Source organism: Argopecten irradians, chromosome 7 (genome assembly GCF_041381155.1).
Source record: "Argopecten irradians isolate NY chromosome 7, Ai_NY, whole genome shotgun sequence".
NCBI classification, from domain to species: Eukaryota; Metazoa; Mollusca; class Bivalvia; order Pectinida; family Pectinidae; genus Argopecten; species Argopecten irradians.
This window is the reverse complement of record NC_091140.1, coordinates 12,360,389-12,648,746: the sequence shown is the minus strand read 5'-3', so window position 1 is coordinate 12,648,746 and position 288,358 is coordinate 12,360,389. Positions and strand designations below refer to the sequence as shown.

At 36.0% G+C, this 288,358-nt stretch overlaps 6 protein-coding genes and 1 pseudogene across 7 annotated transcripts; 2 read left to right on the top strand and 5 right to left on the bottom strand.

The window, feature by feature from the left end:
* Positions 1-25,081: 25,081 nt before the first annotated feature.
* LOC138327034 (uncharacterized) lies at positions 25,082-28,757 on the bottom strand (annotated as a pseudogene).
* A 77,021-nt stretch (positions 28,758-105,778) lies between these two features.
* On the bottom strand, positions 105,779-106,276 carry LOC138327033 (uncharacterized). Its single transcript, XM_069273024.1, has one exon. The coding sequence runs from the start codon at positions 106,274-106,276 to the stop codon at positions 105,779-105,781; it is 498 nt and encodes a 165-aa protein (XP_069129125.1).
* On the bottom strand, positions 106,273-106,692 carry LOC138327032 (uncharacterized). Its single transcript, XM_069273023.1, has one exon. The coding sequence runs from the start codon at positions 106,690-106,692 to the stop codon at positions 106,273-106,275; it is 420 nt and encodes a 139-aa protein (XP_069129124.1).
* Positions 106,693-106,738: 46 nt separating this feature from the next.
* On the bottom strand, positions 106,739-111,567 carry LOC138327031 (uncharacterized). Its single transcript, XM_069273022.1, has 3 exons — positions 111,248-111,567; positions 108,538-111,201; positions 106,739-108,437 (listed from the first exon to the last, which is right to left on the bottom strand). The coding sequence occupies exons 1-3, from the start codon at positions 111,565-111,567 to the stop codon at positions 106,739-106,741; spliced, it is 4,683 nt and encodes a 1,560-aa protein (XP_069129123.1).
* A 23,589-nt stretch (positions 111,568-135,156) lies between these two features.
* Positions 135,157-176,124, top strand: LOC138327580 (uncharacterized). Of its 2 annotated transcripts, none has more exons than XM_069273775.1 (10): positions 135,157-135,399; positions 168,270-168,356; positions 168,663-168,880; positions 169,083-169,246; positions 169,857-170,107; positions 170,957-171,372; positions 172,045-172,332; positions 172,908-173,099; positions 173,699-173,846; positions 174,007-176,124. In XM_069273775.1, exons 2-10 carry the CDS (start codon positions 168,281-168,283, stop codon positions 174,252-174,254), a joined length of 2,001 nt encoding a protein of 666 aa, XP_069129876.1. In that variant the 5' UTR covers positions 135,157-135,399; positions 168,270-168,280; the 3' UTR covers positions 174,255-176,124. The 2 variants fall into 2 exon arrangements, with proteins under 2 accessions (XP_069129876.1, XP_069129875.1); XM_069273774.1 differs by having other exon boundaries at positions 135,157-135,410.
* A 3,789-nt stretch (positions 176,125-179,913) lies between these two features.
* LOC138327582 (tartrate-resistant acid phosphatase type 5-like) lies at positions 179,914-189,358 on the top strand. The gene is made up of 6 exons (XM_069273778.1): positions 179,914-180,031; positions 183,178-183,395; positions 185,634-185,758; positions 186,623-186,820; positions 187,143-187,290; positions 187,923-189,358. Exons 1-6 carry the CDS (start codon positions 179,980-179,982, stop codon positions 188,169-188,171), a joined length of 990 nt encoding a protein of 329 aa, XP_069129879.1. The 5' UTR covers positions 179,914-179,979; the 3' UTR covers positions 188,172-189,358.
* A 2,655-nt stretch (positions 189,359-192,013) lies between these two features.
* On the bottom strand, positions 192,014-271,513 carry LOC138327581 (uncharacterized). Its single transcript, XM_069273777.1, has 11 exons — positions 271,496-271,513; positions 217,189-217,392; positions 215,552-215,619; positions 211,344-211,469; positions 210,889-210,972; positions 210,303-210,372; positions 206,675-206,947; positions 203,843-203,934; positions 196,946-197,149; positions 196,147-196,285; positions 192,014-195,802 (listed from the first exon to the last, which is right to left on the bottom strand). Exons 2-11 carry the CDS (start codon positions 217,360-217,362, stop codon positions 195,494-195,496), a joined length of 1,539 nt encoding a protein of 512 aa, XP_069129878.1. The 5' UTR covers positions 217,363-217,392; positions 271,496-271,513; the 3' UTR covers positions 192,014-195,493.
* Positions 271,514-288,358: the final 16,845 nt, after the last annotated feature.

The window sequence follows — 288,358 nt, the reverse complement described above, 5'->3', positions numbered from 1 at the left end:
ACCGGCTATGTTTGGTCAGAAATAAATATTGGCCACCACGGGGGCCTGTGGCCTAGCTATTATTAATTTTCAACCATCTATTAAAATTTTAGCGAGAACCCTGTTACAATCCATGCAAAACTCTATGACTTGTAGTGATTTAAATGAAATGTTGATGGACGGACGGACGGCAAACGACAGACGACAGACACCGAGCCATGACATAAGCTCAAAGGCCCTTCCAGCCTGGTGAGCTAAAAAAACAAAGAGATTTTAAAAATTGATCCTGTAGCAGAAAAAAACAACACTTTTTCACACTTAATGTCAATTCAAATTTTACAGGGTGTTCCTTATTTCCTACATATTTTTTTCCACTTTTTAAATCAAAGTTGTCTATAAAACCACAAAATGTTTCACTTTGTAATGCCTTTTGAGGTCTCGCTTCAATCCAAATTTTGTAGAGCACATGCTGCAATGGAACAATCGTTCGGTATGTTTCCTTCGTACATGATCCTCTATGTTTTTAAAGCTGTGTGTACTGTATTTACAGTTAATGCAAAAAAACAGTTCACCTTCATCACTTGTCCTTTTAACAAACATTTCTGACGTATCTGACACACATTTCTGAAGCTTAGACGGTCTTCCTCGACCTAATTTTCCTAATTTGGGCAAATCTTTGCGGTTGGTCATTTCTGTAACAGAAGATGATGCAGTAGCACATGTATATGGCATTTGTGTTGAGTCTTCAAGAACATTTTCTGTACCACTGTCAGTTTCTTTAATTTGTACATGCATAGAGCCATCATTCTGCATCATATACATCGACGGCTGCTCTTGAAATTTGTAATCCACACCATTGTTGGGGTTTGTTTTGGGCTGATCATGTGATGATAGATATAAATCATCAGCATACTCCTTCTTAATCTGTATTGACGAACATGTGGGAGGGGCATTTGAAACATGCATGTCGTTCAGTGTCTCTCGCTGTTGATCTTGGGCAAAACGTAGAGTTTCTAAGTTTACATCTTGAAAATCAATGACAACACTATTTCTAACTGTACTTGAATGAGGAGATGTCTGCTCATCATGAGCTAAGGGAGTTACACTTTCTGATCTTGATGTTGTAACAGATTCCTTCATCCTTTCATTGGTACATGTATCTGTCTGTGGGAATATATTTTGAGTTGAAACAAAACTATCAAATCCTCCAGTCTGTACTTTTGTAGGTAACACAGTATTATTTTGCTGATGCGCGTGCACCTGTTGTGGTGTTTGATCATCGATATTTGTCTTTTGGTGGTTCGATTCCTTTACATTGACAAGCGATTTTTCAAATGTACATTTACTTACTGAACGATCAAATCCGATTGAATCGTTTATCGTAGAGTTTGAATTCGCCGTAATTAAATTATTCATGTTTTGTTGCAAGAGAAAACCAGTGAGCAGATCATAAGCGTCCCTAATAGAATGCCAAGGCCCGTGTAATTTTGGGTTATTGCCATCAACGAAACTAGCACCTGTCAACGTGCAAATGGTATTGAGCAACGATGAGAAATTTGCTGGTGTACATCTATTTGTAGACGGAAAACACTTTAGATAGTTTTCTTTGAGTTCTGGAGCTATGTCGGCATATATATGCGTAAATATAAAGGCCATTCTGGGCGTCTTCTGTGTTAATCCAAGGGAAATTATGAACGATGAAGCTGCTCTATCGTCTAGTTTCGTTTTCATGTATTACTGAAGAGTTCCACCAAGGGAGGTAACACTAGCAATAGCTTTTACAGTAGCTAGGATATCTGCCGTGCAGGAATTATTCAGTCGCAATATTAATACTAATTCGATTTCAGTTTAATGTAATTAAATTTTAGAATTACCCAAACTTTAAAATAACGGTATTACAGTTTTATGAATTTAAATAACTATAATTACCATTATATATTAAAAACACGGTACTTGGCCCAGTTCAGAACCGCTCATTGTTGTTGTAACAGAATAGCCCATATACTGAGTTACTCATTACCAACATTATTTGCCCATGCAGTGATAAATCTATGTGCGCATCCCTAGTCCTAGACTCACAGAATTTTAAAAAGACCCATGAAATTTCTGGGAATGGGTATCTATTACACTGTGGGACCCATTGTTTTCACAAAAACTATTGAAAAGGACCCACGAAAAATAATCGTAGATTGAACACTGCCATGGTGTAAATTTATCTAAATTAGATTATTGATAAATATATCAAATTTTAACATATTTCTATTTAATAATGTGATAAAATAAATACATTTTACAGACCCACTATTCCCGAAACGACTTTTATTTTTTTAAATGGGATATACACATGTAGTAAAACGAGATCGATAATTTTGTATAGAGTCACAGAAGTTATTAACTTACCGTTAATACTACACGTATCATCGCCTTCTGAAACATTCGATTAAAATAAATAAAATAATAATTTCATAATGCGGGGTCTTCTTATGTTTCCCGTCGTATCGCGCGGTGGTTGAGTATCATTGCGTCAGACGGCCGCGTGAAACAGCTAGATAACTCGATCTCCACTACTGTTATCATATATTACGCAGGAAATCGTGTATATGTTAGGTGTTGTAGCCTCATCTTAAGTCATCGGTATATATTTTCTGGTGTTATCAATGTTTTTAAGAAACATTTATTTCATGGCCCGGAAAGGTAGTGGACCTTTAATAATATATTTTAATCTGTTTATGAATAGTCTGTATATATATCTTAATGTTTCTGTATATATATCTTAATGTTTCTGTAATTCATGTATTGAATGGCTCTTATTATTGAAATTATGTGATCTTTTAGCATGCTTTATAATATATATTTGTTTTAGGCATCGTATTTTATGTAAAAAGTACGTTAGGGCCAAAATTAGGTTTGAAGTAATATTTCACATGTTTGCGCATTTTACGTCGGGCACATCCTCGATACTCCAGGGCTTCCGATCACTTACGATCTCTACACCCCTGGACTATCTCATAGTGAAATTGAAGGCAGCTCAGCGGAAAACATTTGACCAATCACAGGCTAGCACAGATTTCCTTTGAAGACTTCAGAGAGAGCGACGCCTAACATCTAAGCCACACAGTCAACCACAGTGTACCGTTATACGGCTCTTTTGATGTACATCAAATGACTAAATTACCTGTTCTATTCTGTTGCCTCCAGTTTTACTATGAGATAGTCCAGGGGTGTAGAGATCGTAAGTGATCGGAAGCCCTGGAGTATCGAGGATGCGTCGGGCATAGATTTGAAATACCATTTTAAATCTAATTTCAAATTAGATGGAAAATACCTTAAACTCTTTTCGAAATTGTGCATGATTTCAATATTGCCAATCAATCAAGTATAAAGTTATTTTAAAGGCCCATTACCTTTCCGGAGCAAAATATAAAGGTTTCTTAAAAAACCATTAATAACATCAGAAAATGCGTACCGATGACCTAAAATAAGTTACGACACCAAACATATGCAAGATTTCCTGCGTAATATATGAAAACAATGGAGAGTCAATTCGCTGTTTTGCCGTCTGGCGCAGTGATAGTCAACTACCGCCCGGTATTAGGACGACGGCGGGAAACATAATACGACCCGCGTTATGAAATAAACATTTTATTTATTTTAATCAAATCGTTCAGAAGGTGATGATAAATATAGTATTAACGGTAAGTTAATAATTTTTGCGGCTCTACAAAATTATCGATCTTGTTTTACATTCCCATTTTAAAAATTTAAAGCCGTTTCGGAACGGTAGTGGGCCTTTAATGTAAAATTATTTTTTGTGTGTGTGCAAATGTTTTGTTAGTCTTCACCGCAACGCCTTATCCCATTACCGCAACGTCATTTTCCATTACCGAAACGAATTATCGTAACGGAAAAATTCGATACTTTAATAATTCTCAAATTTGTACTATATTTTCTATACAGCGCTTCCAATACTCCTATGGAATAAAAAATTACTGTATACTTTGATGCAAACACTACAGAGCATTCAAGCTTGTGAAATATCCAACAGACTTCTGCATTTAGTTGTTTCCTAACTGTAAATTATGTTACACTTGGTCGTAAATGATAGTTCTTTTTCATAATCATTGCAATGCAGCTATACAATTTTGTAATTATGTAAGAATAAACACGATCTGAACTCATTTTCCTTTTATTTCACTATAATTAATTTTTCTTTGTTTTCATACCAAATCTGGCTTTCTGATTGGCCAATATTTTTTTTGCATACCACTATGGAGAAAAATCCGAGAATGGCGCGAAACCCCGACGTTATCGTGACGTCATAATAGAGACATTGACGTTGCGTATTGATTCGGAAAATTAATCCCATGAAAAAATACCCAAATGTTACATTTAAACATACTTCATTTTATCAAGTGGAGTATAAAATTAATTATAAGTATTGATGTCACTTTTTTTTTTATCGGGTTATGAAAAAAAAATTGTTTGTAAACTTTTGTGAGAATCCGCTACGCGTTTGCAAACAAATTTTTTTGTCATACCCCGATAAAATTCATAAATAGTGACATCAATGCTTAATTAAAAAATAATTTTTAATCATCGTTGTGGAACTGACAAATTGCTTTGGAACGGAGTCATTTTGGCTGCGCATAAAGTAAAAAATAAGAGGGAATAGTCACTGCTAGAAACCAGTACATTATATAAAAAAAAAGATGATATAAACGAATTACACCAAATTTGGCGAATTCTAAACATTAAAGTTTACATTTCTGGCGTACCCAAAATGTAACGTTATCGTAGAATGGCCCATAGCTCTTTTCAATATGTATGTGTACTATAAATCATATCTTTGGGTATTTTACGTCGCGCATAGATGTGAAATACACGTATATCTTTAAATTAATAAATAGATAAATCATATCTTTGTATATATATACTCTATCTATGTGTGTGTGTGTTGTTTGATATACAAATGTCATGATGTGACTTTATATATTGTAACGTTTAAAATTATCTACTTAGTTGTACAAGTCAGTATTTTTATGTTTGGATTGCCTCCCTTGGTACAAGGACGTATATATATATTATATATATATATATAATATATATGTGTATATGAACTTATAAATCCTTGCTTGATATTATCCAAGGATTTATCTCATATACGTCCTTGTATTATCTTAAGTAATCAAACACTAAAAAGAACTCGTAATGAAAGATATCTTATAAGAATGTCACAACAGAATGAAAAAAAAAATCAATAAAAGCCATTAGAAATAATATTAAACATAGCGACATTTGTGTTACTATATAACTTATGTATATATAGGGCCGATTTGACTCTGGGCCGATTTCACTTGGCCGTCCATGGGCCGATTTTACGCGGGGTCGATTTAACCAAGGACGTATATGAGAAGGATAAGTCACACTGAGTTTTGGGCAAAGACAGCGCAGGCGCTTTTGTGTTTGTGCACTGACCGTGACGTTGGGCGACGACTGATTTCCTTTGATATCCGCCGCCGCAGCCTTTGATGTAGCATCGGGGGTGCGAGGGTTACCGTCTTACTTTCTGAAGCGGGCTGCCATTTCATGAGCGGTCGTATTTTTTTAACGATAGTTTCAGACATTTCTTCTAAATCTTCCGTCTTTAAAGCAAGTTATAAACGTTGTGAAATTTAATTTACTTTACATTGGTGTTTCGTTTGACTCGATAAGACAAGTATTTGTTGAGAAAAACGGTTTTTATTCCCGGTTCATAAGCGTCTCGCGTGGTGTTTAATAGTGTAAAGAGACAGACACGAATCCTTCTCACTTCACTTATAAATCCTTGATCAAAATGTTTTAAAAGAGTTACCTCCCTCGTTTGTTATTTAATTGAAGACTAAATATTGTGATTACAGTTATGTCCAGATCACAACCAGGGGCGTAGCTTGCTCTTTAAAAAAAAGCCCGGGCTTGCACATAAAAAATCCTAGTATGGGTTACTCATTGTCTTGTAAAGTTAAAACATCTATGTAGATCCGTCAAAGTCTTGAATGTAAATTAAAATCAAAGTAAAATAACCTAAACGTTTACGTAGATGATTTATCTAAAATTAATAGTACTGAAATATACGTTATGCGTTAATATGAATCTTCTAAGACACAAGATGGCTTGTTCAATATTAAAACGAGAGACACGCAAAGTCAAAGGACGACAGATGAAATATCGAAAGTGACACCTCGCAAATTATAGTGACACAGAGTAGATTCTACTTAGATAGTCCGCTAAAACCTGCTTATATTATTAGGCTTTTTATTTATTTTTGCCAAATATAAAGTCTATATATTAGACCAAAAAAAACTTATAATATAGGCAGGCTTAGCGGAAAAGATTCTATTTAGTAAATGCACAATCTACTGACACATACTCTTGTTGGAGCGATACATTGTATAGAGAATTAAAACTTCCCGTCAAGAAAGACTTTAAGAAGACAAAATACTATTTTTTCAATCAGTGCGACTTTTATGCCTTACAATATGAGGCGCTGTTTTTATATTCATTCATTTTTTCACATATATGGTATAATTCGATTTTTACACATAAAAAAATTCGATAACGTAAGAAAAATGTTCCGTCAATCTATCATCAAATCCCATTAGAGTCACTCAAGATACATGCATATGAGGACTTAACATTAACACATAATTATCAGAGATTTTCAGGTACAGTGTTTATTTTTAATCCCACCTGTTCCAGATTTCCAGCTTGGAATTGTTTTGATTGTATGAAATGTCTATTTCAAGATGATTCTTGCTTTCATAGTAGATTTTATTGCTGATCTTCCGTGGATTTGCACATTAAAAATGTATTAATCAGTCTGAAAAAACTTCTGAAATTAGAAATCAGTTTGAATCCATGCAATAAAAGCTGCATCTCTGAATTATATTTAATCTGTATCACAATAAATGACAGTTTTATTTCAGATTTAAATATAACAACAATAACTTTTTATATTACTAGATAAATATAAACTTGTATTTTTAACAAATATTGACATATTATTTATATGTATATTGTTGGTCAAAATTTTCGTGCCAGGTCCCTATGAGTATATATATGCAGGTAATGAATTTTCGAATTATTGTAAACATTGCTGATTTTGATTTTTTTTTTGGCGTTAGATCGTCTTCTTGTAATATGACATGTTAGACCATTTATATCCATTTATAATATATTCCGCAGAATCTTGTATGTTGTACATAAACCACAAAGTGCTGGTGCAGTTTTTTTGTTGTCCTCTGCTGTAGTTGATGATTTCATGATATGTTCAGTGTTAGTAGATGTTTATTCAGTAATAACTAATGATTCGAGAATTCTGATGTTTTATCACTTCATTTTCCCCAAAATTATTGTAGACTTTATTCGATTAAGTTGTTCAATTAGAAAAACTTTTATTTATCTTTTTTTTTGATTTCTGTATGCAATGTTTACAAGATGTTCTTCCTTTCACAGTTGATAAAAACGGTTTTAAAATATCCGTAAATTTGCTACATAAATAAGTTTTTTAATAATAACTATATGACTTAAATTTGATTATATTATGCAATCCTTGGGCTGGTTTCCATTTGACAGGGACTTGTAACGTAAAATTATCAAGAAATGTCTGTTGTGTATACATGTACATGTGAAACGACAGTTTCAAATCAAAATCTGACTTTGTACAGAGTAAATTTTTTTCTGTTATTTTTGTAGTGAAATAAATGGTATGTTAATATATTATTTCGTGTCTGAAGTTGTGTTTTTCCGGTGTAAATTGTAAATGTATCGAAAATTTTAATATGATTTATTAAACCTAAATTTACCTTAAAATTAAAAAGCTGTTTATAATATACGTTTATAAATTAATATAGACATATTTATCCATTTATTTTGATTGGAACTTCACTTTAAACTTTTGTAAATTATGTCAGATGCAGGTGTACCTCTTCCAAGCGAGCCGTTGGTTCCCAGTCAACTTGAATTGATTTTTGACAGTACTGTCAAAATTCATTATATTTACATACAGTGTAGTGTAATGAGTACCTATAGTACACAGTTGTCTATACACAACTTCAGACTTTTCACAAGTAAGTTAACATTTTAAGTCCCTAACATATGTGGGTATGAACTACGGGTTGAAGTGCGGGGACACTGGTGGATGTTTCATGTGTAGTGATACATTTTGTTTGTGTAGCATATACTTTTTTCATATTAATCCTTATTTTTTATAATGTTGATCTAATCTTTATGGAAATCATTTTCTTTAGTCACCATATTCATGTACAGTCAAACCTGTCTATAAAGATCACCAAAGGGACAAAGGGCAAGTGGTCCTTATGACCACAGGGTCTAGGGTGGTCCCTACACAGATCAAATTGGCTGGAGATTTGTCACTTAGGGACCCTAAGCAGGTGGTCTCTAAGATTGGTTTGACTAAATTAAACAACTTTTTCACTATTAAACCTTACATTTTTTCTGGTACTAAATATTGTCATTTTCACAAAATTTAATGTAATTCAACATAGTGACCATTTATTTAACTCTGGTCAACAAAAATGTTGATCCATGGCAGCATGAAATCTAAAAAAAACCCTCGTTCAGGTTCAAACAAACAAACAAACCCTAAACACGTGGAGGTATAGTTTCAGGCTCAATTAAGCCATTAATTACTTTACTTCATGTAGCTACACATACACATTGCCAAGACTTAAGTTCTACACATGGTCATTTTTATACTGCTCATTGTCATAAGAAAAATAACTGACTGTCCATAATGGATATGTTATTGAGCTGAATAATGATAAATAAAATACTATATATTTATATACAGTGGAAAATCTATAATCCGAACACCTGTTCCAGATTTCCAGACTGTGGAATTGTATCCAGATTGTAAGATTTTCCAGTCTATTGATGTCAAGAGATTATTGCTGGTTCATAGTAGATGTTTATTGCTGATTAGCAGGTGGATCCCTGTGACAGGTTTATATAAGAAGGGTGTCCCTATTGTCTGATCTTACTGATCCCTCATACAGGTCTATAGAAATCCTCATGTATACAGGTTCTATAGTAATGATTACAGGTGGTCCCTCATACAGGTTCTTATACTAATGATTACAGGGTGGTCCCCTCATATACAGGTTCTATAGTAATGATTACAGGGTGGTCCCTATACATAGGTTCTCCCTAGTAATGATTACAGGGGTGGTCCCTCATACAGGTTCTATAGTAATGATTACAGGGTGGTCCTTATACAGGTTCTATATACTATTACAGGGTGGTTACAGGATGGTCCTATTATACAGGTTCTATAGTAATGATTACAGGGTGGTCCCTTATTCAGGTCCTTTATACAGGTTTCTATAGTAATGATTACAGGGTGGTCCCTTATACAGGTTCTATAGTAATGATTACAGGGTGGTCCCTTATACAGGTTCTATAGTAATGATTATAGGGGTATAGCAATGATTACAGGGTGGTCCCTTATAGAAGGTTATATAATAATGATTACAGGGTGGTCCCTTATACAGGTTCTATAGTAATGATTACAGGGTGGTCCCTCACACAGGTTCTATAGTAATGATTACAGGGTGGTCCCTCACACAGGTTCTATAGTAATGATTACAGGGTGGTCCCTCACACAGGTTCTATAGTAATGATTACAGGGTGGTCCCTCGTACAGGTTCTATAGTAATGATTACAGGGTGGTCCCTCATACAGGTTCTATAGTAATGATTACAGGGTGGTCCCTCGTACAGGTTCTATAGTAATGATTACAGGGTGGTCCCTCGTACAGGTTTTATAGTAATGATTACAGGTTGGTCCCTCATACAGGTTCTATAGTAATGATTACAGGGTGGTCCCTCGTACAGGTTTTATAGTAATGATTACAGGTGGTCCCTCATACAGGTTCTATAGTAATGATTACAGGGTGGTCCCTCATACAGGTTCTATAGTAATGATTACAGGGTGGTCCCTCATACAGGTTTTATAGTAATGATTACAGGGTGGTCCCTCGTACAGGTTCTATAGTAATGATTACAGGGTGGTCCCTCGTACAGGTTCTATAGTAATGATTACAGGGTGGTCCCTCACACTGGTTCTATAGTAATGATTACAGGGTGGTCCCTCGTACAGGTTCTATAGTAATGATTACAGGGTGGTCCCTCATACAGGTTTCTAGTAAGATTAAGTACTGATTACAGGGTGGTCCCTTTATACAGGTTTTATAGTAATGATTACAGGTGGTCCCTCGTACAGGTTTTATAGTAATGATTACAGGGTGGTCCCTCATACAGGTTCTATAGTAATGATTACAGGGTGGTCCCTCATACAGGTTTTATAGTAATGATTACAGGGTGGTCCCTTATACAGGTTCTATAGCAATGATTACAGGGTGGTCCCTCCTACAGGTTCTATAGCAATGATTACAGGGTGGTCCCTCACACAGGTTCTATAGTAATGATTACAGGGTGGTCCCTCATACAGGTTCTATAGTAATGATTACAGGGTGGTCCCTCATACAGGTTCTATAGTAATGATTACAGGGTGGTCCCTCATACAGGTTTTATAGTAATGATTACAGGGTGGTCCCTCGTACAGGTTCTATAGTAATGTTAGGCCTTACAGGTTGGATCCCTCGTACAGGTTCTATAGTAATGATTACAGGTTGGTCCCTCATACAGGTTCTATAGTAATGATTACAGGGTGGTCCCTCTACAGGTCTATAGTAATATACAGGTGGTCCTATACAGGTTCTATAGTAATGATTACAGGGTGGTCCCTCGTACAGGTTCTATAGTAATGATTACAGGGTGGTCCCTCATACAGGTTCTATAGTAATGATTACAGGGTGGTCCTCATACAGGTTCTATAGTAATGATTAAGGTTGGTCCCTCGTACAGGTTCTATATAATGATTACAGGTTGGTCCCTCGTACATGTTCTATAGTAATGATTACAGGTTGGTCCCTCGTACAGGTTCTAGTAGATAATGCCTACATACAGTAATGGTGGTCCCTCGTACAGGTTCTATAGTAATGATTACAGGTGGTCCCTCGTACAGGTTCTATAGTAATGATTACAGGTGGTCCCTCATACAGGTTCTATAGTAATGATTACAGGGTGGTCCCTCATACAGGTTCTATAGTAATGATTACAGGTGGTCCCTCACACAGGTTCTATAGTAATGATTACAGGGTGGTCCCTCATACAGGTTCTGTAGTAATGATTACAGGGTGGTCCTTTATACAGGTTTTATAGTAATGATTACAGGATGGTCCCTTTATACAGGTTTTATAGTAATGATTGCAGGGTGGTCCTTTATACAGGTTTTATAGTAATGATTACAGGGTGGTCCCTCGTATACAGGTTCTATAGTAATGATTACAGGGTGGTCCCTTATACAGGTTCTATAGTAATGATTACAGGGTGGTCCTTTATACAAGTTTTATAGTAATGATTGCAGGGTGGTCCTTTATACAGGTTTTATAGTAATGATTACAGGTTGGTCCCTTTACATGTTCTATAGTAATGATTACAGGGTGGTCCCTTATACAGTTTCTATAGTAATGATTGCAGGGTGGTCCTTTATACAGGTTTTATAGTAATGATTACAGGGTGGTCCCTTGTACAGGTTCTATAGTAATGATTACAGGGTGGTCCCTTATACAGTTTCTATAGTAATGATTGCAGGGTGGTCATTTATACAGGTTTTATAGTAATGATTACAGGGTGGTCCCTCCTACAGTTTCTATAGTAATGATTACAGGGTGGTCCCTTATACAGTTTCTATAGTAATGATTGCAGGGTGGTCCCTTATACAGGTTCTATAGTAATGATTGCAGGGTGGTCCCTTATACAGGTTCTATAGTAATGATTACAGGGTGGTCCCTTATACAGGTTCTATAGTAATGATTACAGGGTGGTCCCTCACACAGGTTTCTATAGTAATGAATATCAGGGTGGTCCCGTTATACAGGTTCTATAGTAATGATTACAGGGTGGTCCCTTATACAGGTTCTATAGTAATGATTACAGGGTGGTCCCTCATACAGGTTCTATAGTAATGATTACAGGGTGGTCCCTCATACAGGTTCTATAGTAATGATTACAGGGTGGTCCCTTATACAGGTTCTATAGTAATGATTACAGGGTGGTCCCTTATACAGGTTCTATAGTAATGATTACAGGGTGGTCCCTCATACAGGTTCTATAGTAATGATTACAGGGTGGTCCCTCATACAGGTTCTATAGTAATGATTACAGGGTGGTCCCTCGTACAGGTTCTATAGTAATGATTACAGGGTGGTCCCTTATACAGGTTCTATAGTAATGATTACAGGGTGGTCCCTTATACAGGTTCTATAGTAATGATTACAGGGTGGTCCCTTATCAGGTTTTATAGTAATGATTACAGGGTGGTCCTTTATACAGGTTATCTATAGTAATGATTACAGGGTGGTCCCTCGTACAGGTTCTATAGTAATGATTACAGGGTGGTCCCTCGTACAGGTTCTATAGTAATGATTACAGGGTGGTCCCTCATACAGGTTATATAGTAATGATTACAGGGTGGTCCCTCATACAGGTTCTATAGTAATGATTACAGGGTGGTCCCTTATACAGGTTCTATAGTAATGATTACAGGGTGGTCCCTTATACAGGTTCTATAGTAATGATTACAGGACGGTCCCTTATACAGGTTCTATAGTAATGATTACAGGGTGGTCCCTCGTACAGGTTTTATAGTAATGATTATAGGGTGGTCCCTCGTACAGGTTCTATAGTAATGATTACAGGGTGGTCCTTCACACAGGTTTCTATAGTAATGATTACAGGGTGGTCCCTTATACAGGTTCTATAGTAATGATTACAGGACGGTCCTTCACACAGGTTTTATAGTAATGATTACAGGGTGGTCCCTTATACAGGTTCTATAGTAATGATTACAGTGTGGTCCCTCGTACAGGTTTTATAGTAATGATTATAGGGTGGTCCCTCGTACAGGTTCTATAGTAATGATTACAAGGTGGTCCCTCGTTCAGGTTCTATAGTAATGATTGCAGGGTGGTCCTTTATTTAGGTTTTATAGTAATGATTTCAGGGTGGTTCTTTATACAGGTTTTATAGTAATGATTGCAGGGTGGTCCTTTATACAGGTTTTATAGTAATGATTACAGGGTGGTCCCAAATACAGGTTATATAGTAATGATTACAGGGTGGTCCCTCGTACAGGTTCTATAGTAATGATTACAGGGTGGTCCCTCATACAGGTTCTATAGTAATGATTACAGGGTGGTCCCTCATACAGGTTCTATAGTAATGAATTATAGGGTGGTCCCTCGTACAGGTTCTATAGCAATGATTACAGGGTGGTCCCTTATACAGGTTATATAGTAATGATTACAGGGTGGTCCCTTATACAGGTTCTATAGTAATGATTACAGGGTGGTCCCTCATACAGGTTCTATATAGTAATGATTACAGGGTGGTCCCTCCTACAGGTTCTATAGTAATGATTACAGGGTGGTCCCTCGTACAGGTTCTATAGTAATGATTACAGGGTGGTCCCTCATACAGGTTCTATAGTAATGATTACAGGGTGGTCCCTCATACAGGTTCTATAGTAATGATTACAGGGTGGTCCCTCATACAGGTTCTATAGTAATGATTACAGGGTGGTCCCTCATACAGGTTCTATAGTAATGATTACAGGGTGGTCCCTCGTACAGGTTCTATAGTAATGATTACAGGGTGGTCCCTCGTACAGGTTCTATAGAAATGATTACAGGGTGGTCCCTCGTACAGGTTCTATAGTAATGATTACAGGGTGGTCCCTCACACTGGTTCTATAGTAATGATTACAGGGTGGTCCCTCACACAGGTTCTATAGTAATGATTACAGGGTGGTCCCTCATACAGGTTCTATAGTAATGATTACAGGGTGGTCCCTCATACAGGTTCTATAGTAATGATTGCAGGGTGGTCCTTTATTAGGTTCTATAGTAATGATTACAGGTTGGTCCCTCGTACAGGTTCTATAGTAATGATTACAGGGTGGTCCCTCACACTGGTGCTATAGTAATGATTACAGGGTGGTCCCTCACACAGGTTCTATAGTAATGATTACAGGGTGGTCCCTCACACAGGTTCTATAGTAATGATTACAGGGTGGTCCCTCACACAGGTTCTATAGTAATGATTACAGGGTGGTCCCTCACACAGGTTCTATAGTAATGATTACAGGGTGGTCCCTCACACAGGTTCTATAGTAATGATTACAGGGTGGTCCCTCACACAGGTTCTATAGTAATGATTACAGGGTGGTCCCTCACACAGGTTCTATAGTAATGATTACAGGGTGGTCCCTTATACAGGTTCTATAGTAATGATTACAGGGTGGTCCCTCACACAGGTTCTATAGTAATGATTGCAGGGTGGTCCTTTATACAGGTTTTATAGTAATGATTACAGGTTGGTCCCTTATACAGGTTTTATAGTAATGATTGCAGGGTGGTCCTTTATACAGGTTTTATAGTAATGATTGCAGGGTGGTCCTTTATTCAGGTTTTATAGTAATGATTACAGGTTCCTTATCCCAGGTCGTACAGGTTGTATAGTAATGATTGCAGGATGGTCCTTTATACAGGTTTTATAGTAATTATTGCAGGGTGGTCCTTTATACAGGTTTTATAGTAATTATTGCAGGGTGGTCCTTTATACAGGTTTTATAGTAATGATTACAGGGTGGTCCCTCGTACAGGTTCTATAGTAATGATTACAGGGTGGTCCCTTATATAGGTTCTATAGTAATGATTGCAGGGTGGTCCTTTATACAGGTTTTATAGTAATGATTGCAGGGTGGTCCTTTATACAGGTTTTATAGTAATGATTACAGGTTGGTCCCTCGTACATGTTCTATAGTAATGATTACAGGGTGGTCCCTTATACAGTTTCTATAGTAATGATTGCAGGGTGGTCCTTTATACAGGTTTTATAGTAATGATTAGAAGGTGGTCCCTTATAAAGGTTCAATAGTAATGATTACAGGGTGGTCCCTCCTACAGTTTCTATAGTAATGATTGCAGGGTCGTCCTTTATACAGTTTTTATAGTAATGATTGCAAGGTGGTCCCTTGTACTGTTGTAATGTTAATAATGTGATAACCATTGATGTGGAACTTACTTTGGTGTAGGTTAACCTTGATTATTCTTAGACAGAAATGATATCTTATTTTCATTATTTACAATTACATTATTTATCTCTAATTCTCTCCCTTTGTTTGAGAGACTTTTTGCATTACAATAGTATATCTTTTACAGTTTCAATATTGTGTGTATTAAAACATGGGTCCTAGTATACTATTCCTTCTGTATCACTAAGTTCCTGCTTATTACATGTTTTTCGTCATCCCTACTACATCTTGTCATGATTGCTGATAATAATGGTTCATGATCATATATAGTAGAATCATTGTAGTAACCCTGGCTAAGACTAACATTTCTCAGGGGTTATTGGTTAGGATCTCCGCCAATTGCTCCTTGTAGGGTATTTTGGGCTGTCCTGTTACCCGAACATTTGTGTTGTGTCTAATGGTGTTGAAGTTGACTCCCCATTTTTTTCTTTATATTTTTCTACCTCCTTCCGTGGTAATCTCCTAGCTTCAGGTATTAAAACAGGTTTCTTACTGACTATTTCACCTCCTCTGATATATACATCTTCTCCAGAGTCCTTCACGTTCAGTTCTTAGGAGTTTATGTGCCTCTCTTTGCTTTGGTGTATAATCCTTTGCAATGATGATACATTTTAATGTGTCTGATCCCAAGTCATTCATATTACATCCAGCAGTTTTTTTTCTTACTGATTTTCCCCCACACACTAGTTTGACTGGCCTTAGGTTTTGTCCTTGTTGATTTCAAATGAGTAGTACAATGTACATGCTTTATATCTAAATTTGGTAGTCCTAAAGATATTGTAAGCTTTTTGATGGTTTCAGTGTCGTCTGATTTTCTCTGTGACGACTGCATTGATTTGGATTCTATGTCGTTGTATGTCATGAGGTTTAATACCTTCTTCTTTAATTCATAATTTTCCCGATATCCTGTTTTATCTCTTTGGTCATCTTTTGGTTGGAGTTTTCGATATCTTTTTTTGTGTTAATTTTTCAGATTCCAACCTGTCCAATCTGTCCCACCGAGCTTAATCTTTGATCTGTAGATACATTACTTTGATCGCTTTCCTCCATATTCGACAAGGATGAAGACTTAACCTTACATCGAAGGCACACGAACAAGAGACTCTCTTGCGGAGAAAAAAAATGTACAAGTTAAACAGTACCACAATTCACAAATATCACATTGTAGAGTTTTTACTTGTTCCTTGACCAATTTGTCACATTTAGGACAACTGGATGCCTCCTCACTCGATTTCCATGATCCTTTGAGGCCTGCCTGCCTCTGGTTTGCATCGGTGTTGCCATTTTAAGTTACAGTAGGATTTACATGATTTGTTAAATTGGACGTTGTGTGAAGTTATGATAGAATGTTATGGTCTAGTGTGGAAATCCACACTTACCTCAATCTTGTCAATGAAGCCCGCTAATCCCGACTGTGACTCCGGATCCATATTATGAAGCGATGTGGAATAGGTATGGTGTAGCGTGGTAATCCACACTTACCTCAATCTTGTCAATGAAGCCCGCTAATCCCGACTGTAACTCCGGATCCATATTATGAAGCGATGTGGAATAGGTATGGTGTAGCGTGGTAATCCACACTTACCTCAATCTTGTCAATGAAGCCCGCTAATCCCGACTGTGACTCCGGATCCATATTATGAAGCGATGTGGAATAGGTATGGTGTAGCGTGGTAATCCACACTTACCTATATCCAGTTGCTAGATAGACGACAATGAACCACCTATCAATTTGTTTCAATTTGGACTGCAAATCAAGGTAACGTAAATCAAGAATTACTATATCGCTGATATGAGTTTTATGATGCATTTTGATGAATTGAGAGCGCCGAAGGCGCGTGATTTAGGTCTTATGGGGGTCCGGGGGTCTCCCCCGCGAAAAAAACCGATTTAGAATGGCTGACATGAGTTTAACGGTGTAATTTGATGATTTTAAAGCGTTCTAAGCATGGTAATGTTGCAATTTAAAACTACCTGCACTTATAAATGATAATTCTGAATGTCGTCATATCATACCCTGCTCGATCTAAACATAACGGCTTCACATCATCGACACATTGTTGTGTAACTCAAAATGATAATTGATTAATTGTCTTGCTGAGACAAATTATTTATTAAGAAACGTTTTTTAAATTGTAGAATCCCTTGATGGACATTTTTAGTCTAGTTCATGTGTATTGAATTTTTATTATTAAAGGTTTGAACATTACGTGCTTGAACGTTTCAGAAACTGCGCCGCACAGCGCAAAAAAAAAATCCTAAATGAAGGACGAAAAATGTGCAGGAGGTCTCATTTTCCTTTCAAATGTGCATTTTTAGAACATTTCAGTCAGCGGAAATTGATGGTGAGGGTGGGGTGGGGGGTGTTGGGTGGCAGGCAAAAGGATTTGTTTGCCCCTCCCACACCGCTTCCTTCGCCCCTGTATTTGAATATTTAAAAGTTACATTCCAGTGATTATAAATCAGGATTTGTAGTGAATATTATCCTAACATGTACACAACTGGAATATTAATTATCTACATACCTTCTATATGATTATATTTATTTATAAAGATGACAACATTTAACAACATTACCGATGTTGAATATGCCCAGGCATTATACATTGTATGAAATACTGTTGGTGTACAGTATCTAAAAGTTAAAAGCATTCATGAAAGGAATTACTTACAGTCACCATTATCTCATATTTACGATATCACGCTTTAGGCAGAATGGTGGTAGTGTGTGCTAAATACATCAGAGTGGATTTTCAAAACGTAACGTCTATGAACTGCCCTATCATGCCTTTTGTTGGACACAGAGTCTTCATCATGAGAAGGATATGTTTAGCGGTATTACCTCTGTACATAATCGGATATAGCTACTTGAACAACACCAATATTCGGGCTATTATAGCTCAACATGTCCAGACTAGTCCAGGTTAGTATGGACATGGGGAATAGGGAAGGTTTATATAAGGTTTAGAACTTCTTTTGGCCACGAAACCCATCGTATCTTTAAAGTTTGATCAATATTGTGTTCTGAATTATTTTTTCATTCACTAGTAATGTTGCAAGCAGAACTAATTTTGTTATATGCAGAAATATGGAGGTCCAAATTCTACCAAGCTCCAATTATTTTCAAATTATGCAACGTAAAGGTTTCAATTACATTACGTCTATAAAAGTTTGTGTTTTATTACAGTTCATGCTTTAGTGAACTAGATTACTGCAGAATCAGTCACCGCCTATAGTCTAAGAACATTATTCATCAAAATAAAAGTCGTCTCTACTTTACAGAACAGATGTTTAAGAGGAATCAGACGGCAGGTAACTCTGTTGGATTTACTAGGGGAGATGACTGGGGTTATCGTATCCATCATTTGCAGAAAGGATGTCACCAGCCTGACAAATGGAACAAGTATATTATTCAAAATCTCCAAGAAAATGCAATTTTTTTTCCAGTCAAAGGATGTCAATATTAGTGTTTGTAAGGTGCCCAAGGCAGCAAGTACTCTTTTGACAATGGTGTTTTCATTAATAACAAAGCGTCGATCAGCATCTAAAGCTTTGGACATCCCAAGACGTGGTATACATGCGATAAGCGATAGATTTAGTATTCGGCTACTAAATGAACATGATCATTTGACAACCCGGGTAATTGTAGTTTCACGTGATCCATACTCGAGATTATTTTCAGTCTTCATAGACAATTACTGAAAGGTTGTTTACTTAGCCCTGTATCCCATTTCCAGAATATGGGGTAATTAATTTTAAAATGCTCTGAACACCACAAAATCATCCGATCTGAATATTTTTTAGTTTACATTGATGACAATTCCTTACTGGTCACTATGGTATATGACATGATGGGGTAATGGGCGAATTTTATTTCATATCGAAAGTTGAATTACGAGGATTCGTGTAAAAATCGTTAGTCGGAAAAGTACACGCTACATCCCCAGGTCACGATTCCCTAATGAGCCCAGACCGAATAAAATCGCCATCTATTCAACGAATGCATCCCTGAAGTGCAGATCCTCAATATAAACTCACTTACTTATAAAAATTGCACATTGATATCCCTTAGCGATCCCCACGCTCGATTTATTGTCATGCAGAACAGATGATCACCGATCTCGGCTATTTTTTGTCTGACGTCTCCGATTTGATACAAGCTCTCTGATTGGTCCACTAGCTACTAGGAGTCAATCAAATCTTTGTTAAACACAAAGTCAAAAGGGGTCAAAGTTCATAGGTTCCAAGTTCACAAGTTAAAAAGTTCACAAGTTCAAAGTTCACATGTTCAAGGACACAAGTCAAGGTCACAAGTTCAAGAGGGCACAAGATGATACTCAAGAGAGTGTCAGCGCTCAAAGTTCAGTAGTTGACATCCTAAAATATGTGTCCCTTGGAACAGCGGACAAATAATCTAGACAAGTTGTAGTTGTGCGATGCGCTAACGCCAAATGGTAAAGATATGCTAATTGCATATTAGTCATATCTTTACCACCACCACACCCTAGTGGGTTGAGCCGCACAAATATATCTTAAGCCGTGACCCTAACCCTATCCTATTTTATTTTACTCTTTGAAAGACTGCCCCCTCCAAACACTACGTAATATGGTATTTGAAAAATTGTTTCCTAACCTTGACATGGGCATATTGCCTTGGCTTATTGTAATCCTTTAATACACTACTCGGGAAATACTGGGACCCCCGGGACCCCCTTCCCCCCTTGCAAAGTATTTAGGAATATGTTGTTTCCTAACTCTGACAAGTGCACCTTATCCTGACTGAAAAAGGCCTCTGTAGCTTTAATATCTGGGTATTTCAGATAACAACCCCCTCACCTAAGAACATTCTTAACAACAGCAATTTTAACCTACACCTACAGGCTTCCATTGGAGTTACATTATCAGAATATCTATACGACAAACGGGGTAGAATCTGTGAAAATATTAGTTTTACACCTGGAAACTGGGAATACAAAAACCTAATCACCCTCCGGAATACTGATCGAAGCTTTGCAATGGGAATTTTCTCTAAATCATTCCTTCCATAATGAAGCAGCAAGATGTTTGGATTTTCCGCTACCGATTACTGATCTTTCTCTCTACCTGTTGGATACCAAGGCCACCACGCTGCAATTCCCGCTCTTTTAATTATAGATGACCCCACAAACCAAACTTCCAATCCTGAAATATCTTCAATACTGTGTTAGAAAACATAGTATTATTTTGACATGCTCGATTACAGATATTGAAATGTGATTATTGGGATACGGATATAATGACTATAAGAATTAAATTTCCAACGACCTGCCTCTTTAATAGCGTCAGCTGTATGACTGGCTTTAAATGCTGCATAAGCGGCCCCAATCCGAAATTAATGCGTTTTAAAAGAAGCCGTATCCATATCTAGATACCTAAGAGCCTTTTGAAGAACTGATGAAAACTGATATCTGGTAACAGATTCCCCACTAAAGTGACACAGTAACGGGCCCCCACCCCTGGTCTAACTTTCGGAAAAGCTTCCATGGTTTTCAAAAGACATGTTTCATTATCAGACACCCGAAGTTGAAGTATAGTTCCCTTTCCTGATTGGCCAGTTTTTGAATATCTTAAGTGTACTTGTACATATTGGCCCTGTACCAATGTTACATCTTCCCTTCCATGGCTTGGATTACCTCCCTTAGACAAGCACAACTCACCCACCCTAAAAAATCCAAAAAATGCCATTGTAAATGCTGCTTGAAAAAGTAAGGCCTCAAATTTATTTAAACACACTAATGGCAGAACCTCAATAATCTGAGCTAGGATGGATCCTGTAATAGGTAGCCTTGAATCTACCCTATGTTTTAGCCTTTTCATTCCCTCAAGAACTTTGCCTACTGAAAAATTCTGTGTCGTATCACACTTTCCCAGTACTTTGCATTGGAACCCAATGCTAGAAATATAGGAGCGAGCCGTTGTGTCAGCTAACCCCCTAAGTGATAATGTGGCAACAAAACTAACTAAGTGTTCAACCATCGGGGGCCAGACCCCTAGGATTTTGGGGGCGAAATGAATTAAATCGGTAAAATATCGTGCTAATAGAGCCTTACATTCGCTCAAATCAAATTATTACTATAATTCGTTCTAAATAAATAACAACGATTTGCAAATTAACTGACATTAAAGTTAACCAATGACCAAAACTTTCATACCACGTGCGTGCCGTATTCGGCATGGCCCAAAGGCCCAACATGACAGAAAATATCTAGCCATTCTACATCGGTAAACATCATACTCAATAAAGCTTTTAATTCCCTCAACAATGCTTAAATGTAATAATAATAACCTAAATAAGATAATTGTAACCAATATTTTTTGTACCAGCACCTTTTTCTACCAATATCAAACAAACCAATTTCGCATAATTACAATTTATTCCTCCTGCCGCGCTGTTTTTTCGAAAAGGAAGTTCAATGATGAACATGCGTTTTGCTTACTTCCTGTACAGTAAGGGAGACTACTCTAATGTCCCCTTTCCACTTAATATAAGCTGCCTTCCTTCGAAAGGAGAAACTACCCTTTCCACTTAATATAAGCTGCCTTCCTTCAATAACGGCATCTATTTGCTATTCAAAAATAGATGGTAATATTCATATGTTCTCAATTCTGCTATAATGGTCAATACATTTTTTGCCATCAGAAATAGCCGTGAGTATGTTTTTCAACTTAGAATAATATATGTAAAATCTCATAAGCAACAGTAAAAATATTTCATAATGATGTCCTGTATCTGTCACACCCAATATAAAGAACCTTGGGTCTCTTTCCAAAATATCACCATGTTTGCTTTCTAAATTTTCTGTAAGTAAAGAACAAAAGGTTCTAACCACATATCAATTCCAAAGTAAATGTAAAATAGTTTCTCTTCCACCTGTACAGAAGGTACATCTCTCAGTTTCTGCAAGTTTGCATTTCATTAATTTAGAATTTGTATATTCTATGCATAATCTTAAACTGAAAGTTTGGTATCGTTAGTTATCTCCCTTGGTATGATATTAAAGATTCCCAGGACTCTTCACTAATGTCAGTATTAATGGCTTCTTGCCATTTTCTTTGACTATTAATGGGTTTTTCTGATACCCTTATAATAAAAGTATTATACAAAAATATGAATGACTTTTTTGTCAGTGTTAAGATAATTGATGAATTTATACTGAATAGTAGATATATCTATATCGCCATTGATTATTATTTAGATTTCTTTCCAGTTTCTTGGTATGGCATGGATGACTCCATCTTGCGTTTGCTCTTAAAATAATGACAATAATGTTGTACTTAGGACAAAATTTGCAAATGACATAAATTGACCATTTTCATGTAAGTTGGAAGTAAAGAAAACATCTTTTTTACACCATCTCCAATAAATGAAACACTTTGTCTCTTTTCATGAAATAATTGAATAAATAGGCTGCGATATTATTTCTTCTGGGGTTGTGGCCGATATGTTTTCTTGTAGGGAGGCCCAAACTACAAACATTTAAGTTTTAAGTTTTAATTTGTCTAAAAGAAGTCTTCCATGCCGAATGGTTAAGGGGATCAAGCATTTTCTTTATCCAAGACATCTTAAGATCATGGTAGAAAGTCAAAATCTGCAGCAGGCGTAAACCTATGCGTAAGATCCATGAAAGCATCAAAATACTATAGACATAGCGGTTAATGTCGTATGAAATATGACAAGTTTTGAAAGAAGCGCCTAAGTCAACGCCATATTTCAAACTTTCGGGTAATATCGGAAAACCGAATAGCATCACGTGACCAACATCGGCGATACATGTACCCGTAAAGATCGGAACCTCCCGAGCCGTATCACTTGCTCAATATCTACCCTCAAAATAATGTAAAATTCTACAGTATAACCGTCTGTACCAGGTGACTAATTATCATTCATATTTTTAATTGAGAAAAGACACTCACAGTATCTAACTTGGCATTCTAATTCTTAACTTTGTGCAGCTGATAATTGTTTGTTTATAAATGTATTTGTCTTATCAAAGAAAGTATATTGATTACTATCTGATTTTTATGTGTCGAGGCATTCGTAAATAAAGTTTTTATTCGTGTAATAATTCTGCCAAATCAATAAATTCTTCACCAATTTCCTCCTTAAAGTTTCTTTTCTCTTTAGTTCTTTTCTGACCTTCTTCTATCCATCTTGCGTTTGCTCTTAAAATAATGCCATTAATTCGATTTTCACTTAATCAAAATGCTTTTAGTTCATTTTCTAGCTCTTCTATTTCTTCCACTTGCCTATGTTCTGCTTTTTGAAGTTTCTCTAACTTTGTTTCTAACTATTTTTCTTTTTTCTCTTTATCCCTTTTTTTCATTGCTGAATAAGCAATAGACATTCCTCTTACAGTAAATTTATAGTTTCCCAAAGAAAATAGTCGCTTATTCTAAAATTTAGCTGATTTCGGTCTCCTACTTCGGGATCTTTTGCATATTGATTTATTACCTCATTTATACCCGTATCCATCAGAAATACACAGACTAAAACACAAGTACGGTTTAAATAAAATGTTAAAATCTCCCGTAAACAACATCTATTAATTTCATGGTTAAAAGTAGACCCTGAGCTTTAGAACTGATGGACACAAATATTGTACCTTTGCTAAATTCTATTCTGATGGCTCTAAAAATCCAGATTATTACCGTGTAGGCTTTGGTGTTACTAGTGAATCAAAGTCGTTAAGATTACAGCTGAACTTGTAGCTATACAAGTAGCCTTGATAAGTGTAAAGAAAAATCACACAGTTTCATAGAGTAGTTATCCTTTCAGATTCACTCAGTTCTCTACAATCCCTGAACAATACAATAGTAGGAGATTATAAGTAAATTTGTTAGTAAGTCTAGTTCCATTTATTGAGATATCTAAGATGATAATTGGGGTCAAAATCTTTGTCATGGATATCTATACCTATATCCTCCCCTGCACTCGAAGTATTTCCATCATTAAAAATGCATTTCCTTCCCCACTCATCCTCCCATAAAGTTTCAATTTCTTTTCAGCTGTGAGTTTCTTGTAAAAACAATAACTGATTTATGTTTCTCCTTAATCCAATTTTAAAACATCACTTCTTATGGATTTGCGTGAGTATAACCCTCTAACGTTTAACGACATGATCTCGAAATTAGCCATTGTTATATGTAAGGGCTGGACGTACATAATAAAAGATTGTTACTTAGTTCCAAAATCATATGGCCCATACTATGGGCCGACTTGATTGGGATACACCTTTCAAACTTTAGCACCATCTGACGTCATCATAATATACATGTAGCCTCCGAATCAAGTCCTACGATGTAAAAAAAAAATCTGACGATGGATTGTAGCTTGTTTCTTACACTTAACATGTCATAGTTTGTCACTGATGAGGTAATTTTTCATGCACAGTTTGTAGATATTTTGGTATCACGTAGCAACAAAATAGTAAATACAATTTTCCATTTTAATTTGCATGATCGTATACAAGTTTTGACATATTTAGTGTTGCGTGAAAATATATTTCTTCGCTCACATACATTCTATCATTCATGCCGCCATGTTGGTTTCCCTTCTTCATCGCCTCCACCACCCTTGTAGGAAGTGTAGACAACGTACACCGGATGTAGCTACACCGCGGTACTTGATTCTAGATCGGTGTGAGTTCAGTGCAATCAGTGTTCACTGAATGTCCGAATCAAGTCGGCTCCATGTGTACAGTTGAGTCCGATGGCGAATAATAGTCATGCTGGAGTCCTCCCCCCCCCTTACCTTATATATCAACTACAAGGATTCATCTATTATGTGTAACTCCACTGTATGTCACAATAAATGATATCGTAACTGATTCAATCAACTGTGCAAAAGGTATTTTAATGTAGGACATACGGTACTTTATTGAATCTCAATATATATATGCATAGTATTTACGTTACAATTTTAAGTTTCCATACATTTTTATGCATATTTTATACATGAAACATTGAAGGCAGCTTCGATTTTCAGACTGAAAGTATATTAGGATTTTCTACTTACATACACAGTCTATCGCGATATCAGCCTCTATTTCTTTACATTTTCAACATGCTGCCGTAAAATTTCGTTGAAGTCGTCATACAGGTCAAAACGCTCTTTCAATTCTGTGGAAGTACTTTTTCCATATACTTTAAAACTCACTATGACCGTTAAGTCTATGAATCAGATACAGATTGTCCTTAATGATATTGTACTGCATCCGGATTCCGTGTTTTTCCTTCATAGTTTTTTTTCTTCCGAATAACAGAACTTTTGGCTTTTTACCATCAGTACAGTGTTGTGTAACTCAAATAAATAATGAATTAATTGTCTCGCCAAAACATATAAACTAATTAATCTTATAAGAAATATTGTTTGAAATATTAGAATCTCTTGATGGAAATACGGCGCGCAGCGGAAAATTTTCTATTGCAACGTACGGAAAATGTGCAGGAGGACCCTTTTTCTTTCTAAGGTGCATTTTTAGAACATTTCAGTCGGCGAAAACGGTGTGATGGAGCGGGGCAAAAAGACATGCCCCCTGCCCCCCTCTCGCTTCCTACGCCCCTGCATCACTGTAAATTGTATAACGTGAACATAACGGATTAAGGAGAAACCAGCAGCTATGTAAAACACATTTTATACAAACAAATGTATAATTTACAATATCTAAAATAACTATTGGTGGTGGCATAAGAACAATACAAACCTATCAAAATTCTTGCATACGTATATATCAGCCTCGGAACGCATCATTCGTAATCTTTCCAGTTTCACAAACAAGAGTGCTTTCAAATCCACAGAGGAATAAGAAAGTCATTATTGTAGGCAATTTACATAGTATGTAGTAGTAGTAGTATAGTATATTTGTTAATTGCTAATGATTCATTTTCATGTTTGAGCCAACACAAAAAACTACGCTATATGGACGTTCAAGATGGCGGATAGGTGTCGTAACCGAATAGATGGAAATCCATTTTATACGCTTCCTGAATTTGAGAAATAATACGCTTGGACACTCCTGCATATGCCTTTACTAACGCTTGTCTACGCTGAGCCTTTCGTTCTGTGCTTGATAAAGGGTTAGTATGCATTGCTCTTAGAACAGCCTTGGTGATACTCTCAAGGTTAAATCTGTGTAAAGTCAATAATGGAAAATCTGTATTAGATCTGATGTAGCCTTGCATTTTGAAACCTTCCCATAACTTCATGGCGAAGGCAAGTTTGTTACTGCAACCAATATCATAATTACTTTTAAAATTAATGTGAAACATTGTTTGAAGAACTCCTTCGATTGTGCTATTGAGACCAGCACCGTGAAGCATTTGTGTCACCGTGGTTTTTATATCACTTCTGATGTTCAGTTGATTCATAATATACTCCAAGTCCCTGGTCAGTGTCTCCTGTTTGATAACATGCTGATATTTCACTTTACACACTCTACACAAAGAGTATATAGGAGACCAGTGTCGATTAGCATAAAGTCCTTTTAGAATATAGGTGGTTACTCTGTCCAAAAAATCATGGAATGAAATATTGTATCCACAGTTTCCAAATCGGGTCACAAAAGGTCCATTTTGGATTTGTTTAGTGAATAGTTTAATAGTTTTTTGTGGACACATATAAACTTTGTCTATGAAGACTGAAAATAATCTTGAATACGGATCACGTGAAACGACAATAGCACGTGTTGTCAAATGATCATGCTCGTTTCGTTGCCGAAAACTAAATTTACCGCTCATCATATGAATGTCATGTCTTGCCATTCCAAAAGCTCTCGATGCCGGTTGCCTCCTTGTTATAATGGAAAACACGGATGCCAAAAGAGTACTGCCGGCTTTAGGCACCTTACAAACACTGATATTGAGATTTTTTTATTCGAAAAAAGTTGCACTATGTCGGAGATTTTGAATAATATAACGGTTCCATGTGTCAGGCTGGTGACATCCTTTCTGTAATTGTTGTAAACGAGAACCCCAGTCATCTTTGCTTGTAAATCCTCCCGTCTTATTACTGCTGTACTTCAGCATTTGTTCTGTAAAACAGAGAGGACAATTGTTCTCATGTCTAATATTCGGAGATTGTTTTAACTAACGCTTTTCCTAGCGTCAAGATATAGTTGTTCGCACATTTTAAAACAATATCAATTTTTTCTTGAAAGTATCAGATTTTGAAAGAGAAATAGCTACCATTTCAAATACTTTCATGTGTACTGATAATCTGTTATTTAAAATCGCATTACTACATCACTTATATGTAATAAGTATATTATAGTGTTGATTAGACACCACATCGTGTAGACTGGTGCTTGAAACAAGTTTAAATAAGAGTATATGTACCATCGACTTCAACAGACTATAATTATTCACATCAAAAACCAATACTGAAATGTTAGACGCCAGTTGTAGAAAGTCTTCGCTATAGTGATGAGGTAGGATCAGTTCGGTAACGTCAGTCGAGTATAGTTTGGACAATAATACTTTTCTCATATGTAGATATGTTTTTAGGAAGTTTGCAGCATTTCGTATCCACATATGGAAGTCCTCAATATTTCCTTTTATACTTGGATGTTACTATAACTTTTTTCCAATAGGGATATCCCATCATTTGAAAATTCTGCAGCGATATGTTCAAAGAAAATCAAGAAGTTATATCTATAGTGCAATAAATAAATACGATCCCGTTGTATACTCTTTGTATCCCATTCGTTTATCCCATTAAATTGTAGAAATCGGTACACTAGGGTTACGAGTTATGTTGAACAACTTGTACAAAACTGTGTGATATTTCAGCAGTGTGACATCAAGATTAAATGTAGATTTCATTCATGGAAATCAAATAAAAACAGTCGATCATTTGTATCACAAAATGTTTGGCCTAGACGTTATTTCTTAAGATTGAACTAACCTGTCTTGTTAAAATGAGTTCCTCCGAAACTCAACCAGATGTCGTAACAATCTGTTACTGTATGTATTTAAGTATTCAATATGACTAAATACTTGATAAAACATTGAATTTCAGTTCACAGGTTAAAATAAAATGACCTGAATTAGAGATATGTCTAACAGACAGTAGAGATGCACTCAAAAACATATTTGTTAAAATTCTAACTATGTGTAGAATCTATATCTGTGCGTATGTAGGGAACTCACCCAGTGGAATGTATATATCAAAATTTCCTTTTTACTCATATTACCTGACATGTATATGTAGATATAGTCCAGGTACGTGTTATTTACATGCAGTCGACAATAGCCAGTCATATAGTTAGAATACGACGTTCTGCATTTCAAAATTATAAATAAATTGGAGCGTAGGAAGAATTTGAAGCCCATAATTTACATCATTTATGAATATTATTTTTATATAAAAAAAAATACTAACCTGGACTGGTCTCAACAATTGGAACTATTATAGGCCGAATCCTGGTGACGTTGCAGTAGCCACGTCCGATGATGTACAGACATAGTACCGTTACACAAATGCCTCCCGTACCGCGCGTGATGACGACTCTGATATCAACAAAACTCATGGTAGGGCAGTTCTTAGACGAAACATTTGAGAATTCCCCTGATATATATATATATGTATATACAAACACAGTTCTGCCTTAAGCATGCTATTGTGAATATGGGATAAGGGTGATCGTACGTAATTCCTTTCAAATATGCTTTTAACTATTCAATTGCATGCATGTAGTCTTTCGAACGAAGTCTGACGGTTAGGAGAATTATACAGCTAGGTGCTGTCTTTTTGTCTTAAATTCTAGTGAAATTCTGAACTCCGTAAACGTAAAAAAAAAAAAATAAATAGATGAAAATATACGTAGATGAATAGGTATTTAGCACGCTGGTAAGTCAAAGAAACACTATGATAGACTAATATATAGAGAAAGGTAAGGAATTCCTCTGTGATGCAAAATTGGGTAATTTAGTTCAAAGTACTGTAAGAAAAAAACTAGCTTTGGTCTTAATTAAAAGTTAAGATGTTAAACTTCGATTTGATAACAGGAAGTCATACTAAACTAGTCTTCTTTTCACAAAAAAAACTCGAAACTTGAAAAATTAACGAATTTTCCTTAATCGGACACGATCGAGAACATTTTTGCAAAGCAGAATGTGTATTCGCTCCACTGAAAACACGACCGTCTACAATAAGAGGCTTTTACATAAACAAACATCAGGTGCAAACAGATACATTTACTTGTTTGACGCTTCTTTCAAATCATCTTCTCATGGTCCTTATATTGTTTTTCAGCGCTAATTAATGTCTGGGTCAGGTTGACGCCATTTTGCCACTAGCTTAAAAATTATGTAAAGCTAATCTCACTGGCAGAGTTAAAATCAACCGACCAAATGGGGTTATAGACTTTACATAACTTTCAGGATAGCGACAAAATGCCTTCAACCTGACCAGGATAACTATTAGCGCTGAAAAACTCAGCGACATAAGGCCAACGGGAGAAGTATTTGAACGAAGGGTCAAACGAAATAAACAAAATATGGTTTTTGGCGCTCGGCGACAGCCGAGGGCCTATAGCCGTAACGAGCATCGAAAGTCGTGTTTTGTGGCAGATTTTCCGGCAAAAGTATAACGCGTTGAATTTTGTGCATTTGACAATTTATAGTAATGCGTGCGACTTAGTGCACATCTACTTTTGGAGAATGCTCTTTGTAGTAGTGTGAATGCGCACGCGGTTAGGCCTGTTGTATCTGTATGAAAAATCGTCAATATATTGCATGCATGAAAGTAATGTAAATCTTAAATTACATATTAGCAAATAAAAAAAACACCAAATATTGTGTAAATGGGATGAAAAAAGATAAAGTTAATGTGGAACTATATTTTGTGTACTCTCTGAATTTGACAACATTTTCCGCCAAATTGAAGCCAGCTGTTCCGGGACTCCATCAATTGACCGGCTATTCCAACAATCGTATAACATTGAGAAAAAAACAGAGTTTTATTTTATTTGAACACTTAATTTAAATGAAATAGTCGGTCGAAATATCTGCGCGCGTCATTTAAAATATCTGTACAAAAATACAGTTTACACACCAGTAAACAACAAACAATCAAAATTATTCCTTAAATAAATACTAGTTATTTGTAGCTGACCCAGTTAACAAGGAGTGGGTAGCTCATGTCTCGCCAGCTAATGGAGGTCGCTTGTCATCTGCAGCCGAGACTCCCCGTTACAGCTAGCGCTTGTATCATTTTAAATATTTTATTTTACATCGGGCGTTCCGTAGCTACATAGACCTACATGTATCTATGCTTACCGCTGAATTCAGATATATGTTGCCGTCTATTTATTTTATCATCATTATACAATCATAACAAGCGGACGGATATACATTTATAAATAAAATCGCAGCAAGGAAATAAAATCGAAACGGACTATACATGTCGCAAGAACTGCAGCTGGCCTAGTAAGGAGGAAGGTAAACTGCCCCGCCGTTTCTCCGTTACAGGTCGTATCATTTACGTATTATTCGTTTCGTAGTCACCCATAAATATATAAAAATTAAAAGCACCGCTGAATTTCAATATTTAAAAGATACAGCAGACCTTTTTGTTTATACCTATTACATTAAAAGATCGTAAGAAATGTACGAATGTATGCGCAATATTTTACACCTGGATGATGATTATAACATAACAAGGAATTTTGAAACGGGCTGTACATTATAAGTACATTTTCATTTTTTTGTTTGTATGGCAAATAGATAAATCAGTAAAAAAATGTATACTAAGCAAAGTCGATGAAGAATGAATGTTATATGTTAGGTCGGCCGAGAGCCTCGTGGCCTTTGGCCTCTTGTTATATATCGTTTTGATTTTTCAATCGAAAAAAGTCAAAAAAATGCCTGACAATATTGCAATTTATGACGTGGTAACCTCTCATAATGGCCGAGAATTTGACCGCCGAATTTGACACGATTTATCAATTTCCGTGTTTGTGGTTATTTTTAGGTAAATAGTTTTGTGAGCTAGAGCGCTATTTTTGTGTGTGTTAAGATAGACAATTGTAAGCTGTAACACGTTTGAAAGTCTCTGTTGCGAAAATTTCAAAATGGCCGCCATTTTTACCGAAAAAGATTTTTGAGAAAAATGGTATTGTGAGCTAGAGCGCTAATTATTTGCACAACGATCTACAAAAGGCGGATTTCCAGATGCGAAGTATTCAAAATGGCAAAGTAATAGCCAGCGAAAGTTTAAAACGACTTAATTTGCAACACAACCTTGACCGCCTAATTTCAGACGATTTACCCATGTTGTTTTGATATATTGATCCGAATTTTTGCACAACCGTACAACAATTGCATGGTTTACATAATGGTGTTTTTTAGATGCATATTACTGTAAATTAAGCTTTTACCCGCCAAAAGTTTGACATAGCAAGATTTGAACATTTTTTTGTGTTCAATTTTGGCAACAAAGAACTCGTCTCTGTGCGTCACTTTAATGGCTTCCTGTTGAAATGGGTTTTGATATATCACTCTGATGTTTTGCATATTTGTAGTAGGTATCAAAGTCTGCAATACTGCCAATATTCAGGGGCTTATCTTTCAAATGGATATGAAATAATTAGGAACAAGTTCGGTGAGAGCGTCGGAATGCTGGTTGAGAGAGAAACAAATTTAAAATCACTGGTTGAGAAACAAAAAGACTGCCCTCGATAAAGGATTGCCTCATAAATAATTCGTAAAATACTTAATTTATAAAAATAATTGAATAAGTTTTTAAATTGCATGGTCCTCTTTGTATGATTAAGAGTTAACATATGTTTTGTAAAAAAAAATCTGAAGAATTTTCACAGAACTGGGAAATTAATTATCAGTAATGATTAGATTCTTGTTAATAACAATATATCAATAAATACAACACAATACCAGGTCCATCTGTCCTGAAATTCTATCCACCTTTTAATAAGTCAGATAGAAGAGTATACCTCAGGCTTGCATTAACAACAGCACACAGTTGAAGAACACCCATAGCTTCCTATGTGAGACTATAAATGTACAATGTAATAATCAAAGCATTTATGAACGAAATTAGATTATATGTAAGATCACAGTTATCGCTATATCATATTTACAATAACATGCTTTAGGGCTTAATGTGGGAATATATACAGACATATTAAAAGTTTTCAAACCTTCACGGATAGTGGAACGGCTAAGCATTAAAATCGTTCAAATTTTGAAGAAAGCTTGAAACTTTGCATATGACCTCTTCAGGTCAAAAGGTTTCATGAAAAAAATGGACCCCAAAAAATCACGGCCCCTGGCGGCCGTCATATCGGTTTTCAAAATGGCCGCCAAAAACGACCTTGTGCGACCATATCTTACGTTCTATACAAGCTAGTCCCAAACTTTAAACGTGTACACCCATATTATCGATGCTTAGGAACATTCTGGTAGCGTTAAACTTCATGGAGAAGGACCGCCATTTTGAATTTTAAGCTGGCCGCCAACTTTGCGAGCTATATCTGTATAAAATACATCTTATTGGCTAAGCTTACTTGAAGCAAATACACACTTGCAAATTAAGTGAGAGTATCCATAACTTTGTAGTGTTTAATACATAAATAATTTGATTATCATTTTAATTTCAATGACCGCCATTTTGAAATCCAACCTTGCCGTATCAATTCAAGTTGTTTCCCTGTTTATCTGTGAAATTCAAGTTAATACTCTTAAACGTCTGCACCCATATTATTGATACTTATCATTATTATTATTACTTAGGATCATTCTAGTAGTGTTAAACTTCATGTTAAAAGGCGCCATTTTGTATTCTAAGATGGCCGCCAGTTTAAAACATTTACCTATATCTGTATATATAATAATAACATCACAATTGGCAGGAGGGCTGAAGTTGGTTACGAGTTCCTAGTTCCTAGTTCCGTTTAATAAACGGAACTAGGAACCAGACCTGAGTTCCGTTTAACTTAAACGGAACTAGGAACCAGACCCGAGTTCCGTTTAACTTAAACGGAACTAGGAACCAGACCCGAGTTCCGTTTAAGCTTATACGGAACTAGGAACCAGACCCGAGTTCCGTTTAACAAACATATTGGCCAACGAGCGGAGTTCCGTTTATTAGGATTCCTACCTCTAACTGCATGTTCAATTATATATTATATACAAGAATCGAACTTAAAACTTCCATGAATAATACAGCACAGAATTAATCTCCTTAACACAAATTTCCTTAAACGGATCTGACAACTAGACTCCAGTTCCGTTTAACTTAAACGGAACTAGGAACCAGACCCGAGTTCCGTTTAAGCTTATACGGAACTAGGAACCAGACCCGAGTTCCGTTTAACAAACATCCTGGCCAACGAGCGGAGTTCCGTTTATTAGGATTCCTACCTCTAACTGCATGTTCAATTACATATTATATACAAGAATCGAACTTAAAACTTTCATGAATAATACAGCACAGAATTAATCTCCTTAACACAAATTTCCTTAAACGGATCTGACAACTAGACTCCAGTTCCGTTTAACTTAAACGGAACTAGGAACCAGACCCGAGTTCCGTTTAAGCTTATACGGAACTAGGAACCAGACCCGAGTTCCGTTTAACAAACATCCTGGCCAACGAGCGGAGTTCCGTTTATTAGGATTCCTACCTCTAACTGCATGTTCAATTACATATTATATACAAGAATCGAACTTAAAACTTTCATGAATAATACAGCACAGAATTAATCTCCTTAACACAAATTTCCTTAAACGGATCTGACAACTAGACTCCAGTTCCGTTTAACTTAAACGGAACTAGGAACCAGACCCGAGTTCCGTTTAAGCTTATACGGAACTAGGAACCAGACCCGAGTTCCGTTTAACAAACATATTGGCCAACGAGCGGAGTTCCGTTTATTAGGATTCCTACCTCTAACTGCATGTTCAATTACATATTATATACAAGAATCGAACCAGACCCGAGTTCCGTTTAAGCTTATACGTAACTAGGAACCAGACCCGATTTCCGTTTAACACAAATACTGGTCAACCAACCATTTATTAGAATTTCTACCTCTAATAAGATGTTTAATTACCATTGTAATACAGGAATCAAACTTAAAGCTTCCATGAATAATACAACACAGAATCAATCTATCTAACACAGAATTATATCAGCGGGTTTGACACCTAGACCCCGGTTCTGTTTAATTTAAACGGAACTAGGAACCAGACTCGGGTTCTGTTTAAGCTCAAACAGAACTAGGAACCATATTCGAGTTCCGTTTATTTGATCGGAACTAGGAACCAGTCCCGAGGTCAGTTTAGAACCGACGCTTGCATAGATGTGACTTTTTAAGATATATTTTTACAGGAATCGTCTTTGAAATTTCAGGAACATGTAATCAAAGTGAAAATAATTTCAGTGTAGATTTCTTTACACGAAGCCGACAACGAAACCTGTTCTGTTCTGTTAAATATTATACGGATCTAGGAACTAGATCCTAGTTCTGTTTAACTTAAACGGAACTATACATTGCCTTTAAAGACTTTAATGAATATCCTTATGCTTAATAGGGCCCCGTATCGCAATACGGGTGCCTTATAGTAATCAGGTTGTCGGTCTATCTGTCCGTCCGTCTGTACGTCCGTCCGTCCGTCTGTACGTCCGTCCGTCCGCCTGTCCTTTTTTTTTTTTTTTTTTTTTTTTTTTTGTTACCAAGAAGTCTTAAATTGCAGATGTAGGTTACCTTAATGCCCCTGTTCTGCATATTACATTTTAGGGCCAATAGACATTATGGCCGACAGAGAAACAACTTTGATTTTGGAAGTTGAAGATGTTTATCTCTATTTCTCAGAAAGCACCAAAGGGATCTGTCTGAAATTTCGTAGGTTGGTTTCCCCTAGGTTCCTAGTTGCGTATAAGGCATTTTGAACCGATCTATCAACAAGATAGCCCCAAATGGGCCATACAACTCAAGGAAACAAAATCAACAAGATGGCCAAGAGGCAGCCATCTTGGATTTTAATATTTATAGTTTAAAAAGCAGAGAAAATATTCCTCTTCCGTCAGACATACATCATTCTTTGGTAGGCGCTAATATCCTCTAAGATCTCTTGTACTATACTGTCATCAATCATTTCGAAATCAGAGCTTCAATTGTACATTTCATTGTCAAGATATTACTTTTCCTAATCGCAAAGCACCTTGAGCGGGGCCTATTTTGCCGTGTCAGTGTTCTAGTATTTAACAGTAATCGTCTTCGGAACCTTTAGGAACATATAATCACAGTAAAACTCAATATAGCGTAGAAACGGAGTCGACAAACCATGTCCGAGTTCCGTTTAAGATCATACGAATCTAGGAATTAGACCCGAGTTCCTTTTAGCCCAACGCATTCAAATTCCATATTCAGTTCACGTGCTTTTACTGACCAATGCCTTGAGTTTGTTTATTATGATTCCCACGTGTAATAAGATGTTTACTAGATATTTTCATTGGAAAATTTGACGGGTGTTTATCTAACAAGGAAAAGTGGTCAATGGCATTCATATCTTAACTTGAGTTATGAAGAAGAATTTTTCCTGATCTCGCACGCTTAGGTTAGCCCTGTTGCACCTCAGTTTTGGTCAAAGGTTCAAGCCCCTGGTTCTGCAATACACGATAGACTGTCGTTCTCTTTGCCAGCTAAGCTTGAGTGTTGAACTCGGGAAACTTGGTCAGTGAACCAGGTAGTGTTCGGCTCCAAGGAGCACCACAAGATGGAGAGGATGTTGCGTCTCTCCATCAAGAATGTCATATATAAACTTGATTACTTCTGCCCTGAACAGGACATTGAGAGCATTGACTTCTTTGAAGATGTCATTGCTCGTCAATGTCTTGTTGGCTAGGCGTTTCTCTCTGTTTTGAAAACAAAACCGCTCTGTCGAAGAACCTTACCGGTCCAGTTCGTTGATTACCCTTTCTCAGAGCTCACTCTTCCTTCTGTTCTGATTTGAAGCAGGACGTGGTCCCTTCTTCCCTTTTTGAAGAGAATTCAGAGGTTGAAGGCCATTACCTCACAGAGGTCAGCACCACCAAAGAAGAAGGCTAGAAATTCTGCTCCTTCTGATATATGCGACCGAAGTCAAAGCCTTATTTCAAGGGTAACATTGGGAAGGGTAGGAAGAGTACAAACCTTCATTGGGACAAGACGAAAAGTTCCTGATTCGTTTCTCCGTCCTTGATCGTTCCATACGAAAGGTCTGTTCTTGAGAATTCAGCCAGTCTCAGATTCAAGTCCTCCTCTCGTAAATTAGGGTTTGGGTCAGGCAACAATTCTCCATCTGTAAAGGTCTCGATATTCCTCGTTTTCATCTTCCTGTAGGAGATTGTCAGTCCACCTTCTTTCTAGAGTCAATGGAAGGATACCACACAGGACTCTTGAGCCTTTTCTGTAGTGAAGGAGCGGTTTGGCATTCCATACTTGCGGCATCCACACTTTGTGTCAAAGTATGTATTTTTTCCCTCCTTCGGGGGATCCGGAGAAGGCAGTTTCCATCCGGGAGGAAGTAAGGACCATGCTTTTAAAGGGCGTGGTCGAGGGGTGTCTATTATGGACTACAAACTCAGCTTCTATTCCAGAATATTTCTGATCCGCAAACGTTCGAGAGCTTGGTGTCCCATCAACTGCTGTTGGTTGTAGTGTGATTTCTGCACTCTAGGGAAGACATGTTCACAACTATGTCGACGAATTGCTAATGATCCATCTAGTTCGGGAATCTGTGGATCGGAACACCCGTCTGGTCATGAAACTTTTGCTTAAAGTTGGCTTAGTTCCTTAAAGAGTATGAGGTGCCCCTTCTTAAAACATTGTCTTCTTGGGAAACCGTTTCCACACGGTTCATAGTATTGTCATTCCACCTTTCCAAATTCGAGAAGGCCAGATATCTTCCTCTGACCTTCATCGGCCGGTCCCTCGTCGAAATTCTGGTGTACTCTGAAAGGCAATTACAAATGTTCTTCAGGGGGTTTCGTTGTCGTCCATGCCAGCTCCCACCGTGACCATGTTCATGGATGCGTTCATGTAAGTGTTAGGGGCTTCCCTCGACATCCATTGCCAGTCGATAGAGTGGTCTGGGGAACATGCAGAAGATGATGGCTGTTCTGTTTTTTCTGCAAACCTTTAGAGGATTCTGCATTTCAATGCGGTTTGAATGGCTACGGACAACTCTACAGTGGTCGCTTAACTGGAGATACAGGGACATCAGCTTACGTCCTTTGTGCCCTCGCTATCCGTATTTCCGTATTATTCGTATCTATAAGGAAATGCAGTTAACAATTTTAGTAAAGCATCTTCCAGGAAGGGCAAATGTTCTGGCGGATAATCTCCAGGCGGCGCCAGCTGGTTATGACAGAACGGTATCTATATCCCTCGACCTTTTTGCCTCTTTTCTCAATCGTCAGTTGTCAACCTTTGTGTCTCCGTGCCAAACCAAATGGCTTGGGCCGTGGACGCAGGGTTCTACAGAAGTTTCCAGAGCATTATTGCTCCCTCTTTCCGATAGCGCCACTGTTGCAGCGACAATCCTGATTTTCGGAGCTTTTGTCATTTCTGGTGGCTCGTCCTCTGGTTCTCCCACCAAAAACAAATGTCTTTCGTTAGAATCGGCCCCAGACGTTACCTTCACGCTTGGACATGATTTCATGAGTCCTAGCTCAGACAGGCTTTTCTTCGGATATGTCAGCAGCTCGCATCGCCCGATCAATTAGGTCTTTATCCTCTGCCGTCTACCAGTCACGCTGGAATATCTTCTTTGATTGGTGTATCGTCAGGAAGATTGATCCGGTCATGGCCTCTGCCCAGCTGATTGCGAGTTTCCTTCTCCTTGTTGTTTAGGGAGCGCAATCATGTACTATTGCAGGCTATCGCACAGCTATTGCCAGTGTATTTTCTTTCTGTGGTAGACCAGAGGTAGGATCTTCATTTCTTTGTCTGTCTTGATTCGGGGGTTCAATCTGGACAGGCCTAACGTCAGCTCCACAGTGGAACCTAGAACTCGTGTTAGAGTCACAAATGGGGGCTTCGGCTTCTAATGTGCCTTTAGGATCGGTCTCAATAAAGTTTTTAACTTTTAAGACTGTCTTCCTGCTTGCTGTTGCCTCAGGCCACAGGAGAAGAAGTGATATTTATGCATTGTCTTTTCGCTCTTCGCGTATTTCTTGGGCAAGAGCTAGCTCTGCCGTTACCCTTCTCACTGATCCTGCAATTTGTACAAAAAATTGGCAACCAAATTTTTCGCCCCATTCCATTAGAATGCCTTTCCTGTCAGTCTCTATTGAGTCTGGGGAGAATTATCGGATGCTTTGTTCCTGTCGGGACCTGAAAACAGGGTCAGCAGGATATCTCCTTCCAGTCCATCTCCACATTGATATGTCAGGTGATCAAGATTGCTTATGAGCCGTCTAATGATCAATCTCATGCGAAATGAAAGGTGAGGGCTCATGAGGTTAGAGCCCTTGCGACTTCTTTGGCTCTCCGCAATAGGTCCTTGTACCAGGACATTATGTCTTCTGTCGTTTGGCGTGGTCAGTCTACTTTCACCTCCGGTCTCTGTCCTTCCACTCTGATGGACTGTTTTCCTTGGGCCCAGTTGTGATGACTCAGTCTGTGACTGTTCCTCCTCAGTAGACATTATATACATTTATGCGAGCAGGTTTCACAATGGTGCACCTCTTTCCACGGGAAGGTATATCCGTTTTTTTCCTTTGTTCATTCAACCCTGTTTTATATTCTCTGCCTGGGGCCTGTCCCCTACATTTGCCATTTGACTGGGCTGCCTGGCTTCGGACTCTCCATTACGGTAAGACAAATTCGCGTACTAACGTTATGGTAGCGTATTACTGAAAAGAAATTGAGGTTTTTCAATGAAACACCAATTTACATCATGTAAAACTAACAATAACTTTATGGGGTTCCACCCTTCTGTCCTCCTTCCCTTTTCTCCTCGGTCATTTGGCCTCGTGGCTACATAGAGGTTTTTAGGAAGGGACACCATTATATATACTCTCGTCGAGTACGAAATAAGGTACGGTAGGGAGACGGGATTCTCAAATATAATGTTTTCAGGGCTATAAAAATTGGTGTATGTAGTGTATTTGAGTTCTAAAGTTATGGTAAGTATTATATCATGAAAAGTGGCTTAACATTGAAAAAAACTCTAATTTCCTTATAAAAGACTTCTTCTCTAAAACTTAGCACGATATATAACATAAAATATTGCAAAGGTAGTATCTGTATGGGGTAAGGATACAAAATTATACTAAGGGTGTGGCTTATCCCCTTGGGCCTGAGGGGCGGGGCCAAAAGGGGTCAATTTGTTTATTTCCATATAAACGACTTTTTTTCTGAAATTAAGTATGGGATAGTACTCATATTGCGATGGTAGCATCCTTAGTGGGAATTCAAAATTGTAAAAATACTGGGACTGACTCTTTACCGCTATTGAATAGCACTCATAATCATATATATTGAAAGCATCATTATATGATGGAGATTTAAAATTAAGCAAATCGTGGAGCCTGTTTTACTATTTTTAATTGTTTTTGTGACAATTACTTCATAAAACAGGTGATTCTTTGTGATCTATTTTGTTGACTCATGGAAGGATATTCTTAACCAAGATCAATAGGTACAATATACATTTATATTTCAAATGCAGTTTTGGTTTATGCTTGAAGTTCGATAAAATGCACATCAATTTAACAGAATATTAAAATATCAGAAAAATATAAATTTGAAATACTACTCCTTCACATAAAAATAAAAATAAATGGAGAAAAATAATCTGAAAATCTGAATATTTCGAGAAAACATTGCTACATTTAAAATTTATAATAAAATCCTTTTACCATTGGGATTAGATAAAGATATCTGTAAAAATCGTATGTACTGGGCTTAAACGGTCTGTTGCCTAGAATTTCCATTTAATTTTAACGGAATTCCGGTCTCATTCATCAACGCCGCACGTCGCGCTATCGCATAACTTAACTCGGTCCTTTGGACAAGTTGAGCTAAAAATGAGTAAATGCTATGGCAAGCCAATTTAAAATTTATTGAAGGAGCAAGGTCCATCCAGAATTTAGAAGATATCTTATATTATTATATTCGATATCGGGCCCTTCGGGTCAGGTGAGCTTTACAAATGTCTATGCAAGCGAGGGGTTATACGGTACTCAGGTCTGGTTCCTAGTTCCGTTTAAGTTAAACGGAACTGAGGTCTAGGTATCAGATCCGTTTAAGGAAATCTGTGTGATAGATATTAATTCTGTTCTCTATTATGAATGTAAGCTTGAAGTTTGATTCCCGTATATAATATGTAATTGAACATGCAATTAGAGGTAGAAATCCTAATAAACGGAACTCGGCTCGTTGACCAGTATTTTTGTTAAACGGAATTCGGGTCTGGTTCCTAGTTCCGTTTAAGTAAAACGGAACTGAGGTATAGGTATCAGATCCGTTTAAGGAAATCTGTGTTATAGATATTAACTCTGTTCTGAATTATTAATGTAAGCTTAAAGCTCGATTCCTGTATATAATATGTAATTGAACATGCAATTAGAGGTAGAAATCCTAATAAACGGAACTCGGCTCGTTGACCAGTATTTTTGTTAAACGGAACTCGGGTCTGGTTCCTAGTTCCGTTTGAGTTAAACGGAAAATCGGGTCTGGTTCCTAGTTCCGTTTAAGTAAAACGGAACTGAGGTCTAGGTATCAGATCCGTTGAAGGAAATCTGTGTTATAGATATTAACTCTGTTCTGAATTATGAATGTAAGCTTAAAGTTCGATTCCCGTATATAATATGTAATTGAACATGCAATTAGAGGTAGACATCCTAATAAACGGAACTCGGCTCGTTGACCAGTATTTTTGTTAAACGGAACTCGGGTCTGGTTCCTAGTTCCGTTTAAGTTAAACGGAACTCGGGTCTGGTTCCTAGTTCCGTTTAAGTTAAACGGAACTCGGGTCTGGTTCCTAGTTCCGTTTAAGTTAAACGGAACTCGGGTCTGGTTCCTATTCCGTTATTGATATAAAACATTTATTGATACTTCTTGTATTCTTGATCACAAATTAAGGATCGCATTGATAAATACTGTAACAATCTATTTAAGTATTGAATTTAGCTAAATACTTGATAAAACATTGAATTCCAGTTCATAGTTTAAAAGAAAATGACTCGAATAGGAGATATGTCTAACAGACTGTACACATGCACTCATAAAAATGTTTCCTAAAATTCTAACTATATGTAGGATCTATATCTGTTCGTTTGTAGGACACTCGACCAAGTGTAATGCATATATCAAATACCTTTTTTAACTCATATTACCTGGCATGATTCGACATGGTTGTTTACAAGATCGATTTATGTCTGAATCAAAGCTATGTTAGTCCATTCTTCTTTATTTGCTCTATTAATACATTATGAACTAGAACCAAAATAATTATGTTCTCTCTCCTTTGAAATTTAGCCTTGTATCCAGTGTGCGTGTTTTAATGTGAAATATTTACATGTAAGTTTCCATGACTACTGCAAAGTCAATGTTATTTTTATTTAAAACACAAGTTGATATTAGTATTTAACAATTGTAAATAAGAATAGTTCCTACCTGGATGCAGATTTGAGATTTGTACGGAAGTAAAAGTATGATATTCAAGTATCTTAATTTTCACTGATGGTTGTCATGGCAACCAAAATTAATTTTTCATGTTTCAATAAGAAATGTCAGTTATAACAACATAAGTCAAAGTTCTTGGCCTTATCTATTAATGTTATTGATATAAAACATTTATTGATATAACTTGTGTTCTTTATCACAAATCCATGATCTCATTGATTAAAATCCAATTACTCTTTTGAAAAAGCGCCCAACCCTGGTGATGTGTGTTTGTCCATATTTCAAATTCATCGTGTACGTGGGGAAAAAACCTGATTATCGAGAAAGCGTTTTGATGTTTTAATTTACCTGTATGAGAAGTTTCCTTTATGAAAACAAAGATAAATTTTGATGACTTATCAGATGTCACCCCCGCCTGATCCTTACGTGAACCTGTACTTAAGAATATCCATAATATTATTATATTTATCATACTTTATAGTCATTTAAAATGATGTTCGAGAACTAACTTGATCACACATTTCACAAATTTAAGCATCTTTAACACCAATATACAGAATAACTTTAGCATCAGGGGCCAGCAACTCTCTTCGAACTTTAAACATAAGAATACTGTAATTGATTTCAGATCAAAAGCTGAAATTCAAAAGGAATCAGATAGGTGGTAACTCTGTTGGATTTTCTATCAGAGATGACTGGAATTATCGTATACAAAAAATATGCAAAGGCTGTCATCGGTCTGACATAAATAACAAATATACTATTCAAAATTTCGAAGATAACGCATTTTTTTTCGAATCAAGGAAGCTTAACATTAGTGGTTGTAAGGTTCCCAACGCGGGAAGGACTCCATGTGTTCCCGCTACGCCTACATTCTGTAACAATAGGTAAACAGATCAAAGAAAGTGTAATTATAGTCTGTATTATACAAGTTTCTTATGTACTTATCTGGGTTTTACCTTTGCGTACCTGTAGAATGATAGTAGTTTACTAGCAATTATTAATTCAAAATCATATAATAATTTTATCAATATTACATGTACATCATATAGAATCGTTGTCGTGATGAATTATCATTTGATAAAACATTTATTATGGGCACCATTGAATGAAATATCACCTACTAATACATGTACGTATAATGATTTAGATAATACAATCGACGTATGCTTCTAAGTACTATTAACAAAAGGACCTTTTTCACGAACACTTGAAATTTGCACACAAACCAATTTTATTAAAACTAAATGTTATATGTAGCAACATTAATGCAAACCCTTGAAATACTTTTAAAACATTCAAAAGGTCTCAGGGGCCTGTAATGTGGCCAAATTAAAGTTGCCTAGTAGAGGTGTATGACAGGGTTCCCTTTTTGATACAAAAAGGTGTCAAAATTATGTTTTACGTCGTCACACTGTATCATTTTCTCAAGAGTATAAATAATTACATATTATGATCAGAAATATGTAGGCAAAATGTAACAAATAAAATTTTGGCTACATTTTTAAGACAGGAAATGTCAAAATTTTGGGTGTTATTTTCGGCCATGTCAATTGTTAACAAAGGTGATTCACCCACTTCCAGTTAGAGTGCACCAAAAATGTTTCTAAATAGTTGGCTCGTTACCTGAAGGAGCTATTGTAAAAAAATCAGAATATCGTCGACCTGTAATTTTGTCGTTCAAAGGTCGTAATGAGGCAAAGTCTATTTTTAGCAATATTACACCATGGTCGCACCACTATCATTATCAGCTGAACATCAGCAGTGTTATAAAACCAACAGTGACAGAAATGATTCACGGACAATAAAAATGTGATAAAAATGATGTTCTTTTTACCAAACATTTCAAGTTCAATGCAAATTGTGGCAACAAACTTGCCTTGTTTATGAGGCTCTGGGAAGGTTTCAAAATACAGGGCTACATCAGATCCAATGTAGCTTTCCCATTATCATCTTTTAGGACGGAAAGCAGTGTAATCGTTGATCGAGTCACCAAGGCTGTTCTAACAGCAATGCATACTAACCCTTTATCGAGCACAGAACGAAAGGTTCAGCGTAGACAAGCGTTAGTAAAGGCGTATACAAGTGTGTCCAAGCGTGTTATTTCTCAAATTCAGGAAGCGTATAAAATGGATTTCCGTCTATTCGGTTACGACAACAGTCCACCATCTTTACCATATGTATTTAGTCAATTGAATTAACTTACACATTTAACATTATAACTTAACGAGTTTTAAATAATTAATCAATAATTGTGTCATACTTAGCCGTCGTCACCGTATCGTATGTTCATGTCTTTATTATTTGCGCCGGCTGCTGTCTACTTCATGATTTCGCACATCTGAAAATTTTAATGTTATTTATAGTGTCAAGATATAGTATTAATATATGGTTTATTCAGGTGAATATCGATTTCTAAATATAGATTGGAAATCGTCTTGACGTCATAACCTGAAACGTGATTTGTCAGACAACTGAGATACTCAGATAATACGTACTCGACGACGAGCAAATAGTCGGCTTTATTTACTTTCAAAGTTTGTTTTTTTTTCAAATGTTTACCGGCGACAAAGCTATAGTGAACGTTAAATATATCGGTCATGTATATTTAAAGAGAAAATTAAAATGGAGTTAAGTTCGAAAGGTAAAGTACAATTTTTTTAATTCGATTCTTCCAAAATGCATTGTATACGAGAGCTCAAACGGTCAGATGAGAGGTAACAAGATTGCAAAAAATTACTTTAGTCTCTTTATAATAAGATGAAACATGCTGATATATTAGTAAAAACTTACAATGTCAATGTTACGTAGTACAATCATGACATGTTCTAAAAATACACAGGTTTCTGGGGAAGATCTGATCTTTGTCCTGTTAAAAATGCACACTGGTATGCGCGGCAGCGATATTTCTGAAAGAACTGTTTTTGTATATACTGCAGTTAAAGGGTCTGCGGGTCGACCAGTTTAATTACATCATGATAGCTTTAGGTAATACGGAGAAGTTTAGGACTTGTGTGAACCAGTAATTGGCATGTCGCTTAAGATCATTGTGCAAAATAAACAGTTGGTACTGACCACCATGTAAAAGTATTTTTATTTGATAATTTAGATATGTAATGTGTAAAGCAATATTTGATTGGTTAGGAAAGTTCGCAGAATTCTTATTTTATTTAGTGTGGTTCTTGGTCAGTGTCGGACAAGACACCACTAAATAAAGACATCAATGAAGAATTCTGGTTTTCAAGGTAAGAACTTTACTTCAATATTCTTAGCTTTTTTATATGTTATATAAGTGTGACAATGGTCACATTTCGGTTTCATGGATTTGTGCTATATTATATAATAATGAGTTAATGATACACAAGTAAACATATTTCATAAAAGTAGATACATGTATATCTGGTATTTTTGTCGGAATTAGAGCTTAAGAGATTATATGCTGGCATATAAGAAGTATTCGCATATTTGCAGTAATTATGGTTATTGTATTTACTCGTGGTGATAGCGTTGCATATTAATGTGTTTTCATAGATAATTAGGGATAATTAAGAATACGAGTTAAACCTGCTAGACGGATTAATTGTTTAGACATGCCAATGCGTTAATCTTGTATAATTAACAATGTTTTAGAAAGCTATGTCAGATTTCGGATCACAGTAGTGACCGTCTCATGTAAAATACTGTAGTAATTTTGACAACGTATCGTTACCATACTGGATGATTAATGTTACCTATACTGTACTTGAGGAATTTCGTGTGTAATATATATTATTAGATTTATGTGTCTTGGATAATTCCTTGTAAACAAACCTGGAAAGACAGTGCTAAGTTATAGTTAACGAAAGTTCAGTAACAGAATATCGGTGTCGTCTCCTCATTGTCATTCTCCGTGAGACAGTATAAATGCTTCGGGGCTGATGTCGGCACAGATTTAACTGCTTCTAAACAAGTTTCCGGGGACGGTACATATATAGATGAGACGTATATATTTATGTTTAACATTAGTATTTTGTATTGCTGGGGCAAGAGTGGCTGCTTGTTGAAATGTTTTAGCACACAATTTCTCATAAAATGGTTCCAGGTCTACACCCATGGTATTACATAAATGCTTATTTGGAGTTTGAATTGGCGACTTTACAGTAGATTCTCGCAGATTGGATGAGTGATCAGTTAACGGTTAACAGGTATTTGTTTTCGCGATGAACTTTTTTTCGTTATTTCCACTTACTCCTTCGTTTTCTGTCATACCGGAGTTGGAATGATGATTTGTGCTTCCTGGTTATTTTAATCGGAGCTGCCCGCATATTGTAGCTTGCCTTGGAAATTTTGGCATTTGATCAACGACATGGCATTCTTACTTGTTCATTTCAATGTTGGGAAAATGTTGTGTGTTCGCTGATATAAAAAAAAAACAGTGTAAATCAGGTACTTCCATATCGTAGTTTTTCAGAATGTTCAACGTTTTGTCTGGAATTATCGTGTTAGGTTCAATAACAAAACAATAAAATAAAATTCATGATTGCAATGATACAATCAACACGGACAGAAAATAACGGGACATAACGTGGTCCATATCTGCCTAATATCCGACATACGTGACGAAAAAAATATCAAACAGACGGCAGATACCGGGGTAACAACACGAAAAGTATCTACACTTTATGTCTGATTTAGATTTGCCATCTAAAGGCTTGGCGATGGGAGTGGATATGAAGGGATATAATGAAGAAAACAAAAAAGTTGCTTTTTCTAATTTTTCATTCATTCTTCCGGAAAACGGAAGTTGACAACTAAACATCGAAAACAAGATACGGAGACGGAATACAATAATACACAAAACAGCAAATGCCGGATATTATATTGATGATATAAATAATTTATTCCACGTTTGTAACAGTTGGATAGTGTTGAATGTAGGAATATAAATTATTTTGTTCGCGGTAAATTCACACATTCTTTGATACCTTGATATCTATCTAAATTTTATTTCAGAAATGTAGACCTGTTCCTGTGGCAGTGATGAAATGTTGGATAATTATTTAATTACATTTTTTCATTTTCTTACGTGTTTTGCTATTTTATGCTTATTTAACAGCGCTTTCGCATATATCCACTTTAATTATGACAACATAACTACATACGAATTCTCTAGTCGTAAACATAACAGCAGGAACGGACGAACATTTTAGTGATATAGTTCAAGTTATATGTGCTGTAACTGGACGGAAATTTCGACTTGACATGTTACGTATTTGTCATTATAATACCTTATAAACATTAGTAACAACACAGATTTTATACACTGAAACATTCCTGTGATTATGTCATATGTATATGTTTGTATACCTGCAGAGATCATTTTACAATTACAAATAACTTTGTGAAAATGTGAAATGAAATTGTAGACCACAACTTGGCTTCTTGCTCTGTGTACTCATTTCGCTGTACTGTATTTGTCAATTAGTAAATTTTCGCAGTATGTCAAAATCATTTTTAGATCTTATTTGTACTAATGAAATCAATACAAGTTATTCATGAGAGGTCAAATTCAGGTTGTTCGAGGTCAAGGTAACATGAACAATCAGCGGATGGTTTCTTCAAATAACCTGGCTAAACAAACTCAGACAGATCACATAATTTTCGTATTTCGTATTTGTGTTTGGCTCGAATTCTTTAAGTGTTTTAATGGTACTTTTCATTTTCTTGGACCAAACTAGGGTGTCTAGCAAAGATTTAGAGCTTTTTCATAGACAGTTCTGGGACACGAAGTTATGTTGCGGTGCTTTTTTTGGCCAACATTGCTTTGTATTTCAGCGGCCTTCAAGTTGGCATGGCTAATCCATTTTAGGGATGTAACATTCTCAGAGTTAGTACCTATCGTTATGGCAATGTTCCCATGGAAATGTCATTTTTCAAACAGAAAGATTTTGCTCCACTGCGAAAACCAAGCATTAGTTTAGATTATCAATAGTTCTACCTCCCGTTCTGATAGCGTTATTTCTTTGGTCCGGCCTTCATTGTTTTAGAAATAATACTCAGATAAGTGCTGTGCATGTTAATAGAAAGGACATTTCCATTGCTGTTGCATTGTCACGATTTCAGTGGTCAAGGTTCAGGAACTTGGCACCCTAGGCATTCTGGAGCAGTTTCAGAGCAAATTTGAATATTTGATATCTACCTCCATCACTCATAACACAGCAGAGGCGTATAGATCTGGTTTAAGTTTAGATCGTTTATTGAGGACACTAAATTGTCAAACATTTGGCCCCCTCCCCTGAGTCATATATTGAACTTTATCCATTACATGGCGAATGAAGGTATGTCCCCTGCCACTGTGACCACCTGCATAGCAGGCCTGAATTTTTATACGAAAAGTTATGTTGGGTCAAGCAAGGAAAAAGCTTATTTCCGGTATGAAAAAAACCAGAAGACTGTACATGATCTTATGGCACCTATCACCTATGATATTCTTTGAAAGATTTTAAGGGCTGTACCTCTTGTTTGTATTTCTACTAACTTACAAGTCTAAATATTCTCATCAGCCTTCCTAATAGCATTTTTTGGTTTCTTTAGGGTAGGTGAATTAGCTGTTATAAACAAAGACATGGTAGATAGGGTCGTTGCCCTAAAGGATATTTCTATAGATCATTCACTAGAAATAAATCTTCATTACTCAAAAAACTGACCAAGCAGGGATTGGTTGTACAGTGTGCATTCCTCGAATGGCAGGAAAATATTGCCCTCTATACCATCGCGAGCAGTATCTTGATGTTAGGCACAGGAACCAAGGTCTAGCCTTTTGTAATTGTGATGATTCTTACTTATCAAGATATCACTTTGCAGCAGTATTTAAAAAAAACGTTACCGTATTCACAGGATTAGAGGAAAAGAAATACAAAACACATTCATTTAGGATAGGGGCAGCCACAGAGGCAGCGAGCAGGGGTTTATCTGAGAGAGATATTCAGCTCTTAGGGCGTTGGAGGTCCAATAATTACAAGCGCTATATCACGTTACCTGAGTCTTGCATGGTTCATATTCGATTATAAATTTAAATACTTATCCAGTTACTCTAAATATAGCGCATTGGCTCTCCTTGCTCTTATTTTTCTCCTTGTTTTCTGAAACTCAACAATGGGCTAATTTTAGCCATCAGATTTCAGGGAATCCAGTAGGTAGAGTTTAATACATAGTATGCTCTTCACTTGTGAAGCGAGCATCATTTCACACATCCAGTCGTCTTGGTTGCAGACATCTTGGTCTTCAACACAAAATTTGTTCTCTATGGTGGAGGGGGTTAAAGCGGTATGAAATGAGATTCGATTGTCACACATGTATTGGACATGGTCAACGTTTCAGGGGAACCATCTATGCTCCTAATCCATTGTGGGGCTAATGACATCATCGAGATTGGTACTCTGGTTCTAAGGGAGCAGATCTGTAGGGACCTAAGCAATCTTATGTCGACGCTGCCTAATACACTTATAGTACAACTGTATGGTTTTGGATGCTACCTCGAGGCAGTAAGCGAGGTTCTGAGACCGTTTATGGTGCCAATCGCGCATGTATGCGAGTTAACAGGGCAGTGGCAACGCTTGTGTTGGATTTAGGTTGTGGCTACATAAAATACCCAGATCTTCAAGGCAATAAAGTCGAACGGTTCGATATTAATAAGGTTCATTTAAGTAGCATCGGCAATAACATTTTTCTTGATTCAGGGTGGTAAAAAAATGGTATTCGAGGGGGACAGGATATTTCCATAAAAATGTTAAATCTTTATGTTGTAGAACAGGTATGGTTATTGATACTTTGTTAGCTTAGTTCCCAATTGCATATATACGGAATTTGTTATTTGTGGCGGTGACACACATAAGTTATCAATTTTGCGTGCCATTTGGCAGAACTTCGCTAACATTAAGGAAGTATTAAAGGTAGGTTTCGCCCAATGAAATATAAAGACTACGAAATTGAAATTTATCCTGTACAAAGATATAATATGGTCATTTGCATATTATTCTGTCCGGCTGACAATCGTAATAAATCAAGGTAATTTTTAATACTTTTTTTTCCCATCTTTTCTTACGTTTATCGGATTTTACAAAAAAATATTTATTTGGTTGGGCGAAACCTACATTTAAATTATAATTGATAAACATTTAAGGGAAATTCACAAAATCCGTTCATAATTGGTTACTCCTCGATCAGGAAACCTATTTGCATAAGCAAAACAAACTCTGGTATTAAATAAAATATATGTATTATATTGTAATTGTTGTGGTGAATAAAATATCAAAAGTTCTTGATTTCGTGAGTATTTCGTTACATTTCACAAATTTACAATGTTATAAGTATTGTTAGGTGATTTCTGCCAGTAAGACTCCATCTAAACATACATATGGAACAAAACAAGAATTTCATAGTGCAAACATACATTTTGTGTTGTAACTAATGTTTATAAGACTTCTCTGTCCATATGCATAAAGTACTGAAGAAAAACTGAGATGTCAAAATTTTCTCCCAGAAAAGGCACATTTAAGTTCAAAATACGTTTTGTAAATCATCTACATTTGTATGGACATGTACAATCGTAATAGTAAATTAATAATCAATTTTGTATTACAATATCCATAACAACAATGCATATAGTACAATATTTTGTGCTAACCAATTACCATGTTCAAATGACCCAGGCTTCTTCTGACCTAAAATGCTCAAATGGAAAATTATACCTCGGGCTTTGTAACAGTATCCAGTCGTAGAATACGCCTAGCTTTCATACATCGCACGGATGACTTCATGTGTGCAATGTGTCGTAATAGTTAAAAGCATGAAACAATAGAAGACTCTTTCATAGATGTACCAAGAGATATTTAATAGCTTTAATGAAAGGAATTGGTATTACGTACGCTAATTGTTACCCCTTATTTACGATTTAATCCGTTAGGCAGAATTGTGTTAGTATATATCATGGAAAAGTATATATATATATATCAGGGGAATTCTCAAATGTTTCGTCTAAGAACTGCCCTACCATGAGTTTTGTTGATATCAGAGTCGTCATCACGGGAGGCATATGTGTAACGGTACTATGTCTGTACATCATCGGACTTGGTTACTGGAACGTCACCAGGATTCGGCCTATTATAGTTACAACTGTTCAGACCAGTCCAGGTTAGTATGGACAAAACAAGAGTTTTAGTAGGTTTCAACAAAACTATGTTTTTTTTTTATAAAAATGCAATGCTATTGTATTGGGAATAGAACTACGTTTACTACGATAGTGTTTTAAAATATGTAATTTTTGTAAACGGGGTTGCAGATACCTTTCCCATGACAAAAAACTTTTCAAATTTAAATAGATTAAAAACAGTCCAAAATGCTTTGACAATGGATAATTTAGAATTTATAAAAAAAAAAAAAAAAAAAAAACCTACTTAAGATCAACACTAACAGGTAGGTAATATTCTCTGGGAATAAGCAAATATATTGTTTATTCGATATCATACATAATCAGTCTTGTAGCTCCTGACATATCGTTGACGGTCAGTGATGAAAAGTGTCACTAATACTTTATACCAAAATGTTCAATAGGTTATCATGAAATGACGATGAAAATCATCCTTATAGTTCGTTAACCATAGAAATAGCCGGCATTACGAAAAAACAACAGCTTCATGAAATTAGGGGGTCGATGTACAAACGTATTTCAATAAAACATACATGTATGTTGTTCTTTTATTATCTAATATTTGAGGACAGTTAACAAGATTACTTTAGCATCCGGCGCCAGCTACAGTCTCTGAGCATTAGACATGGTAATGATTGTCTATATCTATTTTTACAGAACAAAACTTGACGATTAACGGGAAACAAATTGGAGGTCACTCTATTGATTTATCTATGGATTGTCGTATAAAATATTTACAGAAAGGATGTCGCCATTATGACAAAAAGAACAAGTATTTTATTCGAAATCTCCGAGATAATGCAATTTTTTTCGAATCAAAAAAGCTCAATATCAGTGTTTGTAAGGTGCCCAAGACGGGAAGTACTTTTTTGGCGACTATTTTTTCCATATTAACAAAGCATCGATCAGCTTCTAAAGCCTTTGATACGCCAAGAAGAAGCATGCATGCCATGAGCACAAGATTCAGTACTCGGTTGCGAAAGGAAAGTGATAATTTGACAACACGTGCCTTTTCAATTGCACGTGATCCGTATTCAAGATTATTTTCAGTCTTCATAGACAAGGTTTACATGTGTCCACAAAGATCTTTTGAAATATTTTCAAAAGATATTAAAAAAGGACCTTTTTCGACCCAATTTGGAAACTGTGGGTACAATGTTTCATTCAACGATTTTTTGGACAGAGTAACCATCGATATTGTAAAAGGACATGAAGTTAATCGACACTGGTCTCCTATATACTCTTTGTGTAGAGTGTGTAACATGGAATATCAGTACGTAATCAAACAGGAGACACTGACCAGGGACTTGGAGTATATCATTAATCAGCTGAACATCAGCAGTGATATAAAAACCACGGTGACAGAAATGTTTCACGAAGCTGATGCGAATAAGACGATAAAAGGTATTATAAAATCGATGTATTACATTAGGACTAAATATATTGTAAATTGTAGCAACACACTGGCATTTGCCTTGAAACTATGGGAAGGTTTCAAAATACAGGGTTATATCAGATCCAACGTAGCTTTCCCATTATCATCTTTTAGGCCGGAAAGCAGTGTAAACGCTGATGGATTCACCAAGGCTGTTCTAACAGCAATGCATACTAACCCTTTATCGAGCACAGAACGAAAGGCTCAGCGTAGACAAGCGTTAGTAAAGGCGTATACAAGTGTGTCCAAGCGTGTTATTTCTCAAATTCAGGAAGCGTATAAAATGGATTTCCGTCTATTCGGTTACGACTCCAATCCACCATCTTGAATGTCCATATAGCGTAGTTGTATTGTCTTAGCTCGCAATCGTATTAGTAAAGCGATTATATGAATACCCGTGCGCCTATGTTACAGTGGTCAACATGATGGTTTTATGACCGTACTAGTTGATGCTTACTTCGTCCATTTGCAACACCCGAGGATTGTATTGTAACGTGCCGTACTTGGATTCCTGCTATGAATCAATATATACAGATAATATAGGTTACTACCAGTAACACTACATAATATTCACTTATTAGGTGAGACAACACCTAAACTATCAAGAAATCAAATTAATGCATTTAAAATATTAAGTACATCAATGGTTTAATTGTAATCAAAATTTTCTAATCACACAGCTATAAGTTCCATGGTTACCATTAAAAAATGCATAAATCAACTACATTTGAACATTTTGTACTTCTTTGTCTATTTATTGAAAGTTTTTTGTCTAAGAAACAATAGAGCGCATCTTAAACAAACATAATATTTATTCACAATATGTAAGTACCCCAGACACACATGTACGATAAATATAAAGTTAGTTCAAGGATGAGGTCTACAGTTTCTAGATGAAAATCTTAGCAAACTGATATCAAAATTAACTAAATATCCACATTTTAATTTTCACATCCATATTTTGGATGGTTTTCATAATATTTACAGCTGTAATGATCCATAGCAATAAAAAATTAAGTATTTTCACCAATATTCATAGAGTTAGGAAAACTTAGTATAACTGTATTAAGCTGTGTTAGAATGGGAGAGTTATTGTGACGTAAAGTAACTGTATAGAGCCGTGTTAGAATGGAAGAGTTGTTGTGACGTAAAGTAACTGTATAGAGGCTTGTTAGAATGGAAGAGTTGTTGTGACGTAAAGTAACTGTATAGAGTCGTGTTAGAATGGGAGAGTTGTTGTGACGTAAAGTAACTGTATAGAGTCGTGTTAGAATGGGAGAGTTGTTGTGACGTAAAGTAACTGTATAGAGTCGTGTTAGAATGGGAGAGTTATTGTGACGTAAAGTAACTGTATAGAGTCGTGTTAGAATGGGAGAGTTATTGTGCCGTAAAGTAACTGTATAGAGTCGTGTTAGAATGGGAGAGTTATTGTGCCGTAAAGTAGCTGTATAGAGGTTTGTTAGAATGGGAGAGTTGTTGTGCCGTAAAGTAACTGTATAGAGTCGTGTTAGAATGGGAGAGTTATTGTGCCGTAAAGTAACTGTATAGAGTCGTGTTAGAATGGGAGAGTTATTGTGACGTAAAGTAACTGTATAGAGTCGTGTTAGAATGGGAGAGTTGTTGTGACGTAAAGTAACTGTATAGAGTCGTGTTAGAATGGGAGAGTTATTGTGACGTAAAGTAACTGTATAGAGTCGTGTTAGAATGGGAGAGTTATTGTGACGTAAAGTAACTGTATAGAGTCGTGTTAGAATGGAGTTATTGTGACGTAAAGTAACTGTATAGAGTCGTGTTAGAATGGGAGAGTTGTTGTGACGTAAAGTAACTGTATAGAGTCGTGTTAGAATGGGAGAGTTATTGTGACGTAAAGTAACTGTATAGAGTCGTGTTAGAATGGGAGAGTTGTTGTGACGTAAAGTAACTGTATAGAGTCGTGTTAGAATGGGAGAGTTGTTGTGACGTAAAGTAACTGTATAGAGTCGTGTTAGAATGGGAGAGTTGTTGTGACGTAAAGTAACTGTATAGAGTCGTGTTAGAATGGGAGAGTTTGTTGTGACGTAAAGTAACTGTATAGAGTCGTGTTAGAATGGGAGAGTTGTTGTGACGTAAAGTAACTGTATAGAGTCGTGTTAGAATGGGAGAGTTGTTGTGACGTAAAGTAAATGTATAGAGTAGTGTTAGAATGGGAGAGTTTGTTGTGCCGTAAAGTAACTGTATAGAGTCGTGTTAGAATGGGAGAGTTGTTGTGACGTAAAGTAACTGTATAGAGTCGTGTTAGAATGGGAGAGTTGTTGTGACGTAAAGTAACTGTATAGAGTCGTGTTAGAATGGGAGAGTTGTTGTGCCGTAAAGTAACTGTATAGAGTCGTGTTAGAATGGGAGAGTTGTTGTGACGTAAAGTAACTGTATAGAGTCGTGTTAGAATGGGAGAGTTGTTGTGACGTAAAGTAACTGTATAGAGTCGTGTTAGAATGGGAGAGTTGTTGTGACGTAAAGTAACTGTATAGAGTCGTGTTAGAATGGGAGAGTTGTGACGTAAAGTAACTGTATAGAGTCGTGTTAGAATGGGAGAGTTGTTGTGACGTAAAGTAACTGTATAGAGTCGTGTTAGAATGGAAGAGTTGTTGTGACGTAAAGTAACTGTATAGAGTCGTGTTAGAATGGGAGAGTTGTTGTGACGTAAAGTAACTGTATAGAGTCGTGTTAGAATGGGAGAGTTATTGTGACGTAAAGTAACTGTATAGAGTCGTGTTAGAATGGGAGAGTTGTTGTGACGTAAAGTAACTGTATAGAGTCGTGTTAGAATGGGAGAGTTATTGTGACGTAAAGTAACTGTATAGAGTCGTGTTAGAATGGGAGAGTTGTTGTGACGTAAAGTAACTGTATAGAGTCGTGTTAGAATGGGAGAGTTGTTGTGACGTAAAGTAACTGTATAGAGGCGTGTTAGAATGGAAGAGTTGTTGTGACGTAAAGTAACTGTATAGAGTCGTGTTAGAATGGGAGAGTTGTTGTGACGTAAAGTAACTGTATAGAGTCGTGTTAGAATGGGAGAGTTGTTGTGACGTAAAGTAACTGTATAGAGTCGTGTTAGAATGGGAGAGTTATTGTGCCGTAAAGTAACTGTATAGAGTCGTGTTAGAATGGGAGAGTTATTGTGCCGTAAAGTAACTGTATAGAGTCGTGTTAGAATGGGAGAGTTGTTGTGACGTAAAGTAACTGTATAGAGTCGTGTTAGAATGGGAGAGTTGTTGTGACGTAAAGTAACTGTATAGAGTCGTGTTAGAATGGGAGAGTTGTTGTGACGTAAAGTAACTGTATAGAGGCTTGTTAGAATGGGAGAGTTGTTGTGACGTAAAGTACATGTAACTTTATAGAGGCTTGTTAGAATGGGAGAGTTATTGTGACGTAAAGTAACTGTATAGAGTCGTGTTAGAATGGGAGAGTTATTGTGACGTAAAGTAAATGTAGAATGGGAGAGTCGTTGTGACGTAAAGTAACTGTATAGAGGCTTGTTAGAATGGGAGAGTTTTTGTGACGTAAAGTAATTGTATTTAAAACATGGCTATGATGCCATCTTTTGTTGTCCATCGTGCTTTATTTAGACTATTGTTCCAGTATTGTTCTGTCTGTAGATTAGTGCACATTTCACTGTACATTAGTTTACCTGTAGCTGTAGATTAGTTTCAACTGATATACGGTTCCAGGTAAACTAATAAACAATGAAAGGTAGAGAGTGACACTACATGCAGCATTGTAAAATTGGATAGGACAGATCAATAACAAATAAATGTAATCAAAGTGAACATAAATGTAATAGAAGACTTCAATGATACATATTATTACATATTTTCTGTTTTATATACTGATTCGTGGACATCGGCATAAATCCAATCACATCAACCACAACACATAAAATTACTCCTTGTGTTGAAAATCAAGAGTCTTTAGTATTTCGACAGCACAGCCATTCCTACAATGATATTTTGATATTAAATAGAAATGTTTATTTTCTTTCTTTGAAAATTGAATGAATACTTTCGGTATATTTCCCAATTATTTCACTGTTAATTACTTTATTTCTTGAATACATACTTTCGGTACAATTCCTTATTTAAAAATCAAAGCCTAATGAACAAATTTAAAATTTTAAGCTCTCTTTTCATCACTTTGCCGTTTTCACTGAATTTCAATATAGTTTCCTTTAGAATCTACTAAATCTTAATATTTTTTTTAAAAGGATCAATCATATTCTTTATTTCATAACGTAAAGCGGTATGTTCAAAATTTATGCGTTTCCATGGTAATCCTCCATATCTTATGAATTTCCGACAAGTTATATACAAGTGAATGGTCTGCTTTTGACATAAACAGCAGTTAAATTAACATACTCCCTTAATGGAAATTTGATAATCATTTTAGATAGTCGACTCCATAACGATCTGATCTGCACTGTCTGCCAGGTTGCCTCTTGTACTGCTGCTCCACTTAGAAGGAAGAGAACTCAAACTCACAAAAAATTCTCTGGTAATAACATTGGTATGGAAATTCATGAAAAATTCATGCAATGCATGCACGACCAGAGTAGACATATTACAACTGTGTTGACATGTTCAGAGTCAAAGATTGCTGAAGGCCTTACCTGTAGCTGTAAATTAGTTACACAATAGCCATATTTAGCACTGTATCAGAGTGCCATGTATGTTCAGAGTCAAAGATTGCTGAAGGCCTTACCTGTAGTTGTAGATTAGTTACACAATAGCCATATTTAGCACTGTATCAGAGTGCCATGTTTTAAGTAAGACGGGCCGAGAATTGTTCATTACCTTGACTAATCTACAGTTTGAGGTGTTTCTCCTATACAGAGTCGTGTTAGATTGGGAGAGTTGTTGTGACGTAAAGTAACTGAATAAAGACGTGTTAGAATCGGAGAGTTGTTGTGATGTAAAGTAACTGTAGAGTGGGATAGTCACTGTGACGTAAAGTAACTGTAGAGTGGGAGAGTCACTGTGACGTAAAGTAACTGTAGAGTGGGAGAGTCACTGTGACGTAAAGTAACTGTAGAGTGGGAGAGTCACTGTGACGTAAAGTAACTGTAGAGTGGGAGAGTCAAGTAACTGTAGAGTGGGAGAGTCACTGTGACGTAAAGTAACTGTAGAGTGGGAGAGTCACTGTGACGTAAAGTAACTGTAGAGTGGGAGAGTCACTGTGACGTAAAGTAACTGTAGAGTGGGAGAGTCACTGTGACGTAAAGTAACTGTAGAGTGGGAGAGTCACTGTGACGTAAAGTAACTGTAGAGTGGGAGAGTCACTGTGACGTAAAGTAACTGTAGAGTGGGAGAGTCACTGTGACGTAAAGTAACTGTAGAGTGGGAGAGTCACTGTGACGTAAAGTAACTGTAGAGTGGGAGAGTCACTGTGACGTAAAGTAACTGTAGAGTGGGAGAGTCACTGTGACGTAACTATTGTAACCTGTAGAGTGGGTGATATTACTCCATATTTTCTGTTTTATATACGGATTCGTGGGACATCGGCTTAACATCCAATAGAGTGGGTGAGTCAATACGTGACTCCTTGTAAAGTCAAGAGCTTAACTGTAGTTAGTGGGAGTATACTTTCGGTATTTTAAAAATCAAAGCCTAATGAACAAATTTAAAATTTTAAGCTCTCTTTTCATCACTTTGCCGTTTTCACTGAATTTCAATGTAGTTTCCTTTAGAATCTACTAAATCTTAATATTTTTTTTAAAAGGATCAATCATATTCTTTATTTCATAACGTAAAGCGGTATGTTTAAAATTTATGCGTTTCCATGGCAATCATCCATATCTTATAAATTTCCGACAAGTTATATACAAGTGAATGGTCTGCTTCTGACATAAACAGCAGTTAAATTAACATACTCTCTTAATGGAAATTTGATAATCATTTTAGATAGTCGACTCCATAACGATCTGATCTGCACTGTCTGCTAGGTTGCCTCTTGTACTGCGGCTCCACTTAGAAGGAAGAGAACTCAAACTCACAAAAAATTCTCTGGTAATAACATTGGTATGGAAATTCATGAAAAATTCATGCAATGCATGCAGGACCAGAGTAGACATATTACAACTGTGTTGACATGTTCAGAGTCAAAGATTGCTGAAGGCCTTACCTGTAGCTGTAGATTAGTTACACAATATCCATATTTGGCACTGTATCAGAGTGCCATGTATGTTCAGAGTCAAAGATTGCTGAAGGCTTACCTGTAGTTGTAGATTAGTTACACAATAGCCATATTTAGCACTGTATCAGAGTGCCAACTGTTTTAAGTAAGACGGGCCGAGAATTGTTCATTACCTTGACTAATCTACAGTTTGAGGTGTTTTCCTATACAAAGTCGTGTAAGATTGGGAGAGTTGTTGTGACGTAAAGTAACTGAATAAAGACGTGTTAGAATCGGAGAGTTGTTGTGATGTAAAGTAACTGTATAGTGGGTGAGTCACTGTGACGTAAAGTAACTGTAGAGTGGGTGAGTCACTGTGACGTAAAGTAACTGTAGAGTGGGAGAGTCACTGTGACGTAAAGTAACTGTAGAGTGGGTGAGTCACTGTGATGTAAAGTAACTGTAGAGTGGGAGAGTCACTGTGACGTAAAGTAACTGTAGAGTGGGTGAGTCACTGTGACGTAAAGTAACTGTATAGAGCCGTGTTAGAATGGGAGAGTTGATCTGATGTAAAGTAACTGTATAGAGGCCGTGTTAGAATGGGAGAGTTGTTGTGATGTAAAGTAACTGTATAGAGGATTGTTAGAACGGGAGAGTTGTGAAGTAAAGTAACTGTATAGAGGCTTGTTAGAATTAGAGAGTTGTTGTGAAGTAGAGTAACCGTATAGTTTTCAGATATATGTGGTGTCCATAAAATGATTTTACAATACAATTTAGTTTTTTGATAATGTGTTGGCCCATTTATTATTATATATCTGATATTATCGGGGCTCAAATGACAATATTTCCATATTCTGATGTCCCGATATGTGTCCTGTATCCATGCAGTCTTTAAACGTTTGAGAAAAATCTAAACAAAAAAGTCTATTGCAATTAGAGTAAAGTAAAACTCTAGATTGACTGCAATTTTGATGTACTACGTAAATAGATAGTCCAAATACTTCTTATTAAAACCTACATCTTAATCTTGGACACATTAATTTATACACATTGGATACAGTTAGTTACCATAATGATGGTATAATTTTATCATGACACTTTCCTCTCCCTATAATGACATATAAATGTAGATGTGTAGTATGGTAAATCGTAGACCAAATTCATGGAATGTTTCCCAGCGACTATTTAAAGGGAAGTAACTTGTATGTAGTACCGCATTATGTACATGTTACATGCATCCTTAATACTCCAGGGGTCCCGATCACTTACGACCTCTACACCCCTGGAATATCTCATAGTAAAACTAAAGGCTGCTTAGGGAACAAATCTGAACCAATCACTGACCTGCAAAAAAAGTCTATGAAGACTACAGAGAAAGGAAAGCGATGTTCAACTTCAAAGCCACACGGTCAACGAAAGTTAACCGTTATACGGTTCTTTTGATGTGCATCAAAATACTAAATTACCTGTTCTGTTCTGTTGCCTCCAGTTTTACTATGATATAGTCCAAGGTGTAGAGATGATAAATGATCGGAACCCCTAGAATATCGAGGATGGTCCAGGGTTGTAGAGATCGTAAATGATCGGAACCCCTGGAATATCGAGGATGGTTACCTGCTACATGTATCACAGTAATCATGCTTACAGAGAATACATACGTGACTGTATCTACAGTTAGATCTACTATACATTGTGACCATCCACTCTGCTCTGCTCAAAGGTCGGCATTACATCGACAGAGATCAGCTGGGTGGTAACAAAGGTCGGCATTATATTGACAGAGATCAGCTGGGTGGTAACAAAGGTCGGCAATACATCGACAGAGATCAGCTGGGTGGTAACAAAGGTCGGCAATATATTGACCGAGATCTAACAAAGGTCGGCAATATATTGACCGAGATCAGCTGGGTGGTAAAAAAGGTCGGCAGTACATGGACAGAGATCAGCTGATTGGTAAAAAAGATCGGCAGTACATTGACGGAGATCAGCTGGATGGTAAAAAAGGTCGGCAGTACATTGACAGAGGTCAGCTGATTGGTAAAAAAGATCGGTAGTGCATTGACAGAGATCAGCTAGGTAGTAAAAAGGTCGGCATTACATTGACAGAGATCAGCTGGGTGGTAAAAAAGGTCGGCAGTACATGGACACAGATCAGCTGATTGGTAAAAAAGATCGGCAGTACATTGACAGAGATCAGCTGATTGGTAAAAAAGATCGGCAGTACATTGACAGAGATCAGCTGATTGGTAAAAAAGATCAGCAGTACATTGACAGAGATCTGCTGGGTGGTAAAAAGGTCGGCAGTACATTGACAGAGATTAGCTGATTGGTAAAACAGATCAGCAGTACATTGACAGAGATCAGCTGGGTGGTAAAAAAGATCAGCAGTACATTGACAGAGATCTGCTGGGTGGTAAAAAGGTCGGCATTACATGAACAGAGATCAGCTGATTGGTAAAAAAGATCGGCAGTACATCGACAGAGATCTGCTGGGTGGTACATCGACAGAGATCTGCTGGGTGGTACGTACATTGACAGAGATCTGCTGGGTGGTACATCGACAGAGATCTGCTGGGTGGTACATCGACAGAGATCTGCTGGGTGGTACATCGACAGAAATCTGCTGGGTGGTACATCGACAGAGATCTGCTGGGTGGTACATTGACAGAGATTGTTATTATGATGACAGAAATAAGCAGTAGGATGGTAGAGCGCCCGCGTCGGGAAGCCATACCAACGATCATAAAATGAGCGTTACAGCAAAGGTGACATCTATGGATTGAGCCATCAGATGATCGTGTGAGAGACGAGACTATAACATGTTCAGTGAATGTCATTAGCTCCAATAAATCTAGAGCGGTTAGATGAACCAAAGACAAGCAATAGCAGGATAGCGTGGCCTAGGAATTTACATACGATGTGAAGAGTGATTGAAAAGCATTCGAAACAGAGTTGATGAAGTATACACAGTCAGCAAATTAGGCCGAATGCGATTGTCATGATACTATATAGGGAAAATAAGCGAATCCTTTACCTTGACAATAGATCGTATAACTTGTGGACATCTATGTTCACTATTGTCACTAAATGTCGTATTTTATTGCCCTGAGTTGTCTTTCCTTACGAAGGTTTGTAACAAGAAAGTGTCGTAGAATCGTAATCAATAACCGGAAATATGTAAATAAGGCCAATTTAAGGTGTAGCTTTGGTTCAAACGTGTGATGTAAATAAGGCCAATTAAATGTGTAGCTTTGGTTCAAACGTTTGATGTAAATAAGGCTAATTAAATGTGTAGCTTTGGTTCAAACGTTTGATGTAAATAAGGCTAATTAAATGTGTAGCTTTGGTTCAAACGTTTAATGTATATAAAGGCTAATTAAATGTGTAGCTTTGGTTCAAACGTTTGGTGTAAATAAGGCCAATTAAATGTGTAGCTTTGGTTCAAACGTTTGATCTAAATAAGACTAATTTAATGTGTAGCTTTGGTTCAAACGTTTGATCTAAATAAGACTAATTTAATGTGTAGCTTTGGTTCAAACGTTTGATGTAAATAAGGCTAATTAAATGTATAGCTTTGGTTCAAACGTTTGATGTTAATAAGGCTAATTTAATAGGTAGCGTTGGTTCAAACATTTAATGTAAATAGGGCTAATTACTTGTGTAGCTTTGGTTCAAACGTTTCATGTAAATGAGGCTAATTAAATTTGTAGCTTTGGTTCAAACGTTTGATGTAAAAAAGGCTAATTAAATGTGTAGCTTTGGTTCAAACGTTTGATGTAAACTACCTGTCATTTGATAGACTTAGTGGTCAGTTCGAATATAGTTCTAAAGTTCTTCCCTGAACTGGTTGTGATTTATCCGCTAATAGACAAATAAAGAAGAGGTCCCAAATGCCTTAACCGGTTATTAGACAAGCTTGAAAACTGTAGAATACGAAATAATTTAATAAGATTTTTCAAGAAAGTGACTTTGACACCAAGAAACATAAAAACTTAAAAGTATTCGGACGGTTTTTATCATTGTTATATATTGAAAGCCAAGTCATTCAAATGGATAGACAAACATGCATGATGCCTTATAAACATTAGTGTCGACACATAATTAATGCATCGTGAAGTTCTTTGCTTTTATGCCTTATGTACAAATGTATGTTATGGAGATAAGCCGAAAACTGTACAATATGTGGGACAGAGAACTGTATCGAGGCCCGTCAGAGCATGTGGGATAGAGAACTGTATCGAGGCCCGTCAGAGCCGAGTCTGTTCTCTATCCCACATATTGTACAGTTTGAGGCTTATCTCTAACTTAAAACAAAGCAAGTCTTTGCGTTAATAAAGTACACTTTTATTTCTAATATAAGCCAGTTTTTTGGTGTGTGTGGTTTTTTGTTTTTTTGGTTTTTTTTTGTTTTGTTTTGCCTTTGTCTATGAGCTCAGGTAACTCTACCAATGTGCATTCAACCATGACAAATCCTATATAGACAATTGCAACACAGAATTACCTTTACCTGTGTTGTATCCAGGCCAGTTCAAAACAGTTGGTGCACCCAGAACTTTCATTGAATTCAGGGGATTTGAAATTTCGACCTCTCTTGGTACAGTTCAGGATTTATTTATACCATGTGCAATTTTATTCAACAAGCCAATGGGATTTAGATGAAATTCTGAAATATTGTTGAAACAATATCAGAATAAGTGTAAAACCAAAGTGAAGATGATTTGGATATCTAAAATCAAAAGTGATGTACAAAACAACATGGTTTCAGAATGTGGAGTTAATGTTGTAGATAAGTGTTAAATGGTGAATTCATAATAATTAAAACATAGTTGTGATGTCATATATTGTTGTTTCTGTACTTTAACTCCAGGATTATGGGACCATTACCTGTAACTGTCCTATATGTTACCTTTTACTGTCTTATATGTGACTCTAATATAAGACAGTCACTTATAAGACAGTAAAAGGTAGCATATGGGAGAGTTACACAATACGGGTGAGTACATGTCTCCAGGCATAATCCCATAATAATGTTAACACACAACACACAACCTGCCGGAATATTCCATAATTTTTAAATCCAAATTACGAATAAAATCCCACACAATGAATATGAAGAGAATTTAATCCTCTATTGATGCAGAATTAAACACATCCACAGAATTTCTGTATATATCCCATATCGAGTTTTCCTCCTTATTATGAATTCACCATTTAACACTTATCTACAGCATTAACTCTAATTTCCGCTTTCTGAAAACCTTGTTTTTGTACACCAATTTTGATTTTAAATTTCCAAATCATCTACACTGTAGTTTTACTCTTATTTTGATTTTGTTTCAACAATATTTCAGAATTTCACCTAAATCCCATTGGCTTGTTGAATGAAATTGCACATGGTATAAATAAATCCAAGATTGTTCCTAGAAAGGTCGAAACTTTAAATCCTCTGAATTCAATGTAAGTTCTGGGGGCATCGACACTTTTGAACTAGCCGGGGAAACCACTATTATATGCGATCATTTTAGCAAGACGCTTTCAAACAAACGCCTAAATTGCAAGTCTAATTTCATATGTCATTTCTTGACGACATCAGACATTGGACAGAAATGTCCTTTAAGCAATAAAAGTCACTAAAGTCACCTTATTATATCGATTACTGAAATCAATAAATACATGTATAAGAAAGTAATATTCTTCCTTCACTGTCGATGGACATGGTTAAGGTGAATTTACAGATAGTTGTTCAACCAAAAAGCATGCTTCATGCATTCCGTTCATGAATACTATTCATCACATATAACACAGGCAAAGGTAATTCTATGTTGCCATTGTCTATATTGGATTTGTCATGGTTGAATGCACATTGGTAGAGTTACCTGAGCTCATAGACAAATGCAAAAACTGGCTTATATTAGAAATAAAAGCGTACTTCAATTAAGTTAGAGATAATCCTCAAACCGTACAATATGTTGGAGAAAGAACAGATCTCGGCCCGTACTCACCCGTATTGTGTAACTCTCCCATATGCTACCTTTTACTGTCTTTTAAGTGACTGTATTATATCAGAGTCACATATAAGACAGTAAAATGTAACATATAGAACAGTTACAGGTAATGGTCCGATAATCCGGGAGTTAAAGTACAGAAACAACAATAGATGACATCACAACTATGTTTTAAGACCGTAAATACTCATTTCACGGCACTGTCGACGTACATAGATTGCGTATAATCCAGTACTGCCAAAGTTATTCTCAGCTCTTATCTTTGATGTGCAAAATAAAAACCTATGCATTATAGGCATTGTAATTTAATTTCAAAACATAGATAAATTTTTGTATTAAATAAACTTTTTGATTCATGAGTACAACAAATTATATATCTATTTCCTTTAATCAACTATACGCCTAAAACGCGTATACGTGATTCCGTGAATTCAATACATTTAATGACACAACAAAGCATGAGAAGTTTGAGTATGTACTTGTCTTGTCAAATTGACGGTCAAACCTTGCTATGAATATTACTTAAATTAAACAATTAGACAACTTCGGTAGCAGTGACCTGTGTATAACTTGAAAATGGAGTTTCGGTAAAGGGCTATAACATTGTGTAAATATTAGTGTTATTATTTGTGTATGTACACAATTGTGTATGTAGATACACGTACTTTGTTATATGAGTCATATACCTGATATCAACGGTTGTATTCCAGATGGGTCCGTAAAATTATATGATTATAGGATACGAACTACTTGAAGTAGAAGATATAATTCCAACAATGTGGACAAAATATTGTCGATTTTTCAAGGCGATCTGCCCCTTTATCAATACACAGAACGAACAAATGAAATTACATATAAAGGATGTTCATAAATGTTCACAACAACATAAACAATGAACATATATAAAGGACAGTCACAAATGTTCACAACAACATAAACAATGTTCACAACAAAATAAGCAATGATGTCATATAAAGGACGGTAACAAATGTTCACAACAACGTAAACAATGATTACACATAACAGGACGGTCACAAATGTTCACAACATAACAAAGAACACATATAAAGGACGGTCACAAATGTTCACAACATAACAAAGAACACATATAAAGGACGGTCACAAATGTTCACAACAACATAAACAATGAACACATATAAAGGACGGTCACAAATGTTCACAACATAAAAAAACACATATAAAGGACGGTCACAAATTCACAACATAAAAATGAACACATATAAAGGACGGTCACAAATGTTCACAACAAAATAAGCAATGAACACATATAAAGGACGGTAACAAATGTTCACAACAACATAAACAATGATTACACATAAAGGACGGTCACAAATGTTCACAACATAACAAAGAACACATATAAAGGACGGTCACAAATGTTCACAACAACATAACAAAGAACACATATAAAGGACGTTCATAAATGTTCACAACAACATAAACAATGTTCACAACAAAATAAGCAATGATGTCATATAAAGGACGGTAACAAATGTTCACAACAACATAAACAATGAACATATATAAAGGACGGTCACAAATGTTCACAACAACATAAACAATGAACATATATAAAGGACGGTCACAAATGTTCACAACAACATAAACAATGAACACATATAAAGGACGGTCACAAATGTTCACAACAACATAAACAATGAACACATATAAAGGACGGTCACAAATGTTCACAACAACATAACAAAGAACACATATAAAGGACGGTCACAAATGTTCACAACAACATAACAAAGAACACATATAAAGGACGGTCACAAATGTTCACAACAACATAAACAATGAACATATATAAAGGACGGTCACAAATGTTCACAACAACATAAACAATGAACACATATAAAGGACGGTCACAAATGTTCACAACAACATAACAATGAACATATATAAAGGACGGTCACAAATGTTCACAACAACATAAACAATGAACACATATAAAGGACGGTCACAAATGTTCACAACAACATAAACAATGAACATATATAAAGGACGGTCACAAATGTTCACAACAACATAACAAAGAACACATATAAAGGACGGTCACAAATGTTCACAACAACATAAACAATGAACACATATAAAGGACGGTCACAAATGTTCACAACAACATAAACAATGAACACATATAAAGGACGGTCACAAATGTTCACAACATAACAAAGAACACATATAAAGGACGGTCACAAATGTTCACAACATAACAAAGAACACATATAAAGGACGGTCACAAATGTTCACAACAACATAACAAAGAACACATATAAAGGACGGTCACAAATGTTCACAACAACATAAACAATGAACACATATAAAGGACGGTCACAAATGTTCACAACAACATAAACAATGAACACATATAAAGGACGGTCACAAATGTTCACAACATAACAAAGAACACATATAAAGGACGGTCACAAATGTTCACAACAACATAAACAATGAACACATATAAAGTATATCAGTACTGTAAACCGCTTTACTTTCACGAATTTCTATATAATTTATATTAATTAATAGAGTCCTTCCCTACCTAGAGGGTGTGACAACGAAATGACAACCCAAGGGATAACTCATGAACATCTAACCCGAGGCTTGCCGAGGGTTGGACATTCAGGAATTGTCCTGAGATATCTGATTTCGTTGTCATACCCTTATAGGTAGGGAATGATTCTTTGGTCACTATACGCTAATACTAGCCGATTTTGTTTACCATAACTGCATGGTAACATTGAACTTTGAACTTGCGTATGAAAATGTTCTGTGCAACGTAAAAGGACTACTTTTTTTTTAAAGAAACACATGGCTTTGTTTACATTTTGACGCAACATTACGTGTATATTGTTGTTTTTCATAGAATTTTGGAAAAATGTAAACAATATATACATGTTTTATATTTATATATGATTCAAACAATTTTTAAATTAACAATTGTATAAAGAAACGGAAAAATATCCCGACCGGGAGACGTGCTTTCATTTTTGTTAAAAATGATGGGTGTCAAATGTAAACATTACCTCTGTGTCTGTGTTCGTCCCACGATCGAGCCTTTGGGGTGGACGGGCGTGAGACCCTCTGATAGAGGTCAGTTATAAACATATCCTCTTGTCTTTGTTCTTTGAGAATTTAATCATGTGTATTATAAAACATGCACCGCTAATAATCCACGTGTTGACAGTTACGCGTCACCACAAATACATTGTATCCATCGAACACAAGTGAATTTGTTTCATCTATCGATGGCGAATCACATGGCTCCCAAGGATGTAATATCGTCAAGTCAGACGACATCTCAAACACATTGAGCTAGGCTACTTGAAAATCGGTGTTTTGACAACTTCAACAAACTCAAGTGTGTAAGCGTGCGTCAGCTTCGCCTCGCTGCACAATAACGGTCACCGAGTTCACACATGTGGCCGTGTACAAATTCTTTATGTTATTACGCAATATATTAACTTTTAGCAAAATTGAATATGTATTTAAAGTTCTGATCTGATTAAATAAAATTATCTCTGAAATTTACTTTGTTTGTCATGTTTATTTTACACTAGAATATTGAACTTTTTTGTCGTCGCGGATGAATAATTCTACCTTACGTGAAGCGTCATCATTCGCTGTTCAATTGAGTAAGCTCCTCCCACTTTTGACCGACATTTATTGAATAATTACGTCACTTTCAAATGACGATTTTATTGTATAAAATATAAATAAAAAAATTCATGTGAGTGTAAATATAGGGATTGGATTTCGTTTTTATGTTAACCATGCTTGTATGGAGCAATTCCTCTAAGAATATATTCAATATGGGGCGCTAACGCGCCCCATAGAATATATTCTTAGAGGAATTGCTCCATACAAGCATGGTTAACATAAAAACGAAATCCAATCCCTATATAGGTAGGGAATGATTCTTTTTCTCCCATGATCAAAAGAAAAGATAAAGATAATATCATAAAAAGAAGCATTTTCATGGCCACATAAACATAATTCAGTCGTCTGTACGACAATATTCATGACGTCATCGATAATTCAAGCCACGGACACACCGCATGGAATCATGACGTCACGTAATTGTCTTCGGGTTCAAAAGGTTAGCGCGCGCAATCTGTCCTATCCTAGGGCCCGGGGTTGACAGAGAAATCTCCAACGATTAAACCGGTGACAAATCAGTGAATGATGGAAGAAATGGATTTCCTGTCCGATTTTAAATTCGCGAATGTTAATTTTTCGTGAACTTGTTTTGAAATAAAAATCCTGAAATTGAGTATTCGCCAAGGAAACTTGGTTTACAGTTATCGATAGGAAAATGACGATGGTTCTGTGCCAAAGAGCCGATTTTGAGTCGATTGAATATCTATGTTCAGTACCCAAAAGCCGATTTTGAGCCGATGCAGGTGCTTTAAAAATCGACGACGCATTTTCTTATTTTATTCATAACTATTCGGTAGTATGATATAGATCTCCTCTTAAGAATGATACCTTTTTTGACGTCATATCTTGTAAAATGACGTCACTACACTTAAAAATGACGTCATGAACTTTTGGAAGCTGTCGTGAAAATATGACGTCGAACACAACATCATTTTCGCGAGTGGGTACCAGCCTCCTAGGCTATAGTGCAACGATATCGCAATTTCCATTGCCATTCCAACTTACAGCAAGATAGTGTTCATTGCAGTAGATACAGACACTTGCAAGATTTATGCATGCGAATCGCTATTGGTATTACAGTAGTCAGAATATTGGTCTTCATACAGCAGATAGTGTGTTTTAATTCACCTGAGAAAAACTCCGTTTCATTTGAGGTAGCGGACACTTCAATATTAGTTTCTATTCTGCTATAAAGTAACGCAGGGACACGGGAATTTTGATCATTTTATATACATATATGAACAATCTCTGACATAGGTCAATATCAGACGTTTTAGGACCTAGATAAAAAAAAAAGATCGGCAAAACCATACTCTTCAGTCGCTAACTCCTTTTACGCCTGAAAGTCATTTAGGTTCACTAGGGTAGTACACATATAAAAAATGTTCATGATAAAATAAATGCGTATTTTAATTCATAAAACGAGTTGTGTGTGCCTGGAAAATTTCAACTAGATGACATTTTAGTCTTCGGTAGTGTTTCCATAGATAAAATGAGAAACTGCGTTATATTGAATTTTGTTGATGAGTTTTTGTAAGAATAACTCGGAAGAGGGATAACCAACACCTATACAGGAACAGAGCGCCAGGATAAACAGGAGGCGTTATAAAATGTACACAAAAGTCCCAAATTATACTACCTTAGATCTGTGCCAGTATGGAAACGTCCTTGAATTTTGAGCGCGCACGCACACACAAACACACACATATGATATTTATCCGTTTGATACAGAATTCTCTAAAATAATTATTTATCAATATTTTCACAATGATACACAAAAATGTGTATTAATGCAGGAGCGGTTCCAGAAATACCGTATACCCTATTATTTTCGAAAAAGGATATTTTCGCGATTTCGCGGAACATTGTTAAGGTCGGAAAAAATTGAAACCCCAAATATTAAGAAAGTAATTAAATACATATAAGAAGTCGAGAAATTTTAAAATCGTAAAAATTTAATTACGACTTTTTTTACCCGCGAAAATAACCGGCTATGTCATGGTAGTTGAAAGAGGATCGAATTATTGTTTTTTATCTTACCGCGAATCGGTTATCATTGCAGAAAATACGGAGTCGCACCTCTAATACGTACGTTTTGGGGGGTTTTTGGGTTTTTTTTGTGTTAGGGATTTTTTAAGGAAAAAGAAGACCAATAGAATGGATTAAGACATCAGTTATATTCAGAACTTGTATAAACAATTTATATATGCATATACTCGTATAGAATAGAAAATAGCTGTATTGTGTTGGATGAAGAACATTAATAAAATAATTTCTCTTCATCACTGTAAAGTAACAAAATGACCAAACTACAGAATGATTTCCATTTAGTATTGTATGAAATTTGGTGGTGATACATTGTAAGTGTATAACTACTTGTATGCATCTCGTAGGTCAAGCAAGGGATCGAATGATGTTATAATGATATCGAGTTTCAAATATAAGTGATTAATGCACGATATTATATGTACATTGTTGCCGGTTGTTCATTTTAGAACGGAAAAATAATAAAATTACGGTCTTTTGTGTCGGTCTGACAATTTATTGCATCTTTGGTCAATCGCTAAAATTAGTTGTGATCACCCAATGCTTATGTAGTTTATCTAATGAAAGCCACATTAAAATTATTATATAATACTGAATCATGTGTTCTTAATTACACCCCGTTACAGTTTTACCATAAGAGCATATCAAAATCACAAAAAAATAATTTCATTAGTTCGTGATTTATTCTAAACGCTTCTGTTGAATTGAATTATATTTACAAACTTTTATTTGATATCGTGGTCGGTTTGACACAGTAAAACGCGTCTGCACTCAGCAAGGAGCCCTTAGCTCGGATTAGCGATATATGGAGTTACAGTATGGTACATACAAGAAGAAAGTCAGAGTCATTTTATAGTATGGTGTTTTTATATGTCGAATGCTTCAGCAAGTGTTATGTAGACGGAAGTTTTCTGTGTCAATCGATCACCCGTTTGTGTAATACGCCGATTCCGGGATACAAGGAACTCTTCTGGGTGGGAGGTAGAAATTGTTGATTTGGTCATGTGACCGCGAAAAATTAAGGGCACATTTTTCCGTCATGGCGGTGACACTTATAGGCAGAGAATACCAATGTCCGGGTAAAGGTCATAGTCGGTAATACTTGCTCGATAACGGAACTAAGAAAAACTGTTATGTTTTGTGTTTCTTATTTGTTATTGATTTTTGGGAAAATGCACCAAGGTAAGTTATGAAATATTTGTGAGTGAGACGTCAGATACCGCTGATTTCCAACTGCTAGGCGACAGCTCCATTTGATGCCGTGATTTACATGTCATTTCCTTATGAAGTGTCTAAATTCAATTTTCGTGCATATTTAGATTAAATTTAATACAATATGTTCCGATAATTAATGTTAATTGTTCTATCATGATATATAATTTTCCACCCGTGTTCAATCATTACATATGCCGCCATTTTGTTTCAAATGTGCCCTAAATTAAGTCACGTGGTGATGAAAGTCACATGACTAAACTGACTGAATGTTGTATCCCGGAATCGGCGTATTTGTTGATCATCTAATCCCATTTGTATATAATATACAAATAAAATATGTTTAAATCAATACTTTACCTATTTGCATTATTTTTGAACCTACTTCATATATACTCTATATATTATACAGACCTAATACGATATGCTTTATCTTTTATATATATTGTAATACAAATGCTTCAACTTCCTATTTTATCTACAATGAAATTACCTTATATGAAATACTTTATCAATGAATGTGATTCATGTGGTTTGATTTCACGATACACGGAATAGCCTTCAAATTGGTCCTCTTATATTTCAAAGGTGTTGTAATTTGCAAAATAAAACATTATTTCTTTGTAAATAAAAAGGGCATGGGGTCAGAAAACACTTCAATCTGCCAAACTAAATTTCATCCCAGCTAGCATTAACAATACAGAGTTACCGTATGATAATATATGTGGATAAGCTCTTAGACTATTCATTACGAAGGCATCGGCGTATGTATATACAGTATATATAATGACATGTTTATGAACGATTAGGTACCTTATACTATTTGTTACGTCATGGAGTCCTTGTTTTAACAAAGAATCGTAATGCTTATAATTCTTTATCGCGGTACTGGAAATACATATTTACAACGGAGCGAGAGAGACACCGCAGTGTAAAACAACAGTCAATTTACTTTCGTTATAAAATCTGCCCGAGGCGCGATAATCTGTTCTGCAATACAACTAATTGACCTAAGGTACACGTTCATAAGTAAACAAATTATAATTCATCTGGTATCACTGTTATCTATCTATAATTCCTGCTTACTACACAAGACATCCTAATCACATTAAAATGAAAGGCATGTTCTCTATTTTCATAAAAAAAATGTACGCAAATTTATGCTTATTTGTTCAGAAAGTATGCAATTTGTTATAGTATTAATTACAGCTCAAAATTTTCTAAAATATATGTATTGTTCTAATGTATTAATATATACACATATGAATAAGTAAATTATTACTGTACTCAATACATGTATATTGATACCTCCTATGTTACCAATTTTAAAGGTGAAACAATTTGTTGGAAAAAATGTTATGACACACTGAATTTTGTTTGTAAAAGTTTGAATCTGTATACAAATAATGCATTTAATTTTGCCTGACATGCTTTAAGATTTAATTATATATGTATGACCTCTTGTTATACACAATGTGTATCTGAGTGTAATAAAAGAATTGAATTAAATTTAAGTCCCACGGGTAAAATTTAAGTGTGTTTAAAAGCATTGATAAAAGGAATTGGCTTGTAGATACGTGTATGGTCATCGTTATCTCTCTCTCGAACATTTTATTTACGATGTTATACTTCAGACGTTGTTGACCAACTAGCACGTAAAAGAACTGTCCTGTCATGCATTCTATTGGGAACAAAGTCTATATCACGGGAGTGATATGTGTAACGGTACTATGTCTGTACATCATTGGACGTGGTTACTGGAGCGACACCAGGATTCGGCCTATTATAGTTCCAAACATTCAGACCGGTCCAGGTTAGTATGGTATCTAAATACCCTACATGGTTTGTTAATTCGGCCGTGTACATTTCAACTACAATTGTAACGATATTTGATTTTCTGTGATAACCCTTTAAAATATGCGTAAACTGTATCAAAAAAAAGTAAGTTCCTTCTTGGTTTTTTTATACATTTTAAATGGGACTCAAGTCCGTTTACTTCATAAGTTGTTTATTCAGCAATGAACACGGTCTGAAAAGACACACAAAGTAAATTAGATCTAGACAATAATAATTGGTGACATACTGACGCATACATGGACACATACATGATCAAGTATAACATATAATCCTCTATCCCCCCCCCCCAAGTCTTTGGCGGTGAAGTATCACTAATATGAGTACTATTGGCAAAGACTGATATACAATGATCACTAACATGTCAGAATACTTGTCTAAGTGAACATAAAATGAACATCAAGTCTGTAAAAAGTACAACACAAATGTCCTGAGTAGTAGAATGTCAAATCATCCAGACATGTCATAGTCCAAGTGTCACGCCGGTGTTGTTGCTGTACGACCAGATTTACGGACTGGTGTGAGTGATGGAGTCTCTGGTATAAGTATAGGACTAGGGGGCACTGTGAGCGGAGTTTGGTTACGATTGTCCTTTGAACTTGATGGGGAGTTGAATTCTAGATGACGACGACTTTGGGTGTCGAAATAAATGTTCCTCATTTCTAGTAACCGTCGGTGTGAAAGGAGTAGGACTGGCAATTGTGTTTTTACTAAAAGCTATCCCTTTCTCAGCAATTGTAGTTTCTGGAACTTTTGAGGTAGGTGGCGATACACGATGAGGAAGGCCAATGGCAATGTCTTTATCGATCGTCAGACGCCTGGAAGGGTAATAACAGGGATGTATTTTCGGAGGAATTTCCTGTTGCGCAGGGTAACACGTCCAGACCCATCAACCCGAACTACATATTGGTCGAATTGGCGAACCTCGATAATAACACCGGTCTTGTTCCATTTGAGGGCATGGGGTCCGACTTGGTTTTGAATACGCACATTATCTCCAACTACCAGTGGCGAAAGACGTTTAGTATGTTCAGACCAACGTTCGCTATCACGCATATGTCGGTTCCTTAACGCTTCTTCGCGGGCTGCTAGTGTTTCCATCAATGTGTTATGTGGAATGTACCGACCTAGTGGTATAGGGATGAAGTCCCGTGTAGGATGACCGAACACGCACATAGCAGGGGGAAAGTTTTGTGTCACTGTCAGGTGTATTACGATACTGGAGAATAGCATGTTGAAACGCATCAGTGTCAAGATCGCCACTGGTGCTTGTATTGCCGATGATCAATCGCTTCACTGTTTTGACTCCCACTTCAGCGCGACAGTTACTATGGGGAAAGGCGACTGATGATAGTCGATGGTGCCCCAGTTTTCGAGGAATCGTCGTGAGCTCATGGCAGTGAACTCGGGACCTCCATCTGAGGCTAGTTCATCTGGAATGCCAAAAGTAACAAATGTCCTTCGGAGGCTTTCTATAAAGCCGCTAGACCCATCGGACGCTTTCTCCACTATTGGCCAGTTAGAATAACGATCGACGATTACGAGATAGTTACATCCCATGTAATGAAAGTAGTCGGCGCATACACATTGGAACGGATAGTCAGGCGTGGTCAAAGGCATTGGTGGTGCACTCGGGTTGGACGGGGCGTTACGATTGCATTGATTACATGATGCCCGACCGACGCGATGGCAGGTGTGATCCCAGGCCAGAATATTGAAGCCTCAGCTCTTGAAGTCATAGATGTAACCCCCTGATGTGCTGAATGTAGAGAGGCCAATATTTCCTGTCGAAGTGATGGTGGGAAACTATTCTCTCCTTGTAAAGAACCACACCATCTACTGTATGAAGGTCGTCACGGAGTGTGAAATACTCCTGTAGTGACTTCGGAAGTTCATGCCGAGTGTTCGGCATACCGGATTCTATCAACGCGAGTAACGCCTGCATGTTGTCATCGCTTGTAGTGGCTGTTTTGACACGATCCAATGTTACGGAACGTAAATCGATGGCATTCAGTGTTGTAGAAGCTGCCGCTATGACATGTTTCTCGACAAAAGCTAATCCGGAGGACGGTGTGCGTAAACCATGTAGTACACCGAAGTCAGTGGTTGATGATAACATAGTTGCAATGTCATCTTCGAGAACGAGTTTATCGGGATCGCCAATAGGATGTCTGGAGATGCAATCAGCAGCGCGATGTCGTATGCCAGGTACGTGTAGCATTATAAACCGATAACGTAGTGTCTTTTCCTTGAGGTTGCGAAGTCTATTGTTCGGAATATTTTCCAAAGATCTATCACCAAATAACTTCAAAAGCGGTTGTGGTCGACCGCTATGATCAAGTTGTCACACCCAAGAACGAAGTGTCGAGCCTTATCTAGAGCATCCGCTACGGCTAAAGCTTCTCCCTCAACTGGCGCGTAGCGCATTTCCGCGGCGTGCGTGAACCGACTTCCGACAAGTGTTACTTTCCATCCATCGCGACAGCACAGGGGTCTCTCATTGGTACACTCAGTGTTTTTGTAGCAACCAAAATCCTATTCCAGACTTCGACCAATCCGTTGCGAGGCACGTTGGTTTACTTGGATCGAAAATTCGAACACCCTTTTCAATTTCGTTTGCGATGACGATTTTAGATTCCTCGAATATTCGTTGGAGATCTTCAGTCAACTTAAATGGTTGATCAGGCTTGAGTAATTCACGAAATGGATGCATGTTCTCGGCCATGCTGAAGGCATATGATACCTGATTGACTAGTCCGAACCATGATCGCACATCTGTGATATTCTTCGGCGTAGGGAAGTCCAAGATAGCACGTAAATATTTCTGTGATGGTCGAACACTATCGCTGGTGATTTCAAATCCCGCAAATTCTACAGTGTCTTCTGCGAATAGGATTCTCAGGATTGAGGGTTATCCCGTTACGGCCGCATATGTCAAGCCACTGCACAGCCTGAAAGAAGCTCTCCTCAACAGTGTCTGACCACAAGAGCACATCGTCGACACACTTGGTTTTGTTAGGAATATCCGAGACAAGTTCGTCATAACGTCTAGTATACCTGTCGCCTGATGCGATGTAGCCTTGGGGCGCAGTTCTGTAGCGGTACCTTCCCCAAGGTGTGATGAATGTAGTCAAGTGTCTGTCCTCCTCGCGAATAGGTACACTGTGATAACCATTCCAAGCATCAAATAATGTCTTCTTCTTTCCGTGTGGAATAGATCGCGCGTGGTGGAATGTTGAAGGAGTGTGATGAGTCTCGCGAGTGGCGTGTGCGTTCAAGTGTTGGAAATCCACGGTGCTTCGAGGTTCTTTTTCGCACAAACTACCATTCTATGGCACCAAGTGACAGGTTCACCGATCGGTACGGGTTCGAGAACCCCAAGACGGACGTCCTGATCTAATCCAGCCTTCACTGCATCCTGCCAGTGAACGGAACGGGTACAGGTGTGATGGGCAACTGGTTTCGCGTCGGGATCTACCATGAGTTTCATGGGTGGTCCGTTCATTAAAGGTCAGGTCTGATGTTCACACGTATTGAATGTGCTCGACTTGTAATACTCGAGGAGATAGTCTTTTAGCAGGCCGACAGTGTCCGTTGTAGCTGGGAAAGGAAGTTTCGTCGGAGGCGATAATATATGCTATATTTGTGATCCGCCAATTAAAGCAGCCATTTGCATTTACAACAATAGGCTCCTGCGCTATTCGCTGGTCCGATTTTGCCAAACAAACTGTTGGAGTACCTGGCATAGTCACTACTGAACACGATGGCATGATTATTTGGTTCCATCAATGCAATTCACACGAATTCTATGTCTTCTCCAGAAATATACATTTTTCTCTTATTTTACTGAAATTTACAAGCAGCTTAACAAATTACATATCCACAGTAAGACTGACAGTTAGCCAGGGTACATACCAACAATTAATGAAGTTAGCTTTGTTCAATTGCAGCACAGTAATGAGTTATAGGCTTGCAAAATATCACTGGATAAAGCCTTTACATAAACCTTAAGGTCACCCTACCGTTGGTATTTATTTCAATTCCCACAGAAATTGGACTCAATGAAAATACAATGTACTTTTAAATTAAAAGATCGTTTCTATTTGCTCATGGTACATTACATCGGTTTTCGCGCAAGAAAATATTTTATCTACACTTACTTTTGCCTAAGAAGACGTAGTTTCCTACTAGGTCTTTCCGTTCCAATCACGTTACAGTGACTCTCCATTTTGAATCGAAGCGGGACTCAACCGTCGCATAAAGTCTTGAAATTGTCCTTCCGCAGCTTCGTCGGGCGAGTTTTGCAATGTTTTCTAAATCTATTGTATTTATTTTTCGTCTGGAATACGTTGATAATGTAATTGTTTCTAAATAAATGTATGACAAATTGTAATATTTGTTAATTTATTTTAATTCATTGTATTCTAATGACGCACTATTTTCTTACGTCTCTCGTTGTAGACTTGCACAAGCCCAGAGACTCGCAAAACTTTTTACTAAAAAGAAAAAAACATCTAATACGATTGAATTGAGATATATGGATTGACTCTTGCTTCGTTTCAATAGCAACTCAATTCATCACCCAATGGAAAAGACCAAAGTAAGAGTCAATCCTTTTAAAAGTGTCACATTGGGTTGAACAGGTATGTTATTAAGTATAGTTTGTAGAATGGCGTTGGCGCGGAACTCAGAGTTGACAATTGAACGGCGTGGAAAAAAATTTCCAATTAGATTGGGACCAAATGTAAATGTGATGAACGAACAGCTTCCTCATTCAAGGATATCATGGTTCCGACGACCTATGACGATGCCTAAATTATAGCTTTTTTTTAACATTTCAAGGAAAATTTTTAAAATTCACACTATTTAGTCTTCAAATATTGGCCTGGGCTCGGTAAAAACTCAGCTCTTTGTCCTTAAAGTCACACTTTACGTAACTAGCAACAAAAAGTCAAGTTAGATTTGACCCCGATATTGTTAGTATTTTTAAATATATTTTAGAATTAAGCTATATCAATGAATATTTGATGATTTCTAAATAACTTCATTTGAAACTGGCCGTCATAGACGTTAACAGCCGAATGGGAGTCGGAAATTCACGACATGTTCTAGGAAGAGCTCGGAAAGACGTTACGTAGTTACGGTTGTTAAGACTTTTTCAGATACAAAACTATTATAATATTGGAGTCCATAGCATTTCTTGTCAAAATTCCTAAGTGCTGCGAAAACAAAGCGTCATTTTCACAAATTTGAAATTGTGCCAGACTATATACAGTATCTCATATATGTCATAGCAATTGAAAAAAAAAATAGATTTTAAAACTAAGAATTCAGTTAGTGGCCAACAAAACGATGTATATTGCCATGACTACTACGCCAACCACAAAGAAAACGTAAAACGATTGTATCTATACAAAGCTCCCAAATAAGTCTTATTGAATCAATAATGTAGCTTAGGATAATTCTTTTTCTACAAACAGACAGACAGACGGACGGACGGGCGATGGAGTGGACGGAAGGACAGATATACTAATTTAGGTACAAGTATACCCTCCTGTCTTCCTTGCTACGAAATACTGAAGGAACTTTAGAAAACAAAATTTACTTATTTGTTTCATTACAGGACGTACGATGGTGTTAAAGAAGAATCAGAAGGGAGGTAGCTCTGCTGATTTGTCTTGGAGAAATGACATGAACTTTCGCATTCAACATTTACGGAAAGGATGTCAACAATCTCAGATAAGGAACAAATACGATAATGTTATTCCCAAATTGCGAGAAGCTGCGAAATTTTTCCAATCAAAAGAGCACAACATCAGTGTTTGCAAGGTACCTAAGACAGGAAGTACTCTTTTGACGATTATGTTTTACTCACTAACAAAGGATAAATCAATATCTAAAGCGTTTGACAAACCACGGGATCAAATACACACAGTAGGAAAAAAACTTTATACTTATCTTAATACCGAAAATGATCGTTTGACTACAAATGCCATCATAGTTTCACGTGAACCGTGCTCAAGGTTATTTTCAGGCTTCATAGACAAGATACACATGTCTGAACTCATAAAATCACAAAGGATGAAAAGTGAGCCATATGTGACCAAAGCTGGAAACTGTGGGTACAATTTTTCATTCGACAAGTTTTTGGACAAAGTAACTACACATATTCTGAAGGGAAGAAGTGTTAATCGACACTGGCGTCCTATATACTCTTTGTGTAGGATGTGTGCCGTCGACTATAACCATGTGGTTAAACAGGAAACAATGGCCAGTGACATGGAGTATGTCATTAATCAGCTTAACATTAGCAGTGATAAAAAAGTACAGCTGACCCAAATATTTCATAAGACAAGTGCAGACAAGACACTAACAAGCTTAATAAAATCAAGGTTTGTTCTTAACAAAAGATTAACATCTAGAAACAAGTCAAGTTGTAGCAGCAAGCTTGGTTTTTTCATTAAACTATGGGAAAGTCTCAAGATACAGGGTTCCATCAGATCTAATATGGATTTCCCATTATCATCTTTTAGGACGAAAAGCCTTAAAGGAATCACCAAGGCTGTTCTAACAGCAACGCATACTAACCCTTTATCAAGCACAGAACGAAAGGCTCAGCGTAGACAAGCGTTAGTAAAGGCGTATACAGGTGTGTCCAAGCGTATTATTTCTCAAATTCAGAAAGCGTATAAAATGGATTTTTATTTATTTGGTTATGACATCAATCCACCATCCTAGATATTCATATAACAGGACATTTGATAATGTACAATTCAAAAGACGTGTTTTAACATATGAATGATACAAATGCTTCTTTCGATGTGAATGCACACATTTTTTTATCCGCAAATATATAATATTCTATATATTCCTTGAATTGTGCAAGTCATGAGAATTTATACCAAAATAATTTAATTTCATATGTTAAATATAAAATTACAATGTTGGAAGAATTGTACGTTAAATATTATGACGTCATATATACAATACGGTTTGGCGGGGAATTTTAAAAGCGGAACAGTCATTGGCCAAACGGAATTATTGTATAAGATATCACTGCGCCACAACTCAATTTGTTTTATTGTAAAAGTAAGTAAAATTACGGAACTCTATGCCTAATTAGTTGCTGAATGAGTTATCTGAATTAAATTATAAGCATTATTCTCAATATCTTTTGGGGTTATGAAGTCATAGACAAAAAACGGACTGACATTCTTTGCCTCTGATTTCATAACCTCAAAAGATATTGAGAATAATGCTTAAATAGATAGCTTGTGATCGAAATTAAATTCGAGATGTGCATCAGCTAGTATTGATTTATATCTAATTGTGGTATTGGTTTTATATGCTTATGAGATATACATGTTTTATTAAACAACTTTGTATCTTAGATATGATGTTTTTAGTTTTATGTCAGGTTTGATGAACTTAGCCGCAAAAAAAATTGTTTCCAAAACACACGCTCCATTCTTTTGGGAAAACCCATGTCAATTTTTCTAACATGTCTTATTTTCTTGCATTTTTCATGCAGATTTCAAATATGTAAAGAAAATTGGTGTGCGCGAACTACTTTTTTAGATATTTCAGCTTGAAGTATACCATTCGTGCAAACAGTCAAACGGAAAAAGAGTGCATCTGATCAAACTGGAAATCATTTAGATGCAGTGTTTTACATGTACATATACTGTCTGGTACTTAGATTTGTGTAACGTATAAATTGGTTTATTTGGCTCCCCCTGACATGTATAATTCATTTTGTAATAACCACATTTCTAATAAAATCAAAATTTAATACCTGAAATGATAAACCTTAAGCCATTTTGATTGATATTATGATGTTTTTACGATACATAAAGCTAATTTTGAAAAATAATCTTTGAGAATGTAGTTGCAATCATCATCTAGCTTGAAAAGTGAATGAGAATTTTCTAAAATTCCGAAATACTCTGTTATTGTGATTCAATATTTTGATTATTTTACAATATATAGGATATAAATAATATATTACTTTACATTCATAAATTAATGTAGCTAAAGAGTATTGAATAAGATAAAGAAATTACTTTCTTTGATTTTTTTAATTTTATGATTGAAAAGGGCCGTAGTGCGACCATGGTGTGATATCGCTAAAAAAAGACCTTGTCTCACTTACACCTTTAAACGACAAATTTACAGGTCCACAATTTTTCTAAAATTTTCACCACATTAACCTCAGGTAAGGAGCAAACTTTTGAGAAAATAATTTTAGTGCACTCAAACTGGAAGTGGGTGAATCATCATTGTTGATAATTAACATGACCAAAAATAACACCCAAAAAGTCGGCATTTTCTGCCTTAAAAAGTAGCCAAACTTTTATTTATAACATTTTGCCTTCATTTTTGTGATCATAATATGTAATTATTTATACTCTTCAGAAAATAATAAAAATTTTGTGACATTATTTTGATACCTTTTTGCATCAAAAAGGCAACCCTTTCATACACATCTACAGGGTAACTGTAATTTGGCCACAGCACAGGCTCCTTGGACCTTTTGAGTTTTTTTAAATGTAAATTCAATGGTTTGCATTAATGTAGCTACATGTAACATTTAGTTTTAATGAAATCGGTTCGTGGGCAAATATCATATTAAAACATGGGGTCCTCCATCAAATTTTTACAATTTTGTACGTTTGAAGTTTGTAACTCACAACTTCATCCCCATTTCATCCACTGGTAAGATGAGTCATATTCGACTATTTTTTGAAAATCAATCCGCAAATTAAATTGCACTTTAGTTCATATGATTTTATGATAATATATATAGTTTATGTCTGTTTGTTTATATGAATTTCTCCAAAGTCTGTATTTTAAGGAAATCCGTATGCAATATGTTTTAAGAATTCCGGAATTTCGGTCCAGGACAATTCCTCTCTTTTCATTTATTGCGATGAACGTTAACATTACTTCCGGTGTTTGAAAATCCATTCTCATTTACGACATGGACCGCAAATAACTCAGAGATATCATCTATTTTTCACTTCATTTGTTTTTATTTTATTTATTTTATGATTTTATACATTCAATATCATATGTAGACAATTTTCATCTATTAAAAAAATATCCAAGTTGAATGTCGTAGCGTATCGGAAACCATTCTGGAATGTTCAAAACAACCTCCGCAGCTTCCGGTATAGCTTCACGTGAATAAGCGCGGTTTTCAAAAGTATGAACCAACCTTGAGATTTTAAAACATTAACTCAAAGCCAATTCCGTCTTTGCATATTACAGAGTAAACTCCGTTGAACGCTGACTAACTGTACTGGTAGAAACCATTTATAGAATTATTAATATATTAGCTTTGCTGGATTACTGGTATTGAGTTTATAACAAGAAAAACAATCACAGGATATTTCTACTTTCACTTTCTGAAAAAATACGTGACTGCGGCTACAAAATTTATCTCAATGTCATTTTCAATCTCTCCCAGGGTGCATTGCGGTCCCCACAATTTCGTTCATGTGGGGACCGCAATGATCTCTGGGAGAGATTGCGACATTCTCCGTTGCCAGGCGGAAAATTACGAACAAATGGTCACGTAAAACGACTTTTAAGTTAAGATTCAAGACAAAATGTAACTGTTAGATTCAGGTAAGAATAAATTGGAAACCATACTACTTAGAAATAATGAAAATATTAAAGTATACTTATACGTAAAGATAAAATTCTATTATCACAATTTGCGGATGACACGTCTGTTATTTTAGATGGCTCTGAAAAATCTTTAGATTAAACTCTCAAAGCACTAAATTTCTATGCTTATATATCTGGTTTAAAAATAAATTTTTACAAGACCCAGGTAATTTTGATTGTCAGTATCATATACAGTAATAATACGTATTGCTTAACTTAAAATGGGGAACCACCCGCTTTAATCTATTGGGAATTGAATATGATGTAGATCTTAGCAGAATAATCCAATTGAATTTCGACAAAAAAACTTGCAAAACTAAAATATCTAATTTCAATTTGAAACAAAAGAATACACCGATTGGCAAAACAGCTGTTATAAAAACTTTACTAATATAAATGATAGTCTGTGCTTTGATTTTTTATGGAATGGTAAACCAGATCAAATGAAAAAGAGACGTAATTATTAAAAAATATGAGGAAGGAGCGCTTAAAATGATTAATCTAAAACCTTTTTATAACTGATCTTAAAGTATCTTGGATGAGACGAATTTATTGTAAAGTAGGAAACTGGGATACCATTTTAATATCTCTATTTGACAAACAAAAATTAGCAAATACTGGAATTGAACACTTAAAAAAACAGTATAAAAATTGCAAAAAATCGTTTTGGAGAGATGTTCTAGAGGCTTGGTGTATGACTTTAATTGCAAGCAATATTTACATCTAACAAATATTTTAGAAAACCCTATTTGGTTTAATAATGAAATCAAAATAAATCATAAAGTTACTTTTAAGAAGTTATGGTATGAAAAGGGTGTACTTTTTATCTATAACATGTTGAAAGCAGACAAATCCATATATAGTCTAGAAGAATTTTGTGAAAAGTACAATATTCAGACAATTTTCTAGAATATCAAGGAATGAAAAACGCCATTAACATTGTCATGGGAAACAACAAAATTTTAACTTTGAATAAATAATGCTCTTCCCAACATACCAATTAATCTTAAATTAATTTTAAATTGTCAAAAAGGTGTTCAAAATAAATATACTGTTCTTATTAAAAACGAAGTTATACCTATTGCACAAAATAAATGGAATCAAAATTTTGAAATTGATCGAGATTAATGGGGAAACATTTATACACCCTTTCAATGCTACTACTAGCTCCAAACCTCAATGGTTACAATTCCGAATTAATCACAGAATAAAATGTACTAACTACAAAATCATTTTTATTAAAAATTGGTAAATCAAACAACAAACTATGTACTTTTTGTAAAACATACCCAAAAACAATCACTCTTATATTTGGGACTGTGAAAATGTATCAAATTTGATTGAACAATTAAAGCTCCATTATGTTTTGGGGTGAAAAAATATCGTCATAAAGTACCAAACTTTGCTGAATAGTAGAGTATATATCCTTATGAAAATATCTGCTAATAAAAAATGCCTAACATTTCCATGTTTTTAAAAAACAATAGAAAAACCCTCTTCGGAGAGGGGGAAATCCGTAGTTCCGCCCCAGAGCCAAAACAATCTAGTACGCATGCGTCGGCACAAAAAAGTGGAATTTCCCTAACAAACTTCAACATCGTGCATGGCGAACGCACTGAAGACTCGCCAAATACGTGTCAGCGAACACACATGGGTCCGTTCTTCACCACGTGCACGTTCCTTCAAACAACGACAATTTAGCGGTCAAGTTGCATTGCTCGATCGCGATCGACTGCACGTTACGATCACACGCATTCCACGCGTGGACCTACAAATACATGTTGTACATGCATGTATTTACATGTACAATGTAGTTTCTATATAAAACTAGGCTAAAACTATTCAAAAAGTGTTTGTTCTTGAATGGAAAGCAAGCAATTAACAAAATTATAATTGCAATGGTATTTGCTGATCTCATGTATTTTGTAATAAAGATTTATAGATGCCTATAGGGTCTTATCTAGCTTTATTGAAATGTACATCGAAACCGAACACACGTTTGTGTACATCGAAACCGAACACACGTACGTTTGTGTTACCTGATGAGGCCTCCAACGGGATGACTCGCCAAACTCGTAAACAAATGAAAGTAAACACAAACACGCCATGCCGTTACCAGCTCTATAGATATACAAGTGTACATACATACATACGAAGTCTGGAAAACCTACATGTTCTACTCCATCGCAGACCGATCGCGAGCATGTACATGAAACTTAGACCAGTGTTTGAGACAACATGTAGGGTCAACGACGATATCGGCATTATCGGATATATCAATGACAAGTGATCATGATCATGAATTACTAACTGAGTACAATCCACATTGTAGCATAAGATCATTATTATGAACTTTATAATTACTACATGCAAATTAAAACATATATACATAATATATGTTGATGCAACATATAAAGATACATGTATATGAACCACATGTGTTTGGCTCTATAGACTTTTTTTCTCTCTATATGATATATACATGTACAAATGTATATGTAATACTGTGTCAATATAAAAAGAGAGAAAAAATGTCAATAGAGCCAAACACCAGTGCATGAACCACATATGTAGGCCAATGTGATTCATTTTATCTCATAATTCATTGCATTCACGGGACAGGAAAAGGAATGCATGTACAAAATGTAGAATAGTTTGGTTTGATTGAATAGTACTAATTAAAAAATGGAGTATAAAAAACAGTCCGTTAATGATTTCTATACAGTTCATCAAGTGAAGAAGATCTGATGGAAAAGTATACCAAAACAGCTAAAGAAAACCTGGATCAGTCCTTCATTAAAACAGAGAAAATGGGGGAAATATCCGTTTAAATAAGACTGGTAAAGTCCTAGCAGGCATCACGAACTTATTTTTTCTCACATATTTTATTTAGCGCATAAACTTTTAGACTTGCTCCACAAATCGAACTTTTCCTATGAAAACAAATGGGCTGAATGCTAATAAACATAATTCACGTTCAGCGTAAAATGGAATGCACACTAGTGAAATTAGAGAAATTTCAGTTTCAATTCCCTTTTCCTTTTTACTACGTACATGTAAGAATTACGTACCGACGGCAAATGATAGTCCACCAGGTACTATCAAGGGTCAAAATAATATATGTTGTGTCTTTTTAATGATGAAACTCCAATAGTCTGACAATATTTATATCCCCTTAGTTCACTCTAATATACTGACGTTTAATTTGTACTAATATAAATGCGAGTCTTTGATAATTGTAGGCCTGTATTTAAAAATGCCCATACGATAATTAGGACTCATGCACCTGGTAATCACTACTTGATGTACATGTATATAATGATCCTTTTCTAAATACACGAAACGTAACCGAAAAACATTTAACCAGTTAATTATATAGAAATGAAATCTCGACAGGTATCGGTATATAGATACAACATACAGATTGATGTATCTCGACTAGCGTCGATTCCAGTGATCTTTCATCTATATGTACATGCATGTACTATCACATATTTCATAGACGAATATCGTTATAAAATACCCAAAGAATAAATAGAAAGCAGTTATAATACATGTATATAGTAAGCTATTAGTCCACCTCTTTACGTATGTTCTAAGTATTTAGATATACTGTGCTCTCCTTACTCTCAAATTATGAATAGATTTGTAGCATCATGGTATTTATTTATCTATATAGTTTTGGATTAATATTGTATTTATCTCAAATTATTACACGAGAGGAAAGAAAATCAACCGATTATCACCAAAAATGACACGGCCACGTGTTTATATTTGTACGATAAAATACCCCATATGGTGCCCCATGTATGCATTTCACTATTTACATCCACTATTTTTCGATTAATACGTATTTTGTATTAAGCTTTATATAAACTATATGTAACCTTTGACAGGACACATTTATAATCTGTGGAATCTAATATGTATCATATACTAAACAATTATAGAACATTGTATTGCTCACCGTTTCCTCAAAACTGCCCTCTGTCTCGGCCGTGCTTGTTTTGTTTACTATATCCGGGTATCGAACACATACGTATACACGAGGTATTTTTAACTATGCAAATCAACCCGTTCTATTTTAAGAATTCTTTACTAATTGATTATTGCGTAATTATCTTCATTGTAAAGAAACCAAATGAAGAACCTTTCATAAGGAATGTTAATGTATATTTTAGCAAAGTTTGGTGAAAGCATAACTAATAAGACTACGATAATTACTATTAAAACCCAGCTACAGTAGTAAAGTTTCCTTTGTTGTATATGACCATTATATTCAATAATGGACACCTAGGAGTCCATTATGTAATCTGCTGTCCATTATTTTGGGGTCACTGTCCATTATTCCCCAAAATAATGGACAGTCGGGAGAATAATGGACAGTCTATTTTGAACACAGGAAAAAACGCTGCTGTAAGGAAAACCAAACAAGTTTATTGGACCAACCAAAATTTTACAATTATGTTCACTGCTCCATCGAAATTATTATTTCCCTTCCTAGCTGTTACTGTTCTGAAAATAAAAAAAAGAATAATTAGAGTCTTGCATTATTATTTGTTACATATTTTTAAAACTTTGTAATTGACGAGGAATAGGAATTCTAGACATATAATCTGATAATTATGGCCAAACATAACATAATAATCATATTAAAGCGAAACCTGTCTAATCTGACTCCGGGTTTCCCTGCATCCTATCTGTAACTGTTCCGTATTCAACAATAGCAACAATAGTATACATCAATATATGACTTTCCTACACCCTGAATAATCTGTCCAAACAAGTTGTGGAGGGCTGAAGTTGGTTGCGAGTTCCTAGTTCCTAGTTCCGTTTGATAAACGGAACTAGGAACCAGACCCGAGTTCCGTTTAACTTAAACGGAACTAGGAACCAGACCCGAGTTCCGTTTAACTTAAACGGAACTAGGAACCAGACCCGAGTTCCGTTTAACAAACATGCTGGTCAACGAGCCGAGTTCCGTTTATTAGGATTTCTACCTCTAATTGCATGTTCAATTACATATTATATACGGGAATCGAACTTAAAACTTCCATGAATAATACAGCACAGAATTCATATCTATAACACGGAATTCCTTAAACGGATCTGATACCTAGACCCGAGTTCCGTTTAACTTAAACGGAACTAGGAACCAGACCCGAGTTCCGTTTAACAAACATGCTGGCCAACGAGCCGAGTTCCGTTTATTAGGATTTCTACCTCTAATTGCATGTTCAATTACATATTATATACGGGAATCGAACTTAAAGCTTACATTCATAATACAGAACAGAATTCATATCTATAACACGGATTTCCTTAAACGGATCTGATACCTAGACCTCAGTTCCGGAACCAGACCGTTAACTTAAACGGAACTAGGAACCAGACCCGAGTTCCGTTTAACAAACATACTGGCCAACGAGCCGAGTTCCGTTTATTAGGATTTCTACCTCTAATTGCATGTTCAATTACATATTATATACGGGAATCGAACTTAAACTTACATTCATAATACAGAACAGAATTCATATCTATAACACAATTTCCTTAAACGGATCTGAACTAGACCCAGTTCCGTTTAACTAAACGGAACTAGGAACCAGACCCGAGTTCCGTTTAACTTAAACGGAACTAGGAACCAGACCCGAGTTCCGTTTAACAAAAGTACTGGTCAACGAGCCGAGTTCCGTTTATTAGGATTTCTACCTCTAATTGCATGTTCAATTACATATTATATACGGGAATCGAACTTAAAGCTTACATTCATAATACAGAACAGAATTCATATCTATAACACAGATTTCCTTAAACGGATCTGATACCTAGACTTCAGTTCCGTTTAACTTAAACGGAACTAGGAACCAGACCCGAGTTCCGTTTAACTTAAACGGAACTAGGAACCAGACCCGAGTTCCGTTTAACAAAAGGTACTGGTCAACGAGCCGAGTTCCGTTTATTAGGATTTCTACCTCTAATTGCATGTTCAATTACATATTATATACGGGAATCGAACTTAAAGCTTACATTCATAATACAGAACAGAATTCATATCTATAACACAGATTTCCTTAAACGGATCTGATACCTAGACCTCAGTTCCGTTTAACTTAAACGGAACTAGGAACCAGACCCGAGTTCCGTTTAAGCTTAAACGGAACTAGGAACCAGACCCGAGTTCCGTTTAACAAACATACTGGCCAACGAGCGAGTTCCGTTTATTAGGATTTCCTACCTCTAATTGCATGTTCAATTACATATTATATACAAGAATCGAACTTAAAACTTACATTCAATAATACAGCACAGAATTAATCTCCTTAACACAAATTTCCTTAAACGGATCTGACAACTAGACTCCAGTTCCGTTTAACTTAAACGGAACTAGGAACCAGACCCGAGTTCCGTTTAACTTAAACGGAACTAGGAACCAGACCCGAGTTCCGTTTAACAAACATACTGGCCAACGAGCCGAGTTCCGTTTATTAGGATTTCTACCTCTAATTGCATGTTCAATTACATATTATATACGGGAATCGAACTTAAACTTACATTCATAATACAGAACAGAATTCAATCTCCTATAACACAGATTTCCTTAAACGGATCTGATACCTAGACCTCAGTTCCGTTTAACTTAAACGGAACTAGGAACCAGACCCGAGTTCCGTTTAACTTATACGGAACTAGGAACCAGACCCGAGTTCCGTTTAACAAAAGTACTGGTCCAACGAGCCGAGTTCCGTTTATTAGGATTTCTACCTCTAATTGCATGTTCAATTACATATTATATACGGGAATCGAACTTAAAGCTTACATTCATAATACAGAACAGAATTCATATCTATAACACAGATTTTCCTTAAACGGATCTGACAACTAGACTCCAGTTCCGTTTAACTTAAACGGAACTAGGAACCAGACCCGAGTTCCGTTTAAGCTTATACGGAACTAGGAACCAGACCCGAGTTCCGTTTAACAAACATACTGGCCAACGAGCGGAGTTCCGTTTATTAGGATTCCTACCTCTAATTGCATGTTCAATTACATATTATATACAAGAATCGAACTTAAACTTCATGAATAATACAGCACAGAATTAATCTCCTTAACACAAATTTCCTTAAACGGATCTGACAACTAGACTCCAGTTCCGTTTAACTTAAACGGAACTAGGAACCAGACCCGAGTTCCGTTTAACTTAAACGGAACTAGGAACCAGACCCGAGTTCCGTTTAACAAAAGTACTGGCCAACGAGCCGAGTTCCGTTATTAGGATTTCTACCTCTAATTGCATGTTCAATTACATATTATATACGGGAATCGAACTTAAAGCTTACATTCATAATACAGAACAGAATTCATATCTATAACACAGATTTCCTTAAACGGATCTGATACCTAGACCTCAGTTCCGTTTAACTTAAACGGAACTAGGAACCAGACCCGAGTTCCGTTTAACTTAAACGGAACTAGGAACCAGACCTGAGTTCCGTAACACCCGCGATTCCGTTTATTAGGATTTCTACCTCTAATTGCATGTTCAATTACATATTATATACGGATCGAACTTAAATATTCGATTAAATACAGAACAGAATTCATCCTATAACACAGATTTCCTTAAACGGATCTGTACCTAGACCTCAGTTCCGTTTAACTCAACGGAACTAGGAACCAGACCCGAGTTCCGTTTAACGATAGCGACGTTATTATTAGGATCCTTTTGAATGCGAATCGTAAAATTAAATGGAAATTTAGGCAACAGACGTTTAAGCCCAGTACATACGATTTTTAAATATCTTTATCTAATCCCCATGGTAAAAGGATTTTATTTTAAATTTTAAATCTAACAATGTATTCTCGAAATATTCAGATTTCCAGATTATTTTTCTCCATTTATTTTATTTTATGTGAAGGAGTATTTCAATTTATTTTTCTATATTTCAATTTTCTTTAAATTGATGTGCATTTTATCGAACTTCAAGCATAAACCAAAACTGCCTTTGAAATATACATTTATATTGTACCTATTGATCTTGGTTAAGAATATCCTTCCATGAGTCAACTAAATAGATCACAAAGAATCACCTGTTTTATGAAGTAATTGTCACAAAAACAATTGGAAATAGTAAAACAGGCTCCACGATTTCCTTAATTTTAAATCTCCATCATATAATGATGCTTTCAATATCATATGATTATGAGTGCTATGCAATAGCGGTAGAGAGTCAGTCCCAGTATTTTTTACAATTTTGAATTCCCACTAAGGATGCTACCATCGCAATATGAGTACTATCCCATACTTAATTTCAGAGAAAAAGTCGTTTATATGGAAATAAACAAATTGACCCCCCTCAGGCCCAAGGGGATAAGCCACACCCTTTGTATAATTTTGTATCCTCACCCCATACAGATACTACCTTTGCAATATTTTTGTTATATATCGTGCTAAGTTTTAGAGAAGAATTCTTTTATAAAGGAAATTAGAGTTTTTTCAATGTTAAGCCACTTTTCATGATATAATACTTACCATAACTTTAGAATTCAAATACACTACATACACCAATTTTTATAGCCCTGAAAACATTATATTTGAGAATCCCGTCTCCCTACCGTACCTTATTTCGTACTCGACGAGAGTATATATAATGGTGTCCCTTCCTAAAAACCTCTATGTAGCCACGATGTCAAATGACTGAGGAGGAAAGGGAGGGAGGACAGAAGGGTGGAACCCCATAAAGTTATTGTTAGTTTTACATCATGTAAATTGGTTTTACATTGAAAAACCTCAATTTCTTTTCAGTAATACGCTACCATAACTTTAGTACGCGAATTTGTCTTACCGTAATGGAGAGTCCGAAGCCAGGCAGCCCAGTCAAATGGCAAATGTAGGGGACAGGCCCCAGGCAGAGAATATAAAACAGGGTTGAATGAACAAAGGAAAAAACGGATATACCTCCCCGTGGAAAGAGGTGCACCATTGTGAAACCTGCTCGCATAAGGTTAAAAGACCATATATGTATATAATGTCTACTGAGGAGGAACAGTCACAGACTGAGTCATCACAACTGGGCCCAAGGAAAACAGTCCATTAGAGTGGAAGGACAGAGACCGGAGGTGAAAGTAGACTGACCACGTCAAACGGCAGAAGACATGATGTCCTGGTACAGGAACCTATTGCGGAGAGCCAAGGAAGTCGCAAGGGCTCTAACCTCATGAGCCCTCACCTTTCATTTCGCATGAGATTGATCATTAGACGGCTCATAAGCAATCTTGATCACCTGACATATCAATGTGGAGATGGACTGGGAGGAGATATCCTGCTGACCCTGTTTTAAGGTCCCGACAGGAACAAAGCATCCGATAATTCTCCCCAGACTCAATAGAGACTGACAGGAAAGGCATTCTAATGGAATGGGGCGAAAAACTTGGTTCCCAATTTTTTGTCCAAATTGCAGGATCAGTGAGAAGGGTAACGGCAGAGCTAGCTCTTGCCCAAGAAATACGCGAAGTACGAAAAGACAATGCATAAATATCACTTCTCCTGTGGCCTTAGGCAACAGCAAGCAGGAAGACAGTCTTAAAAGTTAAAAACTTTATGGAGACCGATCCTAAAGGCACATTAGAAGCCGAAGCCCCCATTTGTGACTCTAACACGAGTTCTAGGTTCCACTGTGGAGCTGACGTTAGGCCTGTCCAGATTGAACCCCAGAATCAAGACAGACAAAGAAATGAAGATCCTACCTCTGGTCTACCACGGAAAGAAAATACACTGGCAATAGCTGCGCGATAGCCTGCAATAGTACATGATTGCGCTCCCTAAACAACAAGGAGAAGGAAACTCGCAATCAGCTGGGCAGAGGCCATGACCGGATCAATTTTCCTGACGATACACCAATCAAAGAAGATCTTCCAGCGTGACTAGTAGACGGCAGAGGAGAAAGACCTTATTGATCGTGCGATGCGAGCTGACATATCCGAAGAAAAGCCTGTCTGAGCTAGGACTCCTGAAATCATGTCCAAGCATGAAGGTAACGTCTGGGGCCGATTCTAACGAAAGACATTTGTTTTTGGTGGGAGAACCAGAGGACGAGCCACCAGAAACGACAAGAGCTCCGAAAACCAGGGTTGTCGCGGCAACAGTGGCGCTATCGGAAAGAGGGAGCAATAATGCTCCGGAAACCTCTGTAGAACCCTGCGTCCACGGCCCAAGCCATTTGGTTTGGCACGGAGACACAAAGGTTGACAACTGACTATTGAGAAAAGAGGCAAAAAGGTCGAGGGATATAGATGCCGTTCTGTCATAACCAGCTGGCGCCGCCTGGAGATTATCCGCCAGAACATTTGCCCTTCCTGGAAGATGCTTGACTAAAATTGTTAACTGCATTTCCTTATAGATAGGAATAATACGGAAATACGGATAGCGAGGGCACAAAGGACGTAAGCTGATGTCCCTGTCTCTCCAGATAAGCGACCACTGTAGAATTGTCCGTAGCCATTCAAACCGCATTGGAATGCAAAATCCTCTAAAAAGTCTGCAGAGAAAACAGAACAGCCATCATCTTCTGCATGTTCCCCAGACCACTCTATCGACTGGCAATGGATGTCGAGGGAAGCCCCTAACACTTCCATGAACGCATCCATGAACATGGTCACGGTGGGAGCTGGCATGGACGACAACGAAACCCCCTGAAGAACATTTGTAATTGCCTTTCAGAGTACACCACCGAGCAACCCCTTGAGTTGAGATAACACAGAATATTTAGAGACCAACGAATTTCGACGAGGGACCGGTCGATGAAGGTCAGAGGAAGATATCTGGCCTTCTCGAATTTGGAAAGGTGGAATGACAATACTATGAACCGTGTGGAAACGGTTTCCCAAGAAGACAATGTTTTAAGAAGGGGCACCTCATACTCTTTAAGGAACTAAGCCAACTTTAAGCAAAAGTTTCATGACCAGACGGGTGTTCCGATCCACAGATTCCCGAACTAGATGGATCATTAGCAATTCGTCGACATAGTTGTGAACATGTCTTCCCTAGAGTGCAGAAATCACACTACAACCAACAGCAGTTGATGGGACACCAAGCTCCCAACCTCTTGCGGATCAGAAATATTCTGGAATAGAAGCCGAGTGTGTAGTCCATAATAGGCACCCTCGACCACGCCCTTTAAAAGCATGGTCCTTACTTCCTCCCGGATGGAAACTGCCTTCTCCGGATCCCCCGAAGGAGGGAAAAAATACATACTTTGACACAAAGTGTGGATGCCGCAAGTATGGAATGCCAAACCGCTCCTTCACTACAGAAGAGGAAGGCTCAAGAGTCCTGTGTGATATTCTTCCATTGTCTCTAGAAAGAAGGTGGACTGACGATCTCCTACAGGAAGATGAAAACGAGGAATATCGAGACCTTCACAGATGGAGAATTGTTGCCTAACCCAAACCCTAATTTACGAGAGGAGGACTTGAATCTGAGACTGGCTGAATTCTCAAGAACAGACCTTTCGTATGGAACGATCAAGGACGGAGAAACGAATCAGGAATTTTTCGTCTTGTCCCAATGAGGGTTTGTACTCTTCCTACCCTTCCTAATGTTACCCTTGAAATAAGGCTTTGACTTCGGTCGCATATAACAGTGGGAGCAGAATTTCTAGCCTTCTTCTTTGGTGGTGCTGACCTCTGTGAGGTAATGGCCTTCAACCTCTGAATTCTCTTCAAAAAGGGAAGAAGGGACCACGTCCTGCTTCAAATCAGAACAAAAGAAAGAGTGAGCTCTGAGAAAGGGTAATCAACAAACTGGACCGGTAAGGTTCTTCGACAGAGCGGTTTTGTTTTCAAAACAAAGAGAAATGCCTAGCCAACAAGACATTGACGAGCAATGACACCTTCAAAGAAGCCAATGCTCTCAATGTCCTGTTCAGGGCAGAAGTATTCAAGTTTATATATGACATTCTGGACGGAGAGACGCAACAGCCTCTCCATCTTGTGGTGCTCCTTGGAGCCGAACACTACCTGGGTCACTGACCAAGTTTCCCGAGTTCAACACTCAAGCTTAGCTGGCACAGAGGACGGCAGTCTATCGTGTATTGCATAACCAGGGGTTTGAACCTTTGACCAAAACTGAGGTGCAACAGGGCTAACCTAAGCGTGCGAGATGAAAAATTCTTCTTCATAACTCAAGTTAAGATATGAATGCCATTGACCACTTTTCCTTGTTAGATAAACACCCGTCAAATTGTCCAATGAAAATATCTAGTAAACATCTTATTACACGTGGGAATCATAATAAACGAACTCAACGCATTGGTCAGTAAAAGCACGTGAACTGAATATGGAATTTGAATGCGTTGGGCTAAAAGGAACTCGGGTCTAATTCCTAGATTCGTATGCTCTTAAACGGAACTCGGACATGGTTTGTCGACTCCGTTTCTACACTATATTGAGTTTTACTGTGATTATATGTTCCTAAAGGTTCCGAAGACGATTACTGTAAAATGCTAGAACACTGACACGTCAAAAAAGGAACCGCTCAAGGTGCTTTGCGATTAGGAAAAGTAATATCTTGACAATGAAATGTACAATTGAAGCTCTGATTTCGAAATGATTGGTGGCAGTATTGTACAAGAGATCTTAGAGGATTCTTGGCGCCTACCAAAGAATGATGTATGTCTGACGAAAGAGGAATATTTTCTCTGCTTTTTAAACTATAAATATTAAAATCCAAGATGGCTGCCTCTTGGCCATCTTGTTGATTTTGTTTCATTGAGTTGTATGGCCCATTTGGGGCTATCTTGTTGATAGATCGGTTCAAAAATGCCTTATACGCAACTAGGAACCTAGGGGAAACCAACCTCTGAAATTTCAGACAGATCCCTTTGGTGCTTTCTGAGAAATAGAGATAAACACCTTCAAATCCAAAATCAAAGTTGTTTCTCTGTCGGCCATCATGTCAATTGGCCCTAAAATGTAATATGCAGAACAGGGGCACTAAGGTAACATACATCTGCAATTTAAGACTTCTTGGTAACAAAAAAAAAAAAAAAAAAAAAAAAAAAAAAAAAAAGACAGGCGGACGGACGGACGTACAGACGGACGGACAGATAGACCGACAACCTGATTACTATAAGGCACCCGTATTGCGATACGGGGCCCTATTAAGCATCAGGATATTCATTAAAGTCTTTAAAGGCAATGTATAGGCCAACATCGGCTTAAACAGAACTAGGATCTGGTTCCTAGATCCGTATAATATTAAACAGAACAGAACAGGTTTCGTTGTCGGCTTCGTGTAAAGAAATCTACACTGAAATCATTTTAACTTTGATTACATGTTCCTGAAATTTCAAAGACGATTCCTGTAAAAATATATCTTAAAAAGTCACATCTATGCAAGCGTCTGCTCTAAACTGACCTCGGGTCTGGTTCCTAGTTCCGATCAAATGAACGGAACTCGAATATGGTTCCTAGTTCTGTTTGAGCTTAAACAGAACCCGGGTCTGGTTCCTAGTTCCGTTTAAGTTAAACGGAACCGGGGTCTAGGTGTCAAACCCGCTGATGAAATTCTGTGTTAAATAGATTGATTCTATGTTGTATTATTCATGGAAGCTTTAAGTTCGATTCCTGTATTACAATGGTAATTAAAGATCTTATTAGAGGTAGAAATTCTAATAAATGGAACCCGGCTGGTTGACCAGTATTTGTGTTAAACGGAACTCGAGTCTGGTTCCCTAGTTCCGATTTAGTTAAACGGAACTGGGGTCTAGGTGTCAAACCCGCTGAAGAAATTCTGTTATATAGATTAATTCTGTGTTGTATTATTCATGGAAGCTTTAAGTTCGATTTCAGAATCACAATGGTAATTAAACATCTTATTAGAGGTAGAAATTCTAATAAACGGAACCCGGCTGGTTGACCAGTATTTGTGTTAAACGGAACTAAGGTCTGGTTCCTAGTTCCGTTTAAGCAAAACGGAACTGGGGTCTAGGTGTCAGATCTGTTTAATAAAATCTGTGTTATAGAGATTAATTCTCTGTTGTATCATTCCTGAAAGCTCAGAGCTAGATTCCTTTATAACATATGTAATTTATTATCTTATAAGAGGTAGGAATCCTAATAAACGGAACTCCGCTCGTTGGCCAGTATGTTTGTTAAACGGAACTCGGGTCTGGTTCCTAGTTCCGTATAAGCTTAAACGGAACTCGGGTCTGGTTCCTAGTTCCGTTTAAGTTAAACGGAACTCGGGTCTAGGTATCAGATCCGTTTAAGGAAATCTATGTTATAGATATGAATTCTGTTCTGTATTATGAATGTAAGCTTTAAGTTCGATTCCCGTAAATAATATGTAATTGAACATGCAATTAGAGGTAGAAATCCTAATAAACGGAACTCGCTCGTTGACCAGTACTTTTGTTAAACGGAACTCGGGTCTGGTTCCTAGTTCCGTATAACTTAAACGGAACTCGGGTCTGGTTCCTAGTTCCGTTTAAGTTAAACGGAACTGAGGTCTAGGTATCAGATCCGTTTAAGGAAATCTGTGTTATAGATATGAATTCTGTTCTGTATTATGAATGTAAGCTTTAAGTTCGATTCCCGTATATAATATGTAATTGAACATGCAATTAGAGGTAGAAATCCTAATAAACGGAACTCGGCTCGTTGACCAGTACTTTTGTTTCGGGTTGGTTCCTAAAGTTAAACGGAACTCGGGTCTGGTTCCTAGTTCCGTTTAAGTTAAACGGAACTCGGGTCTGGTTCCTAGTTCCGTTTAAGTTAAACGGAACTGAGTCTAGGTGTCAGATCCGTTTAAGAAAATCTGTGTTAAGAGATTAATTCTGTGCTGTATTATGCATGAAAGCTTTAAGTTCGATTCCATATATAATAATATGTAATTGAACATGCAATTAGAGGTAGAAATCCTAATAAACGGAACTCGGCTCGTTGGCCAGTACTTTTGTTAAACGGAACTCGGGTCTGGTTCCTAGTTCCGTATAAGCTTAAACGGAACTCGGGTCTGGTTCCTAGTTCCGTTTAAGTTAAACGGAACTGAGGTCTAGGTGTCAGATCCGTTTAAGAAATCTGTGTTATAGAGATTAATTCTGTGTCTGTATTATGTGGAAGCTTTTAAGTTCGATTCCGTATATAATATATAATATTAGTAATTGAACATTTGTTAAACGGAACTCGGGTCTGGTTCCTAGTTCCGTTAAGTTAAACGGAACTCGGGTCTGGTTCCTAATTAAGTTAAACGGAACGGAACTCCGCAGATCCGTTGGCCAGTATTTTGAGAAAATTCGGATCTCGGGTCTGGTTCCTAGTTCCGTATGTAATTGAAGCAATTAAACGGAACTCGGCTGGTTCCCAGTACTTTGTTTAAGTTAAACGGAACTCGGGTCTGGTTCCTAGTTCCGTATAAGCTTAAACGGAACTCGGGTCAGATCCGTTTAAGGAAATTTGTGTTAAGGAGATTAATTCTGTGCTGTAATTATTCATGGAAAGTTTTAAGTTCGATTCCCTGTATATAATATGTTAATTGAACAAAGCAGTTAGAGGGTGAGGAATCCTAATAAACGGAACTCCCTAGCTCGTTATTAAGCCAGTAAATGTTTGTTAAACGGAACTCGGGTCTGGTTCCTAGTTTCCGTATAAGCTTAAACGGAACACGGGTCTGGTTCCTAGTTCCGTATTAAGTTAAACGGAACTGGATGTCTCAGTTGTCAGATCCGTTTTAAGGAAATTTTGTGTTAAGAGATTAATTAATGTCTGTGCCTTATTATTCTTGGAAGTTTTAAGTTCGATTCTTGTGTATAATAATATTGTAAAACTGAACATGCCAGTTAGAGGTAGGAATTCCTAATAAACGGAACTCCCGCACGTTGGCCAGTTGGTTGGTTAACGGATATCTAATAAACGGAAAGCTTAAACGCTCAGTTGGGTTCCAGTAAAGTTAAGCTTAAACGGAACTCGGGTCTGGTTCCTAGTTCCGTTTAAGCTTAAACGGAACTGGTAGTCTAATTGTCAGTTCCGTTTAAGGAAATTTATGTGTGTAAGGGAGAGTAGATTCTGTGCTTGCATTATTCATGGGGACGTTTAAGTTCGATTCTTGTTTATATTATGTAATTGAACATGACATTTAGAGTGGTAGAAATCCTAATAAACGGAACTCCCGCTCGTTTGACCAGTACATTTGATTTTTAAAACGGAACTCGGGGTTCTGCGTTCACATAGTTTCTGGATAAGCTTAAAACGGCAACTGGGTCTGGTCCTAGTTCCGTATATGCTTCACGGAACTAGGGTTCTGGTTTTCATAGTTCCGTTTAAGTTAACGGAACTGGAGTCTAGTGTCAGATCCGTTTAAGGAAAATTGTGTTAAGGAGATTAATTCTTTGCTGTATTATTCATGGAAGTTTAAGTTCGATTCTTGTTTATAATATGGAATTGAACAAGAAGTTAGAGGTAGGAATCTAATAAACGGAACTCCGCTCGTTGGCAGGTAGTTTGTTAAACGGAACTCGGGTCTGGTTCCTAGTTCCGTTTAAGTTAAACGGAACTCGGGTCTGGTTCCTAGTTCCGTTTTAAGTTAAAAAACGGAACTCGGGTCTGGTTCCTAGTTCCGTTACACGTTTAAGTTAAACGGAACTTATGGTCTGGTTTCCTAGTTCCGTTTATTAAACGGAACTCTGGATTCCTAGTTCCGTTTAATAAAAACGGAACTCGGGTTTGGTTCCTAGTTCCGTTTAAGTTAAACGGAACTGGGTCTGGTTGGTTCCTAGTTCCGTTTTAGTTAAACGGAACTCGGGTCTGGTTCCTAGTTCCGTTTAAGTTAAACGGAACTCGGGTCTTTCCACTGTTGTTATCGTTACAGGATTATCAAGGGTATTGTATAACATAGACAGGTTTAACAGTTTATTACAATGCAAATGATTCTACTTATCAATCAGATATAGCTATTTTTTATAATATAACACGCATTATCGGTTTTAAAAATTATCCAGTTAAAGGATTTAAATTGTAGGGAAAACTCACATTGTCTTGTATGTTTATGATGACTGTAGTAACATTATCGTTACAATGCACTCTTGTCACTTGTAAACATTATCGGCAACAATTATCTTCAGGTTACAACGTTATACATTATGAATCACAACGTGCGTACATCCACTGTAAATGATGACCGGGTTAAGGAATATATCAATGACATGCTAAAAACACTGTTGTACTTCCAAAGGTGTAAAACTATCGTAATGATTGTGCATTGCATTATAAGGGTATTATTGTTAGTCAATTATTTGTCAACAGTTGAGGAACATCAGTGTTACTGAAGTGGGATGTCGCATCTCTCTAACAAGGGTACGCAAGGTAGTGGGTACATTATCAATTTCATGATGGGTTTTAAGTAGGGTAAAACTTTCGTGTAAATGTATCCTGGATTCATGTAAAGGCTTTCAGGGTTACAATAATTATCAAGTTTACTTTTATGAAGTAACATCATTAAATCAATTTACTGTAGTAGATTATCGTGAAACATGTGTATACCATCGGGTTGCGTACTTATGTTTACATTATGATCGTTAAGGAATATCAAGGGTTCACTGTAAAAATTATTCATGCTACAATAAAAAATACATGATTACAAGGGTTACTGTAGTAACATTATCGAAAGGTTATCAAGGGTTCACTGATAGTAACATTATCGTTAAATTATCAAAAGCACTGTATTTACAGTTATATTTACAGATTAATTCACTGTTCCTTACTTAGAACATTTATCGGTTAATTAATTTGAAGGATACAGAATTGTTTTCGGCATAATTCGACATTACAATTAAATACAGGGTTAAGAATTTCTCAGGTTTATGTAGTCTTACAGGGTCAAGGTTTTATGGTAATTGTTATTCGTTGAAATTCTCACTGTGAATGAACTTACTGGATTTATTGTTACCTATTTTTCAAGGGTTACTGTAGTTACATTATACGTTACAGGATAATCAAATGAATTTACCTACAGGATTATTCAAGGGTTCACTGTAGTAACATTATCGTTACAGGATTATCAATGTTCACTGTAGTTACAATTTCGTTAAAGGATTATCAAGGATTCACTGTTAACATATTGGGCATTAATTATCAAGGGTTTGTAGTAACATTATCGTTACACATTATCGGCAGGTTACAGTAGAACTTATCGTTACAGGATTATCAAGGGTTCACTGTAGTTAACATTATCTTAAGGATTAATCAAGGGTTCATTGTACTGCGTTACAGATAAATCAAGTTTACAAGTTACAATTATCGTATAATCAATTTATCAATAGTCTACTGTAAATCACATTATCTTACAGGATAACAAGGGGTTCACTGTAGTTAACATTATCGTTACAATAGTATTATCAAGGATATTCACTGTATTTACATTAACATTATCGTAATTATCATAAGGGTTCATAGTAACATTATTTACAGATTATATCAAGGGATATGTTCACTGTAGTAACATTTTGATAAAAGTTCTTGAAATGTCTTGACCTAGGTTTATCCCCTTTTCTGTCTTGCCCTTGGTGAACTCTCTTTGCTTCATCAAGAGTTGTCTCCCTTATTCACTTTGTCACTTCATTTGTAGGAAGGGAAATAACTCTTGATAGATCTTTCATGTGTGTAGTCAATATATGTGTGTACTATGTTATGTTTAAGAAGATAATTGTAAGTACAATTAAATATTTGATTTTGAATAATTCTTCAAATGTAACATTTATCATATTTGTCTTTCATGTATCTCTCGTAAATGTACATATTGTCTTGTGTATAATATTTTAAGAAAATGAATAAAAAAATAAATTAAAAAATAGAATAAATTGGAAAGTGTATCTTTAACTAATATTTACATTTTGAAAATTTCTAAGTATAACATGTTTGTAATCACGCATGAGTGTGATTTTGTAATTACGCGAGAGTGTGACTTTGGATATTGTCTTGCGCAACGCTGGATTTTGTTTTGACATCCGATTTCCGGTTTACAAGAAAGTTTTCCAACTCTGCATATATTGGATGATTTACATAGAATAACGTTACCGAGAGACACCTCTATCATAAGAGTTCGCTGCGCTCTCTATCATGCGAGCGCAATTCACGTCGTTTTCTCCGAAAATTATAACGTATTGCTCGCAAACACATGACGCCATAATCAATACCTACCCGCATATGCAGAATAGCTACGATGGAACCCTTGTGAAAGACATTTCAACTTACCCAGACATAGTTGGAAAGACATGCAGGTGATTGCAATTGAGCACTGTTCCTACTGGACACAAACCAAGCGTCGGTCGAGAGAGAGATTCTTGATTACCTATCTACAGACCCGCTATCTAAAAGCCTTGGCGAACATTATACGTATATATAAAAAGTCTATGCAATAGACGACTTTTTTCACAATTCGTATTTCCCGCTTTAGGGTTTTAACGCTTTGGTTTTTTGATTGGTCTGTTTATATCACGTGATCGTCTTCATATATGTAAGGGGCATGCGATTTATGTCATTCTTCGCTGAGAAAAAAAAAAATTGCAAGACGCTATTTTGTTGGACAAGAAATTTGTGAGTTTTGTTGTTTTTATCTCAGCATTGAAGCCTTTATTAACACCACCAGTAACGATATTCCTATCACGATTTCTCAATTGCTAACTGGGTAAGTGTTTGTGTTATTTTACGGTTCAGTTATCACTCAAAATTTGGGTCATTATGTCAGACCCTGCTCGAGTTTTGGTTCTCGGCCACAGTTTCATTGCTCGTCTCGCTTCATATATCAATGAATCCCCAACGCGGGTTTTTTTGTTATTTTGGTTTATCTCGTGATCTTGTGGATTTCGTGGGTATCCACAGGGGCTAAATATGCAACGTATCACCTCTCGTTTAGAGCTTCCCGGTTCGATATCTGTTAACGACGTCATTTGTTTTTCACAATGCTGCGGAAATAACCTAAGTAGGCTACGAGGATTGCCTGAGCGTGTGGTTGACGCTATTATGTCTTTCACAGAGGAAACTCTTGTCCAGGGGTACCAGGCATGTCGTTGTTTATCAGTTGTTTTGGTAAGAGCGAACCGCGTCGTCATAAAGGTGATGTTGCGATGCGAGCATGTACATGAAACTTAGACCAGTGTTTGAGACAGCAACATGTAGGGTCAACGACGATATCGGCATTATCGGATATATCAATGACAAGTGATCATGATCATGAATTACTAACTGAGTACAATCCACATTGTAGCATAAGATCATTATTATGAACTTTATAATTACTACATGCAAATTAAAACATATATACATAATATATGTTGATGCAACATATAAAGATACATGTATATGAACCACAGGTGTTTGGCTCTATAGACTTTTTTTTCTCTCTATATGATATATACATGTACAAATGTATATGTAATACTGTGTCAATATAAAAAGAGAGAAAAAATGTCAATAGAGCCAAACACCAGTGCATGAACCACATATGTAGGCCAATGTGATTCATTTTATCTCATAATTCATTGCATTCACGGGACAGGAAAAGGAATGCATGTACAAAATGTAGAATAGTTTGGTTTGATTGAATAGTACTAATTAAAAAATGGAGTATAAAAACAGTCCGTTAATGATTTCTATACAGTTCATCAAGTGAAGAAGATCTGATGGAAAAGTATACCAAAACAGCTAAAGAAAACCTGGATCAGTCCTTCATTAAAAGCAGAGAAAATGGGGAAAATATCCGTTTAAATAAGACTGGTAAAGTCCTAGCAGGCATCACGAACTTATTTTTTCTCACATATTTTATTTAGCGCATAAACTTTTAGACTTGCTCCACAAATCGAACTTTTCCTATGAAAACAAATGGGCTGAATGCTAATAAACATAATTCACGTTCAGCGTAAAATGGAATGCACACTCGTGAAATTAGAGAAATTTCAGTTTCAATTCCCTTTTCCTTTTTACTACGTACATGTAAGAATTACGTACCGACGGCAAATGATAGTCCACCAGGTACTATCAAGGGTCAAAATAATATATGTTGTGTCTTTTTAATGATGAAACTCCAATAGTCTGACAATATTTATATCCCCTTAGTTCACTCTAATATACTGACGTTTGTACTAATATAAATGCGAGTCTTTGATAATTGTAGGCCTGTATTTAAAAATGCCCATACGATAATTAGGACTCATGCACCTGGTAATCACTACTTGATGTACATGTATATAATGATCCTTTTCTAAATACACGAAACGTAATCGAAGAACATTTAACCAGTTAATTATATAGAAATGAAATCTCGACAGGTATCGGTATATAGATACAACATACAGATTGATGTATCTAGACTAGCGTCGATTCCAGTGATCTTTCATCTATATGTACATGCATGTACTATCACATATTTCATAGACGAATATCGTTATAAAATACCCAAAGAATAAATAGAAAGCAGTTATAATGCATGTATATAGTAAGCTATTAGTCCACCTCTTTACGTATGTTCTAAGTATTTAGATATACTGTGCTCTCCTTACTCTCAAATTATGAATAGATTTGTAGCATCATGGTATTTATTTATCTATATATAGTTTTGGATTAATACTGTATTTATCTCAAATTATTACACGAGAGGAAAGAAAATCAACCGATTATCACCAAAAATGACACGGCCACGTGTTTATATTTGTGTGACTGCGGGTGCCGCAGTCCAGTTAACCACAACACAAGTCTCAATTCATAACAGAGATGTTTAATGCTGACTTGATGTGTTGATGATGATGGTAAATAACTGAAAAAATACAAATAAGGATTTCTGAACTATTTGCAATGATTTACATAATCTCATAAAATTATCTCAATGTTAAGAAACACATATTTTAGAATGACTAGATTACACAGATTAAAGGATTTCACCAACATATTTTAGGAATGACTAGATTGAACAAATAATAAAAATAATTCGAAAACTACTCCTGAGAACACTACCGATTCATATCCGAGTAACATTATACACCTGTCTTACTACGAGTTTACGTAAAACGAAGTAAATATTCACTAAAGTATTGCAAAATACAATAAACAACAATCATAAACTCGATACTGTAGAGCTATATGAATTATAAAAGGTATTAACATAGAACAGAACAAACCGAGCCGATCTAATAGACTAAACTGGGCGAGTTGTCTCTACAAAAATACTTAACTGACAAATGTAAACAAATGCAACTTATTTCCGACTGATTGTGCTTTTAAACAGAAAATATCCCTATTTGAATGTTAATTATAGACTTTGAATTGTTTATGACAATCGACTTACTTCATGGGTCGAGCAGGCTTGCAGTTCTGAGTTAATAAAGTTTGCGCGCCATGTGCTTCTAACATGTGTTTCTGCACCGGAAATGTTAAAAATACACTAACAAACAGATTCGTATAACTGACCAAAATGTGCGGAACGTACAAACTAAAAAAACAATAGGTAAAGGGAGATAACTCTGGCGAAGACAGCACACTCCCCGCCATGATGCCCACAGCATCATTAATAACAAAGAAAAGAAATGGAAAAATCTATGCACAGTTTTCAATAAGTAATACAAGTTCGGTGATAGGTCGAACGAAACATGTGGTTTGTTTTCCTTGGTCCGTGACACACTTTCCGTCAGTTTTTCGCGCCACGCGGATCTCTGCTTTTGCGGACTCGACCATCATTTCCAGGGAATACCCTTGTCACTACACCCAAAGGCCAATGAATTCTAGGGGTCTGACTGTCCCGCATTAAAACCACATCACCTGGTGAGAGATTTCTTTGAACATTTTGCCACTTTCTCCTTTCTTGCAGGTTCTGCAAGTATTCAGAACACCAGCGACGCCAGAACATATCCGCAAGAATCTGTACGCGTTTCCACTGAGCTCTGTACAGATCTTTCCCGTTCAGCGGCAAATTGATATTTTCTATGCGGTTAGGTTTCTGTGTGAGTAACAATGACGGACTCAGTGGGTAAGGTTCTTCAGGGTCGGAAGAAATTGTAGTGATGGGTCTAGAGTTTATGATCGCGCTCGCTTCGGCAAGAAAGGTTACAAGAACTTCGTGTGTAAGTCCTTTCCCTGGAACCTCTATGAGCAAGGTATCCAGTATCCGTCTCGTCACCCCAATCATTCGCTCCCATGCACCCCCATATGGGACGCATGGGGAGGATTGAAAATCCAGGTACATCCACTGTTGTTGAGAAAGTTTGATACCTCCCGGTCCTCACAGTTGATAGCGTGTATCTTAAGATCGTCTGTTGCACCAATAAAATTTGTCCCTCTATCAGATCGAAATATTTTGACTGTTCCTCGTATGGAGAGGGATCTCCTAAGAGCGTTGATAAAGGATGAAGACGAGAGCTCTTCCACCGCTTCAATGTGTACAGCTCTGCTTGTTAGGCAAGTGAACAGTACTCCCCAACGTTTACTATTGGCTTGTCCGCCCCGTGTCCTACGAGAAACCACTTGCCATGGGCCAAAGCAATCCGCACCGACGTTTGTAAAGGGTGGTCCCGGCTCGACACGATCACATGGAAGATCTGCCATCTTTTGGTGTAAGGTTTTCCCACGTAATTTTCTACATATAACACATCTATGAAAGAAGCGATGAAATCAAGGATTTTCCTCCTGTGATCCAATATCCAGCCGAGCGTATTGCCCCAGCTGTTATGTGACGACCTTGGTGCTTGACTAGGTTGTGAAAGTGAAGGACCAGAAGTCTGGCAATGTGCGACTTGCCAGGTATGAGGACTGGTTTCTTTTCCTTGATATCAAGGTTAGAGTTCTGTAAACGACCTCCAACTCTTAACACGTCCTCCTCATCCAATACTGGGTTTAGTGATGAAACTGCACTATCCTTAGGTAGGGGTTTTCCTTCTTTAATACAACAGATGTCATTGTAGTATGAATCTCGTTGGACTTGGTGTAAGATGAAAGTGCAAGCGTTTTTGGTGTCATTGACACTACGGGGTAACAAGCGGTCTTTAATGCAGGAATCGGCATTATGAAATAAATAAGCTATCCTTTTAAGACAACTTATAGCAGCTACTAAGTCATTCCATCGAGAAAATTTCTCGAAGCGTTCTGGCCAGGATAACTTAGGCTTGTCTATGTTAGTTTTGCAGGACCTAACTTCTGCTCTCGCCTCCTTGTCCAAGTGCGGATTCTCAATTTCATAGGAAGTTTCTCCACTTTGTTCCAATTCTCTCAACAAGAATGGTGGACCGGATAACCACATAGAATTAGCCATTTCCGATGGCGACACAGATCTGGTAGCCAGATCAGCCGGATTGCTTTCTGTTGAAACGTAAGACCATTGACTAGGTGTAGTGGCTTGACGAATTCTTGAAACGCGGTTCGCGACATATGTATGGAACCTCCTAGATTCGTTGTGTATGTAGCCTAACACTACACGACTGTCTGAGTAGAACTTAAAATCGGACAGTTGAAGATCTAAGTGTTCTGCAATGGATTCCGCTATCTCCACGGCCAAGACAGCTCCGCATAACTCCAATCTTGGGATTGTGTGTCCGTGACTGGGCGCAAGTTTTGATTTCCCTAGCACAAATCCTAAATGTATGTTCCCTTGCTCATCATGTGTTCTGATATAGGCAACAGCTCCTATAGCCTTCTCTGAGGCATCCGAAAAGACATGGATGTCTCTGTAAGCTGCATTGTAGATAGGAATCGGACTATACGTTCGAGGTACAGTCAGAGTACTTAAATCCTGCAGGGATTCCACCCAATGTTTCCATTCTTCTTGCAAGTCATCAGGGAGAGGTTTATCCCAATCATCGGTAGTAGATACTACCTTTCTGAGTAGTAGCCGACCTTGAATGGTAGTTGGTGCAATGAAACCTAGAGGATCATAGAGGCTGTTTACTCGCGACAAGACTCCTCTACGCGTATATGGTTTGTCATCTTGCGCAACATTAAAGGCGAATGTGTCACCATCAAGGTTCCAGTTGAGACCAAGGCTGCGTTGTGATGATAGAGAGCTTGAAGAAAGGTCTAGATCCTTTAATCCACGAGCAAGATCGCAGTTAGGAAAGGCTGCAAGCACATCTTGAGAATTTGATGCCACCTTGTGCAACTTGAGGTTACCACCAGTTTCCAGAGCCTCCTGTGTCCGCTTTAATAGGGAGATAGCTTCGGCAGTGGTAGCCAATGACGTCAGAGCATCGTCCACATAGAAGTTTCTCTCAACAAACTGTCTGACGTCTGAACCATAAACTTCCTCTGAATCAAACGCAGTTTTCCGAAGACCATAGGTAGCCACGGCCGGGCAAGACCTTGTTAAGAGAGATGCCATTTAGTTCTGCAGAGGAGTCAAAAACTGCTCTTATTTGGTCTTTCTTTTGGGGATGATATACTCCAAATATTGGTAGATACCAGACTTCTTCATTTTCCTGCACAGGAGGTGCCACCTCCGCATGTCCACGCCTGAGGATCTCGTCCATAAATGTAATAAAATGGGCCCGTTTGGTTGGATCCTTCCTCAGATTCGCCTCCAAAGATTTGGCTCGCTTGTAAGCCAGATTCTTGTTGTTTGGCAGACGGGGTCGAGTAACCTTGAAAGGCAGAGGTGCCTCCCAATTCCCGTCAGCGTTCTTTGACAGTCCTTTATCCATGATTTCCAAGAATTTGTTATCCTCAATGGATCTTGCAATCTTTTCGTCATCAGGAGTTCTTTGGAAAACATTGGCACCAAACAACTCATGTTCGTGTAAAGAGGTTCTTGTTCCCGTTTGGTCAGTGTAAGATTCTTGGACTTTGAAGAGGTTAGGACATGGAGGAAATATAGATGATCGTCCACTTGATAAAATGTGGGTTTTGTATGCTGACACCAATTGTGGAGCGTGAACTTTATGAAGACATGTTTCACCGATAATTGTCCATCCAAGAGGAAGTCTTTGAGCATACGGCATACCAATCCGCTGGTCAAGTACATGGTATGCTTGAATAACGTCACGACCGATGAGAAGATTTACATCGACATTGTTTTGTAATGGAGGAATGTGACTGGCTATATCCTTGAGGTGAGGATAGTTCATAGCAATACCTGGTGTGGGAATCTCCTCCTTGCAGTTTGGAATCTGGTCACATTCTATCAGATAGGACAAGTTAATTCTCGCGGTCCCATCATGAGACTCAACTACAAGATCCGTAGCTCGCCTTCCAGAGGTGTTGACCTTACCAGAGCACGACGATAAAGTGTAAGGGGAGGACACACTTCTAATCCTTAGCTGATCGAAAAGTGTAGAGTTGGCGAGTGACCTATTACTTTGATCGTCGACAATGGCGTATGTCTGTACCGCTTGTTCTGGTTTCCCATTAAGATAGATCCTTACTAACATAGTCTTTGCGCATGACTTCCCTCCAACATTTTCTCCACAGATCTGTGTGCATGTAGTATTGACAGGTCGTGAGGAAGATTGCGTAGAATTCTCCCCGCCGTTATCTGTCGAGCGGCCTGATGGTTGACGCGTAACATGCATTGCTGACGAATGGTTAACACTTCCACACTCGCTGCATTGAATGTCTGCAGTGCAATCAGGTTTCTTATGGGAAGTAGAGTTACAACACCTGAAACATATTTTCTTGTCTCTCAAAAACTCTCTCCTATCGGCTATAGGCTTTGACCGGAAGCCTCGGCACTGATTTAAGGAATGTCCGGCGTTATGGAGAGGGCAACGTGCCAAATCACTGTTTGATTTTGTCTCGTTTTTATTGTTTGTGACCAACGAATCACTCAGATCTGTTTTCCTGTTGTTAACTGTGTTACGCTGTGACGATCTGTCTTTCTTCTGTGTTGATGAGGTAGAGCTCATTGAGGAATCATATGAGAAACTCGGGTTGTTTTTTATACGACTTTGTTCACGAAGGAATTCAGCAAAGAACGGGAATGGTGGATAAGTAACGGAGTTGTATCTCATATGCCTAGCTGCTGTATTTGTCCACTTCTCTTGCAGATTAGGTGGAAGTTTAGCTACGATTGGCGATACACCTGTAGACGAGTCAAAATGCCCAAGTAAGCCTTCATATATTCTCTCTTCCTTCAGAGATTCTATCTCTGACTTAATGTCGCTAAGCTCATACAGTTTCTGAGAGTCCTTGGGGGACAACCTTGGAAAGGATGTGAGTCTCTGTTGTATGGAAGTGAGGATAAGCTCGGGAGCCCCATAGCGTTCATCGAGTCTTTCCCAGATTCGATGTACTCCCCTCTCTGGATGTTGAGCATTAGCAGTTTTGATACTTAGCACCTGTCTCTGTGACTCTGGTCCTGTCCATTTGACAAGAAGATCTAATTGTTCCTGAGCACTTACATCAAGGTCTGACATAATAGTAAGAAAACTAGCCTTCCAAGTTCTGTAAGACTCGGGTCTATCATTGAAGCTTGAAAGTCTGGATAGAAGGAGATCCTTTTTCATGAGAAATCTAGTGAAGTCTGACGCCACATTGTTTACTGGAGATGAGTGGTTTACAAACTCCTCTCTGTCAGGACGGTTCCTTATTTGATCTGACGGCACAAAGATAGTTGCTGCAGGGTTAAGCGGAGTATGTTTCAATGATGATTTTGGATTCCGTTCTGTTATCCGATTAGTTGTAGATTCTAACAGCTTTGGTTGGTTCTCTATGTCGGACCTGTTGTCATCGAGTTCATTGTCAAAACTGTCTAGATACCGTTCTACCTTTTCCTGTGGTGGCAGTGAAATACCTTCTTGGACTTCGATTCCACTTTCCTGTAGAACTTCCACTTCCGCTTCAAGAGCGGCTACTTCTTTTTCTCGAGAAATAATATCAATCTCTGCCTTAATCTTAGCTTGTTGTAACTGAAGAGATGCTTCTTTCTTTGCATATTCAGCTCTAACTCTTGCTGCCCCAGCCTCAGCCCTTTTCTTAGTTAGCGTGTTTGTTAAACTGCTGCTGGTGGTTGAAAGCTGACTACCTGAGTGGTTACTAGATGCTCTAGAGTGTCGACGTTTAACATTGAAGGAAGCATTACTGCTGTTTGATCTAACTTCATCAAATGACAGATTGTGTTCATGTTCCTCACTGTCGGTACAAAGTTTTTCTTATAATGCGTAGAGCCTTATCACACATCCACTGATAACCCTCCTCTGCCAATCTGTATTCCTTTAAGAGTTTCATACTATCTTCAGTTTTAGTCCGTAGTAAGAACTCCATTGTAGTTGTCGACAAGGTTTCATATTTCTTTATTCTCTCCTTGAGGGTATTCTCCAAACGAATAAGATAAGCTGGGTCACTTTTTTCACTTTCGTCTAAGTTTTCTACTCTTGATATTACAGAGTCAACCGTCTGCCATGCCCGTGACATGTTTTTGTTGTGCTTGAATAAGGTATCCTTGTAAAGTTCATACCCTTCCTCAGTGAGGGTGTGGATTCTGCCTGCTGTAGCCATGTCCATGAATTATTTACTGTGACTGCGGGTGCCGCAGTCCAGTTAACCACAACACAAGTCTCAATTCATAACAGAGATGTTTAATGCTGACTTGATGTGTTGATGATGATGGTAAATAACTGAAAAAATACAAATAAGGATTTCTGAACTATTTGTAATGATTTACATAATCTCATAAAATTATCTCAATGTTAAGAAACACATATTTTAGAATGACTAGATTACACAGATTAAAGGATTTCACCAACATATTTTAGGAATGACTAGATTGAACAAATAATAAAAATAATTCGAAAACTACTCCTGAGAACACTACCGATTCATATCCGAATAACATTATACACCTGTCTTACTACGAGTTTACGTAAAACGAAGTAAATATTCACTAAAGTATTGCAAAATACAATAAACAACAATCATTAACTCGATACTGTAGAGCTATATGAATTATAAAAGGTATTAACATAGAACAGAACAAACCGAGCCGATCTAATAGACTAAACTGGGCGAGTTGTCTCTACAAAAATACTTAACTGACAAATGTAAACAAACGCAACTTATTTCCGACTGATTGTGCTTTTAAACAGAAAATATGCCCTATTTGAATGTTAATTATAGACTTTGAATTGTTTATGACAATCGACTTACTTCATGGGTCGAGCAGGCTTGCAGTTCTGAGTTAATAAAGTTTGCGCGCCATGTGCTTCTAACATGCGTTTCTGCACCGGAAATGTTAAAAATACACTAACAAACAGATTCGTATAACTGACCAAAATGTCCGGAACGTACAAACTAAAATACAATAGGTAAAGGGAGATAACTCTGGCGAAGACAGCACAATTTGTACGATAAAATACCCCATATGGTGCCCCATGTATGCATTTCACTATTTACATCCACTATTTTTCGATTAATACGTATTTTGTATTAAGCTTTATATAAACTATATGTAACCTTTGACAGGACACATTTATAATCTGTGGAATCTAATATGTATCATATACTAAACAATTATAGAACATTGTATTGCTCACCGTTTCCTCAAAACTGCCCTCTGTCTCGGCCGTGCTTGTTTTGTTTACTATATGCGGGTATCGAACACATACGTATACACGAGGTATTTTTAACTATGCAAATCAACCCGTTCTATTTTAAGAATTCTTTACTAATTGATTATTGCGTAATTATCTTCATTGTAAAGAAACCAAATGAAGAACCTTTTATAAGGGATGTTAATGTATATTTTAGCAAAGTTTGGTGAAAGCATAACTAATAAGACTTTAAGAATAACGATAATTACTATTAAAACCCAGCTACAGTAGTAAAGTTTCCTTTGTTGTATATGACCATTATATTAAATAATGGACACCTAGGAGTCCATTATGTAATCTGCTGTCCATTATTTTGGGGTCACTGTCCATTATTCCCCAAAATAATGGACAGTCGGGAGAATAATGGACAGTCTATTTTGAACACAGGAAAAAACGCTGCTGTAAGGAAAACCAAACAAGTTTATTGGACCAACCAAAATTTTACAATTATGTTCACTGCTCCATCGAAATTATTATTTCCCTTCCTAGCTGTTACTGTTCTGAAAATAAAAAAGAATAATTAGAGTCTTGCATTATTATTTGTTACATATTTCTAAAACTTGACGAGGAATAGGAATTCTAGACATATAATCTGATAATTATGGCCAAACATAACATAATAATCATATTAAAGCGAAACCTGTCTAATCTGACTCCGGGTTTCCCTGCATCCTATCTGTAACTGTTCCGTATTCAACAATAGCAACAATAGTATACATCAATATATGACTTTCCTACACCCTGAATAATCTGTCCAAACAAGTTGTGGAGGGCTGAAGTTGGTTGCGAGTTCCTAGTTCCTAGTTCCGTTTGATAGGAACCAGACCCGAGTTCCGTTTAACTTAAACGGAACTAGGAACCAGACCCGATTTCCGTTTAACTTAAACGGAACTAGGAACCAGACCGAGTTCCGTTTAACAAACATGCTGGCCAACGAGCCGAGTTCCGTTTATTAGGATTTCTACCTCTAACTGCATGTTCAATTACATATTATATACGGGAATCGAACTTAAAACTTCCATGAATAATACAGCACAGAATTCATATCTATAACACGGAATTCCTTAAACGGATCTGATACCTAGACCTCAGTTCCGTTTAACTTAAACGGAACTAGGAACCAGACCCGAGTTCCGTTTAACAAAAGCACTGGTCAACGAGCCGAGTTCCGTTTTTTAGGATTTCTACCTCTAATTGCATGTTCAATTACATATTATATACGGGAATCGAACTTAAAACTTCCATGAATAATACAGCACAGAATTCATATCTATAACACGGATTTCCTTAAACGGATCTGATACCTAGACCTCAGTTCCGTTTAACTTAAACGGAACTAGGAACCAGACCCGAGTTCCCTTTAACTTAAACGGAACTAGGAACCAGACCCGAGTTCCGTTTAACAAACATGCTGGCCAACGAGCCGAGTTCCGTTTATTAGGATTTCTACCTCTAATTGCATGTTCAATTACATATTATATACGGGAATCGAACTTAAAGCTTACATTCATAATACAGAACAGAATTCATATCTATAACACAGATTTCCTTAAACGGATCTGATACCTAGACCTCAGTTCCGTTTAACTTAAACGGAACTAGGAACCAGACCCGAGTTCCGTTTAACAAAAGTACTGGTCAACGAGCCGAGTTCCGTTTATTAGGATTTCTACCTCTAATTGCATGTTCAATTACATATTATATACGGGAATCGAACTTAAAGCTTACATTCATAATACAGAACAGAATTCATATCTATAACACAGATTTCCTTAAACGGATCTGATACCTAGACCTCAGTTCCGTTTAACTTAAACGGAACTAGGAACCAGACCCGAGTTCCGTTTAACAAAAGTACTGGTCAACGAGCCGAGTTCCGTTTATTAGGATTTCTACCTCTAATTGCATGTTCAATTACATATTATATACGGGAATCGAACTTAAAGCTTACATTCATAATACAGAACAGAATTCATATCTATAACACAGATTTCCTTAAACGGATCTGATACCTAGACCTCAGTTCCGTTTAACTTAAACGGAACTAGGAACCAGACCCGAGTTCCCTTTAACTTAAACGGAACTAGGAACCAGACCCTAGTTCCGTTTAACAAAATTACTGGTCAACGAGCCGAGTTCCGTTTATTAGGATTTCTACCTCTAATTGCATGTTCAATTACATATTATATACGGGAATCGAACTTAAAGCTTACATTCATAATACAGAACAGAATTCATATCTATAACACAGATTTCCTTAAACGGATCTGATACCTAGACCTCAGTTCCGTTTAACTTAAACGGAACTAGGAACCAGACCCGAGTTCCGTTTAACTTAAACGGAACTAGGAACCAGACCCGAGTTCCGTTTAACAAACATGCTGGCCAACGAGCCGAGTTCCGTTTATTAGGATTTCTACCTCTAATTGCATGTTCAATTACATATTATATACGGGAATCGAACTTAAGCTTACATTCATAATACAGAACAGAATTCATATCTATAACACAGATTTCCTTAAACGGATCTGATACCTAGACCTCAGTTCCGTTTTACTTAAACGGAACTAGGAACCAGACCCGAGTTCCGTTTAACAAAAGTACTGGTCAACGAGCCGAGTTCCGTTTATTAGGATTTCTACCTCTAATTGCATGTTCAATTACATATTATATACGGGAATCGAACTTTAAGCTTACATTCATAATACAGAACAGAATTCATATCTATAACACAGATTTCTTTAAACGGATCTGATACCTAGACCTCAGTTCCGTTTAACTTAAACGGAACTAGGAACCAGACCCGAGTCCCCTTTAACTTAAACGGAACTAGGAACCAGACCCCAGTTCCGTTTAACAAACATGCTGGCCAACGAGCCGAGTTCCGTTTATTAGGATTTCTACCTCTAATTGCAGGTTCAGTAACATATTATATACGGGAATCGAACTTAAGCTTACAATAATAATACAGAACAGAATTCATATCTATAACACAGATTTCCTTAAACGGATCTGATACCTAGACCTCAGTTCCGTTTAACTTAAACGGAACTAGGAACCAGACCCGAGTTCCGTTTAACAAGCATGCTGGCCAACGAGCCGAGTTCCGTTTATTAGGATTTCTACCTCTAATTGCATGTTCAATTACATAATATATACGGGAATCGAACTTAAGCTTACATTCATAATACAGAACAGAATTCATATCTATAACACAGATTTCCTTAAACGGATCTGATACCTAGACCTCAGTTCCGTTTAACTTAAACGGAACTAGGAACCAGACCCGAGTTCCGTTTAACAAAAGTACTGGTCAACGAGCCGAGTTCCGTTTATTAGGATTTCTACCTCTAATTGCATGTTCAATTACATATTGTATACGGGAATCGAACTTAAAGTTTACATTCATAATACAGAACAGAATTCATATCTATAACACAGATTTCCTTAAACGGATCTGATACCTAGACCTCAGTTCCGTTTTACTTAAACGGAACTAGGAACCAGACCCGAGTTCCGTTTAACAATTTTTATTTTTTTCTGATATTTTAATATTCTGTTAAATTGATGTGCATTTTATCGAACTTCAAGCATAAACCAAAACTGCCTTTGAAATATACATGTATATTGTACCTATTGATCTTGGTTAAGAATATCCTTCCATGAGTCAACTAAATAGATCACAAAGAATCACCTGTTTTATGAAGTAATTGTCACAAAAACAATTGGAAATAGTAAAACAGGCTCCACGATTTCCTTAATTTTAAATCTCCATCATATAATGATGCTTTCAATATCATATGATTATGAGTGCTATGCAATAGCGGTAGAGAGTCAGTCCCAGTATTTTTACAATTTTGAATTCCCACTAAGGATGCTACCATCGCCATATGAGTACTATCCCATACTAAATTTCAGAGAAAAAGTCGTTTATATGGAAATAAACAAATTGACCCCCCTCAGGCCCAAGGGGATAAGCCACACCCTTTGTATAATTTTGTATCCTCACCCCATACAGATACTACCTTTGCAATATTTTTGTTATATATCGTGCTAAGTTTTAGAGAAGAATTCTTTTATAAGGAAATTAGAGTTTTTTCAATGTTAAGCCACTTTTCATGATATAATACTTACCATAACTTTAGAATTCAAATACACTACATACACCAATTTTTATAGCCCTGAAAACATTATATTTGAGAATCCCGTCTCCCTACCGTACCTTATTTCGTACTCGACGAGAGTATATATAATGGTGTCCCTTCCTAAAAACCTCTATGTAGCCACGAGGCCAAATGACAGAGGAGGAAAGGGAGGGAGGACAGAAGGGTGGAACCCCATAAAGTTATTGTTAGTTTTACATCATGTAAATTGGTTTTACATTGAAAAACCTCAATTTCTTTTCAGTAATACGCTACCATAACTTTAGTACGCGAATTTGTCTTACCGTAATGGAGAGTCCGAAGCCAGGCAGCCCAGTCAAATGGCAAATGTAGGGGACAGGCCCCAGGCAGAGAATATAAAACAGGGTTGAATGAACAAAGGAAAAAACGGATATACCTCCCCGTGGAAAGAGGTGCACCATTGTGAAACTTGCTCGCATAAGGTGAAAAGACCATATATGTATATAATGCATACTGAGGAGGAACAGTCACAGACTGAGTCATCGAAACTGGGCCCAAGGAAAACAGTCCATCAGAGTGGAAGGACAGAGACCGGAGGTGAAAGTAGACTGACCACGCCAAACGGCAGAAGACATGATATCCTGGTACAAGGACCTATTGCGGAGAGCCAAAGAAGTCGCAAGGGCTCTAACCTCATGAGCCCTCACCTTTCATTTAGCATGATATTGATCATTAGACGGCTCATAAGCAATCTTGATCACCTGACATATCAATGTGGAGTTGGACTGGGAGGAGATATCCTGCTGACCCTGTTTTTAGGTCCCGACAGGAACAAAGCATCCGATAATTCTCCCCAGACTCAATAGAGACTGACAGGAAAGGCATTCTAATGGAATGGGGCGAGAAACGTGGTTCCCAATATTTTTGTCCAAATTGCAGGATCAGTGAGAAGGGTAACGACAGAGCTAGCCAGATTGAACCCCCGCATCAAGACAGACAAAGAAATGAAGATCCTACCTCTGGTCTACCACGGAAAGAAAATACACTGGCAATAGCTGTGCGATAGCCTGCAATAGTACATGATTGCGCTCCCTAAACAACAAGGAGAAGGAAACTCGCAATCAGCTGGGCAGAGGCCATGACCGGATCAATTTTCCTGACGATACACCAATCAAAGAAGATCTTCCAGCGTGACTAGTAGACGGCAGAGGAGAAAGACCTTATTGATCGTGCTATGCGAGCTGACATATCCGAAGAAAAGCCTGTCTGAGCTAGGACTCCTGAAATCATGTCCAAGCATGAAGGTAACGTCTGGGGCCGATTCTAACGAAAGACATTTGTTTTTGGTGGGAGAACCAGAGGACGAGCCACCAGAAATGACAAGAGCTCCGAAAACCAAGGTTGTCGCGGCAACAGTGGCGCTATCGGAAAGAGGGAGCAATAATGCTCCGGAAACCTCTGTAGAACCCTGCGTCCACGGCCCAAGCCACTTGGTTTGGCACGGAGACACAAAGGTTGACAACTGACTATTGAGAAAAGAGGCAAAAAGGTCGAGGGATATAGATGCCGTTCTGTCATAACCAGCAGGCGCCGCATGGAGATTATCCCCCAGAACATTTGCCCTTCCTGGAAGATGCTTGACTAAAATTGTTAACTGCATTTCCTTATAGATAGGAATAATACGGAAATACGTATCCCCAGACCACTGTATCGACTGGCAATAGATGTCGAGGGAAGCCCCTAACACTTCAATGAACGCGTCCATGAACATGGTCACGGTGGGAGCTGGCATGGACGACAACGAAACCCCCTGAAGAACATTTGTAATTGCCTTTCAGAGTACACCACCGAGCAAACCCCTTGAGTTGAGATAACACAGAATATTTAGAGACCAACGCATTTCGACGAGGGACCGGCCGATGAAGGTCAGAGGAAGATATCTGGCCTTCTCGAATTTGGAAAGGTGGAATGACAATACTATAAACCGTGTGGAAACGGTTTCCCAAGAAAACAATGTTTTAAGAAGGGGCACCTCATACTCTTTAAGGAACTAAGCCAACTTTAAGCAAAAGTTTCATGACCAGACGGGTGTTCCGATCCACAGATTCCCGAACTAGATGGATCATTAGCAATTCGTCGACATAGTTGTGAACATGTCTTCCCTAGAGTGCAGAAATCACACTACAACCAACAGCAGTTGATGGGACACCAAGCTCCCAACCTCTTGCGGATCAGAAATATTCTGGAATAGAAGCCGAGTGTGTAGTCCATAATATGCACCCCTCGACCACGCCCTTTAAAAGCATGGTCCTTACTTCCTCGCGGATGGAAACTGTTTTCTCCGGATCCCCCGAAGGAGGGAAAAAATACATACTTTGACACAAAGTGTGGATGCCGCAAGTATGGAATGCCAAACCGCTCCTTCACTACAGAAAAGGCTCAAGAGTCCTGTGTGATATTCTTCCATTGACTCTAGAAAGAAGGTGGACTGACGATCTCCTACAGGAAGATGAAAACGAGGAATATCGAGACCTTCACAGATGGAGAATTGTTGCCTAACCCAAACCCTAATTAATGAAATGAGGACTTGATTCTGAGACTGGCTGAATTCTCAAGAACAGACCTTTCGTATGGAACGATCAAGGACGGAGAAACGAATCGGGAACTTTTCGTCTTGTCCCAATGAGGGTTTGTACTCTTCCTACCCTTCCCAATGTTACCCTTGAAATAAGGCTTTGACTTCGGTCGCATATAACAGAGGGAGCAGAATTTCTAGCCTTCTTCTTTGGTAGTGCTGACCTCTGTAAGGTAATGGCCTTCAATCTCTGAATTCTCAAAAAGGGAAGAAGGGACCACGTCCTGCTCCAAATCAGAACAGAAGGAAGAGTGAGCTCTGAGAAAGGGTAATCAACAAACTGGACCGGTAAGGTTCTTCGACAGAGCGGTTTTGTTTTCAAAACAGAGAGAAACGCCTAGCCAACAAGACATTGATGAGCAATGACACCTTCAAAGAAGCCAATGCTCTCAATGTCCTGTTCAGGGCAGAAGTATTCAAGTTTATATATGACATTCTGGATGGAGAGACGCAACAGCCTCTCCATCTTGTGGTGCTCCTTAGAGCCGAACACTACCTGGTTCACTGACCAAGTTTCCCGAGTTCAACACTCAAGCTTAGCTGGCAAAGAGGACGGCAGTCTATCGTGTATTGCATAACCAGGGGCTTGAACCTTTGACCAAAACTGAGGTGCAACAGGGCTAACCTAAGTGTGCGAGATGAGGAAAAATTCTTCTTCATAACTCAAGTTAAGATATGAATGCCATTGACCACTTTTTCTTGTTAGATAAACACCCGTCAAATTGTCCAATGAAAATATCTAGTAAACATCTTATTACACGTGGGAATCATAATAAACAAACTTAACGCATTGGTCAGTAAAAGCACGTGGACTGAATATGGAATTTGAATGCGTGGGCTAAAAGGAACTCGGGTCTAATTCCTAAATTCGTATGATCTTAAACGGGACTCGGACATGGTTTGTCGACTCCGTTTCTACGCTATATTGAGTTTTACTGTGATCATATGTTCCTAAAGGTTCCGAAGACGATTACTGTAAAATGCTAGAACACTGACACGTCAAAAAAGGAACCGCTCTAGGTGCTTTGCGATTTGGAAAAAAAATATCTTGACAATGAAATGTACAATTGAAGCTCTGATTTCAAAATTATTGATGACAGTATAGTACAGGAGATCTTAAAGGATTCTTGACGCCTACCAAATAATGATGTATGTCTGACGAAAGAGGAATATTTTCTCTGCTTTTAAAACTATAAATATTAAAATCCAAGATGGCTGCCTCTTGGCCATCTTGTTGATTTTGTTTCATTAAGTTGTATGGCCCATTTGGGGCTATCTTGTTGATAGATCGGTTCAAAAATGCCTTATACGCAACTAGGAACCTAGGGGAAACCAACCTCTGAAATTTCAGACAGATCCCTTTGGTGCTTTCTGAGAAATAGAGATAAACATCTTCAACTTCCAAAATCAAAGTTGTTTCTCTGTCGGCCATCATGTCGATTGGCCCTAAAATGTAATATGCAGAACAGGGGCACTAAGGTAACCTACATCTGCAATTTAAGACTTCTTGGTAACAAAAAAAAAAAAACTAAAAAAGGACAGGCGGACGGACGTACAGACGGACGGACAGATAGACCGACAACCTGATTACTATAAGGCACCCGTATTGCTATACGGGGCCCTATTAAGCATCAGGATATTCATTAAAGTCTTTAAAGGCAATGTATAGGCCAACATCGGCTTAAACAGAACTAGGATCTGGTTCCTAGATCCGTATAATATTAAACAGAACAGAACAGGTTTCGTTGACGGCTTCGTGTAAAGAAATTAACACTGAAATTATTTTCACTTTGATTACATGTTCCTGAAATTTCAAAGACGATTCCTGTAAAAATATATCTTAAAAAGTCACATCTGTGCAAGCGTCTCCTCTAAACTGACCTCGGGTCTTGTTCCTTATTCCGATCAAATGAACGGAACTCGAATATAGTTCCTAGTTCTGTTTGAGCTTAAACAGAACCCGGGTCTGGTTCCTAGTTCTGTTTAAATTAAACGGAACCGGGGTCTAGGTGTCAAACCCGCTGATGAAATTTTGTGTTAAATAGATTGATTCTGTGTTGTATTATTCATGGAAGCTTTAAGTTCGTTTCCTGTATTACAATGGTAATTAAACATCTTATTAGAGGTAGAAATTCTAATATATGGAACCCGGCTGGTTGACCAGTTTTTGTGTTAAACGGAACTCGAGTCTGGTTCCTAGTTCCGATTTAGTTAAACGGAACTGGGGTCTAGGTGTCAAACCCGCTGAAGAAATTCTGTTATATAGATTAATTCTGTGTTGTATTATTCATGGAAGCTTTAAGTTCGATTTCAGAATCACAATGGTAATTAAACATCTTATTAGGGGTAGAAATTCTAATAAACTGGACCCTGCTGGTTGACCAGTATTTGTGTTAAACGGAACTATGGTCTTGTTCCTAGTTCCGTTTAAGCAAAACGGAACTGGGGTCTAGGTGTCAGATCTGTTTAATAAAATCTGTGTTATAGAGATTAATTCTCTGTTGTATCATTCCTGAAAGCTCAGAGCTAGTTTCCTTTATAACATATGTAATTTAATATCTTATAAGAGGTAGAAATCCTAAAAAACGGGACTCGGCTCATTGAACAGTTTATTTGTGTTAAACGGAACTCGGGTCTATTTCCTAGTTCCTTTTAAGTTAAACGGAACTCGGGTCTGTTTCCTAGTTCCGTTTAAGCAAAACGGAACTAGGGTCTAGGTGTCAGATCCGTTTAAGAAAATCTGTGTTTTAGAGATAAATTATATAAGTTGTATCGTTCCTGAAGCTACGAGCTAGATTCCTTTATAACATATGTAATTTATTATCTTATAAGAGGTAGAAATCCTAATAAACGGAACTCTGCTCATTGACCAGTATATTTGTGGTAAACGGAACTCGGGTCTGGTTCCTAGTTCCGTTTAAATCAAACGGAACTGGAGTCTAGTTGTCAGATCCGTTTAAGGAAATTTGTGTTAAGGAGATTAATTCTGTGCTGCATTATTCATGGAAGCTTTAAGTTCGATTCCCGTATATAATATGTAATTGAACATGCAATCAGAGGTAGAAATCCTAATAAACGGAACTCGGCTCGTTGACCAGTACTTTTGTTAAACGGAACTCGGGTCTGGTTCCTAGTTCCGTTTAAGTTAAAACTCGGGTCTGGTTCCTAGTTCCGTTTAAGTTAAAGGGAACTCGGGTCTGGTTCCTAGTTCCGTTTAAGTTAAACGGAACTGAGGTCTAGGTATCAGATCCGTTTAAGGAAATCTGTGTTAAATATATGAATTCTATTCTGTATTATGAATGTAAGCTTTAAGTTTGATTCCCATATATAATATGTAATTGAACATGCAATTAGAGGTAGAAATCCTAATAAACGGAACTCGGCTCGTTGACCAGTACTTTTGTTAAACGGAACTCGGGTCTGGTTCCTAGTTCCGTTTAAGTTAAACGGAACTCGGGTCTGGTTCCTAGTTCCGTTTAAGTAAAACGGAACTCGGGTCTGGTTCCTAGTTCCGTTTAAGTTAAACGGAACTGGGGTCTGGTTCCTAGTTCCGTTTAAATTAAACGGAACTCGGGTCTGGTTCCTAGTTCCGTTTAAGTTAAACGGAACCGGGGTCTAGGTGTCAAACCCGCTGATGAAATTTTGTGTTAAATAGATTGATTCTGTGTTGTATTATTCATGGAAGCTTTAAGTTCGTTTCCTGTATTACAATGGTAATTAAACATCTTATTAGAGGTAGAAATTCTAATATATGGAACCCGGCTGGTTGACCAGTTTTTGTGTTAAACAGAACTCGAGTCTGGTTCCTAGTTCCGATTTAGTTTAACGGAACTGGGGTCTAGGTGTCAAACCCGCTGAAGAAATTCTGTTATATAGATTAATTCTGTGTTGTATTATTCATGGAAGCTTTAAGTTCGATTTCAGAATCACAATGGTAATTAAACATCTTATTAGGGGTAGAAATTCTAATAAACGGGACCCTGCTGGTTGACCAGTATTTGTGTTAAACGGAACACTGGTCTTGTTCCTAGTTCCGTTTAAGCAAAACGGAACTGGGGTCTAGGTGTCAGATCTGTTTAATAAAATCTGTGTTATAGAGATTAATTCTCTGTTGTATCATTCCTGAAAGCTCAGAGCTAGTTTCCTTTATAACATATGTAATTTAATATCTTATAAGAGGTAGAAATCCTAAAAAACGGGACTCGGCTCATTGAACAGTATATTTGTGTTAAACGGAACTCAGGTCTATTTCCTAGTTCCTTTTAAGTTAAACGGAACTCGGGTCTGTTTCCTAGTTCCGTTTAAGCAAAACGGAACTAGGGTCTAGGTGTCAGATCCGTTTAAGAAAATCTGTGTTTTAGAGATAAATTATATAAGTTGTATCGTTCCTGAAGCTACGAGCTAGATTCCTTTATAACATATGTAATTTATTATCTTATAAGAGGTAGAAATCCTAATAAACGGAACTCTGCTCATTGACCAGTATATTTGTGGTAAACGGAACTCGGGTCTGGTTCCTAGTTCCGTTTAAATCAAACGGAACTGGAGTCTAGTTGTCAGATCCGTTTAAGGAAATTTGTGTTAAGGAGATTAATTCTGTGCTGCATTATTCATGGAAGCTTTAAGTTCGATTCCCGTATATAATATGTAATTGAACATGCAATCAGAGGTAGAAATCCTAATAAACGGAACTCGGCTCGTTGACCAGTACTTTTGATAAACGGAACTCGGGTCTTGTTCCTAGTTCCGTTTAAGTTAAACGGAAAATCGGGTCTGGTTCCTAGTTCCGTTTAAGTTAAAACTCGGGTCTGGTTCCTAGTTCCGTTTAAGTTAAAGGGAACTCGGGTCTGGTTCTTAGTTCCGTTTAAGTTAAACGGAACTGAGGTCTAGGTATCAGATCCGTTTAAGGAAATCTGTGTTAAAGATATGAATTCTGTTCTGTATTATGAATGTAAGCTTTAAGTTCGATTCCCGTATATAATATGTAATTGAACATGCAATTAGAGGTAGAAATCCTAATAAACGGAACTCGGCTCGTTGACCAGTACATGTTTGTTAAACGGAACTCGGGTCTGGTTCCTAGTTCCGTTTAAGTTAAACGGAACTCGGGTCTGGTTCCTAGTTCCGTTTAAGTAAAACGGAACTCGGGTTTGGTTCCTAGTTCCGTTTAAGTTAAACGGAACTGTGGTCTGGTTCCTAGTTCCGTTTAAGTTAAACGGAACTCGGGTCTGGTTCCTAGTTCCGTTTAAGCTAAACGGAACTGGGGTCTGGTTCCTAGTTCCATTTAAGTTAAACGGAACTCGGGTCTGGTTCCTAGTTCCGTTTATTAAACGGAACTAGGAACTAGGAACTCGCAACCAACTTCAGCCCTCCACAAGTTGTTCCCACGTGGTATTGGATTAGACAGGTTTAACAGTATACCAATGCAATGCTACCATATCAATCAGATATAGCTATTTTATCATATATATAACATGCGCATGATCGGTTTAAAAAACCAGTAAATTTTAAATTGTAGGGAAAACTCACATTGCTTGTATGTATTTGATGTAAAGTTAGACAATGCACCTGTCCTTGTGCGAACAAACAGGCAAACAATTACTTCAGTTACAACGTTATATCATCTGAATCACAACTGCGTACATCCCTAAATGATGACCGGGTAAGGAATATATCACTATCTGACATGCTCAAAAACACTGTTGTACTTCCAAAGGTGTAAAACTAAATGATTGTGCATGCATCTCAACATTGTTAGTCCATTATTTGTCACAGTTGAGTGAACACCAGTGCAATACCTGAAGTGGGATGTCGCATCTCTCTAACAGGGTACGCAAGGTAGTGGGTAGTGGTATGATGGGTTTTAAGTAGGATAAATTCCTCAAACTGTCAATTATTAGAGGGAATGGATTGTACCTCGTCCTGCGGGCTCATTCTCTCTAATAATGGACAGGTTTTCGGAAATTATCCATTAAATAATTTAAGTCTTAGATTTGAAAAAAGAAGATTTTGTTTTCGGCAAACAAGATGGTTCTCATTCTAATTTCATTCTGAAAACTTGATTCTGCTCCTAATAAAACAATATATTTACAACTGTATATGTCTTGAAAAAGAAATAACAGTCTAAAAATCACATTAAATTTGAATTAAAAGCTCACAATATTATTATAATCCAATTGTAATCTATAGCGTAAATCACTAATACTTGCAGAACTACAGAATTTGGTTAATTATATGAATAGTAACATTTTGATAAAAGTTCTTGAAATGTCTTTGACCTAGGTTTATCCCCTTTTCTGTCTTGCCCTTGGTGAACTCTCTTTGCTTCATCAAGAGTTGTCTCCCTTATTCACTTTGTCACTTCATTTGTAGGAAGGGAAATAACTCTTGATAGATCTTTCATGTGTGTAGTCAATATATGTGTGTACTATGTTATGTTTAAGAAGATAATTGTAAGTACAATTAAATATTTGATTTTGAATAATTCTTCAAATGTAACATTTATCATATTTGTCTTTCATGTATCTCTCGTAAATGTACATATTGTCTTGTGTATAATATTTTAAGAAAATGAATAAAAAAATAAATTAAAAAATAGAATAAATTGGAAAGTGTATCTTTAACTAATATTTACATTTTGAAATTTTCTTAGTATAACATGTTTGTAATCACGCATGAGTGTGATTTTGTAATTACGCGAGAGTGTGACTTTGGATATTGTCTTGCGCAACGCTGGATTTTGTTTTGACATCCGATTTCCGGTTTACAAGAAAGTTTTCCAACTCTGCATATATTGGATGATTTACATAGAATAACGTTACCGAGACACCTCTATCATAAGAGTTCGCTGCGCTCTCTATCATGCGAGCGCAATTCACGTCGTTTTCTCCGAAAATTATAACGTATTGCTCGCAAACACATGACGCCATAATCAATACCTACCCGCATATGCAGAATAGCTACGATGGAACCCTTGTGAAAGACATTTCAACTTACCCAGACATAGTTGGAAAGACATGCAGGTGATTGCAATTGAGCACTGTTCCTACTGGACACAAACCAAACGTCAATCGAGAGAGAGATTCTTGATTACCTATCTACAGACCCGCTATCTAAAAGCCTTGGCGAACATTATACGTATATATAAAAAGTCTAAGCAATAGACGACTTTTTTCACAATTCGTATTTCCCGCTTTAGGTTTTACGCTTTGGTTTTTTGATTGGTCTGTTTATATCACGTGATCGTCATATATGTAAGGGGCATGCGATTATGTCATTCTTCGCTGAGAAAAAAAAATTGCAAGACGCTATTTTGTTGGACAAGAAATTTGTGAGTTTTGTTGTTTATCTCAGCATTGAAGCCTTTATACAACCACCAGTAACGATATTCCTATCACTGATTTCTCAATTGCTAACTGGGTAAGTGTTTGTGTTATTTTACGGTTCAGTTATCACTCAAATTTGGGTCATTATGTCAGACCCTGCTCGAGTTTTGGTTCTCGGCCACAGTGTCATTGCTCGTCTCGCTTCATATATCAATGAATCCCCAACGCGGGTTAATTTTGGTTTATCTCGTGATCTTGTGGATTTCGTGGGTATCCCAGGGGCTAATATGCAACGTATCACCTCTCGTTTAGAGCTTCCCGGTTCGATATCTGTTAACGACGTCATTTGTTTACAATGCGGCGGAAATGACCTAAGTTGGCCACGAGGTTTGCCTGAGCGTGTGGTTGACGCTATTATGTCTTTCACCGAGGAACTCTTGTCTAGTGGTACCAGGCATGTCGTTGTTTGTCAGTTGTTTTGGTAAGAGCGAACGCGTCGTCATAAAGGTGATGTTGCGATTTCAATATACAATTCTCGTGTGGCCGAAACCAATGAACTATAGTTTCATAGACTTAAAGATGCTCCACCGCCGACAGAGCATAAATGATATTCATCATTTGAACAATAATTGGTGTTTAATCGTGTATATATATGCCTAATTAACACAAAAAATATATAAAATGATTTATGTCGCCATTGGTGCATGCTCAATCAGTACTTCATTCCATATAGGATATAGTGCCACGGAATTTTTTCGGGATACAATTAATTATTTTTCATATTTTTAATTTAGAGTAAAATTAGAAGCTCAAACTTTTCAAATGTGGTAATGGTGTAAAGTAAGTAACTTTTGTAACTGAAGAAAAATATTAAATAGTTTGCTGCTGCTTTTTATAATGAAAAAATACTATTTGTCAGCGGTGGAGCATCTTTAATTTCCAATGTATTACCTTTTGGCGTCATACCAAGAAGATCTGGGTTGAACATGACTTGTTAGGATCAGATGGTGTGCACTTTCATTGCATAAAACCTTATTATCGTTCAATAAAAGGTAGTATTATCTATGCTCTTGCCCAATAAATTTCTTACAAGTTTCTCTGTTTCGGTAGAAGTTACCTCCCTTTGACAATTTCCTGTGGTCAGCGATTGATTTCGGGGTTACTTCCCATTATACAGAGTGAGATCTATTATCACTAGCTAGGCCTACATATTACAAATGTCTTGTTTACAACTTTTTATAATGCGGCCCAAGCACATATGTAGTTAGCCTACTTCTTTCTGTGTTACGTTATCAGCAAGCAATTGTAATTGTAGATTTGCTTCAAATCATATAAAAAAGCAAAACTAAAAATTTCAATAACATTAATTAAAATTTTAATTAAAAAAAAAATAAAAATAAAACAAAAAATTCGTTTTGTACACAGCCTATCGGGATTTGACTGGTATATTTTTTTGTGCGAGTATAGACGCCATATCTGTTTCGGCAGCGGTGTAAACTCTTAGAGGCTTATTTGTGTACCCGCGTTATCATATTCTTAATATTTTGCCTTTGGCCCGCATTATTATTTTGCCTTTGGCCCGCGTTATTATTTTGCCTTTGGCCCGCGTTATTATTTTGCCTTTGGCCCGCGTTATTATTTTGCATTTGGCCCGCGTTATCATTTTGCATTTGGCCCGCGTTATTATTTTGCCTTCGGCCCGCGTTATTATTTTGCCTTTGGCCCGCGTTCATATTTTAAGTGACAGCAATTTTGTTTCTCGCCCAAGCGCCCGTGTTCATACCTGCCCTATGCTCGCGTATTTAACTTTTATCTAGTGTTAATTAATTCTATTTCAAACATCTGCATCCAGGCTTAGATGAAGCTGGTCATATAGTGTATTTTTACATCACATATTCGATAATTATGTATAATTGTAGATGTATCAACTCTAATTCTTAATAATGACAAATGTATCAATTAATCGTTGAGGCTTCCTTATTTACAAAACATGGAGATTCGTTAGTTTGTTGATATTTTGAAGATTAACAACGTTACCTAGTCTTTATTCGTATGGGATCATATTATTATGTTGATATTTTAAGATAAACAGAGTAATCTGCTGCGGGTCACCAACTTTGACTTTTTCTGATTACAGAAGTAAAATGCCTCCCAAACGGAAGACAGCCTTACAGAACCCCTTTGTTGGCTCCAAAAAGAAAAGCTCTAGAAAGACCCCTTCCGCTACAGTACAGCCGCCTTCCTCTACTGCTTAGACTCCTCCCTCTACAGAATTAGTAGTGTCCTCAGAAGAAACTCAATCTTTCCAAGAGGAGACCAGACATCATGCGGGGGATCAGGAGGTATTCATGCCTTCCTCACACCTACAAACCTCATTAATGAGTCTATTGAAGCTGGACTGAAAGAGGTCAGAAGCAGCCTGCCAACAAATGATGCATTACCTGGCAATTCAACGTCCTCTAGCACCATTGGTCGAATTCCGGAGACTACAGTCCCTGCCTCTACTGGAAACGCAATCGGTGAGGGTTTGGTGACAGCCACCAACGTAGTATTTGCTCCAGGAGTTACTGTTGCCGCTCCACAGACAGAACAATTTGTGTCTCAATCTTTGCCACTTCACCTTATGGAACAGTTCTACAAAACATTTTAGCTAACAAATTTGTCAAAATTGCAACATTGACTGATAAAGACATAGATGGTCATATGACCATGGTAGTAAACACTTATGATGACCAAACGTCCCTGCAACTGGTGAAAAAATCTGCTCAGACTAAGACTCTTAGTATTGATGAATGGACGAACAAGTTCAATATTTTTACAGCGGTGTTTTGCAGTGTTGAGCAAAACAAGAAGGCCTTTCCTAGGTTACTTAAGTATTTGTCATTGGTTCGTAACCTGGCTAACAAACACGCTCATTGGCGGTATTACGATAGAAATTTCTGTCTCTTGATGGCAAATCCCGCTTGTGCGTTGCATTTGGATGAATACCAAAGGGAATTGTGACATGAAGTCCTTACCCGTTGCGCTTCCACTGCAGCACAGACTCCCAATATCTGTCACCGGTTTGCGCGTGGCTAGCACTGCAGCGGATGTAGATACTTGCATAAATGCGGCGTTTGTGGTGCAAAGCATGAAAGCACAACTTGTCCTGTATTAGGTTTTACTGGAAATCCTAATACCGATACACAAACCTTTCGCCCACGAAATTTTCATTTTCGTAGACCACGCTATGGTCCCAGACAACACTTCCAACACTTCCAACCCCGCAGTTTCGTGCGCGGAAATCGATGGCGCTTCGGTCAATAATATAGTGACACCTTATAATACCTTGGTTTTGGCTAAAGCCTTACAGAGGTATGATCCAGAAAAGGCCTTCTTCTTAATCAATGGTTTTACTTTTAGTTTTAAGTTTCATTTTAACGGTACAGCATCTAGTAAATCATGTAAGAATTTGATATCTGCCATAGAAATGCCAGAGGTAGTGAACCAAAAACTTGACAAAGAAATTAAAGCAGGACGTATTGCTAGCTCTTTTGTTAAACCCCTTTTGATGCGTTTTAAGTAAGCCCTTTAGGTATTGTGCCTAAAAAAGATCTCAATGAATCTCGTTTACTTCACCATCTTAGTTATCCAGAAGGATGATGGTATAACTGAAAAAAATTACCAGTGTTCAGTATAAAACCATTCAACATGCTATCAATTTCATTAAAAAAGTTAAGTCACCTTTTCTTGCGAAATCTGACATTGAAGCTGCGTTTAGAATTATTCCAATACATCAGAGTCAGCGGCACTTACTGGGATTTCTTTGGCAGGGCCAATTTTATTTTGATAAATGTTTACAAATTGGTCTTGCTGAAAGTTGTAGTATTTTTGAGAGTTTCATCTCAGCCATAGAATGGATTATGTATCAACGAGGCAAAGCATCAGCAATTGACAAAGTGTTAGATGATTTTTTTTATTGAATCGTCTTATAACACATGCCTTCAGAGCTTACAAGATTTCCAAGCCTTTCGTTCTCAGTAAGGTGTGCCACATGCCCCGGTAAAAACTGTTGGGCCTGCTCAAATACTCCCTTTCCTTGGTAGAACACTTGACAAAATTTTGATGGAGGCACGCCTGTCAGATGACAAGTAATGTATAGGAGTTCAAAACCCAAACTATAAACTACGTTTGAATTCTGGAGGGAGAGCAGACTTGGCAATGTTCAAAGCCACACATTAACTTGCTCGAATTATACCCCATTGTAGTAGCTGTTTTCACTTGGGCCGACAAGTTGACCAATAAAGCAATTTGGCTCTATTCAGATAACTTGAACATAGTGTCAGTGCTTAACCCTCAATCTTCTCGTGATCCTATAGTCATGAAAATGGTCAGATGTCTAGTGCTTGTATGTTTACGACATGATATATTGATTAAGGCTAGACACATTGAGGGTTGTAAAATGTCCTGGCTGATGCTTTGTCTCGTTTGCAGATTAAGCAGTTCAAAATGTTGCTGCCCACAGCCGAGAGTTGTCCAACACCAGTGCCCAGCAAAATGGATAAAAAAATCTTCTTCCAACCTTGTCCCACCTCATAAGTGCTTCTCTAGCACCAACATCGAGGAAACTGTGTGATCAGTCCTTAATGACGTTCGAGAAATTTTGTATCGAAGTTCTAGGACATTGTTTTACCCTACCTGTATGTCAGAATATAGTTGGCCTTTATAAGCCCATGCCTTTCAACTTGGCAAGGCACCAAGCACGATTACGTCCCAACTGTCGGCCTTAGGATATACATTTGTATTCATATGCTGAATGGGTATAGTGATCCGACAAAAACATTTCTTGTTCGTAAAGCAATTCAGGTTGCTACACTATAGCTCCTTCATCGATTCTCGACTTCCAATTACTTTATCAATATTACAGTCTCCGTGCTCTTCAACATGCAAGGTTTACAGCATGCCCCATATGATCAAGCTCTTATGCCAGCTGTCTTCTCAGTAGCCGTTCACGCCTTAGCTAGATTGGGTGAATTACTTTCAAGTCACTCTTCACAGGATGACAAGGAGATTCAATTACAAGATATAGATTTTGAGTTTCACAACAATGCACCAAAACAGATACTCATTACATTTCGACATTTTAAACATAACCTAGGTGGTAAACCGCATACTATACCTATCAAGGCAGTAGCACATGGTCACTGTCCAGTGCGTTACATAATGACATATTTAAGGCGCCGCGGTACCAAACCCGGCTGTCTCTTTCGAACTAAGCGCGGTGAGGTTTTTTCACGCAGACGTTTTGACTCGTTGACAAAACAAGGCTTGTCCATATACGGGCTTGATATGACTCGTTAGGTGCTAAAATATTGGGGTTGTCTGATTCTCAAGTACGTAGTCTTGGTCGATGAAAAGTGACGCTTTAAGGTCTATATTCGATATCCGGCCATTTCATACAACAATGACTCTTAGTTATATGACATTAGCCCCCCCCAACACACACACACACACACACACACACACAACCATGAATATATATTGGATCTCAATTTATGTGCGATTTTTTCAAAATTAGTCATTTTTTTCTTTGAATAATAAGTGGTTGTAAATATTTAATTCTTGACATTATGTAAGGTGTCAGTTAGGTCCTAAGTGACGGCACGCCCTGGCCCTGGCTGGTTCCTTATACATGTTAATTTTACAATGTTATTTGTTCCACACAGGCTATAGTGACGGTACATCCAGGTCATTGTGGTATAAAGTTCAATGTGGTTTATTGATTGTCTGTCTTGTGTATACATGTTGATGTTAGTTTGGTATATGGGTTTAATGTATCTATGTTAAGGCTTGATCTGCGACTGGGAATGTACGAACTCAGTGGCGGTACGCCCGTTCCCTGGTGGTTTTCCTATGACTCTTTAATATTTGGTATTTGTATTTGCCATGATTGACTTGTTGAAAAGTTTCGAAACTGAATTTGTTTCCAACATTATTTGTTTCTGTTATATTCATTGAAGTTATCAAATTAATTAGTTCAGATATACATATGTGTTAAATTGGTTTATACGCAGCAAGGGTTGCGGCAGTTCCATATGCATTTTGAAGGTAATACATAGGTCACTTTTTGGCGCTCTTTAGGCCGCACATTCACTCAAATTTTTTTTTCAATAAATGATTTGGGTTAAGCCGAAATAAATTGATTGATTGATCACTCGCTTTTCATTTACTAATCCGTACGTCCACATTTTTCAGTTCTTTTCTGCGCTTTTACGTTCCTTTGCATATGCTGCCCGTTAAAAGGCGACTAAATTAAGGATTTTGTCACTTTGCACAAATCGGGAAGAAAGGCGACTACATTTGTATCCTATATACTAATGAGCTTTGCGATAGCATATAGACTAATTCGAGTTATGCCCTTTTTTGGATTTTACATTTTTGACAGCAGAGTTCCCTTTGTGGATAGAGAAGGGACATTTGGTTTGATTGGTCAATGTTTCCGAAGGTGGTCCCAGACCCAAAATATTTCATAAGAACCCTTAGCGTCAGGCATTCCAGCATCGACAGTTTTAATTAACAATTAAAGGATGGTAAGATTGCATTTATTGGAGAAATAAATGCAATCTGAATGGCAGATAAATATTCATAGCGCCCGTTATGCAATCTAACAATCCTTTAATTGTTATATTTACATTTTAATTTCTAGTTCAAAGTAAAACATAATCTAGATGCGAGTGAACATTTGAATTTCCCGCTTCAGCTATTTTAACCTCAACAGCAAAGTTCAATATGGTAAAAAAAGTCCCTATAAAAAATTGAAAAGAAAACAAAACATCAACGTTTTCCAATAGCTTTTCAGTTTAATTTCAATTATCCAGACATTTAAAAGATTTTTTATAACCAACCTGGTTCATTCAACTACAATGCCAATTTTTCCCGCGCGGATTAACATGTTTTCAGTAAACAAGACCGACATCCAATTATATAGGTATTACTACATCAAGTCTACGTTGCATTTATTGGCTCATAATGCAGATCACGATTATCATTAGAGTAATGGGAGTCGCTGTGACAAAATGTAAATATTCTGGTTTGAATTTGGCTTTAAAACTTAAATTTGGATCCCTCCCAAATTTTACATCCGTATAAAGGTTTTTACGTTGTACATTATATCCTACATGTTGGCTTTTGGATTTCTTTTTTCATGAAACAAACATATTTTACATGTATTTCTCAGGTGTTTTACTTTCAATTGTAAACCTCGGTGGTTTGACGGTTTTTACTTTATAAATCCCATATTGACGAAAGTTTAGTTTAAAAAACGCCATTGTTAAGCGTAATAACGCCAAAGTTTCGTGTAATAACGAGAAAAATATGTTTTTCTTCTACCAAAATGACCTCAATCGCCTTTCGTAAAGAATATAGTTTTCGTCTTTCATGAAAAATATTTTCACCTTACAGAGACAAAATATTTTTCCTCCTTAATAACAAGAAGTTTATGGCCTTACACAAAATGTTTTACATGAGTACATAAAAGGGAAAAAAACATAGTTAGTGGTACCTATGTGCCGCCGTATGTATTGACGATAGTATAGAATCTTTTGTACCGGCGCGTAATGTCGACAAGGGATGGACCATGCATTGATGAAAACCAACAACATGATATGAATTGAAAATTATTATGATAAACGACGAGATATGACATAAACATAAAAAAATCTTTCAATCATTTTTATAAAGCATATAAGCAAATTTTAAGATATGGTCCAAGGTGGGGATAAAAAGCGCCCCATCCATTGTTAACGAAAAATCTTACATAAAGTACAGTTATACCTATTTAGTAAAACATGAAAAAGAATCTGAACATGTGTCATGGTCAAAAGCAAGATGCAACTTGCAAGGATGCAACTCGATACAAAGACAACATGTCGTCAAACAATGATATTATATCAAAGCTATTCAGTAACAAAACCTTTTAGTCACAGAATTGAGGAAGGTCATAGGGAGGAGGTGGCTGCTGATAAAATATTGAAAAATATCAGAAAAACTGACCTTGATCTGTGTCCATCTTGTGATAAAGTGGCTAATGAAGCTGACACACACGCACTGGTCAGTAGATAATACTACGCGTGATAAGACCTTGACCCAATTACCTCTTACTTTGCCCTTGACCCTCCTCTTAGAAAAAATAGCCCGGAATATAACAACGTACAAAATATTAATATGAAACATTATTTTTTAAAACAAAACTATTTGCCTGTATGAAATGCATTAAAATTGAAATTTTAATTTACCATTGAAAATGTCATTGTCCCCACGTTATTTCCCACCCATTGTTATTCAAACTGAATTTACGCATGACACTCACCGATATGTAACAAAAATCACTGATGCATGCAACAATTTCGAACTCATCAAAAATTCATTTACATGACAGATATTAGTAATTCCACTTTTATTAGACATTTCGGGTGTTTATAACCATGCCATTATATCAGAGTTTATATCAAGGTCAAGACTTCGCTTCGGGCTCAAACAAATGGACACTCCGCACTTTGATCTTGATTACAATCGTGAAAACAGACAAAAGGCTATATTTAGAGGTATAGTCGAGTACCTCTCTCCCAGCAGTTCGCCCGAAACAACGTGATCACACGACTTAAGTCTGAAGCTCGCATGTACGTATCAGGTATGTTGTTTATAGTTTTTGATTTATACATACATTTATTTAAGTATTGTATTGTATGTTTTTGTATATTTCTGCATCATATGACGGTTTATGTGTGTAAAATCATGATAGGTCGGAAGGATGCTTACATAAGCCTTTAATATCTGAAAATGCATCTATTGCACTACCTATATGAGTCTACCTGTAGTCAATGTAGGTAGGCATTTGACTATGACTGAACGCAAATATATTTTTATTTTCTTAAGAGTCTAGACACACTTGGTTTTGATTTGTAATAATGAATTGGAAGCTGTGGCCCATTGCACATTATAAAATTGCCAGATTATGATCTCGTTGATTTTTTCTTCGGGTTTACCTCCACCTACTTAACTTAAAAACCCATTGGCTGTTAACGCGACAGGATACAAAATAAGATGTAAATCTGTGATTACATTTTCAAGTTAAAATAAACTGGAATTACAGATTTTGGTGTGTTAACTTTATGGTTTTTGGTTAGGCATAGGTCAAGTCAATCTTTTCCCTCAGCTGACGGAGTTATAATATATGTGTGACCTTTATCCTAGTTAGATGTACAAAATTATTTATATCATACTAAAATATTCCCTAAAACGGATGATTGTCTGAAACAATGAACTAAGCTTTGAGTAAAAAAAAAACACACTACTTCATCTTAAACATACGGCTTGCATGTATGCCATGGCACAGATCTAAAGCTGTCATGAATATTCGGCTATCACTACAACAACATGAACATATCTATGAAATGCATTTTGTTACCGCCAGTACACGTTTATCCATTGGTCTATTGTGTTTTGACCAACAGGAACAGCAAACAACGGCTGTAATAGCCTTCCCTTGACCCTCTTGAAATTGTTAAGTTATATAACTAAAGACTCTTTACCACGACCGATTCTGTTTGAAAAACAAACATCAGGAACAACAAACAATGGCTGCTGAAGTACAACAAAGCTCGCCTCTTATCTGACAGCTTACTTATTCGAGTAAATCTCTTCTGTCTATAGTGTATCTTGAATTTGCTGAATTATATAACTACGAATTCTATACCACGTGTTTAAGTTCAAACATCATCGGTCAAAGCGAGATAATGTACGAATAAAAATACATAACAATATCATAGTTGTTATGTATCATTTTCAAGTGTACATGTAACAGAATTGATAAGGCTTAGTGTTGCGATAGCATGACAATATAACAGGGTGTGAGTAGTGTGCCGCCAACTGGGCTCGAACCTGAGACCCCAGACTTACTGGTACACCTAAATACATAATGTACGTGTAGGCTTAGTGTTGAGGCAACATGACTAAATACGTGAAGGCTTAGTGTTGAGGCAACATAAATAAATGCATGTAGTCTTAATGTTGGTGTAACATGACTAAATATATTTTGACTTAGTGTTGATGTAACAGGATTAAATATGTGTAGACCTAGTATTTAAGTAACAGAACTAAATATGTGTAGACCTAGTATTTAAGTAACAGAACTAAATATGTGTAGGCTAAGTGTTGGTGTAACAGAACTAAATATGTGTAGACCTAGTGTTTAAGTAACAGAACTAAATATGTGTAGACCTAGTGTTTAAGTAACAGAACTAAATATGTGTAGACCTAGTGTTTAAGTAACAGAACTAAATATGTGTAGGCTTAGTGTTGGTGTAACAGGATTAAATTTATGTAGACCTAGTGTTTAAGTAACAGAACTAAATATGTGTAGACCTAGTGTTTAAGTAACAGAACTAAATATGTGTAGACCTAGTGTTTAAGTAACAGAACTAAATATGTGTAGGCTAAGTGTTGGTGTAACAGGATTAAATATATGTAGACCTAGTGTTTAAGTAACAGAACTAAATATGAGTAGACCTAGTGTTTTAAGTAACAGAACTAAATATGTGTAGACCTAGTGTTTAAGTAACAGAACTAAATATGTGTAGGCTTAGTGTTGGTGTAACAGGATTAAATATGTGTAGACCTAGTGTTTAAGTAACAGAACTAAATATGTGTAGACCTAGTGTTTAAGTAACAGAACTAAATATGTGTAGACCTAGTGTTTAAGTAACAGAACTAAATATGTGTAGACCTAGTGTTTAAGTAACAGAACTAAATATGTGTAGGCTTAGTGTTGGTGTAACAGGATTAAATATATGTAGACCTAGTATTTAAGTAACAGAACTAAATATGTGTAGACCTAGTATTTAAGTAACAGAACTAAATATGTGTAGGCTAAGTGTTGGTGTAACAGGACTAAATATGTGTAGGCTTAGTGTTGGTGTAACAGGACTAAATATGTGTAGGCTTAGTGTTGGTGTAACAGGACTAAATGTGTGTGGGCTTAGTGTTGGTGTAACAGGACTAAATATGTAGGCTTAGTGTTGGTGTAACAGGACTAAATATGTGTAGGCTTAGTGTTGGTGTAACAGGACTAAATATGTGTAGGCTTAGTGTTGGTGTAACAGGACTAAATATGTGTAGGCTTAGTGTTGGTGTAACAGGACTAAATATGTGTAGGCTTAGTGTTGGTGTAACAGGACTAAATATGTGTAGGCTTAAGTGTTGGTGTAACAGGACTAAATATGTGTAGGCTTAGTGTTGGTGTAACAGGACTAAATATGTGTAGACTTAGTGTTGGTGTAACAGGACTAAATATGTGTAGGCTTAGTGTTGGTGTAACAGGACTAAATATGTGTAGGCTTAGTGTTGGTGTAACAGGACTAAATATGTGTAGGCTTAGTGTTGGTGTAACAGGACTAAATATGTGTAGGCTTAGTGTTGGTGTAACAGGACTAAATATGTGTAGGCTTAGTGTTGGTGTAACAGGACTAAATATGTGTAGGCTAAGTGTTGGTGTAACAGGACTAAATATGCGTAGGCTTAGTGTTGGTGTAACAGGACCAAATATGTGTTGTGTCAGGACTAAGTGTTGGTGTAACAGGACTAAATATGCATAGGCTAGTGTTGGTGTAACAGGACTAATTATGTGTATGCTTAGTGTTGGTGTAACAGGACTAAATATTGTAGACTAGTGTTGGTGTAACAGGACTAGATATGTGTAAACAGGACTAGATATGTGTAGAGTTAGTGTTGGTGTAACAGGACCAAATATGTGTAGGCTAAGTGTTGGTGTGACAGGACTAAATATGCGTAGGCTTAATGTTGGTGTGACAGGACTAAATATGCGTAGGCTTAGTGTTGGTGTATCAGGACTAAATATGCATAGGCTAAGTGTTGGTGTAACAGGACTAATTATGTGTATGCTTAGTGTTGGTGTAACAGGACTAAATACTTGTAGACCTAGTGTTGGTGTAACAGGACTAAATATGTGTAGGCTTAAACAGGACTAAATATGTGTAGACCTAGTGTTTAAGTACCAGAACTAAATATGTGTAGGCTTAGTGTCGGTGTAACAGGACTAAATACGTGTAGACCTTAGTGTTGGTGTAACAGGACTAAATATGTGTAGGCTTAGTGTTGGTGTAACAGGACTAAATATGTGTAGGCTTTAGTGTTGGTGTGACAGGACTAAATATGTGTAGGCTTAGTGTTGGTGTAACAGGACTAAATATGTGTAGGCTTAGTGTTGGTGTAACAGGACTAAATATGGTAGCTAGTGTTGTGTAACAGACTAAATAGTGTAGGCTTAGTGTTGGTGTAACAGGACTAAATATGTGTAGGCTTAGTGTTGGTGTAACAGGACTAAATATGTGTAGGCTTAGTGTTGGTGTAACAGGACAAAAATGTGTAGGCTTAGTGTTGGTGTAACAGGACTAAATATGTGTAGGCTTAGTGTTGGTGTAACAGGACTAAATATGTGTAGGCTTAGTGTTGGTGTAACAGGACTAAATATGTGTAGGCTTAGTGTTGGTGTAACAGGACTAAATATGTGTAGGCTTAGTGTTGGTGTAACAGGACTAAATATGTGTAGGCTAAGTGTTGGTGTAACAGGACTAAATATGTATAGGCTATGGTGTAACATGACTAAAAATGTGTAGGCTTTGTGTTGGGTAACAGACAAATATATGTAGACTTATTGTTGGGGTAACAGGACTAAATGTGTGTAGGCTTAGTGTTGGTGTAACAGGACTAAATATGTGTAGGCTTAGTGTTGGGGTAACATGACAAATATATGAAGACTTAGTGTTGGGGTAACATAACTAAATATGTGTGGGCTTAGTGTTGGTGTATCAGGACTAAATATGTGTAGGCTTAGTGTTGGTGTAACAGGACTAAATATGTGGTGAGACTTATTGTATGTGTTAAATGGTGGTTAACCCGGACTAACTAATAGTGTGAGGCTATATAAGTGTTGGTGTGACAGTATAAATGACTAAAGCATACTAATAAGTGTGAGAGGTTACCAAAGTCAATTTGAATGCAGACTTATTGCACAGAGACTAAAGTATGCAGGCAGACTTAAATAAGCAACTAAACTGGTACGCATAACAGGACAAATATGCTAGTAGGCTTAATGTTTTGTGTGTGACAGATGACTAAATATAGTGTAGGCTTAGAGTTTGGTGTAACAGGACTAAATATGCATAGGCTAAGTGTTGGTGTAACAGGACCTAAATATATGTTAGCTTAGGTGTTGGGTATAGTAAACAGGACTAAAAATATGTTTAGGCTATAGTGTTGGTGTACAGCCTCTAGACTTGCAGGGTATTACATTTCTACGGAGACCCCGGTTCCGTTTTTTCGAAATGTAATTTCGTTTTAATGAAAGATTTTTCGTTATATCGCAATGCTATAATCGTTTTATAAAATATTAATTATTCTTATCGAAATGTCCACACATATACATTTGTATTTCACTTTAAAACGAAAATTAATTCCTTTTTTTTTCGTTTATCGAAGTTTTATTTTCGTATCATTACATAACCATTTTGGTACCACACATTGCGCCAGATCGAGAGTCAAGACATTGAAAAGAGGACCAAAGGGAATTATCTAAAAACTCAGAGAGTTTGCATACCACAAACAAATAAATGTGTTAACATTAAAACCACTACCAAGAACCCGAAAGGATATAGCACACCACACTAATGATATACCACCCTCTAATAAGTGATACAACACACCCCTGAATGATATACCACCCTCTAGAAGTAATAATACCACACACACACCTAAATGATATACCACCATCTAGAAAGTGATATCACACACACCTGAATGATATACCACCATCTAGAAAGTGATATCACACACACCTGAATGATATACTACCTCTCTAGAAAGTAATACCACACACACACACCTAAATGATATACCACCCTCTAGAAAGTGATATAACACACCCCTGAATGATATACCACCCCTCTAATAAGTGATATCACACACCCATGAATGATATACCACCCACTAATAAGTGATATCACAAACCCCCTGAAATGATATACTACCCTCTAGAAAGTGGTATAACAAACCCCAGAATGATAACCACCCTCTATAAAGCGATATGAAACATCGCTGAATGATATACACCCTCTAGAAAGTGATATAACACACCCCTTTACCCCTGAAATGAATGATATACCACCTCTAGAAAGTGATATACACACACCCCTGAATGATATACCACCCTCTAGAAAGTGATATAACACACCGCCCCTGAATGATATACTACCCTCTAGAAAGTGATATAACACACCCATAAATGATATACCACCCTCTAATAAGTGATATCACACACACCCTGAATGATATACCACCCTCTAGAAAGTGATATAAACACCCCTGAATGATATACCACCCTCTAGAAAGTGATATCACACACCCCTGAATGATATACCACCCTCTAGAAAGTGATATAACAACACCCTGAATGATATACCACCCTCTAGAAAGTGATATAACACACCCCTGAATGATATACCACCCTCTAATAAGTGATATCACACACACCCCTGAATGATATACCACCCTCTAGATAAGTGATATCACACACCCCTGAATGATATACTACCCTCTAGAAAGTGGTGATATACCACCCTCAGAGTGATTACACACCCCTGAATGATATACCACCCTCTAGAAAGTGATATCACACACCCCTGAATGATATACCACCCTCTAGAAAGTGATATAACACACCCCTGAATGATATACCACCCTCTAATAAGTGATATCACACACCCTGAATGATATACCACCCTCTAATAAGTGATATCACACACCCCTGAATGATATACCACCCTCTAATAAGTGATATCACACACCCCCTGAATGATATACCACCCTCTAGAAAGTGATATACACACACCCCAGAATGATATACCACCCTCTAGAAAGTGATATCAACACACCCCTGAATGATATACCACCCACTCTAGAAAGTGATATAACACACCCCTGAATGATATACCACCCTCTAGAAAGTGATATAACACACCCCTGAATGATATACCACCCTCTAATAAAGTGATATAACACACCCCTGAAATGATATACCACCTCTAATAAGTGATATGACAACACCCCTGATATACACCCCTATAAGTGATATACACACACCCCTGAATGATATACCACCACCACTCTAAAAGTGATATAACACACACCCCTAGAATGATATACCACCCTCTAGATAAGTGATATAACACACCCCTGAAATGATATACCACCACTCTAATAACTGCATATCACACACCCCTGAATGATATACCACCCTCTAGAAAGTGATATAACACACCCCTGAATGATATACTACCCTCTAGAAAGTGATATATGAATGATATACCACCCTCTAGATAGTGATATAACACACACCCCTGAATGATATACACCCTCTAGAAAGTGATATAACACACCCCTGAATGATATACCACCACTCTAGAAAAGTGATATAACACACCCCTGAATGATATACCACCCTCTAGAAAGTGATATAACACACCCCTGAATGATATACCACCCTCTAGATAAGTGATATCACACACCCCTGAATGATATACCACCCTCTAATAAGTAATATCACACACCCCTGAATGATATACCACCCTCTAATAAGTGATATCACACACCCCTGAATGATATACCACCCACTTATAAGTGATATCACAAACCCCTGAATGATATACCACCCTCTAATAAGTGATATCACACACCCCAGAATGATATACCACCCTCTAGATAAGTGATATCAAACACATCCGCTGAATGATATACCACCCTCTAGAAAGTGATATAACACACCCCTAAATGATATACCACCTCTAATAAGTGAATATCACACACCCCTGAATGATATACCACCCTCTAATAAGTGATATCACACACCCCTGAATGATATACCACCCTCTAGAAAGTGATATATCACACCACCCTAATGATATAATACCCTCTAGATAGTGATATAACACACCCCAGAATGATATACCACCCTCTAATAAAGTGATATACACACACCCTGAATGATAAGGTGATATCACAACCCTCTAGATATAGTCCCCTAGATATCAACACACCCCTGAATGATATATACACCCTCTAGATAAGTGATATCACACACCCCTGAATGATATACCACCCTCTAGAAAGTGATATAACACACACCCCTGAATGATATACCACCCTCTAATATAAGTGATATCACACACCCCTGAATGATATACCACCCTCTAAAAAGTGATATAACACACCCCTGAATGATATACCACCCTCTAGAAAGTGATATGATATCACACCCTGAATGATATACCACCCTCTAGATAAGTGATATCACACACCCCTGAATGATATACCACCCTCTAGAAAGTGATATCACACACCCCTGAATGATATACCACCCCTCTAATAAGTGATATCACACACCCCTAAATGATATACTACCCTCTAGAAAGTGATATACACAACCCTGAATGATATACCACCCTCTTGAAATGATATCAACACCCCCTGAATGATATACACCCTCTAGAAAGTGATATAACACACCCCTGAATGATATACCACCCTCTAGAAATGTGATATAACACACACCCTGAATGATTTACTACCTCTAGATAAGTGATATAACACACCCTGAATGATATACCACCCTCTAAAAGTGATATCAACACCCTGAAATGATATACCCCTCTAGAAAGTGATATACACACCCCTGAATGATATACCACCCTCTAGAAAGTGATATCACACACCCCTGAAATGATATACCACCTCTAGATAAGTGATATCAAACACCCCTGAATGATATAGCACCCTCTAGAAAGTGATATAACACACCCCTAAATGATATACCACTCTCTAATAAGTGATATCAAACACCCCCTGAATGATATACCACCCCTCTAGAAAGTGATATAACACACCCCTGAATGATATACCACCCTCTAGAAAGTGATATCACGCTGATGATATAGCACCCTTAGAAAGTGATATACACACCCCTGAATGATATACCACCCTCTAGAAAGTGATATAACACACCCCTGAATGATATACCACCCTCTAGAAAGTGATATAACACACCCCTGAATGATATACCACCCTCTAATAAGTGATATCACACACCCCTGAATGATATACCACCCTCTAATAAGTGATATCACAAACCCCTGAATGATATACCACCCTCTAGAAAGTGATATCACACACCCCTGAATGATATACCACCCTCTAGAAAGTGATATCACACACCCCTGAATGATATACCACCCTCTAGAAAGTGATATCACACACCCCTGAATGATATACCACCCTCTAATAAGTGATATCACACACCCCTGAATGATATACCACCCACTAGATAAGTGATATCACACACCCCTGAATGATATACCACCCTCTAGAAAGTGATATAACACACCCCTGAATGATATACCACCCTCTAGAAAGTGATATAACACACCCCTGAATGATATACCACCCTCTAATAAGTGATATCACACACCCCTGAATGATATACCACCCTCTAGAAAGTGATATCACACACCCCTGAATGATATACTACCCTCTAGAAAGTGATATAACACACCCCTGAATGATATACCACCCTCTAGAAAGTGATATCACACACCCCTGAATGATATACCACCCTCTAGAAAGTGATATCACACACCCCTGAATGATATACCACCCTCTAGAAAGTGATATCACACACCCCTGAATGATATACCACCCTCTAGAAAGTGATATAACACACACACACACACACTGAATGATATACCACCCTCTAGAAAGTGATATAACACACCCCTGAATGATATACCACCCTCTAATAAGTGATATCACACACCCCTGAATGATATACCACCCTCTAGAAAGTGATATCACACACCCCTGAATGATATACCACCCTCTAGAAAGTGATATAACACACCCCTGAATGATATACTACCCTCTAGAAAGTGATATCACATACCCCTGAATGATATACATTGTACCACCCTCTAGAAAGTGATATAACACACCCCTGAATGATATACCACCCTCTAGAAAGTGATATAACACACCCCTGAATGATATACTACCCTCTAGAAAGTGATATTACACACCGCTGAATAACACAAACCCCTGAATGATATACCACCCTCTAATAAGTGATATCACACACCCCTGAATGATATACCACCCTCTAGAAAGTGATATAACACACCCCTGAATGATATACTACCCTCTAGAAAGTGATATCACACACCCCTGAATGATATACCACCCTCTAGAAAGTGATATCACACACCCCTGAATGATATACCACCCTCTAGAAAGTGATATCACACACCCCTGAATGATATACCACCCTCTAGAAAGTGATATCACACACCCCTGAATGATATACCACCCTCTAATAAGTGATATCACACACCCCTGAATGATATACCACCCTCTAGAAAGTGATATAACACACCCCTGAATGATATACCACCCTCTAGAAAGTGATATAACACACCCCTGAATGATATACCACCCTCTAATAAGTGATATCACACACCCCTGAATGATATACCACCCTCTAGAAAGTGATATAACACACCCCTGAATGATATACCACCCTCTAGAAAGTGATATCACACACCCCTGAAATGATATACCACCCTCTAGAAAGTGATATAACACACCCCTGAATGATATACCACCCTCTAATAATGATATAACACACCCCTGAATGATATACACTCCTAAAAAGTGATCTAGAAAGTAGAAAGTGATATAACACACACCCCTGAATGATATACCACCCTCTAATAAAGTGATATCACACACCCCTGAATGATATACCACCCTCTAATAAGTGATATCACACACCCCTGAATGATATACCACCCTCTAATAAGTGATATCACACACCCCTGAATGATATACCACCCTCTAATAAGTGATATCACACACCCCTGAATGATATACCACCCTCTAATAAGTGATATCACACCCCTGAATGATATACCACCCTCTAGATAAGTGATATCACACACACCCCTGAATGATATACCACCCTCTAATAAAGTGATATAACACACACCCCTGAATGATATACCACCCTCTAATAAGTGATATCACACACCCTGAATGATATAACACCCTCTTATAGTGATATCACACACCCCTGAATGATATACCACCCTCTAAAAGTGATATCACACACCCCTGAAATGATATACCACCCTCTAAAAGTGATATCACACACCCCTGAATGATATACCACACCTCTAATAAAGTGATATCACACACCCCTGAATGATATACCACCCTCTAGAAAGTGATATCATAACACACCCTGAATGATATACTACCTCTAGAAAGTGATATAACACACCCCTGAATGATATACCACCCTCTAGAAAGTGATATAACACACACCCCTGAATGATATACTACCCTCTAGAAAGTGATATCACACACCCCTGAATGATATACCACCCTCTAATAAGTGATATCACACACCCCTGAATGATATACCACCCTCTAGAAAGTGATATCACACACCCCTGAATGATATACTACCCTCTAGAAAGTGATATCACATACCCCTGAATGATATACCACCCTCTAGATAAGTGATATCACACACCCCTGAATGATATACCACCCTCTAATAAGTGATATCACACACCCCTGAATGATATACACCCTCTAATAAGTGATATCACCTCTAGAAAGTGATATACACACCCCTGAATGATATACCACCCTCTAATAAGTGATATCACACACCCCTGAATGATATACCACCCTCTAGATAAGTGATATCACACACCCCTGAATGATATACCACCCTCTAATAAGTGATATCACACACCCCTGAATGATATACCACCCTCTAGAAAGTGATATCACACACCCCTGAATGATATACCACCCTCTAGAAAGTGATATCACACACCCCTGAATGATATACCACCCTCTAGAAAGTGATATAACACACCCCTGAATGATATACCACCCTCTAATAAGTGATATCACACACCCCTGAATGATATACCACCCTCTAATAAGTGATATCACACACCCCTGAATGATATACTACCCTCTAGAAAGTGATATCACACACCCCTGAATGATATACCACCCTCTAGAAAGTGATATCACACACCCCTGAATGATATACCACCCTCTAATAAAGTGATATCACACACCCTGAATGATATACCACCCTCTAGAAAGTGATATCACACACCCCTGAATGATATACCACCCTCTAGAAAGTGATATAACACACCCCTGAATGATATACCACCCTCTAATAAGTGATATCACACACCCCTGAATGATATACCACCCTCTAGAAAGTGATATCACACACCCCTGAATGATATACCACCCTCTAGAAAAGTGATATCACACACCCCTGAATGATATACCACCCTCTAGAAAGTGATATCACACACCCCTGAATGATATACCACCCTCTAATAAGTGATATCACACACCCCTGAAAGTGATATACCACCCCTGAATGATATACCACCCTCTAATAAGTGATATCACACACCCCTGAATGATATACCACCCTCTAATAAGTGATATCACACACCCCTGAATGATATACCACCCACTTATAAGTGATATCACAAACCTCTGAATGATTTATTATACCACCCTCTAATAAGTGATATCACACACCCCTGAATGATATACCACCCTCTAATAAAGTGATATCACACACCCCTGAATGATATACTACCCTCTAGAAAGTGATATAACACACCCCTGAATGATATACCACCCTCTAGAAAGTGATATCACACACACCCCTGAATGATATACCACCCTCTAGATAAGTGATATCACACACCCCCTGAATGATATACCACCCTCTAGAAAGTGATATCACACACCCCTGAATGATATACCACCCTCTAGAAAGTGATATTACAATCACCCCTGAATGATATACCACCCTCTAATAAGTGATATCACACACCCCTGAATGATATACCACCCTCTAATAAGTGATATCACACACCCCTGAAATGATATACCACCCCCTCTAGAAAGTGATATCAACACACCCTGAATGATATACCACCCTCTAGATAAGTGATATCACACACCCCTGAATGATATACCACCCTCTAAAAGTGATATCACACACCCCTGAATGATAACCACCCTCTAAAAAGTGATATCACACACCCCTGAATGATATACCACCCTCTAGAAAGTGATATCACACACCCCTGAATGATATACCACCCTCTAGAAAGTGATATCACACACACCCTGAATGATATACCACCCTCTAGAAAGTGATATCACACACACCTGAATGATATACCACCCTCTAATAAGTGATATCACACACCCCTGAATGATATACCACCCACTCTAATAAAGTGATATCACTCACCCCTGAATGATATACCACCCTCTAGAAAGTGATATCACACACCCTGAATGATATACCACCCTCTAGAAAGTGATATCACACACCCCTGAATGATATACCACCCTCTAAAAGTGATATCAACACACCCCTGAATGATATACCACCCTCTAGAAAGTGATATCACACACCCCTGAATGATATACCACCCTCTAGAAAGTGATATCACACACCGCTGAATGATATACCACCTCTAGAAAGTGATATACACACCCTGAATGATACACACTCTAAAGTGATATCACACACCACTGAATGATATACCACCCTCTAGAAAGTGATATCACACACCGCTGAATGATATACCACCCTCTAATAAAAGTGATATCACACACCCCTGAATGATATATCCACCCTCTAGAAAAGTGATATCACACACCCCCTGAATGATATATACCACCCTCTAGAAAGTGATATCACACACCCCTGAATGATATACCACCCTCTAAAAGTGATATCACACACCGCTGAATGATATAACACCCTCTAATAAGTGATATCACACACCCCTGAATGATATACCACCCACTTATAAGTGATATCACAAACCCCTGAATGATATACCACCCTCTAATAAGTGATATAACACACCCCTGAATGATATACCACCCTCTAATAAGTGATATCACACACCCCTGAATGATATACCACCCTCTAATAAGTGATATCACACACCCCTGAATGATATACCACCCTCTAATAAGTGATATCACACACCCCTGAATGATATACCACCCTCTAATAAGTGATATCACACACCCCTGAATGATATACCACCCTCTAATAAGTGATATCACACACCCCTGAATGATATACCACCCTCTAATAAGTGATATCACAAACCTCTAAATGATATACTACCCTCTAGAAAGTGATATTGCTACACACCCCTGAATGATATACCACCCTCTAATAAAGTGATATCACAACACCCTGAATGATATACTACCCTCTTAGAAAGTGATATAACACACCCCTGAATGATATACTACCCTCTAGAAAGTGATATCACACACCCCTGAATAATATACCACCCTCTAATAAGTGATATCACACACCCCTGAATGATATACCACCCTCTAGAAAGTGATATCACACACCGCTGAATGATATACCACCCTCTAGAAAGTGATATCACACACCGCTGAATGATATACCACCCTCTAGAAAGTGATATCACACACCGCTGAATGATATACCACCCTCTAGAAAGTGATATCACACACCCCTGAATGATATACCACTCTCTAATAAGTGATATCACACACCCCTGAATGATATACCACACCCTAGAAAGTGATATCACACACACCGCTGAATGATATACCACCCTCTAGAAAGTGATATCACACACCCTGAATGATATACCACCCTCTAGAAGTGATATCACACACCCCTGAATGATATACCACCACTCTCTAGAAAGTGATATCACACACCCCTGAAATGATATACCACCCTCTAATAAGTGATATCACACACCCCTGAATGATATACCACCCTCTAGAAAGTGATATCACACACCCCTGAATGATATACCACCCTCTAGAAAGTGATATCACACACCCCTGAATGATATACCACCCTCTAATAAGTGATATCACACACCCCTGAATGATATACCACCCTCTAGAAAGTGATATCACACACCCTGAATGATATACCACCCTCTAGAAAGTGATATCACACACCGCTGAATGATATACCACCCTCTAGAAAGTGATATCACACACCCTGAATGATATACCACCCTCTAGAAAGTGATATCACACACCCCTGAATGATATACCACCCTCTAGAAAGTGATATCACACACCCCTGAATGATATACCACCCTCTAGAAAGTGATATCACACACCGCTGAATGATATACCACCCTCTAAAAAGTGATATAACACACCCCTGAATGATATACCACCTCTAGTAAAGTGAATATCACACACACCCCCTGAATGATATACCACTCTCTAGAAAGTGATATCACACACCCTGAATGATATACCACCCTCTAGAAAGTGATATCACACACCCCTGAATGATATACCACCCTCTAGAAAGTGATATCACACACCCCTGAATGATATACCACCCTCTAGAAAGTGATATCACACACCCCTGAATGATATACCACTCTCTAGAAAGTGATATCACACACCACCTGAATGATATACCACCCTCTCTAGAAAGTGATATCACACACCCCTGAATGATATACCACCCTCTAGAAAGTGATATCACACACCCCTGAATGATATACCACCCTCTAGAAAGTGATATCACACACCCCTGAATGATATACCACCCTCTAGAAAGTGATATAACACACCCCTGAATGATATACTACCCTCTAGAAAGTGATATCACACACCCCTGAATGATATACCACTCTCTAGAAAGTGATATCACACACACCCCTGAATGATATACCACCCTCTAGAAAGTGATATCACACACCCCTGAATGATATACCACCCTCTAGAAAGTGATATCACACACCCCTGAATGATATACCACTCTCTAGAAAGTGATATCACACACCGCTGAATGATATACCACCCTCTAGAAAGTGATATCACACACCGCTGAATGATATACCACCCTCTAGAAAGTGATATCACACACCCCTGAATGATATACTACCCTCTAGAAAGTGATATCACACACCCCTGAATGATATACCACCCTCTAGAAAGTGATATCACACACCGCTGAATGATATACCACCCTCTAGAAAGTGATATCACACACCCCTGAATGATATACCACCCTCTAGAAAGTGATATCACACACCCCTGAATGATATACCACTCTCTTAGATAAGTGATATCACACACCCCTGAATGATATACCACCCTTTAGAAAGTGATATCACACACCCCTGAATGATATACCACCCTCTAGAAAGTGATATCACACACCCCTGAATGATATACCACCCTCTAAAAAGTGATATCACACACCCCTGAATGATATACCACCCTCTAGAAAGTGATATCACACACCCCTGAATGATATACCACCTCTAGAAAGTGATATAACACACCCCTAAATGATATACCACTCTCTAGAAGTGATATCACACACCCCTGAATGATATACCACCCTCTAGAAAGTGATATCACACACACCCCTGAATGATATACCACCCTCTAGAAAGTGATATCACACACCCCTGAATGATATACCACTCCTCTAGAAAGTGATATCACACACCCCTGAATGATATACCACTCTCTAGAAAGTGATATCACACACCCCGAATGATATACACACCCCTCGAATAAGTGATTATACACACCCCTGAATGATATACCACCCTCTAGAAAGTGATATCACACACCCCTGAATGATATTAGCACCCTCTAAAAAGCAATATCACACACACCTGAATGATATACCACCATCTAGAAAGTGATATAACACACACCTGAATGATATACCACCCTCTAGAAAGTGATATCACACACCCCTGAATGATATACTACCTCTAGAAAGTGATATCACACACCCCTGAATGATATACACCCACTCTAGAAAGTGATATCACACACCCCTGAATGATATACCACCCTCTAGAAAGTGATATCACACACCCCTGAATGATATACCACCTCTAGAAAGTGATATCACACACACCCTGAATGATATACCACCTCTAGAAAGTGATATCACACACCCTGAATGATATACCACCCATAGTGATCAACTGATTGATAACACCCTCTAGAAAGTGATATCACACACCCCTGAATGATATACCACCCTCTAGAAAAGTGATATCACACACCCCTGAATGATATACCACCCTCTAGAAAGTGATATCACACACACCCTGAATGATATACCACTCTCTAAAAGTGATATCACACACCCTGAATGATATACCACCCTCTAGAAAGTGATATCACACACCCCTGAATGATATACCACCCTCTAGAAAGTGATATCACACACCCCTGAATGATATACCACCCTCTAGAAAGTGATATCACACACCCCTGAATGATATACCACTCTCTAATAAGTGATATCACACACCCCTGAATGATATACCACCCTCTAGAAAGTGATATCACACACCGCTGAATTATATACCACCCTCTAGAAAGTGATACACTCACCGCTGAATGATATACCACCCTCTAGAAAGTGATATCACACACCGCTGAATGATATACCACCCTCTAGAAAGTGATATCACACACCCCTGAATGATATACCACCCTCTAGAAAGTGATATAACACACCCCTGAATGATATACCACCCTCTAGAAAGTGATATCACACACCCCTGAATGATATACCACCCTCTAGAAAGTGATATAACACACACCCCTGAATGATATACCCCTCTCTAATAAGTGATATCACACACCCCTGAATGATATACTACCCTCTAGAAAGTGATATAACACACCCCCTGAATGATATACCACCCTCTAGAAAGTGATATCACACACCCCTGAATGATATACCACCCTCTAGAAAGTGATATCACACACACCTGAATGATATACCACCCTCTAGAAAGTGATATCACACACCCCTGAATGATATACTACCCCCTCTAGAAAGTGATATCACACACCCCTGAATGATATACCACCCTCTAGAAAGTGATATCACACACCCCTGAATGATATACCACCCTCTAGAAAGTGATATCACACACCGCTGAATGATATACCACCCTCTAGAAAGTGATATCACACACCCCTGAATGATATACTACCCTCTAGAAAGTGATATCACACACCCTGAATGATATACCACCCTCTAGAAAGTGATATCACACACACCCTGAATGATATACCTCCCTCTAGAAAGTGATATCACACACCCCTGAATGATATACCACCCTCTAGAAAGTGATATCACACACCCCTGAATGATATATCCACCCTCTAGAAAGTGATATCACACACCCCTGAATGATATACTACCCTCTAGAAAGTGATATCACACACCGCTGAATGATATACCACTCTCTAGAAAGTGATATCACTCACCCCTGAATGATATACCACCCTCTAGAAAGTGATATCACACACCGCTGAATGATATACCACCCTCTAGAAAGTGATATCACACACCCCTGAATGATATACCACTCTCTAGAAAGTGATATCACACACCCCTGAATGATATACCTACCCTCTAGAAAGTGATATCACACACCCCTGAATGATATACTACCCTCTAGAAAGTGATATCACACACCCCTGAATGATATACCACCCTCTAGAAAGTGATATCACACACCGCTGAATGATATACCACCCTCTAGAAAGTGATATAACACACCCCTGAATGATATACCACCCTCTAGAAAGTGATATCACACACCCCTGAATGATATACCACCCTCTAATAAGTGATATCACACACCCCTGAATGATATACCACCCTCTAGAAAGTGATATCACACACCCCTGAATGATATACCACCCTCTAATAAGTGATATCACACACCCCTGAATGATATACCACCCTCTAGAAAGTGATATCACACACCCCTGAATGATATACTACTCTCTAGAAAGTGATATCACACACCCCTGAATGATATACCACCCTCTAGAAAGTGATATCACACACCCCTGAATGATATACCACCCTCTAGAAAGTGATATAACACACCCCCTGAATGATATACCACCCTCTAGAAAGTGATATCACACACCCCTGAATGATATACCACCCTCTAGAAAGTGATATAACACACCCCTGAATGATATACCACCCTCTAGAAAGTGATATCACACACCCCTGAATGATATACCACCCTCTAGAAAGTGATATAACACACCCCTGAATGATATACCACCCTCTAGAAAGTGATATCACACACCCCTGAATGATATACTACCCTCTAGAAAGTGATATCACACACCGCCTGAATGATATACCACCCTCTAGAAAGTGATATCACACACCCTGAATGATATACTACCCTCTAGAAAGTGATATTACACACCCCTGAATGATATACCACCCTCTAGAAAGTGATATCACACACCCTGAATGATATACCACCCTCTAGAAAGTGATATCACACACCCCTGAATGATATACCACCCTCTAGAAAGTGATATCACACACCCCTGAATGATATACCACCCTCTAGAAAGTGATATAACACACCCCTGAATGATATACCACCCTCTAATAAGTGATATCACACACCCCTGAATGATATACTACCCTCTAGAAAGTGATATCATACACACACCCCTGAATGATATACCACCCTCTAATAAGTGATATCACACACCCCTGAATGATATACCACCCTCTAGAAAGTGATATCACACACCCCTGAATGATATACCACCCTCTAGAAAGTGATATCACACACCCCTGAATGATATACCACCCTCTAGAAAGTGATATCACACACCCCTGAATGATATACCACCCTCTAGAAAGTGATATCACACACCACTGAATGATATACCACCCTCTAGAAAGTGATATCACACACCCCTGAATGATATACCACCCTCTAGAAAGTGATATCACACACCCCTGAATGATATACTACACCTCTAGAAAGTGATATCACACACCCCTGAATGATATACTACCCTCTAGAAAGTGATATCACACACACCTAATGATATACTACCTCTCTAGAAAGTGATATCACACACCCCTGAATGATATACTACCCTCTAGAAAGTGATATCACACACCCCTGAATGATATACTACCCTCTAGAAAGTGATATCACACACCCCTGAATGATATACTACCTCTAGAAAGTGATATCACACACCCCTGAATGATATACTACTCCTCTAGAAAGTGATATCACACACACCCTGAATGATATACCACCCTCTAGAAAGTGATATCATCACACACCCCTGAATGATATACCACCCTCTAGAAAGTGATATCACACACCCCTGAATGATATACTACCCTCTAGAAAGTGATATCACACACCCCTGAATGATATACCACTCTCTAGAAAGTGATATCACACACCCCTGAATGATATACCACCCTCTAGAAAGTGATATCACACACCCCTGAATGATATACTACCCTCTAGAAAGTGATATCACACACCCCTGAATGATATACCACCCTCTAGAAAGTGATATCACACACCGCTGAATGATATACCACCCTCTAGAAAGTGATATCACACACCCCTGAATGATATACCACCCTCTAGAAAGTGATATCACACACCCCTGAATGATATACCACCCTCTAGAAAGTGATATAACACACCCCTGAATGATATACCACCCTCTAGAAAGTGATATCACACACCCCTGAATGATATACCACCCTCTAGAAAGTGATATCACACACCCCTGAATGATATACCACCCTCTAGAAAGTGATATCACACACCCTGAATGATATACCACCCTCTAGAAAGTGATATCACACACCCCTGAATGATATACCACCCTCTAGAAAGTGATATAACACACCCCTGAATGATATACCACCCTCTAGAAAGTGATATCACACACCCCTGAATGATATACCACTCTCTAGAAAGTGATATCACACACCCCTGAATGATATACCACCCTCTAGAAAGTGATATCACACACCCCTGAATGATATACCACCCTCTAGAAAGTGATATCACACACCGCTGAATGATATACCACTCTCTATGAAAGTGATATCACACACCCTGAATGATATTACCACTCTCTAGAAAGTGATATCACACACCCCTGAATGATATATACCACCCTCTAGAAAGTGATATCACACACCCTGAATGATTACCTCTAGAAAGTGATATAACACACCCCTGAATGATAACTACCCTCTAAAAGTGATATCACACACCCCTGAATGATATACTACCCTCTAGAAAGTGATATCACACACCCCTGAATGATATACCACCCTCTAGAAAGTGATATCACACACCCCTGAATGATATACCACCCTCTAATAAGTGATATCACACACCCCTGAATGATATACCACCCTCTAGAAAGTGATATACACACCGCTGAATGATATACCACCCTCTAGAAAGTGATATCACACACCCCGAATGATATACCACCCTCTAGAAAGTGATATCACACACCCCTGAATGATATACTACCCTCTAGAAAGTGATATCACACACACCCCTGAATGATATACCACCCTCTAGAAAGTGATATCACACACCCCTGAATGATATACCACCCTCAATAAAAGTGATATCACACACCCCTGAATGATATACTACCCTCCAGAAAGTGATATCACACACCCCTGAATGATATACCACCCTCTAGAAAGTGATATCACACACCCCTGAATGATATACCACCCTCTAGAAAGTGATATCACACACCCCTGAATGATATACTACCCTCTAGAAAGTGATATCACACACCCCTGAATGATATACCACCCTCTAGAAAGTGATATAACACACCCCTGAATGATATACCACCCTCTAGAAAGTGATATCACACACCCCTGAATGATATACCACCCTCTAGAAAGTGATATCACACACCCCTGAATGATATACCACCCTCTAGAAAGTGATATCACACACCCCTGAATGATATACCACCCTCTAGAAAGTGATATCACACACCGCTGAATGATATACCACCCTCTAGAAAGTGATATCACACACCCCTGAATGATATACCACCCTCTAGAAAGTGATATCACACACCGCTGAATGATATACCACCCTCTAGAAAGTGATATCACACACCCCTGAATGATATACCACCCTCTAGAAAGTGATATCACACACCCCTGAATGATATACCACCCTCTAGAAAGTGATATCACACACACCGCTGAATGATATACCACCCTCTAGAAAGTGATATCACACACCCCTGAATGATATACTACCCTCTAGAAAGTGATATCACACACCGCTGAATGATATACCACCCTCTAATAAGTGATATCACACACCCCTGAATGATATACCACCCTCTAGAAAGTGATATCACACACCCCTGAATGATATACCACCCTCTAGAAAGTGATATCACACACCCCTGAATGATATACCACCCTCTAGAAAGTGATATCACACACCCCTGAATGATATACCACCCTCTAGAAAGTGATATAACACACCCCTGAATGATATACTACCCTCTAGAAAGTGATATCACACACCCCTGAATGATATACCACCCTCTAATAAGTGATATCACACACCCCTGAATGATATACCACCCTCTAGAAAGTGATATCACACACCCCTGAATGATATACCACTCTCTAATAAGTGATATCACACACCCCTGAATGATATACCACCCTCTAGAAAGTGATATCACACACCCCTGAATGATATACCACCCTCTAGAAAGTGATATCACACACCCCTGAATGATATACCACCCTCTAGAAAGTGATATAACACACCCCTGAATGATATACCACCCTCTAGAAAGTGATATCACACACCCCTGAATGATATACCACCCTCTAGAAAGTGATATCACACACCCCTGAATGATATACCACCCTCTAGAAAGTGATATCACACACCCCTGAATGATATACCACCCTCTAGAAAGTGATATCACACACCCCTGAATGATATACCACCCTCTAGAAAGTGATATCACACACCCCTGAATGATATACCACCCTCTAGAAAGTGATATCACACACCGTTGAATGATATACCACTCTCTAGAAAGTGATATCATTCCCCGTTGAATGATATACCCTCCTCTAGAACTTGATATCATTCCCGTTGAATGATATACCACCCTCTAGAACTTGATATCATTCCCCGTTGAATGATATACCACCCTCTAGAACTTGATATCATTCCCCGTTGAATGATATACCACCCTCTAGAAAGTGATATCACACACCGTTGAATGATATACTACTCTCTAGAACTTGATATCATTCCCCGTTGAATGATATACCACCCTCTAGAACTTGATATCATTCCCCGTTGAATGATATACCACCCTCTAGAAAGTGATATCACACACCGTTGAAAGATATACTACCCTCCAGAAAGTGATATAATACACCCCTGAATGATATACCACTCTCTAATAAGAGATATCACAAACCCCTGAATGATATACCACTGTCTAGAAAGTGAAGTAATACACCCCTGAATGATATACCACCCTCTAGAAAGTGAAGTAATACACCCCTGAATGATATACCATCCTCTAGATAGTGATATCACACACCATTGAACGATATACCACTCTCTAGAAAGTGATACAACACACCCCAGAATGATATACCACTCTCTAGAAAGTGAAGTAATACACCCCTGAATGATATACCACTGTCTAGAAAGTGAAGTAATACACCCCTGAATGATATACCACCCTCTAGAAAGTGAAGTAATACACCCCTGAATGATATACCACCCTCTAGAAAGTGGTATCACACACCTGAATGACATTCCGTCCTTTTGAAAGTGATATCACGCGCACCTGAATAATATACCACCCTCTAGAAAGTGGTATCACACCTCTGAATGATATACCACTCTCTAGAAAGTGATATAACACACCTCTGAATGATATACCACCTTATCCCATTTGCCATATTTGATATTGGGTTTAAATGTCCTATTGATAACCATTGTGATCTAAGGCATAAAGGAGAAAAATTGAGAATCCGGAGAAAATCCGCTGACTAATGCGCGCTAGGTGCCCAACCACGGATTCAAATTCGCGAACTTTTATAACAATATAATTTTGAAAAAAATCATGATTTAAAAAAATACTTAAATAGTATACCACAAGTAAATAGAAAAATAAGTGGCATCACTGGTTGATTTACAAACTTGTGGTAAACAAGAAACTCATGCTGTTAATAATTTGTCAGAAGAGACAAAACACTACAAAAATAGTGGCATAACCAGTTAGACATCACACCCATAATTATGCATTTGAGCATGTAAACTTCAGTCCTCTTGCTAGTATCTGAACGTTTGGACTTGTATGAAATTAATCATCCAAATGGTCATAATCTCAAACACTATTTCCTTAAAACGAAATGATATTGAAAACAAACGAAATAATTCGAAAAAGAGAATATATTTTTCGAAAAAAAACGAATTTATATTTCGCTAAAATGAAATGATATTTCGAAAATAAAATAAAAAAAAATAGTATTTCGATAAAACAAATTAGTGTTTCTATAAAACGAATTATTATTTCGATAAAACAAAATATTATTTCAATTAAACTAATTAATACTTTGTTCAAACGAGATAACATTTCGAATTGGTATTTCAACCAAACCAAATAACATTTCGATAAAAGCATTTCTCTACATGATGAATCATCTTTCACTATCAGGTCAATGTCGTAAAGGTCGGCGTCAGTTACAGTACGTATACCGGTGGTCTATCAACAGACTACCCGCGACCGGTGACCAGATAATTTACCTGGCTATATAGATCTACCTACTTACAGACCCGCTACCCCCGGAGGCACAAACGAACGTTGAAATTTTACTACCTGGACTAACATGTCAGTATTCATAAATACCAGATATACGTGTAACGAACGCTTCAAACTAGAAGAACTTGGTTCGCCTTTCTCACGTATCCAATCAGAAATGCATTTAAACTAGTGATATTTTTCAGGGCACATTTTATCTAAATAATAAGTTTTAACTGCCCAATTGTGATGCAAATGTAAAGTGGGTGACTTTTATAGCCGAAGAAAATATATACGATTTCGCCTTTGTTACATTTCGATGAGTGTACTAAAGGTCATCCTCGATACTCCAGAAATTATTATCACTGTCGTTATATCCACTCCTGGCCGCGCAAGCGGCCCTAGCAAACCGTCCAATCACAGGCCAGCAGAGACTTTCTTTGAAGATTAAAGAAATGTAAAAGACACAGTTAACTACAGTGTACCGTTATTAAATTATTTTGATGTACAGCAAAGTCGCCGTTAAATGTTAGTTATCATGCATATAACATTAGACACTGTAGTAAATGAATGAAAGATATATGTATATATAAAATATAAAGAAGTAAGGACGTGCCAGGTTTATTGGTGGAGGAAAGCCGGAGTTCCGGAGAAAAACCACCGTAGCGGTCAGTATCTGGCAACTGCCCCACATTGGATTCGAAATTGCGACCCAGAGGTGGAGGACTTGTGGTAATATGTCGAGACATCTTAACCACTGGCGATCCAGAGGTGGAGGGCTTGTGGCATCCTCGGTAACCCAGGCGATATTTACACTAACCTTGATAAGTGTAGCGTAGTGTAGTGCGATCACCCGTGGGTCTCCGACGATGGGCTTGTGGTAATATGTCGATACATCTACCACTCGGCCACCGCGGCCCCATCAATAAAACAGTTGGCCCTGCAGGTAGGGCGTTAGAATTGTACCTGCTGCGCCTATTGCATGATCGTAAAAGGCGACTAAATTTAGGATCTTATCTTTTCTCTTCTTCCTAACTGACTTTATCTTTCCTAATGCCTGCCTTGGCACCGCCTCACTTTTGGCCTTGAGTTGAGCGTTCGCCCCTGTGAGGAAGGCTCTGGGTTCTGGGTTCTGGCCGAGACACACCAAAATTTATAAAAGTGGTAGTTTCTGCTCCTGCTTAGCGCTCAGCATACAGGGAGTGGTACGGCAGATTCGCCCGTTGTCTCTGGAGGCCGTCCTTACATGACCATAGCTGTTAATAGGACGTTAATTAATCAATCAAACAAACAATAAAACAGCATGTGATGATTTTGTATATTTAGAATTAGGAAGTTAATCTTTGTACACAGAAAAATAAGAATTTTGGAGTGTAGGATAAAACTAAAAGGTACTTCTAACTGTATCTCAAAAGAATGTTTAGATAATATAATTGAAACTAATGATGAGTGGATTATCACTTACAGTAAACCTGAACTAGTAAAAATGGATTTGGATACCTGTGGAATGTAACTTACGCTGACTGTTATACATGTAATATTATTGAGAATAGAATAAATGACGTATATAGACAAGAGATTATTGACAATATTGTAAATAATACAACACGAGGTATACTTTAAAACATTTGGTGAACAATTTTTGTTTACAATTTTATTTAACAAAGCCTATTGACACGGAATGTAAAAGATTTTTAACAAAAATAAGACTTTCGTCACACAATTTAAATATTGAAAATGGAAGAAAACAAAATATTTCACGACCGAATTGATTGTGTACATGTCGTGATTCAAGTGAACTTGATGATGAATATCATTCTTAACTATAATGTCCATGTTATGTAGATTTACGCCAAATCTATAATAAGAAATATTATTACAGAAGACCAGGTTTTTTTAAAGTAGTTAAATAGTTAAGCGTTAAAAACGTTAAAGAATAACAAAGTGCTGGTAAATTGATTCATTTTGCTTTTAAGAAAAGGTAAGAAAAATTTAAAGATGAAGAGATATTTCTCTGAAAATCTATGGTACATGGATCTTTTGATTTGTGTGTACTGTTAATATTTAGGGAGAACGCGTGTATAGGCATGTTGCATGTTGCCCTATTGTCTTTAACACCTGACAATAAAATATTACGGTCATTTTTCAACAGACCATCTGTTTAAAGTTTGCCACCATCAATTTTCAACGGTCATTTTTCAACAGACCTGCCGTTGCGAATTGACCCTCGAAGCTGTCAACTTTCAACGGCATGTTCAATTTTCAACTGCATTCGGGGTCAGTTTTCAACGTTGAAAAATGACCCGAGGTCAATTTTCAATGGAGCTCCATTTTTAACGTTACACCGGCATAACAAATATTGTTTAATATAGTCGCTGGGCAATTTACTTATTAATAATATTTTTACAAACGGTTCCTCCGTACGTTTTGTCACGATGTAAAAATGACGTAAGAAAATGTTGAAGTTTAACTTTAAAATTTAATAACGATACGTTTGACTTGACGGAGGGCTATTCTGGAGTGTCCAGAATGTAGCCGTTGTGTTCCGTACAAAGTCGGAGACCTAACTAACATGAAATAAAACATAACATGGTTAAATACATATACAGACAATGAAATAATATAGAATTGTGATTGACAGATTTCGCTTATCTATAGGTGTCAAATTAGACTGAGGCAATCAGAAGATGACCAGTGGACTAATATGATAATCCTATTATGTAATATAATTGACAGGTTAGCTGAGTTGTTATACCTATACGTTAAGAATTGAAGAGTCTTATGAGTAAAAGTATTTTCAGTTCAAAGTCAATATATGCAATACACGTTTTATCACAAAATTTCTTTATGATAGTAACACTAAGACGGAATGATTTCTCTCTAAAATAGAAACTCATCCCCACTCTGATTATTACATGTATGTTGATTGACGTACTATAGACTGAACATAACGACCTGTCACTGCTAACACCTGTAGATAGAGTCAATATTTAACACGGCTGACGAAGTGTCCATAAAGTGTTGTTTTTTTTTTATACAACTAGGCATCGAGGCTAATGTTTTATTAGTCAACTGCCGGTGAAACCGGAAGTGACTACATGTATAGTATTTGTTCGCGTCTGTCTGTCTGTCTGTCTGTCCGAATTTCGTTTCCAGACGATAACTTGTGAAAAAATTGAATTTGGTGTTAAAAAGTCAACTACAAAGGTCACTGTTACTAGAAATAGTTGTTTCACAAAATATTAGTTTTTAGACAATAACTTGAGAAAAACATTAACGTATTTTGATCAAACTTCACACAATAGTAGCATATGATACATTTTGGGATTGAGATTTGGGTCAAAAGGTCAAATACAAAAGTCACTGTTGATAATAGATTGTTTATCAAACCCGTTCAGTTTCCGGATGATAAGTTGAAAATACATCGACGGAATTTGTTCAAACTTCATACAACGGTAACATAGGGGATAACATAGCTTGGGATTGAATTTGAAGTCAAAGGGTCAACTACAAAGGTCACTGTTACTAAAATAGACTGTTTAACAAAATATTAGTTTCCAGAAGATAACTTGGGAAAACATCGCCGGATTAAACTTCACGTAATGATAGCATATGAGAAAATACTGATTAGAATTTAATTTGGGGTCAAAAGGTCAACTACAAAGGTCAGTGTTACTGAAAATAAATTGTTTCACATCCGCTGTTTGGATGCATTCAACGATGTATTGAAAACGCAGAAGCAGTTGATTCTCATCACTCTAGTTGTTAATTCGGTCATGGCGACAATAAATATATTGGCAATAATGGTAACCTATCAATACATGCATACTTTTGTCTCGTTCAACCAAACGCTTGATACTGGCGTAGCATGCGAAGCCAACAAAAGTCTGGCTGAACGAGTAGAAGTATACTGTATAGCTTTCTGTGACTTCCGTGCAGGGAGATTTCATCTTATATACGATATAATATATCTTATATTTGATTTATCAAAAATAAATATAAGATAACTTATATAGCATAAAAGATATCTTATATATTAAATAAGATATCTTATATATCATATGAGATATCACATATACTATATGAAATATTTTATATCGCATTCAAGATAAATTCTAAATTTTGGTACTAGACGGCTTAATATTCTCCATTGTAGATTAAGAAATAGAGCAAGTACTTTAAATTACGATCTTTTCAGATCCAATCTTTTGCCTTCAGCACGCTGTGAATGTGGATTCACGTGCGAAGACTCTTATCACTTTTTCCTTTCATGCCCAAAATATCACATTATACGACAGACATTATTAAACGATCTTCATTGGTACCCCGGTGACATCACATTAGATACATTACTAAGAGGAGATGCAGCTTTAGAAAATGATGCTAAACTTAATATTGCAAAGGCAGTCCAAATGTATATTGATAGTACTGGCAGGTTTTGAGATTATGAGCATTCTACCCCATTTCCTATATCTACCCCGTATCTTAGTTTATTAATATACATATACATATGTCAACAGTATAAATCAGTTGTATCTGCTGGCTAGTGTAGTTGAAAGATTTTCAAGGAAAGGAATGGCTTCGAGTGGATCTCCAGTTCAACATTTTCTATGGAATGTGTATAATGGACAACGTTTTAAGGAAGTAACTGATCGGTGTTCCCCAGTCAGTCAGATAACTATGTATACAATTATCACTTTTACAAATAATTTTAAGTTAATAGGTAACTATTCTCCTCTCCTAGACTCCTGCATCTTTCCCTTTTCTCCTTCATTCTTAAAATAGAAAATTTTGATTCATATTATATATATGTATTGTCTTCATTGCTGTGCATTATGTATATATACAGATTATGTATTCGGGAGAGGACGTTACTAGGTTGGCAAATCTTGTGTCCAATCCCTGTTGTCAATAAATTACGACAATAAAAAATATGTTTAAAATCAATTCAAGATATCTTATATATCATAGATTAAATTAAGGCTCGACATTGCTTTTTGAATAAATGGCATGTTGGCTTGCTATACATTATGATCTTATTTTTGGTGAGTGCCCGGCAACTAGTTTTCACATGTCAAAGTGTTTTTAACCTTCCTTGAGACAATAGTGTCATTCATAGGCTTGAGTAGATATATTTCATATCAATTACTGTACGATATACTATCAAGTCGTTTAATTGTGATAAATCTTTTATGCTAATAATCTTGATTACATCCGGGTTATCTATTAGACAATGGTCATTTTAACATAAAAACTCATTCCTAATTCGTGAACATCAGTTGGATCCCCAACCTTCAAAGAGACCACTACGGATATTTGACGACATTTCTTGGATTATCAAACAGTGAACTGCAAGTGTGAACATTATCCAAATCGTGGAATTGCTGGATCGCCATCTACGGACAACTAATTCAGTGTCAACGTTGGATTACCACTACGAGTGAACTTAAAGTTTGTTTTGTGCAATGTGCAACTATTTTGTTTTATTATTGATAATATGAAAAGCAAATGCCAATCGAATTCTTTTTTGTTTTTTGTCCTGCTTATTATACTCATTATCAACGGTCCAAACTGAAACTGAAAACAACACATATTCTCCTTATTAAAATATAGGGGTAGTTCATAAGGAAAACCTTTAATAAAAAATCAAATTATATTCATTTAAAACTTTGTTTTGATATAATACACAAAATGTTATTTAGCAAATGAACGCTGCAAATTAGATTTTTTTTATTTCTAATTTGCTAACGATTACATGTACATCGTATTCGTGTCAGGAATTCTGTGAAATTTTCATTGAGCTACGAAAATGTTCTCAAGTAACTAACTAAATTCTGTGTGTGTAAACATATTGGTTTACCTTGTACCTGTTAGTGAGAACATCTCATATAGGATGTATAATCTGTCCTAATTGTATAGAGAAACCTTTTTTTAATGCATCTTTTGTTCGCGTCACTTTGTGGCTTTAAACCATGACCAACAAGTTATTGTTTACGGCCGTTGAGAACGGACTGTCCACGCTACGTATTATGTAATAAGCCAGTACGCTGGTCAATTAAGCTAAAGGTGTTAAACCCACACGGCCTTAAGATAACTGACTAATCAGATTCTCATCTGACCAAGATAGCAAGTTTGTATTTACGCGTCCCTAGCCAAAATGCTTCACTTCTTACCAGGGTGCAAAATAAATAACATCAAACTTAAGAATCTGTCTTGCCGTATTTTCAGGTGAGCATATCATTATTTTTTTATATGTATATTCCTTACGATTTAAACTTTGGTACAATTTGCTATGTAATCTGTTTTATCATTGTCTGATTGTTTTAGTTGTGTGCTACATATATTGTATTGTAGTTACTTTCTATAAATCTTTCTTTATTTTTCTTGTCGAATAATGAATTTTACTATACTTGATTGGAAATAATAACATTTGATATTGTTAAACAATTTCTCACTTAGAAATTGTTCAAGATATAAATATTAGGCTTAGCAAAAGTTTCAATTGATATTTAGTATTATTCAAAAATATATATATGCCACATTATTATATGTGTATTCAGTGAATTACAATAAAAGATGTACTGTTGCGCGCCCTAAGAGTTATCTATTAGTACTGGTTTTATCTCCCTCGCATTTCCGACTCGATATTGAAACTGATCAACAATGTTGTTTTGTGACCAAAAATCACCAATCAAACAATATTATTAATTAACATTTCGCACGTTGATTCAAATCAAGCAAGTTTTTAACAATTAAAAGATTGTTAGATGATATAAATGCAATCTGGGTGGCAGATAGGTAGGATAGCGCCCGTTATTAATATTTTCTGCCACCAGATCACATTTATATCTCCAATATATGCAATCTAACAATACTTTAATTGTTATATTTACATTTTGCTTTCTAGTTAAAAGTAAAACATAATTTAGATGCGAGTGGAAATTTGAACTTCCCGCTTAAGCCATTTAACCTCAACAGCCAAGTTCAATGTGATAAAAATAGTCCATATAAAAAAATTGAAAAGACAACAAAATCTCAACGTTTTCCAATAGCTTTTCAGTTTGCTTTCAAATATTCAGACATTTAAAAGTGTTTTTTTAAGTTTTATAACCAAACTGGTTCATTCAACCATGATGTCAATTTTCCTGCGCGGACTAACATAGTGTCAATAAACAAGACTCACGCCCATTTATGTACATAGATATTACTACACCAAGTGTAGGCTGCATTTAATGGCTCATAATGCAGATCACGATTATCATTAGAGTAATGGGAATCGCTGTGGCAAAATGTAAATATTTCATAAATCAGATTTACTTTAGACCATTTTGATATTATAGTCTATATGAAATATTTCATTTCTATATATTCCAAAGAGTTCAGCATTTACTTTGATTCCTGAAAATATTTTAATTGTATTGTAGGATATATTTTTATATCTTTTAATAATGACTTATATATGACCTTTAAACTCACTTTCAACTTGTTTAAACCAAATGTGATTCACATTATACTGTGACCGGAAGTGGTCCTTATTGCGTCACCATTCGAGTGACCGGAAAGACAAACATGGCTGCCCCCATGTTAATACTCTTTTGCAATCGTTGTGTATTTGTATTTCTATATGTGTCATTATTTGTTTGTTGTTTCCATATCATTTAATAGTCTAGTCTTACCTTTCACATGTCAAGTACACTTCTACCATCTTCTTTTGTATCACTTCACTCTCTGTGATAAAACTAATTTCCCCCTCATAATTTACTTGTATATTAAATTTACGTATCTTAAAGTTATGTCTGATAATTATTTATATAATTATTCCCTATTCTATTGTACATTTGTTTTATTGTGTAACCTCAATTATTCACTTTAATTGTAAAGTTTCATACATTGTCTTTGTACATCATTGATCTCTATTGTAGTTCATTTCTCTGTAAATGGTACTAATTGTATAAGTAGGATATCAGCTATCCCAATACACTTATATGTTAGAGATCTTGTGTAAATGTATATTTAGTTATTTTTATTGTACTTATGAATGTTGTGACTTCTTACCAGGACGCCAAATAAATAACACCAAACTTAAGAAGTTGTCTTGCTGTATTTTCAGACCGAAACTCAACATAACATTTGTCTGGAAAACTCTATTTAGACCATAGATTCAATAGGAAGATAATTGAATACTTAATATTATATTAACATTATTAACTCATTTTGAGAATCTCAGCATTAACATAAGATCAGGAAACTCGGTTATCAACTACGATTTATTACACAAGATGAAACAGCAATTTTGACGGTTATTACACAAGATGAAACAGCAATTTTGAAATTTTGACGGAATGAAGAATTTCTGTCGGTCCATAATGGCAAAATATTAGTTATACAAATTTGGTTTTCAAATGAAACAGATAAAAAGAGGATCATATAAAAATAAAATGAAAATAGAAAAGAATAGTAACGAATGTATTCATTACATACTTCATAAATATATCATAGCTTTCAAATGAAATAAAGTACATTTAGTTTCACGTGAGGTGAACTAACACACCAATTTTCACACATGCTATAATTTCTACAGATCTTACTAAATAAACGATATATTTCAAACTGGTATTTTTCTTCGTTTTAGTGCAAAGAAAAATGGATTCTTGGATTATCGTGTTGATACTTGTTTACACACGTATACCTGACACACATGCCATGCTGTCTACAGAAGGTAAAACATACTGATATTGTTCTATACGAAAAAAAGAAGGGCAAAGTAAATAGTCGGGCACAGGAAGGCTAAAGTAGGTGGTTAAAATGGTGTTCATATATCCAGTATAATTTTTTTTTATCAAAGCGCTCTACATGTGAAGAAATATACAAACAAATTACTTATTATAGGAATTCTAAAACGTCCTCCCGGGTGGCTATGCCCTTGTTGACATTTCCACGCAGCTCGAATATTCACTTCAACCTTCAGAGATATAACTCACTGTTACTGAAAGTATTATAGGTAAGTTTATACTGTATCCTACAGACTATCGGACCCATTCATGTGTACGGACGTGCCAGGTAAACTCACGTCTCACCTGTGAGTATGACTTCTACGCGGAATCCTTCTACACTCTCACCAAAGCCTGCTACAACTGTCCCTATAACGTCACAGACTGCTACAGACCCGGATGTATACCAGCCGACGGAAATTCCCGAGCGATTCTCGTCATCAATAGAATGTTGCCTGGACCAGCCATACATGTAAGACAACGTTCAAACTCATATTGTCTCCAGTACAGTATCATTGGGCGTCAGACTTGTTGTACGCGTTCTTATTTTAGTGGTAATCTAAGTTAAGCGCCTGTCGCGCTTATCAAGTGATTGCGCTAACTTAGCGCTACAAATTGTCCAAACCGTCATTCTGTGTTTATTGTGGACGTCATTTGTTTCCATATTGTTCTAGGTATGTGAGGGAGATACGGTGTTGGTAAACGTCCATAACAAGTTAAATGGCCACGGTATGGGGATTCATTGGCACGGCATCTTACAGCGTGGTACCCCATACATGGACGGTGTTGGTATGCTGACCCAGTGTCCTATACCTGAGTTCACCTCGTTCCAGTACCGGTAGGTTAATAACTAATAGTATCAACAACATAATAATACATTTGATGTTATACATATTTCACGATTTTTTATATATAGATGAAATTTAGCTAGGGCCTTTTTATGCTGATCATTATTCCCTCAAATGAATGACTGAAACTTGTCTCGTAGGGCTCAACTCGGAGTAATCCATTATCTTATGTCCTATCTTTGTTATGATCTGGATTGTAATCCAGCTCTGGTTCTGCAATAATAAATGGCCAGAGTGAAGCTTGATACAAAGATTCAGATACCATCTTGGATTAAGATGAAAATAACATACGGTAAAACACGGTTAAAACGAACCTCTGGGGACCACCAACATCGTTATAAACATAGTACGTTATAAACATATTGCAGATATTTTTAGGAACCTTAAAGGGGACTATGTATTATCCACCAATTCGCTGTAAGCGTGTTCGTTAGTTACGTGTGTTACTGTATATGTAAATTTCCCAATTTTCTGATGGACACTATTTTTCTCTTTTAAGTGGTTGTAGCCAATCGGAGGCAGACTTGATGAGGCGATAAGTCCATGGCAATATTCGTTAGAAGCAAGATTGAATTATAATAATTGTATTTAATCTGATAGATTTAACGCCACCGATCCCGGGACTCATTATTGGCACGGTCACACAGGGCAACTTCGTTCTGATGGAATCTTTGGAGCCTTTGTAGTCCGACAAGCAGCTGAACGCGAGGTTCACCATGGTCTCTATGACTACGATCTCATCGAACATACTATGATCGTTAATGATTGGCTATTGGAATTGACACTCGATCGATTTGCTAATCACCATCAAGCTAACGGAGACAACAAACCAGCTTCAATGCTTATCAATGGTGATATATCATGCTTATGATTTTCAGTTTGGTATCAATTATTACTTAAATGGTACATTTTATTGCATATTTGAATTACAAAATATCATTGTAAAAAGACCATATGTTCAAAAAAAAAAAAAAAAAAAAACAGCTGATGTAAAGTAAACTTCACATAGCTTGTATAGTTCTGTTAAGATAAACCGACTCTGGCGCTATTGTCTCTTTTCCGTAACAAGATATAGCAATTATTAACGTCAAGGTCAACAAGGGTATTATCGATCTGAGACAAAACACTGAAATGGACAATTTTGAATATTATAATTTAAAAGGGAACCTGAAAAAACATTGAGGTTCAATAAGTTTATTTTCTTCATAATCGAAATAAGTCCAATGGACCAAAATACAATGTACAGGTAATTTTCCTTGCTGACAACTTTTTTTTCATTCCTCTTTGTCTTTGTAATATTGGGCTTATTTATGATTTGTTTTTATTTTTATAATGTTTCTTCTAGGCATTTCATTTCAGAATATTTATTGTCAGATGTTATAGACAATCGGAATTGGGCAACAGGCAACATGCCTATACACGCCCTCTCCTTACATATTAACAGTAGATACAAATTAATATTGATATATACATAAATAATCTGAATTTCTATATTTATTTAATGATGATGATATCCTAAAACATCAAGCTAGATATTGATAAACATCATATACAAAATGTCTCCTAGTTCATATCATAACAAATAGAAAAAAATGAGTTAACAATATATTCAACGAGTTCGACGAAATCTATTCAACAAAATCAACGAAATCTATTGGTATTTTATGATTTGTTTTTATTTTTTCTAATGTTTCTTCTAGGCATGGGAGCTTACCGTGTGTTCTTCGATAGTGATCGGAATGAGAACATTACAACCCCCCATTCAGTGTTTAACGTTGAGCGCGGACGACGTTACAGGTTTCGTATTATCAGCAATGGTATCCTAAACTGTCCAATCCAACTATCAATAGATAACCATACTCTCCGTGTCATCAGCAGCGACGGCAACCCGTTTAGACCCGTAGACGTCCAAAGCCTGAACATTTTCGCCGGCGAGAGATATGACGTTGTGGTTTTAGCCGATCAGGATGTTGGGAGTTACTGGATACGGGCCAGAGGACAAGCTGACTGCAATGTCAAAAGCGCCTTTCAGCAGGCGATACTTCGATATAATGGAACAAAGACGGAGACACCAAGTCTGCCAACGGGGCATCAGTTTGGAGCCCGGGAGGGAAAGGTGAATACGTGAGATCAAACCTACTATCCAATCATCATTGTAAAATTACAGAAATCATTTATAATAACATTGCATCAATTCTGAAGATATTTTGCATAATTATTGGAATCCAGAGCTGATTGAAAGATAAATACGTTTTGGTAAAGTAAGTTTTACGTTATTAAAATGAATGGTGGATATGAAGGATAGGTCTATTCTACCCGAGGATCACAAAATGTTGTAAAACCCGAGGCTTGCCCGAGGATATCCCTATCCGTCACATCCACTTTTGAAAGAGTAATTTTCTCTCACACCTCGACCTTGTATTTCAATTTTACTATTACGATTTTCCGCCATTTTGAAATAAAACCGGAAAAAACGCGGTTGCAAGTCAATTCGCCATACATGAAAATTGTATGATATTTTTAACGCAAATCCCGTTGTTAGTCTCATTTAAAGTAAATCCAGTCTTGTTTCTGAAAAAAATGTTAAAGTTTAACCTTAACAATAGTGATTTTGTTGACGCTGCAACGTCACGAGGCTTTATTGCATGGGTTGCCATGCAATAGAGCCTCAGGCGACATAGGTGTATTGCCCTAGACCAGCCAGTATTACACGTGTAGGTATGAGAGAAAACAGTGTTCCTATACCTTTATCCAAGAACATATTGGTTTCTCCTCTTGATATGACTAGAAACTTAATCCATGGAACAAGAAAGCTACAGACATGCTGATACCGGTATCCCATCTTGAAAATCTGCGTCCATCTAACGAAGCCCTGAAGGAAACTCCGGACAAACAGTTTTATTTGGCTATGGATTTCAACAACATAGACAACTTCAACTTCTACGTAGGACCCGAATACGTGTCTCCGTCCGTTGTTGTTGAGGCATACAACCAGTTGCTTTCCCCGCAAATCAACTACATTAGTAATGCGTTTCCGGCTTATCCTCCCCTATCGCAGTTCGACGACATACCGCAGGTACGTGATTACTCTACATTTATTTATTTTACAATGTTCTAATTTTAGCGCTACTTCAGCGCTTAGATTTGTATGAACTGCCATTCTGTATACATGACACATCTAATATGCGTGTGGATAGTGATAAAGTTGTGGTTGTGACCAAATTGATTTGAGTGATTTGCTACAGAACGATCACTAATCATTTCACGAAACATTTAGCTAGTCATCGTAAAACAAACATAAGGTCATTTTATTAATATTATACAAAAATAATTGTGATACTTAAACATTGAACATATAATTAAGAAGTACGATGACTTCTGATAATGTGTTTCAACAAAGATGGGATACAAAAATAGGCACAAACAAATAAACGGCACGATGAAATACAGGCACAACGTATAAGTATAGAACGGGTGGAGTGGGTGGGTTTTGTGGGGAGTTAGATATAAAGCTGGGACAAATGAGAATCGAAAAATGTCGATCAGAAAAAATTTCACCTTTTAACCTCATTCTCCCTTGAAACTCAATAAAATCTAATCGACTGTAAAAGACAATGACAGAACTTTAATTCATTCTCATCTGTATTACAGGATATGTTCTGTAATGCTGACACCAAACGCCAGGAGAACTGCAATATGACCTACTGTGAATGTCTTCACACTCTCAAGGTCGACTTGAATGATGTGGTGGAGCTGATCGTTATAGATGAAGGGAAGGTCTTCAATGCCAACCATCCAATGCACCTTCACGGTTACAAGTTCAAGGTTATTGGCATGGACAGGGTGTGTATACCGTGCCATAATGGTGTTGGATTACCGACAGAAATGTGATTTACCATAAATCAGGGTATATTGCATTGATGTTATTTTCGAGATTTATCGATTTATTTCTATGATCCCAAAACATTCGCGAAATATTTAGAAATGATTGATTCAAAAAAATGTACAAACCATAAACGCCAGATCGCAAACAATTTATTCACTTAATGGTTTTTTTTCATATTTTTAGTTAAAATTCCGAATAGTTTGACTCGCGTATACAGTATTTTAGATAACAACATAAACAACGATCAATAAGTATTGTTTTCATAAGCTATAGTCTAATGCGTCATTACAGCTTAACATATCTTAATTATGAATTTCCATAGAGGCATTAAATTATCTTAACAGAGATTTTTAAGAATCCAATTTACAGGTTTATTTAGTTGTTTTGAACCTCAATGAAATTCAGTAATATACTGAATCAATGGCGAATTCGAAAAACAAAATACATGCACATAAAGTGATCAGAATATTAGCTGAATTAGCTGAGTAATGGATACAGAAGTAAACTGCAAGTGATTTGATATGCTAATGTGGTTACTTGATTGTGTTTCTGACAGTTAAATGACTCCACTACACTGGAGGAAGTACAGAGACTGGACAATGAAGGCAGGCTGATTAGAAACTTTACATCTCCTGTTGATAAGGACACAGTTACCGTTCCTGACGGCGGATATGTTATTCTCCGTATCCATGCCAACAATCCAGGTAAGAACACATATGCTGCTTTATTCATAGTTATGTACAGCTACCTACCTGTCTGAATACTGAATAAACTCCAATTAAACATAGCGAACTATTATTCCTAGATTGATTTATAATTGATTGATTTCTGAATTAAAAACGTTTACATATCATACGATTTCAGGATTCTGGTTCATGCATTGTCACATTGAGTTCCATGCCAACATCGGAATGGGTGTCATACTTCAGGTCGGTGAGCCGAACCAGATGCCCAGGAAGCCCAAGAACTTTCCAAGGTGTGGAAACTGGCGAGAAACTGGCGAGCAGCCTGATGGGTCAGATGGCTCGCACTGTACTAACACGGCATCAGTGGTTCACAGAGGTCTTCTTCATGTACTAGTGATGCTTTCCCTCTGCATTTTGTTGGCGTAATGAAATATACCAGAGATGATGGGAACTTCATATCGCTCTCTTTTTTATATAATACTGTATTACCAAGATCATGGTTTCATTATAAGAAATAGTTACGGCGAAATAATAATTGAGTGAAAAATGGTGATCAGTCTATATTTGCGACGTTGTTCTTTTATTCCTGTCACGCTATCATTAAATTTCACGTGAAAGCATTCGAACAATCGTTCCAAAATTGTTCCTTGTAATATCGTGTGAATACAATATGTGACAATGAGAACGAAATAATGATTGCTTTTATGAAACATAATACGAGAGAGGATTTCAGACAAATGATCATAACGCGCAATTGTTCTGTAGTTCATTTCCTTGATATAACTGGTATGATCATATCACTGACAAGAATGATGCTTATCAATGTCTATCTTCCTGTGTACTGTTGATTAGAGCAGCATGGATATTTCACAAATTCGTGAATCTGTCGTAGAGTATGATTTCAAAACTAAAATGATCGCAGTAATGTCATCGGCTACCATACAGTATAATTATACATGATTAATGAGTGAGATGCTGTTGTATTTATATATATAGGAGACAGCGTATAACAAACTCTCAGACTGAACTGTTGCCCGAAACCAAATTTATCTATAATCATAACTACAATATTTACCTGGTACGACCAGAAATAAAAATTAAACCGATTTAAATAGGTAACGATAGGTCATTAGTTGTCAAATTCGATAATTACAGAACAAAATCTTAATCTCAATTACCGGATTAACACCAAGAGGCGTGATTACGTCCATCTCAACCATGAGCTATTATCTTCCGGATGTGTATAATTTTTGACGTCATTACTTTGTGAGCAAACACAAACGTCGTTACCAACGTTACTAGCCGTTTTAGTGTCGTACCGTTAAGTTAAATATTTACGTACCATACAAACCTGACTTATCCCGTTTGAAAAAGCACATGACATTCTATAAATTATCCAGGTATATTCTGTAAGCAGTAAGACTGCCTTCATTTAGTGTGTGTTGAAATGTTTGTATATATTTTACAGAAAAGTTATAATTACTCGGAAAGTATTCCATATAGTATATGTGATTTTGTACTTCGATGTATAAGAAGTTATATCATACCGTTATTCTATAAAAAAATCCAGTAATGTATAGTATATTTGATGCACAGTCGCATTGTATATATTATACGTATATGATTAATTTAAACAGAGACATAACTTTTATGCTGGATGTTTTAAAACTAATCACAAAATAAAATAATCGTTTCAATGTTGATTGTTAGATACGTTACATAAATGGTACCTTTTGCTGGGTGACCAACTCATGACTGAACATAAGCACATTGTATAAGACTAATACATTTAGATTTCTTTGTTTTCTTAATTTATCTATTATCATGTCTCGTTCATTCTTCCCTGTTAGCAAATTCCCTTAAAAGTCGGTAAGAGGAGATTTGGGGACTCTATTTTTTATTTCACAATTTATAAAGTTAGCTTTATCAGAAAATTTAAAAAAAAGAAACATCTTGGCCGTGTTTAGCAAGTGAAAGTAAATATTTAGTATTCACATATTAATACCAAAACATTGCACTATATGGTTGATTTGTATTATGTATGTTATCAGACTTTGATATAAACATTTTTACATTTGCATAATTTAAGTTGCTCGTATCTATTATACTATCTATTGTACTTTTGTTCCCTATCTAATATATGTCGTTATCTTAATTTTGTTCATGTTAAATCGACCTTTCCAATTTTATAACGATTTTTAGTATTACATATATATTTTGTATTCTGCGTTAAAATGAGTTAATTTCTTTATAAAATAAAAATGTTTAAACAATGATGTAGTTTTATGAAATATGTATACAAAGTTGCAGACTAATTATCTATAGAAATAAAGTAATCAACTGGAATTATACAGTGTCACTACTTAAACAGATTATCATCAATTAATTAAGGTTATTGGTTGGTTACGTATGTGTTTTTTTTAATAATGGGATATTTCACTTAAAGTTACTAAATCATTAGATTTACATAAATTTCTTAGGGTTTTTGTCTTCCTACAAACGTTCTTATACCTGAAATTAGAAAGTTTTCAAAATTACAACATTTAATTTGAACTATTGGCAATGTTAATCAACGTTAAAATATCGTCAAACACAACAAGAAATAGTATCTGTCGGCATTGACTGTTTACAACGGAAAGAACCGCGTGCATCTTTGAGTTCGGAATAGGGGTCGCTGAAAATCTCATCCGGCTAATGGATATAGATGTAATAACACCACTAAGAGGCAACTTATATTTTATAGGTTACATTGACCTGATTAAGCGTAATAGCCGATACATTTACAGCGTATCTCAGCGGCGTAGAAAGAAACGTAATGGGGGGGGGGGGAGGGGGGCAAATGTCCTCAATATTTTGACCCCCCCCCACCTCGCCCCGCACCCACAGGAGGAGATTAATTCTTTAATTCAACACACAACCACATATACTTTATAAACTTTTTTCATATATCGTTAAGTAGAATCCTTGTACACATTTAAAGACAATGGCGTCGTTAAATGGAAATTAATGAATACGCAAATTTCCATGCAAGCGCCGAAGGTGCGATATTTTGGTGTTTGGGGGGGCGACAATCTCCTACGAGAAAAAATATTACGATTTAAAATGGCTAAGATGAGTTTAACGATGCTTTTTTGATGAATTTGCGAGCGCCGAAGACGCGAGAATTTGGTGTTTGAGGGGTCCGGGGTCTCCCACGGGAAATACATTACGATTTAGAATTTTACGATGCATTTTGATGAATGTGGGAGCGCCCGAAGGCGCGAGATTTGGGTGTTTGAGGGGGTCCGAGGGTCTCCCCCGGGTAAAAATATTACGATTTAGAATGGCTGTGATGAGTTTTACGATGTATTTTAATGATTTTAAAGCGTTCTTAACATACAAATGTAAAACTTTTTTTTAATTTAAAGTTACCTGCATTAAGAATTGGTAATTGTGAATGCCGTCATACATACTGGCTTCACACCATCGGTACATTGTTGTTTATCACAAAATAATAATGAATTAATTGTCTTGCTAAGTCATATAAACAGATGAATCTTTTAAGAGACATTTTTTAAAATAGTACGTATAATCCGGATCCCCTGATTGACATTTTTAGTCTGGTTCACGAAAATGCGCAGGAGGACTTTTTTTCTTTCAAATGTGCAATTTTAGAACATTTCAGTCGGCGAAAATGGGGGGGGGGGGGGGGGGAAACAAGAAATGTTTGCCCCCGTCCTGGGAAACAGGGAGGTAATTGTCCCCTCCCTAACCCCATCCAACCCCGACCCCCACCTCCCAACCCCGCTTCCTACGCCGCTGTATCTACATTACCAAGTAAAACAGCATATATAATTCTATGAACTTTTAGAGTATTTGATGGAATTATGACAAGAAGTGAGAGGTATTTTCACCCGTTAATTATGTATATATTATACATGAATACAGGTGTACATGTACATCATTATTAAGCAAACATATACATAGGTCTACAATGTATATGTAAGGTATATTTTTGCTTTGAATACATTAAAGTACACATAAAATTTAGATATATAGTTAGGCTGATTTTTTTAAAGTAAATCAAATAGAAAAAAGTTATATAACTAGTGACATGTAGGGGAATGTCCATTAGACGGATAGACACTTTAACTAAGGATATATAGGGAATGTCCATTAGACGGATAAAGACTATAACTAGAGATATATAGGGAATGTCCATTAGACGGATAAAGACTATAACTAGAGATATATAGGGAATACCCATTAGACGGATAGACATTATAACTAAGGATATACAATGTATACGGAATGTCAAATATTGATATAATGATAAAAAATACACGTACTTACTTAGTCCTCTTAACATGCCTATATTATTAGTTTTTTCCCATTTTTTCCTTATCATAAAGTCTATATATTAGGCCATTTTTTTTAAAAGCCTAATAATATTGGCAGGTTTAGCGGAATTGTACATAATATCATGACAAATGAAAATAAAATAATGGTAGAAGCAAGTATAAAACCATATAATATAATGAAAACCATTCTTTATGGCTACAAAAACCTGTACAGTATAGGATTATTTACACTTAGAAACTCTTCACAAAACTGTTGCATACGGTTTATTAGATAAACACAGTAATCAGGAACCTGTAGTCGATAAATTTGTGTTTTCAGTCGATAGTAGATATGTCCATTAGACAGATGAGATTTCCTTCGATCTGATGTATGGAATGTTCACGCGTCGCGCATGCACATAGGGGTTGTTTACACTCGCCGAAAGATAATAATATGAAATAGTGACTAGGTCGTTCCTATTTATTTTCAGTTTTTCTCCATTTTGAACAAAATTGTTATACAAACTTTTAGATATTGTTATTAACACAAAGTACACAACTTTTGCAATTAATTTTAGTTCTATAATTCTTTTTATCTTTTATTCATGATTTTTTAACGATTAAGTCCCTTTAAGGGTCATCAAAAATGTGGTACATCCGAAACTTGCTGACGTTTTTAAAAAAAAAAACATATTTTGATATCCCGCAGATAGAACATCTACTGTACCAGTATTGTCTTCATATGAAACAGTAAATGATACAGTATATTATTTTCAGTTAATATATTCAGTTTCATTATTTCCTGTCATGATAAGAAACATTGCATCAATTTCAAAATTCTTAACATTTAAATGTTTATTTTGAAACAACGACGAACAAAAACGATAAAATATATAATGTAATTGAAAATGAATTATCTGTACCTTAAAAGACAATCAACGTTTCCACAGAAATTCTTTTGTTTGCTTTTTAATATCTTAATCAGCCACAATCAGATTTCAGGGCAATGTTATAAAATCACAGAACTACACGTATGTAAAGATAACTTCCAATTTTGATGCTGAACTTTGTTGTCTAAAAAGGAGATTTACAATGTAAATAATTATTCTCATGCATTGGTATTTGATACTATGATCTCGACACGTTAACACGATCTTCAAGAGAAGATGTATGCATTATGAATCAATGAAAATGTCCTGAATACCCTCCACGTCATTAGAAGTGAAAGAGGAACACCATCCTACATTAGCAAAGAAGGCAGTATTTATTCAATAGCCACAGCATGTAATTTTACGTTAAACAAAACAACAAAGAACAAGATGTTTAGTTTTAAAATTTGAACTGTTCGTTTAATTTCATGAAGATACAGAAGTGTGTAATGTCATATGACTTTTATAATATAAATAAGTCAATGTATTGAATTTGCGGATGACACCTGTAATTTAACACTGTCAGGCATTTCTTTGAAAATTGATAAATCACATTGTGCTGTTAGATACCGGAAGCTACATTGTACCAACACAATTAGGTAATTATCGGGTAAGTATATGCCCGTAGGAATTTATATAAATATTATAAATATATATATCCTTACCTCTGTTTGCGCTACAGTGTAAATATTGTCTATAAATGTATGATACGGTAAAATATTATTACCTTTAGGAGAATCACAGGTTGATTCATATTTACAATCCTTGAATATTAACCATATATAAACAAGGCTACTCTCTTTTCCGTGGTACCGGGCACTAACGGTCGATCGCAGGCTCACTGAGTGTTTAGTAAAATCTTTATATAGAAATAGTCAGGTGATTCAAACATCATGTGATTATATGTCACATGATAACAACATGGCGACTGGAGTGTTTACTATTTTCCTACTTGGTGAGTTGTTGATGTCTTGTTATTATCCCATACAGTATAAGATTTACCCTGACATAATTATTTAGGTCATGTTTACAGCGGTAGATCTATAGTTAGCAAATTATATTGGGAGTGAGCCTTGGTACCAGTAATATTAAACTGGACATTTTAATACACACATATGACACAAGCGTCCTAGGCTTTTTGACTCGAACATAGAAACAAAATCGAAACTTAATTGTAGAGTATTTTTGTTTGTACGATACGATAAAACTATCTAATGTATTAGATATACGAATAATAAACAATAATACACAATTCGACACTAATATGTTTGTCTGAGTAGTAAAATTACCTATCTACACTCTGACGATGGGATAACGAACTGTTAATTTGACACCTCCTGATATGTTCTCTACCCATGGCAGGGTTAACATTCTCGAGAATTATCAGCTTTGTACAAAAATCTTAAATACTAATTAATTCAATTTCATAATTAAGTGTATCTTTCAAAATACAGAAATGATATTATTGCATATTTTCATCTTAACAAGTACGTGGTGTATTTCATAAACATTATAGAACAATGTGGCGGTAATTTGATGTTGTATCTGCTCTTAATGCGCTTTATTTTTAAATAGATTAGGATCATGTACACTTTTACCCACATGAATTGGTAATGTACTGCGATAAGACAGTAAAGATGAACTTGTACACATTGCTATAATTATCCTTTGTTTTTCCAACATCATGACAATGTACAGTAGATCAAATTCGAGATACAATCAAATATGAATTCCCTGACAGAGACAACATTAGGGTAAACATTTCTATTGATTTCAGGAGAAATATAAGTTGTTAAATACTGTTATACCTGTGGCAGGTACAATATAACATGTAAACAATGGGATACTAAATACGAGTTATTTCTCTTTGTTCACTGACCAACAGCCCACGGATTTGGTCACCTGTATTAATATTATGTTTACTTTACTACACATCTAAACATTAGTGTCTATGCATCAGGCTAAAAGTCGAGAAAAAAATAAGAAAATAAAATAATAACATGTACATTTCATTTAGTAAGTCCACAGGATTCGGTACATATTTTAGTCACCTAACAACTATACCAATAATTATACTAGTGCCTATAGCTTGTACAATGAGCGCTTGTTTGACTGGTTCGACTTCACAAAAACAAAGACACAGTCCTTTTCGATAATGTCATGCAAATGACAGCTTTAGATCAAATCATGCAAATATGCATATAATATAAAAAAATATGTACCGAATCCTGTTGACTAACTAAACTGAAGTGAATAATGTTTTTTGCATATAACACAAAAATTTACAGACAACACACCATTCTACGAGTCAAAAGTAATACTTAATTAAATCCTAGTTGAATTATAGTTGAATATTTTTTATCTATTGTCAAATAATTATAGGATACCAATAATCAGACGATCTTTTTGTCCTATTGTTAAAAACTATTAACTTAAACAAAAACTTACAACATACATTAGATTGGAATGAAATCCAATCAAATTTTATAGAATTCAAGCTGAGTGAGTTAAAATTTATTGAAGTTCACTTGAACAAAAACGTATCTGAGGCATGAATTATTCATAATGAAGCAACGAATCAATAACATTTAATTATAACTTTGTATAAATAAATTGGTTAAGACCATTTCGTAGTAGTTCGGCAGGACATATACGTACATTACCCGATAAGAGAACAGGTAGCATATATAGGAGTTACTTACCTTTATTCGGTGACAAACGCCCCCTCAACCTGAACGACATCGGGCATTACATTTTTCTCCCCTCGGTAGCTCCGATTGAAACGCCCCTAGGATATGATATGTGTGTCTACATAAATCCACACACCTATTAAAAATATGGCAAGTCAAGCATTGCAAAATTCAAAAATAGATGTATTCAATAAATAAAAATATACGTTCATTCTTCAATATAAACGTGATGAAAATTAAAAAAAAACACGTTTAATTAATTAGTCGATTACCATTTGCTTTGTTTTTTATTTTAAGAAAAGAACTGAATCACTGTCGTCATTTTTTGTAATTGGCGGTTAGCGTATCTGATGATACGTATGTACGTATATTTAAAAGTTGGCTTCTTGTTTTTAAAAGTACATTTAGTGCATCAGTACTCTTATTTTCATATGTAAAAAAAGTAATTAAAAGATTCACATTGCAATATGTGCTTCCAAGGTACACAAAAGTCAGCTTACTTTGTGATAATATTCAGCCCCGAAACCAAGTAAGGTAAAAAGATAATTCAGTTTTATCTTACCTTATTTCCGAACCATTCAGTTTTATCTTACCTTATTTCCGAATCAGAAATTAGAAAGTTATAATATAAATAACAACTATACTTTCAAATAGAAATCGAGATAGAGTTTCTTTACAATCAATTTTCCATTAAATCACCTGGTTTAAGTTGGTGTTGAAACATCTATTGTACCCGGTGCTCCTAATGCATACTCGTAAATGTGCTTGATATTCTAATCTCGTGTCTTCATGCATATACGACTTCTTCCTAAAGTCAAACCTGACAGCGCACAACATTTGCCCCTCGGTTGAGCGTTTACACCCCATGGGAAAGACTCCTAGGTTCTATGCCTTTCATGAATATAGTAATTTTTACCAGGTATAGATATCAACAGTATAGTGTGGTCACGTCATAATGCTCAGAACTATACGTGGTATGCTGTACTTATCCTCTGTTTCTGTCAGCAGGTTTCAGTGAGATAACACTTTAAAATGTGCAATAGTTCTACCATTATAACGATGCGGTACCGCAGTCTCCCAAAACACGCGCACCAAATACGAAACACATGGCATATATCCTTTAATGATCCTAACTATTAACATGACGTTATCCTAATCAATCAATCAACCAATCTATCACAAAAAAAACTGACGAAATAGTTGTTCCTCCCAGTAGCGTACTTCAGTAACATGACACTGTAAAAGACAGCAAGATTTCAGGATTTGAAAGCATCTCACATGACACATACACACAAAGATTGAATCTACGACGTCAGTCAGCCATCAAAATGAATAAAGCTGTCGAACGGACATTAAGAACACTAAAATCAAACCTAAACCACTCCTCTTTTATGGTTTGTAATTGTTTCAGTGAGTGTTCAGTCTAGCTGGGCTGTTGATAGCACCCGCCTGCTGGTCCTGGGAGACTGGGGAGGCGTTGATGTCAAGCCTTATACAACACTAGTAGAAGTTAGTGTAGCCAAACAGATGGGAACATTGGCCGACACGTACGCTCCCCAGAACATTCTCGCCCTCGGTGACAACTTCTACTTTGATGGAGTCAAAAACGTTGCCGACAAACGCTTCAAGGTAATATTCAGACAAACAAATACATTTGTATGCCAAGATACTCTGGGCCTGACACCAGACTTAGACATTATGGCAGATATATGACATCTTTTTATCATAATGTCTAAGACTGGTGTCAGGGCCGGAGTTTCTCGGGCGAGCATTTAAAGAAGATAATCGAAATTGCTTTATGCATAGTATGTCTTTGTCCAGAAATAACCGACTTTTAATAACAATTACTATATAAATGGTGAATATATCTTTGTTCAGAAACACCGACTTATGATAGAAATTACTATATAAATGGTGAATATATCTTTGTTCAGAAACACCGACTTATGATAGAAATTACTATATAAATGGTGAATATATCTTTGTTTAGAAATACCAACTTATAATAGAATTTTCTATATAAATGGGGAATATATTTTAGTTCAGAAATACCGACTTATAATAGAAACAACTGTATAAATGGTTAATACAGGGTGTCCCAAAAAACATGTCCCAAGTTTGGCGCTTTGTAAAAAGTTTTTCAATAGATGGACAAATTTGATGTTTATACCATAATAAAGGTAATGATCTGTTTTGTGCAACAATATATAACAATCTGGTAAAATATCTTTTTCTAAACATTTGTATTTAAATTAACGAGAAAATCACATTTCGCTAATTTAGCGATTTGTTCAGAAAATTGATAACTTTTAGTCGAAGATGCTTTTGAGGTGTTCACCCTTCTTTTCGATAATGTTCTGAATTATCTCCCTGAAATTCAAATTTTGATACAATTCCTGGAGATGGACAGATGAATACTGGGTGATTTTTTGTGTGATTATATTTACAAAACTAGCCGATTTTCCGGTCGCATAGTAGAGTGGGATAATTTCAGTCGAATCTTCACGTTAATGGAAAGTTACTGAATTGTGACAACATAGATGACGCCATAATTTCTATTATGACGTCATTACACGAAATTATAATGCAATCAGTATATTTGTACCAAATTAAGTTAAATTAGGATACCCATATTCTCAAAAGCATTTTTAATTTTCAAAAATGGTTAAGTATTGGAACGGATATTACCTGTCTAAGACGGGACATATTTTTGGGACCCCTGTATGTCTTTCAACACTTAAACATTGTTTTGATAATCACGTTCAATCGACTATCAGTACTCACCTGACATACGGTAAGTATGTGGCTACTATTAGTGATATGTACCATGTCCTAAAATTATTTGCGCTTTTATGTCATTAAAAATTTTCCTTTACTGAAGAGTCAGCATGGTTTCAATAACCGATATCAATATCTCGTGGTTTCAATAGCTGCTTTTCACTATTCACTATTCAACTATTCAATTTATCAACAGTATGAAAGAAGGCACACCGTGTGAATAAACCAGTGACGCGCCCCTGTTTATGGGTGATTTGCCCTCACCAGACCTACACACAATCATTTTGAGTTAATGAAATCGAACATTATTCGGAACTATATCATGCACAAGCCAAATCACTTTCATTTTATCATCCATTTAAATAAGACCTCATAGGAATCTGAAAACGAATCATTTGAATGAAAATAATAAGTCATAAATATTATCAAAGTAAGCAAAGATATCTATTACATGCTCCATGGTAATCGTTTGTCCTTTTCTATTAACATAAACCGTAGTAATGTAGAACTGACAATTTAAAGACCCACTACGTATAAATGAAAAGTTTATCAATAACGCTTACTATAAAATCAGAACATGTGTATTCATTGGACCAAGTTACTGCACCAAACAAATGAGTGATTCCTTGTGTAAATATATATTAACAATGCAAGTTCATTTGTCGCGTGGCGTAGCGATAATCTACTCGGCGAAACATGGATTTGACCGATCGCCAAACTCCGGCCATATTCTTTTTTGGCCAATCAAATAATTCGAATATCGCCATCTGCGCCTAGGATAATATAGGATAATATCTGCTGCTGCTATGTCTGCCAAGCGTGCGGTTGCTACGTATAGTATTGTTATATATCATATGTAAAAATAGCTATTAATGGTTCATAAAGATGAAAAACAAAGGAAATGTGAAATCACAGTATGTGTTAGTCAAAAAAGCAGTATCATGTAAACGGCGTGAAAGGTTTGGTCACGGTAGTCACAAACCATAAGCCAGAAAGCATGCGGGAGTCAGAGCTGTGTTTATCGCAGTTAAAATTCACAATGGTCAAATTATATAATATATTTGTATAAATTTTCTGATTATATTCAAGGAAACTTACGAAGATGTATATACAAGCAAGTCGTTGATGGTCCCCTGGCACCTGATTGCTGGAAACCATGATCATAATGGAAACGTCTCTGCCCAAATAGCGTATTCAAACGTTGACAAACGATGGTATGTTAATTAAATAATTGGTATGTTGATTAAATACTATTTAATTAACATTTAAGCTCTTATATTAATTATATCTTTACTATATGTTAACTTAAAGAAAACTGTACAAGCTCTAGAACTTTGTTCGTATAATTGTACGCCATCGATATTATAAGTGTAAACACCTGGAGAGGAATTAATATAAGATATTAGCCTACTTTCAAAATGTACTTATATGTGTATGTTCATCCGAGATCACTTGAATAAAAATATTGTTTTAAATAAATGTGAACAGTATCGTTAATGAAGACCGCATTCTTACTGGCATTAGAATGATGCAGATGGATGGCAATATACAAAATGTAACAGTACACTTAAATACCAATAAAGTGTACTTTATATGTCTCTTTATCTCTTCTTGCCAGCTATATGAATTAAAACTGTATTTAGATACTTAATACAGGTGTTGATTATTATTTTGTTGGATCTTCGTAATATTCGAATCCTGTGAATTATGCTAGTACAACAGCCTATATACATTTTGTATCACTGAGAGCAAATAGAAATACATGTTGTCATATTAAGATGGAGTGTATAGGATTTGTATTATATCCGGGATCCAATCCTTTTTATTGAATAAAAGTTTGTTTCTTTTTTAAACGAAAACTGTATATCACACAATACTACCTTATTAAGTGATATCCTGGAGAGTAGTAAAGTCTACGTATGAATTTAATGCTTGTGTTGGATTTCAATTAAAGTTACGTCTATATTTGTCTTTTATGACAGTGTTCGAATAGACTGGTTACAAATATAACATACTTCTTACCTCCTTTACATTTAAGACGTATAATGTATTATTTCTTTGTTGACTGTATCACACAGGAACTTCCCGAATTACTACTACAAGATGTCGCTGGCTGTTCCAGATGGCGCCACCATGGATATCATTATGATAGATACGGTACTTTTATGTGGAAATACTGGGCATGACCAGTATGAGGCACAACCGGAGGGACCAAGTGATGTTAAAATGGCGGCCTCTCAATGGGAATGGATTGAAAACATGCTGCAGTTGAGCAAGTAAAGAAGACATTTTATTTTTTAACACATTTTGTGTCTAGACTCAAAAATATTTTTGGTACCAAGAATATACTAAGAAACCTTATTAATTATTGAAGAAACCTTATTAATGAAATAATTATATATAACTGATTTTATTCTATGTAAGAGGTGAAGTTGTGCATATCAAAGAAATATTTCCCTCCTTCAATAATTGTATTAACCATGAATTGTACTCCAAATAGAATGTGAATTATTTCTAGTCTAATTCAATTTGTCTTTTTGAAATATGACAGTTTACTTTTTGAGTGGAATATATTTTATATGTTTGTTTTATACTCAGAGCTGACTATTTGCTGGTAGCAGGCCATTATCCGGTGTATTCTGTAGCAGAACATGGCCCGACAGACTGTTTGGTAAAACAACTATTGCCAATGATGCAAAAGTATAATGTGACAGCGTACCTCAGCGGCCATGACCACAACTTACAGGTACTACTCTACTAGACTACGGAGGTTACTGTTTGGAGTGTGAAAATAAGAAACATTCTGTTTGATTTTCTAGTAATATCTAGAAATGTGAAAACGTGACACAGTTTGATTGATAATTGTTATTACATGAACACATTCACAGAAATGCAAATTAAAGAAGAGTCTTTGGGTATGTTCTTTTATGTTGAAGCTACCTTTGTAACAGTTTGGGATTATTAAGCATAAATGGACCTATATAATTAGTTGCATGCATTCAAATGATTTTTCAAGGCTCGCATGAAAACAAAGTAAAATCACCAGTGCCGTCAATATTTCAAAAACTATCAGATAGGTCCAGCTAGATGCGCCATATCAACAAAATATGACGACTGAGGGTAATAATCGACGTCTTCATGTCATATGGAAAGATACTGTTATTATTTTATGTTCTTAAAATGCTGACTTCGTTTGTCATACCATAATTCATATGGAAGATGGAGTTGTAACTTAGACAGCGTGTTTTGAAAATAAATAAAGAAGGAATATTCTTCAGGATACATTATTCAATAATTTACGAGTCTTGAAGAAATATTTATGTTCTTTTTATTAGCCCTCGTTTACTAAATATTTATAAGATTTCTTGTTGTTTGCAGCACCTACAGGCAGTGTCGCCTCACCTCACTATAGACCTGTTCGTAGTTGGTGCGGCTAACTTCGTGGATACAAGTACTAAACACAAGAAGGCTGTTCCAAATGGTTCATCAAAGTTCATGTGGGCAAAGCCACTGGATTTAGGAGGATTTGCGTACATTGAAACAGTCAAAAGCAACATGACCTTTACTTTTGTAGATGGCCGTGGTAGTTCAATTTATCAAAAACTGCTTTTCCCCCGAAAAAAATGAAACAATTGAGATAGTTTGAAGATACTTGAACATTAAAACCACACCTTTATATTTGTTTGGAAATAGTATACTCATAATTTTTATACTAAATTTGACTTTCGATGAGCCATTTTTTTCATACCACTATACAAACCCGAGAATCGCGTGAAAACTCGGCATTATGTTGACGTCACAATACAGTCAGTGATTTGTAAAAATAATCCCTTGAAAATTCAATGAAATTGACATTGGAACGTATTTCATTCTATTATTTTGTAGTCTGAAATTGATAAGAAGCTTTTTGTTATTTTATTTCATCGGGTTATAAAAATATATTTTTATACCATTATGAAAAATTAGTGGCATCAATGCTTTATTTTGTACATGTTACTAATTGCCCACTTAATTATTAATTTTTAACATTTGTATGCAGAGGTAGCTACCAATGGCTGTTGGAAATCTTAGTCATTTGTCACGTGAACAAGTTTAGTTAGTTTATGTACGTTATTTTGTAGCTGAAAGCTATGTACATGTATCGTTGCATTCACGCATACGTTTCGATAATGAATACGTCTTAATTAGGAAGGTCGGGTAGCCATTTTGTATTAAGCTAAATATTTGTACAGACGATTTATCCGGTGTAACTGTTATATTTTATTGACTGTTTACATTCCAATCATTGAATGAGTATCAGTTATTAATAAACTTTGTGATATTTTAATTAGATTACAGATGATAGCATTCCATGTCAATTAGGTACAAATACATCCATGTATATATTGACATAACAATTATGTAATTACATAATCTATGTATTTAATTATTTTTGTTTGTATGTTTTATTTTTTGCTTTTGTTTTTTTCTTCACAATGACTATATTATAAGACAATGATTTACATTGATAACTTGTATTTATACTTATTTAATGTTATCAGTATTTGATTACTTGATATATTAATTAACAAAGATATATTGAACTAGTGTTGCCCGGTCCTCACTTGTTTATCAATTATAGACTTTCTATGTGGTTAGTATTGTGTTATACTACTCCGGTAGAATTAAATCATCGCCGAGGACGTAGCCCAGGGACATTATGGCTGATTCTATCAGGGCGGTAAAGCTGAATGAAAGTTTCCTATGTTTCATTTGCATACACGTGTATTATTTCGCCACGTCACAAATAAAAATTAAAAAGTATTTCACAATGAGATAGTGCTGCGGGTTATTAATTTGCTGAAATTTGATTTCAAGTATGATATAAATGATTGATTACGCCCAATTCGAGGAATACGTTACCGATTTATATTTAATGTAAACATATACTTCATTTACTAATTTTTAATCTTACTTTTGCTAAAAACAACTTTTAATTCATAAGTTCAAATCGCCTTTCGTCCGTGGTCCGTCCGTTAACAAAGCTGTTACCGCTATTTTATCAGAATTACTGAAGAGATCTTTCTCAAATTTTATTTGTAGGTTACTCTAGAGCCGTAGTTGTGCATATTGCATTTTGGGACCGATCAGTCAACAATATGGCTAAACGGCCGACATCAAAGATTTTGGTAGTTGAAGTTTGTCACCGTTTTTTCTCAGAAAGTATTTGAAGAATCTTTAAACAGGCCGCCATCTTTGATTTTGATAATCCAAGTTTGAAAGGCAGTGAAAAAATCTTTTTTTTTTCAATTGTCAGACATCGATCATTCTTTGGTCGCTTTTGAATTTCTTGTCGATCGTTTTTGCCTGTGTGGTTTTAAGTAACATTTTCCTTTAAATTACGATACAAAATTATCTCTTTGTACCATGTATTATGGACAATTTTTACCCCTGTTTAAGAGTTACCGTGATCCTGTTCTTCGATTGACAATGATGCCTCGTCATATGGGAGAAACACGAACAACGGCAACATTTTATTTCCCCGGAGTAATAGCTGAAATACCAGGTTTTATCGTTCTCTTGACGTCTGCCATAGGACATATGTGAAAGGTGGCGTATTGAAAGTTCCTCTAGGGACCATGCATTTAATTGATAATCCGTTGCAATCTTCTAATTGTGGTACATGTAACAGCAGAAACATATATACATAGAGATTGGAAACTCCTTCTTTGTCTATGTTGACAGGCAGAAGGACTTCCGGTTTAAAGGCATTTTCCCTTGGCTAACTTCTTTTAAGTATATTCTTTTAAACATGATATTTTTGCATCAACACAAAGTTTTAACATTATATCATGGTTTGATGTGATCAGTTTTCCCAATTGATGTTATTTAATATGATTTTTGAAAGTATGAAAATGAGTAATCTTACCCGGTTTTTCGAAATCAGGCATTCAAAACCGGAAGTGCGTTTTGTTTTATTTATATATAAGTTAAAATATTATTTTTTCTTTCCAAAATCGTACTCAAACCATCTGAAAATAGCTGAACTTTTATAACATATCAAAGTGTTTCTGCTGTATTTAATTATTTAAGAGTTTATCTAAAAGCCCCTAGGGACATACAGAGGTACATCTGCCTATCGTAAAAATGGCGAAGTTGCCAATCTCTATGTATATATGTTTCTGGTAACAGATACCTTGACGAATGTCGATTATGCAACGCGGTATCCAGAAGCCATAGTTCTGAATTGAATAGAGACAAAAAAAAGCTGCAGAGGCGTCGATTGATGTGTGACTGCTCAGCAAAGTTTATTTTGCATCTGATGCGTGATGTGAACCGCTTATCATTCCGGCAATCGATAACTACTGCGTATAACACAATGTGCAACGAACGATAAAATAAACGAGTAATATTCCTACCAGGAAGGAATTGGTTGATGACGTAAACGTATCTGACCACATTGATCAGATTCAGCGATAGGGAATGATAGAATTCTTAGTGATTTCTCTTCTAACTGATGTTCCAGGGAAAACATCATCGGTTGAGAACGAGATCAGGTTGACTGCAGATGATCCTGTCAGAGTAAAAGGACAAGTTCTTCCACTCCTTATGAAGGAAACCATTCGCAAGGAAATGGACAAAATGTTAGTCATGTGGGTAATGTAACTGTCAGAATCGCCAGTCGACCAGCTCCAGTCCTCATCGTCAAAAAAAGGATACGTCGAATAAAAGCTGCATCAATTACCACCATATCAACTGTTTTCGATGCCAAACCAATGCTCAATACCCAATGCCGATTACATTTTTTTCGCGTTTGGTCGGCCTTAGATATACATTTCATGTTTGGACCGTAGCAAGGGGTATTGACAAGTACCAATGGCGGAGACATGTGAAGCGAATACTGCATTCCTCATTCGACTTGGTTTGTTCTAGTGCACGGCCATGCCCTTCGGCTTATTTAATGTCCCGACAACATTTTGTCGTCGGATGAAATAACTGCTCTAATGAAAGACGAATATATACTATACTATTGCATAATATTTTTTCAGCCGCCATGTGCAAAACAATGTCAAAACGGACTCGACATATGTTTTTGTAAACTTGGAACCGGTCAAACAAGCGCTCCTTGTATCTGCTATAGGCACTAGTAATTTAAAATAACGGACATTATCATTTGGTGACAGAAATATGTACCGAACCCTGTGGATTTGTTTTGCTAACATGTAAATTTTCTTTTGCATATTTTGCACACTTTTTATCAATTTATGTTCAAGCACACCTAGGAAGTGGCATACCAAATGTTACTTGTTGAAACATGGACATATGCCTTAATATTTACTGGGTTTTTTTTCAAATATATAAATATAATTATGGGTTGATGTTAAAGTTTTCACATGATTTTCTTCGGTAATCTATTGAAAACCACCAGGCGAAAATCTTTAAAATGGACAAACATATATGATGACTTTAGTTACAACACAGAATATATGAAATGTACAATTCTTGTATTTTATGCCTCATGTATATTTAGATATCACTTAGCAATTACTAATAACTCTGTAAAAACGTAAAATGCATTTGTAGACTTCACCTTGCGTTGATGGTCTGACAGTATGTACATGTACTCATTTCAATATGCTGTAGAAGTAAATATAATGATTTTTGACAGTCCTTCCAAAATCATTTTTAGATCTTATTTGTACTTGTAAAATCAAAAACCTATACATTTTAAGAATTGTAATTCTTAAAAGGCTGGTAATTTTCATGATGAATATAATATTAAAAAGCTTTTCTTAATTCGTGAATATAAAGTTACGGCACATACAACTTTAAAAATAGCACAAAATGTATAATAAAGCGCCACGCACCGTATTGTGACATATTGAACTTAAAGGTTAATACCCGCTATGGGTGAGTCTTTAGCATTGTAGAAGCATTTGTAATGGCATGAACAATAGTAGGAATATAACACAACACAATGTATTTACAATATTACAATATACAGCTACAAAAGCAACATGTCAACAAATTAACAAATATCACATGTAAATATCTACAGCTAGAAAGTACGTTAGTTGGACGAGTAGTGTTCCGTCAGTGTCTATAGATTGGTTAAGCTAATGAATAGTCTTCAGTGATGGCTCTCCGATATATCTGACATCTCCACAAAATAGGCGCCTACACAAGTGGGGGAGTGATCTGACAGGTGTTGTGTTGTTGGCGCCGATGTTGCAGAGATATCAGATATTGACTTTTCCGTGGTGGATATGTGCCCACCTGAATGAACTGTTTGTTGGTAGATTATTGCCCACCATTGTAGACAATTCATTTGCAAATTCATGGACAACTAACTAGTTTCTATGTGTAGCGAATATGTCTTATAACAGTAGCTTTTTTGACATATGGCAAGATGTTTAACATTTTTTATATATTGTTTCTTGAGATTGCAGTTTAAGATATCAGGAGAGCGCTCCATCATATAAGTTTGAAATAATCTACCCAATTCCATGGTATACAATCCGTCAGGTATAGAGGTTACGCAGCAAGTGGTTGTTGGGAATAAAATTTATTTCTCACTCGTAAGTTATTTATTAGAATTACAAAAGAAGTTCTAGCTAAAGCTCATGCTTTTGTAGCTTTTAAAAATGATTTCCATACCCAATAACCCCATGCTGTGTTACCTGTTTCTACCACAATTTAATTATATAAAAGAAGGCTAGATAAATGATATTTGCCGACACATACAAATAAGGTGTAGTGATATCTTTATCCGAAAATGGGCACTAACTAATCTTTAAAAATGTATAAATAACAAATCATTTCAATTATGAACAACTACTAGTATTCCGTGCATTCCTACTTACAAAATGTATTTCTAAAGATTTGTACTCCATCAATAAACTTCTCCTTGTCGAACTACATGTAAGAATATTCTGTATAAAACACTAACATTAGCAAGTAAATTGATCATTGATGCAAAACAGTATATACATGTATATAAAGACATTCCATGCAGTATTCATATGTATGTATCATATATATACCAAATTTTATTATGGTTAGACCGTATAAGGCACTAAACTTAGCACACAAAAAGATGCTGAAAGTAGCATTGTTGATGAAAAAGATGCATATAAAGACACCCATTGCAGTATTTATCTTAATATATTAATTGCCAAGACAAGGTGCAGTATGACTGAATATCTACTCTATTAGACTTTAAATTAGCAAACAACTTGAAGCTGAAAGAGACATAATTGATACCAAGATAAATCCCTTGCATTATTTATTTTGATAACCTAATTATACTGAGAATAAACTTCATAAAACACTTTACCTACATATTACGAGAGAATCCTGACATACTGGCACAAAGGATGCCGTCAAACGTATCTACACTATTTGCATCATAAAAGACATTTGAAAGCGTTTTGCATTTTGAACACAAATTTGGCCAAAAGACAATCAACATTTGAATAATGCATAAACACAAACTAAAAAAAGCAACTCGAAAATTATTTACAAACAACACAATGATATATCATGATTCCACGTCTTGAAACGCTGGTATTAAAGTCAGTATTGCTAAAATAAATGATTAACTCTCAAGCAAAAATGACTGAACAAACCGCTACTGAGGCAGGCAGTTAGTGTAATCACCGGGGAGGAGATAAATACCTTAATTTGGTTCATTGGTTCAAATATCATAAGCAAAATCGTTGGTCCACCTCGGGCCCAAATTTTCAAATCATTATCGTTTGTTGAACAAAAGTTTAGAGACCAGTTTTAAACCTTAAACATTCAAACGACAGGACGTGGTTATATAAGCAAGATCGTAGGTCTACCTCGGACTAATTACTAAATTATTAGCGTGTATGACCGTTGATGCCTAGTGATAGAGCCACCATTAGAACATATCGCCAAAAGCTAATTCCGTGAAGTGGGGCTTTTACAAGAACCACCATATTTGTTTACGACATTATGTTCGCCAAAATCAACCATATCATCATTTTTAAAACATATATCCACGTGGACATCTAAATTATAAAAACTAATGTCATGAGAGTAGCTATCGTTAGTTGCGGAACAGACGTTAGATGATATTTTTGCATTTCTATTCAAGATATATCTTGTTTTCGAAGAATGTCTACGGTAATAAATTTCTTTTTTTGATTTTGGTCTTCGTTATGCAATATTTTGGTAGATCAATGAAAATACCTATTTATTTGTTACGAAAATTTCAAAAGTATTTGATAAAAATTACATTAAATTTTCAATCTATTGGAACGTTGTATTAAAAATTCTTAAAGATGCTCCACCGCCGACAGAGCATAAATGATATTCATCATTTGAACGATAATTGGTGTTTAATCGTGTCTAGGTATGTCTAATTAACACAAAAACTAATATAAAATAAGTTATTTTCCCTTTGGTGCATGCGCATTCAGTACATCATTCTATATAGGATATAGTGCCATGGAATTTTTTCGGGATGCAAATAATCATTTTTCATATTTTTAACTTGAAGTAAATTTAGAAGCTCAAACTTTTCAATGGTTGTAATGGTGTAAAGTAAGTAACTTTTGTAACTGAAGAAAAAATACTAAATTGTCTGCTCCTGTTTTCGATAGTGAAAAAATACCATTTGTCAGCGGTGGACCATCTTTAAGAAATAGTCCATCCATTAAAATGAAATAAGACAAAGATTCTTTGTGGTAAATCAACTTACATGCATATGGAATAACTAATTATAAAATACATACAAAATGTCTTGACGTTACGTCGTTTAAAAATAATAATCAAATAATAAAATTATAACTTGAGTAGCGACAGCCGGGGGCATGTAGTGCACACTCAGTTATATTGTTTTTATCAATTACTACCATATAGCTTTGAAAAGTTGCAATAGTACTGTTACTTTGTTTCATCATTGCCCAGCTGAACCATTGAGGTAAAGCTACAGAATGCAATTAATGTTTACTCTTATTTGTGTTAAGGTAGTAGTTTTCGTAGCAACCGCTGACCTGTCTCCCTGTGATACTGAACGGTCTTGGATTACCTCCCTTTATGTTTGGATGAGACCAGAACAGTTTGAAACCCTGCTCCTCTATGCCTTGTAGTGCTTTAACTTTCATCCGCATTGTTTCAGCTGGATTCGGTTGACTATGGAATTCAAAATAGAGTTGTCTAACGTTTTTCAGTACTCCGGTCGCCACCATATCAGGGATGGCGTCCCATTCTGATGCTTCTATGTCCATTTTTACAATATCAATGGTTTTCTGCAAAATGAAGAACATATTTATTATACTTCAGACGTAGTATATAATTGTTACAGTATTACATTTATTGTGCGAGGCTCTGTCACTAAACAAAGCAAAAAGAATGTCAACGAAATCTACATAAACGGCTTTAAATACATTATGTACTGTGTGGCTGTTCATATTTAAAAACCTTTATCAACACGGCATTTATTGCAATTAAATCAGGGGAAATGCAGCAATTAACTAAGTAATCAAAATTTTAAACTTAGTTACCATAGTTAACAGTATGCTATTCCCGCAATAATATATGAATTTTAATAATAAAAATACAAAGTTAAAAGATAAAGTCGTTAAAGACTTACTCCAGTATGTCCGAGCATATCAATGATACCTTTTAGGTTCATCATGGTCCATTTTCCACGCATCCCTTTAGGCTTGCCCCACAATCCTAGATTATGGAATGTGATTAGCGGAGATCTTTGATGATCTGCCTTTCCAATACTTAAAAGTGAAAAACAATCTGGTTATGGTGGTAGTTCATTAAGGTTTTTATTTCCACATTAACAAATCATATTTAAGAGATAGTAAAGCCTGTACAAATAGGATATTAAAAAGTGTTCATTTAAAAGATGATTTTATGAAACGAGTCTTACAAGGATTGAAAAATCGAGACGGGTTTTTTCATAAAATATGATATGAAAGGTACATTAATTTTAAACCTTGTATATAACGTGTTATCACACGCATGAACTACAACAACCTGTATTTCAATAAACCTCAACGTCAAAATATGTTGCAATAATCCATCAGTCTAATCCTGTTGTCACTTCATTGCTAAATGGTGTCAAGTCATGACGTCATAATTAATTTTAACCAATGTAAACGCACAATGTGATATTGCCCTAGTGACAAATTGAAAATATCACATGGGCGAAGCCACTTGATATCGGGCAAACTATATAATCAAACGCCTTTGCATGTTAAGCAGTTTTAAATACATCCATGACTAGAAACTATTGACTCTCCCCCACTTTTCATACTGTTTTCGATCAAAAGATATAGCAACATTTATATAACACAAACGATTGAAAAGTTTATCTTCGAGTTGTAAGCAAGTGTAAACGAATTTTCTCACAATAAAGAAAAGTTAATTCAATTGACCTGGGATCAAAGGAATGCACTTGACATCCGTAGATGTTTGATATTTGATCATCAAACGACCAGTCCCCTGCCACTCCAAAGGAGTAAACAAGACATGGAGCTGAAGGTCTGTAGTCAGTATCGTTACAGATGTCCCAGCCTCCGTCATCAACACGGCCAACCCGGATCACCTGCTTACAATGCACTTGAGTTGATACCAGGTAGCTGTAAAACAATTATACAACAATACATGTATATAAAATTATACAACAATAAATATAATTATACAACAATTAAACAATAAATATGATTATACAACAATAAATATAATTATAAAACAATAGATACAATTATACAACAATAAATATAATTATACAACAATTATACAACAATTAAAGGTGATAAAAACAGATTTTAAATATGCTATTTTTATGTTGATATTTGTTTATTGTGGTGCACTTTATGATTTCCAATAAAAAATACAGGTTGTATTTGACGTAATTTCCATAAAATGTGCTTGAAACGAAGTCCACAACAACCCTTGTCTAGAACGATCGCATCGCTTATCGCCCCTGATATCACCAGGTGGCCGTAGTTTCGTGACGTCATCTGAGACAAACAGCTGTGACAAGACCGGGAAATTCAATGGGGGAGTGTTGCGGTATTGGCGATTATAGATATTTAAAACAGTCGCGCTACGTGTAATTGCTATATTGATAAGTGGACATGTATCCGTATATATAATATACAATCTATAACATACCCTGATATAATAAAAACGATCGTTTACTCATTCTAATCGTCATATTCTGGGCTATAAAACTGTTATATTCTTTAGGTCAAAAGTCATTTGACATCGTGTAGGCTACGGGTGTGTCAACTCAGGTTCGAGGAGGTTACGCTTGACTTTTGTCTGTAAATTAAAACTCTAAACATAGTCTTTAAAGTTTATATCAACAATAAATACAGTGGACCCTCGATAATCCGGACACCTTCGTTCCCAGTCTAAACCGTCCGGATTACGAGTTTTCCGGACTGCCGAATTCCGTGCTCTTAGTCAATTAAATTGTCACGTACGAGTTACTCCCCTTGACCTTGTAATCGATGACAGGCTTTATGTAATATACGTGTATTATAATCAATACTTCGTTTGTTATGTTTTATAGATATTTATATATCATTACGTTAAGAATAATAAATAAACGTATTTCTTTTTCAAAATACGAAACCTAAAGCCATAGTTAATTATATGCTATGTATGCATATACATGTAGCTACGTATCCAACTCTTGATCTGTCGTATGGCAAATTGCCTAACCAAAGATCAATGTCATCTACGTTCTTGGCATAAAAAACTATGATAACAATAGTTGTGAACACTTTAGGATCTCATATAATTGTTATTTTGGATAATGTGTGTTTTAATGACAATCTCTACAAGTCTTTGCTTTCTGACTTACAGACGTATGTAACAACCACGCGCCCGTTCACGTCAAACTTCGTGCACAATGTCACACACTTTATGGCATGTGCCGGGCGCCGTAGCCTTTATATCTTATACCACAGGCGATGAATTCGAATAGATTTACATACATTTAAAATTCTTATTAATTTTGTAAGTATTATCTCACTTTATTGTATCTGATACTCATATCGATATATTCTGCATGCGAAACATATAAGGTATCTACAGCATACGTACCCGTACCCAAGCTCAAACTTCATGTTTAAAAAGCGTGTGGCTAAAAATATATATTGCGTATCTCAATCAACACTGAAGTTTGATCACCTATAGAAAACCAATGAACCGTTACATGACTGCATGTACCCGTGTGAAAGGTGTTCAGGTAAACGCTCGTGGCTATGACCTGGCAGCCGTCGTTATGACAACACACTCAGTGTCAAATGATAGTGTGTATTTTACACATGACTGAGATGGCCTTGGATTTTCTCGGCACGTTGCGACAACAAATTATATAATTTGTATAAGTTTGCAAGAAAATGGACCGAAACATCAATGACACTACATGCTACATGTACATACATATAATGCATATAAAAAGTAGACCCCGCCACCTTTCATACCCTTTCTAAAATCCTATCATACCGCGACAAACGTGCCCCTATCCCGCCATATATATGTACTACACGACTCTATTTCTTATTTGGAACTTAATCCTTCAGAACACCGCACAGAAAGGGTTAGGCTTATTTATTTTTTAAAGTTCTGTAATGAGTTTTACGGATTTATTCGACAAAATTTCGGGGCTTTCCGTGTACGAAAATAGAATAGCATGTACAATAGTAACACTACAACGCACGACCGATACAAAAAACGGGAGAAACCACAGGTACTAGATACAATGACCAAATATGCATGACATGTACTCGTGGACAAGATATGCATGTTTAATATAACACAGGGCCATAAAACAACATATGTCTTATAAAACACAAATCATTCACAAGACCGCTTCATTATATATTATCTAAGCGTGCGCAGTTTTGGAAATAACAAACCTGTCGACCTTAAGTAAATTTTAAAAGTATACGAACAGTCCACAGTGATTTGAGAATTAGTTAGTTTATATTCAATATGGATAGCCTATTGAACACTATGAGACGATTTAGGGGTATAGATAAAAAAACGGTAAAATTCGTATTCTACATATACGCAAATGTACTATGTAGAATATAACAGGAAATTAATGAGTACGCAAGTTGGCCAAATTGGCGAGCATTGTGGTGTTTTGCGGGTTCGGGGGAGACCCCCGGGAAAACATAAATTACGATTTAGAATCGCTGAGATAAGAGTTTCACGACGTATTTTAATGATTTTGCGAGCGGCGAAGGCGCGATATTTTGGTGTTTGGGGGTCCGAAGGTCTCCCCCGAGAAGGAAAAAATATTACTATTTACAATGGCTGTGATGAGTTTAACGATGTATTTTGATAATTTTAAAGCGTTTTTAACATTGTAATTTTTCGATTTTAAATTACCTGCATTTAAATAATGATAATATTGTTAACGTCGTCATATCATTATGCAACCCTGCTCGATCTGAACATACCGGCTTCACGCCATCGGCAAATTGTTGTTTAACTCAAAGTACAAAGAAATTTAATAATGAATTTATTGTCTTGCTAAGATTTTTTTAACTGCATGCAGTAGAATCCCTAAAGTGAAGTATGAAAACTGTTTAGAAGGACCCTTTTTTCTTTTAAATGCGCAGAACATCATTTCAGTCGACGAAAATGGGGGGGGGGGGGGGCAAAAAGACACAACAGATAAATAATCTGCGTGTATTTTTTATGTCTCCGTATGCTTGTAACGGATGATTTTTTTCATCAAAACGTAGGTCTAAAGAGGTGGGCCGCAACAATTGTCCATTTTCACTACGATCTTATTTTGCACATAAAATTACCAGTATGTATATCAAAACTCCTCGGTTAATTTTATGTGTAAACTAAAAATTACATACATGCACAGTCGTATTACTCCAGGGTGGACTGAATAGGAAAGTAATACTTATTCATTCGTGAAAAATGACCTTATATTTAACCCCTCACATGATACTCCACATGATATATGTACTCGACATTAATGACATCATCATTTACATATAGTGACGTCATTTTATAGGTTATGACGTCAATAATGTGTCATTATGTAGGGGATAAATCACGCTACCCAATAAGTCGAAATATAACATATTTTTCTCCATGTGTATTTCCGTAAGTACTAAGACCTGTGGCTAAAATACACATGCATGTTGACAGTTCCGCGATCGGCACACCGGCTTCCGGTAGTTGATTGTCTCAGATGACGTCACAACTCATCGGAACTCAAGGGAGGTAAGTCATAGAAAAAAATCTGTCTTCGAAAAGATGTGAAGATTGCTTTCATTAATTTTACTATTTAGAGACAAAATATAAGCAAATATCAAACTGGTATATGTTTAGATAGGACATACAAATGTTTCTAGCGTATTATCTCATTTTCCATGTCCCTTCTGTTTTTATCACCTTTAATATAATTATATAACATTAGATATAATTATACAACGATTAATATAATCATACAATAATAACAATAATTATACAACAATAAATATGATTATACAACAATAAATATGATTATACAACAATAAATATAATCATGCAACAATAGATATAATTATAAAACAACAGATATAGCATTTAGCCAATTTTACCCCTTTTGGCCCCTCCGCCAGCTTCCTTGGGGGTTGGGGGCATATAATTCACAATTTTGATTGGCTTATGCCTTAGGAGGTTTGTTCAAATTTCATTGAAATCGCTTAAATGGTTTTGGAGAAGAAGTCGAAAATGTAAATTATTTACGGACAAACGACGGACGACGGAGGACGCACGAAAGACAACGACGGACAAAAGGCGATCAGAATAGGTCACTTGAGACTTCGCCTCAGGTGACCAAAAAAGACAGTCAAGAAGGAAGAGGAAAGAAGAGAAGGGAGGGGTACCGTTTCTTAATTACACATATAAGCCTATTGTAGTCTCGATTTCTAATTATAGCGGGGATGAAAATTCCCTCAGAATAAAAGGTCATGACGTCTTAACCTGGAACACGATCAAAGACCTTTCATAGCAAAGAGAAGGAATATAGAAGAAGAGGTGCAGGGAAGAGAAGATGGAGGAGGAGATTTGAAGAGAAAGACATATGCATATAAAGACAGGGGGAGGAGGAGTAGGACAAAATGCACTTTTAATTTTCATACATGACTTTATATTGTAACTTGCCAAATTGGAAGAAATGAAATTAATTCTATTATTCAATGCAATGTATGAAAAAAGGGAAAATAACATAATTGTACATATACACATAAAGTAGCACATAAAAATAAACAATGTTAAAAAGTCAAGGTTTAGACAATATTTACAAGTTTTATCCATTTTTTCCAATCATCATATAATTTCTCTAAATAAATTTGACCTTTTCCATAGGCTTTATATTTCTGCCCGTATGGTAATATTTAATGGAATTGACTAATCTCTAATAATTAACATTAAGTGAATTTTATAAGTATCTACTTTTATAAATGTAGTGTTCAATATAGAGTAAAATTTCATTATCAATACTGTTATATATTCCAATGTGGTTGAATATTTAAAAAAAGTGTTTCTTTATTGGTAGAATTTTTTTTTTCAAAATCAGTTAAGAAATTCTGTACTTCAGTACACTCCCACAAGAGATGGGTAATTGTCTCTCTTTCTACGAAGCAGAGCATACATTGCGGATTATTAGATCTACAATGTAGACCTATTTTAAAAAGATAAGAATTTGTTGTCAAAATATGGTGTGAAATTCTAAATTGTAACTATTGCAGTCAAACATTTCCCCTCACTTACTTTGGCGAGTAATGCTAGTTTCATTTTGAATAAGAATTTTATAGAAATCTTGAGATCCAGGTGTCTTTTTCAGTATAATTTCTAGATTTAAAGGTATTGTTGGAAAACAACTCTTTTAATTGGGATATGAGATGGATTGAGATAACTTTTAATATCGAAAATTAATCCATGATATTAGAGAAATTACAAATTCTGCCATGAATGTCACACAATTCAATAAAAGAAGAAAAAGAAGTTCGTAACTTTTATAACTAAATGAAACATGTTGACATTGTAACATACTGACATCATTGAAAAATCTCGTCGAATTCCTTTTTGGAATTATTTATGCAGATTTATTAATAAATTTTCGGAAATAGGAATTCATACCAAAGTTTGTAATCAAAATAATATTGTGGTGTGCTTAATTTTGAGCTGTTATGAATCAAAGATGGCTATTTGACGTTTATCTTGACTTTACCGGAATTTCAATGATTTGAGCATACACATGAAAAACTAAAGCAATATTTTATAAATTAGTTGTCTGATAATGTTTTCTTTAAGAAAATAATAAGATCACACAGTTCACTCATTTTTTTTTATTATTGCTCAGAACTGCTGTATATGATACCCCAACCCCCTAAATGAAGATGAAAATCCTTCGGGTTTTTTTTTTTTTGAAAAAAAATTGACAGATTCAACGCTTCACAAAAAAGTTCTGATGACTAATTTTATTCTGAAATTTTGCAATTCAAAAGAAAAAAAATTGCTGCCTCTAAAACCATCATACAAATAGGGGGTCAGTGTGCTTGATTTTTTGTTCAGATACAAAAAAAATATTTTTCAGAATTTCTTGCTAAAACTTCAAATCATTTTATCTTTAATACAATGTTTAAATTTAAAACCAATAGGTTATGATCCCAACCTTCAATGCTTATCATTTTCATCTCAGTGAAGTTTAATAAGATTTACAGCAAAAATTAATTTGATATAGCTAAAAACGCTGTCGCACAGGCGAGTTAAGTAAAAATAATGAAGTAAGGAAGAGTGAAATTCCATCTCTCTGCACAGTGTAAGAAATGCATCTTTCCAAAACGGCCGCCAAATTGTTTATTTGTTAGAAATGTTGTACAATTAATTCTACAAGCAAAAGAAGTAGAATTTTTGGACATATATTTATATTACAACTTGTTACAAATTGAGACGATCAGATTTTGAAAATCACAAAAACTCTTTGATTAATGTTGAAACGAGACTTCAACGAGACTGAAACCTCACCAGAGCAGATCCTTAAAAGTTTAATAAATTGATAATATTAGGCTTTGTGGGTTTCTTGTGTGGATTTTTGTGCTGGTAAATATGATGTTATGATGTGAACTGGAAAGAGAGATATTGACCTCGGATCCGTCTAAGTAATATCTCTGTTTCTAGTTTATATCACATTATATTCATCAACACAAAAGTCCATCATTATTACTATCCACTGGTGATTGCGTTGAAATTAATCATCAATTGTTCTTACTGGTGTTGCAATCGTGTACACTGTCTCTCACCTATGGTATAATGAGGTCAATTGGTTGATTGGCGCAGTTCCTATATTGTCAGGTGAAATTTTCAATGGGCCTTTCACAGAAGTCTGTCGCATCTGAAGTAAGAAAAGTTATGAACTAAATAAGTCTTAGAATTCATTATTTTTGCAAACCTTAAAGAGCAGATATTTAAATTTCAAAGCGAGTTTCGTATTTTTTCTTTTATCATTGTGACATCATATTAGACATTTCCATCAACTAAGCGGATGTAAGAGTAAATTATTAATGTTAAGTCCAGTGCAGTGGTGGCTGTTACAAAATGAAATTGGTATTCAATGCCTTTAACTTTACTGTTCCTCATTTGTTGTCTAACGTGCATTAACCTATGAAGATTATTCTTTGTGTGCATTTGTGTGTCATTCGATAAGGCATGTGATCCGTAATTATAAGATCTAAGATCGCTGATTTGAGATTACTTTTATCAAATAATTTAAAAAGCGAACATTAAAAAAGAACGATTTTTTTTATAAGTAAAGGGATATTGCACAATATGTATATTGTTTTACTATTCTGTATCTTTCAGTACACTTCTTATGACTTTAAAACAATCTTCTGCTCTCTGTTTGTCAGACAGTACAAGCAAAATTTGCAATGTACAATATATTGTTCTCTGTGTAAAGGCTATCCTTTCCATATACACTGTACCATCGAACACAATTTTGATTAAATTAAAAATAGGAACATGTCATAATTGATAAGTACATTAATCTTTAATCGGAGTAAAATGTGACAGTTAATGGAGTGGAATTTATATTTAAAAAGCGAAGACGGGGAACTCTTGCATAAAACCCCAAATCTTTTTGCCGACCTTTTTTCATGAACTTCAATCAAATCTGATTGAAAAAAAACCTTTTTCCAATTGCGTTTCATGGAAGATCGTGCAACACATCATATTAATGTAACATGATTAGTCCCTACAGATCTGACTTTGTTTTATACAAGAAAAAAAGTCGCCACAAATAAAATTTTTGGGAAAGTGTTTTTCTTGACCCCCAAAAAATTAGAAAAATAGGGATATTTGCATCATTTGCCAACTTTGAAGCCAAATATAAACTTACAGGGTTATCATGAGATACTGTAAAATTAATGTATGACAAGAACGTTATAAGGACAGCTCAGATTGCCAAAAACATAAGTTGAAATCAAGACAGGGAAAAAGTATGACAGCATGAAAATTGCATAATTTTGTCCTTGCAACAGCCAAATACGCTTTTGTTGGATTGTTAAGATAAAAAATTGTTATTATCAACAATACCATTGATACTCATTTTGGTGGAATCTTTTTAAATAAAACTTGTTGATTAAAGGCTTTAAACATAAAACATTTTACTTTCACTACCTGAGATAATATGGTTGCTCAAAGTTGGTCTTTTGGGCTTTTCCAAGGACATTTTGAAGTCCAAATTGAATAATATGTCTTTTTCATTCAAAACTTATTCAGTAAGTGCCGTCTCAAGTGTTTAGATAGTTTTTAATTCAGATTCTATGTAGGCTATAATCACCTAAAAGAGACTACTATATCAAGATATCCCCAAACATAAAAGACGAGAGGTCGATCAAATCCTCATTTAGTGCCAATTTGACTAAACTTCTCTAATTGGTCCTTAAGTTGAAATGTCAAAAATGTGAATATTTATTTTGTGACTAATCAGATTGCAAAATCCTTTGGCGGATATTACCACCATAATGAAGCGCTCTTTATAAAGTGAGATTGAAGTTTCTTTTTGATCAAATATTTGAATAGGTCAGTTTTTTCAATTTTCCATAATGGAACTGGATGGGGGTTGTATAATTTTCAATGAGATAAAGGAATAAAATAAAAGTTCAAGTTCAATTTTATAGCTGAAAATCATCACAGTTCTGATTTATTAACTGGCAAAATGTTCTGACAAACGAATAAAGCATATTCGAAAAATTAAGATTTTTGTATTGCAGATTTATGGACTTAGACATATTTTGGTATTCAGCCAAATTAACGTGATAGGAAGTTTTTACTACTAGATAAGGTGTGCATATTTAAACCGTTTTTACAACAAATTATAAAAATAACAAGTACAAAATATACAAAAATGGAAATAACATATTTTGAAGCATTTGCTTTTTTTATTTTCCGAAATATTAACTACCAAAATGGGTGTTTTGCCAAAAATCTAAGTATAAAAACACTTCAAATTGGCACGATCAGTCAACTTGACATGTTAATATTTAGGTATTTCTAACTAATGTATTATCGATCATGCATTAATATCAAAGAAAATGTAATTCTTTAAGACATAAAACATAAACTGATATAGTTCAGAGAAAGATTTTATAAATGATTACATCTAAAAAAAACAAAAACGGTAATGCTACATGTAGCTAAATTCAAAAGGTTTTCAGCCGTTTTCATCCTTCTTTATTTCTTGGATTGACTGAAAATATTGTATCAATTCAACTTATATGTACTAACCTAAAGTTTGTCTTACTATATACCCAGTTTCATATTTCAAGTATTGCAAAAATAGCAGATATTGTACTTTAAAAGTGGTCAAAAGTGTAATTTCTATATATTTTCTTATTTTTCGGGTGTTGAAAAAATGACTTTCCGAACATATGATTTTTGGCGACTTTTTTCATGGTAAAATACTAAGATCCTCCAACCCAAAAAGCAGAAAACAAATTCTGTTGCAATTATTTGGAGGTTAGGCCTCTATTTTTCGTATTTTTACTGGTGTAGATACTGTTACAGGTGTAACAGCAGGTGTAACAGTATGTACATTTTATTACTCTTTATTAATGAAGCATACTTATACGTACCATATAAAGAATGTAACATCCAGTTACTGTCGGAGTCGTTTTAAAGATGCAATTGATACTCCTTTCGAAGTGGAATGTTCTGAACCCCTCAGCGTATAGTCTCCGTAGCACCTGTAGGTGCTCCATGTAAACTGTCGCTGCACTATCAAATTCGATTCCGTGAAATCTAACAAGCAACTGCTGTACCTTTTCGAGCAGGTTATTGGTTAACATCCATGACAAGAGTTTCGTTTCGTTTCCTCCATTATCAATCGCCATGTAATCAACTTTCACCTAAAGAAACCATTCAGAGAGTCAGTTTTATAAACTCCATCTTTTTATTTGAGTGTTCATTCCTATCTGCCCTTTGTTTTTAAATCAGTATTTGTGGTTTTTATATAAACACTTCTGTCACAAAGTTCCATTGGGAGAATTAATATCAATTCATTAAACTTATAGGAACTGATTAGTGACAATAAGAAACGACAGTGTACCAAAAATATCCAAACTTAATTAAATATTTCAATCAATCAATCTTTTATTAATTAAAAGCCTTTAGACTTATAGGTACAAACATGTATACATTTGTATATTAATTACATTTGTAGATATATTTACAATGTAGTTAGACAGTGGAGAAGGACATCAAATACAAAATTCGCTATACAATAAAATGTAAACGTAATATCAACTTTACTTATATTTTCGACCATCGTCTCTTAAAAGCTAAATACAAGTATTTCCCTAAATTTGATAACTCCCTGACATTTTCTATACCAAGCAATTGTATCAGTTTAAATATAGATGGTTTCCTGTAATAATATTGTTTAATTAATCGGCGCCTGAGATCAATATAAAATGGACAAATCAAAATAATGTGAAACTCATCATCTATATCCCTTAAATTACATTTGTTACAAATTCTGTTTCTTCTTATCACATTTTGATTCCTCCCTATTTCTATATTTTTAAATGAGCAGATATCCTAAACTTGTTAACATTTGTTTGTATTTATTTTCGATCGGTTTGCACAAATAAAATTGTAAACAATGACTATCAATGTTGGTATAATAATCCTTTAGGGGACGTAGTTACATTTGATAATATGTTCTTTAAAGTTATGCGGATTGTTAATAATAGTCACAACAGTCAAAATAAACAGGGAGTGCGGCTGACATGGACACTACTGCACTCTGTATTTCTTCATACTTCTAACACAGTTTTTATCACACTTTAAGCAATTAAGTAAAATAAAACTGTTACTATAGTAGACGACTAATACCCCCACTGCACAATAACTCCATTAATAGGGGGCATAAGGTATGTCTACAGACAGACGGACGGAGAGAAGGACAACCCAATTCCAGTATGCCCTCTTAACTTCGGGGGGGGGGGGGGGGGTATACAAATGTATTTGTTCGTTTAAAACTATAACGTCGTCCATTCTACGTTGCGTTTGACTGTGATACAACGACGCAATAAGGTATGAACAGAACAGTCAAAGTTATTTAGGAAAACAAGTCTTTGCATCATTACAGAAGATTGAAATAGTCTGAAAATGCTCACCGTTTCTTCAACAAACAATTAAGGCATTCTGCATGCATAATATGGAATATCCAGAGGAAGTTTCTGATATATTTGATTATTGTGACTTTAATAGTAGTTCAGTGTAATTTGGTAGCCCTTTATGCCAGCGTTTTACAGGCCCGATATGAGTGTGGAAGTTTCGATATTTTTGTATGTTGACCATGGCCATGGTGAAGTATGTGTGTATGAGAAAGTGGTATTATAGAATGTTAATTATTGTATAATGCATTGTCGTGTGTGTGTAAGTGGCTACCGTATCTATATATAAATTCTACTTTCATTTGCATCTCTATCCTATGTTTCTATTGGTTCTTTCTAAACTGTACTGTCATTAGGCCGGATAGCTATAAAGGCACTTCTATTTCATTAGTCTGGAGAAGATCCTCGAGCTGGTCAGATTCATTCTTCTCTCTTTTCATCTATCCTTTTGTTTATATGTAGAGCGTGTGTGTGTTTGTTCTCGTTAGTAACTATGTATTAGCTGACAGTTGAGATGGTGTGATGTCCCTTTGTCCTGAGACTTACATGTATGTGTCCTTGGTGTGTGTGTAAGTTACAACAGGCGAAGCCGCGGGCTGACCTGCTGTGTGTAAGTACTTTGCATGTGAACCTTGTCGTATTTGTTAATAAAATCTTTAACTGTATTAAGTATATTGTTTCTTTGTCAATACAGAACCCCAAACAGAACCTGAGTATACGAGGCGGACGTAGGTTCAGTCCTTTTACAAGAGTATCCAAGGCTTCTCTGTTATTGAAAAGATGTCGTTTGAATGAAAATTTTATGGACGACGGGCGGCGCATGGCTCACAGCGTACTGTGATAGAACGGGTTTTCTATCTTGTTATATTTGTTATTGCACTCTTCCTAGTCTTTACTTCAGCAACCTGTTTATTTAGCTTTGACCCAAGTTCAGGGAGATACCGTGAGAACAGGTCTTATCTAGGGTGTGTTTGCTGTTTAGCAGACACATTCGTGGGAGGTGTTTATCAGTCACTTGGGTCTTGTCAGTCCGGAAGCGGAAGTTATGTTTAGTGTGGAGTTGTTGTAGCAACGGTTTCACCTAAATATGGTGTTCTGTCCGAACTCAGACCAATCGGAGGTCACCTCGGGATGCGGGGATAATGGGTCCGTATAAAAAGGGCCGCTCCCGAGGGAAACTTTGTCTTGACTTAGGGAATAGGTAGGGAGCAGAGCCACGTCGTGCACTGTCAACAGTGCAACATTTGCGGGGTTTCTGAGCTAGACCACAACGTGGGTCTTTACTTAGAGTGTATCTATAGCTAACGTAGGGTTTGTGTATAATTAGGGGTTGTCAGGGACTTAGGGCTTAGGCATCCTTAGGTATCCTAGTTTACACCGTTGGTTTTATATACCTCTAGAGTTAGGAACACTTGTAGGTGGTTAGTTGGCTCCGTAGGGTGTAAGGCTTTGTTTAGGGAACGTGGTAATCACACAGGACTTAGCTAATTAGGCCTAAAGTTTGGCTACAGTTAATCTTGGATACATTGTAACTGCTTCGGCACTTATATCTCTTATTGTTATCTGTCTTATCGGGCACTATTGTGAATCTTCTATGTAATACTTAATCTACTTGTCTTTTATATAATAAATAGTTATTTGTACCTGTATTTACCTAGTTGAGTTATTGGATTAGTGTCAGTGCTTCCGCTACATCCTAGAGATCGAACCTGTTGAGATACAGGCCTGTAACCTGTGGAGGAAACGGGATCCGGAGAGGATTTGTGACGACTGTGGACTCTGTTGTATACTAAAAATACTATACGATCACGATTTGGGACTTATACATATAACGGGAGCTACAGTCGGATCGCCCCTCCGGGTCTCTTGTGGAAAACCCTCCCTATTACAGTACAAAGACGGACGAAACACGATGACGAAAGGTAATGCTGAAATAAATGTTGAACTATTAACGGTTGTATATAGAATGCTGATTTCTAGGGTTAACCATGAAATAATTTAAAATTAGAAACTTCGAGATTTCTTAAAAATATAGAGAGTCAAATCAAATATACAAATACAAGGGCACTCTTAACAAATTTACCTTTGACTTCAATGCTGATACTGTGTAAACTTTCTCAAAATCAGAGGAGTCTTGAGCGGCTTTTATTGCACTGGAAATATACCACAACTCTGTATATTGTGCTAACTAGTAACAGGCGTAAACAGAAATTAGTTATGTGAAATACAAGAAATGACATTCAGTTATAAAGAATGGTTAACACAGATGACTTCATTGAAGTTATAAGCCACCACAATTTAATTTATCGAAGACAGAGGTATCCGAGTTCATGATAATACAGGGTTGATCTATTAATCAATTTAATTTTAATGAACAAATACAAAATAGTGAACAGGATAATATAGAATATATATTTCTTGATACTTTTAGATTTGACGATAATCAAGACACGAAGCTTAGGTTATCGAATCAAAAACTTCAAAATATAGGAAAGGCGTACTTACATAATTATTTTGTATGTTAAGTCACAAGTGTTTGACGTTCTGTCAATATTATATACTGTACCACAAATATAAATACCTTCTATAAGATATAAAACACTACAGCATTTATATATTTTTTTATATATATTATTGACAGAACGTCAAACTCCTGTGATGTCGTTTACCTATTTAGTATCACGTTTCTCTCGCATTGGTAATCCTTTTTTAGTTCATCGAAAAAAGCGTTGTTGATTTCTTTATCACTAGATCTGAACAAAGTGACAATCAATCAATAAACATGAAATTTGTTTTTTCTTAAAATGTACGTTATTTGTCCAATTCCATGTTCTGAAAAAGTCTTCCTATAAAATTATTTGTGTTGAATAATAACAGGTTATATGAAAACAGAGACATTGTTTCCTAAAAAAAACTTTCCCGAGAAAGACGAATCTGCATATGGATTTTATAACTGATTAGTTAATTGAGATTTTTTTTTGGCTATAGCAGCTTTGAGGTATTTTGCTAAGTTTTTTAATTCTTAAATAATTTTAACAAAGTTATAATTTATACATACTTGAATTTTGAGTATTAATAAACATGGATATAAACAGACAACATCACTGACAGACATTATACTTACGTTATCATATAAGACACACACGGATGAGAAAAATCATCCTGGACAACATCACAGGTATAAAACCCGTTTTTTACTCCTCCATAAACTCTCTTCACGGGACAAAATATTTGTAGTGTGTTCACGTAACTGAAAAAATAAAATAAGAAATAAAAATATCCATACAAATGTGCTTTGGTATTTGTATACTAACATAATAAAACATATCTATGCATGTATATGCACATCCTCGATCACTTACTATCTCTACAGCCCTGGACTATCTCACAGAAAAAACGAAGGCAGCTCAGAGGAAAAAATCTGAACCAATCATAGGCCAGCAAAATTTCCTTTGAAGACTACAGAGAGAGCGAAGCTAAACTTCAAAGCCACACAGTCAAGCACACAGTGTACCGATATACGGCTCTTTTGATGTGCATCGAAGCACTAAATTACCTGTTCTGTTGCCTCCAGTTTTATTATGATATAGTCCAAGGGTGTAGATATCGTAAGTGATCGGAACCCCTGTAGTATCGAGGATGGTATATGCATTATTACAAAACAACATTATAACATCTTGTTCTTTCACTTTAGGACATTTTTTTTCAAAGTCAAGACAAATGGAAAAAAGGATTAAATCTAATATTGAAATCAATTGACTCACATTGATAAACTCTCTGTTTATAGGTTTAATTCCTTATGTTATGCATATATTGCCAATGCCAAGCTCTAAAACGTAACCAAACCATGCAAAGAAAACAATATAAAGTTTCAAATTATTTTACCGTCAATTTGTTTTATAGGTTTCTCTGGATTTCAGTAATAAGACTAAAACGTAAATTACATTTGAATGTAAATTCCAATCAAGGAAGCCTTACGAAAGACAAATGTAAGTTCGCGCAATGTTTGTTATTCGAAACGGCTATTTTATCAAATTTCCTTTTTTTAGAATACATTTTATTTCTTTGCTTTTTAAAAAAAAATAATTTCAAATACTTTAAGCAGATCAAAATATATGGTAACTTAATTGTCTAAATTATATATATTTTACATAAAAATACATGTATTTAAAAAACACAAATATGTACGTGCACATTATTAAATAACTTTTAAATAATTTAAAAGTTGTAACCAAAGGCACATATAATTAATAAAGCGGAATTCAAATGCACTTTGGATTGTTTCAATTTGTTGTTAATAAGTTTATTTACTTATTTACGAAATATATACCCATAAGTCAATGGAATTAAATTTTCACTTGTATGATATTCTTGCACAGGTTTGTATTTTTTCAGAACTTACAGTACAGAATAAATTTTAAAAAAAAAAGACGAAAAAAAAACAACAGAATTAGCTATAGTTACATATAGTTTTATTGGGGTATAAATTTCAAAAGGTCTCGAGACAAAAATCATAAAAGTGTCAAGATCTATTTATATCCCGATTAACCTACATTTTATAACCGCTGTAAAGGTGGTGTTCAAGCTAATGTTAAAAATCGCATAGAAACTGCACACAGCTTTTTTTTTTTTTAACTCGGCATACCGAAAGTACTACTCGTTGTACCTTTAAATTGAGGCTACTTTTTCCGTTTGTGATTTCTAAAAGGCCAAAAGGGCCTGAAATCTTTGTGTCCATTACCAATAAAAATACTTTCACAAATATGTCAAAATAGGTCATCCTTTGTTAAAATTCTGCATCTTTTATTCATTAATTATTTCAGTAGATCGTATACTTTATATCACAGTCAATTGTTTCAGTTTTTGAACGGAAAATTTTGTTTTTATAAATTATTTTAACAAAAAATTGATACTTTTTGGAAAACAAAATATTGCTCTTCGTCATCTCATTTCACCCTATTAAAGGAGGTGTCCACAATTTGCATTAAAAATGCTCTCAGGACATTCATTGTCTATGTGTTAATTAGTTTCAAAATTCAAATCTGGGAAAACAGTTTTTGAGTGATTAAAACAGGTTGTAGGTAGGAACAGAACTCTGTTAAGATACCTAGCTGACCATTTCCAGTTTCAGATTAAAGAATCGAGTAAATTTGAGTGTATAGTAATAATTTTGGATGCTGAGTATAATGGCAAGTTTCGAAAGTATTGGTTGCCATGGTAACGAAATGCTGAAGTTTCAACCAATCAGAGTAGTTAATTTTTTTTACCATTGAAAACCAAGCATTTCGAAAGTGTTCATGTGTTATTTAGCATACTTTATAACCCCTATATACCAATTATCACTATGTGTTGTTTTATTATGGTAAATATGGTCAATTTTGAATTTACAGTCACCTAGGACAAATTTCATTTTTTTAGAAAATACTCTGTGCTACATTTCAGCCTTTGAAATCCTATTTTCCCGTATTTCAATATTTTTCAAAAAAGTATCTGCTATAAGATTATGCATATGCCTTTTTTTAAATGATTTAAAAGTGTGAACAAAATCGATGACATGCCAAATATTTGGTACAAACCAAATATCATTAATTTATACATTGTATTTTTTGCTTGAAAACTCAATTTTTAGTCATAATATTAAGTAAATATATTATAAATGGATACACAATTTAGAATGAAATATCTTTCATTGAAAAAAAAAATAAAAAAAAAAATAAAATGTGTTCAAAAGGTGGCCACAAGGGGTCTCCCTTATTTTGCTCTTGGTGGATGTGCAATCCCATATATGGCATAGTGTCATAGAATTTTTGGGACGCAATTAATAATTTTTTATATATTTTATCTTGAAGTAAAATAAGAAGCCAAACTTTTCAATGTTGTAATTGTGTAAATTAAGTAACTTTTATAACCGAAAAAAACGTTTATTCGTATGTTCCTGTATTTGATAGAGAAAAATAGCAATCGTCAGCGGTAAAGTATTTGTATTGAATGCATAATATTGTTAAGTGAGCTTTTGTTTAGGTTGCAATGTTTTATAGATAATTTTGCAAAATTTCTCAATTTTCCTCGAAATTCTTCCAAAAAACATTAAGTGTACTAACATTTTTATGAATTGATGGATAACATGTACAATTTTGTATCAGACGTAATACATGTATGATTATGTTGAAGTAAGGAGCTGTTTTTTCCCGTAACAAACGGATTCGTTATGGACAGACTATCAAATGCTATGTTCTGTTGGCGATCCCTTTTTCGTGTACGCTTATATGAGTATCAACTCGCATTTCATTATTATGAACAGCTTATTTTGTAAATTTACTTGCAGTGCTCCTTGTGATAGTTCCTTACGCAATACGCAATGAGTATTTCTATTTTGTATGCTGATTTAGCTATGCTCTTTTCGATTGTATAAGATTAAAGGAACAATTCAATTAGGCTAATTCTGTTACATAATCACGAAGCAAAATATGACATAAATATATTGTTCTATATTCCTTATGGAACATATAACAAGAAATATTGACAAATTCCACGACATTTGTAAGTATTTTGATTGATACCGTTGAAATTCCAAATCGTTGATCAATACGATTAAGCAGGTATAACATGTATGTTGTACCCATACCCGAGTCAAAGTCACGTACAAGTTCGTTAATCAAATACAATATAATACAACTGAGGAGTTGGTGAATTTATATTTAGACAAGAATATGCACCTAATAACGTAAACACACTACTGTAAGAGCGATATGAGTATTTCTAGACAAAAAAAAATCATTTCTACACAGGCAAGGGCCAGGGTTCGGTCCCAAGACATCTGACCACTATGTGTAATAGCGGACAGCAAGCAAGTTTGAACATTTCAAATACATTTCACTAAAGTGGGCTTTTCTGGCATATCAGAGTAAAACCGATATATATACAAATTTTAATGTAATCTTAGATTGAATTGTCCCTTTAATGATTTTTAAAACTATACGGAAAACCAAATGCATGTACTGAAAAAATGAATACATTTTATAGAAAGAAAATGTTTTGAAATATATATATAAAAAAGAGAGTAATTTGAAAATACATGTATGCATAAGCAAGTTTTTCTAGCGAAATTTGACGCTAGGTTGGTAAAGGTATTTAAATCAAGATCACAGTAAGTTAGAAGTTGTAGGTGAAAATGTCCTCGTCATTAAACGTATTTTCAGTGTGAATTAGTTCTCTACCGTTATGAAGACCCAGTTAACTCCAGCTGTATGCCGTTTACTTGTATCACTTTTAACTATTTATCTCTTTTGTTTTGGTACGATATTCCATCTAAAAACATCCCTCTTAAATTACCTGAAGTACAAATGTGATAGTTCGCCAATGGACAGCGTCTTTAGAGTTGATACCTCAGGAATTGGATTCTGAAAAACAGCATACTTGGTAATTGTATTAAAAACATCGAAGACAATGGAAAAAATCCAAATCATATTTAAAAGAGTTATGTTAATTGAATTTGTAGTCTTAAAGGGACAATTCACTCAGGCTAATTCTTTTACATAACCAAGAAGCAAAATGTGGCATAAATGTGTTGTTCTACATTTCTTATGAAACATATAGCATAACATATTGACAAATTCCAAGTCATTGTTTAGTATTTTAATTGATGCCGTTGTAATTACAAATCGTTGATCAATACGATTAAGCAAGTACAATATGTACGCTGTACCCATACCTGAGCCAAAGTCATGCACGTTAAACAAATGAACTACATACCACTTGAGGATGTGATGAAACGGTTTTTTAGACAAGACAAATCACATAATAAGGTAAACACACTACTGTCAGAGCGATTGGAGCAGTTCTAGACAAAAGTAGCATTACTCTACGAACAAGGGACAGGGTTCGGCATACAAGATGTTCGACCACAATGTGTAATGGCGGACAGCGAGCGAGTTTGAACATCTCACACGCATTTCACCACCATGGGTGTTTCTGGCATATCACAGTAAAACGACTGATCTAATTTCCATTAGAAATAGGTTTTTTCCGATATATGTACAAATTCTAATGTTCTCTTAGACTGAATTGTCCCTTTAACAAATAACGATATTTTTATTCAAACCTATGCGAAAATAATATTGTTATATTCATTGTTTGAATAAAATATACGTTTAGCCATTCGCGCAGATCATATCCTAACCAACCTAATTAAATTTAGACTTGTAAGTTCTCTCCACTATAATGTCCTAAGTTATGCTCCGATACTTATTTTGCAGCATAATGTAGAACATTGTAGTGGAGCGAAATTACAAGTCCAATTTTAATTAGATTGTATTCTAACTGAAATAGCCATACATATGCTTTGTAGTAGATATGTCTAATAACCGTCGACATTATCCATTAACCTATACATAGTTGTATAGTTTGCATTTTTGTCATTACATTTCAATATTTTGATGATTGGCTTTCTCTTTCACTTCGTTTTTATAGAACTTGTAATCTTTAATAACTTAATTTCAAACGACGATTGTTGATCACGTGTATTTATTCTTTACGTTAGTGCACTTGAAATTCTTCCAGTACACATATATAAAGACTAGCGACAAACGCATATGAGACAAGTGCTTGAACCAAAAATATAATTGTAGGCATAAAGCTTCAAACTACGCATGGTCATGCTTAAGGCTGAAATTATCAAGATCAACTAATCAATATTAGTATATTTGTAACATAGCAAGTTTCCGGCATCAATGTATCAAAACCACACTCGCACAAACAGACTTCTAAAGGTATAACAACAAGTGGAAAAAGAAAACGATTTTATAGTTTAAAAAATCGAAATTAAATGCAATTTATATTTTCACTTTGAATTTTGAAATGGTGTTTATTTCTCTAAATGAATTCTATTTTCCATCTATTTAATGCATAAATGCTTGGTGTGGTGTTGATTTTTTGACCGATGTTTGTATTTTCAATCTGTTTTAATGCACCTGGTTTGGCCATGTCAAAACCGTCTTCTTCCGTAGAACATAATTCAATACGCTCTGTGCCGAGGCGGCTACTTGATGGGTGTCAGATGCTTGTCTTATGTGAAATATCACCAGTATACAGGCGACAATGGCCAGTGTGAAAATGATGGTTTTCTTTTGAGTACGTGGAGGCATGATCGTTGACTTCCCTGATCTGATCAATATCTATAAATAAAAAAAACGATGCATTATCATTATTTACGAGGATTTTTACCAATAATATTTACATTTTATTTTATTTTGAACTTTGTAATGGTGTTGATATATTTAAATCGATGTTGTTGTTTTTTATTGTCGATCTGTTTTAATACATAAATTGTACAATTTTTCCGATTGCATTCATTTGATCAATATTCATACTTCGTATCATAATTTTCTCGTAACTCTAGTAACTCCAAGTTCTCTAAGAAAATATATCCGCCTACAGAACAAAAATGCCACGAGTCTTAACTGGAGTTAGTGGAAAACATAGTGTCTACTTGAGATAACAGCATTTAAAATGAAGATAATGGTATTATCACCAAGTTGAGAGAATGAATTTTCATGTTAACCATTGATGATATGCTTACTACTCTAATCAAAAAAGTATAACGATTAAGAGATATCGCCCTTTGGCTAAATGCTACATCAAGAACTGTAAACAAGTTTAAAATTCACTACCACAGATATTCTTTATTTGTTCGACATCCCTTTCATTGTAACCTTCTAACCTATATGATTCATAGTAATTGTCGAATATTGATTATCACCTATTTACTTGTACCATCTACACATGCAGACTTTGATATCTGAGATATCGATTTCATTGTTTAAAAAACTGCATAAATTATATAAATACTTCGGCCTATAATGTTATTTTAATACCTAGTTTGGGTGTACATATTTTATAATCTGACACTGACGTATTGTCTTTTTACTTAGTACTTTGATTCAAAATATTATAGCCTAATACTTATGATTTTTTATGTATACATATAATTTTATCTCTGAGAATTGTCTTTTGTTAATCTAAATTCCATATTTTAGAATATATATGAATTTGAAACATATTTTCAACCAGCACATTCCAAAAGTATTTTTTTTTCAAATTTAAATAAACCTATACAAATATACTGTAAACAACATTGTGAACTTGATGAGCCAAAACCTATCTGTTGACAATGATTCTGTATCAGTCTATTTCAAGATATACAATTATCAAATTATTGCTTTACTGAGGCAATACCTCTCTTTGCAAAATCTACCACATCTATTTTCTTCGCTTAACATATTGTTTTTCCCTTTTGTTGAGAGGAAACCTTAAAATTATAGTACAGTGTCTACACAGTAGTATTTATATTGTAATTCAACAACGCGTTAACTTTATGTAGAATAATTTCTACCGTGCACAAAGCTAATTCACTTTAAGTCTACAATTGTAAATGCTAGAGTATTGTCATCTTGTCTTTTATTTGTAACTGGCAATTATAAGTCAATAAATTGGATATATTAGAAGCTGAATTGAGTGATAAGGATATTATATGTTTAACTGAAAGCCATCTTAATGATACTATTAATGATGATTACCTAATACTTGGGCAATTTTTTAATCAAATTTTCAGAAGATACCGTATTCTGCGCCCTGGGGATGGCGTTATGATATATTGTAAAGACAATATCATTATGAGAAGAAGGCTAGATCTTGAGTCGCCCGATTTAGAGTTATAATGGACAGAAGCTACAGTCAACAATAATAAAGTACTTCTTGGGTGCATTTATAGACCCCCTGATAGTAATGTTAACTATTGGGGAAAGCTTGATAATTTATTGGATCATGTAATTCATGATTCTAAACAAATAAATGCAGACATCATTATCACTGGATATATCAATGTCAATATGACTAACATTCAACCAATTCACATCTAAAAAGACTTTTAAATTAATATGATATGTACAATTATATAAAAGAGCCTACAAGAATAACTCAGGAATCTTCTACCTCTGTTGATATTGTCCTTACTAATAATGATAGAATTGTAAAAAAAACCTGGTATCTCCTCCAATTTGTAGTGACCACTCTATAATCAATTTCAATGTTTCATATCTTACATATAGAAATCATGGATATGCAAAAAATGTTTATATTTATAATAATGCTGACATTGTTAAAATGAATCGCATGATGGACAGCATAGATCGGTAAGCATCAATGCAGAACAGGATGTTAAGCCATGGATGTCAAGCGAGATAAGGTTAAAACTCAGACAGAGGAATAGAATTCATAAAAAAGCAGTACAGACCTACAACCCAGAGCACTGGACAACCTTTAGAAATACCATAAATGAAATTATCCAACTCATACGTAACACTAAAGAAAGTTACATGAAGAACTTCGAAAACTCCTTAAATGACCCACATTTTTCAACATCTAAATGGTGGAAAACAGCAAAAACATTCCTGAAAATTAATAACAAATTACCCGGTATTCCACCATTACACCATAACAATACTGTTTTGTTCCATCTTCTTGATAAAGCAGAATGACTTGTTGACTATTTTACTGCCATATCAACATCCTCCTCTTGTTCCTGAGTCACTCATTATACTAACTAACATTTTTATTTCATGAGCAGGTTGTGAGGGACCAACTCAACATACTTAATGATAAGAAACCTGCAGGGCCAGATGATATTATTCCAAAAGTTATAAAACTTCTATCCCGGTCAGTGATTACTCCATTGACTCTATTATTTAATAAAACCATGACATCTGGTTCTATTTTTCCGTCTTGGAAAATGGCTAAAGTTAATGCTATTTACGAAGGTAAAGGTCATATAAATGATGTTTCTAACTACCGTCCAATATCTATTACTTTAGAAGATTTTAGAAGAGATTATATTCAAACATTTATATAACCATTTGCTGGAATATGAATTATCATCAATATACCAGTCTGGATTCATTCCTGATGACTCTACTGTTTATCAACTATTATCCATGTATAATACTATTATTCAAAAAATTGATGAAGGTCTTGAAAATAGATAAGTATTTTGTGATGTAAGCAAGGCTTTTGATCGTGTACGGCATCCTGACTTAAATTTGAACTTGAAAAATATGGTATTAAGGATAATCTCCTTAATTGGTTTAGAAACTACTTAAGTAATCGTAAACTTAGAGTTATGACTGAAGGCTTCTACTCGTCATATAGACAGGTAAGTGCTGGTGTCCCCAATGAATCAGTTCTCGGTCTTTTTCTATTTCTGATATATATAAATGATATAACTAAATGTATAACAAATGAAAAACGACTTTTTGCTGATGATAGATCTCTTTTTAAAGTAATAGACACTACTCCGCTAGAAGCAGCTACTAGTCTGTCTAATGACTTAGAAAATATAAATGTATGGTTCAAGAAATGGGATATAAAGTTAAATCCTTCAAAAACAGAATCTGTAACTTTTAGTCAGAAAAGAAATATTATCATTCCTGATATTGTTTTTCAAACTGAAACTGTGGAAAATGTATCTAATCATAACCATCTTGGTGTTTTCTTCTCTGAAGATGGTAAGTGGCTTCACCATATAAATTTTATCTATAATAAAGCAAGTAAGCGTATTAACTTACTCAAGTCTGCTAAATATAGTCGCAAAACACTCATCACAACATGTAATGCTTATATAAGACCCCTACATGAATATGGTGACATCGTTTTTGATAACTGTAATCAACAGGAGGTAGCATTAATTGAATCAATTCAATTAGATGCAGCTAGAGTTATTACAGGACTGCGCAAGGGAACCTCGCACTATAAACTGTATTCTGAACTTGATTTGGACACCCTTGCTACAAGACAAAAAACACAGACTAATTCTCTTGTACACAATTATTACAGGAGCTGCTCCCACTTACTTAACAGAATTGATTGAACCCTTTTTAAATAATGTAAATCCATATTTATTAAGAGAAACGAATCTTTACAATACCTTTATGCAGGACAACTGCATATTCAAAAAAGTTTTTTTACCATCTACAATTAGAGATTATAATGAACTTGCAGCAAGGTTTGACTTAACTAATATCACATCATTACATCAATTTAAACAACTCCTAAAAAGATATGTACGTGACATTACCACAGACACAACTAGGAACACTACATTTGTAAACACAGGTGATAGGAAATATGATATTTTATTATGTCAACTTATAAATTCTTGAAGTAATCTTAATTCTGGTCTTTATAGGGACCATCTTACTGAATCACCAACTTGAAGCTGTGGTAATGCTGATGAAACAGTACAACATTATTTCTTTGACTGTGTGAAACATGATAATCCACAGAGAACTTTACAAGATAAATTATATGATGATAATCACAACCACTACAATCTAGATAGGATTCTATCAGGTTGTTGTGAATGTGATGATCAGGCCAATAGATATATATTTGAGTGTACTATTGAGTTTGTAAGATCCACAAATAGATTTCCGAGCATATAATACAGTACATAAAAACAGTTCTGTTAATATTTCACTTTAAACATGTAATGTAAAATACAATATAAATACATTGACTGTGCTACACAATAGCAAATGATCATTTCACAGTGCCTCTGATCACTGGTTGCCATTCCTCCGTATGGATCTAATGGGTGATTTGTTTGATATTTTGACTATTTTATACTTGTATGCATAATGTAGTAATTATAATAATTACTATGCAGTGTTGTTTAGGTGATAACTAAATTTTTTTTTTTAGTTATAAACATTAATATGAATTTTCTGGTGATGGATTAATTCAATCATCATCTTAAAATTATGTCCTATATTTTCTAACACTATCAATATATAACAGTTAAATGTAGTTATATATATCTTATATATCTTGTTATGTACTAGTAGTTACTTAGGGAGATAACTTATATAGGCTACGCCTGTTGTTCGATCCCTTTTCGAATAATAATTGAAATAAAATTTGTTGAAATTGAAAGTCAATTGTCTATGATCATCTTAACACAATTTGATGATGTTTGGTAATGATCTATATTTTGTATTATGACTTCTCTCTGGGAAAGAATAAATACAATGTCAAAACTTAATCGGCTGTCTCCTCATAATTTACAGAGTTTACACAATTCATGAACCCAACAAAACTCGGTGAACCCCATCCTCCATCCCCCTCGGGCGCCCTGCAACCACAATAGATACTTGATTTGATATACTTTTTTCAGATATCATTACATATAATCCTTGTACACATCTATAGACAGTGGCGTCGCTTACTGGAAAATAATGAATAAGCAAATTAGCGTGTGAGTTCGGGGGGGGGGGGTCCGGGGTATCCTCTGGAAAAATATTACGATTTAGAATGCATGACATGAGTTTTAAGATATATTTTGATGATTTTGCGAGCGCCGATTTTGCCCCCGGCAATTGCGTGATTTTGGAGTTTGAGAGGGGTCCGGGGGTTTTCCCGGGAAAATTTTCGATTTAGAATGGCTGAGATGAGTTTTACGATGTATTTTGGTGAATTTGAGAGCGCCGAAGGCGCGAGATTTTGTTGGTTGGAAGGTCCGGGGGTCTCCCTCGAGCAAAAATATTATGATTTTGAACAGCTGAGATGAGATTTACAATGTCTTTTGATGATTTTAAGGCGTTCTTAACACGGTAATTATTCTATTTAAATTTACAATGTAACTCCATTTAGAAATGATAACTGTGATTGTCGTCATACAGTAACTGTACCATACCAGATTCACACCATCGTCACATTGTTGTGTAACTCAAAATAATAATGAATTGATTGTCTTGCTAAGACATATAAACAAATTAATCTATTAAGAAACATTTTTTTGAAATATACTGAGCGTCGATAAAAACGCAACACTGTTACAATATGCAAAATTTAATGGTTAAAAAAAATACAGAATATTCCATTACAAAGGTATACATTTCGAGAGTCGTTTCCTACCAGTGAGTTAGTCCAAGATAGCCCGTGAATGGGGATGATGCAAGCGTTTCAACGCTACCCCCAAAATTAATTTTCACACTTTCAATATCTGATGTGGCCACCATTTGCCTCCACACAAGCATGACACGTGGCATGGACCGAAGCAGACGCTGAATTCTAACTGGCTGAATGTTCCTCCACTTCTCCTGAAGAGCAATTTCAAGGTTACGTCGATTTTACGGTTGGGGCTGACGTCGTTTCACAGCTTGACCTAACTGGTCCCACAAGTGTTCAATCGGACTGAGGTCAGGGTAGAAGGCAGGCCAGGGCAGTGTTTGAATGTTTTGTTGATTAAGGAAGTCTGTGGTCAACGAGCATTGTCTTGCTGTATAATGTCGACGTCGAGATGATTACGAATGAACGGTACAACGGTTTGTAGGACTTCGTCGATGTAACTCCGTGCCGTCAAATTACCGTCCACAATATCAAGGGGCGTCCTGCGGTCGAAGGATATCCCTCCCCACACTATGAAACTGCAACCACCCCAACGGTCACATTCGCGGACGCATGAATCGACGTAACGCTCTCCCCGTTATCTCGACACGCGAATTCTACCGTCACTTTTACGGAGGTGGAAGCGGGATTCATCCGTGAACAGTACGCGTCTCTATTGGCGCATGAGCCAACGTCGATGCCTCCGAGTCCACGGCCGGCGATTTTGATCCGACGTCACTCATTGCCTCTCATGGCGCAGTCTATCATTCAGAGAACCCGTTTGAACTTATCGCTGATGAAGTCTCACAATAGTAGAAGGCGAACATCCCATTCTACGCGCAATTTCACGCAGCGGAATTCCGCCTGCCAACATACCCCTATCTTCGTGACGCTGGGTATCTGTAAGTCGTGGCATCGTTTTCCAAACTAAAAGGCGTTTTCAAAATCTGAATCTGGAAAATAGCGCGCATTGATACCGAGTGCACGTGCAGATAGGTACTTTTCCAACAATCGACCGCTTCACGGCCCGAGAGCAAGCTCAGTCATGCGAATCATTATTGTATACATAGTTAAGGTGCTCAAAGTTTTACGTTATGAATTTGTTTGATATGAACAAAAAAAAATAATTGAAAAATATTCAATTAAAAAGTGTTGCGTTTTCATCGGCGCTTAGTTTAGTACAATCCCGATGGGCATTTTAGTCTAGTTCGTGTGTATTGAATTTGCATTACTAAAGGTTTAAACATTACGTGCTTGAACGTTTTAGGAAACGCGTCGCGCAGCTGAACATTTTCTAAAATGTAGTACAAAAAATGTGCAGGGGGACCCTTTTTTCTTTCAAATGTGCATTTTTAGAACATTTCACTCGGTGAAAATGTGTGTGTGGGGGGGGGGGGGGGGGGGGGGGGGGGGGGAAAAAAAAAAAGTTTGCCCGCCTTCCCCCGCTTCCTATGTCCCTGTATTGGAAATGACTGACAGGCTTCCAATTTCAGCCTATTGACTACACAACATACTGTAAAACATTAAGATAAAAGTCATTTGAAGAATAACGCATCGGTCATTCAATGCATACATTGACTGTACAGTATATTGATGGATGAACCAATAGCCAGATTACAGGTAGAACTGGAAATATTGTGTGATTTGAATTAATTCCCACGAATCAATAAATGTTGGCGGCAGCTTCATGAGGTCAAAGGGTCATCCTTTTATGTGTCTGATTTTATTCTGGTGTTCATCTGATTAAACATGGATTAGTGATTTTGTATATTCGAAACTTTCCACTGTGATGCGTATTGCGTGTTTGCAGCCTATATATTACTTTAGTCACTGTCTTCTAACAACGCTGGCGGTTTCAACTAACTCATTACAAGTTTAGATTTTTTACATGTAAATCGGGGAATAACTTCAGTGAGGTTATTTTACAGGGTGAATTACACAGGGAACTGCTCAGATATTGTTCGCAAATTTGTCTAGCGTGTAAAGCGCTTTATCCTTCGTTTCAATCTATTGCTCTGTTTACATTTATTTATAGAATATTCAAAACCATTCTTCGGTAAAGATATTTATTTCTTTTTCCTTCAAAACTACATACGGATTTTAGTTCACAAAGGACACAAAAAGTACAGGATTTTACAGCACTGTGATTTTCACTGACAAACCCTTGATATTATAATTATCAGGGTAATGTCCAATTGCTTATGTATGTTAACTATGATTCTGGACTCCGGCAACAGCTTGGTCCTTTAGTTCAACATAATACTTGTTGACCTCAAACTCAGTCAAAACTGTATACTGTCATCGCATCCACATTGTTTTACTCTGGATACGTCTATGGCCTTATAAAATTATCTACCCTTTTCATATGCAGACATCATATAGGCACCCAATTCAATCCGTATCGCTAGTTGAATTCTTTTAAAGGTTTTTTTCATACCAGTACGTGTAGATATGGTGTCGTAGAGTAAAGGTCAATCAATATAAAGTTCTGTCATGCTTACGGTGTTGTAGTGCTGGTTTATCATGTTTTATGAATCTGTATGTATATGGCTACACGCGTAATACACCTTCGTGACGGCACGGCATCAGTAGAAAAGGTTATAATGGTAAGAGTTAAGCCGGCTTTTCATGTAAGTTGATTTGAAAGCTGCAATAGATTGCTTTTGGAAATATTTTTTCTATCATATAATATTTTTTTTTTTTTTATATAATATTTTTGTTTTTCGTGGGTGTGTTTGTGCACTGACCGTGACGTTGGGCGACGATTGATTATCCTTGGATACCCGCCGGCGATACCTTTGATGTAGCTTGCGGATGCAAGGATTACCGTCTTACTTTCTGAAGCGGACCGTCATCTTTAATGAAAACTTACGACATTTCTCCTAACTCTTCCGTCTAGACACCGTGACATTTATTAAGCTTTACATCAGTGTTTCATTTGACTCGTATAGACAAGTATTTTTTGAGAGAAATGATTTTTATTTAATATATATATTTATATAAACTTTCTTCATTTTACATCGATCGAGAAACAAGTTATACAACTTTTACAAATCAATTTCGATGGTTCGGATGAAAGTGCGCGAGGGGTTCATATGCGTCTCGTGTTGTGTTTAGTAGCGTAAAAGGGACTGTGACAAATCCTTCTCACTTAAATAAACTTCGCCAAACATATATTTCGGTGCGGAATTTTGTCTTCTATATATTACTAATTATCTAACAGTTATTTCGTCGAAGTTTTTTTTATTCCTCCGACGTGTCAGTGAACTGTTGCTATATGGACCAATGCGGGTTTTTTTCACGTTTTCCCAAATCAAAAAACATATCTCGTTCTGTGAATAGTAGTTGTGTAAACAAACATTGAGCAGCCATGCATGGTCGATTTAAGCGTCACTGAGATGGCTTTTTCGTATAAATAGCGCAAACTATTGATATTTTATTTATAGATATAGCATAAATACCGTTTCTGTCATGTAGACATATATTTGAAAACATAATAACTCGCCATCCACTCGCGTTCATTCCCAGTTCACATGACCTTTTCATACTCTTGCAGCTGTATACACTATCAACGTACATGTACATCGGATATTGGAGATGAAATCCATGACCCTTTTAAAAGTGAACATGAATAAGTGATGATTCTTTGAAATAAATATATTACAACTGTACTTACCACAGTCAAGAAAAATGCAAGGAATGTTAAATTATAATTAAATCTAAAACCTATATAAAGACACTTTGTGTGTTAGAGTGAAGATGTAAACCTGGAAACCTTGATACTGAACTTAACCCAGGGCCAAGATCCCCAAGATTTCCCTGTGGGTTATGTAGTAAAGCAATTATCTGGAAGTCAAAAGCAATACTTTATGAGACATACGACATATGGTACCGTACCATGTTGATTGCCAAAACATGGATCACGATGATGTCTGATGGGAATGCTTGAGCTGCGGGCTCCCAAACCCAATTCTTTTGACAACAGCACAATAGACGCATCAAACAAATTCTCCGAACTTAGTAACATATCTGACAGTCCTTCAAGCCCGGCTATACCTACAACAATATCAAAGTTCAGTTTTAGCTTCTTAAAAGTTGGTCAATCAAATTTCTTTGAACAAGCCTGGCAGCCCAACATCCCAGTATGTTATAGGTACTATATCAGGTCTCTCGGCCTCTTAGTTTAACAAGAAGTTAGATTAACAAGAAGTAGTTGGGGTTTTTTTGGGTTTTTTTTTGTGTGTGTCTTTTGACTTCTATGAATTTGAATGACGATCAAGGTAATGTGACCTTGAATGAAGGTCAACGTAATGTATTTCAATAAACTCGGTAGCCTTCATCACAGCATTCACAAATATAACCTCAATCAAAAATAAAACAGAAACGCCATTCGTTGGAAAAGCAGGTCATACACAGAAGCTGATGTCGGACTCACCAATTCAGGAAAAGAACCCAAAAAGTAAATACATGTACAACAGAGCCAACTAGAAACCAATCTTAACCTACTGAAACAATCACTGGAACAACAAGCAAACGAAGCCGCTGACTCAATATTCTAGAAATTCAAATCTACTCTTCATCAATCACTTGGCAAACATACAACAGAGATACTAGACATTGAAACATAAATTTCCTTCGACAACAAAGCCACTACACACACTCGTCGACAAATCTAAACAATGCTACATGCCGCTTAAGTATTTTTAAGTTTATGTCGATAACGGAGTGTAAACTAAAAACACACATATAAATTAATTTGTTTTGCTTTTGTTGTCTGTGCAATCAGTAACTCTTTCCATATAGGGCATAACGCCATGGATTTTTTTTCGGATGCATTAATCGTCTTCAATACTTTTATTAAGAAGTACAGTTGTACATGTGTGACTGCACAACGTTTCACGATGCAGGGGCGTTGGAAGCGGGGGGCAGGGGGGGCAACATGTCTTTTAGCCTCCCCCCCCCCTTTCGCCGACTGAAATTTTCAAAAAAAATGCTTATTTGAAAGAAAATAGGGCCTCCTGCACATTTTTCGTACTTCATTCTAGAAAATTTTCCGCTGCGCGACGCATTTCCTAAAACGTTCAAGCACATTATGTCAAACCTTAAATAGTAAAAATTCAATACAAACGATCTAGACTAAAAATGTCCATCAAGGGATTCTATGTACTATTTAAAAAATGTCTCTTAAAAGATTAATTTGTTTATATGTCTAAGCGAAGCAATTAATTCATTTTTTTTTGTGACACAACAATGTGCCGATGGTGTGGCCGGTATATTCAGATCGGGTAGGGTTGCATAATGTTATGACGACACATTTATCATTTCTAAATGCAGGTAGCTTTAAATCAAAAATTACCATGTTAAGAACGCTTTATAATCATTAAAATGCATCGTAAAACTCATCTAAGCAATTCGAAATCGTAATTTTTTTTCAGGGGGAGACCCCCTGACCCCCCCTCCCCAACACCAAAATATCGCGCTTTCGGGCGCTCGCAAATTCATCAAAACTCATATAAGCTATTTTAAATTGTAATAGTTTTTTTCGCAAAATCATCAAAATACATTGTAAAACTCATCTCAGTCATTCTAAATTACAATATGTTTTCCTGGGGTCACCCTCCGACCCCTAAAACACCATAATCTCGCTAATCTCGCGCCTTCGGCGCTCACATGCTAATTTGGCCAATTCGTTAATTTCCTTTTAGCGACCCCACTGTCTATAAATGTGTACAAGGATTAAATTTAATGATATGTGAAAAATTATATAAAGCATATATGGTTGGGAGTTGAATTAATCTCCTCCTGTAGGTGCGGCGGCGGGGGGGGGGGGGGTGGGGGATGTTGACAAAATATTGAGGACCTTTGCCCCCCCCCCCCCCATTACGTTTCATCTTCCTACGCCAGTGCGATGTGCGTTGTGCGGACGATGTGCGGACGATGTGCGGTCTGTGCGGTAGGAACGGTGTCTGGGCCATAGCTATCGTCACTGAAAGACCATAAAGGCCTAATTTTGACAGAAATTGACCTAATTTTCAAAACAGGCCTAATATTGAGAGAAAATGACCTAATAATCAGAAAAAGTCTAATTCTGAGCAAACTGGTCTAAAATAACCACCATGGTACTAATTTCCATGACCCCGGTCTAATATTACAGCAGCGGTCTAATATTCAGTGATGGGTCTAATTTTCAGTGACTGGGTCTAATTTTCAGTGATGGGGCTAATTTTCAGTGACCGGGTCTAATTTTCAGTGATGGGTCTAATTTTCAGTGACCGGTCTAATTTCGGTGACCACAGTCTAATATTGCAGCGTTGGCCTAATTTTCAGTGACCTGGCCATGGGCTAATTTTCAGTGACGGGTCTAATTTTCAGTGGCCGGTCTAATTTTGGTGAACACAGTCTAATATTACAGCGGTGGCTAATTTTCAGTGACGGGTCTAATTTTCAGTGACGGGTCTAATTTTCAGCGACTGGGTCAAATTGTGGTGGCTTCAGTCTATTACAGCAATGGTCTCATTTAAGCGACCGGGTCAAATATTGATAACGGCAGTCTAATTTTATAGTGGTGGTTAATTTTCAGCAACCGGGACTAATGTTAGTGACATCAGTCTAATATTATAGACAGACAAGCCGAGTCCACTATTGAAGGACCACGTATACGTACTAGATCTCGGCGAAATGAACAACTGTGTCTGACTGATTATTCAATGGAGTCCAAATTTCCTTAATATGTGCCGTTTAGTTTCTCTACTAGTTTGAATTTTGACACCGTTTTCTAAAAACATCACTGATTATCCATGTCCAGCCTGAAATATATTTGACCGTCCGAAATTATGACGACCTTATCTAAACTTACCGTCACTAGTCGATTACATCGTGCCATGTCTAAAATTATAGCCAGGTCTAAATAAAATAGTCTGTGGTTATAACTAATTTGTTTCCATAAGATCGGTTTTGTGTACGTATAGTGTATCGTCTCTATTGTAGCTTACGACCGCTATATACTTCCAAGAATTCGTGTTTACAAAAAGGAACTTATCGGTTTCTCAATACGAGTTTCATACTCATTGTCTAATGAAGATGACCTTTATTTTAAGCTAAATGTGTGCAAGCCTCATCCGCAGACTACACTCTTTAGCCTCCCGCTGTGATAGACAGATTTACCTGTGCCCGCCGCCTAACTGGTCATCAGAAGCAAGGACGAATAAATCTTTGTCAGATTTTATTTCACTCTCAGACATACAAGTATGTAACAGGAGGTCACTATACATAATATAAACATACAAGTATATTGGGCCCATAGCGCAACAGTGCATTACAATATGTATTAGTGATGTAAATGCTCAATCAATAGTTTTTCAATTTTTTTTCAAAAACTTACATATATTTGTCAGAACAGTAGTGTTACATATAGTAAACAGGCCTTTCATTTTGATAACACTATGGTTTCTATAATAGTAACTTGGTATATACATTTCTCGTAAACGTTTCACCATTTCATTACTGCATTGAAACAAATAATGATATTCGTTTCCAATATCAGTAAAACATAGATTACAAGTTCTATTTACTTCAGGGGTCCCAGTCCATCTTCCAGTTTCTATAGGTAAGTGCATGTTCGAGGTTCTGAATTTTATGATGATTTGTCTATCTATTGGCTTTAGTTTCACAAGATACTTTTCAAATTCAAAATTACTTTTAAAAATAGAATAAGTACGACCTCTTGATGAATTCTCTATGTCATTAAACCATTTTTGTACAAATTGATCTTGTAATCTTTGTTTTACGATAGATTTTAAATATTCTCTATTATATGTACATACATTCTGGAAGTCCCATATATAATTCAAACCAGTTTCTTCAAAAATATTTTTTAATAACATTATGCATCCATTTGAATTCCATGATATTATTTGTTTGCAAGTTTAACATCAACTTATATATATTACTTGAAAGATTATCAGTAGTAATCAATTTGTGCCAGAACATAATAATTCTGTTTTTAACCTCTATATCGTGAGGGAATCTCCCTAATTCACCATATACCATGTAATTACACGTACTTTTCCTAACGCCGAGTATACGTTTACAAAACTGTAAATGAAGCTTTTCTATAGCTGTAATATTTTCGTGGCCCCATACTTCTACTGAGTACATCAATATTGGTAAAACAAGGGAATCATATACTTTTAACTGGAGATCAATAGGAAGAGGGATGTTTCTTATTTTCTTGTAAACAGCAAACATAGCTTTTCTTGACTGTTCCAACAGTTTCAATTTCGTTTTATGAAAACTCCCATTATAATTCATCAATATTCCTAAATAAGAAAACGAATCTACAATTTCAATCTCTTTGTTAAATAATGTGAAATGAGGACGGGTTCGAGACTTCCTCTTTGAAAAAATAACAAGTTTTGTCTTATTTGTGTTTACTTCAAGTTTCCAATTTTCACAATAAATTTCAAATTTATTTAAGGCTGACTGTAGATCGGAAGATAATTATGGCGTTTTAATCGTAACCAATATTACACAATGTCGTCAAATGATAGAGTTGATATCCTTATGGTGATATATATGCGTATGCGTGTCTCATAGGTCAAATATTGGCCGAACATTTTTAATGTATATTCTATATATATATTTTTAAATGTGTGACACGAAAATAAAATATGTATTATTATTTATTATTATATATTTCTTAATTAAAAATGTCGTAGTTTAATCAGGATTGCACCAATGATGGGGGAGTCCACACGCGGGTAAATATCACATAATTATGAGAACCGAATTAAATAAACAACAAGACAGTTTTAAAGATTTCCCCTTGTATTGGAAGTTGTCGATATAACCTTTGTGTCCCTCTGATGGTTATTTATCGCGGTCAAGGTGCCCTTTTCAAAACCCAGCACCATGCCCTTTTTTTCCTGTGGGAAACACTATTAACATTATGCATCCATTTGAATTCCATGATATTATTTGTTTGCAAGTTTAACATCAACTTATATATATTACTTGAAAGATTATCAGTAGTAAATCAATTTGTGCCAGAACATAATAATTCTGTTTTTAACCTCTATATCGTGAGGGAATCTCCCTAATTCACCATATACCATGTAATTACACGTACTTTTCCTAACGCCGAGTATACTTTTACAAAACTGTAAATGAAGCTTTTCTATAGCTGTAATATTTTCGTGGCCCCATACTTCTACTGAGTACATCAATATTGGTAAAACAAGGGAATCATATACTTTTAACTGGAGATCAATAGGAAGAGGGATGTTTCTTATTTTCTTGTAAACAGCAAACATAGCTTTTCTTGACTGTTCCAACAGTTTCAATTTCGTTTTATGAAAACTCCCATTATAATTCATCAATATTCCTAAATAAGAAAACGAATCTACAATTTCAATCTCTTTGTTAAATAATGTGAAATGAGGACGGGTTCGAGACTTCCTCTTTGAAAAAATAACAATTTTTGTCTTATTTGTGTTTACTTCAAGTTTCCAATTTTCACAATAAATTTCCAATTTATTTAAGGCTGACTGTAGATCGGAAGATAATTATGGCGTTTTAATCGTAACCAATATTACACAATGTCGTCAAATGATAGAGTTGATACCCTTATGGTGATATATATGCGTATGCGTGTCTCATAGGTCAAATATTGGCCGAACATTTTTAATGTATATTCTATATATATATTTTAAATGTGTGACACGAAAATAAAATATGTATTATTATTTATTATTATATATTTCTTAATTAAAAATGTCGTAGTTTAATCAGGATTGCACCAATGATGGGGGAGTCCACACGCGGGTAAATATCACATAATTATGAGAACCGCTTTGTATAACCTTTGACCCATGGTATATTTACTGATAAATATTGACAGACGACGCTAATGCATTGTCATCTTATTTTCGTCGTTTTTATAAATGGGTCTCTTTAAACATTAATTTAAATCCTACTTAAAATCTTTAAATCCTTTAAAAACTATTATCAGAGATTGGTGATATGAAAACAGTTAAGGAATTAACCGGGGAAGTTAATTACTTGGGAATATACAATGCACTCTACACAGGTAAGAGCGAAGCGAGTACACACGCTCGATTAAGAGGCAACTGAGGGGTATTACTTCGCTCTCTTGTAGTTTTGGCGTACAAGCGCGTGTTTATAGTTCTACTGAAGTATTGTGTTTTTATTTTGGAAATAAGAACCAGTTTTATAAGGATGAACATTGTAAAACATTGAATAAATCTAAACATGTTCTAAATTTCCCCTTGGTGTCGCTGGGATTTTCTTGGTGATCATCCGGGTACGTACAGGCACATAGGCTACTTTCAGACATACACATTTACGTGTTCTATTTATATATATATTTTTTAATATGCATTTTTGTCGAAACTGTACATATTTGATCAAAATTAATTAAAGATAAATTCATAAGGATCATCGATGTTAAGTTTGTAGAGCATTCATAAAAACATAATGGGACTTTAAGTTATTCACATACGGAATGTTTTCATTAATAAAATTATCACAATATTCCGGACTGATTTTATGTCACCACGTACCGAAAAATACACCCAATACCGCTTAACACAGTGTGTGTTGTTATAGCGACGGCTGTCCTAGATCATAGCTACGGGCGTTTACCTGTAGACTTTTGTCAAAATGTACGTGTGCAGTCAGTTCTGGTACATTGGTTTTCGATAGGAGATCAAACTTTAGTACGGTTATACAGATTACTGAGGCCCCACTGTAGAACTGTACAGATAAACATTTAGCGACAGAATTAAAATTTTGATGATGAGTTTTATCTATATAGTCCTTGATATATTCATATTGGTAAAACGTTGTATTCTGTTAAGTAATAATAAAAAAAAGACGTATATGAGAAGAATAAGTCACACTGGGTTTTGGCAAAGTACGACGCAGGAGCTTTTGTGTTTGTGCACTGACCATGACGTTGGACGACGATTGATTTTCCTCTGATATCCGCCGGCGCAACCTTTGATGTAGCTTGCTTACCGTCTTACTTTCTGTAGCGGGCCGTCATTTCATGAGTTGTCTTAACATTTTAAAAAATTCAGACAAGCATATATCTAACTTTAGATTAGATAATCAGTCCAATTTGATAGCGATATCAAAATGATGTTCGGATCAGTCTGGACTGAGATTTAGATAGCATATGATGTAAATTTCAGTGTAATAAAAAACAGTATAATGTAACACTATCGTTCTACGAGTAAAATCCCAAAAATTTAGCGTGAATATATCTAGAATCCGTGTTTTTATTTCAAACTTCTGCTATAACGATGCAAACACGGCACAGTTTTTGAGTAAAAATAATATGTGGACGGTTATCAGTTTGGTGATATTGGAGTAACAGTACCGAACTTATACCGAAAATAATATGTATATAACGTTTACTAAAAAGCAGAAATACATCAATGGTATTTCTGATATATGTTCCTAAATCACAATTTAATTGTAGATTTAAATACATTATTTCAAAATTATACTAAATCCTTAAAATAGTAAATTCATTGTCGACCGTTTTGTATATCATACTGAGTTTTATTAGTATAATATATGAACATTTATCGTATAATCCAAAAAGTAACCACATAAAGTGTTCAAATGAAAATTGAAATTATTTGTATACAGGCATTATAAATTGATATAATATCTTGTACCTTTTTAAAAATATACTAAGTGATATTTAAACAAGCATATTTAGTGTGATAATGTTGTAACCCTTCTTGTATGACTATACATGTACATTTAGATTCGAAACGGTGAAAATGCATGCTTAGAATTTTTACTAATACCTAATTACGGAAGATTACTATATGCCACGATTCCGTAATTACAGTACTAGACTGGAATAATTTTTAAGGTTAAACCTTTAGTTTAAATAGTTCTTAGAACCATTTTTGTTTTGAATAAGTCACCTTCCATTTTTGTTTTACCTGTGTACGACATATATATATGTGTATGTAATATATATTCCTAGGTATGATCAGGTATATTTTAGGAGGTGACAATAAAAAACTAGAGCATAGATGTACGGGGTTTCCATAATTCAAATCACAATCCAATTAACGGATGTCCTAACCTGATTGACAGTAAGACAATAGCAAATACCCGATAAAGTCCACCGAATAGCAAATTGCCCGCGGCCAGGTAATTACAGGTGAGTTCGATGAATGGCGTTGTGTACAGGTAAACAACATCCTGGTCAAGGTATTACATAACCATCAAACCAAAGGCATGTAATTATATATCTATAATATCGGTGTATCTACTCGTATATCGATTAAAAATTGAAAGCGACCTCACGGTCTGAAAAAATAGTTTGTTTTGCTTAATATCTCAATTATTTGATCTTTTATAATATCAAAAGTAAATTATTTCTACCACATGTTGAAACGTTTTACGGTATTGTAACAATGCATAAACTGTATATATGATAAATATATTGTATTCCATGTGTATGTGAAAACACTACAACAGATATAAGATTGAAAAATCTTTGTAATTGGCAACATGGATTATGTTACACTCGGCCCACGTACATGATGTAATTGTACACAACTGTTGCTTGATTTCATTACATATTTAATGTGTATAGTACCCAAAATGAAATGAAAATATGATCGTGATTAAATCAAAACTAGATATATTTCAATCACAATATATTTCAAATATTATGATGTAATATAACATATGTAAAAATATATGCTTAAACAGGGTTGAGGGATGCTACACTGCTGGCGAATGGCATTTTTTTTCTCTGTAAAAAGGGGACAGACGAATTAGACGAATTTTCTTCAGTTACAAAAGTTACGTTTTATACTTTACTCCATTATACTCAACTGTATTTGCCCCGTGAATACACGTGTCCTTAATTATAACGTTAGCAGAAAAAAGTAATAAACGAAGAGTATACCTTATATAATTAGCGATCTGTTTATTTTTCTTTTATCTGTAACATATTCATGAGACTAAAAAAATACAATGCTTTTGCTTTCAGATTTTTGGAAAACAGGTTACATGGTAGACTATTTATCTTTTTTCCAAACCCACAAGCAGACGCCTGTGTTTTAGTAAACTATATATATCAAAACCACTCGCTTGCACAACACAAATGTGACGGCCCCGTAAAGCTGCAGTATAATGACATAATTACCGCCACTCTGTAGTTTTCATCGACTATACTTCTATAACAACCGTATACTACCTAGATCATTGTAGAAAAACTCCAATAGATTGTCATCCATGCTTGTCTCACCGAGATAAATGAAATAGCATAAAGATGTACAGATTCCCTAGAAATTAGAACATTATACATTTATGCTATATTTTTGCTTATTGGTTATTAAAAAGAATTTGCCTGAGTCAAAAATGTTCTATACCTTAATTATAACGTTATGCAGAAAAAAGTAATAAACGAAGTTGACCTGTAATTGCTCGTTTACCTTATATAATCCCTGATACTTATCAGCTACTAATTACTGTAGAAGATTGTTTCAAAATGCATTATTATGCATCCACAATAAATCTAGTTTGACCTTTTAATTGCTTAAGGGCCCATTACTTATTCGATTCCCTGATTAGTGATTTGATTCATGATTACTAAAAAATTGTCTACAATGCTTTACCCATGCTTTCAAAATGATTTTATGGAAAACAGTTACATGGTAGACTAATTTATCTTTTTCCAAACCCACAAAGCAGACGCCTGTGTTTTAGTTAAACTATATATATTCAAAACCACTCGCTTTGCACAACACAAGCAGACGCCTGTTTCTTAGTATAACTTACCTATATCAGAACCATGGCTTAAACAAAACCCACTTATCGCTGCCAGTAATAACGGCCCGCTAAAGCTTGCAGGTATAATGGACTATAATTACCGCCACTCTGTAGTTTTCATCGACTATACTTCTGTTGATAACAACAACGTATACTACCAAGATCATTAATTTCCAGTAGAAAAACTCCATGTAGAAAAACATAAAGAATACCAATGTTTCCCTTATCAGTGTACAGGTAACTAGTGGGACAGGCTCATTGATCATCAGCATCAATTAAAAGGTCGCCTAGATTATTGTGATGTATAATAATGCATTTTGAACCATTTCTTTATGGTAATTAGTAGCTAGAAATTGAATAAGTAATCAGGGAATCAATCGAATAAGTAATCAGGGAATCGAATAAATAATGGGCCCTTAATGAGCAATTAAAAGGTCAACTAGCTATAGATTATTGTGATGCATGATAATGCATTTTGAACCATTTCTGATGGTAATTAGTAGCTAGAAATTGAATAAGTAATCAGGGAATCGAATAAGTAATGGGCCCTTAATGAGCAATTAAAAGGTCAACTAGATTATTGTGATGCATAATAATGTATTTTGAACCATTTCTGATGGTAATTAGTAGCTAGAAATTGAATAAGTAATCAGGGAATCGAATAAGTAATCAGGGAATCGAATAAATAATGGGCCCTTAATGAGCAATTAAAAGGTCAACTAGCTATAGATTATTGTGATGCATGATAATGCATTTTAACCATTTCTGATGGTAATTAGTAGCTAGAAATTGAATAAGTAATCAGGGAATCGAATAAGTAATGGGCCCTTAATGAGCAATTAAAAGGTCAACTAGATTATTGTGATGCATAATAATGCATTTTGAACCATTTCTGATGGTAATTAGTAGCTAGAAATTGAATAAGTAATCAAGGATTCCAATAAGTAATCAGGGAATCGAATAAGTAATCAGGAATCGAATAAGTAATGGGCCCTTAACGGGCAGTTAAAAGGTCAACTAGATCATTGTGATGCATAATAATGTATTTTGAACCATTTCTGATGGTAATTATTAGCTAGAAATTGAATAAGTAATCAGGGAATCGAATAAGTAATCAGGGAATCGAATAAGTAATGGGCCCTTAACGAGCAATTAAAAGGTCAACTAGATCATTGTGATGCATAATAATGTATTTTGAACCATTTCTGATGGTAATTATTAGCTAGAAATTGAATAAGTAATCAGGGAATCGAATAAGTTATCAGGGAATCGAATAAGTAATGGAATAAGGAACTGGGAACTAGGAATCAACTTCACGGAGGTAATCAACAACAAGGTGTGCAGAATGGACGATTAAAAAAAAACCCAGAAATTTTCTACATCAATCTACATCATTATGAACTTTTGGCGGCTTAGCTCTGGTGAAATGTTTTAATTTAAATGATCAGTATTAAAGTTTATCAAATAGAAATAGAAGTTTGTATTGCAATTTAAGTTTCAGATCTTCAGTATTTCTGTATATATATATCTGTTTGCTAGTAACGGCACTCACAATAATGCCATTGCTACACTGGTACATATGTTCAAACACAGTGCAGTAAATATGAAAACAAATTGCAATCTGAATTTAAGAACGTACATCACTTGCTGAAATGAACTGTATTTTTATCAATTGAAACAATTTGATGTTTATAGTATACATCAAAACGTTTACATGAAATATTTAACGTACCGTCACGTAATCGTTTCCTGGTCATGTACGTACGTAAACTAAACAAACCGGGACTAGATAAACGAATAGTGAACACAACACGTTTAAATTTATTCCTTTGGCTGAGATTCAACCATATCATTTGTCAAAGTATTGAGTCCTTTTATTTATTCGAAAGTCTGCATTGACTATTCCAAACTGGAGGAAAATGACAGGTCGTTTAACGAATTATCGTCTTAATTTTCACACACCGGAACATAGTGTTTTCAAAATTATATGGTTGAATTAAAGATCATCTTCCTTAGATAATGAGTTTAAACTTGGAAGTAGATTTGAATAGCTTTATAGCAGTAATCATACGAATGGCCTGTCTACTTGTTATTAATGAAAACAACTTTCTGTTTATGAATATCTTTAACGCCAGATACATATCCTGCTGACGGCTTCTGGACAATATCTTCCGATGACAGTTAGCCGACCGGGCACAGGTAAAACTGTCTATCACAGCGGGAGGCTGAAAAGTGTAGTCTGCGGATGAGGCTTGCACACATTTAGCTTAAAATAAAGGCCATCTTCATTACACAATGAGAATGAAACTCATATTGAGAAACCGATAACTTCCTTTTTGTAAACACGAATTCTTGGAAGTATATTGGTATAGCTATATATATAGCGGTCGTAAGCTACAATAGAGACGATACACTATACGTACACAAAACCGATCTTATGGAAACAAATTAGTTATAACCACAGACTATTTTATTTAGACCTGGCTATAATTTTAGACATGGCACGATGTAATCGACTAGTGAGGGTAAGTTTAGATAAGGTCGTCATAATTTCGGACGGTCAAATATATTTCAGACTGGACATGGATAATCAGTGATGTTTTTAGAAAACGGTGTCAAAATTCAAACTAGTAGAGAAACTAAACGGCACATAATAAGGAAATTTGGACTCCATTGAATAATCAGTCAGACACAGTTGTTCATTTCGCCGAGATCTAGTACGTATACGTGGTCCTTCAATAGTGGACTCGGCTTGACTGTCTATAATATTAGACTGATGTCACTAACATTAGTCCCGGTTGCTGAAATTAACCACCACTATAAAATTAGACTGCCGTTATCAATATTTGACCCGGTCGTTTAAATGAGACCATTGCTGTAATAGACTGAAGCCACCACAATTTGACCCAGTCGCTGAAAATTAGACCCGTCACTGAAAATTAGACCACCGCTATAAAATTAGACTGAGGTCATCAAAATTAGACCCGTCACTGAAAACTAGACCACCGCTGTAATATTAGACTGTGTTCACCAAAATTAGACCGGTCACTGAAAATTAGACCAGGTCACTGAAAATTAGGCCAACGCTGCAATATTAGACTGTGGTCACCAAAATTAGACCGGTCACTGAAAATTAGACCCATAACTATGAAAATTAGACCCGGTTACTGAAAATTAGACCCGGTTACTGAAAATTAGCCCCATCACTGAAAATTAGACCCATCACTGAAAATTAGACCCATCACTGAAAATTAGACCGCTGCTGAAATATTAGACCGGGGTCATGGAAATTAGTACCATGGTGGTTATTTTTAGACCAGTTTGCTCAGAATTAGACTTTTTCTGATTATTAGGTCATTTTCTCTCAATATTAGGCCTGTTTTGAAAATTAGGTCAATTTCTGTCAAAATTAGGCCTTTATGGTCTTTCAGTGGCGTGGTTGATACAAATTCAGGAATTCAATTTAATTGAGTAAACAAGCGAAACGATGATGGGGTTTTATTTCTACTCTTTTGAAGACATGGTAAATCTAAATGCGATATATAAAGTAAAACTATTGCCATGTGGTCTCCTTAAGAAATTGCATTTAGATATTCAAATTTAGCTATACACAAAACCGTTTGAAAGATACAGTGTACACATGTAACTGCATTTATTCTGGCTATAATATAGATTTTACCTGAAATTTACATAGTACAACGAATGCATATTATCTGAATATCTGGTTTTACGAACGTTCATCCAGGTATTCACATCCTTTTCTATATTAGATCTTTTGGACTAGCATATATGTATACCTGAGCCAGGATATTAGTTAAATTGTCAGAGCGGCGAAATACACATACAATTTACATGTAGAGGTGTGTACACAGGCGGTCACAACATGCTATCAATTGAATTTGTAAAAATAATAACCTGTATATTGCGAATGGCAGAGTTGGCAATGACAAGTCCATTGGGAAAAATACATGTAAAAATGTAAGTCTTGTAGACTATTTGATCGTATCGTCGAATGTATTTCCAGTGCTTAATGATTTCGAAGTTTTAGATTTTAATCCTCTAATATCGGATGTTCACTGTAGATTAGTATTTTGTATTCAACGCTCGGAGATTAATACTGAAATAGAAGAAATATTTAAACCAACCGAGAAAGTTGGTAAATGGGCTAAAGAAAAACAAGCAGATTTTGTATATAATTTACAGTCTGAGAGCGGCAGCAAACTGAGCGATATAAATGACTTAATCGAGAAAATGCAAGAGTCCCCCACACCAGTTTCGCAAGCTGATATGAATGATGTTGTGAATAGCCTTACAGACATATTTAAGAAAACGGCAAAAAATGTCCTGGGTACGAAACAGACGAGAATAGGTACAAAATCAGTTACACTAGGGAAAGATCAACCATGGTTTACACGCGAATGCGCAAATAAAAGAAAGGAATTCCATGAAGCTAAAAAACGGTTCAAAATCCTTAAAAATAATGAGAATCGTAAAAAGTTAATCAAGAAAAGTAGGGAATATAAAAAAAATAATTAATGCAAATTTTAGAAAGTTCCAAGAAAAAACTGAAAACGAAATGAGGAAAACCTCCATGTATGAACCGAAAGCATTCTGGGATATCTTAAATAGAATTGATAAACTAGATAATTCAACGAGAATTGACATGCCAATTGATGAGCTCCATGATTACTTTAGAAATTTAAATCTGAATCCTAATAATACTGAAGACGAATTTGAAATTCCAGTCTGGACTGATATACCTTTATATGACAATATACTGAACGGTCCAATTATTAGCGAAGAAATAGTAGACGCTGTTAAAAAATTAGATAATAATAAAGCGTGCGGAATTGATGATATATTTAATGAATACATTAAAAGTACAATTAATGAAATGTTGCCCACATACCATAAACTTTTTAATATTGTATTGGATACGGGTATAATACCAGACAGTTGGAGCACTGGCATAATTAAGCCAATTTTTAAGAACAAAGGTGATCGTAAAGAATTAGATAATTACAGAGCTATAACGCTAGTCTCATGCTTGGGTAAAGTTTTTACGTCAATAATAAATTCCAGACTTCAAACACTGTCAGATGAAATTAATCTTATTAGTTGCGCTCAGGCGGGCTTTAGGAAAGGACACTCGACCATAGATAATATTTTCATTTTACATGCTCTGACATCTTTGTATCTGGCTTCAGGTAAAAAGCTCTATTGTGCCTTTATTGATTTTAGGAAGGCCTTCGACTCGGTCTGGCGTATAGGTTTATGGAAAAAAATGATAAAAAGTAACATAACTGGGAAGATATTTAATGTTTTATATGGTATGTATTCAAACACTAAATCTTGTGTGAAAAATGGTAATGAAATGTCACAAATGTTCACCTCCAACATCGGTTTGAAACAAGGGGAAAATTGCTCCCCGTTTTTGTTTGCTCTGTATTTGAACGACTTAGAAACGTTTTTTATTGAAAAAAATGTTGATTGTTTGTCTAAAATTTATGAACTGTGTCGCGACAATATTGATATGTATGTTAAGCTGTTTATTATTCTATACGCTGACGACACTGTTTTAATGTCCGAAACAGCGACTGGTCTACAAAATATGTTAAATATGTTTGAAGAATATTGTCAAAAATGGAAACTTGAGGTTAACACAAAGAAAACAAAAGTCGTAATTTTTGCAAAACGAAAACCTACAGGAAGAAACCGATTTTTGGTGTTCAAAAAGCAACTAGATATTCAAGATACTTTCTCATACTTAGGTGTACTATTTAACTACAATGGAAGCTTCACAGCTGCCAAAAAACAATTGAGTATTCAAGCCAATAAAGCACTTTTTGCTCTTTACCGTAAGATAAGAAATATTAATTTACCTGTTGATATACAACTTAAGTTATTCGATTCATTAGTTACTCCAATATTATTATATTCATGTGAAATATGGGGGTTCGAAAATACAAGTATGTTGGAAAAAATACATCTACAGTTCTGTAAAAGAATTCTTGGTCTACGAAAAAATACATCTAATTTTATGATTTACGGAGAAACCGGCAGGTATCCTCTTACTGTTAATATAAAACTAAAAATGATAAAATTTTGGTATACTCTTCTATCCAATGAAAGCAAACTGTCTAGTTTTATGTACAAATTGATGTATACTCTCCATGTAACTGGTCAGATTGAGTTTAAATGGATGAAATATGTTAAAAATATTTTAAACAGTGTTGGATTAAGTTTTGTTTGGATACATCAGAGAAATTGTTTACCTAATATTAAATATCTACATTCAATTATTACTCAAAAATTGCAAGACCAATTTATACAAACATGGTTTAACCAATTAGAAAACACGCCGAGAGGACGGACATACTCTATATTTAAATACCATTTTGGATTCGAAGATTATCTTATGCAATTAAATGTAAAAGACAGGAAAACAATATGTAAATTTAGAACCTCAAATATAAAATTTCCGGTTGAAACTGGAAGATGGGCTGGGATACAACGTCAAGATAGAGTATGTCCACTTTGTAGCGCAGGTACTGGAGACGAGTTCCATTTTTTATTTGTGTGTAACAACCATAATGTAGCCCAATTGCGTAGTAAATATATCCCAAATTACTATTACAGAAATCCTAATTACTACAAAATGAAAGGAATGTTCTCAATATTTTATAAGAAACTATATATTAATGTCAGTTTGTTCATCCAAAAAATAGTCAAGTTATTATAACACATTTGTATCACCCAGCATTGTGATTATGTAGTAGATAAGTTTATTATATTTATAGTTACAATTATGAAATGTTAAAATGTATGTATTTTTCCATATTTTCTCTGCAAATAATGTTACATTTTGCCTGACATGCATCCATTCTGTTAAAAATGTCAGACCAAATTATTATTGCAAAAATCCTAATTACTACAAAATTAAAGAAATGTCAGACAAATTATTATTGCAAAAATCCTAATTACTACAAAATTAAAGAAATGTTCTCAATATTTTATAAGAAACTATATACTAATGTCAGTTTGTTCATCCAAAAAATAGTCAAGTTATTATAACACACTAGTATCACCCAGCACTGTGATTATGTAGTAGATAAGTTTATTATATTTATAGTTACAATTATGAAATGTTAAAATGTATGTATTTTTCCATATTTTCTCTGCAAATAATGTTACATTTTGCCTGTCATGCATCCGTTCTGTTAAAAATGTCTGACCTCTTGTTATACACTATTTTGTGTATCTGAGTGAATAAATAAAATCTTGAAAAATCTTGAAGGAATGCTATAATGAACCCCCTTGGAAATAGGTATACCTTACATGTGACGCCTGACTGATCATCATCTCAGGTAAGGTGTCAATTTCTTAGGTGGGGGATGGGAATAGAGGGAGAAAAGGGCCCTAGGCCAAGTGACCATAACGACAACCCTGTGTGCCTATAGTTTACAGTTCACAAGTCATTAATAATTACGTGTATGCAGGTAGAGTGTATACCTGTATCCCCACGTACATTTTTACACTGTACAGTACATGTATATAAGTGTATGTGACAGACTTTTGTGCCTATAACATTTTGTATACTACATCTATGCAAATGTACATCTACGTACATGTAATATGGTAAAATATTGTATTTTTTTAGAAAGATAAAAATTAAAACAGATATACATGTATGATTAAAATGTCTCTAGACAACATGAATTATATATGACACTTCACATTATTTTATGTTCATGTCATCACTTTTAGTTAACAAATTTATTTAATTTTTTAATAAATGTACACAACATAATATAGATTTCATGTTTATATATAATATATAGAGAGATCGCCCAAACTGTCAATACAATGAAGAAATCAAAATTAAATATATTTCAAATGTTATGATGAAATATTACATGTGTAAAACAGATGTTTAAACAGAAATTAATTATTAGATTTAGATACCAATAAACTGACAGTACAGGCAAATTAGACTCATCAACGCGGCCCGTGTATGGATCGATTTCACAAATTTGATTGACCAAATCGTCCCGATCGCACAGCTGTAATGTGCGGACGATGTGCGGACGATGTATGCACGATGTGCATACGCAGTTTTTGGAACGTTGTGCGGTCACACAACTGTAAAATAAAAGCTCAAGCTTTACAATAATGGTACTAGTGTGAAGTATTTAACCTTTGTTTTCTCCTCTTTTTAATAGATAACGCTTATCATTCATCGGAGATATATCTCTTCTATAACACAAGAAACTATACAGTGCCAGTTTCAAAATAATGCAAGTGACTAAACAGTTTAACTCATAGTCCGGAAATTTCAAATTACGATTGTGAAAAAGATATCGTGCTCATTAATATATATATTTATTTGTTTAATATTGGCAAATTAGTTTATAAACATGTGATCGTGCTTGAAGCAATGCAAAGTAGAAAACTATCTTTAATTACGAGAAATATCAGGCGGGTGACTCAATTTATGCGGTGATCATACAAGATACTAAGTGTGACTGAACACCGCTATGCCTGTCCCCTGTCTAAACTTCGGTATAAAAGATACTAAGTTGTACGTACAAGGTACCAAGTTGTAAGTACAAGGTATTAGGTTGTACGTACAAGACACTAACATGGACGTACAAGATACTAACTTGTACTTACAAGACACTAACATGGACGTACAAGATACCAACTTGTACTAACAAGACACTAACATGGACGTACAAGATACTAACTTGTACTTACAAGACACTAACATGGACGTACAAGATACCAACTTGTACTTACAAGACACTAACATGGACGTACAAGATACCAACTTGTACTTACAAGACACTAACATGGACGTACAAGATACCAACTTGTACTTACAAGACACTAACATGGACGTACAAGATACCAACTTGTACTAACAAGACACCAGCATGGACGTACAAGATACTAACTTGTACTTACAAGACACTAACATGGACGTACAAGATACCAACTTGTACTTACAAGACACTAACATGGACGTACAAGATACCAACTTGTACTTACAAGACACTAACATGGACGTACAAGATACCAACTTGTACTTACAAGACACTAACATGGACGTACAAGATACCAACTTGTACTAACAAGACACTAACATGGACGTACAAGATACTAACTTGTACTTACAAGACACTAACATGGACGTACAAGATACCAACTTGTACTTACAAGACACTAACATGGACGTACAAGATACCAACTTGTACTTACAAGACACTAACATGGACGTACAAGATACTAACTTGTACTTACAAGACACTAACATGGACGTACAAGATACTAACTTGTACTAACAAGACACTAACATGGACGTACAAGATACTAACTTGTACTTACAAGACACTAACATGGACGCACAAGATACCAACTTGTACTAACAAGATAATTTTTACGTACAAATAGTAACTTATACGTACAAGATAAAACAAATGTAATGGCCCTAATACCCCACCGAAAAAATATAAGGTTTAATGGTGAAAATATTAGTGATAAATATCCATAAGAATGAGTCAGTTTAGAAGACGGAGAAAGTAAATTGTTATTCCCGTCATGATGTATACCATATAGACTACTGCAGATTACTTTCTGATATGATATTATTATTCTGTCGTATCCATCGTAACGACTGGTTAGAAAACCATAGATTTGTACACAGTGCCATGTTGTACCACAGGCGTCATTTTTTTTCATTACATATGTCTTGTTAATAATCTATATAAAATCAAGGCTATTTTATTGCCAAGACAAGTTGTCTTATGCCGGTGGTTGTATGCGTACGATTTTTAACAAGATGAACTGTTGATTACGTACCACCTTGGTAGCCCATGATATATGTTTATGTGGGTAAACATATTAAATATCGGGGAACTTCTATAGAGGGTGGAGTAACTAAGATAGTGTTACAGGAAGTATTTCACGGATGGGTGAATGTTTTCATTTGCGTAGAAATGTGTATTGATCTGTAGCTTCAAATATGTCATATGTTAGCAAAGATCGAATTTCCATAACATGTCATATAAACAGGCGGTATGTACGAAGGAAATGGGGAAAAGAAACAAGAGCTTATTTAAATTTAAACAGGTTTTAAGCACAGGGACCTGGCACGATTTTTTTAAACTAACAGTATACATATATATATTATAGTATCAGTATTAGGCGGTCGAGAAAAACGGACCTATTTTTTCAAAACCGTGATTATTTAATAAATAGGTTCGATACAACCTTTGGAGGTGTCATGACCCGTACTTTTTAGAAACTCCATTTAAACATCGTGCAGCTCACTTACTTTAACCGTCACCGCCATGTTCATTTGTTCTTCGGAACGCTTCTCGAGTTTACCCACAAACACAACATTACATAATTTGCATAATGTAGTCACGATATGTAAAGTCGAGAAGCGTTCCGAGAGAAAAACGAACATGGCGGTGACAGTTAAAGTAAGTAACACGATGTTTAAATGGAGTTTCTACAAAGTACGGGTCATGACACCTCCAAAGGAGATTGTGGATAAACACAGTTATGGGTACTCTTTACCACCACAAACGTAGATTTTGTGATTTTGGCTTGGTTTTTGAGGTGCCCATTAGAGCCGAGAGGACATTTAGACCGGACAGGGAAATGTCTACCTGGCATATTTTTCATAAATTTCCCGATTCACCAAGCCATAACTTCGTCAATACTTTTTGTTTTTTGTTCATCAAGCACTCAATGGAAAGATAAATTATTTCTCTTTAAGGTAAGATATCCGTCAATGGTGTAAAGAACCCATTTATTAAAATAATCACGGTTAAAAAAAAAATAGGTCCGTTTTTCTTGACCGCCGAGTTCATACCCTTGATACTATATATGTATATCATTGGTTAAAAATTTTCGTGCCAGGTCCTTGTGGTTATAAGTAAGAAATTGATGTACATGTACAGAGTGTATTCCTCCATCATGGCAGTGGGCCTTCGAACAGTATAATTTTATGTTTATATTCTCTACAACTGTGTGTTTACGAGAATAAATCATTGCTTTTGCTATTTTCACTTACAGCTGTATGAAGAAATATCCATATACACATTGTCACATGTATTTTATCATTTGGTTTTTTCTGCCGTGGTTTCTTCTTGCAAAATTATAATTTTCAAAAGTTTAAAATTATTTCAATAAGAATCAACTAAAAAAATGTATAATAAATTGATCGGAATAAAAATAGACAATATACATGTATGATGAAAATGCTGAGTTTTGTTAAATGGGATTAGCTAGATATCTTCCTGCTTCAGTTTGTGCAAAACATCACGAAACATATTTCTGAATTATTACATTTGAATGGCATCATAAATGAACCAATCCCAATGAAAAGCTAAAAGTCTTTGCTTATGCACAAAAACTCAAATTGACTCTTTGTGCTCTAAAATAAGTACAGTCAAACTAGGTTTAAACGAACTCGAAGGGACCGCAATCTCTTCACTTAGTGTACACACATGTACTAGTTCCGTGTCGTAAGCAAGAAGTTGTCAAAATCGTATATTTACTATGGAAACCGCTTATGTTGAAGTCCTTGGGGAATTGAAAATATTTTCAAAATTATTCAGAGTTCAATACAAACCAAGGAAAAATACAAACCAAGGAAAAAGATTGTTGGATTTGTGTGAACATGGATTAAGCAGTATTTCAATATTGAATATAGCGGTAACCTATTTCAATTAATAAGTTATAACTATGAAACTGAAATACATCCAAAATATTGATTTAATAAAATCGCAACAAATTATTCACTGATGATTGTTGATACAATATAACTAAGGATAATTCTTAAACATCTAACAGGTATCTCAATGTTTTTGTAGATAAAAGCGGCTTTTGAAGTGCCGTAATACGGCAGATTTTTTTGATCGGCATTTTCGGCGATGTATTACTCCCAAAAAATCTCACTTCGTATTATACGACCATTTTATGTAGGATTTTTGTCATTCGGACCAAACATTTACTTCGTATTAAACGAGTTTTTCGAATTCGAATTTTCCGAGTTTTTTTAACAAAGATAAAGAGGGACCAGCAAAGTACTTCCTATTAAGCCGGGTTATCGTATTATCCGATTTCGTATCAACCAAGTTCGACTGTGAGTATTAATAGTTGCAAAAACTTGCTTACAATGAATATAAAAACATTTAAAAATCTATACTTGAAATTAGAAAATTGCTTTCGTATCAAATTCAAATATTTTCTGAAGGTTAATGTTTACCCCAAATCATCCCTTTTTAAATTTTCATCGTAAAAATAACTTATCTGAACATGAACGACACATTTTTTTTACTCTTTTGACTCAGATTTATTCTGGACAGGTATTAATAATCCATTACAGTGCATAATGTTTTGGTCAGATGTCGAACTCATCCTAACTCTCGCAACTTCCCTTGATCATGCAGAGCTATTTATTTTTTTATTATACCGGAGTATTTATCAAAGTAGACGTATTTTCCCAGAGCCATCGCTACTACCCTACCGCAGACCAAAACATGTAAAAGACCTTGTAGTGAGCAGCAAACTTCCTCCTCTTGCTCCTGCTGCACAAACGGGCTAATTCCAGAAAGGCAACAATAAACGGTGCATGATGTATCCATACACAGTATCCACAGACACATTTGAATGTGCTATCAACAACAGAGCCTACACCATCCGACAGAGCCTGACGTGCAAATCCAGCAATGTCACCTCCTCTCGTGTAGGAAATGCACAATGCAATACGTTGGGGAAACCGGTGGTCCACTCAACGTCAGAATTAACAATCACCGCTGGTCTATCAAACAGAACATTTCAACTTACCCAGCCATAGCTGGAAAGACATGCAGGTGATTGCAATTGAACACTGTTCCTACTGGACACAAACCAAGCGTCGAATGAAAGAGAGATTCTGGATTGCCTATCTACAGACCCGCTATCCCAAAGGCATTAAGGAACGTTAAATATACTAATTGACATCTATTTATCACTCGTTTTTTCAATTAATTATCCCTACTTCCAGACTAAATTTAGGACTTTGCTTCTTTGTACACACACCGAGGAGATAGGCGACGAAATTTGCATACTGTAGCAATGAGCACTATATAGAAATTTCGACACACATTTGACGTCACACGTGGCACGCTTTCCAGTCATCGCTCATATTTTAGCGTTCTGCCGAACAGCATGGATACATTTTGGTAGATCAGGTGTAACGTTGAAAATGGACCTCCATTGAATATTGATTTCGGGTCAGTTTTCAACGTTGAAAACGGACCCCGAATGCCGTTGAAAATTGAACATGCCGTTGAAAATTGACAGTGTCTAAGGTCAATTCGCAACGGCAGGTCTGTTGAAAAATGACCGTTGAAAAATGACCTAGGCAAACTATCAACGGATGGTCTGTTGAAATATGACCCTAGTACATTCACATATATATAACTGTTGCACAAACATAATTCTCGAATTCTGCTATCGCCATCCCTAATATAAGCGACCCCTCTGTGCTGGTATTTAAATTACGTAATCACCCCGATCTGAATTGAAATTTGGTATTGTTATCATCGTAACAAATACCTCATATAAATATTTTAGGTGCTTGTATGTTTATTATGGAGAATACGGCACTACAAAACTTTCATTTTTTCTATAGTCATTTTATTCGTCCGTGTAGATAATGTTAGTTTAATTATTCTCAAACTGAGGAACTGCTATATAACACTGAGGTAACGTAGTAAATAAAAAGGAAATGTTGTTATCATCTGCATGCAAAGTTTGTACTATGTGGTGTTCACTTCCGAGGACCAGTGGAAAGTGTTACAAAACTATTATTATGGGATTTTTATGATTATATTTTCGACGATTTAACGTTTGTCAGACATTCAGTAATTGTTAATATATATTTATTCCCTGCAATACAAGAATGCATGTATTATATATCTGCTTATGGATCAGTTATGTTGTGTTCTGCGTATGGTTGCGTTGTAATGTGTTGTTTTGTGTTTTTGTGTTGTTTGTTGTATGATGCTGTTGTGTGTTGTTGTGTTTTTGTGTGATGTTGTGTTGTTACATGTATGTTGTGTGGTGTTGTTGTGTGTTGTGTTGTGTTGTTATGTGTGGTTGTGTCATGTAATTGTGTTGTGTGTCGTTGGTGTGTTGTTGTGTTGTGTGTTGTTTTGTGCTGTATGGCTCTGTTTTGTGTTGTGTTGTTGTGTGTTGTGTTGTTGTTCCGTGGTTGTGTAATGTGTTGTTACGTGATGTTTTTGTGATGTGTTGTTGCGTTATGTTGTGTGATGTTGTGTTGTTGTCGGGTCTTGTGTTGTTGTTTATTGTTGTGTTGTTGGGTGGTGTTGTATTGTTGTTGTGTTGTGTGTTGTGGTTTTGTTGTGTTGTTGTGTGATATTTTGTTGTGTGATTTTGTGTTGTGTTATGTTGTGTGATGTTGTCGTGTGTTGTGTTGTTGTGTGTTATTGTGTTGTTTTTGGGTGGTGTTGTATTGTTGTTGCGTGGTTGTGTTATGTGTTGAGTGTTGTGTTATGTGTTGTTGTGTGATGTTTTGTTGTTATGTTATGTTGTGAGATGTGTTGTGTTTTTGTAGTGTTGTGTGCTGTTGTTGGGTGGTGATGTGTTGTTGTTGCGTGTTTGTGTGATGTGTATTTCTGTTATGTTGTGTGATGTGCTGTTGTGTTATGTTGTGTTGTGTGATGTTGTGTTGTGTAGTGTTGTTGAGTGTTGTTGTTGGATGTTGTTGTATTGTTGTTGCGTGGTTGTGTGTTGTGGTGTGGTTGTGTTGTGTGTTGATGTGATGTTTTGTTATAATGTTGTGTCGTATTGTTGTGTAATGTTGTCTTGTGTTGTGTGGTGTTGTGTTTAGTGTGATGCGTTGTTGTGTTGTGTGATGTTATGTTGTGTGATGTTATGTTGTGTGATGTTGTGTTGTGTGATGTTGTGTTATTTTGTTGTGTTTTATTGTGTGTTGTGATGTGTTGTTGTGTGGTGTTGTGTAGTTTTGTTGTGTTATTGGTGTGTTGTTGGTGTGTTGCTGTGCTGTGTGATTTCGTGGTGTTGTGTTGTCGTGTTGTAATGTTGTGCAAAACCGAGTTCTTATGGGGTCACTTTTCAACGGGGTCTATTTTCAACGGATCGGTGTAAAAAGTGCGCTGAAAGTTCAGTTTTCAACGGTTTTCGGGGTTATTTTTCAACGTTGAAAAATGACCCGAGGTCAGTTTTCAACGGGGGTCCATTTTCAACGTTACACCGGCCTTCGGCTGCCACTTGCCGAAGGGAAAAAATTCGCTCCATTGTGCTGTATAGTTAAATATTTGTCTACTTTGTCCCTCATTACTGTTCGTATCCTATTATGTAATCGTGTTCGTTTTGTATGTCTTGATAAAGGGGAAGATCGCCTCGAAAATTTGACAATTTTTTTTGTCCACACGGTTGGAATTACTTCCTTGTCCCATATTTACCATTTGAAGTAAATTCGTATCCAACAGACTTACATTTGATTGGATCCCGTGTCTCCTCATTTAGATACAAATTTAATTAATTAAAACCAGTTTTCACGCAGAAATCAGCATCTGGGAACGGGTACAGAGCTTAACAAGGACATAGTCATTCAGATCCCCAGCCAATGGAGATATCAAAGCTGAAGTAAGTTTGATTGTGGAGACTTATGTGTATGGAAAAAAACCCAGGAAAAAGGAAGTTGAGCTAAAGAAAGATGGAGTATAATTCAAGTAGAGCGGGGCTGCAATTGTTGAATCAGGTATACAGCCTTGACATTTATATTAGACTATATACACAAAGATGGGTGGAGTTTTGCAAAGTAACATATTGTTGAATCAGGTATACAGCCTTGACATTTATATTAGACTATATACACAAAGATGGGTGGAGTTTTGCAAAGTAACATTTACCATTTACCATGATATTTTCAGCAATTTTTCCATTGTGACGTAGAAAATGAAAACCTAAAAATAGTGAAAGGTACTACTAGACCATAAAAAGAATGTGTCTATGAAGTTTCGTGGAAATATCTCTGCTAGTTTTAGAGTTATGCTCCGGAAATGAACCTGCTACAAAAATATGATATTTTCAGCAATGTTTCTATGGTTACAGAAAAAAGCACAGAAAGTGAAAACCTTAAAATAGCAAAAGGCACTACTAGACCATAAGAACAATGTGTCTATGAAGTTTCATGGAAATATCTCGGCTGGTTTTAGAGTTGTGCTCCGGAAACGATTCTTACACAAAAATCTGCCATTTTCAGCAATGTTTCCATGGTTACAGAAAAAAGTACAAAAAGTGAAAACCTTAAAATAGCAAAAGGCACTACTAGACCATAGGACTAATGTGCCTATGGAGTTCCGTGCATATATCTCAACCGGTTTTCCAGTTATGATACGGAAACGAACCTGGTACAAAAATATGATATTTTCAGCAATGTTTCCATGGTTACGGAAAAAGCGCAAAAAATGAAAACCTAAAAATAGCAAAAGGCACTACTAGACCATAAGAACAATGTGTGTATGAAGTCTCATGAAAATATCTCTGCTGGTTTTAGAGTTGTGCTCCGGAAACGATTCTTACACAAAAATCTGCCATTTTCAGCAATGTTTCCATGGTTACAGAAAAAAGTACAAAAAGTAAAAATCTTAAAATAGCAAAAGGCACTACTAGACCATAAGACCAATGTGTCTATAAAGTTTCGTGGAAATATCTCTTCTGGTTTTAGAGTTATGCTCCGGAAACAAACCTGGTACAAAAATATGATATTTTCAGCAAAGTTTCCATGGTTACGGCAAAAATGCAAAAAATGAAAACCTAAAAATAGCAAAAGTCACTACTAGACCATAAGACCAATGTGTGTATGAAGTTTCGTAGAAATATCTCTACTTGTTTTAGAGTTATGCTCCGGAAACCATTTGTACGGACGGACCCACAAGTGCCCCTCTATGACGGGCGGACGGACGGACGGACGGAACCCATTTGTATATCCCCCGCCAACTTCGTTGGGCGGGGGATAAAAATTGTAGTTCGTCAGAACAGCCGTATGATAGACAGAATTCTGTAAAATAACCGATCAAAGAATGTTTACCCTGTTTCCACTGTGGAAAATCGCTGAACTTAATGTACCGATCATTCCACCAGTTTTGGCATGATGAATTTTAGTGTTTGACTACTATACACGTAGTTTCCCAAAATGTTACTTATCAAGAACTAATGCTGTTTCAGTACATCACATGGTAATTAATAGGAATGCGATTGGATAACAGATATGATTTATAATGCGACAGTTCCCTGTCTTCTTGAGTACGGGAGACCATACCTGACTGCGGGAACTATACCAAATTAGTACATAACGTGACAGAATACTGGATTCTGATTGGCTACCAAAATAGGTACTATTTGCAATAGTGCCCGGGCAAGAGGGCACTATCGAAATGGCGCGAAATTGAACCTGAATTTATTGTGACATCACCATTACATGACGTCATTATAACGTTGCGATTCGACCAAGACGTCAAGACGGCGAACAGGCTGTTGTGTGCAGGGATGGAAGCAAATGTTGCTTTTCTACAGAAGGCAGTTCACTCATGTTCTATATTGATCTACTTTTAATCTTCATGAAGCCGAATCCCGTTGTTATAGAATCATATATTTCTGCGACAATTCATATGTTGTACTCTTAACGTAGACCGTCCCTTCTGTGACGTCATACGTTTGTAAAGTCGCTTTCCGGAACCCAGCTAACATATTTTATTTCTCCGTACCCACTTATTATAACTCGCTTCGGATATCCGCAAATGTTTCGTCTGCCAGCTTTCCGAGTGCTTACTTGACGTGTTCCAATCTAAAGGAGTGAACTGTGTGCTAATCGGTAAAATATAGTATAATTTTGAAGATTTGTACATGAAGTAAATTCCAAGAATTATAATGGTCGCTAAACAATCACATGGAGTACACATGGATTGACGGGGAAACTTGGCATCAGTAGTGTATCTAACATCAGAATGACCGTAATGCTATGTATCTATGTTTTTGCAGGATAAAACTTTATTCCCACCGTATATCAATGCTGAAGGAAGTTAGCGGTGTTTTGAATGCAAACATTCGAGTTTTGAGCTTCGATAGATACGAATCGTAACATACGGGTATAATAATTTTCGTCCGGAAACGGACAAACAATATACGGAATTAAAATTGCTGGAACATATTTTCATTTTATTTTTTTGTTAAAATCTTTAGTTATGATTTGTAAGATGCTATTACGCAAAATAATCCATTTAAATGCAGTATCACACAGAGCAAAATATTTGTCTTAGAAAAAGCTTGTATATTTCCTGCTGAATTAGACTCTTTTTGAAAGTTTGAGGTCAGGCCTACATGTAGCTTGCAAGCTGGTTTGTTATGTTTTATATAATAGATAAATAAAATCATGAAGGTATGTAATTATTGTGTTATCTTGCATGCTCCAATAATATAATTAACATAGAAAACTAACAAAGGTAAATGAATGACATAAAACGTTGAAAAGTGCTACGGATTCGCCTATTTTAACGTTCTAAGGCCAAAAATTAAGGGATATTAGAAAGCAAATCGGTCATATGAAAAATAATGAGGTAAGGTATAGTTTTTATTGGCTTTTCTTATTGCAAATAGTTCCATCTTCATGGAAATTCTAAAAAAAATCGATTTTTCTTGAGATCATTTTTTCGGAAAAAAGGAAAACATGACTATTTTGATGCATTTTTCACTAAAATTTGGTCCGGAATTACTTTCAAAATAACGATATTTCGCTTTATTGTGGAAAACCGAGCTTCAGCAGGTGAATTATATATCACCTGCTGAAGGTATGAAGATATTACGATATAAAAATCCTTAAAATCCGGAATATTAAGTCGTTAATACATACTTTTAAGCAACCCTATAAGTATATTCCCCCGGGAATGAGCACGCGTTCAAATATATGACATCATAATGAATGTCCTGTGACGTACTAAATCTATTATGGCCCTTTCCCTCGGGAACAGTTCTCCTATAGTGTTGTCTGGCGAGGTATAGTCCCCTCGTAGGAGAACAGTTCCCTCCCTCTGGAAAGGGTCATAATAGAATAATACATAACAAATAGGTAAGATAAACCAGTTTTGGTCGAACAAACAATGAACCTAGCTGTAGCAATAACTTAGTATATTCCATTTTTGGAATCATCAACCGCTCCTTCACACCCCACACCCCCGCACTTCATACACGCTACACACCACATACATAGGAGCCGTCCTTACATGACCATGACACTGACTGGTAATAGGACGTTTATTTAATCAAACAAACGAACAAACAAATATAATCATCAATAATATCAATATTATGTTTTTATTGTTTTGCACATTCGATCATTTACCTTACTGAATATATTTTGATAATTTTTGTTTTATCAAATTACAAACGACGTTTGCGTGTGATGCATTAAAAGAGTTCCATACGCTGAATTTACATACATGTTTAATATAATATACATGTTTAACAGCCTAAAATAACATTTTTTGTTGGTTTCACTTACACACGGATGTCGATATCTTGAACATGCTTCTTCATTGGTTGGCAATATTCCAACCACAGCAAATGTCCTTAAGACATGGAGCTACATGTATAATGGAGTACATGTATATGTATGCAATTTACAAACACGCATGCACCTGGTACATATAATGAAAGAGTGAAGTGCATCGATATCAATATTGATACTGTTTTCATATGTTAATTTTAAATTATACTTGTTACAAAATTATAAGATTGAAACTGTCACCACGAAGCAGAATTTACAATGCGATGCTTATTTAGTTTCACACTCATTACTCATTTCAAAATGTTAAAAAAAATAGAAAAATAATAAAACAATTATAGCATTATGATTTCGGTCAATACATGGTAATATCAACCACAGAAAAAATATTAACCTCGAACTACGTTCTCGGTCAATATTGTTCTTTGGTCGATATAACCATGTATCGACCACATCAAAATGCTATATTTGTATAATATCACTTCCAAATATCTTCATCACTAGTATGTAAACAGGCCACATCATACCAAAGCCGATTGTGTCCACGACTGCGCATACCAATGATTGCGTACACCGAAATAAAAAGATCGGCACAGTAAATTCAGCGATTTTTCACAATGGAACCATGGTTACATTGTTTCATAGGTTATTTTACAGGATTCTGTCTATCATATATATATCTAACGAACTACAATTTTACATTCAGTCAAACAAAGCCCTATACCATGCCCAGGTGCTGATTTTTGCGTGAAAATCGCGTGGTTTCTTCAATAGATTTTTATCTAAGTGAGGACAGTGATTATCTGTAGAAATTGCATCTTGTCACTGAAACGCAACATTTATGAGAGTGTTGCATGAAGTATATATGAGATTTGAGTGATTTCCCGATCATGGTTGGTACTCGAAGCGGTGCTTTCGACGCCATATTTGCTTCGCATACCAAATTACATCTTCGCATACTAAGAAACATTTGACCCCCTGCACCTAGATCAGTTCTTGATTTTCATTTTCCTGTGGGACTCACCAAATTTTCGAGAACCCTCAATATTTCTTTAGACTAGGACCAATCAACATTTGAAAATTAGTGTTCCGGACTATACACAACATAATCCTACAGTAATTGCTGAAGGCCTCTGATTGGTCAAAATTACAATTGTAGCATTTTGGTGTTGTAATTCTGTTTTGTTTAAACATAATATATTTCAAAATCAAATGTAATTCTGATTTCGTTATTTTATCGTGTTTTATTTAATTTCAAATAGTTTTTATCGGCATAAGAGAGAATGATAGTGAGACACTTTTGTACCTTTTGTGTTTGAATTGCTAATGAAAATACATTTCTTATCAAATGTATCAGATTCTGCTTTCTGATATTGAAACAGAACGGATGTATTTCTCCCAAGAGTATGGGTATTGAATAAAAAAAATGAAGCTATTTTCGTTAGCTTTAAGAAAAAATATCTACAAAATATATTTTGACTAAATGTCAAGTGGATAAAAAAAATTGTATAGAATATATATACAGTGTACAACGAATACATTCTGCCGACGATGTGAGATCGTTCATACCGTTACGTCCATTCATAGCTCAAATATAGCAGCTAAACTACCCTTGCTTTACATTTAGATTATAGCTGGATAAATTCAGCGGTGGATTGTTGCCGTTAGTGTTACTTATGATAGGTCAAATCGCATGTAATCCTTTTAAGAAGCGAACAGTTTATGGATTTTCTCACCACCTCCCGATGCGCTTTACATCGCTGACTATTGCTAGGTATATATTCAGCTCATGAATGATATCTATCAAGACCTTCGCTTATTTTCACTTGACTGAACCGGCCAGTAGAAAAATATCAATAACACACTCTTTACAGTCAATAGCAAATGGAATGTGAAGTATCCACTGTAGACTCTATATTAGAGTTGTCTGCGATACACAATCGTCGGCATCCTCGGTACTCCAGGAGTTACTTTCACTATCGTGAATAAACCATGGATATACACAGGGTTTTACTTTCCGACAGAGGCAGGGATTACTCTTGTATTAAGTATATTATCAGGACACGGGTGTTTGTGCTTTTAACACTTAAAAGGACTTTTTGGTATGAAGAGTTACATTTTACGTTAAAAAATAAACGTTAAAAGTTTGAGCATTTAGGTATATTTCTTATTTCTTATTCTCGTGTTGTGACTTCTTGTGTAGTGGGACTGTTGCACTTTTTATAGTGCTATATCACATAAGCATGCCGCCGAAGACATCAAGCAACACACCTCACCCGGTCACATTATACTGATAACAGGTGAACCAGTTATCCCACTCCTTTTATGCTGACTGAGCGCCAAGCAGGAGCAGAAATTATCACTTTTATAAGACTTTGGTGTGTCTCGGGCTTGGGGCAGAACTCAGAGCCTTCCTTACAGTGGCGAACGCTCAACTCAAGGCCAAAAGTGAGGCGTTGCCAAGGGATGCATTATGAAAGATTAAGTCAGTCAGAAAGAAAAGAAAAGATAATATCCTAAATGTAGTCGCCTACCCGCAGCGCCGTACCAATTGTAACTACAAAATCAAACTTTTGCTGTATTGTGTTGTTGTGTTTATATCTAAATAAAATGCAAAATGCATATATCATAGGGGTTTTGAGAAATGAATAAGATAAAAGCTCATGGCCTTTTATTTTTTCTTAATTTTTGATAAACGGTAAGGGGTTTAACAACCATTATAGGAACAAATGCATTGCATTATACAAAAACGTCGGGATATCGTAACGCCACAACAGCAATATCGACTTGGGAGTATACTCACAATTGGGGTATTGCTATAGTTGACATTACAATATGAATATCAATTCGGTGTTTCTTAAAATGGAAACATCAACTCGACATGTTAAACATCGCCCTTCACGTGAGAGTTAACATAAATTAGCCAAAGAGAATTGTCGAAATCAGATAATATCTATCACATATATATAATATATATATATCCATGTATAGGTCTATAATATGTATATGAAAATATGTACGGTCACTTATCTCACCTAAATATACAGAACATCTAATTGTCGGAGAACAATTCTGGGAGCGTCTAAGCGAACATTAGGTAAACAGGTAATTTACAGGAAAATCTAAATTAAAGGTAGCCTATCCGAAACAGTATCATCAACTTTACAGCTGTCTTTGCATTCAAAATAGGCCTACACACACCATGCAAACACCTGTCTATCCTCCGTACAATAAAACAAAAGTCAAGACTATGGAGTATTTAGTCTATGTCGCGTTCAAAGACCGATACATAAATGACAAACATTCAGCAGCTCAATGGTCATACCATCAATATACGCTACAATCAAATATGGCGGCTCAATCCACTTCGGACCGCATCACTACCCAGACAACGATACATGTACATACCGGTAATCCTTCCGCCTCGGTTATCTCAATTTTTATTCGAAATGAACATTATTGATATACGATCAAATTAATAAAAACATATTTTAAAAGAAATTGAAAGCTGCCGTTGTTACGGCCAATCTGACTACCGTAGTTACCCAGCTTAGCAACCAACATCGTTTTATATTTGATCAAGAACATGTGAAAATAGACTATTTATAAATATACAAATTAAACAGTGCTAACGCGCTACACTGAATATGTCTGTATCCCGTTGCGTTCATACCACCTTTAACGCAATCAAAGCACTGCTTAATCTGGTTAATATCTATACATTTCAATTGTCCTAGTATTGAGTTACAAATGTTGAACCTTTTCATATTGATGTACGCTGATGACATGGTTTTGTTTGCAAACACCCGAGAAGGATTGCAAAATATACTTGACTCTCTAAAGGAATACACTAGAATGTGGAATGTTTATGGGGACTTTATGGGTCCCCATGGCCAGCTGCTTCCGTCGGACGCCCTATAACCCTCTTCTACACCCCCAGGGTCAACCCACGATTCCGTCATATGGTGGATATATTACAGATAGACAAGCACATAATTCTTCTCCCCCGACCTTACAAACTCCACCCTCCAATATCGAGTCTACAATTAAGGACATGTATACCAGGCTATCGAAGCTCGGTAGTTTGGACAATATATCTAGTAGACTCTCTGAAATTGAAATCCGATTCGGCAAAATTGAAACAGCAATAAGGGAGATAAAAATGAAAAGATTACCCAGTGTGAACGATTAGAGTGATTGAATTTAACAACTCCATATTAGTAGACTGGGTAAATTATAGTACGAGAGAGACATGGCTCGAGTTCAATGTTACGAACTTTGCGAGAGCCTTCCAGAACTAAAATCAAGGTCCATGATGGATAATTTGATTTATGGTGACTTAGGAGAAACTGTACAGCAGGAATATACAGAATTATTGGTCAAAGATTTTAACAATATCGAGCTATAGATATCACGGAGGAAATAGACTTTCAAGTAGTGCATAGGTTAAGAAAACGCGCCGACTGCAAACCGAGATCAATTGTGGCCAAGTTTGTTTATAGAAAAGATCATGATCGTGTCCTGAATGCAGCTTCTATGCGACAATTCAGCATTAACGAACAATTCCCGCCGGAGATAATCGAACGCCGTCGTGTTCTATGTACAAATAAAAGCCGACAATCTGTTCATTGGCGGCCGCCAATACCATCTTCCACCTCCTCAGCATCATCCGGATTATTCCGATCGCGCTCCTCCAAGAGGACCCCCACCAGCCCCAGTATCCAACTGGCGCCTACAGGGTGCTTCTAGACTCGCGCGATCAATTCAGACACACTGGTGTATCTTGGGAAACCGCCGCGCGTTCCAGGGATCAAGCGCCTCGGGGTAGTGCTGGTCGCCCTCCAAACCAGCCTAACTCATGTCTTTAGGACAGACCAACAGGAGGGCTACCCTTTTGTGGTACTTGTAATATTAACTTTTTGACCAGAACATTTCTTATGTTTACGTATGTGGTAAAAAGCAAAAGATTATAGTCACAGAATTGCTAAATCTTATTCATCCTATGATATTTTTGTTTGTGTTGAAAGCAAAATTGACGAATTCGATATTTTATATGTCCCGGATGGCTATTTTTATTATGTTAAGAACAGTAAAAAGTTCTGTAAAAATTCTGGCGGAATAGTAATAATATACAAAACTGAGCTCAGATCGTTGTTAAACTTTCATCAAACAGAATCCGAATTTGTGCAATGGGTTGATTCCAACCCCGAACCCATTGTTTTTTGATGTGCATTGCAGAGTTGAGATTGTATTTGCTTTATATATAGCTCTACTTTTACGAAAGACCCAAACCCTGTTCAATTTCAATCTAACGATGACTTCCTAAAATGGCAATACAACAGAAGGGATTACTTTATTAACAATGTTAAAAATGATAATGAAGGTATCCTAAGCGACATTAACCAAAGATTAGATGATTTACTAAGTAAAGAAACAGCTAATATAACTAGCTCTGATATAAATGTCATAACTGACGTTATAGGCAATCTCATATAAAAAGTCCACAGATGTATATGTTTGAATAGTAACGGCGAAATATATACATAGATGTACATTATTGTACAACGTCCCGAGAAAAGATACTTTTAATAGTCGGCCAGTGAGATTGCAGCCGAAGCCTCGCTCATGCATATTATATCGGCCACGAAGCCAGTATGAATTTTAATTAGATGAAATTCAAGGTGTTTGTCATAGTGGGGCTTTTATCACTTTGTATAGATGTGTAGGATTTCAAAAGGAAAATTATAGCTCTTTCCAACAGTAGTAACCGTTTTTATGACGATATATTAGAAATGTGTTTTTTTTAGCCGCTAAAGGTAGGCGCGTTAGAAATTTGGAGTCTAATATAAGGCTTTCCACCCTTCTCGTATATAGTACCATGTAGAGTATGATTTTTATCGTTTTTTCATCTAGACCTGTAAAACGTCTAAAAATGGTCTTAGAGCACTCTGGTGGGTCCATGATTATATAATCTGCAGGGGCGTAGGAAGCGAGGTGGGGGCAGGGGGGGGGGAGCAATTATTACTGTTTGTTAGACTAGCACTGATGGAGTTATAAAAGGGGTTGACCTGTACTTAGCGTAATACGTACTTCGCGGTTAAGTACAGTCGAACCACCATAATCAAATTCCATGGTACAATATGTACCTTCACATTTGCAGCAGAATTATTTTACATTAAGTCAAAAATAACGACAAAACATTATTTCATCAAATGAAAAAAAAAATTAATCCGATCAGACGTAAACAGATAAAAAACGAGCCGGAAACGTAATTCCGTTTTGTGAGCATCGTAAAACCCGTACCCAATCCGTTTTTTTTACCTTAAAGGCCCACTACCTTTCCAAAACAGCTTTTAATTTTCAGAATGGGAATGCAAGAGATCGATAGAGATTTCATAGAGTCGCAAAAGGCATAAACTTATCGTTAATACTACACGTATCATCACCTTCTGAACAATTTGATTAAAATAAATAAAATGTTAGTTTTCATAACGCGGGTCGTACTTATGTTTCCCGCCGTCGTCCTAATTACCGCGCGTCGGTTGATTATCACAGCACCACACGGCAAAACAGTGAAATGAATCTTCACTATTAACCTAGTTTACGCAGGAAATCTAGCATTTGGTTGGTGTTATAACATCCTCTTAGGACATTGATATACATTTTCGTATTTTAAGGGACATTCCCAATGAGGCTACTTCTGTTACATAACCACGAAGTAAAAAGCTAAAAGTATTTTGATTGAAACCGTTGAAATTCCAAATCGTTGATCAATACGATTAAGCAGGTATAACATGTTCGCTGTACCTATACCCGAGGTAAAGTCACGGACGTTAACGGATTTGTGCAGCCAAAAAAATATTTTTTGATAATACGTCAGGATATTGCTTTGGATGAATGAAAAATTAAGTCCCACTTAACGAATCGCCTAGCTTTTAGCGCTATCGGCTGGTTTTGGTCGTGATTTATGGGTAGTATCGACTACGGTTCAGAGATAACGAGCTAGGCGGTCACGTGGTCTTATGATGTCACAGTTGTTACATATGTCAATCCTACATAGGTTCACTTGATAATCCATATGTATGCGCTATGTGTGCTGAGTAATATCAACTTTGTATGTGTACACCGATACCGGTGACGTCACGAGTTTGAGCTGTAGTTGAATAAATGTCGCCATGTTACCTCGTGTCTGGAGTTATCATACATGGTGTCAGAATGGCTACAGCGTTGGAAATATCCGGCTAAGCAGCGAAAGGAAGGGAAGAACAACGACGGAACATTTCAGTTAACACGGCAGAGTGTGTGTAAAGCCTGAATGAACCCTACGTTTACCCTATTTCGACTTTATCGCCAGCAAAATTTCCTTGCTGATCATACCCACGTGGTTTTACCGCTCCAACGGTGAAGAGCAAACCGATTGTGAGCCAGACGAGACAAACATGGCGGCAGCAAAAGGAATTCCGCCTCCAGCACCGATGGATGCACATGGGGATGTGAAAACAAACTGGAAATGTTTCCGCTCTCAATGGAAAAACTACAAAACAGCAACGGAGTTGGACAAAAAAGATGAAAAATCCGTGTTGCAACCCTTCTGTCTGTGATGGGGTAAGTATTGCTTTCAAATCTACCAACACCTTGACATTACGGAGGAGAACAGGAAGGTCCTCTCGGAAGTTCTCACAGCCTTAGAGGAGTATTTCGAACCACGGACGAACGTCATATATGACAGGTATGTTTTTAATACAGCAGACCAAACAAATGAAACTGTTGACAATTGCATTACCAGATTAAGAAAGTTATCAGACTCTTGTGAATTTGGTCCACTTATAATTAGAGACGATATGATCCGTGATAAGCTTGTCCTGGCTACAAGATATAGTGCAGCAAGGAGTAGCAAGGAGTAGAATGCTCTGAGAGCCAAAGTTAAGCCTAGGATAGGCAATAGATGTGTGTCGAACGAGCGAGATGACCGAAAATCAACTGAAAAAATTCCAATCGACAGAAGAGAAAGTTCAGTATGACGGTAAAGCCAAAGGTCGTCACAAAGGTAAACCCGACAAGGAATCAAGTGATAGGAATAAGAAGAAATACGCTCAAAATGAACAACGAAGCCTTGATCGAATCAACAGCGGTCAACGTCTCAACACGCGACATTCAATTGTAAATACTGTGGAGATACTCACCAGCGTGACAAGAGAAAGTGTCCAGCGTATGGGAATTTTTGTGGAAAATGCGGCAAGAGGAACCAGTTTGATTTTCAAAGCAGGTGTCTGGTTTGTTGTCATTACTATGACAGTCCCAAGTATAGGTGTCACAGGAAAAGTGAAATGTCAAATGGACACAGGCTTAACCTGTAACTTGATCAGCAAACGCTATTACAGCAACCTCACACAGGATTTTGAACACTCCCTAGAGCCAAGTAGAGTTAGTCTGAACCTGTATGACAATACTAGATTAGAGCCTCTTGGCAAGTGCGACATTCAGTGTCAAGTTGGGAAAGTCACCAAAACAAAAAGAAATTAGTTGTTGATTTTGATCAGACCACGCTGCTATCTGCTGAAGCATGTGAGAATTTGGGTCTTCTAACTGTCAACCCTATTAACTGTATCAAAGCTGCAGTAGGTGCTACACCGTTAACCGAGCAAGATATTATGACAGACTTTACCGATTTGTTCGAAGGTCTTGGCCAACTACCTGGAGAGTACCATATCGACTTAGATCCAACAGTCAAACCGGTGCAACATAATCCGAGAAGGGTGCCTCAAGCACTTAAAAAGGACTTGCGTAAGGAAATCGACAGACTGGTTGTTAAAGGTGCCCTACAAAAGGTGACTATCCCTACGGATTGGATTGGCAGCATGGTGGTTGTCAGGAAGACAAGCGGCAAGCTTCGCGTCTGTATTGACCCTAAGGATCTTAACCACGTGATCAAGAGGTCACACTACCCTATGACGACAGTTGAGTTGAGGACATCCTACCGAACTTGTCGAGAGCCAAAGTTTTCAACGTACTTGACGCCAAAGACGGTTTCTGGCACATCAAACTAGATACGCAGTGCAGTTACCTAACTACTTTCTGGACCCTATTCGGGAGATACAGATGGCTTCGCATGCACTTCGGAATATCCTCGGCGCCCGAAGATTTCCAGCGTAGGCAGCATGGGGCATTCGAGAATTTGGCAAGGTCAGAGGTCATAGTCGACGATATCCTAGTCTACGGCAGTGGTGACACTATGGATAAGGCATTCCCAGACCACGACGCAAACCTAAGGTCCGTCGCGACAAGCTTAAGCTTTGACAGACTGAAGTCCGGTACATGGGACACCTCTTGACCTCTGAAGGTATTCGCCCAGACCCGGCAGAGGTACAAGCTATCACAGAAATGCCGAAACCCAAAGATATGAAAGCTGTACAACGTTTTGTTGGCTTCGTCACTTACCTCGCAAAATTCGTACCACACCTATCTGAGACCATTGAGCCACTATGCAGACTTACCACGAAGGATGCTGTTTGGACATGGCAATCGCAACAAGAAGATGCCTTTCAGAAGGTGGCGAACCAGATTACTAATCAGCCAGTGTTAAAATATTATGACGTAAACAAAGAACTCACTATGCAGTGTGATGCCAGTGACGTTGGCCTTGGAGCGGCGTTACTTCAAGATGGCATGCCGGTCGTGTACGCGTCCCGTGCGCTTCCGCAAACTGAGCAACGGTACGCTCAGATAGAAAAAGAGTGTCTCGCTATCGTATTCGCGTGTGAACGCTTTGACCAGTATATACTTGGCAGAGACTTGGTAGCTGTGTGCTCAGAACATTCGACTCAAGAGTATTTTCAAGAAGCCTCTCAAAGCCGCACCCAAACGACTGCAAAGAATGTTGCTTCGTCTGAAAGCTTACACCCTGAAGGTAAAGTACACAAAAGGAAAAAAAGATGTACGTGGCCGACACTCTTTCGCGAGCCTATTTGCCCCCTCGGAAGCTCTATTGAGTCCAGTGACCATAGATTAGGGTATGAGCAGGTGAACTTTACAGAGACGCTCAATATTAGTGAACCGCGCCTCAAACAAATCCAATGTCACACAACCCAAGACACGTGTCTACAGACATTAAAATCAGTGATATTGTCTTGGTGGCCTGAGACAAAGGAGGAGGTACCGGCAGCAATACGTATTGGAACTTTCGGGACGAACTGACGGTACACAATGGAATACTGTTCAAAGGAAGCCGAGTCGTAATTCCCAAGCTACTCCGTAAGGAAATGCTCACCAGGATACATTCAAGCCACCAGGGAATAGCATCATCTCTGAGGAAGGCCCGCGAAGGATTATTCTGGCCCAACATGGCTAATGAAATCCGAGACCATGTCCAGCAATGTGGGACATTTTGAGAATATGAAAATCGACAATAGAAGGAAACCCTGGTAACGCATGATATTCCAGACCATCCTTGGGGAAAAGTTGGTGTAGATATCTTTACACTACACAAAACAGACTACTTAGTGACCGTCGATTACTATTCCGATTTCTGGGAAACTGACGCCCTACCAAATGCAAACTCTACAGCAGCCGCAGTGATTGTCCGTCTCAAACGACACTTTATCGTTATGTCTGATAATGGACCCCAATTCAGCAGTTCGGAATTCGCAGAATTCGCGCGAGAGTGGGAGTTTGACCACACCACCTCATTACCTTACCATAGCCAGTCGAGTGGCTAAGTAGAATCCGCCGTCAAGATCACGAAAACAATCTTGAAAAAGACCAAGCGCGATGACCAGGATCCATGGAAAGCTATTCTTGATTGGAGGAACACCCCTACCGTGGGAATGAACAGCAGTCCAGCACAACGACTTATGTCGCGACGTACTAAAGGGACACTACCTGTCGCAACTGTGCTCATACAGCTAAGCGTCGTCACAGACGTTCGCGAAAACAGAACGCGAAAACAACAACGCGCGAGACAACAGTACGACAAGCACGCGAAAGAACTTCCAGAACTCCAAATCGGACAGCCGGTCCGTACGGCACCGTTGCCAACGGAGAAGAAATGGAGATATGGACAGTGTGTAGACATTTGTGGACAGCGGAGTTATGTCGTCGATGTCGGTAGACAACGCTATCTGCATAATCGTAAATATATTATACCTACGCGAGAAGAACCACCATTGGGATCGATAACGAACCTGTTCCGGAAACGTCAACCGCGCCACCAATTGTGTCCGTTTCGGAGAGTCCCATGATCATGACTACCAATACCCCGAAACAGCCCAGCCGAGAGATAATCATGAACTCACCAAGGCATACTAGTACACACGCAGTGGTAGGATAGCTAAAGTGCCAGTGAAGCTGGCTTATAGATTTTTTCGTGTCGTGTCGCGTAATGTCGTGTCGCGTCGCGTCAGGTCATGGACGTGCATCATGTGTGAAGACATTTAAATAGACAGTTATCGTGATTGAACTTTAATGAATGTGTTCTATATTGTGTTAAAGTGCAACAAGTTAGTGCTAGAGACTTTGTAATGTTTAATTTCATCAAGGTATTTCTAGAGACTCTGTTCATTCAAGTTTCATTTTTATTTTCCTTTAAAGAAAGGGAGATGTTACATATGTCCATCCTACATAGGTTCACTTGATAATCCATATGTATGCGCTATGCGTGTGCTGAGTAATATCAAATTTGTATGTGTACACCGATACCGGTAGTTGAATAAATGTCGCCCTAGCCTGTTACCTCACCGTTTTCGATTATGCGGTTTGACTGAATGGACCTAGTTGTTCGTTTATTAATTAAATACGGACCTGGTGATTTTATATTGTTTTCGAACGAGCCTTGACAAAGCCCTCACAGGCCTGTATCAAAAAATGCAGGTCCGTCAGGATTTATACTTTAAATAATGACTTTAACCAACGGTCGTACCGGTTGTTCCGAATAAACGAAAACGGCCCTCGTGTCTCGAGTTACCATACAACAGTAGTCCGGGCCTACATTACAGCACATACGCGTATACGTTAGATCTACAATTTGAGTTTTTCGAGTAAATGGTTATTCTATCTTGATGATGTTGATATTTTCAGTTTCAAAACATTCCATTTACACCATTTCAAACATTCAAACAATCATATATCTAACTTTAGATTAGATAATCAGTCCAATTTGATAGCGATATCAAAATGATGTTCGGATCAGTCTGGACTGAGATTTAGATAGCATATTATGTAAATTTCTGTGTAATAAAAACAGTATAATGTAACACTATCTTTTTACGATTAAAATCCCAAAATTTAGCATGAATATATTTAGAATCCTTGGTTTTATTTCAAACTTCTGCCATAACGATGCAAACACGGCACAGTTTTTGAGTAAAAATAAAACGTGGACGGTTATCAGTTATGTGATATTGGAGTTAAAGTACTGAACTTATAACGACAATAATATGCATATCTATATTGTTGCCTTTGAAACTTTTTCCATGACGTTTACTAAAAAGCAGAAATACATCAATGATATTTCTGATATATGTTTCTAAATTACAGTATAAGTGTATATTTAAATTCATTATTCCAAATTATACTAAATCCTAAAAATAGTATACTCATTGCCGATCCTTTTGTATATCATACCGAGATTTAATAGTATGATATATGAACATTTATCGTATTATCCAAAAAGTAACCACATACATGTATAGTGTTCAAATGAAAAATGAAATTACTTGTATACAGGCATTATAAAAAGATATATAATATCTTGTACCTTTTCAAAAATATACATAGTGATATTTAAATAAGTATATTTAGTGTGGTAATGCTGTAATCTTGTATGACTATACATGTATGTAGATTCGAAACGGTGAAAATACATGCTTAGAATTTTTACTAATACCTTAGAAACGGGAGATTACTGTATGCCACGATTCCGTAATTACATTACTAGACTGGAATAATTGTTAAGGTTAAATCTGTAGTTGAAATAGTTCTTAGAACCATTTTTGTTTCTGAATAAGTCAACTTGCATTATTGTTTTATGGCGTTGTGTACAGGTAAACAACATCCTGGTCCAGGTATTACATAACCATCAAACCAAAGGCATGGCTAATAATATATCTATATCGGAGTATCTACTCGTATATCGATTTAAAATTGGAAGCGACCACACGGTCTGAAAAAAAAGTTTGTTTTGCTTAATATCTCAATATTTAGATCTTTTATAATATCAAAAATAAATTCTTTCTACCACATGTTGAAACGTTTTACGGTATTGTAATAAATGTTTCTCAATTTATTTGGTTAGCAACAAATGTACATAACACAATGTTTGTACTGATCAATCATCGGTGTGTACTTACGTCAATACTTTACTCAAGGATTTCTTAAATTGTTACGTAAAATTTCATTTTACATTCACAAACTTTGTAATTCACAATGTATTAAAGATACAGACTACAGGAAAATATTATCTAATTAAAGCTTATTCGTTCCTGAACTCCTCGACAAAAAAACGAAACTTTTATTTCTGTGTGGATTTTCTTACATAATTACACGAATATATCTGCTATTAGAGCATAACTTAGAGTATTTGAAAAATCGAATTTCACTCTTTTAGTTATTTACATTCGAGCTAGTTATTGTATGATTAACTCACTCAAAAGTAATCATAAAAAATCGTTGATTGGCTTTTCCTGTGACCGTCGATGTAAGTGATAGCACATCAGTTATAGTACAGCTATAAGCCACGGACTATTATGACGTCACACGGTTTAGAGCCAGAAAATATGCATAATCGGGCGGTCAGAATTTTGGACCTCGATATCGACGGCTTATAGGTTATTCCAGTCGCGCGGCACGGAAAGGTTTCTACACGAACTGAAATTATCATTTTTGACTGCACAAATCCTTGAATCAAATACAATACAAAACCACTGGAGAAGTTGGTGAAATTATATTTAGACAAGAACATGCACCTAATAATGTAAACACACAACTGTATAAATGGTTTGAGTGGTTCTATATAAACATGTCTATACTGCACTAACAAGGGCCAATGTTCGGCATACAAGACCTCCGACCACAATGTGTAATATTTCACATACATTTCACTACGGTGGGCTTTTCTGGCATATCTCAGTGAAACCAACTAACCTCATTTCCATTAGAACTGAATGGTTTGTTTCAGATATATATTTTATGTATAATCAAATTTTAATGTACTCTTAGACTGAATTGTCCATTTGAGGAATTTTTTGTTTTGTTTCGCAAAGGTAGTGGGCCTTCAAATTATCATTCTTCAAAAATGAATTGTCATTAGAACTATGCCAGCTAACAAAACAATCAGTCCAACTTTCCTATAAAATTTGCTAATAAATAATGCAGTACTGGTAGCTAATACTTTTGGGAAGCTACTACTTGTAAAATGCTTACTTATTACTGAATTAAACTAAACAATATATTGTGTCGAAATCACAAGTTGCTTAGGCTTAGGAAGTGCATATACTAGGCCGGAACAATTTTAACGGTAGTTTTCTTTAAACAGGACAATTGGCATGTTGCAGAGCGGACTAAATTTGTATATAAAAAGTAATACGTACACCACCAAAGAGAATGTATAAAATGTAAAATAAAAAAAAACAAAAAAAAAAAAATGGGTGATAAATACCATAGCTAGTTATACACACATTCCATTTCCACATTTAGCCTACATCTACTGCAGTAGACATTTTTTGTGATTTCGTTATGGACTCAGCATTCTGGGTCGATGAATTGCCTCATTTTAGATGTTTAAATGTAAAAGTTGGAGTAAACTATACAACATAAGGTTTCCATTGTGTTGAAAATCAAATATTTCTCTTAAAATCAAAGAAAACCCCAGTCTAACGTTCGTTCAAATTCTATGACACATACCATGCACTCACCTTTGAGCAGACGATCAACCGGAAATGCCGTACTGAAAATGATTACCTATAAATTTGTTCCGGTTGACCGTACCAGACCGATTTACATTTGTACTTTCCAAAATAGCAACGAAAAAGTTTTGTGCGTTTTGTTTTTTGTTTTTTTTTTTCAAAAAGGGCATAAAGGAAAAATTTTGTAAATATTATGGGCTGAAAGTGTAGATAATTTTCTACAAGGATGCCAAATTTGATTAAAATTCGCGCCTAGATGAGATCAGGAAAAATCTAAGACAAAATGTAAAAATACATAGAATATGTAGTAGGGAAAACTCAAATTACGAGGACTTTTGGTACACGACTCTATAAAAGAAAGTCTAATCATAATTCTTATACATTTCCTAATGACCAAGTTAAGGCGTTTAACACTAGATCTAGTCGTCATGTTACCCAAATTGGCACGCTACCCAAAATGGCACACTTTTCGATAATATTGCTTCCGTTTTAATTCACTTTGGAAATTTTCTTTCAGCTGTTGCTATAATTATTCCCTGATCATCATGAAATACTTTAATGGTGATATTTCCACATGACCATAGCTAGGAGGGATTTTGTTCAGCTATAAACTTGAGAAAATACCTGAAATCAAGTGTTACGGTAAATATTGCCCCGTGCGATGACTCTAGTTTTCCACTTTTCGCTCAATAGTCTGCTCTAAAAAGTGTGGAAATGGTATAAACTATGTCTAGAACACAAATTTAATCAATTTAGTTGTCAGTTACTTGGTAGTTTCATAGTTCAGAGCTGTTTTATCCTCAGTAAATGTTGATTTTCTAGTATGGAAATTTTTCATCTGAGATAATGTGCGCATGCGAAATGAAACAAAGGTGCGCTCGAATAGCACTTATACATCCAAGAGTTACTTCCCTTATGCCATTTATATGTTTATTTAACAGTAAAACACACACAAAGCTTACAAAGGCAAAATATGCCTAAATATTGTCGTAAAAATTATGTAAGAAAGGTAAGTGATAACCATAAAGATGAAATTTTACCTGCGTAATGACTACATTGATTTTGACGTCAATCATCCAAATAATACATATAGAGAAAAGTGTTCAATGGCATTAATTGTTGATTTTTGTATTGTAGTTTCAATATAAGTCAAATTATATTTGAAATATCCCGATATTTTTCTATGCTCACTGTTTTTACCTGGGTGTGCCAATCTGGGTACGCGCACCTGGTTGATAGCAGGTGCGTTCCAGACCTGTATCCAAGGATGCTATTTATGGAAACACGTGCAGAAAGAATTCCAAACATAAACCAACAGACAGATGATAGGCTCTATTTGTAAGATTGATACAAAAATTGGAATTTTATTGCAATCTGACAAATAGATGCTTAAAAATAAGAAAAATGTGTGCCAATCTGGGTTACATGACGTTAGTCTCATTTTCCTTCATAGCTACGTATGTACAGTAGTTCTACGTGTAAAAAAATATATCAAACATGATTTCTACCTATAAACATGCCGCATGTCATTAATAGAATCTTACATGGATCTGTGAAGTGGACAGGGATATCTCAACACGAGTGAAAGATTCTGGCCAGTAAACCCGAGGCTTGCCGAGGGTTGACCAGCCAAAATCTTTCACGAATCTTTCTCGTGAAAGATAATGGCCGCCAACCCTCGGCAAGCCTTGAGTTGACCAGCCAAAATCTTTCACTCGGGTGGAGATATCCCTGTCCACTTGATAGACCCGGCCCGCCCATGTACGATTCTTTTGCTCCCATACTTTAACAAAACATCATGAAAATGCAGTTTTTAGAAACATTAAGCGCCGCGATCAAAGGAACGTCACAGTGCGTCAAAATTAATGACGTCGCCGACAATAGGCACCGCATGTATTGATGACGTCACGTCATTGTCTAGCGCGTGTGAGCTATCTTTCCCCTACCCCGGTAAAAGACAGAGTTATCTTTTCCCTAGCAACCGCGGAATAACCCTGTCATGTATGGGAGAATAATAGAATCTTACATGGGTCTGTGAAGTGGACAGGGATATCTCAACCCGAGTGAAAGATTTTGGCCGGTCAACACGAGGCTTGCCGAGGGTTGACGGCCAAAATCTTTCACGAGGATTGAGATATCCCTGTCCACTTCAAATTATATCTCAACGTCATTCCCCGTTGCCAGGCGGAACATTCCGAAGCAACTGCTCACGTAAAACGGCTTTTAAGTTAAGATTCAGGACAAAATGTAATTGTTAGATTCAGGTTAGAATAAATTGGAAGGTTTATCTTTCCCTTGTTTTCATTTTGAATTTTTGCGAGCGTTACTTGTTTGTAATTACGCGAGAGTGTGATTTTGTAATCACGCGAGAGTGTGACTTTGGATACTGTCTTGCGCGATGCTGGACTGGATTGCCTGCCCTAGTTTTTCTACTCTCCGCTAGGCTTCGCCCCGAAAATACAACATGAGCGCGGCCTAGCGGAGAGAATTGGTACTAAGGCAGGTCTTGTGTTGACTTCCTGTTTCCGGTTTATCAGAAAGTTTTCCAACTCTACATATATCGATGAATTACATAGAATAACGTTACCGAGACACCTCTATCACAAGAGTTTCATTACTGAGAATATTAGCAGGCGCGGATTCAGACGGATAAAAAACAACTGCTTTTCAAAAGAAAACGACCCCACTTATTGAAAAAAAAAAAAACAGTAAAATGTGTATGTTTGTTTTAAAATTTTCCTTCACGTATGCCACTGTACATGAATTTACACTCCGACAGCCACGAGAACATTTTCATCAACTTATGTTTTAAACAATAGTACGGAAGCATGTAAAGGTGATAAAATGAAAATATTACATATATTTGTATTCATCGTGTGGCTTTTGAAAATATTTGGTAAAATAAAACCCTTTGATTTAATTAGCAATGATAGAGTATAATATACAATTTACAATGTATAAGTACGTAATGAAAACAATATTAATAGTTTTGGCAAAGTCTTACATCTACATGTCAATTTTAGGTACATGTACTAAAATCATCATTATACACTACGATCATATTGTAATCAGATTGGATTATTGAGAGACGCTTTTAATGTTCAATTGTATTAATAACTAATATGGATTTTATTTCATACTTACACTCATTTTCATATATAATTAGGAGGTCCCGCTACCTATACACTAGAAAAAAATAATTTCGTGGCAAAAGCTTGTTATTAATAGCCAGAATGATTAACTGCTACATACCTGTAAAATTGTCTTCAATCGTGAGAGTATATCGGTCCTAGTATCTGAGCACTTATACTTTTATCACAGATTTACTAGTTGCACTTGATAACTGCAGTTTTCCCAATAGAATCGTCAAAATAATGATTCCTCAATCCCGAACTATTCGCTCGTAACCACCGACCTGAGTACTGATGCAGTTATCCGCCTACTTTGTACACGTATGAAGTGTAACCTGTAAATGTATCGACCGTCATGGCGGCAGCGGGCTGTCAACAGTTTCTGGGTAATTTAAATGACTTTATCAATGACACTACTTCCTTTTCTAACAGACCATTACAAACAAATAACCCTGTCTCTCTCAATAGGTACACACATACTCCCACACTGATTTTATTTTTAAAAGGATAATGTAAAACGAGTTTGATAATTTTGTCCCCAAAGCTTACCTATAATACTAACTTATCATCTTATCTCTTCCTTAAAACGGTGTGTTCTCCTTTCTCCCAATTTGTATAGTCTGCTTCAATATCTTTACATTGGATTTACTTGTAGCTTTACAAGAATTTTGACGTGTTCTTCAATATTTCATGATTTTTACATGCATTACACAATTTTAAAATAGTGTAATTTCATCATTATTTGACCAACATGTACATGTACTTATCATATAATATACAAATATAGCATTTTTGATTTCGGTCGATACATGGTTATATCGACCAAAGAAAAAATATTGACCTCGGAGGTCAATATTTTTCCTGTGGTCGATATAACCATATATTGACCGAAATCAAAATGCTACAATACGCCGATTCCGGGGTACAACATTCAATCAGTTTAGTCATGTGACTTTCATCACCACTTGACTTAATTTAGGACACATTTGAAACAAAATGGCGGCATATATAATGATTGAACGCGGGTAGAAAATTACATATCATGATACAACATTTAACATTAATTATCAGAACATATTGTACTAAATATAATCTAAATATGCACGAAAATTGAATTTAGACACTTCATACGGAAATGACAGGCGACAAATTAAATGGAGATGTCGCCTAGCAGTTGGAAATCAGCGGTATCTGACGTCTCACTCACAAATATTTCATAGCTTACCTGGGTGCATTTTCCAAAAAATCAATAACAAATAGAAACACATAACACAACAGTTTATCTAAGTTCCGTTATCGAGCAAGTATTACCGACTATGACCTTTACCCGGACATTGTTATTCCCTGCCTATAAGTGTAACCGCCTTAACGGAAAAATGTGCCCTGAATTTTTCGCGGTCACATGACCAAATCAACGTTTTCTACCTCCTACCCAGAAGAGTTCCTTGCATTATTTTTCTAGATTTTTGACATTTTCAAATGAATGTGAAACTAAATAACCATCGCAATGCTAAATTCTGCTTCGTAATGACATTTACAATCTTGTGATTTTATAACAAATTTGATTTAAAAACAACATATGAAAACAGTATCAATTGATGCATTTCACGCTTTTATTACACCCGGTGCATGCGTGATTGTAAATTGCATACATGGTCAAGTGCTCCATTATACATGTAGCTCCGAGTCTTAATGACACAGTCAATTAAATGTATATTTTGTTCTCCGTTGAAATAATACATTTCGACGTCGAACATATATTAACAGATTCAGATTGACATTAAGATACATTTTCTTATGCTTAATACTCCATTCCGTAAAATAAAAATCGTATACATACAGCAGAATTAGCCAAGGCCTAAGTGTTGTAACTAGACAAGGTAAAAATTTAAAAATAAACATCAAACGTATTCACTATTCAATGGCTCCAGATGCTTTATGAATGTTATTCGATTATTCCCTACTCTCCTACCGTGTTTATGTTGAAAATCTAAAAGTTTAAACTGTAGTCATCAGCTGGAAGTCAATTTAACCGAAACAATCAACGTCGTCTGTCACATTTTTGTGGTTACGCTTCAAAATCAGGTCACCTAAGCGTTTGTTTCAAAGCGCTAGGAACACCAAGCGTTTTGGTAACGTAGACGGTAACGTTATCCAAAAATAACCGTGCAATATACTTTTTCTATAAAGTACTTCCGAAAAAATCGTAGGATTGTAACTGTCTTCACGAAGCGGAATTTACAATTTGTGCTTATTTAGTTTCATGCTCATTTCAAAATGTAAAAAAAATCCAGAAAAATAATAAAACAATTATAGCATTTTGATTTCGGTCAATACATGGTTATATCGACCACAGAATAAATATCGACCTCGGACTACATCCTCGGTAAATATTTTTTTTTGGTTGATATAACCATGTAGCGACCTCATCGAAATGCTATATTTGTATATTATCGGTGGTCACGTGGCGTTTTTTGACCAATGAGAAGTGACAAAAATTCCAGAAAAATAATGATATACAAATATAGCATTTTGATGAGGTCGATACATGTAATGTTGTAACAAGCCTAGGTGGAATTTAAAAAATAAACATCAAACGTATTCACTATTCAATGGCTCCAGACGCGTAATGAATGTCATTCGATTATTTCCTTCTCTCCTACCGTGTTTATGTTGAAAATTTAAAAGCTTAAACTGTAGTCATCAATTGGAAGTCATCATCATCTTTGTTAGAAACCGAAACAATCAACGTCGTTTATCACGTTTTTTTGGTTACGCTTCAAACTCAGGTCATCAAAGCGTTTGTTTCAAAGCGCCAGAAACACGAAACATTTTGGTAACGTAGACGATGACGTTATCTAAAAATAACCGTGCAATATGCTTTTTCTATAAACTACTTCCGGAAAAATCGTGCAATATAGTTTTTTATCGGTGATCACGTGTTGTGTTTTTGACCAATGAGAAGTGACAAAAAAATCCAGAAAAATAATAACATGTATTACAAAAGTATAATAAAGTATAATTTTAATAGTAAATACCGAACATTCTCATCTTAATACTTATAATAGGTAAACTATGTGTATATGGCACGAATAGTATTTAACTAATATCAATCATTTCCATTATATTTTCACTGAAAAGCGCCGATAGATTAATATCTATCACTTAACGCACGTATAACTTTAAATAACTAGATGGTAAAAATTATTGAAAAAATGTGCACGACTCAATATTCCTTTGTTCTAATAGTCAATATTCATTTGTTCTAATACTCAATAATCCTTTGTTTTGATACTCAATATTCTTTTGTGCTAATACTCAATATTCCTTTGTTCTAGTCCCCAATATCCCTTTGTTCTAATACACAATATTCCTTTGTTCTAGTACACAATATTCCTTTGTTCTAATACTCAATATTCCTTTGTTCTAGTACACAATATTCCTTTGTTCTAATACTCAATATTCCTTTGTTCTAATACTCAATATTCCTTTGTTCTAGTACACAATATTCCTTTGTTCTAATACACAATATTTCTTTGTTCTAATACTCAATATTCCTTTGTTCTAGTACACATTATTCCTTTGTTCTAATACTCAATATTCCTTTGTTCTAGTACCCAATATTCCTTTGTTCTAATACACAATATTCCTTTGTTCTAATACTCAATATTCCTTTGTTCTAGTACACAATATTCCTTTGTTCTAATACTCAATATTCCTTTGTTCTAATACTCAATATTCCTTTGTTCTAGTACACAATATTCCTTTGTTCTAATACACAATATTCCTTTGTTCTAATACTCAATATTCCTTTGTTCTAGTACACATTATTCCTTTGTTCTAATACTCAATATTCCTTTGTTCTAGTACCCAATATTCCTTTGTTCTAATACACAATATTCCTTTGTTCTAATACTCAATATTCCTTTGTTCTAATACTCAATATTCCTTTGTTCTAATACTCAATATTCCTTTGTTCTAGTACACAATATCCCTTTGTTCTAGTACACAATATTTCTTTAATACTCAATATTTTTTCTTCTAATACTCAATATTCCTTTGTTCTTATACTCGATATTCCTTTGTTCTAGTACTCTATGTTCCTTTGTTCTTGTGCTCAATATTCTTGTATGATTAGTTGTGCTCAATGTTTTTGTTATAGTGCTTTTAAATGATTAATACTCCTCCAGTGTGCTTTAATGTTCTTTATTTTTGGGTTTTGGTAAGCGCAAATTGATTTGAATACTTTGTATGTCAGAGTTACTTCTATGGTGGCTGATTACGGCCATCTCGTGTTGTTGTGTTGTCGCCTTGTCGTGTTGTCGCCTTGTCGAGTTGTCGCGGTCTCAAACTGCGACAACCCGAGATTTAACAGTTAAAATGTCGACTTGTCGCGTTTTCGAACCGCGACAAGTCGACAACACGATAAGACGACAAGTCGACAACACGACAAGTCGACATTTCAAACACGCTAATTAGCGCGTACAGAATCTCGTGTTGTCGCGGTAAAATGTCGACTTGTCGTGTTGTCGAGTTGTCGACTTGTCGTGTTGTCGCCTTGTCGTGTTGTCGACTTGTCGTGTTGTCGAGTTGTCGACTTGTCGCCTTCCTGCTACACATGCGCAAACAATGGATAACACTCGCCATATTGGATTGCTTATGAAAATAATTGTGTGCATGTGGCTGTAGCTAGATGAAGATATTTGTTAACAATTTCTTTACCAAGAGTTGTCAAAGTATTCTTTCTCTGAACTATGAATTTCAATAATTTGTTTATTATATGATAATCGTGTAATAATGGTCTGATTAGTAAGCAGTAATCGTCATCTGTTAATTTTAAGGTCACTTGAACCGCTAAGGCCTAATAGTTCGAAGGCCCGTTAATCCGAAAATTAGAAAATATTGCAATTATGTAGTTGTTTTACTTCATGTAAATTTATAGTTTGACATGTTTTCAATAAATTGTGATAAACACATTTTTCGGGAATTCTTTAAAATTATTTAACTGCAAACTTCTATGGACGGCAAGTTGTGATTTCTTCAATGAGCATTGCATGATAAAAAATAAATCAAAATTATAAATAAAAAAAAATCATAAAGAGATAGAAAATATCTTACATTTTATAAGATGTCACATAAATATACATTTTATGAATTATCTTACAAACATACGCCTAATGTAAAGCTTATGTGTACTGCAATTTGATTGCATTAGGGATAACATGGCTGCATGAATGGATGATATATATCACCAATTCTAACCTGCCTACATGTTTGAAATATGTATTTCACGACTTATTTTTGTGTTTCCTGCTTCCTTTTACTTGTTTATTCTCTCCTTTTTCAATGATGAAAATGGTTCGCATAATGGTAATTTCAGGGAAACTAATAACCAGGATTGCAGTGTAAATATACACTCTTTCATATCGGATACGTTTAACGTACATGTATTGCAAGATTATGTTTTTTTCACAATTTCATTTCGTTTTTTGTCGGTGACCCTACGTTACATTTGTGATAATTGTAGCGTAGTGCAGTGCAATCATCCGTGGGTCACATAGAGATGATGTCAATTTAGAGTTACACATATCTTAGCAAGTTTACTACTGAGTCTTGTAATTAAGTCTGTACATTTATATCGGTTATCGGACTATCAGACTTTCCGACTTATGGGCCTTAGGACTAACGGTCGTTCGGACTAACGGACGTTCAGATTAACAGGCCTTCGGACTATTAAGGATAAGGTGGTCACCCAGGCAGGTGACCTATCGACATCACTTTTATTTGTCGTCTATCACCATTAAATATAACAATTCGATCACCTTCTCAACTGGTCCGAATTCAACTAAGCCTGTTAGGGAACATGTTTAGGATAAGTTGAAGTGTAAAAATCAAGCGGCTGATCTCAACAGGGTAACAGATCTACATATTTGAAAAATCTTATAATGTTGCCACGCCTAGGAATCAAAGTTCAATATACGCTATTCGGATATTATATACATATACCTATATCATAGATGATGTATGACGGCTGGGAACATTTTGTTTTATTAATTACCCGATTTTATGTTTTGATTAATTAAGTTATATGTGTCGTAACTAGGCATGCATTTTTTTCTTCAAGAAACTATTGAAAACCATCAGGTTCTTTTAAGGTGTGATAATCATTCAAATGGTCAGAAAACCATGTACGATGCCTTGTAAACATTATTTACAAGTCAGAATTTATGTCTTATGTATGTTAAGATAAATGCATACCTGCAGTAATCACTTTATAATTTCTTATTACTTTATAAAAATGTTAAATGAAATTGTAGACCACATCTTGGCTTTATAGCCTGACCGCATATGTACTGTCAAAATCATTTTCAGTTCTTATTCATACTTGTAAATGTAATTTTCGAAAGGTTGATGGTGAATAAAATATCCAAAAGCTCTTGATTCGTGAGTATGAAAATTACGGCACATATATACAGCTTTTAAGACCAACTACCTTTCCGAAACGAAGAATTCAATTAGCGTTTGCTTCTTAATTGTTTTTATTTTCGTGATATGAATTAACAAAATAGTAGCACATCTAAAAATTAAAAACAAAATCAATTTTTTTCTTCTTATATTGGTGATCCAATATAGACACAGGATTAATTGTCTACATGTAGATGGCGACCCAATGATTTTGACCCACCAGAGTGTCATGCATAGTCTATTTTGGACGTTTTATGAGTTTAAATACAAAAATCGGTAAAATCGTAATCTACATGGTGATATATATATTGAGAAGGATGGATAGATCCCGAGACAAACAAAACGTAGTCCACCTATATGAAGTTTTAGCGGTTAAAAATCATATTTATAGTAAATCTTCACAAAAACGGTTACTACCGTTGGTAAGAGCAATAATTTCCTTTTCAAAATCCTACACAACTATTCAAAGTGATGTCACTAAGACGAAATCAGCCGAAAAATTATGCAAATATTATAAGCCGGATTTGATCTTCATTACATAAATGTTTGCACATTATATAAAGAAGGCTGCACATCATATAAAGAAGTGTGTACAGAATTTAAAGAAATTTGTACCGAATATAAAGTTTAATTTTAGCTACATAATATAAAGGAAAAGGCATCGAATATCTCGATATAACGACGGAGCATAATGGTAAATGTATCAAATATAACACAGGAATTACCGAATATATAGACAAAAGCACTGCAGATATACATGCATAAGGATGTATATATGTTGTTGTCCCGCCCTGGTAGAATAAATAATAACCCAGACCGTAGCCCGAGGTCATTATTTTAAATTATACCAGGGCGGTATAACACCATATGAACCGAAACTGAGGTCCTTATTTTTTATACTAGATATTATTTTCTTTGGCAAGTATCAAAGCATTCTCTAATGTGCATGTTACTTACAAGAAAAAACATCGACCATAGGACACCACCCTGAAGAACTCAATGTTTGCGTAATGTAACTTGAGTTGCTTTTATTGACTTTGCACTCGGACCATATTAACACAGGTCAATTATACTTGGATGTATCATAATAAGCCAAGCCTCTCTTAACCACAAATTGATCGCTTTGAGAAAGATTATTATATAATTATGATATTCATTTCGTAAAATGAACACATGTTTTATGTATTAGGAATTTCTAGACCCAGAAAAACTAATTGTGTTCTTTTCTTTTGCAAGAGTTCCATTATATTAAATGTCTACTGGAAGTATCTATGCTACAGCATTTGATTACTATTGTATGAATTACTGTAGTCAAAATGCACAATCAAACTTTCGAGGGTTAAATCTTGCTGTATTACAATAAACAAATTTTATAAATAAGAATATTAACATTATATACGTTGTGATGCATGCAGATGATCAAAATAGATGAACTAATTACTAGAAAGATGGGGCACAACACCTTATCTGTTCTATAACGCTTTGGACTAAATGAAAGTTTTAATGATTTTTTCTTATCGTTTTAAATCAAATTCTTTATTAGATCTTAAATTAAGGTTATTGTTTGATGTACTGCACACATAACCTATTACAGTAATTAGTAATAATAGATAATATTTCGTCTTATCATCCGTGTTCTCTTCAATTCTTCAAATTGAATAATAAGTTTTAACCGAGTAATAACACAATATTTTGTAAAGGAGATTTTACAATATTAAGTTAATATACATGTACATTTGTCCTCTCTGTTACTGTTCATTGTACAAACATTTTTGTTCTGTGTTCTGACAATATCCTTTGTTTTGTTAATATTCAATTAATTTAATATTATGATTTCCGTTAAGTATAATACATTTCAAAAGAGTTAATAATGGGGAAAAATATAATTTTTTAACAATTTTGAACATCGAATATCTTACAAACACACCAAATATTCACAAGCACTGACTTCAGCTTTCTATATTCAAAGATAGTGGTTATTTCATATGTATGGTGGCATATTTCTGCCATCGAGTTAATTTAGGTCGACTTAGGGTAACTCAACTTTGACTAGATAGTTATGTCGACAAGTCAAGTTATAACATGACTAGTTGAGATATTTATGTCGATAAGATGAGTTTTAACACGACAAGTCCACATATTCATATTGGAAAGTCGAGTCATACTATCGCGACTGACTATCGTGGATCTCGTCGTAATAAAGTAAGTCAATTTTCCAGGATGTAAGTCGACTTTCCGTGATGTAAGTCGACTTGCCGACATAAATATCTCAACAACTCATGATATAACTCGACAGGTCGACATAATTATCTCGGCAAAGTTACGTTACATAACTCGACCTAAAATAACACGATGGCAGAAATATGCCACCATACATATGATTTGCGCATGTGTAACAGGAAGGCGACAAGTCGACAACTCGACAACACGACAAGTCGACAACACGACAAGGCGACAACACGACAAGTCGACAACTCGACAACACGACAAGTCGACATTTTACCGCGACAACACGAGATTCTGTACGCGCTAATTAGCGTGTTTGAAATGTCGACTTGTCGTGTTGTCGACTTGTCGTCTTGTCGTGTTGTCGACTTGTCGCGGTTCGAAAACGCGACAAGTCGACATTTTAACTGTTAAATCTCGGGTTGTCGCAGTTTGAGACCGCGACAACTCGACAAGGCGACAACACGACAAGGCGACAACACAACAACACGAGATGGCCGTAATCAGCCACCATAATTACAAGATATTATAGTTAATCTTGTAATAGTGAAATTGATAATTGATCAATTTCTATAAATACTTTTGTTCATTACAAACACAGTGGTTTAAAAAGCCTTGAGTATTTCTATTACAAGATATTTGGAATTGTGAATCTTGTAATAGGGAAATTGATGCATTGCTCAATTTCCATAAATAATTGTAGATAATTACGTGTGTTAATACAAGAGACTAGGGTTCTCTTGTATATCTATTACAAGATATTTGGGTTGAATTCTTGTAATAGAGAAATTGATGCATATTGATCAATTTCTATAAACTACTAACTAAATATACAGAGTTACTATTATCTTTATTCTGTTGTCGCGATTGTTGCTATTGCATCTTAGTTATCACTTTGTTGTTTCTTTATAAAAAGACAAGTCATATATTATAACAGGGAGTTTAACTATCAACTTAGATAATTGTACATTTGTACTCGCTACCATTTATAACTTCTATATTCTGGCATAATCTCTAATTGTACAGTAATTAGAGTGATAGAGAGTGTGATTACACATGATTACACACTTGTGACTCTGTATCTGCAGAACCAGAATTATATGTATGAACTTGTATTGAAGCGTTGAGTTATTGATCTGTGATCACAACCCAGTATTTTAGACTTGAGTGAGAAACCCTCAAGTAGAGACGAGGAAGCAGTTCGTTTCAATACCTGCCGGTCCATCATTTTACTTCATTTTTTTTCCGATTTTTTATTACATAATTTTATGCTAAAACAATAAGATATCCTTGAAAAGCATACCCGTTTTTGGCAAACTGAAGTTTGCGGACAAAATAAAATCCTTTTGTTGTATCTTATCTGGGTGAATGTATAATTCTCTGAAAAATATTTCGTGGCCTGACCGACTTTTTTTCCTGTATGTTTCTGGTACATATTTCAAAATATAATTGAAAAACAAAATGCAAAAGAAAAGTACACAATTAGTCCAATTTCTGTGTGGCACATAGAAATTCAGTTAATACAAACAACATCATTGTTCATTTTACGAATGAAACGTTATCATATTTTTATATAATCATTTAAAGTCAACGATCCATTTTTATTTGAGAGGACATTGGCTAATTATGATACATTCACAGTGTAATTGACCTTGTGTGTTAATTGCTAATCTCCGATATCTAAGTCATTTAATAATAAGCAAAGAAGTTACATTACGCAAATTCATTTAGGTTCAAGGTTTGTCCTATGGTCAAAACCTTTAATTTCCTTGTAAATAACATGCAATTAGAGAATTTTTGCCAAAAAAATAATTTTAGTAAAAAAAAAAGGACCCAGTTTTGTTCATATGTGTTATACCGCCCTGGTATAATTTAAAAAATATGACCTCGGGCTACGTAAATGTACTGGGTTATTATTTAATCGGATACCAGGGCGGGATAAATAAACATATATAAGTTGATACCATGGACATTATATCTTATTAATTGCTTTTATCTTTATATTCGGTAATTCCGTGTTATTTTCGATACATAATACCATTTATTGCTCCGTCATTATATCGAGATATTCGATGGGCATACCTTTCCTTTATAATATGTAGCTAAAATTAAAATTTATATTCGGACAATTTTTTTTAATTTTACACACTTCTTTATATGATGTGCAACCTTCTTTATATAAATTCATTGCAAAAAACATTTAATTGAATGAAGATCAAAATGGTTTATCGTAAATATCATGCATTGAAATTTTTCGCTGCTTTTCGTCTTAGTGACAGCACTTTGTATAGTTGTGTAGGATTTTGAAAAATTCAAATTTATTGCTCATTACCAACTGATTGTAGTAACCTTTTTTGTGAAACTTACTTTAAATATGAATTTTAAATCAAAACTATTCATGTAATGGTTTTTTTGTCTTTATCAGGATCCATTGTTTCCTTCTCAAATGTGGAATATACACCATGTAGATTACGATTTTTACCGAATTTTTGTATTTAAACTCATAAAAACGTCTTAAAATGTCTATCATGACACTCCGTGGGTCCAAATTTTGACGATCGTCGCCATCTACATGTAGACAATTAATCAAGTAAGGTGTACATTGGATTTTCATATAAGAAAAAAAAATGATTTTGTTTAACAATTTTAGATGTGCTTATCACTATTTTGAATCCATATTATGAAAATAAAAAACAATTAAGAAGCAATTTGGTTAATTGAATTTTTCGTTTCGGAAAGGATTGTATTTGTTTATTTAAAGCATTATATACATGTATGTATTTATATAATTTTCATACTCACGAATCAAAAGCTTTTGATATTTTTTTTCACCATCAACCTTTTGAAAATTACATTTACAAGTATGAATAAAACTGAAAATGATTTTGACATTACATATGCGGTCAGGCTATGAAGCCAGATGTGTGGTGACAATTTCATTTAACATTTTTATAAAGTAATAAAGAAAATTATAAAGTGATTTACTGCAGGTATGCATACATATCTTTTAACATACATAAGATATGCATAAATTCTGACTTGTAAATAATGTTTACAAGGCATCGTACATGGTTTTCTGACCATTTGAATGGATTTCACACCTTAAAACAACACTGATGGTTTTCAATAGTTTCTGAAGAAAAAAATGCATGCCCAGTTACGGCACATATAGCCTAACCAATCAACAATAAAATCGGGTAATTAATAAAACAAAATGTTCATACCAGTTACCATACATAACATCTATGATATAGGTACATGTATATATTATTAAAATAGCGTATATTGACGTAATTAAATTTTGATTCCTAGGCGTGGCAACATTAATAAGATTTTTCAAATCCATTACATATATGTGTAGATTGCTACCCTGTTGAGATCAGCCGCTTGATTTTTAACACTTTACCTTATCCTAAACATGTTTCCTAACAACATTTAGTTGAAATTCGGACCAGTTGAGAATTTGATAAATTGTTATGTTTAGTTGGTGATAGAAGAAAAATATAAAATATATAGTCGATAGGTCACCTGCCTGGGTGACCACCTTATTTAGGCTTAATAGTCCGAAGGCATTGTTAATTCTGAACGTATGTTAGTCAAAACTAGTCCGAACGACCGTTAGTTAAGGCCCATTAGTCGGAAAGTCTGATAGAAACCGATATAAATGTACAGGATCAGTGATTGTTTGCTAAGATATGTTAACTCTAGATTGACATCAAGATTCAGTGACCCACGGATGATTCATACACTACTCTACGCTACATTTATCACAAATTAACGTACGGGGTCACCGACAAAAAACAACAAATGTGCCTAAATTTTAAAATTGTGACCTTAAAAAAACATAATCTTGCAATACAACATGTAAACGTATCCGATATGAAAGCAGTGTATATGTACACTGCAATCCTGGTTTATTAGTTTCCCAAAAATTACCCATTATGCGAACCATTTTCATTGAAAAAAGGGGAGAATAAACAAGTAAAAGGAAGAAGAAGAAACACAAAAATAATTAAATACATATTTCATACATGTATGTCAGGTTTAGTAATGGTGATTGACTTTGATATTCATCCATTCATGCAGCTATGTTATCCATGACCATAGGACACCATCCCGATTTTCAATTTTTCGTAATGTAACTTGAGTTGCTGTTATTGACTTAGGCATATTCGTGACCATATTAACACTAGGTCAATTACACTTGAATGTTCATAATAGCCAAGCCTCATAACCACAAATTGATAATCGCGTTTTGAGAAAGATTATGTCAATAATTATGATTTCACTTCGTAAAATGAACCATGTTTTGTTGCAATTAGGAATTTCTAGACCCAGAAATACTAATTGTGTACGTTTTCAAATGAGTTCCATAAAATGTATATTCCCCGAAGTATCATGCTCCAGCATTGTTGTATACTATTGTATTAATTACTGATTAGAGTCGAAGAACAATTGTTTCAAACTTTCCATAAATCTGTTTACTAACCTTTAAATGTACAATATCGGTATGTGGGGCATTCTACAAAATCCAATTTAACCAGTGAAAACTGTTTATTCAAAAATAAATGGATTTTTGAATTTTTCTAATGTTTTACACATCAGCTCTTTAATTAACTATTAACATTATTGCCATGTCCAACATAACCTTTACAGTAATTAGTACATAATCCATAATATTCCACGTTTTTCAAGGTGTGACATTCTTTCATTTACAAATTGGAATAATTTTCTTCCAAACCGAATGATAACACAATAGGTATTTTTTTCAATATTAACTTCCACAAATTACATTTGACGTCCTCTTTTCAAATGTGATTTATACAAACATTTTTGTTCTGTTTCTGAGTGAAATCCTTTGTTTTGTTACAATTTAATTTTTTAATATTTATAACCTTTATCAATACTTTCATCGACTTAACAATTTTGAAAAAATGTGATTTTTAAACAATTTTATACATCGAATATGTTTCAAACACATCCATAATATTCACAAGCAATCAACATTTTTCTATATTCAAACATAGTGACTTTTCATTTCAATGTTTGT

Coding starts and splice junctions, on each gene's coding strand:
- LOC138327580 (XM_069273774.1), top strand. Junction 171,373..172,044: donor TTGGAGCCCGGGAGGGAAAG/GTGAATACGTGA, acceptor TGATATGACTAG/AAACTTAATCCATGGAACAA. Junction 172,333..172,907: donor AGTTCGACGACATACCGCAG/GTACGTGATTAC, acceptor TCTGTATTACAG/GATATGTTCTGTAATGCTGA.
- LOC138327033 (XM_069273024.1), bottom strand. CDS start 106,276: ATGATTGGGGTGACGAGACGGATACTGGATACCTTGCTCATAGAGGTT.
- LOC138327031 (XM_069273022.1), bottom strand. CDS start 111,567: ATGGCTACAGCAGGCAGAATCCACACCCTCACTGAGGAAGGGTATGAA. Junction 111,202..111,247: donor GAGGAGGGTTATCAGTGGAT/GTGTGATAAGGC, acceptor TTGTACCGACAG/TGAGGAACATGAACACAATC. Junction 108,438..108,537: donor CAGGAAAATGAAGAAGTCTG/GTATCTACCAAT, acceptor TCTCTTAACAAG/GTCTTGCCCGGCCGTGGCTA.
- LOC138327582 (XM_069273778.1), top strand. CDS start 179,980: ATGTCACATGATAACAACATGGCGACTGGAGTGTTTACTATTTTCCTA. Junction 183,396..185,633: donor TTGCCGACAAACGCTTCAAG/GTAATATTCAGA, acceptor ATTATATTCAAG/GAAACTTACGAAGATGTATA. Junction 185,759..186,622: donor TCAAACGTTGACAAACGATG/GTATGTTAATTA, acceptor TGTATCACACAG/GAACTTCCCGAATTACTACT.
- LOC138327581 (XM_069273777.1), bottom strand. CDS start 217,362: ATGCCTCCACGTACTCAAAAGAAAACCATCATTTTCACACTGGCCATT. Junction 211,470..215,551: donor CTATCACATTTGTACTTCAG/GTAATTTAAGAG, acceptor TTATTTTTTCAG/TTACGTGAACACACTACAAA. Junction 195,803..196,146: donor ATATGCTCGGACATACTGGA/GTAAGTCTTTAA, acceptor TTCATTTTGCAG/AAAACCATTGATATTGTAAA.
- LOC138327032 (XM_069273023.1), bottom strand. CDS start 106,692: ATGGCAGATCTTCCATGTGATCGTGTCGAGCCGGGACCACCCTTTACA.